The sequence below is a fragment of the Crassostrea angulata genome, chromosome 9, assembly GCF_025612915.1.
Source record: "Crassostrea angulata isolate pt1a10 chromosome 9, ASM2561291v2, whole genome shotgun sequence".
In the NCBI taxonomy this organism is placed as follows: Eukaryota; Metazoa; Mollusca; class Bivalvia; order Ostreida; family Ostreidae; genus Magallana; species Magallana angulata.
In genome coordinates this window covers 38436289-38724646 of record NC_069119.1, presented here as the reverse complement: position 1 = coordinate 38724646, position 288358 = coordinate 38436289, and the positions used below count along the sequence as shown (strand labels likewise).

General features: G+C 34.1%; 13 protein-coding genes, 2 long non-coding RNA genes and 3 pseudogenes across 17 annotated transcripts; 11 read left to right on the top strand and 7 right to left on the bottom strand.

The window, feature by feature from the left end:
• Nucleotides 1-6263: 6263 nt before the first annotated feature.
• Nucleotides 6264-8418, bottom strand: LOC128163712 (uncharacterized). The gene is made up of 2 exons (XR_008240851.1): nt 8311-8418; nt 6264-6560 (listed from the first exon to the last, which is right to left on the bottom strand). It is a non-coding gene; the product is annotated as an uncharacterized LOC128163712 (long non-coding RNA).
• Nucleotides 8419-24865: 16447 nt separating this feature from the next.
• On the top strand, nt 24866-27988 carry LOC128162333 (uncharacterized). Its single transcript, XM_052825477.1, has 6 exons — nt 24866-25250; nt 25410-25500; nt 25859-25946; nt 26466-26548; nt 26739-26904; nt 27935-27988. The coding sequence occupies exons 1-6, from the start codon at nt 25193-25195 to the stop codon at nt 27986-27988; spliced, it is 540 nt and encodes a 179-aa protein (XP_052681437.1). The 5' UTR covers nt 24866-25192.
• A 21-nt stretch (nt 27989-28009) lies between these two features.
• On the top strand, nt 28010-29782 carry LOC128163708 (uncharacterized). Its single transcript, XM_052827355.1, has 4 exons — nt 28010-28110; nt 28232-28344; nt 29098-29253; nt 29648-29782. Exons 1-4 carry the CDS (start codon nt 28063-28065, stop codon nt 29655-29657), a joined length of 327 nt encoding a protein of 108 aa, XP_052683315.1. The 5' UTR covers nt 28010-28062; the 3' UTR covers nt 29658-29782.
• A 1912-nt stretch (nt 29783-31694) lies between these two features.
• On the bottom strand, nt 31695-46826 carry LOC128163700 (G2/M phase-specific E3 ubiquitin-protein ligase-like). 3 transcript variants are annotated; one of them, XM_052827345.1, is made up of 13 exons: nt 46612-46826; nt 43902-44013; nt 43192-43646; nt 42850-42903; nt 41008-41100; nt 38919-38975; nt 36796-36861; nt 36609-36658; nt 35757-36046; nt 34924-35105; nt 34308-34477; nt 32979-33196; nt 31695-32513 (listed from the first exon to the last, which is right to left on the bottom strand). In XM_052827345.1, exons 1-13 carry the CDS (start codon nt 46687-46689, stop codon nt 32257-32259), a joined length of 2082 nt encoding a protein of 693 aa, XP_052683305.1. In that variant the 5' UTR covers nt 46690-46826; the 3' UTR covers nt 31695-32256. The 3 variants fall into 3 exon arrangements, with proteins under 3 accessions (XP_052683305.1, XP_052683306.1, XP_052683307.1); XM_052827346.1 differs by having other exon boundaries at nt 32979-33157; XM_052827347.1 differs by lacking the exons at nt 43192-43646; nt 43902-44013.
• Nucleotides 46827-51422: 4596 nt separating this feature from the next.
• Nucleotides 51423-52992, top strand: LOC128163704 (putative nuclease HARBI1). The gene is made up of 2 exons (XM_052827350.1): nt 51423-51589; nt 51939-52992. Exons 1-2 carry the CDS (start codon nt 51444-51446, stop codon nt 52951-52953), a joined length of 1161 nt encoding a protein of 386 aa, XP_052683310.1. The 5' UTR covers nt 51423-51443; the 3' UTR covers nt 52954-52992.
• A 1595-nt stretch (nt 52993-54587) lies between these two features.
• LOC128163705 (uncharacterized) lies at nt 54588-56794 on the bottom strand. The gene is made up of 3 exons (XM_052827352.1): nt 56713-56794; nt 55736-55924; nt 54588-55527 (listed from the first exon to the last, which is right to left on the bottom strand). Exons 1-3 carry the CDS (start codon nt 56792-56794, stop codon nt 54824-54826), a joined length of 975 nt encoding a protein of 324 aa, XP_052683312.1. The 3' UTR covers nt 54588-54823.
• Nucleotides 56795-73194: 16400 nt separating this feature from the next.
• Nucleotides 73195-76300, top strand: LOC128163706 (uncharacterized). Its single transcript, XM_052827353.1, has 3 exons — nt 73195-73673; nt 74090-74302; nt 74486-76300. The coding sequence occupies exons 1-3, from the start codon at nt 73236-73238 to the stop codon at nt 74741-74743; spliced, it is 909 nt and encodes a 302-aa protein (XP_052683313.1). The 5' UTR covers nt 73195-73235; the 3' UTR covers nt 74744-76300.
• A 2511-nt stretch (nt 76301-78811) lies between these two features.
• Nucleotides 78812-80280, bottom strand: LOC128163711 (uncharacterized). Its single transcript, XR_008240850.1, has 3 exons — nt 79895-80280; nt 79207-79262; nt 78812-79035 (listed from the first exon to the last, which is right to left on the bottom strand). It is a non-coding gene; the product is annotated as an uncharacterized LOC128163711 (long non-coding RNA).
• A 6909-nt stretch (nt 80281-87189) lies between these two features.
• Nucleotides 87190-96553, top strand: LOC128163699 (uncharacterized). Its single transcript, XM_052827344.1, has 4 exons — nt 87190-88368; nt 92498-94192; nt 94593-95519; nt 96046-96553. The coding sequence occupies exons 2-4, from the start codon at nt 92524-92526 to the stop codon at nt 96111-96113; spliced, it is 2664 nt and encodes an 887-aa protein (XP_052683304.1). The 5' UTR covers nt 87190-88368; nt 92498-92523; the 3' UTR covers nt 96114-96553.
• Nucleotides 96554-97026: 473 nt separating this feature from the next.
• On the top strand, nt 97027-112111 carry LOC128162332 (A-kinase anchor protein 9-like; annotated as a pseudogene).
• A 10771-nt stretch (nt 112112-122882) lies between these two features.
• LOC128163709 (uncharacterized) lies at nt 122883-171965 on the top strand (annotated as a pseudogene).
• A 195-nt stretch (nt 171966-172160) lies between these two features.
• Nucleotides 172161-176783, top strand: LOC128162331 (uncharacterized). The gene is made up of 6 exons (XM_052825476.1): nt 172161-172167; nt 173025-173134; nt 173257-173411; nt 173617-173765; nt 174492-174527; nt 176644-176783. Exons 1-5 carry the CDS (start codon nt 172161-172163, stop codon nt 174518-174520), a joined length of 450 nt encoding a protein of 149 aa, XP_052681436.1. The 3' UTR covers nt 174521-174527; nt 176644-176783.
• Nucleotides 176784-193846: 17063 nt separating this feature from the next.
• LOC128163710 (uncharacterized) lies at nt 193847-259892 on the top strand (annotated as a pseudogene).
• On the top strand, nt 248082-249600 carry LOC128163703 (uncharacterized). The gene is made up of 2 exons (XM_052827349.1): nt 248082-248587; nt 248690-249600. The coding sequence occupies exons 1-2, from the start codon at nt 248091-248093 to the stop codon at nt 249579-249581; spliced, it is 1389 nt and encodes a 462-aa protein (XP_052683309.1). The 5' UTR covers nt 248082-248090; the 3' UTR covers nt 249582-249600.
• On the bottom strand, nt 249837-250991 carry LOC128163707 (uncharacterized). Its single transcript, XM_052827354.1, has one exon. It carries the CDS (start codon nt 250747-250749, stop codon nt 250081-250083), a length of 669 nt encoding a protein of 222 aa, XP_052683314.1. The 5' UTR covers nt 250750-250991; the 3' UTR covers nt 249837-250080.
• LOC128163702 (uncharacterized) lies at nt 250998-255739 on the bottom strand. The gene is made up of 6 exons (XM_052827348.1): nt 255066-255739; nt 253769-254230; nt 252729-253533; nt 252294-252581; nt 251490-251611; nt 250998-251126 (listed from the first exon to the last, which is right to left on the bottom strand). The coding sequence occupies exons 1-4, from the start codon at nt 255543-255545 to the stop codon at nt 252358-252360; spliced, it is 1971 nt and encodes a 656-aa protein (XP_052683308.1). The 5' UTR covers nt 255546-255739; the 3' UTR covers nt 250998-251126; nt 251490-251611; nt 252294-252357.
• An 8553-nt stretch (nt 259893-268445) lies between the features above and the next one.
• On the top strand, nt 268446-278462 carry LOC128163965 (hypoxanthine-guanine phosphoribosyltransferase-like). Its single transcript, XM_052827665.1, has 8 exons — nt 268446-268581; nt 269695-269801; nt 270545-270728; nt 272913-272978; nt 275534-275634; nt 276390-276436; nt 277073-277149; nt 277329-278462. Exons 1-8 carry the CDS (start codon nt 268540-268542, stop codon nt 277377-277379), a joined length of 675 nt encoding a protein of 224 aa, XP_052683625.1. The 5' UTR covers nt 268446-268539; the 3' UTR covers nt 277380-278462.
• Nucleotides 278463-281430: 2968 nt separating this feature from the next.
• Nucleotides 281431-285965, bottom strand: LOC128163126 (secernin-1-like). Its single transcript, XM_052826636.1, has 6 exons — nt 285874-285965; nt 284027-284173; nt 283494-283675; nt 282865-283061; nt 282353-282580; nt 281431-282249 (listed from the first exon to the last, which is right to left on the bottom strand). The coding sequence occupies exons 2-6, from the start codon at nt 284165-284167 to the stop codon at nt 281801-281803; spliced, it is 1197 nt and encodes a 398-aa protein (XP_052682596.1). The 5' UTR covers nt 284168-284173; nt 285874-285965; the 3' UTR covers nt 281431-281800.
• Nucleotides 285966-288358: the final 2393 nt, after the last annotated feature.

The following is a 288358-nucleotide window of genomic DNA, read 5'->3' as shown; positions in this document are numbered from 1 at the left end:
GTGTGTCAGGATAGGCTAGATCAGTAATGCTGATATCCACAGGCTCTTTGAATCGTATTTGTTGTGGTGTATACTCTTTGATATTTTCTTTCTGTGCTATTGTTTCAAACATTAAGGTTATAAAAAATAATTCAAATTATATTATATTTAAGGAGTTTATTGTTTCAGAATTAGAATTTCCCAGCTTTTGATATGTATATCAAATTTTTAGGTGGTTTTTTTTTCAAATGTATGAAATGTGTTTTGCCAATTTATAAACGGTAAATTTTGTGTATTTTCCAGGTACTCCAAGGTCAAGGTTATTTCCACGGAGATAGGCGTGAGATCCAGAGAACCTTGTTATTATTTTGTCGTCATTGTGACCTTGTTCGACCTTGACCTTCATTGGCTTCATACTCTCTGATGTTGGACAATAACATTCTTTTTACCTGCAATAATCATAAGTCCTGCCATTTCAGGAACCAAAGAAAGGAATGTAAAGATTTGTTAAGTTGGGACCAGATGTTTTATATGTTACTGTTTTTATTATTGAATTCAATATCATGGTGTTTGATGATTTATTTGAGCTTAAGCAAATTCTGAACTCATCCAATGATTTTACTTGGCACAGAATGTGCTGTTTTGTACCTATTGTTAAAACAGTCCAGTTGCTGTTCATTATGCAAAGACTATAGCAATATTATATGATATTAATGTTAGAGTTTTATTTGGAGAAATGTAGACTTAGAATGTTTTTATGGTGTATGATATTTGTTTCATATTATATGGGATCATTGCTGTTTAAAACTAGTCCTTACTGTCTGTGATTAAACATAAATAGCTGCTTGTCTCTACCATGTAAATCTATCACCCCCCCCCCCCCCCCCCCCTCAGTATCGTCTGCCTACCTGCCATGCAGAGGAATTCGTTGTATATATCAATAGTCCAACAGTTCTGCCCTTTCATCAACAGTTTTCTAAGTTTAAGTGTATAACCTACTGTCTGAAACCTGTTATATCTTGTCATCCATATAACATTGACCCTACTGCCATTATTTGATTCTCACAATTTGGCCCAACACTCAAACTATTCAACTTAAGTGTTATTTAAAAAAAACTTGTAACATGAACGTATAAATTTCTTTTAAAAATATATACTGGTTTTTTTTTTAAGTTTGAGTGGTTCTGTAAAATAAAATCAACCCAATATCAAAGATCTTTTAAAATGTAATGGTAAAATCTGCATGTCCTCAAAGCCCTTGTCAGACGTTATATGTCATATGTTATAATCTTTGATGAAATCCCGTCACATAGTTTTATAATGTCAATACAACTGTGTTTATCCATGCCTGTCAAATATATCTGACTAGATATAATGGCATCATTAAAACCCCCTTTGGTTTATTTATTGTCAATCATATTACTTGTATCTAGGATCATTGTTTTATGATAAGTGGATTAATGTACAAGTTTTGTCATGTATTGGATTATATGTTTGGATGCTGAATTGAAAGTAAAATATTTAATATACAAAGTGTTTTGTCATTTGCAAAACGAGATACAATATTATTGTCTTGTGATATCGGATAGAAAAAATGCCTACGACCTTTTTATGGTGAAGGTAAATGATATCTACTAATAGTTGTGGTGTATGAAAAAGTGTCATCTAAGTCACGTGGTTTGTGGAAGAAAGTGACATCAAAGTCATGTCGAATGTGAAAAACTGACATCTAAGTCATGCGGTCTGGAAGAGAAATTGACATCTAGGTCACGTGGTCTGTGGGAGAAAGTGACATCTAATTCAAGTGGTCTGTGGGATAAACTAACATCTAAATCATGTGGTCTGTGGGAGAAAATGACTTCTAGGTCATGTGGTATGTGGGAGAAATTGTCATCTAGGTCACGTAGTCTGTGGGAGAATGCGACATCTATGTTACTTGGTCTATGGGAGAAAGTTTCATTTTAGTCACGTGGTCTCTGGGATAAAGTATAATATATAACATATGGTCTGTGGAAAAAGTGACATCTAAGTCATGTTGTCTGTGGGAAAATGTGGTATCTAAGTTCCGTGGTCTGTGGGAAAAGTGATGAAGAGAAAGTGACACCGAAGTCATGTGGTCTCTAGAATAAAATGAAATCTAATTGATGATGTTTGTTGGAAAAACTGACATCTCAGTCATGCGGTCTGTGGGGAATGTCATTAGGAAAAAGTGACATCTAGGTCATGTGATCTGTGGGAGAAAGTGACATCTAAGTCACGTTATATTTGGGAGAAAGTGATGTTCTAGTCACGTGGTCTGTGGAAGAAAGTGACATATAAGTCATGTGGTCTGAAGAAGAAAGTGGCTTGAAAGTCATGTGGTCTGTTTGAGAACTGCTGTAGAGAAAGTGACATCTTAGTCACGTGGTCTGTGCGAGAAAGTAACTTCCAAGTCATGTGGTCTTTGCGAGAAAGTGACTTCTAAGTCATGTGATTTGAAGAAGAAATGCTGAAGAGAAAGTGACATCAAAGTCATGTGGTCTGTAGAAGAAATTGACATCATAGTCACGTGGTCTGTTGGAGAAAGTGACATCTAAGTCATTTGGTCTGAGGGAAGCAGTGACATCAAAGTCCATGTTGTATGTGGGAGATTTTTGGGCAGAAATAATCTTTTAATCCAGATCAGAAATGTTTCCATTTTGATTCTCTAACGTACAAGATGCATGACCGCACGCTTAGCAAAACAATTGCATAAAGAATTATATCTCTAAACATATGTCACCGGTCCCTTTTAGTACCTTGAATAATAGAAAAATCTACCATGGTTTTCATATTTTTTTAAAAAGAGAGTGAAAATAGTGTGTATACACAATGTATACTGATCACTTGATTTATACTTTAAGAATTGACGCATTATCGATGGTAAACCCACTAACAGGGACGGAGCTAAAAGTTTACGGGGGTTGAATGAAAACGGTGTACCCCTTCCATTTATATCAATGTATATCTCCTATGGGATTGTTTTATCTCGGATAAAATGGGATTTTATAAGAAAACACAAACCAAAGATTACGACACTGAAACGAAACAAAATCTTCAAAATGTATTTATTTTTGTTAATTTACTGGTGCAATATTATTCTTTGTTTATTAACAAACCATGCATTTATAATGATATTCAATGTTATATTTTTTTCGACAATACATTTGTTGATCATATGCAAGCACATTTTTCATATATTTTCATTATGTCTATGGCTGCATTTTTGCGCATTTTAATTCAATTTTACTCACATTTATAATTGTTCTCAAGAGAATCGTGGTGTTTTGGATATGTACGTTGATAAAATACATCTATTTATCCTTAGCACTGTGTTTTCTTTAATAGTCATTAGTTTGAAAGAAAAAACAAGAGAATGAAAATAATTCAAAACTAGAGCAAAGCTCGTTGCAAAGCAACGAGTGGGTCTTCCGTTAATGTCGGAAGTAAAGCTGGAAGTTCATGTAAGAAGCAGAGCTCTTAAACCAATAACAAGAGTAACTAAAATTAAAAGATGAAAAAAATCGAATTATTCCTGGTACGACTTAACAACATCCGAATGATTTTAAGTACGACTTCACAAAAACCTTACTAATTTCAAGTACGACTTAACAAGTTTTTTTTGTACAAGTTAATTTTACTTTGAACATTACGCTATTTTTTAAATCAAGGACGCGGAATCAAAATTTCTGGAAATATCAATTTTTAAACCCCAATATCTCTAATGCATCGTCCGATTTTAAAACGGCTTTCAGTGTTAGATTAAGCTGAATAAGCTCTACAAAACAGATATTCATTTTTGACTTGATCAAAAAATTCAATTTTTCGAAAAATTTGATTCACTTCCGGTTTTGACCGGAAGTGACAGATTTTCATTTTGAGCCTTATTACAGAGGTAAAACGACAAAATCATAACCATTGAAAATTTTAAGCCTCTATCTTAAAGCGTTTTTAGAAACGCTGCGGACAAAATGACTTTCTAAAATTTTTTGTTTAAATGACGTAACGTAAAAACGGAAAGGTCGTTTTCAAAGAAACTTTAGGATCTTAGAGGCATAATAGTTGCACATAATCTCTCAAAGTTTCATCTCAATCGGTTATAAACTTTTTGAGTTATAAAGCCGAAAAGGAGTCAGATACAAAAGATGTCACCTTTGACCTTCCAAACTGTGCTTGTTGCACCATCAAATGTCAGAAACTTAGCAATGTAAAGTTTATTATATTTCTGTGAATATTTCCTATGTAAAATTACAATGAATAAACATGCTATTCCATCTAACTGTGAAATAGTTTCTATGCTATCTGTCCATAGTGAATAGTCAACGAAAGTATTCACCAGCAGCATACAATTTCCCTTTTTTAAACTCGGAACACCTCTGGTATAATCCGATCACAGCATTAAATTCAAAGTCCGATAATTCTAATTTGTTTATCATCAAGAAATTCTGCATCGCCAACAAATAAAGTTTTCTTCAGGATAATAATTAAGATATCTATAGCTATTTACTGACAGAAAGACAGACTAAGACTGTTGTGTTGTGTGAGGATGACAGACAGTTTATTGTCCCCCTCAACAGCAACTATTTCACTTGGCTTCGCCCCATGAAATAGTGGCTGTCTTGGAGGACAATAAACTTGCTATCATCCTCATACCCAGTGAATAGGTATATAATGTCCCATCCACATAAATTTCGAGTTATATAACCTCCCATTTGTAACCTGCAATTTCACAGTGTAAAGTCAACACAACAGTCTTAGCCGCAAGTTTCACCATTCAATTCGCATGTACGTATTAAACATTAGGGGTTTTCATATTGCATACCAATTCCAACAAGGGAGATCCCTCTAATGATGATCATTAAAATTCATTTTATGAATCTTAGCAACACTCATAAGCCTTCAATTGTGCAGCATCTCTTAAGGTGGCTCAAAACACCTTGAAATATTTTCTCAAATCAGCAGAAAATTACTTGATTATGATAGATATCATAATTGATAAGAAGTGTTTAAGTCAAATAGGCAAAAAATATGCAAATTTGGATGAACAATTACATTTTCAAAAATTTAATTCAATAAACAGTAACAAAAGCTCCAGGCGGACTAAAACTCAAACGCTTTAGAAACCCAATACTTTAACCATTAAGCTATGACGGTATACAACCCAATCAAACGATATTAAGAGTTCAACAAAACATTTAAATCGCCATCTTGTGAAGTAGTGTCTTAAAAAGTATAAGTCTAGGTGTAGTGATGTACCTTAATTTTACAAAAATATTAACGGGTACTTTATCCGAATGGTCCCTTGCTACCTTTAACTTAGTACATTTTATGAACAGATGTCTTTGTCTTAGAATAAGAAAGCTAATGCAATTCTGAGAAAAAAGTATACCACATATTGACAATTCCATTGAGGTTTAATAAACATATGGCCATTTAAGTGAACCCACCATTTCCAATTTCTTTTACTCAACACAGATTTACAGGGTTCTCCTTAGTAAAACATCTTTACCTGACCTTTTAGAGGTCAATTGTTGTTCAACCACCTTTAATAAGAAACCTTATTCAATACAACATACATCTACATGATATAATCTTGATAAAAGCATCACATAACTTAGAAATGCCCTTACATGTATACCCACCCCCTATCTTTTGATTTTCATAAAAAGTCATGGTTTGAAATCTTTTACCTAATTTTCTGAAACTTGTGGCAATTTCTATGAGTCATTTCTCACACATATTTGAAAACAATCATCAATGATACTAAAATTTGATCTTTTTATGTTTCTTGAATGATTTGTAGCATTTTAATAATTAAATAGACAAGTATTCCTGCATGTGATTTTTTTTTCCATGAAAAAAAGTAAGTTAACAATCATATTTATTAAATATCTAATCTATTCTGGTTTCTAGTCTCTTTTTAACCATGATAAAACAGTAAGATCAACAAGTTCAACATCTGCCTTATATAAAATTAAATTCAAACACACCCGGGTAGCTGGAGGCGGCGGAGAATTCCATTAAAAATGTTCAAATTTGACATGTTTTTTTCTACTTTTTTTATGCATATATACCTTAAAGGGATGAAAATAGATTGTTTCTTGCTCATTTCAAAAGTAATTATCATTGCTGGTGTTATTCAAAAGTCAAATGTACATTTACATATCCTACATGTAATCTTATGGAGAAAATTGGAAAGAGTTTGGGTGATTTTTCAACTATGTAAACACATCTAAATATCTTTATAAAATAAAAAATGAAGGAAACATAATTGCATACTTTTATTGAAAAACAAATTTTCACAACAATTATATTTCTTTAAACAGCCTTAATTTTGTTTTTCATAATTTCTTATCAAACATGAACAAACCACAATAGGACATGATGCTTTCTTAAAGTTCCATTATTGTTCATGCATTATCCGATTTAATTTGAATTACCGGTAGATAGTCTGTAGAACACAAGGAATATGCATGTGGGTAGAGGTGACAGGTTAACCTCAAGAGCTGAAACCACAAGAATCAACAGGTAAAAGCCATGTGGTAACAAGAGTCTGCTTTAAGCTGAAATAAAAAAAAAATAAATTAGCTGTGTTAACATACATGTACTTGTAATAGCTGTGTTTACATTAACATATACATAATATTTTTGGAAAAAATACACTGACCATGCAGTGTTATAAGTATGACATATCCAAATATATGACATTAACATTTAGCCAGTACAAAAACAAAAATGTGCATATCAAGTCATAATATCATAACATTAAAATAATTTCTTGGGTATAGACATATCAGATTGAGAGAGAGCGAGAGCAGGAGTGAGCGAGAGAGTTTGTTTTACTTGAAAAGCGACAGCAATATTTCAATTCATAAACTACAAAGGAATATTACCAATCCAAACAGTGTCAAAGTATAAGCTTCTGCTACGTGTATACCATGTTTTGTCAATTCTACTGGGGTTTATTGCGAATAAATTTAGTGAGGGTTTTTTTTTCTTACGAATTACATGTTTTAAAAACAATACTATGTATAATGCGCATAAAAATGAGGGATTAATAATACATGCTCATTTTAAAATTCAATGCACTTTGGATTTCTTTTACAAGATCGAGATATTTTTGTCATAAAATTAAGATGCCCTCTGACAGTTTCATGAGTCTTTGCCAAGATTAAAAGAGAGAGAGAGAGAGAGAGAGAGAGAGAGAGAGAGAGAGAGAGAGATCTGAGGCACATGCAGTAAAAATTATTTACATACTATGTAGATGTGATATGCATGTAAAGCTTACCTAAAATGAATCAATATGTATAAAAGATAATCTAATCTCTCAAATTACAATGATTCTGTGAAATACTTATATCTTGAGAAGACTGTTTAATAGATATCATGGAACATTGACCTAAATTCTGAGCTTGATATAATATGAAATTTGAGACTTTTCATCTCGCACTCTGTTTTACATGCCTGTTACACAAGCAATAACCATATAGAGAGCGAGACAAAAGGTCTAATTTTAATTAGATTGAATATTTACTTTGTCAAATATATTTATTTAATTAAACACAAGCCTGAGTTTTTTAATTTATAAATTCAGTGAAGGCGATATTGTAAAGATCTGCTATATTTAAATATTTGGGTAAAGTTATCATCATGCATACATGCACTCTAATTACAACATTCTATTCTTGTGTACCTTAGGACTCCCACCGCTTTTAATTTTAAATTCTTCATGCAATTTACTACTGATATCCTTTCTTCACTTGCCTCGGATAGTCTTTTAAACACCATCACCAGTCCCGTAAATTCATGTGGTCCACTTTGTTTACATGTAAAAATGGCGACTCTCGATCTCGATGTAAATTCAACATACTTGATTTCCCGAGGTCGGTAGCGTGTTTCGGAGAAAGTCTGAGGCAAATAAAGAGGCGATATCAGTAGTAAATTGCATGAAGAATTTAATGGTACTAATTGTTTTCACAGAATTTGCGTATAAATAAGGTAAATCAGTCCAAAACTAGCGCACGTTTTTCTGCGCAATAAATATACATGTACAATTTTTTCAATGGGTGGCCCTGTAGCTCTCCGGTCTGTCATTATTTTTTCCCGGAGAGCTACAGTTCTGCAGCTACCGTGAAAATACACTGGACAGATAATATTCCGAGATTCCGCTGACTCTAACGCCCGCTTTTATATTGTGACGTACTTCAAAAGCGGAGGTTAGAGTCAGAGGAATCTCGGATTAGATTGAAAAGACTAAGTGCAAATACTCTGAAAAGAAAAAGTAAATACGACATATCCTGTATTGAAACATACCTTTATAATCTGTCATACGTTAGTTGAGCTGAAATTTCCACTATCGACGTCTTGCAGGCCTTGCTTTTTTTTAAAATGTAGACACACCGCTATCAGCTGTTCGTTCGCAGTCAAAACATGGCGAGTTGAAATGGGGAATCGTACGATGATTATTTCGATTAAAACTAATAAGACTAATAAAAACTAACAACGTAATTATCGATCGAAATAACTAAATTGTATCGATAAACACTTTAATTAACTATTAAAAAACAGAGTCCGGTTTTATGACCTGCACGAATTGTTTTCAGCAGGAGTTACTTTCAGTGTGAATTTTACACTATTTTTTAAACCAAGAACACGGAATCAAAATTTCCGGAAAAATCAATATTTAAACCCCGATATCTCTGCAATGCATCATCCGATTTGAAAAAGAATTTCAGTTTTGTATTAAGCTTTGCAAACTCTACAATATGCATATAATTTTGTGTTTTATATATAGTTTAATTATCAGTACGAATTGTTTTCAGTAGAAATTACTTTCAGTGTGAAATATGCACTATTTTTAAAACCAAAAACACGGAATCAAAATTTCCGGAAAGATCAATTTTTAAACCCCGATATCTCTGAAATGCATCATCCGATTTGAAAACGAATTTTAGTTTTGCATTTAGCTTTGCAAACTCTACAACATGCATATAATTTTATTATTCGCTCAAAAAAATGAAAATTCCGAAAAATTAGAATCACTTCCGGTTTCGACCGGAAGTTACAAAATATTTTTTTTTGTAAATTTGCCATAAGTAAATCCGCAGATTTACAATCACAGAGAATTTCAAGTCTTTATAAACAACCGTTTACGAGAAAAGTCCTGGACAAAATCACTTTTTGAAATTTTTAAAAATGACATAACTAGAAAACGGAAGTGACTTAATGACTGAAAGTTAAAAATCTTCAAGGGACAACTATTTTACATAATCTCTGAAAATTTCTTGCAAATCGGTTGAATAGTTTTTGAGATATAAAGCAAAAAAGAAGTCAGAAGGAAAAACAAGAAGAATAATAATAATAAAACTAGAGCAAAGCTCGTTGCAAAGCAACGAGTGGGTCTTCCGTTAATGTCGGATGTAAAGCTGGAAGTTCCTGTAAGAAGCAGAGCTCCTAAACCAATAACAAAAGTAACTAAAATAAAAAGATGAAAACAATCGAATTATTCCTGGTACGACATAACAATATCCGAATCATTTTAAGTACGACTTAACAAAAACCTTTCTGATTTCAAGAACGACTTAACAAAAAAATCCGAATGTGTTTAAGTACGACTTAGCAATTATTTTTGGTACGAGTTAATTTCACTTTAAACAAAACGCTATTTTTTAAACCAAGGACGCAGAATCAAAATTTCCGGAAAAATCAATTTTTAAACCCGGATATCTCTGTAATGCATCGTCCGATTCAAAAACGGATTTCAGTTTTGAACTCAGCATAAAAATTACTGTAAGATACGTACGTAAAATTTTTAAAATTGAAAAACATGAAAATTAAAAAAAATTGGTTTTTTTCCGGTTTCGACCGGAAGTGTCCGAATTGAGTTTCCAGCCTTATGTCATAAGTAAAACGATTGTTCTACCTTCTCTGTAAATCTCATAGCTTTATCTTAAATCAAAAATGAGAAAAGCTCCGGACAAAATCACTTTTTAAAACGTGAAAAACGTCAATATCTGACGAAATTGATGACGTCATCAAATAATTTTTTCATATCATAGAGATCTTTTAGATACACATTACACCTGTAAATTTCAAAACAATCGATGCAAGCGTTTTTGAAATATTTGAGTTGGAAAAAAAATAAAAAGAACTAGATACGATCTCGTTACGAGTAACGAGTAGGTCTTCCGTTCAATCTTTAAACGATACAATTAAAATATCAATGGAATTTCAAAATCCCCCCTCCACTCCCTGATAGTGTATAGGATTGTCAATATCCTTTAAGTTATCTATAATAGAGTTTGCAAGTTTCTTGACCCCTAATTTAAGGGGCCAGCCCCTTTTTCTTGAATTCAGTCGAAAGGTCTCACAAATTCTAACATTTTTTGTTCTTACACCTATTTAAAATTGTTGATCATTTTTGAGATACAAATGATTTAATATTTTAGGGGCCAGCCCCCTAGATCCTTAATGGGGACAGACATTGGTGTTTTGATTGATGGAATCAATTAGAATCATCAATACAGATATTTTCTCTTCTACAATGCTTAACAAAATATGTCTCCTTCTCTAGATATATTGCGTCAAAATATTAGTACTTTGGCCCCTAAACCTCCTAATTACGACATAAATGGGCGTGGCATTGATTTTTTCTGATAGATATTGTAATGATCAACAACTTTGCTTCTATAATGCATAACAAAATCTTTTTCGTTTTTAAGTTATCTGTAATAGAGTTTACGACAGTCTTGGCCCCTAAATAAAGGGGCTAGCCCCTTTTTCTTGAGTTCAGTCGAAAGTTCTCATGAATAATAACATTTTTTGTTCTTACACCCATCTAAAATTGTTGATCATTTTTGAGATACAAATGATTGAATATTTTAGGGGCCAGCCCTCTAGATCCTTAATGGGGACAGACATTGGTGTTTTGATTAATGAAATCGATTAGAATCGTCAATACAGATATTTTCTCTTCTACAATGCTTAACAAAATATGTTTACTTCTTTGGCTATATTGCGTCAAAATTTAAGTACTTTGGCCCCTAAAAATCCCTAGTTACGTAATACATGGGCGTGGCAATAATTTTTTCTAATAGATATTGGTACGATCAACAACTTTGCTTCTATAATGCATTACAAAATCTTTATCGTTTTTAAGTTATTTGTAATAGAGTTTAAGAGTGCCTTGGCCCCTAAAAAAAGGGGCCAGCCCCTATTTCTTGGTTTTGTTTGAAAGAACTTTCAATTCTCTACCACTTTTATTATATATGTTTTAAGAAAATATGAACTGATAAAAAGATACAGATAAAAAAGTATGAAAATTTTGATTAAAATTTCGTATCCATTTTTCGAGCCCAGGCGAGCTCCTAAACTTTGCGCCTCTGGCGTAAAAAAACTGCATTGTGCACAACTTCAATCTATGGTCTACCTATCCTGAAAATTTCATATTCATATCTCTGATAGTCTCTGAGTTTATGTCTGCACAAAATGGGTCGTAAAAACTTACAAAATCGGCCGTAAATCGGAACCGGAAGTGACGATTTCAAAATTTAAAAAAACTTCTAGAATTATGACCACTGGCAATCATCTGTGAAAAAATGGTCGAAATCGGCCGAATAGTTTTTGAGATATCGCGTGCACAAAATTTGTGGAAAAAAATAATAATAATAACTAGATACGATCTCGTTACGAGTAACGAGTAGGTCTTCCTTGCGATTTTTGTTTTAAATCATACCATGAATAATCGATACAATTTCAGAATTACCCCCCCCCCCCCCCAACCCCACACACACACACTTTCAGATAATGTATACAAATCCCTAATTACGTAATAAATGGGTGTGGCAATGAGTTTTCCAGATAGATATTGCTACAATCAACAACTTTGCTTCTAAATTGCATTACGAAATCTTAATCGTTTTTATGTAATTTGTAATTGACTTTACAAGTCATTTGCCCCCCTCACCCCCCCAAAAAAGGGGCCAGCCCCTTTTTCTTGATTTCTTTGAAAAGGTCTTAAGAATACTAACATTTTTTGTTCTTACACCCATCTAAAATTGTTGATCATTTTTGAGATACAAATGATTGAATATTTTAGAAGCCAGCCCTTTAGATCCTTAATGGGGACAAAAATTCGTGTTTTGATAAGTGGAATCGGTTTCAATCATAAATTCAAACATTTTCTCCTCTTTGATGTCTAACAAAATATTTCTACTTCTCTAGATATATCGTGTCAAAGTTTAAGTACTTTGGCCCCTAAAAATCCCTAATTACGCAATAAATGGGCGTGGCAATGATTTTTTCTGATAGATATTGGTACGATTAACAACTTTGCTTCTATAATGCATTACAAAATCTTTATCGTATTTAAGTTATTTGTATTATAGTTTACAAGTGTCTTGGCCCCTAAAAAAAAGGGGCCAGCCCCTTTTTGTTGAATTTGTTGGAAAGCACTTTTTATTATCTACCACTTTTATTATATATATATGTTAACAAAATATTAACTGATAAAAAGATACAGATCAAAGCGTATGAAAATTTTGATTCAAAATTCGTATCCAATTTTCGAGCCCAGGCGAGCTCCTAAATTTTGCGCCTCTGGCATAAAAAAACTGCATTGTGCACAACTTCAATCTATGGTCTACTTATTCTGAAAATTTTATATTCATAGCTCTGATAGTCTCTGAGTTTATGTCTGCACAAAATTGGTCGTAAAAATTTACAAAATCGGCCGTAAATCGGAACCGGAAGTGACGATTTCAAAATTTCAAAAAACTTCTAGAATTATGACCTTTGGCAATCATCTGTGAAAAAATGATCGAAATCGGCCGAATAGTTTTCGAGATATCGCGTGCACAAAATTTGGGGAAAAAAATAATAATAACTAGATACGATCTCGTTACGAGTAACGAGTAGGTCTTCCGTTTAATTTTTTAAACGATTCGATAAAAATATCAATGAAATTTCAGAATTCTCCCTCAACCACCTCCTTTTAGATAATGTATACGATTGTCAATATCCTTTAAAATGCTTAACAAAGAGTTTTGCTTTTTAACATACAGCACATTAAAGATTTAAGATTTTAGTCCCCTAAAATCTCTAATTACGTCATCAATGGGTTTGGAAATGAGTTTTACAAACAGATATTGCTGCTATCAACAACTTTGCTTCTATAATGCATAACAAAATCTTGATCATTTTTAAGGTATGAGTAATAGAGTTTAGGAGTCTATTGGCCCCTAATTTAAGGGGCCAGCCCCTTTTTCCTGATTTTATACGAAAGGTCTCATGAATACTAACATTTTTTGTTCTTACATCCATCTAAAATTGTTGATCACTTTTGAGATACAAATGATTGAATATTTTAGGGGCCAGCCCTCTAGATCCTTAATGGGGACAGAAAATCGTGTTTTGATAAGTGGAATCAATTTAAATCATTTATTCAAACATTTTCTCTTCTATGATGTCTAACAAAATATGTATACTTCTCTAGTTATTTTTCGTCAAAGTTTAAGTACTTTGGCCCCTAAAAATCCCTAATTACGTAATAAAAGGGCGTGGCAATGATTTTTTCAAATAGATATTGGTACGATCAACAACTTTGCTTCTATAATGCATTACAAAATCTTAATCGTTTTTAAGTGACTTGTAATAGAGTTTACGAAGGCCTTGGCCCCTAAAAAAAGGGGCCAGCCCCTTTTTCTTGATTTGTGTGAAAAGGTCTTAAGAATACAAATATTTTTTGTTCTTACACCCATGTGAAATTGTTGATCATTTTTGAGATACAAATGATTGAATATTTTAGGGGCCAGCCCTCTAGATCCTTAATGGGGACAGAAAATCGTGTTTTGATAAGTGGAATCAATTTAAATCATTTATTCAAACATTTTCTCTTCTATGATGTCTAACAAAATATGTATACTTCTCTAGTTATTTTTCGTCAAAGTTTAAGTACTTTGGCCCCTAAAAATCCCTAATTATGTAATAAAAGGGCGTGGCAATAATTTTTTCTAATAGATATTGGTACGATCAACAACTTTGCTTCTATAATGCATTACAAAATCTTTATCGTTTTTAAGTTATTTGTAATAGAGTTTAAGAGTGCTTTGGCCCCTTAATAAAGGGGCCAGCCCCTTTTTATTGATTTTGTTGGAAAGAACTTTTAATTCTCTACCACTTTTGTTATATATGTCTAAACAAAATATCAACTGATAAAAAGATATAAATCAAAACGTGTGAAAATTTTGATTGAAAATTCGTGCCCAATTTTCGTGCCCAGGCTAGCTCCAAGAAATGGCGCAACAGGCATTAAACAACTACATGCTGCACAACTTCAAACTTTAGTCTACCTATCCTGAAAATTTCATATTCATATCTCTTATGGTTTCCGAGTTTATAGCTGCACAAAATGGGTCGTCAAAAATTACAAAATGGCCGACAATTCGGTACCGGAAGTGACTACGAAAAAATTAAGAAAAATGTATGAAGTTTTGATCACGTCCAACCATCTGTGAAAAAATGGTTGAGATCGGTCGAATAGATTTCGAGAAATCTCGTGCACAAAATTTGGAAAAAAAAAATAATAATAATAATAAGAAACAGTACGAAAACAATAAGGTCTTCCGCTGGAAACGGAAGACCTTAATAAGAAACAGTACGAAAACTATAAGGTCTTCCGTTGGAAACGGAAGACCTTAATAATAATAACTAGAGCAAAGCTCGTTGCAAAGCAACGAGTGGGTTTTCCGCTAATGTCGAAAGCAACGCTAGAAGTACGTCTAAGAAGCAGAGTTCTTAATCTAGTAACAAAGAAACCTAAGTACAAAAAGATAAAAAAAACGAATGATTCTTGGTACAACTTAACATAATCCGAATGTTTTTAAGTACGACTTAACCGAAAACCCTTATCCATTTCAAGAACGACTTAACAAAAAAAACAATGTGTTTAAGTACGACTTAACACATTTGACTTCATTTTAGGTACAAGTTTACTTTACCATGAACTAACATCTTTTTTCTTAACCCAGAATGCAAAATTAAAATTTACGTAAAAAATCAATTTTGTTTAAAACATAATTCTGAGCAAATTTTCCTCTTCACTGCTTTTCAAAGGGTTGACCTTTCGTACTGTGTGCTCGTTGCGTCATTAATTGTCGGAAACTTATCGATGTAAAGTTTACTTTACTGTACCTCTATGAATATTTTCTATGTAAAATTACTATGAACCAGACAACATTGAAATGGTGAACATTTCAAAGGGCCCCGCTTATGTTATTTCAGAGAATTCTGCTTTGACCTTGACCTATAACTTGAAATTTTTCCAGCTGGCATAGAACTTTTAATTCAATTTCATTCCCCTAAAATACATGCATTTTTGTTCAATCTGACCAAGATTAAGCTTAATTGGAAAATAATCTACTGTCTAAAACTAATTTTAAAAAGATCTGCTATGACATCACATTGACATACTTGGTTCAAGGTCACTGCACGCCATTAACCACTTAACTCTGTAAAGGTAAAATATTAGCCAAATAGGGGCTAAAAGGAGAGTATATCTATGCTCTTAAAATATGGATTTTTGTGTGATCTGATATGACCTTGACTCTTCATCTACAAATATCATTCGAGGTCATTGCATATATTTTGATCAAAGGCATCATGTGGGTGAAGTATGAGGCTAAATGGAGCAAAGGGAGAGAAGATATACTCCAGACAAGGATTTTTAAGAATATAATTCTGCTATGACCTTCACAGTTTCTTTTCACTGAAAATAGGTTCAAGGTCACTACACACCCTTTCACCCTTTACTCAAAAGCTCTGCTTATGTGAAGTGTGAGCCAAATAGGGGTTAGTAGAAATTATACATGCTCTCAAAAAAGGATTTTTGCATGATCTGATATGATCTTCACCAGTTACCTAGAAATTTCAAGCAAGGTCACTGCACATCGTTTAACCATAGAGACACCCTGTGAGTATAAGCCAGATTGGACCAAAGGGAAAAAAGATATGCCCCAGACAAGGATTTTATATATATAATTCTGCTATGACCTTAACCTTATACCTAAAAACATGGTTCAAGGTCACTGCACATCCTTCAACCAAAGGAACCCTGTGGATGAGGTATGAGCCATATTGGGCCAAGGGGAGAGAAGCTATGCTCCTGTCAAGCCATCTCGGATGGACAGATGGACAAATTGATCACTAGAAGGCGCCCGCATAAACATGCCTTTTTATCTAATTTAAAATAGTATCCATGCTATCTGCCCATGGTGAATAGTCATCAAAACTATTCATCAGCAGAATTTGATTTCCCTCCTTTTTAAGGTGGTATGGGACATCTGTCGATATTAATGTGGATTAAAGTACTGTATAATTGAAAAATTTTCACCGGTTTAGAATTTTCAAATTTTACAATATTTAACCAAAAAATAGCTTTTAGAAATATTTGAAAAGGTAAAAATTGTAAAAACCCCAGCGGGATTCGAACTCATGACTTACAGGTTCCTAGTAAACCCTCTAACCCACTGTGCTAAGGAGTTAGGTGACCATTTTTGAAAAGAAACTACATGTACTGATACAATTACACTTTATTTTATTGTTTATTTCGATAAACAATAAGTCACAACATGGAAGTGTCCCATATCACCTTAAACTCGGAACACCTCTGACCTAATAAGATCGCCGCATTAAATACAAAGTTTGATTTAACTCTAATTTGTTTATCATCAAGAAATTCTGCATTGCTGGCAAATAAAGTTTTCTTCTGTATAATGAAATACCAATTAACTGACTATTCGGACAATAGCAAGTTTATTGTCCCACTCCACAGCAACTATTTCCCTTGGCTTTGCCTCGTTAAATAGTTGCTGTCTTGGGGGACAATAAACTTGCTATTGTCCTCATACCCAGTAAATACTAAATAGGCATATCATATCCCATCCACCTACATTTCATGTTATATAACCTTCCATTTGTAACCTTCAATTGCACTGTAAAGTCAACATATCTGTCATAGCCGCAAGTTTCACAATTTATTTCTGCTTCTCATGTACTTAAAATTAGGGGCCTTAATATTGCTTACCAATTCCAATAAGAGACATCCCTCTAACTATTGATAATCATTAAAATTCATTTCATAAATCTACGCAACAATGATAAACCTTCAAGTACAGTCACTCTCAATTTTACAAAAATATTGACGGTACTTTATCCGAAACTGTTCCTTGTACCTTTAACTTAGTAAACTAACATTTTTATGAAAAGGCGGTTTGTCTTAGAATAAGAAAGCTAATGCAATTCTGAGAAAAAGAATACCACATATTGCCAATTCCATTGAGGTTTAATAAAAATATGGCCATTTAAGTGAACCCAACATTTCCAATTTCCTTAAGTAAACACAGATTAACAGGGTTCTCCATAGTAAAACATCTTTACCTGACCTTTTAGAGGTCAACTTTTGTTCAACCACCTTTAAAAAGAAACCTTATTCAATACAACATATGCCTACATGATATAATCATGATAAAAGCTTCACATCACATAGAAATACCCTTACATGTATACCCCCCCCCCCCCCCATCTTTTGATTTTCATAAAAAGTCATGGTTAAAAATGTTTTACCTAATTTTATGAAACGTGTGGCAATTTCCTTGAGTCATTTCTCACACATATTTGAAAACAATCATCAATGATTCTAAAATTTGATCTTTATTTGTTTATTGTATGATTTGTACCATTTTAATTAACAAATAGACAGCTGTCCTGCTTGTGATTTCTTGTTTTCATGAAAAAAGTAAGCTAACAATCATATTTAGTGAATATCTAATCTATTCTGATTTCTAGTCTCCTTCTAACCATGCTAAAACAGTAAGTTACAACCTACAAGTTAGACATCTGCCTTAAATTAGAATTAAATTCAAACACACCCAGGTAGCTGGAGACAGAGTTGATTTCAATGAAAAATGTTCAAATTTGACATGTTTTTCTCCTTTTTTTATGCATATATACCTTAGAAAGGTAGAAATAGGTTGTTTCTTGTTCATTTCAAAAGAAATTATCATAGCAGATGTTATTTCAAAGTCAAATGTACATTTACATATCCTACATGTAATCTTAATGCAGACAATTAAATAGAGGGGGGGGGGGGGGGTTTCAATTATGTAAACACATCTAAATATCTTTATGAAATAAAAAATAAAGGAAACATAATTGCATACTTTTATTGAAAAACAAATTTTCACAGCAATTATGAATTTCTTTAAACAGCCTTAATTTTGTTTTCATAATTTCTTATCAAACACAAACCACAACATGGCATGATGCTTTCTTCAAGTTCCATTATTGTTCATGAATTATCGGATTTGATTTGAATTACCGGTAAATAGTCTGTAGAACACAAGGAATATGCATGTGGATAGAGGTGACAGGTTAATCTCAGGAGCTGACCCACAAGAATCAACAGGTACCGGTAAAAGCCATGTGGTAACAAGAGTCTGTTTTGAGCTGAAATAAAAAAAAAAATAATTAGCTGTGTTTACATACATGTACTAGTAATAGCTGTGTTTACATTAACATATGCATAGTATTTCTGGAAAAAATACACTGACCATGCAGTGTAATAAGTATGACATATCCCAATACATGACATAACATTTAGGCAGTACAAGATCAAAAATTTGCATATCAAGTCATAATATAATATTAAAAAAATTTCATAGGTATAAACACTTATCAAATTGAGAGAGAGAGAGTTTGAGAGAGAGAGAGTTTATTACCGTACTTGTAGTGCAACAGTCAATATTTCAATTCGTAAATTACAAACGAATATTACCCACCGAACAGCGTCAAAGTACATGTACTGGTATTAGCTTCTGGTATACCATTTTTTATCAATTCTACTGTGTTGTTTTTTTTGCAAATAAATTTAGCGAGGGTTTTTGTTTATTTTCGTATAAATTACATGTTTTAAAAACAATACTATGTGTAATAAGCATAAAACATGTATGAGTAAACTTAATGAAGAATTTTTAATAGATAATTTTTCACAGAATGTGGTACATTACATGTATGTCAATCTTTATAAAACTAGCGTATATTTCATGCGCCATAAATTGCAAGTTTTTTGTAAATATCATTTACTTGCATGATAGGTATATATGGTCTAACCAAAATTTTCTTCATAAAGCTACAGCTGTATGTACCACATATATGTTTTGTAACAAGTATACATTTTTTAAAAAAATACCCAAATTCCAACAGTTGAAATAAACTCAACTCATTCTCTGATAAGTTCATTGTGTTTTGTGCGTGCATATCTTATTTGCCTGCTGCAACAGCAGCCAATCAGCGGTAAGCTGAATCCACAAAAAGAAAGTTTGTGTTTTAGGAGCGGGTAAATTGTTTATGCGACACTGTCAAGAAAACCACACCAAATAATAACAAGAAACATAAATATTCACTTAAATGTATTGTGTTGTATAGTAAAGGTTTTTAACACTTATTGTATCTTGCAAAACATGTGATGACCCTTAATCATCTGTCATATATTTGATATACATGTATATGTAAAAGATGGGAGAAATAACGACGGAACAAACTGGGATTTGAACCTGGCCCTCTGAATCTCTAGTCAAGTGCTCTACCAACTGAGCTACATGTATCTGGCACCGGTATTCAAACCAGTCTGACCGTCACATTCCTCCCCCCTTAAATGATCTTCACCCTTGAAGATCACCCCTGGCAGGAGTTAACCTGTTAGTTCCAGGGGTTGGTCACAACACCAATATTGTAACAGGATGGGAGAAATAATGAAGGACCAAACCGGGATTTGAACCTGGGCCCCCTGAATCTCTAGTCAGGTGCTCTACCAACTGAGCTATCTGGCACTGGTATTCAAACCGGTCTGATCGTCACATATATGAAGAATTATTTTAAACAATGTTGTTCAATAAAAATTAACACTCGCAACCTTCAGTTTTTGTCTGTAATTAATCAATATTGGCGTGCGATCAGTTCTCACTGAGTACCATTTCTCACCAGTGCATTGTTACGTCATTTTATCAGCACATAAAATTATATACGAAAATATGATGTAACAGTGCACCAGCTAGAAATGGTCCTCGGCGAGAACTGCTCGCACGCCAGTACTGCCAGTAGTCAGATTAAAAAAAGAATAAAAAATTACATTTAAAACATTAACAAGGACAATTTAAGTACACATCATAACTGCTAAACAAGAAAAATTATGTGAACTGGTAGAATGGTACGCATAGTTCTAACTTGTAAACTACATGTACAAGTACATGTACCGGGTACCCGTTGGTCTGCTAAACCTCTCTAATGATACAATGATCGGCATCTTAAAGATATTAAAGTCATGTTTTAACTCATAAGTCTGAAGTATACAATTTTATTTACTTGAAGTTATGTCTACAGGGTATTCATGACTACATTTGGAGTCTTCTGTACAAGAATATATGATATCAGGATATGTTTCTAATTAGACCCTGCTTTGAATTTTGAGTTGAAAATTCACAATCTGTTATTTTTTTAAATAGATAAATTCAGTTACCCTTTCCAGTCCCCCATAAACCTCGAGCGAGTCTAAACATCCATGAAACATGTAAAAATTACACGTAAGTAAACAAACACCCACACCATAACAAAAACATTTAACAGTGTGCACGTACTTACATGTACATCAATACTATATACTAAATTTTAACCAGTCAACAAGAACCTTTAAAAGGAGTAAAAGCCTCACCTTCTTCAGTAACATCCACATAAATCACACACTTTAATGTCCATCTTTTCTCCTTTATCACTCGTAGCTTATCAACGACTGATCGTCGACAGAAGTGTGGCTGTCTGAATTTCCTCGTAAACGATTCACACGAGAAAAATATCCTCCTTAAACAAATATGTAGTATTGTTCCCTGTGCATGTTCATATGTTTCACAGTAAATTGAAAATGCATGTGTACACCGAAAGAATACACAACTTCTCTTCTGCATTACGGCTCTCTCTTTTCTACAATGCCGTTCGTTACTGTTTACATTCGGCGCGCGCGCGGGGGTTACAAACAGGGGCGCCCCGACAGATAGTTGCACATAGAACGTTTAGATAATGTGTGTTCATTGAATTCATAAATGATATAGATGAAAAAAATGAAATTGAATCACAACAATTTATCTAAGACGCAACACAACGTAATGTAGTAAATGCCTGGGCCTTAAAGTGGCATTTGTTCGCTTGTGTGTCTATATAGACATATTAACTCGTTCATGTACGATTCTCACATATTTGTTTTATAAAATTTGAAAAAAAATATAGCACAGAACTTGTTTAATTTGATACCAAATGACATTATTTAATATATTAACAATAACTGAATTCTTTTTTTTTCATAAAATGATAACGATTTTTGCTATCAGAAAAATACGTGCATGAGCTACTGACCCCTAATTATAGGGGCCAGCCCTTTTTTCTTAATTTTAAATGAAAGCTCTCGTTATTCTATACAACTTTTGTTCTATATGTATTAACAAAATATTTTTAGTTTAAAGGTTATTACACAAAAAGCAACAAAATTTCAGCCCCAAAAAAATCTTAAACTTTGGCGACAAATAGCTCAAAAACTAACAAAGAAATTACCAAAATTTTCATGCCAGCAAAACTATAAAATGTTACCGACAATTTCGCCAAATTTCATGCATCTATCATCTGTAGTTCCCGAGATCAACTCTGGACAAAAGACCCCCCAATTTTCAATTAAAGGGCAATAACTCATAACCGGAAGTGAATTTTAAAATTTTGAAAAAAAACGTCTAGAGATATTAATATCATCTACGTACCCTGAAAGTTTCATAGCAATCAGACAACAAACTTTCGAGAAATCTCGTGCACAAAATTTGCGGGAAAAAAAAAAAAATAATAATAAGAAACAGTAGAATAACAGAAGGGTTTTCCGTTGAAAAACGGAAAACCCTAATAAGAAACAGTACGAAAACAATAAGGTCTTCCGTTGGAAACGGAAGACCTTAATAATAATAATAAGAATAAGAAACTAGAGCAAAGCTCGTTGCAAAGCAACGAGTGGGTCTTCCTTTAATGTCGGAAGTAAAGCTGGAGGTTCCTGTAAGAAGCAGAACTCTTAAACCAATGACAAGAGTAACTAAAATAAAAAGATGAAAAAAATCGAATATTCCTGGTACGACTTAACAAAATACGAATGAATATAAGTACGACTTAATAAAAAACTTTCCGATTTTAAGAACAACTGAACAAAAAAAAATCCGAATGTGTTCAGGTACGACTTAGCAATTATTTTTGGTACGAGTTAATTTTACTTTGAACATTACGCTATTTTTTAAACCAAGGACGCGGAATCAAAATTTCCGGAAAAATCAATTTTTAACCCCCGATATCTCTGTAATGCATCGTCCGATTTTCAAACGGATTTCAGATTCGTGTTCAGCATAACAAACTCTACAAACCTCGTAAACATTTTAAATTAAAACGAAAAATTCGAAAATTCGAAAATTTAAAACACTTCCGGTGTAGACCGGAAGTGACGGAAACTAATTTCCAGTCTTATGTCCAAATAAAAACGATCATTGCTTCAACACAGAAAATTCCAAGTCTTTATCTTGAACCGTTTTTGAAAAACGCCCTGGACAAAATTACTTTTTTAAAATTTAAAAATTGACGTAACGTAAAAACGGAAGTGACGTTGTAGTTGAAAATTTTAAAAACTTTGAGGCACAATAATGCTTCATAATCCCTGAAAGTTTCATGTAAATCTGTTGAAAACTTTTTGACATATTAAGCTTTGAAAAAGTCAGAAAAATAAAGAAAAAGAAAAATAATAATAATGAAAAAGAAACAATAGAATAACAAGAGGGTCTTCCGTTGAAAACGGAAGACCCTAAAAAAAGAAACCGTAGAAAAACAAAAGGGTCTTCCGTTGAAAACGGAAGACCCTAAAAAAACAATAGAATAACAAGAGGGTCTTCCGTTGAAAACGGAAGACCCTAATAATTACACGGGTAGGATTATTTTTTTAATGTTCTTATTCTAAGGGATGTGGGTCTATGTCAATCTTATGGGAGATTTCCACATTAAATGAGTATTTATAAATAAATATTTACATCTACCAAGTATTATTCCCTCTATTTCTTACGGAAACTTTAGTGAATTCATAGCTATATAGAAACAGCCAGAATGAAATCTACACGCCCGTTTATTGATTGGTCGAAATCTACAGCGGCTGAAACTGACAAGAAAGTGACAGGGCCAAACTTGACACGCCCAGTTTATCGATTGGTCGAGACCTACAACTACCTAGGAAAAATCACGCACTGCACGAAATAATCATGACGACGTCAGCCTCAAAGTCTCACAGGAGACGATTTGGCTGTTTCTTTTAGTTAACGTACTTACGTACATTAACAGTAATTTAGTGAATTTTACTTACTTTTCATAATCAATTTATCAATTGGCTAAAAGAAAGATGTTAATATAAACAATAAAATGCTTTCTTTGATGATTCATTCGGGTAATGAAGGTAGCGATCATTGCAGAAAAAATTTACATAACCCGCTAACGCGGGATATGTATTTTTTCTGCAATGTCGCTACCTTCATATCCCGAATGAATCACCAAAGAAAGCATTTTATTGTTTAAAAGATTATATGTAAGGAAAATTTAATGAGGGTTGGGATATCCTTAACCTCCCGGCTAAATCACCAACGGTTTCCTGCTCTCAGTTACTTATTGCTACAACCGACTGACAGTGTTGAATTAATTATAATTAAAGTATTGTTCAAAATATGTATGTAGATTGAATAATAATGTTATATTAAATATGGACACATATGCAAATATCAATCTCATTAAGGAACTTGTCAATCCTAAAAACATTACAACTGCTAGACCGATTATGTCGTTTTCTAAAACATGTTTCAACGCTAGAGAGGAGGGCCAACAATGAACACTTATACAATTTTATGAATACCAATCATTTTGCACTAGCTTTGATTTGTTCATCTAATGTTTTGTTCTCTGTAAATATATTAGTTAATGTTTAGCTTTTGCATGCTTATGTTTGATGTTTTGTTTTTATGTGACTCATATTCATGGTTATTCTGCCTGGTGCAGGCAGATAGCTAACCTTGCACAACGCACAACGCAAACAAAAGTCACACGGGTTTCATAGTTTATTTTGTGTGGAAAACGTTGCCGTCGTGAATAATATTGGTAAAAAACTACAACAGATAGAAATAACAAATTACTAAATAGGAAAATATAGAACCTTACTTCATACATAGAAAAAATATGTAAATTACTTTAAAGACCATAATGGCGTGCCATACTTTTGTGAATGTTTTATCTGCATAATAAAATTGTCATCTGTAACTAAACTTCAAAAATACAATTACAATCGATTTCAAACAGGTGGTAAAATTTCTCTTCTGGATGAAAAGTTTTACGCCTGTCATTGAACAATAGCATTGCAAAAGGTAACGCCCACCGATCCCGAAGAAAGCAAAAACGATTGACTGTGTTCACCCAATGGTGAAATAAGACGAACTTATTAAAAGAATTTCATGTTTTAACATAAACCGAAGTAGGATACGATATGAAAACCGACCAGTACTTACGTATTTTGATATGGTGTCCGGATAGGGCCATTTGCGTTAGCGCGACATCGCGTTCAGATAAACGAGACATCGCGCTAACACACAACACGCCGTCGCGCTAACGCAACTTTGCACAACACGCCGTCGCGCTAATGCAACTTTGCACAACACGCCGTCGCGCTAACACACAACACGCCGTCGCGCTAACGCAACTTTGCACAACACGCCGCCGCGCTAACACACAACACGCCGTCGCGCTAACGCAACTTTGCACAACACGCCGTCGCGCTAACACACAACACGCCGTCGCGCTAACACAACTTTGCATAACACGCCGTCGCGCTAACACACAACACGCCGTCGCGCTAACACACAACACGCCGTCGCGCTAACACAACTTTGCACAACACGCCGTCGCGCTAACACAACTTTGCACAACACGCCGTCGCGCTAACGCAACTTTGCAAGTTTCACAGTCTATTAGGAAGTCGTGTCCGGAAATATAAGACTGCGCATGCTGATTGCAATTAACGTGTTCATCACTTTTAGAATGCAGAATGAACCCAATGGGATATTCGTCTTTGACAGAAGGCAATCACAGGGAAGACGTTACTCGTTAATATAAACTTTTGATATTTATCTTTTTAAAAAGGTTTCATTAATCAAATGAAAAAATTTTAGAGACCGAATTTTCTCTCAATATGCCCTATATAATATATTTTCTTCTGTCATATTTGTAATTTTTACAAACTATTAATTTTTTTGTTGATAAAGGAGAAGACCTCATTCGAGACTATTTCTACGGTGGGTACACAAATCTAGAGATTTGTGGTATCCTGCTTTTACGACATGAAATAGTTATCAGGTAAATATATAGATTGATCAGTATAATTATGTTGAACATTGTTTCATGGCATTTCCCGTATTTACTATAAATTGATTATGAAAGTCCCAACCAAAATATCATTTTTAGAGCCAAGTAACAAATATTGCTGCAGGTGATATGCACATGTATTCTCTTTTAAAAAGTGCACAGGCATCAATAAGCCTACATCCACTGGATGTAAGATATAATTTATTGCTGCACAGCAAATAACAGCCATAGGTACTGATAGCTATAGTGTTTTCAATAGCTTGCTTAATGATTTTTATAATGTGTATAAGCACAATTAATTAATATCATAGTAGAAACAAAATATATACCAGATTTTTTTGGCACCCAGTATAAGACATCTGAAAAGAATATTGGCGATGATGGGACTAAGAAGACGAATGCTGCAAAACACTGTTGAGGCATCTTATGCTATCATGGTAAAACGTTATTTCAAATAATCCAAAATAAAATATATAAATCTTAAAGGTCCTTTTTATATATTTTCCTTTCTTTTATTACCATAATTTGAACTACTACATGGAGCTCATGTAAATTATATCTTTAATAACTGTTCTGTTATTAGTTATAATAACAAAAGTGCTAATTATTTTGTTGTGAATAAAATTAAAACAAGATCAAATTTAAGGTCAAATTATTCATTCACAAAAATATACACTACTTATTAAAACATGTTACAAATTCATGTCAGGTGCTTTGAATATTACCAAAACAAAGAAATTTTAAAATGTACAATTGCATTTAGTTAAATTACATGAATAAATAATTGTTGAATTTATGAATTATTTAAATATTTAAGGTAAAGTAATCAATTGGTAGATTTATTAATGTGTTACATGCATGTTAGCATATATCCTTATACAATGACATAACTATATTTTATTCATATGTATTGATAATAAAATATTTATTTCAAACTACATTTATTTTTAAATTAGGAGGAATTAAATGGAAGTGGTTCTTCTCTTGGATGTCGTGGACTACAGCGTCGTCTTTTGTCACATGGACTCGTGGTTTCAAGGTTGGGTATTTGTACATCATGCCAGAAAAGGGTAGTAGGCAATAAGGAACAAAATATACTGTATGAAAACAATAATACATATAACTGAGTAATGCAATTTATTGAAAAACTTTAATAGATATTAACATACTTGTGAATTGTGAAATACTAGTATGTTTTGATCAATGGCATTATATATTGAATCATTAAGAGAACAGGTTTTGGCCATTCAAAAGGAACTGGACCCTATTGGTGTTTTGGAAAGAAAACAGAGGCGTCTAAAGAGAAGAGTATATCATAACAAAGGCCCTAATTATCTATTGCATGTCGATGGATATGATAAGCTTAAAAGATTCGGTTTCGCAATTCATGGATGCGTTTGCGGGTATATACATGTATGTGTTGCTGTGTCAGTTATGTAATATATATACGTAGTCAAATGATAATTTAATATATGTAAATGAAACAGTTTTATGCCCAGAAATTATGTCTTTAAACTTCTTCACAACTGAAACATGTCTTGCAGTCTATGTATAATTTTTTTTAAAAGTTAGATTAGGGTCACATGTATTATGGGTTCATTGTCAAGGTCAAAGATCGCTTTTGCCCAAATATGATTTGGCTACATATTAAACCAGTTAATTGGAGAGTATTTCTCAAACACACATTGTTTATACTTTAAGGAAAAACCCTCTCTCTGACAAAATCTGATATATTCATAATGGTTTGATTATTTGAAATAATTCAGTTTCATAAAAAGATTAATTTAAACATGAACTAATTATAATGTCATATTTAATTTTAGTCTAAAATCTTTCCTGGCATGAATACATGATTGTGCTTTTTATTTTTTGAAAAGATTTTCTCGACGTGTGTTGTGGCTAAGAGTAGGCAGATCAAACAATGATCCCAAGGTGATCGCCTCATATTTTTTGGATTTCTTAAGAGAATTGAGAGGTAAAGTCTTCCATAATCTTAGAACTGATTTGATCAGTTCTTGAAACATTTTTAATTAAGTTTATATAAAATTAGAGCTCTACAACAAATCAAATTGTTGGTTATAAATTTTATTTATCATTTGAGTTAAAAAAAAACTGGATTAGCTTTTTAAATTGCTTTTGGATAACTAGTAACTGTAGCTGAACTTAAATTTGAATATGTGATCTCAGTTGAGAACTAAGGTTTAAGGGCAAAATAATCATGATGATGAATTCTTAATGAATTCTTCTTCTCAGTGAAGTTTTTCAAAGCTATACGAAATCCAATACATTATCATATGTGCATAGTATTAAATATTTCAAGTCTATTATTTTTAATGCCATGACTTCCTCCTAGTAGAAAGACATCTGTAAATGCAATGGTCCGGCTTCATCTGAATTAAATTGTAAAATTATATGTAACTTATAGGTGATTATTTTGTCTAATCCTTTGGATGAATTACAGGAGTTCCAAGGTGTATAAGATCAGATGAAAGAACAGAAAACTGCATCATCGCTGATATTCAAAGGGCTTTTCGGTGGTATCATGATGATGATATGGCTGGAGAGAAAAGTTTTCTTACAGGATCATCACCTTCAAATCAAGTATAACAAATAATGTCCAAATAAATTTTACATACATTACAATTGCAGTATTATGAATTAAAACTAGAAATAAAAAATAATGTTTTGCTACAGTTTATTATTCCTGACTGTTTCCCTTCAGAGAATCGAACGATGGTGGTTGTCCAACAAACAAGGTGGTGGACAATTCTGGATTGAATTTTTCAGCAATTTGGAGCACATGGGAAAGTTTTCTACCTCGGACCATGTTCAGCTGTAAGTTATTGCACAAAGTAATAGATGTAGATCTAGCTGATACACTGGTACATACATTTTTACACTAGGAGCTGTGTCATTTAATACTACCAACACATTTTGATGGATGAAATGTAGACTGCCTGTGGCAGTATCATTAAACATTTTGTGATAAAGAGAATGAGGCTACTAGCTCAAATTCAATGTCTCTGGATTAATTACTGAATTATTGTATTGTTTTTGTCCAATAAATGTAAATTGGTTAGGATCTACATACTTCTTTTAAGATTAGGTTAATGTCACATGCAGTTTTGCCCAATTTATACTACTTTTCATTCTTCTTTTAACAAGACATATTATGGTACATGTATAAGCTTTCCTGTCTCTTTTCTAGCTTTTATATGTCTCAGTCACACCATGAGCATTGCAAGGTTTAGAAACTCATCAGTTTAAGAATTAACTTTTTTTTTAAATGTAGCTTCAATAATGTAGCCTTTCCTCTCCCAATTATTCTTTTGGTGGAAAGAAATTTAAGATATAAAAAATTGGAGAGGGTTACATTATTGCAACTAATAAAATTGGGAATTAACTTTTAAACAAACATGAAATAATTCTTATTCATTTTGGGTGTGTTGCCTAAATGGCCCTATCCATAAATTGAAGGGATAGAAGGATGCCTCAAATCAATGTTGAGCATCTTCGGTAGGGAAACAATTTTTTAAAACTGCTGAATAAAAAAAACCCACTGCTTTTTCTCTTTCGCAACAAATACAGGGAATGTCTACGATTTTGCTTCACAAAACGTGTGCAGGATGATCTTAATAGGTGTGCTCAGGAGTGGAATCAACACAGAATTCGACACACAAAGTCTGCTGAATTGCCTGGTGGAAAACCAGACTTGATGTATTATCTTCCAGAGTTATACGGCAAGTAAAGAAACTATTATTATTAGTTATATTTTGGTTGGGGAGAAGTATCAATTTTGAACCAAGGATAAGTCTTTTAAAAACACTATTCTTGCCAGTTATAACACTGAATTCACTTTTTAAAAATTTGAACTAAAAAATCAAAGCAGGCATTTAAAAATGTTTTTGTAAGGTAGATTCTATATCTAAACATCATTATCAAGCATATAAAAGTGTTTATTTCCAAGCTTAATCCCCAGAGCTTTTTATATACAACTTATCCTAAGTTTAATTGCACATTAAATAAATGTGCCTCAGAGCTTTATAAGTACCAAAAACTGGCAAAATCTACAAACCAATGATAAAACTCATTTGGGAAGAGGGGATCTACAATCACAATGAAGTTTTTAATTTTTCAGGTACACATGATTTCAAAATGGAGATAGATATGGCTGATGTGGATGCAGCTGAAGAATTTTGCATTTATCAAAGTGCTTTTGGGTGTTTGCCAGAATTTGAAGAGGAATGTAAAAACATTATGTTTGAAAATTCGCTGTTGTTGCCAACAAATCATAGTGAAGCACTTGCATTGTATGAATGGCTCGTATCTTACTTTAATGCATGAACAAGATTGCTGATGAACACCATGTACAAATACATGTAATGATATGAAAAAAAGTTATACAATATCATTCTTTGTAAATTGAGCATACAAGTATGTTTTCAGAAAGTTGCATTCATTTAAATAAAATTATCAAAATAAACTTATTGGAATAAAGTTAACAAATTAAGGAAACTTATTTTTAATGTAGATGATGGAAGGTCAGTACAGGATGATTTAAATTTCCAAAATCAACTTAAAATTATTTACAATTGCTCTTGGCCTTTAAGTTTCCAGTTATGTACCAACTTATCTCCCCTGCATCTTTAGTCTAGTGTTCAACCACGTACATGTACTAATTAATTTGACAGCGAAGCCTACATGTACTTGACTGTCGTATCTTTCTCATTGCAAGTCTATATACAACCCCAAAGAAATCTTAACCCAGTCTGGGTCATGTACATATTAACCCTGAAGAGTATTAACTGTTTTATGTACATATCATGATCTAGTAAACAGTATAAATAAAGAAGAAGGTACAGTTTCCTTCAATATTTGCCCTAAAATTCAAAAGTTGTTTAAATCTTATAAAATTACACATATGCCATCTTGAACATGTGTGTATGTAAAATATCAAATTATACACTTTTATCTTGTTTCAAAAAATAATTATGACTTCAACACTTTGGCATATTTCTAAGATTTGGTCAAAAATGATAAAAAACTGCACATTTTCTCAGAGTTATTTGAAGACGAAAATGTGTCCGCAGCCATCGCTCACAGCGAAATTAGTATATATTATGATATCACATGATAAATTTATTATGCGAGTTTCATCGTGGGCAACAGCTGCGGACTTTTAAAAAACAGGGCCAAATACTGTGGTTTTATTAATATTCGTTGAATACCAATTTTCGTGGATTTCATTGTTAAATTGATCCACGAAATTAAATGTTCATTGAAGTGCAATTTCTATTAACATTTTGTATTGATAGGGTCATTGGCCATGAATATCTATAGGTATCCTTGAAACTGTGATTCTCGCTTTATCCACGAAAATTGATACCCTTGAATATCAATGAAACCACAGTATGACTGAAACTGTACCTAGTTCTTTGAAAGGAAGGGGAATATTGTGGAATTAAACCCTGGCATGAACCATGCATTTCAAGTCATTCTACAGGCCATCTTAGTTTAAGACCACACACACCGACTTTGTCAGATGACAATTTCCAATTAAGTTATTAAGATTTGAAAACAATTCAAAGACAGGTTGTCATAACAATGTCTCCTACTCTGAGATGTTCAGCAATTTATTTGGAATATTTGTTTACATTAGAAATAAGGCTTTCATCTTGGAAAACATGTTGTAATGTAAATAACTAAAGCCTAATTTTAAATTTCCTCTAAGTAGCCACTCACCTAGCCCCTAGGTAGTAGATATCTATGTCAATTGAACAATAAGCTAGCCTAGGTCCCTGCTTTGAAGTTGAAATATTTACATTTTACAGTGTCTTTGCCTGTGATAACACTACGTATCAGTTTTGTACCATACAGTCCAATAAAATCAAATGATCTAAACTTGTGGCGCAATGGGGTTTGCTTATTTATATTCAAATATTTAATCTACATTTGCTGAAAACTATTTAAGTATAAGTAATAAGGAATCATTCTTTCAATATTATGAGGTGATAATTTCGATCATGGCACGATCAAATCTATTGATTTGAGAACTGCAACTCATTCTTATGAAATGGTAAAGGTTGAAAATGGAATATTTCTAAAATTGCATTATATGTTCATCAATACAATTTTTTCAAAGAAGAAATATTTGGGCTTAAAAGTTTAAAAATTTTATTGTTCAATGCAATATTATTGGCACCCATTAATGTAAAAATGCTCCTGTTTCTCAGTACATATGAATCTTAAAAATTGTAACAAAATAAATCATATTGAAAATTATACATGCAATTTAAAATGTTTGCTACATCATTCAACTGAGTAAGAATTTTGCTCCCCTCTCTAAGTGCAAATTAACATTTGCAAAAATACAAACAAACAAAAAAAATGATCACAAACTAAAAATAAAATTAAGGCCCATTGACATTCCCTAGCTTTTATCTAAACAAATTAACTTTATCATTTTAGTGACTGTCAATTAAAGGCCCAGCAAATACCATAAAATCACAAGTACAAAGGTGCCATTAAAATTTCCATGTAACAATTCATGCAAATAGTAAGCTTCCTTATGTAAATAAGTAAATTTTTTTACTTATATTTATACACTGCTTTCTCTTTATAAATCTACCGGTAAATACAAATTCAATTATACTTGCATGCATGCATGCACTAGCGTGCTCTTATATTGTTAGTATCTTAACTCTAATCTGTGAATTATACATGGGAATATATATCACCCAACATCTCTTAATGATCTGTAAATAAACATCCCAAATCTAGTGCATTGTCCATGACTTCTTTGAATGCATTGTATGTTTCGGTGACAGGAATGCTCAAAGTGTTGAAGCATGTGTTTGCGTAAGGGGTAGCAAAAACACTGAAGTTTTCATCTGCTTCTGGATGACGAAACTTCAATTTCAGTGGTGGAGAAAACCCTATTAAAGGGGGGACCGAATCCAAACCAGTTACAAATACCAAGATGGATTTGAATTTGTCAGGTGTATCTACAAAATAAAAAAAATACATGCAGCTACAAAGACAGAAATCATAACTTTTTTTCTTCTTTTTTTAAATTTTCATACCTATAATGGTACATATAAGCAATGTGAGATTTATATTTACTGATATAATTTACGTCATGTCTAATTTCAAAGCTCTGTTGATTTGGCATTGAGACTACTGACTCACAGATTTAGAGTTTGTTTATACATGTATGAACTGATAAATGCTTTTGAAAGTCATGTTTGTAATTTAATACATGTTTATATGTTGCATTTTTTTCAGTAATTTTTCAATTTCATACATACATGTATATGCATATCTTAAAAGATTAAATAAGTTCATGACAATTTGAAAATATTTTCACAAAGGTGTTGATCGAGGACCCTTAATTATTAATTAATAATTCACATTTATGCATACAATCTCGCACAAAAAGTCTGAATTGTAAGATAATAGATACCAGATACCTTCTATTTCAAGTAAATAATCTCTCCAGTAAGTCTGTATTCTTAATTCATTAATATATTTGTTACTGCCTTCCTCAGAAAATTCAACAACAAACATGTTGTCCATTTCCACCGCATCAACAACAAGATCACTTTTATGGACAAAGAGCCCTCTCATGGCATCAGGATAATTTCTGATCCTGTCAAGTACACCAAGGCATTTTAGACCTTTAGTGAACCTGTAAAACAAGTTTTTGTGGACATTATAAGTTTATGTTTCATTTCTGATAAATTTTCTGTAATTGACGAAAGATACGATACAACTAATCCTTGGTTTATCTAGACCATTAATTTTACATTGATTATTGGTGAGAAAAAATTATGCAAAAACTACTAGTATACAGTCATATATTTTAAATATCTTTTTAATCTATAGTATGCAGTGGGACTTTTTTGGAGACCTACAATTACACTTTGCACACATAATAAAGTTAAATTTTTAATTGGTTAAAATAAGAATGGAGTGTAGTAGCACTAACATATGCTCTTAATTAAGAGTTGTCTACAAGTAATCATTTACTTGAGTTATCACATCGGCAGTACCAGAAAGGTAAATTGGTATGTTTTTTCCAATCTATTTAACACAATCTCATTATTTATCCTAATAATGTAAACAACTAAAACCTAATTTTCCTATATAAAATTTACTTCACAAATCTAATAAAATTCACATTCCCACTCCATTCAAAACTATTCAATTTGTCATTTACAACTACATGTATCAATGATTCTTGTTAAGGTCAGACACGTTCCTCGAGCATCTTTTTGTATATTCTCCTCTTAATAAAGAATTCCAACAAAATTATTATTATTATTTATAATCATTTTTATAATGATTAAAATTTTATTTTTTGATATGTACATGCCTAAGATGGCCGAGTGGTTAGAGCGGTGGCCACTCACTGCTAGGAGAGTAGATTCCATAGGTCTTTAGTTCAAGCCCCGGCCGAGGTGGAGCTCCAACATAGTGAATTTTCCCTATATGCCAAATATTTTTGTATCAGCAATTCAAGTGTATTTTCAAGAAGATTGTATAGGAAATTGCATACTCTAGCATCTTGCAGAAATGCCTTATTCAGGTAAGGTATACTTTTTGTAAGAAAAGTTGTCAAAGTAGTAGTAAATCAATTACATATTCCTGGAAAAAATATAAAATTGAGGAACGTGTCGTCTGACCTTAAAGCACTGCTTTTATGAGATTCAATAACTTGAGTATTCTATTTTTGATATTTCCTGATTTTCACCTTGCACAGGTGAGTTACAAAGCTATTCAACATTATGTCAACTCACTGTTTAAGTGACTTCTCAATCCTTGTGACAGCAATGTGTCTACATAAAGCATGCACAAGCTCATTTTTCTTTTTTGGTACTGCCAATGGAAGAGCACCAATATAATCCAAAAGGGGTCTCATTGGATCCACAGCATCAAAAAAAGACGAAATATCTGTAGATATTTCAATCTGAAACAAAGAAAAAATCTGTAAGAAACATATATACTCCCCCTACTCCTAATTAGTAATATTGAAGTTAAAAGGGTCAATATTTTCACAAGCTATTGAACAGACATGCTATAAGGGGTTTTTTTCTACAGAAAATTAGCAGACAATATCTTAAAATTCCTTATAATGTCCAGAATATAGTATGAACATTGACATTGTGACCTCAAATTAAGTAGGAATCTCCTACTCCTCTGGGGATACATGTACCTTAGTACCAAGATTGATGGCTGTCCAGCAAATGGTTTTTAAGACAGGATATTAATTGATAAATTAACCAATCAACCTGCATATATATACTGACCAAAAGACCAACAGGTGCAAAATATTATACACCTTTTTATCAAATGGGGCATAAAATATAATAATATTATACATGTAATCATTTGGCTTTCATCTATTAAAAATACCTTCTGAACTTGTTGTTTATATTCATCATCAACAATGTCATCAATGGTAGGGTCTGCTGAATCAGGACCATAGGCTAAAAGCCCAAACAAAAACTCTGACATAAAGGTGGGTGCTGGTCCACCATGAACCAAGCAATAGGCTATTATTTTCCCATATGTTTCATAATCACCATTCTCTTCAGCTTAAATAAGAAAAATGAAAGAAATAAGAAGTCCAGTGGCCGCATTGATCACCTGAGCAGCACAAGTAATATGGTTACAATTGAAACAAAACACTCAGTTGCCTCAGCAAGTCATTTTTAACAAGAGGCCAAGAGGCCATGCTCACCTGAGCAACAATTTCCAACTACCTGTACTCTTGAAATCTTTGGGAAAATCTTTAAAAATCTTCTAATTAAAAACCATACCTGCATGGTATTTGGCCAAGAAAGTTAGAACTTATGTGGAAGCATTCTTATGTAGTGTAGATTCTAAACTGTTGAAATCAAACTTGAATCTACACTCCCTGAAGATGATTACACATAAGTAATGATAAGTTTCAACATTCCTGGCCAAATGGTCTTCAGAAGATTTTATAAAATTTCAAAGAAAATATCATTTACTAATTATCTCCCCATATAAGAGGACATGGTCCTTATTTTAAAAAATTGAACCCCCTTCACAAGGATGCTTTGTGTTAGGTTTGGTTGAAATTGGTCATGGTTTTTGAAAGGAAGTAAAAAAATTTTAAAAATTTATACAGACAAACAACAGATAAAATATGACTATAATCAAAAGCTCACTTGAGCTTTCAGCGCAGGTGAGCTAAAAATGAAATATCAAAATTAAATTACCTAGCAGGTTTTGCAAAAGCATCTTTCTTCTGGACTCGCCTTCGAAAATAGAAGACTCTGACACTGCTTGTATTATAATTCTCATAAATTCCCTTGATGGACCCCCATCATCAATTCCCTTTTCCCCTGAGAATCGTACAAATAATGGATGTTCAGCCATGAATTTTTCTCTTTTAAATGATTCTTTTGTGCCCAATACATTGTTTCTATCTACGTTAATCACATTTTTTTTCCCATCAGTTTTTATATTCTCTCTGAGTTGTCTAAGAATTTCTTCAGCTGTTACATTCCTGAAATAGAATACAGAAAAATAGACCAGTTTTTCAATGTCACAAATACCTGTCATGTGTGAATATTAATTAACATGTATCCAAATAAAGTACATGTACCTCACCATCAATATTTTTGTAAAATTGAGAATTGCTGTATTTAAAGACTTGTGTGCACTGCTAAAGATCATAAAATAAATTTTTATGATATTTATTAGTTAAAGGGTTATCTCATGTTGAAATGGTATGGAATATGTTAAAGCCCCTAATGATAAACAAGTATTCTAAGAGTATTGCTACATGTACATAGGTAGAACCATTACTTAGGCAGCCAATTATTAATATTCAGTGGTGTTGGAAGCAAATTGAAAGTGGGGGGGGGGCGCTAAACTTATCAGCAATCTTGACAAGCAACAAAAAAAACCCCACAGGATTATGGTTATGTATATATAAAAAGAATTAAAAAAAAAAACCCTGATATTTTGAAAATGCTACATTTTTCAGGTCTATGCTGAGATGGAACCATGGAACCTGAAAATGACAATATTAAGTTAGTATTTACCGGTATGACAGGTCTACTTACGTATTACTCTGGGGTAAAACATTATCAGTGGCATCTCTTTTGAAAATGACCTAAAAAAAAACAAAAACCAATGTAATACTCATTATTAAAAACATTATTAATTAATGATTGGTTTAGTGCATATATATAAATGTAGCAATTCAGCTATAGTATCTTGAAATTATTATTTCATTTATAAATTAATTACTGTTGGGGTTCCTGAATCAGATGGTACATGTATTTCTGGTAAACTTTTGCAATCCAGTTCTTCTGTCTGTAAAAATTGAACACATATCAAATAATGTAATAAACTCATAATTTAATAATAATAATGAGCAAACGATGACATATCAAACTGGAAAGATCAATATATTAATATGGATATAGTAGATGCAAAATTAAAATCAACAATGAAAAATTAATAAGCTACAATATAATTTCTAAGAACTGGGTACGATAAACAGCAAAATCGGCCCTGTTTTCAAAGTTAATGAAATTTTAAGTGAAATATTTGGGGAATTAACCAGTTTCAAAACAGTTTGATTTTTGAAAATATCTTCTACGGTTTTCATATAAAAGTTATCTAAACATATCATTGTTTATAGCTATTCAGTTAACCAATAATGTCATGACATCATGAAATGTATTGAAAACGTTCTTCAAATAATAATTACTGAAAGGATGTGCTGGTATAATGTAAAAAAGACATATTTTATCCATTACTTCTTTGCCTTTTGCAGTAAGAAATTAATTTTGTTTCATGTTATATAATTTTATACATTATCATCATAATAGTTTGCATTCTCTCACCAGAGGTCGTGTTACGCAAGTTTCGGTTGCACCCCTGTCAACGCTCAATGTACAAGATTAACGTACAGAGACGATGGGCAAACTGTATTTAAAATCAATGTACCGGGTAGTTGATTTTTTTTTTTTTATCTAAAAGCATGATAATAAACAAATCAATTTAAATGTTTGATGCATATGAACATCTTGCTTTCAAAGTTACTGTAAGAGCTTTTTAGTTGAGGTAAAAATTAAAAACTGCACGATTACATTATCTATAGTTTGACGGATTTTTGAAAAATTGAAAGGGTATTTTTTCCCACTCCAGATTTATCGGTGATTATATAGAAATCAGCAACACTGTCAACTCCTATAATCTTATATAAACTTGCCCACAATGCACATAGCAATATGATCACTATTATTTTTTCTTGTGAAAATAGTTTTTTTAGTTGATTTAATTACTTCAACAGGATTGCAAACATTCAATGTCTGATTTACTAGTATAAATATCTGATAACGTTGTACCAAATATAAAGATGACTACACAAATATCGTGTCTTGAATCTGACTTCTGATTTGATAATAAAGCGGTTTTGAAATTTTAAATGTGTCTACAAACTCTCTCTCTCAGCTACTTTATGACGTCATTTGTTTACACTTGTTACGTCATTTATGTAGAGTACAAGGGCACACAGATAACTTCATGTTCATTAAATAGCAATTAAATTATAAGAAATGTTGAGGTTTTTTAAATAATATTTCTTCTTGTATCCATCATGACATCAATATAATTGTATATTTGTTTTTACTACAAAACAATGTTGACCATTTTATCTGCAATACACGGTATGTAATTGTGAGTAATTTAAATACATTGTTTCTAAGGACTAATAAACTAATAAAAATACTCCAATTTCTTCATGGAACAGTTTTATTTTTCTTAAATTTAAATCATTTGTCAACTTAAGTCGATTTTTACTTTTAAGTATTTATTTAGGCGTTGTCATATTAAAGAAACTCATCTTACGTTTTAGCTGATCAATGAAAACATCTATTTTTGTTCATCTTGAAAATAGAAAATAACAAAAAACGAAAGTGGCCACAATCTTGTACATAATTTTTTCCGTTTTTATGTTAATAAGCAGTCTAAAATTGTCCTATTCTGAAATTTTGGTACATGTACTCAGATGCAGCCTTATAGAAATATCAAATCAAACATTACAAAAACCCATATATGTTACAAAATCCGTAAACAAGGTCCGGTTTCGGATTTTACAATTACCAAACGCACGTGAATTTTAGCAAACAAAAGTTATTTTCATACATTAGATGTCCTAAATGAATTATTCCGGCGAACATATTAAAGATATCAATGGCATGTGTTTGATTTTTCACATTTCAACAGGGCCGATATGTTATACTTAGCGTACCCAGTTCTTTCAGAAAATGTTCTTTATCAACTTAAATGCCAGCTAGTAGCTGAAAATATTTACCGTATGTTAATTGTGTCTGTAAAATATTCTTTTAATAAATATTTCTTACCGTTGGGGTTCTTAAATCTGCCTCATGAGAACATTGGGGCTGATCCAATTCTTCAACCTGTAAGTTAATACACAAATTAAAATTTTAGTGACGACCTAATAAAATATAATACATGTGAGATGATTCAAATGTAAGAAATGCTCAGATATTAATTGTGGGAGGTGCATTCATGTATAAAAGCATGTAATTATATATGTGATGAGGAATGATTGACTAAATGACTCTGATTAGTGATGCTTCTTTTTAACACATTTATTTTGCATTATTTGCATGACATTTCAAAATATTTCTAATAAAATAACTAATTTTCACCACATACATACAAGTTGCATAGGTATATAAATCTTAAAGCTGCTTGCTCCGATTTATGTCAAATTTTGTGCACGCTTTTAAACGATGTTTATGCTAAGTATGTGTACAATAATAGGCATTACAGTAGTTTTCCTGGCCAAATTTCAATAAAAAAGAAAATATGTACAAAATTTGTTAACATAAAAGGGTATCACATTATTTCGCCTCATGTTTCAATTCGCCCCTGACGTCGAGACGTACGGGTATGGTTGTATTACGACTTTGACATCGCTATAAGTAAAGGTTGTAATGTTCCGGCAAATTAAAATTATTTTTAACCTGTTTATTTTGTTTGCTAATATTTCTGAAGTTTGCTTTGTTTACAAGTTTCTGAAGTTTGCTTTGTTTATAAGTTTGCATACCATGCGGGTTGAATAATTACCCAATCATTCGGATGACGTAACCAAACAGTTCCCTTTTCTAAACATTCCCATGATGCATTTTGGTTTGTTTATTCGTTTTCCCAAACAGAATTTATTTCATTTACACTGTACTTTGAATATTTTTAACTTTTAAAGGAGACCGATTCTGCTGGTTTAAATAGGAGAAAGTCTATAACTTTCTAAGATAATTGCTTTGTATGGAAAATTATTTGATACTGTGATAACCAAATAATCGGACCAATCAGCTTTAAGTGCTATGTAAGCATATGTTCAGGACATATCTTTATAAAATTTAAGTTTTACCCCAATAAGTGCTTTAGGTTTGCATATTGTACTCTAGCTTGCTCCATAAGTTTAATCTAATCCAAAATGGTTAACCTGGTTATTTATTAAGAAAATATTGGATAAAAATGGCTCATTATCTAAATCATGATTGACTTATTCTATGAAACTTAAGATGCATCAGCGTCTATAATCTAGCTCTGATCTATGTATGGCGTACTAAGGTATGGAAATAGTCTAGCTCCAAAAAATTAAACTGTGCTGATACCAAATGCCCAGTGTACTTCGCATCATCACGTTATCCGCCCCTAAGCTATGTTCGATAACTCTAAAATATCTGGAAATTGTTTGTTCATACAATAAATTTTGTTTTTATATGGAAAAACTTGCATGTTTTATATACCTACACAGTCAACAAAGCCATGGCTCAGTGGTATCGCAGAGGACATGACTCACTAAATATCCACAATATAAAGATTGTGCATGGGTAAATCAAGCCTTCTATGCATCATGTAAACTTTTAACCTTTATTCTCTGCCAATGAACCTTTTGTATTTTTAATGGTATATCCAACCTAGAAAATTTGTTATATTAAGTTTGTAAAATGTCTGGATACAACAAATACATTTCTTTCTATTTTATCATACATAACATATGAAGGATAAATAACAGTTTTATTAAAGATGATCAACATACTTTAATTAGGGCTGAGGAGCGGACAACCTTAAGCTCCCCAAAATTAATTAAGTTGAGCTACAAGAGTTATTTAAACAAAATTACCGGCATTTACATCTAAGGAGGTTGGATGGTCAAATAATTCAAACAATTTGATCAATTTAAACATTTTGATTGTGATTTTTCTATTAAATTAACTTGCTATTAAAATTTAGTAAAGAATTATTATAAGCTTTAAATTTGAATATTTTCCTGTATTTTTGTATTATACATAAAAAGTGTTTCTTTTCCTGGAGGTTAGAATTCTGAATATATGGTTTTAAAATGGTGATGTCCATCCAACTCTTTAGAAGTATATACCGGTTTTGTCAATGATAATGTTCTTCAGTAAAACACACCTTTTTGTCTCGAACGTCACCAGATGGTTTCCTTTTCTTGGACTTTTTCAGAACAAGTTTTGGCAGTGGTTCAAAGTCATCATCACTTGCATCCTATATTAATATTAGTTAATTTATAACTTTTCATTCCATATTTAAATTAAATAATTAAGATCAATTAAGTCTTGTGGTGAATTTTTGTTCAGACCTAGGAATTTATGCATATGCATAAAATTAAACACTTTTCTAGATGTTAAAGTACTTATATTTATAGGAGTGACTTTCAAATGACATTGGTAGAAAATCAAGGCTGATTACACCAAACTTTTTTATGCCAAAATATTATACATTGTCTTAAGGTTCCTCCACACCCTGTGACCAGTACTTTTTTGCAAGTACATCACAACATAGCAAATTCAAAGTATTGTTCTGGCTAAAATATTGATCAATTTGAGTGTCTTACTTTGTAGCTCAGTATGTAAGTCATCTGACTGCCAATCTGCAGGTACTGGGTTCAAGTCCAGCAGGAGCTTTTTAATAAATATTTTAGCTTTTTTTTAGTTGACTTGCACTAAGTTTTTCAATTTCACATTTTTCACAACAAAAAAAAAATAAATGATTTTTTTCTTTTATTTTCAAGTTGTATGCATAAAGGAATATTATATCTTTCCATTTTACAAACCGGTATATTTGTTTTGATAACATTTATCAAGTTGTGTGAAGGAACCTTAATTTATGACCTGCATTTAAAAAATCAAAAATCTGGCAACAAAAAATGGTGAACGCAAGAAATATATGACAAGAATCCATTCTTAAGGAATAAAGGTAAAAACAAGAGGCCCAGGGGCCACATCGCTCACCTGAGCAACAATATAGCCTTAACTCTGATCAAATTAGCATTACAGTATCAAAATCAAAATATCTTAACAACTAAGTAGAGTAGATCTTGCTCAATTTTTTTTTAAATCTGCCAATTTTTATCCACATATTTATGTGGTAAATACCAAGCCCCTTTTGTAGTTGTACATGTAAGAAGATTTTTCTCTATTCCTATATAATCCCCCCTCCACTTGTGGTCCAACTTTTCTCTAGGGAATCATGGTTTGGTCAAACTTTAATCTGCACAACCTGTGCTTACAAACAAGTTACTGCTTTTTGGACTGAAAACTTTCCCAGAATATTTTTTTTAAAGATTTTCTCCATAAATTCCTATGTAAAAATTTATCCCACCGTACCATTATGGCCTCGTCCTACCCCTGCGGACCATGATTTAAACAAACTTGAATCTACACTATTTGAGGATGCCTCCACACAAATTTGAGCTTTTCTGGCCTTATAGGTTTTTTCTTAATGAAGATTTTTAAAGATTTTCTCTATATATTCCTATTTAAAAATTAAGCCCTCCCCCCTTGTGACCCCACCCTACCTTTGGTGACCATGATTTGAACAAACTTGAATCTACACTACCTGAGGATGCTTCCATACAAGTTACAGCTTTTCTGGCCTAATAGTTTTTGAGAAGAAGATTTTTGAAAAATGCCAACAAATTTTCAATCATTTTAAATTATCTCCCCTTTAAAGAGGATGTGGCCCTTCATTTCAATGAATCCCCTTCACCCAGTGATGTTTTGTGCCTAGTTTGGTTGAAATTTGCCTGGTGGTTCTGGAGAAGAAGATGAAAATGTGAAAAGTTTACAACAACAATGCCAACACCAACGACAGACAATTGACAAATTTTGATCAGAAAAGCTCACTTGAGCTTTCAGCGCAGGTCAAACAAACTGCACAACACATTTGCATGGCTAGAGAGTCAATTTGCACATGTTGCATTAAAATTAAATAGCTGAACAAATTATATGCTACCTGAACTTTTTCATCATTTTCTTTACTGAATTTGATTTTCTTCTGAGGTTCTCCCTGAATAAGAAATAACTTAAATGGTAGAAAAAATTGAAAAACTTGTCATTGGGATTTGACCTTAGCTGCAGGTATGTAGCTCCTGGTCTAAAAAAGATTTGGATTGACGACCTAGGAGCTACGGTGCCTCCCATAGTAAAAAACTGCAATTTACGGCGCACGAAAAAACAGACCTGCAGCTAAATTTGACCTATCAAAAAGTTAATTTCATAAGGACATGTTCGCCCACTTTCATCATTTTATATTTAAAAATCATAAATAACTAAATGCGTCTCTAAATTCACTTACTGTTGATTTTTCACTGATGATAGGATCTTCATCCCCTATTGATTTACATGAAGTATATAGGTACAATCTTATTGGGTATGTTCGGATTTCACTGTAATAGCCTTCCAAGGTGAAGGGGTCTCCATTACTCAAAACGTCTTTTATCTTTGCACCAGCATAATTTCCAATGTAATACATGTAATCTGTTAAAGGCCCTTGATTCTTATTTTCCCCATCAGGAAAATACAGCTCCAAAATTTTTTCGAGCATTTCTGGTAACGTTGTGTTTTTCTCTATGTCAATTACTTCCTTTCCTCCAGTAACCCTTGAATATACTGAATTTTTTCGTTTTTTATTCATCCAGCCTACATGTACCCGTCTGCTGGTTGAAACCCTTGATCTTGCCGATTGTCTCTTTTGGAAAGTTCTACGAGAACTCAATTCTCGTAATTTAATTAGTGTAGGAGAGTCTGGCACTACAATAACAATTCAAAATAGTTACAATAACTTAATACAGCATTGATCTAAGCAAATAACAAGAATAAAGTACAAGGTTCATTTCTAATTATATTAATTCCCACACACTCACACGTAGTCACACATACACACACACATATATATTTATATATCACATCTTCTCATTATACAAGAGTGAGTTATAGTTCTGCAAAAATAAAGATTTAAGTTTTAAATGCTTGAGTATAATATCTAACATCTATATATATACGTACATTTCATAACTGTTCGGCAACGGTTTCTAAGGCGCGCCCTATCCCCAAAATTTACAACTCCCAGCTTTTCAAACTCGGCATCAGTCAGGTTTACTACTTCCTTAGGCCCAACCTGAAAATCCAAAACAATTTCATGAAATTTCCACATTAATTTTTGTCTGAACAGACACATAAAAATAAGAGCATCCTCCACGTTACTTTACTTCATCTTTGAAAAAAGAGTTATTTACACTGACATACATTAATTAATATCAAATTGTCTGCATTTTATAAAATTTGTCAAAAAGTTTAATAACATCCACAAGTATCCAGAATATTTAAATGTACAATATTTTATTCACTTTCTAGTCTTCTTGTGTCATTTACTTCAAAAAAGATATATTTATGTTAAATTATGACTTATCAACTCAATATAATACTAACAGTGTATGAACATTTACTTGCAATTGACAATTTCAAGAGAAATGTAAAATGTTTATCATTATTAATATAGGAACAGATCTGAATCACATGATCACCTTTTTAAATAATTACTTTTGATAACTGTGTCACCTTAAAATTTGATCACTTTGTTGTATATTACTGCAATTCCTATAAAAAGCATTCTGAGAGCATTACATTAATTAAAGCAAATGTCTCCTAGTGCACTCCGAACCCGAATCATAAAAAATTCTGTACACATGTTTTAAATTACCATAATTATTAATGATCAAATGAAACTAAAGCATAAACTTATATGCATTACAAAGATTTTTCTATAAATTCTTTTGATTATACCTTTTAACTTGAAGATCAATTACAAGGTCATGAATGATTGAAGAAGAAAGATTGGAAATATACAGCCTAGGTCATTTCTATATCTTTTACAGTAAAAACAGTTAATATGCCTTAAGGGACATTTAATTGGATTGAAATTACAGATAGGATTCTAAGGAAGTTAACTTTCAACCCACTTCGATCAGCTTTTTGAATTGATTATTATTTAGTAAAATTTTAATTAATGTGATTGAGAAATATATCAATGACATATATATCAGTTAAGTTAAATAGAATATATGCAAAAATTACAGTTATTGCAATATAGGCCTATAAAGTTCAAAATCATCCGATTTTAGGTTGCAATGTTGAGTTAAATCTTTTTCCTTGCCATGAAGGCACATAGGGCCATGCAGTGATTATCCCGTGGTGCTAAGCGGATGAGAGTAATTGACTCCCCCCTGCATGGGACACCAGTCCATCGCAGGTACATGTAAATTACCTCCAGAGTAATTCAATACCTAATTTCAGCTGGGTGGACGAGACAATGTAGATAAAGTGCCTTGTCTAAGTGCACAACATCAAGTGACCACAGTGGGGTTTGAACCAGCAACCTTTCGATTACTGGACTAATGCCCATGACCTGGTGACTGAGCCATATGCTCTTGAGATTGCCATACAATCTACCAATTTCAATAAATTTTATCAAAACTTTGGTCATTTATCTAATGATATCAAATTAATTTTCTTGTAAGTTGCTCTGTAAAGATTTGATTGTACATATTATCTATATACAGAACTATAATATTTATATTGATATGCTGTCGAAAAAAGCTATAAAGTTGAGTGAAATTAAATCCATAACTATATATAATTTCATTTACACAAATGGGTATATTTATTCTTATTTATTATATTACGTTGCAAAGTAAAGTATTAAATCTGAAATCTAATTATTTATCTTCCCGATAAAACAATTCTGTCTGCATTAGCTATACTGATTTGCAGCTATGTCTATGAGAATAACAATCAACTTATAACAACCGGAACCAAAATGAATTTCAATTAGTTAATCCAATATATGTAAAAAAAAAAATTCTCACACATCCGTTTCATATTGTACTGTTCAGCTGCCCATTTCATTGCCACGCAATCTCAATGTGTTTTGACTGTAACATATGGAAATGATGTGAGCTATATACCAATCTTGCCAGTTAATGTTTAACTAAAGTCTACCCTGTTTAATGATTGATGACATGTATTCGCATATGACAGGGGAAATTCGGATTGAAAGTTGGCTTATTTACTATTTACAGTTGTTTTTAGAGTGATTTTAAACAAATAAAGTATGGATAATATACTATTTCATATTTTTTTATTTTTCCAAGAAAATTATACCGTGAAATGGAGGGGGGGGATGCCTAACGTACGGTTAGGCCTAGTCATTATTGTTACTAAACTGAGGCTGTCTGAGCACTAAAGTCTGTCCAATGTTATTGCTTCCATCACTTTTTGATGATTTTTGATAAAAATACACACACCTGTTAAAGAAATACAGTTGAAATCGATAAAAGGGAAAATATCTAAGATATCTTCATTGACACATAATCATTTTTCACTCATAAAAGTTAACAGGAACTGTACTGTCAGTGAGGCTGTCTGAGCAGTATAATTTAAGCAAATGGGAATGGGGCAAACTTTTGGCCCCAGCGAAGGCTTATAAATTATGTTTCATTATGTTAGAGATTTGATCGGAAAGCGATATAAAATTTCAATTAACGTTAGGCCTATATAAAGTTTTAGCTTTCTTACACATGTAAGCATCCCCCTTATGAGCGGACCACGCTCCCTCATCAAATACAAATAGTTCAATGACTGGACAGACTTAAAAATTGTCAGTAAAATTTGCACACATTTTGCCTATAACAATTATACATTTAACCGGCTTTATTACCTTGTGGTCCTCGAATAGCCCTTTAAGATTCCCAAGACCAATCTCATCCAGAATTTCATCCATTATATGGTTAAGCATGCGCAGTCTTATATTTCCGGACACGACTTCCTACTAGACTGTGAAACTTGCAAAGTTGCGTTAGCGCGACGGCGTGTTGTGCAAAGTTGTGTTAGCGCGACGGCGTGTTGTGCAAAGTTGTGTTAGCGCGACGGCGTGTTGTGTGTTAGCGCGACGGCGTGTAATGCAAAGTTGTGTTAGCGCGACGGCGTGTTGTGTGTTAGCGCGACGGCGTGTTGTGCAAAGTTGCGTTAGCGCGACGGCGTGTTGTGTGTTAGCGCGACGGCGCGTTGTGCAAAGTTGCGTTAGCGCGACGGCGTGTTGTGTGTTAGCGCGACGGCGTGTTGTGCAAAGTTGCGTTAGCGCGACGGCGTGTTGTGTGTTAGCGCGATGTCTCGTTTATCTGAACGCGATGTCGCGCTAACGCAGATGGCCCTATCCGGACACCATATTTTGAGAATATAATCCGAACACTTATACTTCCGCTCGAAATTTCACAGGAACTGAACAAATCTCGGTGAAGTCTCGTGAACTTTCATTCGAGCACCTCTGGATTTATTACATGCTTAGCAACGATAAAAAAAACATTCCGAACACATTCGCAGGGGTGAACAAGGCTCGTGTCCTGTTTTTGTTTACATAGGTTCAAATTACCAGTAAAAAAACTTTTTCAAGCTGATTTGTTTATCTTTTTATTCATTTTTAGCATTTATAGACAGTTCTTTACGTTTAAATCATTCATTTTAGATCTATTACTGGAATTTTTTCAACATTTAAAATGTTAACAAACGCTTTGTTTTCAAAGCAAAGAATTTCAAGCTCTTTAGCTCGCTTATAACAAAATGAATGACACTCAAATTATGGTTGCCTATTAAAAATGCCTTATTGGAGCAGTGTTAATATGAAAATTGGAAAAATGATTTTTGACCTTTTTAAGAGGAATGGAACATATGTCTTTATTAATGTGGATTAAAGTACATTATAATTAAAATACTTTCACCGAATTAGAATTTCCAAATTTCACAATATTTTACCGTTTACGTTGTAAAATTTTTTGGAAAGGTAAACATTTTAAAATCCCAAGCGGGATTTGAACGCATGATCCATGAATTTTTAGAGAAACCTTTAACTAACTGCGCTACGCTAATAGGGTTAGACGACACGTTCCTTAAATTTATATAAAAACTTTTTCCGGGAATTTGTTATTGACTTACTACTACTTAAAAAAATTAGAGTACTTTACCAGGCATTTGTGTGAGGTACTAGAGTATGCGTTTTTTTATGTAATCTAATTGAAATGACAAATTTATTTCCAATCGTAGAAGGGTACAGAGAGGGCATAATTAGATATGATTTTTGGAACCAATTTCGATTAAAATTAGAATTTCTTTAATTGGAACTCTTTATCACTAGGAGATACAAAAAGGGTGCTCGATCAACGTGTCATCTGACCTTAAATGACAATTTTGGAAAAAAAAATATTTTTATAATAACGCTTGTTTGTATTGATAGTGCGTCAAAGCATGAAGGTTTCCCATACCATCTTAAACCACATTTCTCTGAATGGCAATTAAAAGTCGACTGTTGTGGACATAAGTCAATAGTTGGATGTGGTAGAATGTGAACAAATATAATTCTAGTATTGATGTATGTGTGCATGTTTTATAAAATATATTTGTAGATAAACTAACGCTCTCTTAATCGTTATGACATTTTCTTCCTAAGGAATTTTATTCATAGATATACGGTTTTATTGTATTAAAGACACAAACAAAAATATCATTGCACGGTTCATTTTGAACTGGTAAGCATTTCTTTTAAATTTGATAAGTGATCTATAACTCGACATGAGTTTTCATGTACACTATTGATGTTCAGTTCCATAGCAGAGGATCAGTGTATTTTTGTGTAAATATTGCTCCCCTTTATCTTTTAATGGTTTTGTCGATGGAGTCACCATAAGCGGAAATGACGTAAAGAGCAGAGCTACGGGCGTACCATTTCAATCATATTTTTTTTTAATATTCTCAATCTCGTTTCAAAATTGTAAAAATAATACTCTATATATAAAGTAATGTTACTGCAAAGAAAAAAAGTGGGGAGAAAATAACATTACAATCATCTTGAGTAGCTTTCACCAAACTTTCTAAACCAGATTTACAAAACAATATAAAAGTAAATATTGCATTAACGTTGTATATTGTGTTTTTAATATTGATTCCCTTAACAGAAAACGAACATAAAACACCTCAATGTTGTGTTTATTAACAAACAAGACGTTACCTAATATTTCTTGATTTTATTAAGCATTCTTCAATCGTTTTAGGAAACAGACATAAGACATATCCTGAGTTTCTACGATGTACATAAGAAGGACTGAATTCCTCTCCAATAAGTAGTGCTTCAGCAAATCAAAGATATGTGCCACCAACAGAGTAAGTCAAAATTGCATCTATAGCTGTATAGAATATACATGCTGGAAACTACTAGCCTTGCAAATTTGAAATAACATATCGTTGAATTTAATATAAATAATAATGGAGCCAATTTATTCCATTATTATTTATTGGCTCTTAAAAAAAATAATATTACTTTACCTAAGATTAAATCACCGATACAACAATGGAATAGACGAATACTCACGCCAATTGGCCGAGTGACAATTGTTAAAACTTTTATTTTGCCAAAACTTAACCATTTATTTATTTCTCTTCCCTCACCAAAATGTGAAAAAATAACTTTACTTTGTAAAGATTTATTTGAATTTATATGGAAATCAAAATGTGATAAAGTAAAAAGAGTTGTTGTATCTCAAGATTACTTATCTGGGGGCTTAAAAATGGTTAATGTAGACTTTTTCATCAAGTCATTAAAATGTTCTTGGATTAAGAAACCAAAACCAAAAACAACAAGCCATGGTTAGATATATTCTTAACAATTAATGGTAGAGACGTTGTAAATGAAATATTTGATTTTGGTGATGCATATATCTCAGATATTTTGATACCTAAAAATAATGATTTTTGGAATGATGTTTTTACCTCATGGCTATATGTCATGAAGAATACTGAAAATGAATTGTATGCAAAAAACAATTTCTCAAATGTTCCAGTATGGTTTAATTCCAATATAAGGATTAATAACAACAGTGTTTTCTACAAAAAATGGTATCAAAATGGTGTTAAAAATGTTGGTGATTTTTTATCAAACGAAGGTAATTTTTTAACGAAAAACATGTTTCAGCAAAAGTTCAATATCTCAAGAATATGTATAATGCAATACAATAGTATTACTACTGCTATTTCCAGTTTTTTGAAATGTATGTCATTGAACAAAAATGTTGTTGAAAGTAGATGTGGTCCATATCTATCTTTTTATTTTGAAAATATTTTACTAAATGAGAAATGTACAAAAGTGATTTATAATTGTATAAACAAGAACAATGCAATAACAAATGGAATGAAGAGTTGTCTCCACATGGACTTGATAATATATGTATACAAGATGTGTTTAGAATTTGTTTTAAAATTACTATGGATTCCTCATTACAATGGTTACAATACAGAACCCTTCACAGGATTCTTCCTGTATGTTACTACCTTATAAAATCAAAATTAAAACCGATGACTGTTGTAGATTTTGTGGCAATGAAATAGAAACTATACTGCATATGTTTGTTATGTGTGAAAAAATATTACCTCTGTGGAGAAATTTTAGCATGCATATATACACAACAACATCTAATAGAGTCGGTTTTAATGTTACTAATATTATTTTAGGCGAGACTCCATTAAATGTAAATAACAAGGTAATACATTTTATTATATTATGTTGCAAACAGTATATTTTTTCATGATTGTTGCAAAGTAGAATTCCAAATATGTGTGGCCTTCTTAGTCATTTAAGAATGAAATATTACATTTAAAGGTGTGTAGCAATACACAATTCAAAATTGTTAATTTTTGATAACCAGTGGTCGCTCTGGAAAAATATTTTTGAACAAAACTAGTTGAGTTATATTTCATCTTTCTATTTTTTTTAGTATTAAGAGCAGAAATTGAATTGATTAAGTTATTCCATTTACCTGTGTAAATTTTAAAGCATATTTATATTTATAGCACTTTACTAATGTGAATGTGTGTGCATGTATGAATGGGTGGTGAAAGGAAAATAAAATTCATTGTAAAACCTGTATATATCTTAAAAGTGTTTATGAAAATACAATGAATAAATGTTAATTAAAAAAATAATAATAATGGATAAAATCAACTTAAGTCAGTACTTCAGCATTAATCATTTTAAAAGAAAATATATAGATATGTATTCTATAAATAGGGCATATCCGAATTCTATTTCACTTCAGATATCTGAGTAAGTGCTTTAAAAAACCCCGAAGAAATCTCGATTTAAATATAATTCTTCTCGAATATTTTCAGATTAGTCGGTATATTTTTAACACTTTCTTTCAGGCTTAGCGCTTTTCAGTACTTTGATTTTTATATTAGAGAGGTAGTAAAAACATTTTCAAATCCAAGATTTGTGTCTGAGACTTTATTTTAATAAGCCAGATAGATTTTAAACACAAAATATTATTATAATAACTTTATAAATTGTACATAAATACACGAACAGTTTTTTTCGGGCTTCTAATGTTTCGCGTCATTAGTCATCATACCCGCATTTGTGGAGTCACGTGATGTAGATTGTCGTCGCAGATCGTGTATTTCTTTCGTCTGTCCGGAACGCATCCCGAACGTCCTATTCGCACTGTACCAATGAAATGCACGAGGATATTCCGGGTAAACATCATGGCGGACAATACATTGATTTTATTTTTCGTCGCTGAACTGGATGATGACGATGAGGATAATCAAAACACCTACGATGCTGAATCAATTACCGCAATAGTTGCTTCATCAACGTGAGTGCACGACTCTTTAATAAATGCGCGTTGCTTAACTATAAAGCGAGTTTTTGTTAGGTGATGTAATTTCGAGGGGGTGGGGGGTTACTGTCTCCTTTCGAAAAGGGGGGGGGGGGAGTTGGTTGAGCCCCCCCCCCCCCCCCTCCCATTTTTGCATTCTTCAAAAATGATAATAAATTAACCGAAACTGAAAATAAAAGATTATTTTTACACAACTAAAACATGTATGGTAGGTTAGAAAGTGAATGTACAAAACAACAACTATACTCAAATTTTATATTTTAGAACCTAGCAACTACTTGAAAAAATAATAACATTTTTACCTCTAGTTTACCTTTTCTTTCAGTGCCCGCCAGGAGAAAATTAAGATAAGTGGATACGTGGATGAAGTAGTACCTCAGTACCTTTTGGATGATTTTAAACGTTTCTTTAGAGTGACAAGAACAACCTTTGAAACTATTTGTGAAAATATTCAGATGTATCAAGTGCTTCTTCCAAGTTGGACAGGAGGCAGAGAGCATATACCTATTTTCAAGCAACTTCTAATCGTATTATGGTACGTTGCAAGCCAAGAAACACTAAACCGTATTGCCGACAGATTTGATATTGCTGAAGTGTTTGTGGTACGATGTAGAAATCGTGTTTTTCATGTTTTCTTGACTTACTTAAAAACAAAGTTCATTACGTGGCCCCAAGAAGGAGTTCACAGGCAAGAAGTTTTAGATGGTTTTGAAAGGAAAGCTAACTTCCCAGGTGTGTTAGGTGCTATCGACGGTACACATATAAAAATAAAAGCACCAAAGCAACACCCAGAGACATATGTCAATCGAAAAGGGTACCACTCTGTGATTTTGCAGGCAGTATGTAGGGAAGATATGCGGTTCACACATGTTGTTGCAGGTAGCGTTGGCAGTTGTCATGATGCAAGGGTGCTGAGAACATCTGATCTCTGGGAAAATGGACCCGCGAGGTGTGGTGATGCTCACATTATAGGGGATGCTGCATATCCTCTCAGGAATTGGCTATTGACCCCTTACAGAGATAATGGACATTTAACCCCAACTCAACGCCACTATAATACATGCCTGTCAACTACCCGAGTAACAGTTGAGCGTGCATTTGGTGTGTACAAAGGTAGATTTCGAAGATTACAATATGTAGACACTCACAAAGTTGAAACTGCTGTTGACTTAATTATTGTTTGCTGCATTCTACACAATATTTGTATTCTGAACGAAGATGAAATGATAGACTACTTCGAAGATGATAATGCGGTAAATCATAATCCTCTGCCGAGAAATCAGGCAGGTGGAAATGCTGAAGCAAATGCCAAACGCGATAATATTGCAAACAGTCTTTGAACTTAAGAAGTGTTTGAACCTTTTTAAAGATTTCTTTCTTGCCCGGGCGTGTCATGTAATTGCAAAATAATGTACTTTTAAATTACAAAGACATAATTTTGTAACATTTATGTGTTGTTTGGAAAAACTCATTAAAGCATCATTAATCCATGCCGATTTAAACTCTTAATATGATTACTGTATACAAGGAAATTTTTGCTCACAGTTGATGGGTGAATTTTAAAAGGGTCATATTAAAAAAGATTACAAACATTATATAGTGAAAATTGACTATAGGCATCATGCGCGGATCCAGAAATTTTTTCCAGGGGGGGTCCGAAGGATAATTGTGTTTGCCAGGGGGGGTCCGAGGCATATTTCCGCGATAATTTTACTATGTAAATTTAATAAATTTTCATTTTCCAGGGGGGGTCGGGACCCCCCCGACCCCCCCTCTAGATCCGCGCATGGGCATATTTGAAACTGATGAAACATGCTTTAGTAATATTGGGTGAAAAAAAGATGGGCAAAAATAACCCTGTATATAATAATGACATGTACGATCTAGTCTAAAGATTAGATTATTGATTTTCTTTAATAACACTTGAGCATGAAAACAAAGACTAAGTTAATTAACTTTTAATCAAAGTGAAAATTTTCAACAAAAAACAATGTATTGTATATGTACCATAGTTTTTATTAAACAAAAGTATCAGTAAGAAATTGAGTATTTTCTCTGATATAACAAAAAACAATATCTATCTAAAGAAGACATCGAGTATTTTCTCCAAGATATCACAAAAACAATATATATTTTTAACAATCCTAAAAATAAGGAATCGAGTATTTTCTCTCATATAACAAAAAACATTATGCATAAAGAATGTAAAAATGGCACTCAGATGCATCACAAAAATCATCAACAGAACAATCAAATCTGCCAGAAAAAGTACAAGGACAATTTTGACTAGTAAAAAATAGCATTTCAATGGAACAACTTGAACTACAAGTTAAGTACACAAGAATGTTTTCAAATTGGCCTTGTCACATTGTAAAAAACACAAACAATAATGCAATTACTGATTACACTCTAAATTCACATTTTAAAATTACAGTTCTGGAAAATCTTCCTTTTTTAAAATGTTTTACCTGATAGACACATACAAAAATAATGAACTGTGAATTTAAATAGAGAATTTCTTAATTTTAATAGTTATTTGTTTTAAATTTCAAAGTGAGAACATATTTTGTTTAAACTATTGTACATTTACACATATTAAATGTAACTCCAGTTAACATGTCCTTGTATTGTGCGTGTACTCTTAAAATTTCATGGCTTGTACAGTTTTAAAACCTGTTGTATTTCAGACCTGCATACTGGACAAGATTTTAGTTTACTGGCACAACTTCTACATGCCAACATGTGGCCACACTCAACAAATGCACATTCAATTTTATTTTCATCTTCCATGCATATCTTGCAAACATCAGTATCTGTAAAACATAAATTTGCAATAATACATGCGACATACAAAATTTGAAACCAAACCAAAATGCATTTGCTATTGATACAAACAAGAAAAATTTAATTATGGAAGTATTACAGAAAAGTATAGATTTTAATGCAAATAATCGTCAGTTGAAACAAAAAAAATTTCTATTTTTTTTTGGGGGGGGGGTGTTGTTTCAAGATTCTAATTATCACATTTGGCATCCCATTTTTACATACCACTATATACAGACTGAGAGTTTACTTGTAATCGTGTGTTCTGTTAAAAAAAATTAAGCAAATACCGGTATGAAGGGAAAAAAATCACAACTAACAAATCAGCATTGGATAGGTATACACCCTATAAGGCCAGTATTCTATGTTTTGAACAATTAAACCCTTCTACTTTTTTGCATCATTGGCTCCTTTTTTAAGCAACTCAAGGAAACCGCCAAAGATTTCCATGCGTTCATTGTGCATTTTCTCCTTTCTTTGACACTCGTCATCATACCTTTTCTGTTGGGTGTCCATGAAATTTTTAAGGACTTCAACAACTTCATTTGACCTTTTTCTCTTTGGTTTTGGCTCATATTCAGTAGATTCCTTTTTTACTTTCTTAGAAGCGCTACTACTTGAATTTTCTGATTCTGCATCAGACTCATTTTCAGTTAAATTTTGTTGGTTATCAGTTGCAGTTAAACTTGCAGCTATAGGTTTTGAAGCTTTTGAATTACCACTACCAGAGGACACAACATAGGACTCTGCAATGTTTGGCTTTTCAGCCATGAAAGCCAACTCTTTATCATATGGGTGATATTTGGGATTCCTTCCCGATTTCTTGTTATGGTCATGCACATTTTTTAATCCCCTCAAAAGGGTTTTCCATCTCCCCTCGCATTGCGCACCTGACATTTTATGTCCTTTACCACTTAAAACTTTACTTATTTGATCCCACATTGATTTCTTTCTTAGCTTTCCACTGTTTAGCAAATCCATTCTACTTTTGTATTCTTCAATCAAAAGGAGTGTAGCTGGCCTGGTCCAAAACATACCTTGACCTTGATCTTGACCTTCTGAAGTTGAAGCGCTGGATGCTGTTGATTCCTCTGCAGAGACAAAAGATCAAAATTGTGACAGTGTAACTTTTATATAAAAGTAAAATTCCCTTGTTTATGTAATTTTGCTATGCATATGAAACAATTACAAGTATTGTTTTGCTTATTAGTATGTTTGGGATGCATTATCCTGCTTGAGAATTCTTTACTCACATGGAGATGTCACTTTTTGTTAAATTTAAATTTAATATATTGATACCTTTAATGCTAGGTTGAGCCTGGACACAGACATGATTTGCAAAAATGTCCATACTGTAAAACACCTTTTTACAGTTTTGGCATTCAAACATAGTTCTTCTTCTTTCTTGTGGGGTTGTATTCATCTCTAATACAACGTCCTCTGCCTCTTCAACACTAGTTCCAATGCCAATAGGTTTTCTTTTATTGCCTAGATAAATTTAAAAATAAGATTAAGCTATACAAATAATATTGACCATCTTAAAAAAACTCAGTGTTTGCTCACTTTCAACCATGTGATGAAATTATGGGCTGGTAAGTAATGTGAATATGTTTTGACATTGATTAAATCCTCTCCCCCCCCCCCCCCCCAAAAAAAAAAAATAAATTCCTCAGTTGAGAATACGACGAAGGTTCAGGGACCTGTTTTACAAAAGAACTTACAATAAAGTCGTAAAAATTTAAAGTCTCACAAGTCATCAATGGTGCAAAATTGATATCAAATCATTCTTTTTGAAGTATCATAGGCCCTGCTACAGGTATATTTTACTGTTTAATTTATCAGTAACTAATGAATAATTAGTATTTTTAAATTAAGCCATATTCTTTTGTAAAACGCAACCCTGGGATTCTGTTTTATTAGTAAGTGAGGAATAACTCAAATTATTTCCTCCTCCAGAAACTCCAAAAGGCACCTGAGGTTTCGATAGCGTGTTAAAAAAATATCGAGACGATAATTTCTAAGAAATCAATCACATCCGTGTAATCAGTTTGTACTTTCATTAAGCCTTAAAATAAGCTGCTGCAGGAGATCCTCAATGGAATACACTTTATAAATAGGACGAAACTGCGATGTATAAACTACTATACAACAATGCTTGGGAGATAATACAAATAAAGCTTTTATTCACATTTTCTTACATCCAATCCAGAAATATGTCGCTTTATAAGATAATAACATTTTATGATTTTAAATAATTTGTTAAATAATTTGTTTACCTGTGCAATTATGAGCCGTGAATAAGCCCATTTTATCAAAACACATTCCACAAGATGAACACATAAACACAGTTGCCGCCATTTTTACGAGGTGACGTAGTCAACCTCGTTTAGTCAGCGTTCAATTCCAAATGTCTTTCCGCCAATTTACTGCTATATTCATTTTGGTTAAATATTTTTCATTTGACGAATTTTACATACATCTGTTGCTAGATAGTGAAAGAATATTTGATCCTTTTCAAAACTGATATGAAAACTTGTTATCGTTCTGATTCAGAAAAAGCAGTAAATGATTGAATTTTAATTTGTTTACTTTTATCCTTTCGTTATAAAAAAGAGTCCGCGAGGAAATGTAAAAATTGGCGTTGAAAAAGGGATTATTTGTTACTAAATGAACATGTTCTTAAATGTCATGATTTATAATAGTCAATCCATGTGCGCAATTATTATGACACCGCATATCCAATAAAAGTATTAATCGGACAGCATGATTGCACGATCCAGTATTTGTTTACAGTGTATCGTAGTGGATTCTGGGAAGAAACGTCGTTTCCCGCGCTTCTGTCTGGAAAATATGCTAATTAGCCGAATAACTTCCCCAAACAAATTAGTCCATTATTGTTGTGTACACAAAAGAGCGATATATACTTAAATTAATTAGTTTCGTAGGAAATTCAAAAGCAACAAATACAGATATAGAACTGCATTGCTGATATTCGCTCTACTTTTAAATAATCATGCGCGCCACGCCGAGTTGTTGACAAAACAGAACCATTTACGGGTGCGTCGATTTACCCAAATGGACCCAAATGGAACGTAAAATGACCCAAATGGACCCAAATGGACCCAAATGGAGCACAAATGGACCCAAATGGAAACCCAAATGGAAACAAATGGACCCAAATGGAATCACAAATGGAAATAGAATGGCATAATTGAAGATTTTATTTAATAATTTCAATCATTATTTTTAATAAATGAGTTTTTTTTTATTGAAATTTTAAAAAAAACAACAACATTGAACAACATTTTTCTTATAATTCTACATCAAATATTTACAGCACTTGGTACCACTTAACTATTAATAAAATCATATATTAACATTGTAACTACATCGTTTTAGAAACAGAAATAAGACTGTATTTAGAAACTGTTCCTATCGTGTTAAACACGACGCCCTACCAGGGCCCGGACTCAGTTACCTCAAACAATCTTATTCTAAAACAATTTCATTAATAAGTTTTTATAGGTACCACTTTACTATTAATAAATCATATATTAACATTGTAACTACATCGTTGTACAAACAGAAATATCAGACTGTATTTAGAAACTGTTCCTATCGTGTTAAACACGACGCTCTACCAAGGCCCGGACTCAGTTACCTCAAACAATCTTACTCAAGAACAATTCTATTATAGTATAATAAGTTCTTTTATGAAAAAAGTCATAAATTTTTATTATCATAATGATTTTTCACAAGTCACTATTTGGTTTGTCACACTCGGTGGTATTTGGTTTGTCATATTTGATGTCACATATGATGGTTGAATCAGATATTTCGATATGATTATATATCAACAGTTATATCAATAGTTATATATAAATTCATTTATCAATAAAAAATCATTAACAACACAAGAAAATGTCGTTTTAGAATTTATATTTATTGATTATTCATCATGTAATTGAAATTATTAAATAAAATCTACGATTATGCCATTCGATTTCCATTTGTTTCCATTTGTGATTCCATTTGGGTCCATTTGTTTCCATTTGGGTTTCCATTTGGGTCCATTTGGGTCCATTTGGGTCATTTTACGTTCCATTTGGGTCCATTTGGGTCCATTTGGGTAAATCGACGCACCGTAGATTTACAACCGAGGAATACAACCGAAGTTTTCAGCATTGTGCCCTTCCACATATCATCCAAGCCCATCCAAGGTATATTTAGCTTTAATTCCAATATCAAAAGATATATAAAGAACGATCTTATATGTATATTATTTATTTGAAGGCTGAATGGGGGGCTGAATGAAATTCGTGTTAACTTTCGCTGCCCTATTGACATGTTTTGGTTTGAGACGCGTTCGTTAAAGTCATAATTATTTGTTATGTAGGGTTTTGAATTATGGAATAATTATTATTCTAAATAAGAATAAGTATATTGTCTTGCACACGTTGTATGTAATACTTACTTCGATATTGGGAAATATACGATATTTTGTTGTTCAGAATTTTTTAAAGGAATTGATATATCGATATGCTGGGTTGAGTTTTTCCCCTTGATTATCAGATATAACGTTAAATTATTAAGAGCTTTTTAGGGTTTTCCGTTTTTCAACGGAAAACCCTTCTGTTATTCTACTGTTTCTTATTATTATTTTTTTTTTTTCCCGCAAATTTTGTGCACGAGATTTCTCGAACATTTTTTGTCTGATTGCTATGAAACTTTCAGGGTATGTAGATGATATTAATATCTCTAGACGTTTTTTTCAAATTTTTAAAATTCACTTCCGGTTATGAGTTATTGCCCTTTAATTGAAATTTGGGGGGTCTTTTGTCCAGAGTTGATCTCGGGAACTACAGACGATAGATGCATGAAATTTGGCGAAATTGTCGGTAACATTTTATAGTTTTGCTGGCATGAAAATTTTGGTAATTTCTTTGTTAGTTTTTGAACTATTTGTCGCCAAAGTTTAAGATTTTTTCGGGGCTGAAATTTTGTTGCTTTTTGTATTATAACCTTTAAACTAAAAATGTTTTGTTAATACATATAGAACAAAAGTTGTTTAGAATAACGAGAGCTTTCATTTAAAATTAAGAAAAAAGGGCTGGCCCCTATAATTAGGGGTCAGCAGCTCATACACGTATTTTTCTGATAGCAAAAATCGTTATCATTTTATGAAAAAAAATTAATTCAGTTATTGTTAATATATTAAATAATGTCATTTGGTATCAAATTAAACAAGTTCTGTGCTATATTTTTTTTCAAATTTCATAAAACAAATATGTGAGAATCGTACATGAACGAGTTAATATGTCTACACAGACACACAAGCGAACAAATGCCACATTAAGACCCAGGCATTTACTGCATTACGTTGTGTTGCGTCTTAGATAAATTGTTGTGATTCAATTTCATTTTTTTCATCTATATCATTTATGAATTCAATGAACACACATTATTTAAACGTTCTATGTGCAACTATTTGTCGGGGCGCCCCTGTTTGTAACCCCCGCGCGCGGCCGAATGTAAACAGTAACGAACGGCATTGTAGAAAAGAGAGAGCCGTAATGCAGAAGAGAAGTAGTGTATTCTTTCGGTGTACACATGCATTTTCAAGTTACTGTGAAACATATGAACATGCACAGGGAACAATACTACATATTTGTGTAAGGAGGGATATGTTCTCGTGTGAATCGTTTACGAGGAAATTCTGACAGCCACACTTCTGTCGACGATCAGCCGTTGATAAGCTACGAGTAATAAAGGAGAAAAGATGGACATTAAAGTGTGTGATTTATGTGGATGTTACTGAAGAAGGTGAGGCTTTTACTCCTTTTAAAGTTTCTTGTTAACTGGTTAAAATTTAGTATATAGTATAGATGTACATGTAAGTACGTGCACACTGTTAGATGTTTTTGTTATGGTGTGGGTGTTTGTTTACTAACGTGTAATTTTCCCATGTTTCATGGATGTTTAGACTCGCTCGAGGTTCATGGGGGACTGGAAAGGGTAACTGAATTTATCTATTTAAAAAAATAACAGATTGTGAATTTTCAACTCAAAATTCAAAGCAGGGTCTAATTAGAAACATATCATATATTCTTGTGCAGAAGACTCCAAATGTAGTCATGAATACCCTGTAGACATAACTTCAAGTAAATAAAATTGTATACTTCAGACTTCAGAGTTAAAACATGACTTTAATATCTTTATGATGCCGATCATTGTATCATTAAAGAGGTTTAGCAGACCAACGGGTACCCGGTACATGTACTTGTACATGTAGGTTACAAGTTAGAACTATGCCTACCATTCTACCAGTTCACATAATTTTTCTTGTTTAGCAGTTATGATGTGTACTTAAATTGTCCTTGTTAATGTTTTAAATGTAATTTTTTATTCTCTTTTTTTAATCTGACTACTGGCAGTACTGGCGTGCGAGCAGTTCTCGCCGAGGACCATTTCTCGCTGGTGCACTGTTACATCATATTTTCGTATATAATTTTATGTGTTGATAAAATGACGTAACAATGCACTGGTGAGAAATGGTACTCGGCGAGAACTGATCGCACGCCAATATTGATTAATTACAGACAAAATCTGAAGGTTGCGAGTGTTATTTTTTATTGAACAACATTGTTGAAAATAATTCTTTATATATGTGACGATCAGACCGGTTTGAATACCAGTGCCAGATAGCTCAGTTGGTAGAGCACCAGACTAGAGATTCAGGGGGCCCAGGTTCAAATCCCGGTTTGGTCCTTCATTATTTCTCCCATCCTGTTACAATATTGGTGTTGTGACCAACCCCTGGAACTAACAGGTTAACTTGATCCTGCCAGGGATGATCTTCGAGGGTGAAGATCATTTAAGGGGGAGGAATGTGACGGTCAGACTGGTTTGAATACCGGTGCCAGATACATGTAGCTCAGTTGGTAGAGCACTTGACTAGAGATTCAGAGGGCCAGGTTCGAATCCCACTTTGTTCCGTCGTTATTTCTCCCATCTTTTACATATACATGTATATCAGATATATGACAGATGATTAAGGTCATCACATGTTTTGCAAGGTGCAATAATTGTTAAAAACCTTTACTTTACAACAGAATACATTTAAGTGAATATTTATGTTTCTTGTTATTATTTGGTGTGGTTTTCTTGACAGTGTCGCATAAACAATTTACCCGCTCCTAAAACACAAACTTTCTTTTTGTGGATTCAGCTTACCGCTGATTGGCTGCTGTTGCAGCAGACAAATAAGATATGCACGCACAAAACACAATGAACTTATCAGAGAATGAGTTGAGTTGATTTAAACTGTTGGAATTTGGGTATTTTTTTTTAAAATGTATACTTGTGACAAAACATATATGTGGTACATACAGCTGTAGCTTTATGAAGAAAATTTTGGTTAGACCATATATACCTATCGTGCAAGTAAATGATATTTACAAAAAACTTGCAATTTATGGCGCACGAAATATATGCTAGTTTTATAAAGATTGACATACATGTAATGTACCACATTCTTTGAAAAATAATCTATTAAAAATTCTTCATTAAGTTTACTCTTACATGTTTTATGCTTATTACACGTAGTATTGTTTTTAAAACATGTAATTTATAAGAAAATAAACAAAAACCCTCGCTAAATTTATTTGCAAAAAAAAAAAACACAGTAGAATTGATAAAAAATTGGATACCAGAAGCTAATACCAGTACATGTACTTTGACGCTGTTCGGTGGGTAATATTCGTTTGTAATTTACGAATTGAAATATTGACTGTTGCACTACAAGTACGGTAATAAACTCTCTCTCTCTCAAACTCTCTCTCTTTCTCAATTTGATAAGTGTTTATACCTATGAAAATTTTTTAATATTATATTATGACTTGATATGCAAATTTTTGATCTTGTACTGCCTAAATGTTATGTCATGTATTGGGATATGTCATACTTATTACACTGCATGGTCAGTGTATTTTTTACAGAAATACTATGCATATGTTAATGTAAACACAGCTATTACTAGTACATGTATGTAAACACAGCTAATTATTTTTTTTATTTATTTCAGCTCAAAACAGACTCTTGTTACCACATGGCTTTTACCGGTACCTGTTGATTCTTGTGGGTCAGCTCCTGAGATTAACCTGTAACCTCTATCCACATGCATATTCCTTGTGTTCTACAGACTATTTACCGGTAATTCAAATTAAATCCGATAATGCATGAACAATAATGGAACTTGAAGAAAGCATCATGCCATGTTGTGGTTTGTGTTTGATAAGAAATTATGAAAACAAAATTAAGGCTGTTTAAAGAAATTCATAATTGCTGTGAAAATTTGTTTTTCAATAAAAGTATACAATTATGTTTCCTTTATTTTTTATTTCATAAAGATATTTAGATGTGTTTACATAATTGAAACCCCCCCCCCTATTTGATTGTCTGCATTAAGATTACATGTAGGATATGTAAATGTACATTTGACTTTGAAATAACATCTGCTATGATAATTACTTTTGAAATGAACAAGAAACAACCTATTTCTACCTCTAAGGTATATATGCATAAAAAAGTAGAAAAACATGTCAAATTTGAACATTTTTCATTGAAATCAACTCTGTCTCCAGCTACCTGGGTGTGTTTGAATTTAATTCTAATTTAAGGCAGATGTCTAACTTGTAGGTTGTAACTTACTGTTTTTAGCATGGTTAGAAGAAGACTAGAAATCAGAATAGATTAGATATTCACTAAATATGATTGGTAGCTTACTTTTTTCATGAAAACAAGAAATCACAAGCAGGACAGCTGTCTATTTGTTAATTAAAATGGTACAAATCATACAATAAACAAATAAAGATCAAATTTTAGAATCATTGATGATTGTTTTCAAATATGTGTGAGAAATGACTCAAGGAAATTGCCACACGTTTCATAAAATTAGGTAAAACATTTCAAACCATGACTTTTTATGAAAATCAAAAGATTGGGGGGTGGGGGGTATACATGTAAGGGTATTTCTAAGTGATGTGAAGCTTTTATCATGATTATATCATGTAGGCATATGTTGTATTGAATAAGGTTTCTTTTTAAAGGTGGTTGAACAAAAGTTGACCTCTATAAGGTCAGGTAAAGATGTTTTACTATGGAGAACCCTGTAAATCTGTGTTTATTAAAGGAAATTGGAAATGGTGGGTTCACTTAAATGGCCATATTTTTATTAAACCTCAATGGAATTGGCAATATGTGGTATTCTTTTTCTCAGAATTGCATTAGCTTTCTTATTCTAAGACAAACCGTCTTTTCATAAAAATGTTAGTGTACTAAGTTAAAGGTACAAGGAACAGTTTCGGATAAAGTACCGTCAATATTTTTGTAAAATTGAGAGTGACTGTACTTGAAGGTTTATTATTGTTGCGTAGATTCATGAAATGAATTTTAATGATTATCAATAGTTAGAGGGATGTCTCTTGTTGGAATTGGTAAGCAATATTAAGGCCCCTAATTTTAAGTACATGAGAAGCAGAAATAAATTGTGAAACTTGCGGCTATGACAGATATGTTGACTTTACAGTGAAATTGAAGGTTACAAACGGGAGGTTATATAACATGAAATGTAGGTGGATGGGATATTATATACCTATTTAGTATTTACTGGGTATGAGGACAATAGCAAGTTTATTGTCCCCCAAGACAGCAACTATTTAATGAGGCAAAGCCAAGGGAAATAGTTACTGTGGAATGGGACAATAAACTTGCTTTTGTCCGAATAGTCAGTTAATTGGTATTTCATTATACAGAAAACTTTATTTGTCAGGGATGCAAAATTTCTTGATGATAAACAAAGTAGAGTTAAATCAAACTTTGTATTTAATGCGGCGATCTTATTAAGTCAGAGGTGTTCCGAGTTTAAGGTGATATGGGACACTTCCATGTTGTGACGTATTGTTTATCGAAATAAACAATAAAATAAAGTGTAATTATATAAGTACATGTAGTTTCTTTTCAAAAATGGTCCCCTAACTCCTTAGCACAGTGGGTTAGAGGGTTTACTAGGAACCTGTAAGTCATGAGTTCGAATCCCGCTGGGGTTTTTACAATTTTTACCTTTTCAAATATTTTTAAAAGCTATTTTTTGGTTAAATATTGTAAAATTTGAAAATTGTAAACCGGTGAAAATTTTTCAATTATATAGTACTTTAATCCACATTAATATCGACAGATGTCCCATACCACCTTAAAAAGGAGGGAAATCAAATTCTGCTGATGAATGGTTTTGATGACTATTCACCATGGGCAGATAGCATGGATACTATTTTAAATTAGATAAAAAGGCATGTTTATGCGGGCGCCTTCTAGTGATCAATTTGTCCGTCTGTCCATCCGAGATGGCTTGACAGGAGCATAGCTTCTCTCCCCTTGGCCCAATCTGGCTCATACCTCATCCACAGGGTTCCTTTGGTTGAAGGATGTGCAGTGACCTTGAACCATGTTTTTAGGTATAAGGTTAAGGTCATAGCAGAATTATATATATAAAATCCTTGTCTGGGGCATATCTTTTTTCCCTTTGGTCCAATCTGGCTAATACTCACAGAGTGTCTCTATGGTTAAACGATGTGCAGTGAACTTGCATGAAATTTCTAGGTAACGGGTGAAGATCATATCGGATCATGCAAAAATCCTTTTTTGAGAGCATATATAATTTCTACTAACCCCTATTTGGCTCAGACTTCACATAAGCAGAGCTTTTGAGTAAAGGGTGAAAGGGTGTGTAGTGACCTTGAACCTATTTTCAGTGAAAAGAAACTGTGAAGGTCATACCAGAATTATATTTTTAAAAATCCTTGTCCGGAGTATATCTTCTCTCCCTTTGCTCCATTCAGCCTCATACTTCACCCTCATGATGCCTTTGTTCAAAATATATGCAATGACCTCGAATGATATTTGTAGATGAAGAGTCAAGGTCATATCAGATCACACAAAAATCCATATTTTAAGAGCATAGATATACTCTCCTTTTAGCCCCTATTTGGCTAATATTTTACCTTTACAGAGTTTATTGGTTAATGGCGTGCAGTGACCTTGAACCAAGTCTGTCAATGTGAAGGTCATAGCAGATCTTTTTAAAATTAGTTTTAAATAGTAGATTATTTTCCAAATATGCTTAATCTTGGTCAGATTGAACAAAAATGCATGTATGTTAGGGGGAATGAAATTGAATTAAAAGTTCTATGCCAGCTGGAAAAATTTCAAGTTATAGGTCAAGGTCAAAGCAGAATTCTCTGAAATAACATAAGCGGGGCCCTTTGAAATGTTCACCATTTCAATGTTGTCTGGTTCATAGTAATTTTACATAGAAAATATTCACAGAAGTACAGTAAAGTAAACTTTACATCGATAAGTTTCTGACAATTAATGACGCAACGAGCACACAGTACGAAAGGTCAACCTTTTGAAAAGCAGTGAAGAGGAAAAGTTGCTCAGAATTATGTTTTAAACAAAATTGATTTTTTACATAGATTTTAATTTTGCATTCTGGGTTAAGAAAAAAGATGTTAGTTCAAGGTAAAGTAAACTTGTACCTAAAATGAAGTCAAATTTGTTAAGTCGTACTTAAAAACACATTGTTTTTTTTTGTTAAGTCGTTCTTGAAATGGTTAAGGGTTTTTGGTTAAGTCGTACTTAAAAACATTCGGATCATGTTAAGTTGTACCAAGAATCATTCGATTTTTTTTTATCATTTTGTACTTAGGTTTCTTTGTTTCTAGATTAAGAACTCTGCTTCTTAGACGTACTTCTAGCGTTGCTTTCGACATAAGCGGAAAACCCACTCGTTGCTTTGCAACGAGCTTTGCTCTAGTTATTAGTAGAATTCAAAGGTTTTGGATAATACAAAATTTAAAAAAAAATCAAGAATATTGTGTCATTTATTTCAAGAGATGAACAAATTCAAGAGATGAATTAACAAGAGTTGAATAGAAAACATTGTTTACTGAATATCTTTGCAAGAGTTGAGCAATTCAGTGGAAGCAAGAGTTGACATATTGTATGAAAAAAAGATGGTGTCAAAAATATATTACAAGAGCTGAACAAAATCAGGAGATGAATTAACAAGAGTTGATCTTTGCAAGAGTTGAGCAATTCAGTGGAAGCAAGAGTTGACATATTGTATGAAAACAAGATTGTGTCAAAAGTATATTACAAGAGCTGAACAAAATCAGGAGATGAATTAACAAGAGTTGAATAGAAAACACATTGTACATACTGAACATCTATCATGCAAAAGTTGAAAAATTCAGTGGAAACAAGAGTTGACATATTGTATGATTTGCTAAGAAATCAACAATGATTATCATAGAAAATGTTGAGACAATCAATGATCTTTCAAGGAATCATTTTATTTTGAGAGTTATACATGTAGTAGTATATATTATGTTGTCTATTATTGCATTGTTTTACTCGGTTAATCAGTAGGGAATGTTATTTGCAAGTATGTTTAAATTTAATGGCAACCTGTTTTAAATTAGTACATGATGGGGGAAAAACTCAAAAGCTGGCAACAATATTGCAATTAATAACTTTTTAATGATATGATAAATAAGGTGTCGCAAGGTTTTTAAAGAAATTTCTCAGATCAAGATGGAAAATTTCAAGAGAAAAAACAATAAGGAACAACATAAATCAAGAAAAAGAATAAGGAAAAGTGAGATAATAATAGAAAAATGTGTTACGGCTAACTTTCATCAAGGATCAAATTGTTTTTCTGAGGAAAGCAGAGGTAGGCAATGTGTAGCAAATTCACTTCTTTGTATTGTTCATAAAGAAATAAATAACAAATCATTAGAAGTGTGGACTCCAGAGGATACTCATTTTGTGCTACAAAAGGGTGACTTGATGTACAGACATGTCAGAATTTCATGTAATCATTCATATCTCCATCCACAAGATTTGCCTAATATTTTTCTCCTCCAGGAAAAAATAACACATGTATCAATGACAAATGTTTATTCTGGAGATATGATTGATGGTTTTCAAGACAATGGTCCTTACCTTTCACTTGCTTCTGCCTTGAATCTCTGTTTTGCAAATCAACAGATGGGAGGTGGTGCAATTTTCACATGCAAAGGCAGTGCAGTTGCAATATTTACAATGAATTCAAAGTTTTATCTGTTTGATCCTCATGCACGTGATAGTGAAGGCAATGCTAATCCAGACTGTAGCGCTGTTTTATTGACAGTATGTGGATTTTCAAACTTTCAAAAGCTATTGAAAAAGGTATACCAGATTAATGGAAGCTCACCTTTTGAGCTGCACAGGGTTATAATAAAGCAAGGTAAAAAAAGCAAAAGAGAGAAATTGTTGAATTTGGATGCTGAAATGAGTGAAACATGTAACATCACAAGAGATGAACCCGAATGTAACAGTTCATTATGTGATAACAACCTCTCAAATATTTGTGGTTTACCAAAAAATTGCAATTACGACAAAATGATAAGCAAATTTCATGCCTCTGTGAATACTGGTCCAAGTTGTGTTTGTAAAACCTGTTGTCAAACTTGGTTCAAACATTCAGTTAGAAAAGCTACTGGAATACCCGAGCATGTTCTCTGTCAATATGACATTCAAAAGTGTGATATAATTTGCAACACTTGTCATAAATATTTGAAAGAAGGGAAAGTCCCACCATGTTCTTTAATGAATGGATTTAGTTTTCCTAAAAGACCACCTGAGTTGGACCTGACTCCATTAGAAGAACGACTTGTTGCTCCGAGAATACCCTTTATGCAGTTGAGAGAAAAACCCAGAGGAGGACAGTTAAGCATAACTGGCAATGTTGTAAATGTTCCTGCTGATGTTGCCACAACAATTCAGAAACTCCCAAGGCTTCAAAGTGAAGATGAAACAATACCTTTGAAGTTCAAGCGAAATTTGATGTTTAAGCATTCAATATCGTTTGAAAATGTACGTCCTAATAAAGTATTAAATGCAGCTAAGTGGTTATTACAAAATAGTAGTTTATTTCAAGCAGAGGGAATTGAACTGAATGAAGACTGGGAATTGCAGTGTTCTGATACAGAAGATGACAGTGAAGATATTTGTAGCACTGATGCAAGGGACAGTATTGAAGATGACTGGACCGAAGAAGTGAATGTAGATGACCGACCAACAGGCAATATGGATAGTGTTATGCAAAGTGTAGACTTCAGAGGATTTAATCAGATTTTAAGTGTTGCACCTGGTGAATGTAATAGCCCATTAAGTATATTTCAGGACAAAAATGCAGAATTTTTAGCATTTCCTGTCATATATTGTGGCGAAGCAAGAGCAGATAATAATACCAGAAGAGTTCCAGTGCATTACAGTAGTATTTGCAAATGGGAATTGAGAAATGTGGATAGACGGTGTGCAAAATGTATTCCTAATTTGTTTTTTAAGCTGAAAAAACTACAGCTTAAACAAATTCAGGACAAAGTGATGCTTGCAATGAGAAAATGTAAACTTCAAGGGAAGAAATATACAGCTGCTCAAATACTTGACTCCCAAACAGCAGATTCAATAGTTCGTGTGAATGAAGGATTTCATGTCCTTCGATCTTTGCGTGGCTCACCACCCTATTGGGAAAAAGCTAAAAAAGATATTTTTGCCATGATTCGCCAACTTGGAATACCCACATGGTTTTGTTCCTTTTCTGCAGCAGAAACTAAATGGATTCCCCTTTTGAAAACTTTAGGTCAGTTAGTTGAAAATATGTCTTACACAGATGAGGAAATAAGTAGCATGAGTTGGGAACAGAAAAGTAAATTAATTAAATCTGACCCAGTCACATGTGCAAGATACTTTGATTTTAGATTTCAAAAATTTTTTGCTGAGGTTTTATGTCACCAAACACATCCTATTGGTATTATTGAGGACTATTTCTATAGGATTGAGTTTCAGCAACGAGGATCACCTCATGTTCATATGTTGGTGTGGATAAAAGATGCCCCTACAGTTCAAGAGAACACATATGAAGAAGTTGCAGAATTTGTTGACAAGTATATAACTTGTGATGCACAAAGTGCAGATCCTCACCTGATAAATTATCAAACTCATCGCCATGCAAGAACTTGCATGAAGAAGAACAAACCAATTTGCAGATTCAATTTTCCAATACCACCAATGCCTTACACTGTTGTTTTATCACCTTTAGAGGAGGAGGATGAACATTACACTCAAGCAGCTACAGACTACCAGAAAGTTGTAGAATATCTCAATTCTTCTAGTTTCAAAGAATATCAGGCTGAACTATCATTTGAGAGTATTTTGTCACAGTTGCAAATAAATTTAGAAAGATACATCCATGCCTTGAGGTCTTCTCTTAATCAAGAGAAAATTTTTCTAAAAAGAAAACCAAATGAGGTAAGAATAAATGCGTTCAACAGTGAACTCTTAAAAAGCTGGCAAGCAAATTTAGATATTCAGTTTATTACAGATGGATATGCTTGTGGTACATACATAGTGTCATACGTTTCAAAGGGTCAAAGAGGAATGTCAAATCTGTTGCGTCAAGCTTGTGAAGAGGCTAGACAAAATGATTCAAATATTCGTCAACAAGTTAGACGTATCGGCAACAAATTCCTGTCACATGTTGAAATTGGAGCTCAAGAGGCAGCATACCTAGTCCTTCAAATACCATTACGTCATACATCAAGATCAGTCACTTTCATTAATACAACTCCTATTGAGGACCGTGTTGTGTTATTGAAATCAATGCATGCATTAGAAGAGCTAAAAAATGATAGTACTGATGTTGAATCTGGTAACATCGTAAAATTGTACCAACAAAGACCAAAGATATTAGAAGGAATTTGTCTTGCAGACTTTGTAGCATGGTTTCAAGTAAAGTATAAAAAAGAGAATGAAAGGAACACTGCAAGTACTTGTGATGAATTGCCTGAGGATGTAGCAGATGATATTTGTTCAGATGATTCAATCACTATTTCAACAGAGTCGTGTGAATTTGCTCAAAGTTATTTATTTAGAAATGGAACAGAAATTGTTAAAAGAAGCAAACCTCATGTATTAAGGTGGGTTAACTTTGATAGGGAGACAGACTCAGAAAAGCACTACCAAGAGTTATTGATGCTGTTCACACCTTGGCGAAATGAAGAAAAAGATTTGGTCAATGTAACGCGATCCTTTGAAGAAAGATACATAGAGTTTAAAGCAGACATAGATAAAAAACTTCAAAAATATCAGCATGGGGGACAAATTGTGGCTGATGTGGAAAGGGCTCTTCATGGTATTGATGCAGAAGATTTGTGTGTAGATTTTGTGGCACCAAATAATGAACATGAAGAAGAACTAGATAGGGAAAAGGAAACAACACTCTCAGAACAATGGGGCTGTTTTGACCCAGGAAAACAGGCACCGTTGTATGATATAGGACTAGAATTTGGAGTTCAGAGAAAACAAATTGATGAAGAGGATATCACACAATTCGGTGAAATGAATGATTTTTCATATAGAGAAATGATAAGGGACCTAAATGAACAACAGAAAGAGTTTTTTAACCACGTATTACACTGGCTGAAGACAAAAACAGAACCCTTATATGCTTTCTTATCTGGAGGGGCAGGTGTCGGGAAAAGTGTTCTCACAAGAGCTCTTTATCAGGCTTTGTTGAAATATTATTCTCATCGTATTCATGAAAATCCAGACAATATACATGTTATGCTTTGTGCACCAACAGGAAAAGCTGCCCATAACATCAATGGAACAACACTCCACTCTGCTTTCTGCATTCCAGTTGGTAGAGGATTTGCATACAAACCTTTAGACATGCAACAGTTAAATACTTTGCGTACAAAGTTCATATCTCTAAAGGTAATTTTCATTGATGAAATTTCAATGGTTGGACACAATATGTTCAATTTCATCAATCTCAGACTACAAGAAATAAAAGGTTGTACTTTACCATTTGGTGGAACAAGTATTGTTACTGTTGGTGATCTATTTCAGTTAAGACCTGTTATGGACAACTGGATATTTACTCAATCAATCAAAGGGTATGGACCACTGGCTGCAAATTTATGGAGAGACAACTTCAAGTTGTTTGAATTAACTGTAATCATGCGTCAAAGAGATGACAAAATTTTTGCAGAACTTCTCAATAGAATACGAGAGGGAAATCAAACTGAGGAAGATCTGAGTTTATTAAAAACTTGTGTTAAGGAAGAATGTCAAGAGATCTCAAATGTACCTCACTTGTTTACCACAAGAAATGAAGTCACACAGTACAACTATGACATTTACAAGAAAGCTGATAATTCTGAAAAAGTGTGCATCAAAGCTATTGATTGGGTCATTAGTTCATGTGATGAAAATGTGAAAGCAAAAGTCTTGTCTAGAATTCCAGATGATTATGCCAAGACTATGGGCTTGTCTGCAGAATTGTTCTTAGTCATAGGAATTGCTGCAGAAATAACGAGCAATGTAAATGTTCAAGATGGAATCACAAATGGAGCATCCTGTGTCATTAAACAATTTGACTACCGTGTTGAAGGATCAACTAGATGTAGCATAATTTGGGTTCAATTTGATGATGAAAAGATTGGTAGAGAGATCCGAACACAGTATAAAAGATTGTATAAAAGTGGCATAGAGAAAAATTGGACTCCAATTTTGGAAATTACAAGGTTATTCAAAATTCAATACTATGGCACTTATCAAATAAAAAGAAAACAATTTCCACTAAGATTAGGTGCAGCAAAAACAATTCACAAGGCTCAAGGATCAACTCTTAAAGCTGCTGTTGTGCATTTTGGTACCAGAAAAAATGATCACATGCATTATGTTGGATTAAGTAGGGTGACTCATATTGAAAACCTGCACATTATCCAACTTAATGAAAATAAAATAAAACTGTCATCTTGTGTTTTGGAAGAAATGACCAGGCTTCGAGAACAAGCTACAATAAAATGTTGTGTGCAAAACTTGGTAGAACGAAATGCAGAAACCACTGTGTTTTCCTTTTTCAATATAAGATCACTTCATAAACACATAGATGATTTGAAAAAAGATTTCAATCTCCTTACTTCGGATGTTTTAGCTTTATCAGAAACCCGTCTCAAAGAATCAGATAGAGATGAAAGTTTTTCACTACCAGGGTATACTTTGTACAGATTTGATCATCCATGCAACAGTGAACAAAGATCCTCATATGGCCTTGCTCTCTATATTAAGGACCAACTTGAAATTCTTGATTGCAGAAGAGAAATGTTTGATAACATCCAAGTCTTCTTGATTGATGTGATATTGTGCAATGGAAAATCAGTGAAGTTAATTTTCATGCACATTCCACCTAAAGAGAATTTTACGGTGTTAAAGAATGTCCTTTCAAGCGTATTCGAACAATATCTTAGAATGTACTTAAATCCTATCATAGTGACAGGAGATTTCAATATCGACAATCTTTCGACCAATTCAGAAACCCTTGTTCAGTTTATGTCAGATAATTTGAAACTTCAACACTTGCCTACTAATTCTACAACTGATTATGGTTCAGCTTTAGACCACTTTTACACCAGTTTTGCCCAGTCTGACATTGAAGGGTGGGGTACACTAGAATCTTATTATTCGGATCATAAACCTCTGTATATTACATTAAAATGATTTTACTCTTGTTAAATATAATCCATTGAGATTCAAAACCCAGTACAAAAAAGTATATATCAAAACATTTTATATGCATCAATATGTGGTTATTGTTTTTAATCAAAAATTGATATCCTTTATATATTTTTAGATGTTGACGGTAACAAAATTAAAGGGAAACAAAGGAGCAAAACCCTACTCACTTCCACTAAAACTTAAAGTGTGTGCCATTGGTATTACTCAAAAGTATGTAACAGATGGAGAGAAAAAGGAATACACAGTCGGCGGATTAGCTGACACAACTGATGCCATCAAGGGAATGGTGTATGACTCTTCGAAACTAAACAACATGCAAGCATCAGCCACCATCATTCTAATGAATTACATACTCAAGAATGAAAATGAAGGAACAGTTGTAATCACAAAGACCACAAAAGTCTTGAAAACGGCGCAGATGGATGTGCCAGAACATCTGATAGAGAAGGGGGCAGCCATCGCAAACCCACCCCCTGCAGCAACTCTTGCCCTCAGAGATGTTAAGAGATCCCCTGTCAAGACACTAGTCTCTGTGAAGGGGAGAATCATTTCGGTAAGCTTAATTATATTTAAATATACTAGTTATATATTTATGCTTAGTCTTTGCATGATTATGTATTATTCATCAATTAAAAAAAATATTGTTAATCATTATTAAGTTTATCTTGCATTCTGATACACTGTACATAATGCATATTGGTATAGTTCTAAGAAAATGAAGAAAAGGAGTTTCCGATTGATTTAATCTTTAGGGATATTAGTACATTTTAATTCAGAAAATAATTCGACTTTGTTATAAATAATTCTTAATATCAAAATTGCAGTTTCACTGAAAAACAATACATGCATTTGTGCAAGCATTTGCTTTTATTACTATTATTTGTGTTTGCAAAATGCTGACAAATTTGACAATGTTACCAATATTTAATGATTTAATGATTTTTATTTTTGACTTTTGAATGATTGTAGGAGGACATGGCAAAAACTGTGAAAGTACGTGGACAGGATGTCACTGTCAAGACTGTTAGCCTTAAAGATAATACAGACACCATTAAAGTCTCGCTCTGGAGGGATTTGGCAGAACCATCATTTGTTGGAAAGTTTCTCCAGATGACAAATGTGGTTGTGACTGCATTTAATGATGAAATCTCAATATCTTCAACCTCCAAGACTGATTTGAAGGTAAATTATTTGAAATAAACAAGTTTTCATCCTAAGACTGTTAAAAATCTTGATAATTCAATCTCTATTACTATTTTTTCAGATAGAAAATTGAATTTGCTGTTGTAAACTAAATTTTGTTTATGCTGTATTTTGATAATTTTTGAAAAATATATTTTCAATAACTCTGTTATCTAATTGCAGGAATGTGATGTCCCAATGACGGTAGTAAAGGGATCTGCCATTGGATTTGAAATGAAAGAACTAACTGTGTCGATTTTGTTGTGCAATGGAGATGAGTTTCAAGAACTCGAAGCACCAGTTCAGATGATAGCAGACACTCTGAGTTGCCAACTTGAGGATATTGAAGAAAATTTGCAGAACAGAATACCTATGAAATGTGTGTTTAAGATCAAAGACACCACCATTCATATTATTGATCAAATGGAGAAAGAGGACTGAACAAAGATATAAAGTTCATTCAACCAATGCAAAATTATGATGTTTTGAAATACACCAAATTATTTCTTGATGTGTAATTCAAACCACATTATGAAATTATGTTTGTTTTCTGACTTACCGGTATATTGGTGTTGTACTATTTACCATCTTTGATTTAAACTCATTTCATCAATTTAACTATTTGGTGTTGTAAATAGACCTATACATATTTTATAAAAAGTTAAGAAACACATGTTTATGAGATTTTTTAATTGTCAAGTCTTATGTATCAGTATTTTTCTTATTGCCATTTTTTTTTTTGGCTATAATTGTATTTTTTCTACAACTTTAGAAGAATTTTGTGTCATATTCTTCACTGCCATTCTTTATATGTTTATAAGCAACGTATAATCCTATCTTTGTGCCAAAATGTGTTCTAGTGAATATATACACAGTGCCAACATTTCAGGGATAACATGTCTGTGTTATGACATGCTTCTTTCCTTTCCTTTTGTAAAACGTAAATGTACATAGAACTATTTCTGCATTATATAAGCTACATGTATTCAACCCAAGACTTGGCAGAACTTGTCCGAATTTAAGATTCCTTTCCAAAATGCTGTATTTTTTTGCTTTTCTTAATCTTTACAAAACATTTATACCCTCATTATGTTTATTTTAGAGAATTTAAAATTCTCATTTTTACTGTCTATCATGAGCAATGCTGCTTTTAGCCTTATTGAAAAGGTTTGTACATAAACAGACATGTTGTCTGTCTCTTGTAATTTTAATGCAACAATCAAATTCACAAGCCTTTATACTACCCTTTTTTTTTATTGTCCCCCTTTGCCTTCTATTGACCTGAAATCCAATTTTGATGACAACCCCATAAAATGTGTCGTACTTTTTTTGCACTTTTAATGTTTTGGTATTTAACTCCAATGACCTCTTCATAACAAAACATTGTCTCTTATGTAAATAACTTTATAGCTTTTCCTTGTTTTTACATTTTTTTTATTTCCATTCTTGCTTATGTTTATATGTTTTGCTTTTATAATTACATACCAAATAGAAACTTTTGTAATTTGTGGTTGTGAACAATGTACTTCTGATTGTTACTTCTTTTCTTAGTATTGAAAGACTGTAATTTGTACATAAAATGATAGTTTCCACTTCTGGTATTGAAATGACTGTAGTTTGTAGATTTTCTTGTCGCATGTTTGGTCGTCTGCAATCATTTAGAACTATGGTAAATTAGATTTTTCGTTTATGCTCAAATACATAACAGTATACTCTTATTGTGTTATCCATCTGCAACATCACTTTGTCTAGTGTTGACAACCAAAATATTTGATAACTTAGTGTTTCAGAGCTAAAGATCAGACTTTCTAACAAAAAAATTGACTCATTTTGGATACCTGTTTCTTAAAAATTTAATTAAATCCATTAAGATTCTCTACATGTAAGACTGCTTTATTTTGATATAATATAAACAACCTGATGTCTAATGACCATTTTACCTCAGCTTGTACATTTTGCAATGCATAATTTGATCTTTAGCATTAAATACAGCATAAAAACCATATTATCATTGTTGTTCCTTTGTATCAGAGGGGAAAATTATCTTAAATGAATGTGCTTTTTGTTCCAAGCAATAAAAACTTAACTTTTCAATACAAAATGTATGGAACACCAGGCTGACTGTTAGAGTTAAGTAATAAGGCATTCAATTTTATCTGGTGAATTTTAGAGATGACAGAAATTGCATTTTATAGATATTTGAACATTATAATTGGTTCTCTTATTTGAATATCATTAGACTCAAAAGTTATTTATTTCATTAATTAAAGCATTTATAGGACCATGGCAAAATCAAATTATAGCGACTTTCAGCAATCTGTTATGTATTGCATTACTCAATGTCTTTAAGGGTCTTGGGTCCTCAGTCTAAGTGAATGTTCTCATTTTAAGATGTCTGTACTCCAAACATTAACTTTGACTTAAATTATTCAATGTGTACTATAGGCATTTTACAAAATTATGACAAATTTCATTGAATAAAAAAAATAAAATAAGATAAAAGTACTAATCAACACACATTATTCATTAATCTATCTCAGACATCTGGTCTGGACTTTATTGAATGAGTTGATGTATAATTGAATTGCATTTACAATCTCATTGCGTTAAACGTCACCTCGTTTCAGTACTTTCAGTACTTTGATTCTTCTTTCTGCACTACCTCAAAACGTGGTGCGCGCCGAACACGATTCCGGTTGTGCCCGCACACAGTTCTGGTACACTTCATTGGGTAGAACACGTCCGGAGCATTCCGAACTGACGAAAGAAATACACCCTGGGTATTTATTTTATTTACATATCTTCAAGTAATTGCTTTATTTTGGCCACGAAATTTGAGGAATTATCGATACCGGGCTACTTAACGCAGTTGACTAGTACATGTATAGGCCTACTGATGTATCACTTTATTCAGTTATTTACAGTGTGCAAACTTAACATATAGACTTATAAAATGATACCACTCTGTAATGAAACCACAAACTACGGGGACTCAGAAATTGAGAGGATGTAGATATTTCCTCTTTCCTGTAAAATCTACTTTCGTTTTGGGAGGGTCGAGACAAATCGCCAAATTGAAATTATTCTCTTTTGAGTTGTGGGAGGTATAACAAAAAATGAAAGCAAATAAGATATAGAATGATTTTATTATTCAGTTACAATTTTTTTTTAATGCATGACCGCTTATGTCATTAAAAATTATCTGAGTTCCATACAGAGTTTTGTCACTCAGTTGAGTTGAGTTACTTTGGTGTTCGTGGCACACTTTTTTGAGTCGAAACTCAGTAGAGTAAAATAAATATTACTCTACTCAGATTTGAGTTGAGTAAAATTCAACGTTCGTGGCCCCGGGGCAGGTCTAGGCAACCTCCGTTTTTGGAGGATAGATGTTTGCGCCCCCTGGTGGATCTTTTCAGATGAAGGCAATTAACTCTGTTTTTACAAAGGGAGTTAACTAAGAATAAAATATAATTATTGGACAATAAAAATATCACCTTATTTAGCTATTAATAATTATAGCGAGCACAGCTTGCCGGCGCAAAGCGAGCTCTACCGGCAAGGCGTGTGTGAATAGAAAATTCGGACTATTTGCACATCTCAGCTATGTTAAGGGCGTCCTTAAAAAAATAGCGATATTTATCACATGAAATGTAAGCCTTTGAACAATCTTGGTATTCTACTCCAAAAAATTGTTAAACAAAGTGATATTTTATCGATTATACAAATTAAATAATTTGTTATCGCATGAGCAATTTTTGAGTCTCTTGGGAATACCCTGTCACGTGATACTGCTAAAAATAGATGAACCAGGAATAATACGAAAAAATGCAAAGTGCAAGGGCATAACATAAACAAATTTAGTTATTTCTGTTTCTAACTTGTAAAATGAACCTTCAAAATTTCGAAAAGTGCTGGGAGCTTAAAATATTCAAGTAAGAACAATTATTAAATTCAATGTAAACAGTGTATGAACAGCAATTTACAGGGATTTCCCGCAATTAACGCTTATTTATATCAAATGCGTAGCGATTTCATACAGCTCCCAGCACTTTTTGATATAATGGGGATACAATGGTAAGACATGGAAATTTTCAATATATTTGATCAAGTGTATGCCCTTGCACTACTGCATTTTATCTGACCCATTTCACTTTCAGCGTCATTTGCGTGAAATTCAAACGCAATACTGACTAAGATCATGATTTTAATTTTCATTCTTAAAATAATTAAACGCTGTGAATTTCACTAAAATAATGTTAAAATGTTGTTTCTGTTCACACCAATCATCATTACAAAATTGTTGAAATTGGAAGAAAATAATTTCATCAGTTGCCTCTATTTGGGAGGGGGGGGGGGTGTAAGTGATGAGTTTGTAATTTACACATTTATGTTTCATAATGATTTATGTTACTATGCTGGTGAATAAATTCTTTTAATGTATAATCAGGTTTACTTGTATTATAATTGATATTTTAGTACTAATTAAAGAAAGCAAGAAGAAACAATATATCAATATAACCAAGAATTTATTTTAATAATCAACTTTACAAATACTATAGAGATTGATTTTCTGTGACAAACTGTTCAAGAAGACTAGTGTTTTCTGATTTTTAGTATTTTTCAGTCATAATGTGGAATTTATGGAAATTGACAATTCTTCTTGCACACTACATGTTCTTCTCTTCTGTCTTTTTGATATTAGGAGGTAGTCCAGTTGATCAGAAAACCAATACCTGAAATGATGAATATATATCAATTCCAAATTTCATTTCAATAGATTAGATATCAATGCAAATTATTATAATAGGTTACATTAGTATCATTATCAAAATGATATTTAAAAACAACAAACTACACATGAAGTTGAAGTTAGTGAGTAAAAGAAATATTTATATAGTACCTACTTTTTATCAACATCCCAACAAGTGTTTTCAGTGGACCATCTACTGCCTAAGTAACCCTGAAAATGAATAATGTGTCATAAATAGCTAGCTATTGTGTTAAAGATAACATGAAAATGAAACAATACTCTATTATAGGGCATATTAATGGCGGTTTCAATGTCAGTGATATTACAACAGGCATAATCAAATGTTTATTCTCTAAAATGTGTGGAAATTCAGTTTGAACACACTTTAATTTTGTCTTAAATAAAATTAATTAGATCTTCATAAAAGAAAACTGAATAAAATAACACATTTCGATTTACTTAAACAACATTACAATCTTGTCTATAATCATTCCAGATCCTCACAGTAATCTTTGTAGTGCTAGCACATACAGTGTTTGGCCATGGACTTTTTATTGTGTACTTTGAACATGGAGGAAATGCGATCTAATATTATCGCGATATGAGACCAGTAAAAAGCTACAATGAGCCTCAATGCTCTTTATGATCAAAACTAGCGAAATGCAGAACAATTACTTTGCCTGACTGAGTCACCAAACTGATGTTTGAACACAATATTACATGAAAAACAAATGTAAACAAGTAAACAAAATCGAAGCCGAGGAATTTCACTTCGTTTCCGTTCCATCCAACAATATTAGGTAAATAAAACAATATCTATGGGAAGTACAGATAAATCATACCTTGTTCAGTTGAATCCTATGCCGATTTTTGTCCACGCTGGTTGTAAACGAGTTAAATTCCGAGATATATCACTGAAGTCCACATGTTTATTCCGATCACAGCTGCAAGCGCCGATGTGACGTAGTCAACCTCGACACGTCATCAGACGACTTAGGAATTTCATGATTTCGCGAGATATAAAGAATAGTTTATGATTTTATTTCAGTACACCTTTCTTGAACCATTCAAACCCAATCATTAATCATATTCATTTTGGTAGATGTTTGTTAATTACCGAAATACCCATATCTCGTAAAATCTCATGAATAAGGGGCGGGGCTTATGCAAATTTTTCTAAATCACACGTGGTAGAATTCTTAGACCTTCCTTAACATAGCTGAGATTCATTCAACAGATTTTTTTGGCGTCAGTAAATCGGACCAGTAATGCCTTGTTTTAATCGTCCCAGTAGTTCCCTGTAATTATGGTTTCCCATTTCACACTCTCAAGAGAACAAGATATGAGACTATGTACATGCATTGTAAATATACTGCTGACACAACGCAAATTCCATTACATAAGAGTAATGGAGTTATCGTCCTTTCGAATGACGTCACAATGGATTTCTTACACATTGATCCGACATAATTTTTCGGCGTCAGTAAATTTCGACCCACAATGCAATTCCTCAATGTCGGTCGATCTCACTAGTCTGGATACCATCTCGCGAGAATTTGAGAAACAGATAAATTATGTAATTTCAAGAACATCATGCTTTTAAGTAAACAAAATAGTATATTTCACGTAGTTTTTTTTTTCCAGAGTGTTTTTAAAGAGACAGACGACACTTGACGACGTGAACTTTGATGTCAAAATAAGGGGAAATTACTCTAAGTTGTTATTGTAATTCTGCTGAAATATAAATACCAAAATCCTCTCAAAATCTTGCAGAGCTAACGAATGGGGATATTTCTTCAAAGATAGGAAACAGCTGTAACTTGCTCTCATTTGGATGAATGCTCACATTTATTTTATTCACTATATTTATGGTAATTTCCGAAATGTTGTTTTAAAAGGGGGCGTGGCAACATCATTCAAAAAATTTTCGCAAGCAAAAAGAAAAAGAAATTCTCAAAATCAGGAAAATTCTAATCCGGTTGAAGAATTGGGAGTGCGTAGTACATGTATGCCTTTAGCTCTTTAGCTGCTCAATAGTGTCTTTATTTTCACTTCCATTTATTACATGCTCCTGGGGGATCCATTTTCCTTAAATGATCAGCAAATTTTTTTTAATACGTAAATTTGATTTTTTTTAAACGGGGGAGGGGGGACTCTGTGATAAGTCAATTTTTTATATGTAAGTTTAAAATGTCTGCTGCAAGAAAAGAGGAAATAAATTGTAATGTACATTATGTTAAAATCTTTATTATTCAACAACATTTTATCTGAGATAAATTCTATATATAAATAGATAACAAAATCTTATGAATTATGAATGAAAATTTACTGGAAAAATAGGCATGTTTATTTTATTCTGCATTCAAATTCATTTTTTTACTTTACGTCGCTACTTTTATTTTTATTGTTTTATCATAATTCATAATATTTCATCACATGCTGCGCTCGCCCCAACGGTCGGACCGTAATACATATTATTTATTGATAATATTTAATAAATATCTAAGTTTAAATAATTGCAGAGCTGATTTTAAAGAAAATATTTTATGTGAAGACTCTCATATTTTTTTTCAATATTCAGGATAATTGATATAGATCTATAAATGGTATCATTTTGATTAATAAAATTTAACAATGTCTTTTTGTGTGAAGGGGATTAAATTTAAATGATACTTAATAACCTGTGAATTAATTAGAATAAGAGCTACAAAGTTCCTAAGGTATATGCAAACATTTACTTTGTATATGTACAATATAGCAGATCAAGATATCTATTATGTGTCTCTAAACATGAATGAAGTCATTAATGTTTTAATGGGGAATAAACATCACTATTTTGTGATTTTGATTAAATGAAACAGATGAATAGTCTATGTCATTTGTAAAACTGAACACAAGAAGTACACACTTTCAAAGCATATTGTGAAAATACTATACATAGGATTTCAAATCCCCGCATACAATCATTAGTTTATTTCCTTAACTTTATTTCCCATATGGTCTGGTGCTTGCTTTTTTTTTTTATTAAAGATATGCACGAAGCCTTTTAAATATACCCATGCTATCCTTCAAAAATGGAGGATAATTTCACCCACAATGCAAAGTGACTTTCCATATATGGTAAAAATCAGCAGCCATCTTGAAATTGAGCTATCTTCCAAAAACGGAGGTTGCCTAGACCTGATAATAGTAACGTATTATTGGATTTAAGAACCTTGATAAGAACCTCGATCTGATTGGTTGCCTACTACGCCTTAATAGTTAAGCGAGTCCTCATTGGCTAATGATTTTAGGTCGCCTTGCACGCTTGATAATCAAATTCCTACGTTATTAAATGATAAGAAAACAATTATTCCTTAATTTATTTTAAAAACACGGATTTTTTTAATACAGTTCAATATATATTATGTTGTCTCAATGTATCAGAATGTGCAACACTACATTTTGGCCATATTGATCTAAGAACCTTATATACTTTATATAAGCTATATCTAAGAACCTTGTCTTGTCTTTACTGGCCATGTCTAAGAACCTTGTCTTTTCAATACAGTAAAACACGCTTATAACGAAGTCCCAGGTACGGCCAATTTAACTTCGTTATAAGCGTAATTCATTTTATCCGACAAGCTTACAACATGAAATAGAGACTTGGGGAATGAAATTCACTTCGCTGTAAGCGTCAATTCATTATAAGCGTGTTCGCTATAACCATGTTTTACTGTACTAACAATATCTAAGAACGATAATTTTATACTGACCATATCTAAGAACCTAGCTTGCCTTCTCTATACTGGCAGTACCTAATAACCTTGTCTTCTCTATACTGACGATATCTAAGAACCTTGTTTACTTTATACTAGCCATATCTAAGAACCTTGTCTACTCAATATAAACCATATGTAACCAATTTTGGAAAAAAATCATAACTGTGGTATAGTATGAACATTAATTTTATTTAATTATGATACAGCAGTAATTTATTCAGCTAATCACTCATTATTCTATCAATGGTATAAGTTGGGTGAATTGATTGACATCTGTATACATTACATTCAAACTTTGATTTGATGTGTTTTCTAAAAACCCATGGATTGATTGTATACATTCTATTTTTAATAAGTGTGGTTTTTCAAACATTTGGAATGAACAATGTACTGTAAATGTTAATTGGATTACAAATGCTGTCAAGCAAAGGCTTAAAGACCAGTTTGTGCAGAAATGGTCGGCTGATATTGCAAATTCTTCAAAAGGTCATATATATAGAACTTTCAAATGTATTTTTGGATATGAAAAATATTTGAGTATTCTGCCATCAAAACTTCGAAAAATTCTTGTTAAATTCCGTACGTCGAATCACCGACTTCCTGTAGAAACTGGTAGATGGTTAGGCATTCCTCTTAATGAAAGATGTTGCACATTATGTAATAAAAATCAAATAGCCGATGAAATGCACTTTATATTAGAATGTAATGCTCTTTCATGTATTAGACAAAAATACTTGGAACCTAGATTTTGTGTAAGACCAAACACTTTTAAATTTTGTGAGTTATTGTCTACTTTAAAACTTAAAAAACTCAAAAAACTCTGTTTATTTATAAATGAAATTTTTGAATCAGTCTGTCCTCCTTGAACATTTGTACTTTTTTCTCATATTTTTTTTTTTTCTCTCTAATTTGTACTGTACATGTACCTCTGACTCTATACATACATTTGTAAATATTTATATATATATATGTGTATCTCATGTACCGTCATGTTGACGGTTTGAGTGAAAATAAATTGAATTGAATTGAATCTAACAAAAGTTTACATATAGTTAACACTAATTTGAACTTACTACATGTATAAAGCAAACAAAGCATTACTGTTTGTGACATATATATGATATTTTGTTTAATTTTTAGGTGTTTCATCCAGAGTTCTTGAAATCTTTTTTCTGCTGTCAGTCATTTGGACTGATTAACATCTGAAGTTTGTCAGTCCGGACAAATTTCTATCAGTCCAAAATATATTTTAATAGAAAGATGAAAAACTATATTTTGATTTTACTATCAATTAATTTTATTATTAACTAACAAGCCTCCCCATTTCTCTCATTTTTTTTCTGGTATGATTCCTCTTAACTTTCACATTCTGGCTTCTCACGTTCACATACTTATTTATTACTTCACCAATTTTAACTTCCTTCCCTCTCTCATCAACTTTCCTTTTTTATCTTTCTTTCTCTTTTTCTTTCTGCACACATCATGCCACAGGGACTGAGTTATCGAATAGTGGAGTTATTATTATTTGCTCCCAAAGGCAAATGATTAAAATAAGTATTTTTGTGTCTATTTCTGTGTATTACAATGAAAACATTCACTTAAAACCCTGTTTCAATGTGTAAAAAGTGTATTTATATACATCAAAAACGTAAAAAAGACGACACCTGCCATCTTGGATTTATAGGGGGCCATCGGTTTACACTATGTTTTAAACCAGTTCTCCAAATTCTCCAAGTGATTTCTGACGATATATATCTATGTTGGAAAATGATCGAAAACCTTATTCCTATCGCCTGACTATACATCTGTTAGTTGCATTATAAAACCACCGTGTCAATATGTACTAAACACTCGCCAAACTTATCGAAAGCGTCGGAAGTTTACATATAAGTGACGTAAGTTATATTCATTAGTACTGAGATGTTCCGAAAACGTATGATCAGTCTAGAGAGAGCCAAAAATCTGCGAAAAAATCCTCTTGATTTATCGTATGCATTCGGATCTCCTCAGTGATTACCCAGAATAGTTTGCATTAACTTCGTTGCTTTTGTACGAAATTTAGTCATGTTTTTGCAAGTTCCCGTCAACTTTTATCGGTCATTTGGACTGACAGGCAACCTCAAGTAATCGGTCCTTGGTTATTTTAACCGGTCTTGCCGACAGGACCGAAAGATTTCAAGATCTCTGTTTCATCTTAAGTTCAGGGTAGAACTAACTGATCAAGTTTTGGAAAAACATTAGTAACCATGGTATAGTACAGTCGCACCTGCTGTTACGGCCACCTTTAATTAGCGGCCACTCGCCATGAGCGGCCAGTTTCAATCCCGCCCGTTTAGTTTTTCACTATATTTTAACTGATTTAAGCGGCCACATGTCTAACGCGGACAGCGGCCACTGTTTTTAGGTCCCGTGGTTTCAACATGCCTGTTTTCAACGGCCATTTTGTCTGTTTTGTCACATGACTTTTAACTCTGACATGTGACCCCGTATCGAAAGTAGCCAAACTTCGAAAGCTGATAATGAGTTAATGACAAATAATTGAGTGGGTAATTTGAAGACTGCTGAGATTTAATGAGATAATTGATTATCATAACACCTGTTTAGTGTTGTTTATATATCTACACGTACTTATATACTTCATTACAAAGTTATTAAATGGCCAGTCTTGCGCTAAACAGCATGTACAGCCGGTAATACGCACCTTTTTTCTATAAAATTTCTTTGATAAAATAAAAGGGTGTTTATTATATATCCCAATGGAATTTTGATACTTTTTAAAGAGGTAAAACATTGGCTATCGTAGTTCAGCATATACCCTGTGTACGGAAACGCTACATCTTTGTTTACCGCATTTAATTACTTGAAAATTATTATTTGGGCGTATTTAGTAGAAAATGTTTTGCTCTTAATCCTTTGATAGATACATGGAATTAAAACGGTCATTTAAAATTAATTTAAACTTTTTATTCATCAATCCGAGCTGTGCATGCACCATCTCCGTGTACGCCGCCATTACATATGCTATTAATAAATCTGTGCAATAGAGCTAAAATGAAAATACTCGGTGTTTTTTTTTTTTATTAATTTGAAACCTGGAATAAGAGGCCACCTGTCTTTAGCGGCCAGTTTGTCATTGTCCCACAGGTGGCCGCTTAAAACAGGTGCGACTGTATGAACATTAATTTTATTTAATTATGATACAGCAGTAATTTATTCAGCTAATCACTCATTATCAACAATGGTATAAGGTTTGTGAATTGACTGACATCTGTATACATTACATTCAATGATTTAGATACGATGTAACCGTCTCTGACACTACTGAATTAGGTAAAGCGTGGTATGGGAGGCCATCAAAAATTAATTCCTTGGTTCTCAGGCCCGCGCCCATCTGATTTCACATTGTGCATTGCTCATTTTTATTATTTAAATAAATAAATAAAATAAAATTTTATCTGGTCATGACCAGATTTGGAAAGTAAAAAATCTGGTCATAGCGCGTAACGACATTCACGACATATTTACCATGCATTTCATAGGTATATACAATAGATATATGGGTTAAAACTTATGTGTAATACTTTATTGCAAAGAAGCATTTAAACTAACAGTTGCTGATTTTGAATTTTGTAAAGTGATCTGACACAGAAAATGATATGTTGTGTTCAGCTAAAAAAAATGCAAAAAGAGTTTCTGCTACATTAACCTTGCTTTTGAACTCTGTAAATGATGGCATGAAAGTTGTAAGTGACTTGGAAGACTTTTGTGTATTAAAAAGCATTTTACACATGACTTAGCGTTTTTGAATGTTTAGTCAGATCATTTAGGGCACAAAATCCAATATTCAAATGTGCGTTACATAGAACACAAAAGCCTCGTTTTGTACTCGATTATTTTGTTTTACCTATGGGAATTCATTTTCCCAGATATGTTGATAGGTACAAAAATATCGTTTTCTTTTTGTTGGTTTTGATTCCACTGGCCCCGATGAAGACCTTTCCTTATTGGAAGGTCTTAACACTTAATGATTTAAACCTTCGCTTAGTCAAAACAACTCACGATAATAATCACACTTAATGTGTCTGTTATAGCCACCGGCATTGTTTTAATGTTTACGCGTTACGTAAATCCAAGCTCAGCTTTGGTTCATAACTGGAAGTCAAACGCGCAACGTAACTTACGAACCAAATCCGGAAATCGGGAGATTTTCGGATTGTTCGACAAAAATCGGGTGAAAAGCATGACCCGCTGGGTGATAAAAAATAATCGGGTGAAGGGTTGAAAAATCGGGTGTGACCCGACGAAATCGGGTCAGTTGGCAAGTATGGCGCTTGCTTATTCCAGAAAAAAATCTGGATTTAGGACTGCATTTTAGATACTCAAAACAGTAAAATGCTTGACTAAATATAGAACATAATTCACGATGATTCAGATTTGATTATAGCAATTGCAAATTGGCCACCGAAACTAGTTACGAGATGCTGTTATGATCGCAACAGCAATGATTTTAGTTTTGGTATAAAGAAGAACGTCATTTAACCTGAAATGCATGTAGAAGGAGAGTTCCTGCAGCTTGCTCTATACTAAATATCCCATTATGCTTAAACACATGGCTTTGTCAAGTTTCGTAGTTGTGGTGTTTCTTGAAGAACATGGTGACTTATTTATTTCATTTAGTTTGAGCTAAAAAATCTGATACATTCATTGCAAGGTAACTTTTGATTTCATTTAAAACATTGCTTTTTCTGGATTTGGATAGGAGTTGCACATTGTTATAATAAAAAGAAAAATACCGCATCCTTTTTTTTATGAAATAAAAAGAAAAAATTGTCACCGCTAGACCGCTTTTGTTTTGGAAAATTTTCCTGAGAACCAAGATATTAATTTTTTATGGCCTAATGTTGATCTTTTTTAAATGCATTTTATTCAGCTGATCCCTCTCTATTCTCTCACCAATAGTATAAATTGATGATTTGATCATGAATTATCGGTTTACATACAAATCTGAAGGTTGATTGAGCAAAGTTTCTGGGACACTTCCGCTTTTAATTAAAAAGTCTCGCTGATCAACCAGAGTGAAAAGGGGAATAACTCAATTTTCCAGTTTTAACATAAAAGGAGTTGTTTCCCTTTTCACCTATACTTAAAACAATCCAAGTTTTTAATAAATGTATAATACATATTTCTATTCAATCATTTCATTAATGAATAATTAAGCTAGAAATGCACAGAGTAAATAATGAAGACGATTATTAAAAAATAGGTCAAAACACACATTGTCATGTTAGATAAAGATTAGTGTAATAGTTATTAACTCTCTCTCTCTCTCTCTCTCTCTCTCTCTCTCTTTTGGTGATGAAATTTAAATAAATATTAATTACCTTTGTTTTTTGATTGTAAAATCATTTACCATCCAAACTATTTGCTGTATAATATTACTTTGTGTTATACATGTACTGGTCTGTAGAATTGTGTGGTCTCTTTATAGGTTTCAAGTGTATGATACACAGAGATACAGTGGATGAAGTCAAGAAAAACAAAATACACATGTGGTATAGTATTCATGAATTTGTCATATATATAAATTTTTATTAGGCAGCTTTCTTTTTGTTTCTTGGTCACTCAGGAGACCTGTTGCAATCGCTCGTCTGTCGTCGTGTGTCATTCATAGACATCATAGCATACAGCTCTTTTAGGTGGCAGTACTCATTGTGTTAGCCCTGGGGTAGGAACTGTTGCACGAGAGCATATGCCAAGGTCAACATCAATTTCTTACCAAGGTATTGACAAAATAACTATTGCTCTCATCCTTATCTAAAGTATGTTTGGTTAAACAAAGGAAAAATATATTCTTGTGGTTATGTCAGGGCTGGGATATTTTCAAATTATCTTCCCAGGGGACAGTCAAATATTCAGCCAAGGTAAGGGGAGAGCCAGTCATAAACCACAGTCAAATACTCAACTAGGGTAAGGGGAGAAAGCTATTCATAGACAATAGTCAAATACTTAGCCAGGGAAAGAGGGAAAACAAGTCATAGGCCACAGTCAAATACTCAGCTAGGGTAAGGGGGAAAGCCAGTCATAGGCCACAGTCAAATACTCAGCTAGGGTAAGGGGGAAAGCCAGACATAGACCACAGTCAAATACTCAGCCAGGGTATGGGGGAAAGCCAGTTATAGACCACAGTCAAATACTCAGCCAGGGTAACAGGGAAAGCCAGTCATAGACCACAGTCAAATACTCAACTAGGGTATGGGGGAAAGGCAGTCATAGACCACAGTCAAATACTCAGCCAGGGTAACAGGGAAAGCCAGTCATAGACCACAGTCAAATACTCAGCCAGGGTGAGGGGGAAAGCCAGTCATGGGCCACAGTCAACTACTCAGCCAGGGTTAGGGAAAGCCAGTCATAGGCCACAGTCAAATACTCAGCCAGGGTAAGGGGGAAAGCCAGTCATAGGCCACAGTCAAATACTCAGCCAGGGTAAGGGGGAAAGGCTGTCAAAGACCACAGTCAAATACTCAGCCAGGGTTAGGGGAGAAAGCTATTCATAAGCCACAGTCAAATACTCAGCCAGGGTAAGGGGGAAAGCCAGTCATAGGCCACAGTCAAATACTCAGCCAGGGTAAGGGGGAAAGCCAGTTATAGACCACAGTCAACTACTCAGCCAGGGTAAGGGGGAAAGCCAGTCATAGGCCACAGTCAAATACCGGTACTCAGCCAGGGTAAGGGGGAAAGCCAGTCATAGGCCACAGTCAAATACTCGGCCAGGGTAAGGGGGAAAGCCAGTCATAGGCCACAGTCAAATACTCGGCCAGGGCAAGGGGGAAAGCCAGTCATAGGCCACAGTCAAATACTCGGCCAGGGCAAGGGGGAAAGCCAGTCATAGGCCACAGTCAAATACTCGGCCATGGCAAGGGGGGAAGCCAGTCATAGGCCACAGTCAAATACTCAGCCAGGGCAAGGGGGAAAGCCAGTCATAGGCCACAGTCAAATACTCAGCCAGGGTAAGGGGGGAAGCCAGTCATAGACCACAGTCAAATACTCAGCCAGGGTTAGGGGAGAAAGCTTTTCATAGACTATCAGCCAATTGTCAAATGACATCAAATATACTTGATGTGTTTTAATTTCAATTAATAGAGAGAAAAAGCAATAGAGAGCAAAAGAACCAGTACATGTTTATCAAATAAAGTTAAAAGACAAGATAGACAGAGAAACTAAGTGTCATAGAAAGAGAGTGGGTACATGTAGAGCAGAGAAAGTCTCTCAATCCCTTTTCCCATTTGTTCTCTGCTCTCTCTCTCTCTCTCTCTCTCTCTCTCTCTCTCTCTCTCTCTCTCTCTCTCTCAGAGAAAGCAAGCATACCTATGAAACCAGAGAGGTTTTGAGAAAGGGATATAGAATGATAGAAGGAATGAGAAAAAATCTAAGCAAGGAACATCTTAGAGATATACACAGAGAGAGAGAGAGAGAGAGAGAGAGAGAGAGAGAGAGAGAGAGAGAGAGAGAGAGAGAAAATGAAAGAAAAGAGAGACAATGGTACATGTATATGAAATTCAGGGAGAGAGAAGAGAGAATACTTGTCTGGAAATTGTTCCAGAGTGAGAAAATGATAGAGAGATAAAAAGAGAGAAAAAAGATTACATGTTAAAGAGAAAAAATTAGAGAGAGAGAGAGAAGGAGAGATTAAGTTTAGCAATGAAACTCTCTCTCTCTCTCTCTCTCTCAGAGGAAGCAAGCATGTAATATGAAAATAGAAAAAATTTTAGAAAGAGGGATAACAGGGTTGTCTCAAAAAATTGAAGTAAAAGTAAGTAATAAAAAAGTAAAAGGGGGTCTTCCCCAGCTCAACCCTGCTGGGATAGAGAATGAAAGAAGGAATGAGAAGCATGAGTTCAGGCTAAGCAGGAAAAGTCTGAGATATACACAGAGAGACAGATTTAAAGAAAAGAGATACAAGGGCAGATGTTAAGCAGAGAAAGAGAGAGAGAGAGGAGGAGGATGAATATTTGTCTGGGAAATGTTCTTGAGAATGAGAGAAGAATAGATAGAGAGAAAAAAGAGAATACAATATTACCCATACATGTAAACAGAGAATGCCAGGGATAATGAGAGAGAAAGAGAGTACACATGTTTAGTGGAGAAAGTTTGAAAGAGGATAGAGCAGAAATTTATTTTTGAGAGAGCAGCAGTATGTCTCTGTGTGTGTGTGTGTGAGAGAGAGAGAGAGAGAGAAAGAGAGAGAGAGAGAGAGAGAGAGAGAGAGTATGAGAGAGAGAGATGAAGTAAATGTTTAGTAGAAAAAGGTCACAAAGAGAAGGATAGAGTTATAGAATGAGCAGAAAAATATCTTAATGAGAGACAGACAGATAGCAGAGTACATGTTCATGGTTAACAGAAAGTATGTGAGAGAGAGAGAGAGAGAGAGAGAGAGAGAGAGAGAGAGAGAGAGAGAGAGAGAATACATGTTTAGCAGATAAAGTCTTGACCACTCCCTCTCCCATTATTTCTAGCGATGGGAAATCGGAAAATTTTCATAATCGATTATCGGAAATAATCGAAAGTGTATAATCGATTAAATAACCGAAAATTTTCAAAATATGTTTAATTGGATGAAACTCTGAACAAAAACTTGCGTCTTGCGTTGTATATACAGTAATATATACTTGTTTCAGTTGTTTGAAATTATTAAATATTTTTTCATATAAATCAAATATGTTACTAAAATTTATATATTATTACATGTATGCACATACAATCTAATTTACTGCACCTGGTTAGAATAAAAGAAAACTAGGAATTTTACCATTTATAGTGACTAGGAAGTTAGGAACAAGTTCAAAAACTTCAAACAATAAACATAAACAATTTAAGATATAACAGATTAATTTGAAATTCAGAGTTCAAATCCTATTTCAAAATCATTAAACCAAAACAATTTAACATTTAAACATCGTGACTAGAAAGTTTACTACTGGCCGAGTCACATGACATACCACTTCAATGTTTCAGCAGTACATTTCAAGGTTTTTATTCAAGAAAATGAGCAAGTCAACAATCCAAAATACTTCCACACCGTGGATTTAAAGTTTGTATTTGGATATGGAAATATTTCCTGAGTCATGTTATTGTTGGGATCTTGATTAGTGGCATTTGCCTCTGAGGCTTGCACATCGCGCCGCCATTTTTGTTTGAATAAACCTATTTTCGTTTTGATGTTTGGAAAAAGTCAAGTCGTACGAAGAATTTTCGTAACTTACGTTTTTATTAATTTTTTTTTAAATAATCGATTATGAAAATCTTAATCGATCATCGACATCGGGAGACATTTAGCGACCGACTTTCGATTGTCAGCGATAATCGGCCCATCACTTATTATTTCTCTGCTTAACATATATTCTCTCTCTCTCTCTCTCTCTCTCTCTCTCTCTCTCATGTCAATCTTATTTTGGGCCATTTCTTTTTTACAAGTTGAGTATTTCTGTAACAGAGCCAGAATGATGAATCATTATCTATATCAAGCATCATGTATCTCTGTAGGGAAATATATATTATATATATGATATTTGTATATCATTACTTTAAAGTTAGATCAATTTTAAATGAAAACATTCCTTATAAAATGTGATATGGAAAAAATAGTTGTCATCACTTAAAACACTTTATTCTATTATTGAACAGGTTTTGAGACCTAGTACCTCTACACAATGGAAACAGCAAGCACTCCATGTAAAGTACATCAGTGTTCTAAGTGTCAGGGGGACACAGCGTACTATTGTGTATCGTGTCCATGTGATCTGTGTCCCCAGTGTAAAGAGAACCATGTAAAAGATCTCCAAACAATAGACCATGATGTTGTGTCACACCGTGATAAAATCAACTACATCCCAACACAAGAGATATGTGTGAGACATCTTTACATGTTTCGTGAGATGTACTGTGAACATTGTGAACTCCCTGTCTGCTATCATTGTTCAGAACATAGAACACATCGGTGGATAAATCTTCAGAGAGTATATCAAACAAAGCGACAACAACACAGAGGAACCATTCACACCATCAGTGAAGCTCTCTTTTACAGACCTGTTCTCCTGCCACGAATCAAAACTGATTTCAAAACCTGTCACATAGAATTCTCCCTCTATCAATCAGAGATGTTAACAAAGGCCCAGACACTGAAGCATCTCATTAACAAAGTGAGAAAAGATTTCATTAAAAATGTGTTCTGTGACTTTGATTTCAAACACAGATGTTTAAAACAGAAGAAAGAAATGATCAGACATATTGTCAGCCTACAGGAATATGAACTCAGATATGTACAACCAGAATTCACATTCAGTGCACTACAATTCCTTTCCTCCATAAAGAAAGCCCTCCCCCAGATACATCCTACACACCACACCAGCCAGCTCTCCATGACTGAGTCACTCAACAAGGAGGATGTGATGGAGTCACTGAGTGCAATCCAAATCACAGAGAGAGGAAACCGACACGTAGGAAACCAGTGTCTGCTGAAACTGACGTCTGCTCCTGAGCTCCATCAATCTCTCACAGTGACAGGTGTTGATTGTTGTGATCACATTTCCTGTGTGACATCAGACCGGGTCTGGGTCAGTGATGACATAAACAATCTCATCTTGACAGGCACAACAGGTGTCCCTCTACATCGTGTGGAGGATTCATATCCTGGTTTATTTAGATATGGAGGATTACACACAGTGAACAGTGAGAGTGAACTGATTTATATAGATAGGAAAGGTAACATCAACAAACTGTCAAAGGATATGAAAACAGCCACCACATTTATAGAGACAACAGACTCTACATGGGACCCACTGTGTGTGTACTGGTCTCCGTCTACTGGGGATCTACTGGTCGCGATATATAATGATGATACAAAGACAGGCAAGGTAACCCGGTACAACCAGAGTGGACAACTCACAAAAACCATACAGCACGACAACACAGGACGGGCACTGTATAGTGGACCTCTCTATATAACAGAGAACAACAATGGGGATGTCGTGGTGTCTGACTCTATAGATATTGGGTCTGGTGCTGTAGTGGTGACAAAGCGTGGAGGAATACATCGTTTCTCCTACACAGGACCTCCATCAGGATCAGGACTAGAGCCACGTGGAATCTGTACTGACGCGCTGTCACACATCCTGGTGTGTGATGATAAAACCAAAACAGTACAGATGTTGGACAAGGACGGTCAGTTCCTGTCACATCTACTGACAAAATCACAAGAGATGGGTGAACCACGGAGCCTGAGTTATGATGTCAACACTCACCGTCTCTGGGTCGGATCAGGATCACGGTACAACAAGGTGTGTGTCTACAGGTATATCACCAGACAGGACGCTCTGACAGGTAAGTCTGAGTCATTATCATTGATGTAGTATATATGTGTTAGGTATCATACAGGTTTCAATGAAATCTAAGTATATCTTAGTTATTTTTGTTATATCACACAAGTCACATTAAATTGTTAATTCAGTTTATATCTATTTCATTGTGATTGTAATTCAAATATTAGGTATATATCTATGTAATTGCAAAATTGATTATTTACATGTTATCAATAACTTACCATATATATGTAGTTTATAGCTCAAATTTATTTCAATAAGAAGAGACAAACGTTATCATTGTAATAAAAAATAAGTTATAAAAAAGCAATTCATTTTAAGTTTTGGAATGAGTATTTAATTTGCTCAATTTACCTATTGCAACATGCCAATTCATTTCAATCTATGTTTGATGTTTGTAGATCAAAGTCAAGTGATGGAGTCACTGAGTGAAATCCCAACCCCAGGGACGGAAAAACCACAGCAAGGAAACCAGTGTCTGCTGAAACTGATGTCTCCCCCCGAGTTACTTCACTCTCTCACACTGACAGATGTTGATGGTTGTGATCACATTTCCCGTGTGACATCAGACCAAGTCCGGGTCAGTGATACATTCAATCTCATCTTGACAGACACAACAGGTGTCCCTCTACATCGTGTGAAGGATTCACATAGTTTTTTGAGTGGATTACACACAGTGAACAGTGAGAGTGAACTGATTTATATAGATAGTAAAGATAACATCAACAAACTGTCAAAGGATATGGAAACAACCACCACATTTATAGGGAAAACAGACCCTACGTGGAGACCACGGTGTGTGTACTGGTCCCCGTCCACTGGGGATCTACTGGTCGGGATGTGTTATATACGTACAGACACAGGCAAGGTAACCCGGTACAACCAGAGTGGACAACTGACACAAACCATACACCACGACAACACAGGACGGCGACTGTATAATCAACCTAACTATATAACAGATAACAACAATGGGGATGTCGTGGTGTCTGACTATAGCATTTTCTATCAGTCTGGTGCTGTAGTGGTGACAGAGCGTGGAGGAAGGCATCGTTTCTCCTACACAGGACATCCATCAGGATCAGGACTAGAGTCAAATGGAATCTGTACTGACGCGCTGTCACACATCCTGGTGTGTGATTATAAAACCAAAACAGTACAGATGTTGGACAAGGACGGTCAGTTCCTGTCACATCTACTGACAGAATCACAAGAGATGGGTGTACCACGGAGCCTGAGTTATGATGTCAACACTCACCGTCTCTGGGTCGGATCATACAACAAGGTGTGTGTCTACAGGTATATCACCAGACAGGACGCTCTGACAGGTAAGTCTGAGTCATTATCATTCACTTTAATTAGATATAGATAACTAAGACACACAGTCCGTGTTAATGATCAGTCAATAAGATACATGTAAGACATGTTTATCTGTGTGATTGTTTGTCAATATAAACAGCTCATTGTTACAGGGTTAGCTGTATCTACCAGTCATTGGGATTCAGTGTTTATCTAAAATAAAGAGAAATCAAATATATTTCATTATAAGATGTACAGTCACATGTCATTCTAAATAGTTAGATAATTTAACAGGTCATTGTAATTAATAAACCAGATTTTAATATAGTGACACATGTATTTGTAATTTGTTTTGTCACAAGTAGATGTCAATTGAATTGATTTAATTAATTACATAACTTTTAAAGTATGTGTCAGTGTAATTAATTTGAACTTCTTTGTAGATGTAGCTCTGTCTTTATTTTATTTAATTTTATTTATTTGTAGTTGTTTATGTATCATTACATAACCTGTATGATATAGATTAATTAACAGCTAATTAATGACTTGTTGTAGATGAACACAGACCCCGTCCTGATGGGGAGGCCATGTTTAGCTCAACATCAGCCGTAGAATGGAGATAGCTTGGATATTGACATTGTAAATGTTTCTGTACAAATCTAGTCTGCTCTCAAAACCACACGTGTTGTTTGTCACTTTGTTCAACATCTGCAGCTGAAATTGACCTGTGTATAATTCCCATGGACTGTAATATTGAGGCCTGTTTATTTCACACTTTGTGATCATCCAAACATGGCTGTCTATTGCTATATGTAAAGTTAATGTTATGGAAAATGGACTGCTGATATGAATTTAATAATGAATAATTACTATAAGTGTTTAGCTTTATACTATCTAAGACTTACTAGTGATCTGAACACTGAGTGAGATCATAGACTCCAAGCCGAGAATGCTTAGGAACTCGAGAAGGTGGCCCTGGGCAACCTACAACATGAACTCGACCTCGAGAGGAAGAATCTCAGATCCACAAAGATGAAAGTCTGGTTACAAGGCTCAACTCGAGCAGCTCAGCTCAGCAGTGAAACATGAGGAAGCCAAATGGAACGACCTTCAGGGGTGGGTTTTGAGCTACAGTGTGGTGTTCTGTCTCAGGGAGACAGAAGACTGAGATAGTGAGGGTCAACAAACAGTAAACTCAAGATGATCAATTTAATTATCATCATGATTTTACTCCTCATCTTTCCCTCGATAGACAGCAATAAGCACTAATATTGCTGGGTGCTGATAGGGTGTAAAGTTTAAGTCCCTCAATTTAACTGTATCACCTTTTTTCTTTAGGCTTATTTAGATTAATGTTTTTTTCTCTCTCTAGATAGGCTTATCTAAGTTAATTCCCTTGAAAGATTGCGCTGACCTTATTTAATTAAATGTTTATTTTCTCTAAAAAGATTGTTTATGCTAGTGTACTGAGATAGCAATAAGGTTGTGGACTTTATGTATAACATTAATATTGATACATTTTTATACATAGCTATAGAGAGGGTTAGAGCTGTCAATGACAAACTCGGAGTCTGGACAGTGAGCGTTACTCACTCCTTGAGAGTGCAAATCAGAAAACTCCAATTTTTGAGAACATGCAACTTGAGATAGAATCAGAAACAGAATCAGAACGTGCCAAAGTTAAAGATCTCAAAACTCAGTGGAGCGAGAAAAGCAAAAGCTTCAATATCAGGTGACAGCTTAAGAGTCAGATGAGTGCACTCAAAGACGAGCTCGAGCAGGAAAGGTTGGCTTGCCGCCAGATGAAGAATGAGATCTAAAGACCAGATACAGGTGAATGAGTGTGGAGTTATTGTGTCTCACAACGAGCAATGCTCATCTTCCCATCTTCCTTTCTACTTTCTAGCTTAGATTTCTAAAGATGTTGCACATCTTGTTCATTACACATAGTAAACTACAGTCTGTGAACTTAATAACAAGTTTGATATCATAGATTTTATAATTCATTAGGTCATTTTCATAATCTAAATCTTGTCGTAGCTCTGTTGAATTACATGATAATTTAACTTTTCAAGGCATGCTATTTGCTCGTCATGACCGGCTAAAAGCATGCAGGAAACAAATGAAGTCTGTGGTATATAAAAGAGAGTTGTTTTGAACATTTATTAACTAATTGTGTTTGTTCAGCTTCAGAAACTAGACGTTACTCGGCACTACGAACACGAACGTGACCAAGTCTCGCGGCTCAAGTCTGAACGTGAACTCCTGAGGTCAGAGGTCAAATCCCTGAAGGACGCCATAAATGAGAAGGAAGGAAGTAGTGACACGGAGGAAGTGACAGAGCGTCGGGCACAGAGACAGCTGGAGAGGGAGAGGGACGACCAGAAAATGAAGATGGTAATGATGTGTTTCAATGCTTGTATACAAACTATGTAGATTCCTTATTTTAAGCGAGTACTTAATTCTGCGATCACGCTGTTTTGTATCGAAATGTGAGAATATTGAATCCTGAATGCGGAACTTTTTTCCTAATCTCTTATAGTTCTCAACTCTCAGGAAATGTAAGCGAGATTTTAATATCTGTGAGGTGGATGCTTCTCTTGATTTTACATGGACATGAATTCCTCACGTTTAATTATCAATCTACAGTAATGTGTGTATAGGGGTATTGTTTAGAGATGATTTTACATGGATATTAATTTGTCGCGTATAATTAGCAATCAACAGTAGTGTGCGTATAAGGATATTGTTTAGAGTTGATTTTACATGGATATTAATTCCTCGGGTTTAATTATCAATCTACAGTAGTGTGCGTATAGGCATATTGTTTCGAGATGATTTTACATGGATATTTATTCCTCGCGTTTAATTAGCAATCTACAGTAATGTGTGTGTAGGGGTATTTGTTTAGAGGTGATTTTCTGTAAAATAAACTAGTTGACTTTAGTTGATAATTGCTTCAGCATCTGCTTTGATTTTATTCATGCATGAAAATGAAATTCAGCGACTTCAACTCAGCAAGTTCAAAACCTAGAGTGTTCAGAGACCCGAGAATGTGACATGGAAGCCACTCAGGAACTACAGCTAGAGAAACTACACTCAACTCACCAGCAAGTCGACTCAAAGAGCAGTGAGGAGGATCCAGTTCACTGGAACGTTTATAAGTCACAGCTCGAGAGTTTTAAGGTCTTACGCAAGGTAATAGCCAATCAAACTGAACTTGGTCAATTGTAGTTCCATATATATAGAGACAATTTCTTTGCTTTCTTCCTTTTCTGGCACCTTTTAGGCCTACATTATTGATTATGGACTCAGTGGCTAGGAGAATTATTACTTTAGGGGAATTGTCACACTAATTTCAATGGATTTTTTTTTAGATGTGCATGATGCAACTTCCTGGATGGTGCTGAGTCTGTTTGTCAACATGTGAAACCCACGTGTATCTGGGGGTAAGTATGTTTACTATCAATTATCTCTCTTAGAAGCCGCATAAGGCATTATTTTTCTGATCTAATATTTTTCTTGAAACATTTAACTAAAATTTCTCTTTCATGAATTATATGCTGAGAGTATAGTTTATCAATTAACTTAACTATAGCTAAATAGTAACATATAGTGAAATTAATTCCTTGTGTGAGACTTTGAGAGAAACATGTAACTTTTATTTAAGGTGTAATATCCCTCTGCTATTAATTTTGCCATATATTTTTTAAAAAAAAATCATATTGATTTTCATCAAAGTCAATATCAATCTATTCATATGAAACAAAACTGAAGTGATGAAGTGCTGCTAGATTTTTCAAAAATTGATAATGTGTCTAATCATGATATGAAGAAAACTAGACATAGTGATTAGAAAAAGCAAAATTTTACCATCGCAGGATAAAATTTAAAATCTAAAATGTATATGAAAATAATATATAGTTATATACATTTTCATTTCATATTACAAAACATATTGAAGCGCTGCATTTTAGTTCAGAATAGTACTTTGTTGTATAGGTTTGCAACAAAAATTGCTTCAATCAGCAAGAGTTATCTTTCTTTATAATAGACTTTTGAAGGTTTTACATACATGTTTTACATACACTGCATGATAAATTGCTACAGTTTCTAAATTTTCAGAAAAAAGTTTTCTCTTTTCAAATTTGAATAAGATAATAGTAAATGGATCCATATATTTAAGAAATCCTAAAAATGTAAACCAAAGCATAAATTTTGTTATAACACAACAAGGGGATGAAGCGAATAATCTTCCAGTAATTGGTATAATATCAATATAGGGATTTACATGTATTGTCTTAAATCAAATGAGATATTGGTTATTTTTTAAATTTTGTTTTCTCATATCTGCTCCCTCAGAATAGAAAAGTCTTATTAAATTTTAAACATTTGAAATGTTATAAGTTTTAAACGATTATAACTAAGTATAGAATTTGTAATTGTCTTAGTCACATTTTTCCCAATTATGATTCATTCAGCTCTGTTAACGAGCTATAAATAGGGAAATAAAAACATTCCATCCAAATATTCTCTGGCCTAAAACATCCAACATCAACTGTACAGAAACAAAGTGATATTATTTTCTACAGAAGTTATCTCTCTTATCAGAGGGACATTCCCCCTTAAACGCATTTTTTCTATTTTCAGGAGTTGCCTCCCTTGTTAAAGATCAACAATGGCGGATAAACAATGCGGGATGCTGTTTTGTCACCAACGGTGAAATTTGACACCTGTATACCCATATTTCTACCAATCGTCTCTGTCCTCTTTGTTGGGTACATTAGACAGGTAAGAAAATCAAGATAATTGTTTGCAATCATTTTGATAAGATAAACAATTATGTGCATTATTAAAAACATAGCAATCATTAAATGTAATACAAAATTCACATGATAGGTATAATATTACAAACATTTCATACATGGTAACTACATACACTTCCCTACCCCCCCCCCCCCCCCCCCATCCACACTTAGCTACTTCCTGTTTAATTTTGGATCTGTTAGTGACTTAATATAAGTGTCTTTAGACTTTTATCGTAAAGCCAATATCTTTGAGATCTGTAGAATTTTCTTTGGAATTTATATTTCAATACCGGTAGTTTTTGTTTCATTTTAAAGTAATTTTGCCTATTTTGCTGTTGTTTTAGATGATGGACCACTCTACTTCCTTTTACTACAGGTGCCCCTACAGATTCACAAATTTCCAATGTTGAATTTCCATGACCCCGATTGAGTGAGTGCACTACTTGATGTAACTATTCTACGTTCAAAATTTCTGCTACTAGTAATACATTTTGGATTTGATTTTAGGTATCCCCTATTCGCAGATTCAGGTTTTTGTGTACAAGTGTAATATTTAATTCTATCAAGATTATTAGGTCCCAAAGTCAAATTTATGCAGTCTTTTAACAAGCACGTCTTCTTCTGTCATGCTTAATTCAAAGTCATGAGGCAACACTGAAGAGTTCCACTTGTTGTTTTTTAGTCTGCGACAGGAGAAGGAATGAAGTTGGCAGGACTTTCCGCACTGTTCTTGGTAGCAGCTGATGATGGAACCGACAGCAGTTGACATGGCCTGTTTCATCAAAGGTAAGTCTTCAGAGTAGTGTTTGTAGCAGTTTAAGTACTTAGTCCTGCATCTAAGATTCGGGTCCAAGGCAAATCTTCTCTGCATGGATTCTCTCATAGCTTTTGTTCTTCCAGGAAACATGTCACTGCTGAATGGAGCCTTAGCAGTCTTGTTTCTTTGAGAGTCAAAGAAGTGGCGCAGGTCTTTGAAGTTTTCAATCATATGTCCTTGCTTTTAGATGCGCCTAAAGTAGCGGCACTCTCTCCATCACTGGTGAAATAACGAGTGGACGCGGTCATCACTTTGCAGCTCACCGATGCATTCTGTAGCCCATCTCTTTTCATCCCTAATGGTGGTCTCTGGAGGAATGATTGCAGTGCAGTCTTCATGTCCTGGACAGGTAACTAACTCTCCCTTGGTTCTAAGATGGGTGCCGTTGTTGCACAGTTTATTGCCACAAAACACTGCCACAACAACTTCTTGGTAACATTTACACTTAAAGTGTATGTCACTTGTGTGGCAGCTTAGAATGGTGTTTTCCCTATCGCACTGAAGGTGGAATTGTTATACCGGACATATCCATCCGTTCTTATAGTTGTATTGGCAAGTCCACACTTCTTTTTAAGCTCTTGAAAGTCCTGCCTTATTTTCTTCCTGTCTTTTTTGTTCACATCAGTGATGATTTTGCCTACTGTGTTGCAGGTCTGATGAATGTAAGTGGCTGATGCTGGTTCGGTGTTTGCGCCAAGAAGCATACCACGCATACCCTTTGTTGTAAGGCTGGTACCCAAGTGGCCGACAGCCATGGACAGATCAAGCTGTGGGGCTTTTCATCCCCTTTCTGATCGACTGACTTCCTCGTACAGCTTTTCACCGTGACTGGTGTAATGGCACTTTTTACATCGAATGAAAAGGATCCTTTCCAGGCCTCGCATTTCCTCCCCTTGCTGGTTCCAGTCCAGTGAACCGTCACAGTCCGGGAATTTCTGTGAGTGCTCTTTAAAAGTTCCAAAGTTTAGCAGTTTTTTCTTTATGGAGTACTTTGTAAAGTCTGGAATTAGGGTTCGGTGACTCTGCATCTGTTTAGGAGTCTACAAGCTGCACTTCACTCGGCCCGGGTCGCAAAATCTTAATTTGACTACCTCTACGCTCAGCATCGCTTATTGTGAATATTCCATCCTTCTGCTGCTGTACAATGTCCTGAAACTCTTCTTTACTCAGCCTTCTTATAGGACATAGACACTGTACTGGGCTGGTGGTCCCTGTACTCTTCTGGCCCTTGTTGTGAGGAATGCTTCCTTTTAAGCTCACCTGAGCTGAAAGCTCAAGTGAGTTATTCTGATCACATTTTGTCCATCGTCAGTCCGTCCGTCCGTCTGTCCGTCCGTCTGTAAACTTTTTACATTTTGCACTTCTTCTCTAAAACCGCTTATCTAATTTCAACCAAATTTGGCACAAAGCACCCTTATGGTAGGGCAAATTTAAATTGCAGAAATAAAAGTCTGATCTATATTCAAAGCGGAGAAAACCTTGAAACTGTAGAAAAAGGGGACTGCATTTTTAAAAAATCTTCTTTTCAAGAACTACTGAGTCCAATTCAACGTAGTTTAGCATAAATTATCCATATGGGAAGGAAAATATAAATTGCAGGCTAATTCTGTTTCAAATCTGAGTTATTACAAAAATAATAATAAAGGAAAGGCATGTTTCAATCAGTTTAATAGCTTCGGGTTCGGCATCCGGTAAAATGGGTAGGCAAGACTTGGCCTGGGCAAAACAAAAGATTGGCAGTTATCTGCCAATCTCATTAAAATTTCAGGACATTTGATGGACCAGTATATTATTATTTGCTGTAAATATTGCTGCAAAATAATGCGTATTTGGAATTGACGATTGCCGATCTGCCCCGGCTTTTATTTTGCCACGGCCTGGGTTTGCATACCCATTTTACCAAAACTCGTATTCCATAATTCTAAAACGAGGTTCTTTGTTTAAAGCAGCCATGACATTATACGAAAAAGGATCGATCTGACTATGATGAATTTGCTTGTTGTGCAACAGTTCATGTATGAAGGGAAATTTTTGAAACATGCAAATTATATTGGTGCCAATTTTGTGAAGTAAATTGAGGCTAAATATTTTAATGCGTTGACAGTTTTCACACATGACGTTGGTGTTAGCTTGTTCTGATTTTCGTTTTGTTTTCATTATTTATTCTTTGTAACCTGGGAACTATCGTCTGTATTTCGTGATTTTTACGTATCAAATCAAACAGAGACTTCGGTAAATCAAACAGTTAACTGTTTACCTGCGCAAATTAAGCAAAATCTGATGTATCAAAAATGTACTGAAATACAATTCATTCTATCGGTAATTCGGCATTATCTTTTGTGTAATGGTAGATTAATGCAATAGGTTTTGTTGAGATGCTCGGCATTTTTTCGAGTTTATTCACTTTAAATAGAGTTTGATATCGCTGACGGAAATATTTAGGTATATACATGTATATATATGATTCATTTCGAAAAAATAAATTGTGTGTTTTATTTGTTATAGTGCATGTTTCTTGTGTTTAATTGTTTACAATTTCTATTTACTAATCATATTTGAGTGTTAAGCTTCAATATAAGCAAGATACAGAGATTTGCTCACAATTCTATGTTTGTACACAGATCTTAAAAACTAAAGATTAAAAAAGTAAAAAATTTGTCAATATTTATTAAGAAAACTTTCAAAGTCTGTTCTTCCAGAAACCAACTTTAACAACTTATTTTATTGTAAACTTAACCTTTTTTCGTCATTATTACTCCTACTGTATATGTGATCCTTGACCGTATTATCTACATTTGTATAAACCGACTTTGAACCTCAAATACCAGTGAACTGGTCTTGAGTGAATAAAAGAATTGAAAATCTTAGGCCATTTTTTTTCCATTTTAAATGCTGAATAGGAAATACCAAGTAAAAAATCTTAAGCTGAATGTAATAAACTCATGTGAACAAAATATGACTCAAACCTAGGCGAACTATGAACTCTGTATCTTGCTTATAATTCTACGATTGACGCTGAAATTTTGGTTGAACATTTGAAATTCTGTATGAATTAGAGTATGTTAAATACTTGTACAAACAAAATAAAAGAATGATATTCTGTATATACCTACTCTCTGGGGCCCCTTCTTTATACAATAAATAATGTGAAATCTACATCAATTTTGATAGTTTTTCAGACACGAGTAAATAAAAATGACATCTTTAAAACAGTTTCCATAGTTCTGACACATTTCTGTTGCGGGGATAAAGTAATTATCGCTATTCCTAAGAAAATTTCACAGCGGAAAATTATCCTGGTTTGTACGCGAAGTAAATAACAGTCATTTAATTATAATGGAGAAGACAAATAAAATTTTTGAATGTTTTTAATTTGAGGAATTGAGCACATTGAGGTACAGTTTACTTCTTCACATTTATACATGTAGGATTTTTAAAATAAAAAACACTAACTATTATATTTTTTTATTGAATACAATAACTAGTAAGTAGTTGATAAAAAAAAAAATGTACCTATATGCTCTTATATATTTTGATCGCATTACAAAGTGGGGGGGGGGGGGGGGGGGGCAGAACAAAAATATAGGGAATTGGAAGTTAACAACTTAACAGTGTACCCCTACCAAATGTTTAATTTCATATCTTGCGTAGGATTTTTCTTATTCTGGTAAAAAATATTATTTCATGAAGGTACAATGTCAAAGATTACGTGTATGCAAAAATAAGTGTAAAAGTCAAATACTTTACAATATTTATTTTTTGTTATTCTACCAAGGGACCATATGGCACAATATTTTTTGAACGCCCATTGTTGCTCAGGTGAGCGATGTGGCCCCATGGTCCTCTTGTTTTGTTCTGATGACGATGCAGCCACTTTGGTCCTTTCTTTGGCATGATTTATATTGAACTGAACACTTGTAGACTTTTTCTGGGAATATAATGTTGTGTGTAGTGCTTTTTTTTAAGTATTGTAAACTTTCATACTTTTTATTTATTTTAGAGCTGCCATGTCCTCTAAGAGGAACCCCATCTTTGATGACTGATGGAAAAGCCTCATCACTCCCATTGCTTAAGAACCTCTTATCTTAATCACTAGGCATTATTCAGTGACCACCGTTATCAAAGCTCCAAGGTACATTATTAAAGACTCAATCTTCTGGCATCATTTTTTACAGTCGCTGTCTTTGTCTTAGAACTAAAATTAACAACTTTTTGCTAATTAATTCTAATATTTAAGTGAACTTGTTGTTTTTGGTTAATTATTTGTCTATTAATTAGAGTTAAATTTACACATTTCAGGTTTCATTTCATTCGAAGCTCTTTTCTCAACAAGTCACTAATTAAATATTATTGTGTGTTGAAATCATGTACTGTAGATGGATTTTAACAAGAATTTACTCCAGAATTCAACAATCTGTTAAGAAGAGTTATCTTCTACTTTTTAATCCCTTAGGGTCAAAAGTAGATTTTCATACACTAGCATATAGGAGAAAGATAACTACTAGACATTTTCTGCGAATTTCATTAAAATTCATGAACTTTTAATTGTTGTAAAGGTCTTACGCAAGGAAATATAAGCCAATCAAACTGAGCTTGGTCAATTGTAGTTCTATATATATAGAGACTAATTCTTTTCTTTCTTCCTTTTTTGGCACCTTATTTTAGGTCTACAGTATTGATTATGGACTCAGTGGCTAGGAGAATTATTACTTTGGTGGAATTGTCACACTAATTTCAATTTTGGGGTTGAGAAATGCATGATAATGCATATAGTTCTTTGAATATTTTCTTTTATCTTTATACAGAATTCTTCTTCCCAAGAAGATTGAAAACATATATAGAAGTTCAACTCTGGCAACAACCTCTTAGATGAAATTTTGTTGATCAAACTGAGATTTTGGTTTTATAGAGTTGAAGTTAGTGTCCAGAGTCTGGAGAAATCTCTCAAGGACCTACTGACAAACTCGGACACTACTCACCTTCAAATCGGACACTGTGGACAATCTGACGAGTCGACTCAGCGCTCAGGCCGTGAACCAGCGAGTGTTACGTCACAACTCTGAGCTGACTAACTTTGTGTCCAGACTGACGGAGGAGAAGATGGAGCTACACAACACACTGAGGAGTTTAGAGGGGGAGATCTGGAGATACAGTCAGAGAGGCGCCGAATAGCAGGTATGTTAGTCTCTAGATAAAGGCAGAGGGGTGCCTTACAGCAGGTATGTTAGTCTGTAGATACAGCCTAAGGGGTGCCGAACAGCAGGTATCGTAGTCTTTATATACAGGCAGAAAGGTGCTGAACAGCAGGTATGTTAGTCTGTGGAGTGGGTGTCTGTAGATAAAGGAAAATAGGTTCCTAACATCCGGTGTGTGAATCTAGAGATGAATAGAAGACTATAGGTAAAGAAAAAGGGGCTCTGAATGTCAGGCATGTAAATTTGGAGATAAATGTAAGACTATGGGTAAAGAAAGAGGGATACTGAATATCAAGTATAAATGTAAGACTGGATAGAGAAAGAGGGATTCTGAATGTCAAACATCAGGGAAGAGATTTAGTAGAAGTCAGTAGAAAAATGACGATTTACGAGTGATGTAACTATGTTAGCTGAGGCATCTTACAACCTCAAGATATGTGTACCCACATCTAGGGCATTAGGAGCCTCTCGGTTTAGAAGGTATTTGTTAAGTCATAATTGTTTTTCTTCACTGTAGAATGGTCATGATATATATGAGTGAAAACCACACTGATTAGGAGAACCGACATCTGGAAGCTCGGACCTCATAAGCCAAAGAGAGGCTGTCGCTACAGCTGGCCCTTAATCAAATGGAACAGGAGCTTGACCAATGTCGGGCCGACCTCAGAGGAGAACGAGACCGAAGGTCAGGCATCGCTGGAGTAGGGACGGAGGGGGACAGGGATAGGGTAAGGAATCAGAGAGAGAGAGAGAGAGAGAGAGAGAGAGAGAGAGAGAGAGAGAGAGAGAGAGAGAGAGAAGGGGAAGGGAGAGAGGAGAGAGAGATAGGGAAATGACAGAGAGAGAAGAGATAGGGGATTAAATACAAACACTGGTAGTATAAATGAAAAATGCATCCATATAACCATTATATTAATATTTGAAGTTTGAACAACATTTGATATATTGATATCGGTTTACTGTGATTAAATTCTGATGACGGTAGATCTGTACATATTGTATTTAGATCAAGTGTCTGTACGGGAAGTACCTGCGGGCGGACAGCTACAGGAAGGCCCTGGTCTACCAGAAGAAGTACCTGCTCTTGTTACTGGGGGGATTCCAAGACTGTGAGCAGACCACCTTGGCTCTGATTGCCAGGATGGGGGTCTACCCCTCCCCTGAGGACCTGCAGCGAGGGACCAGGCCCCGCCGACCGGTCACCGCATTTAGGAGTGCTGCCAGGGCTGTGGTGGCTGTAACTAGGTCAGTATGTCAGACTGGTCACCATGGTCAAGAGTGTCGCCTCGTTGGTAGTGTGGTAGTGGTTCAGATTTGATATTTATTTGTTTTTAATTTTTCCTGGAGAAATATACTGTTATGAATATTGTAGATGTAAGTTAGGTATATTATGAAAGGTAAGTGAAGCACATTGATGTATGTATCTTAACAGCTGCAGTAGATTTCTCTCCCTTTACTGTTCGTGCAGGATGCGGTACTTGGTCAGGAAGTGGAAGAGAGCCACCAGAGTGGGATCCCTAAGGTGACCTAATTCTTCAGTTTTTAGCTCACCTGAGCTGAAAGCTTATGTGAGCTCTGCCGTCTCTCTATCTGTCCATAAACGTTTTACATTTTCCACTTCTTCTCCAGAACCACTTGTCCAATTTCAACCAATCTAATTAAAATTAGACCAAACTTGTCACAAAGCATCCTTAGAATGCTAAGGGGATTGTTAATATGAAGGGTAACGCCCTCTTTCAAGAGGAGTTAATTAAAAATCATGAAAATTTGAAAATATTCTTAAAAAATCTTCTCATAAATCATTTTTCCAGAGAAGCTGTTATTTGAGTAGAAGCATCCTTAGGTATTGTAGATTCAAGGTTATTTAAATCATGATCAATGGGGGGAGGGTGGGGCCACAATGAGGGGTCAAATTTTACATAGGAATATATAGAGTAAAAATCTTCTCTGAAACCGATCAGCTGGAAAAGCTGTTTGTGTTTTGTGAGCTCGAGCATCCTCAATTAGTGTTAATTCAAGTTTGTTCAAATCTACCCCTAGGGTAGAATGGGGCCACAATGGGGTCAAACTTTTAATATGAATATATTGAGAAAAATCTTTAAAGATATTATTCTCAGGAACAGTTTGGCTAGAAAAGCTGAAACTTACCTGAAAGCATCCTCTGTTAGGTTAGATTAAAGTTTGATAAAAAAAAAATTTTATTCAGGACCTGTTATACAACATTGTTTGGATATAATGTATATGAAGCCATAAAGTTGATTTTAATATGTTTATTGTTGCTCAGGTGAGCGATGTGGCCCATGGACTTCTTGTTTTTATAGAAGTTTTAGTGACAGACTCATGCCATAGCTTGCCTAATTTTCAATTGATGGTCATTTTCAGTATGAGATAATTGATTTTCACTCCAGTGTAAAATTTATAGAATCATTTTGAGAAGAACATCTTAAAAAATTAGTGTTTTACTTAATTTTTACATAGGAAACAATTAACATGATAAATGTCTTTCTTTCATGACACAAATCCATTCCACAGAGTGATCAAGTTGACGGTAAAACCACGTCTGATTGTAATAAGACACGTCTCTTTATTTACAGGTTACGCACCCAACTCTAACAGTTTCTCTCCACCCCGCATCAACACTCAGTCACGCGTGAACAGCTCCGGACCCTTCAACAGTCACGTATCATCGCCCCTGCATTCAAGTGTTCATCAGTCTCCATACAGTCCGTCCTATTTGTCTTCCAGCTTTACTCAGAGAGACCTCCTTAATGGAGCTTCTCCATATCACTCACTAGGGGGAGCGTCTAGTGGTTACCATGTCAACAGCAATGGAGTAACCAATGGGATCTCTTCTTATCAGTCAGTGGGAGGGATTTCTGATAGTTACCATGTCAACAGAAATTTCTCTGTCCATACCACACCCCCACTCGGGATTATAGCAGCAAACCACACCCCACTTCTGAAAACTCATGTGCTAGAAGGTGAGCTATATAAACCAGAGAAGTAAGACAGAAAATATCAAACTACTTTCACTATTGTATAACTTTTAAATTTTACAATATTTGACCACAAAATGTGTTTAAAAATTTTTGGAAAGTTAAAACTTTTAAAACTTTCATAGATGTTTAAATGTAGAAAGTTCATATAAAGTCCTATCACAAAATATTTTTTTTTTATTTCTTGCAGAAAAATTCTCTCTTCTTCCTCTCCCAACCCCACAAAAGTTGGTCACTCATCTCCAGCACGTCGAGTCAGGATCAGCGAGCCCTCGTCCCATGATGACTACATCTCTCGACTTGAGAATCTGCAGCAGAGACTCAGCGGGATGGATTCGGGTGAGTGAGAATGAAGGTTCAAGTCTCAAAAGTGACACCATTGTATTGCAGTGGGTCAGGTTTAAATCCAAGAATGTTCTCTAAATTTCATAATTTATAAGCTTTTGATATTTTTGGCTGTGAAAAAGTAATCATAACAGTATGTGATGACATAATGAAATTGATTCCTATTATTGCACTGGTTATTTATTTTAAAAGCAATTAACAGTTTCAAACAAAACTAAAAAAATTCATTGTGTTCATCAAACACATTTTCCTTTTAATTTATAACCCAGTCAGTCAGAAAAAAGACATCATTTTGACACATTTTGTTTGAAGACATCCATTCATTTTCCACTGCTTAAAGTGTAACAGGATCACCAAACGGTGGTACATCTGTGTCTATTTTGAGTAAATGTTGTACCATATTCAGTACCTTTATGCTCATTTTGAGTACACATTGCACCATATTCAGTACCTTTACACTCATTTTGAGTACATGTTGCACCACATTCAGTACCTTTATGCTTATTTTCAGTACAGATGCACTATTATTATTATTTAAATACAATTCTTTAGGAATGTATTTCTTATGATCAAATGAAGTTTAAGAGTCAGTCATAAAGTTATGGGCAAGATACAAAACTCACAACTCTTCGTCTTGTAAACAAGGTTTGTCCTCAGTATTTCTGTAGACCCAAGTTTGTGCTCCTGGAACTACTAGAATGGTCCATTTAAAATTTTATTATTAATTAGAGTTCTAAAAAGATTCACCTAAAACTACTGTATAATGGCATTTTAAGAAAGAGATTAATACACTGTAATATTTATTCCATCTATTTTGACACTCATTGTTATTATGTAAATAGATTCTCTAGAGGATGACATATTTCAACCATCAACAAATTCGTAAGCCACAACTCCAGTAACACATTATATACTGTGTGTTTGTCAGAGGAGGCCAGGGTTTCTCTAGACATAGAGTGTGTCAGGAATAGCTAGCTCAGTAATGCTGATATCCACAGGCTCTTTGAATCGTATTTGTTGTGGTGTATACTCTTCGATATTTTCTTTCTGTGCTATTGTTTCAAACATTAAGATTATAAAAAATAATTCAAATTATATTATATTTAAGGAGTTTATTGTTTCAGAATTAGAATTTCCCAGCTTTTGATATGTATATCAAATTTTTAGGTGTTTTTTTTTAAATGTATGAAATGTGTTTTGCCAATTCATAAACCATAAATTTTGTGTATTTTCCAGGTACTCCAAGGTCAAGGTTATTTCCACGGAGATAGGCGTGAGATCCAGAGAACCTTGTTATTATTTTGCCGTCATTGTGACCTTGTTCGACCTTGACCTTCATTGGCTCCATACTCTCTGATGTTGGACAATAACATTCTTTTTATCTGCAATAATCATAAGTCCTGCCATTTCAGGAACCAAAGAAAGGAATGTAAAGATTTGTTAATTTGGGACCAGATGTTTTATATGTTATTGTTTTTATTATTGAATTCAATATCATGGTGTTTGATGATTTATTTGAGCTTAAGCAAATTCTGAACTCATCCAATGATTTTACATGGCACAGAATGTGCTGTTTTGTACCTATTGTTAAAACAGTCCAGTTGCTGTTCATTATGCAAAGACTATAGCACTATTATATGATATTAATGTTAGAGTTTTATTTGGAGAAATGTAGACTTAGAATGTTTTTATTGTGTATGATATTTGTTTCATATTCTATGGGATCATTGCTGTTTAAAACTAGTCCTTACTGTCTGTGATTAAACATAAATAGCTGCTTGTCTCAAACATGTAAATCTATCACCCCTCCACCCCCCCCCCCCTCCCCCCCAGTATCGTCTGCCTACCTGCCATGCAGAGGAATTCATTGTATATATCAATAGTACAACAGTTCTGCCGTTTTATCAATAGTTTTCTAAGTTAAACTGTATAACCTATTGTCTGGAACCTGTTATATTTTGTCATCCATATAACAGTGACCCTACTGCCATTATTTGATTCTCACAATTTGGCCCAACACTCAAACTATTCCACTTAAGTGTTATTTAAAAAAACTTGTAACATGAATGTATAAATTTCTTTTAAAAATATACTGGTTTTTTTAAAGTTTGAGTGGTTCTGTAAAGTAAAATTAACCCAAAATCAAAGATCTTAAATGCAATGGTAAAATCTGCATGTCCTCAAAGCCCTTGTCAGATGTTACATGTCATATGTTATAATCTTTGATGAAATCCCATCACACCTATTTATAATTTAAATACAAGGGAGTAAATCCATGCCTGTCAAATATATATGACTAGATATAATGGCATTATTAGAACCCCCTTTGGTTAATTTATTGTCAATCATATTACTTGTATTTAGGATCATTGTTTTATGATAAGTGGATAAATGTACAAGTTTTGTCATGTATTGGATTATATGTTTTGATGCTGAATTGAAAGTAAAATATTTAATTTATCAAGTGTTGTGTCATTTATAAAACGAGATAGAATATTATTGTCCTGTGATATCGGATAGAAATAAACGCCTACAACCTTTTTATGGTGTAGAGTAAATGATATCTACTAATAGTTGTGGTGTATGAAAAAGTGTCATCTAAGTCACGTGGTCTGTGGAAGAAAGTGACATCAAAACCATGTCGAATGTGAAAAACTGACATCTAATTCATGCGGTCTGGAAGGGAAATTGACATCTAGGTCACGTGGTCTGTGGGAGAAAGTGACATCTAATTCAAGCGGTATGTGGGAGAAACTAACATCTTAATCATGTGGTCTGTGGAAGAAAATGACTTCTAGGTCATGTGCTAGTGGGAGAAATTGTCATCTAGGTCTCGTAGTCTGTGCGAGAATGGTCTATGGGAGAAAGTGACATTTTAATCACGTGGTCTCTGGGATAAAGTATAATATATAACATGGTCTGTGGAAAAAGTGACATCTAAGTCATGTTGTCTGTGGGAGAATTTGATATCTAAGTTCAGTGGTCTGTGGGAGAAGTGATGAAGAGAAAGTGACACCAAAGTCATGCGGTCTCTAGAATAAAATGAAATCTAATTGATGCCGTTTGTTGGAAAAACTGACATCTCAGTCATTAGGTCTGTGGGAAATTACATGAGGAAAAAGTGGCATCTAAGTCATGTGATCTGTGGGAGAAAGTGACATCTTATTCACGTTGTATATGGAAGAAAGTGAGGTTTAAGTCACGTGGTCTGTGGAAGAAAGTGACATCTAAGTCATGTGGTCTGTAGAAGAAAGTGACTTCTAAGTCATGTGGTCTGTTGGAGAAATGCTGAAGAGAAAGTGACATCAGAGTCATGTGGTCTGTAGAAGAAAGTGACATCAAAGTCACGTGGTCTGTGGGAGAAAGTGAAATCTAATTCATTAGGTCTGTGGAAGAAAGTGACATCAAAGTCGTGTTGTATTTGAGAGATTTTGGGCAGAAATATTTTTTTAAGCCAGATCAGAAATGTTTCCATTTTAATCCTCTAACGTACAAGATGCATGGCCGCACGTTAAGCAAAACAATTGCATAAAGGTTTATATCTCTAAACATATGTCACGGTCCCTTTTAGTACCTTGAATTATAGAAAAAATTACCATGATTTTCTTTTTTTTTCAAACGAGAGTGAAAATAGTGAAACATCTTGATTAGTGTGTGTATACACAATGTATACTGATCACTTGATTTATACTTTAAGAATTGACGCATTATCGATGGTAAACCCACTAACAGGGACGGAGCTAAAAGTTTACGGGGGTTGAATGAAAACGGTGTACCCCTTCCATTTATATCAATGTATATCTCCGATGGGATTGTTTTATCTCGGATAAAATGGGATTTTATAAGAAAACACAAACCAAAGATTACGACACTGAAACGAAACAAAATCCTCAAAATGTATTTATTTTTGTTAATTTACTGGTGCAATATTATTCTTTGATTATTAACAAACCATGCATTTATAATGATATTCAATGTTATATTTTTTTCGACAATACATTTGTTGATCATATGCAAGCACATTTTTCATATATTTTCATTATGTCTATGACTGCATTTTGTTGCGCATTTTAATACAATTATACTCACATTTATAATTGTTCTCAAGAGAATCGTAGTGTTTTGGATATGTACGTTGATAAAATACATCTATTTATCTTTAGCACTGTGTTTTCTTTAATGGTCATTGGTTTGAAAGTAAAAACAAGAGAATGAAAATAATTCAAAATAATTACACGGGTAGGATTATGTTTTTAATGTTCTTATTCTAAGGGATGTGGGTCTATGTCAATATTACGGGAGATTTCCACATTAAATGTGAATTTATAAATAAAAGATTATATGTAAGGACAATTTAATGAGGGTTTGGGATATCCTTAACCTCCCGGCTAAATCACCAACGGTTTCCTGCTTTCAGTTACTTATTGCTGCAATCGACTGACAGTGTTGAATTAATTACAATTAAAGTAATGTTCAAAATATGTATGTAGATTGAATAATAATGTTATATTTTATATGGACACACATACAAATATCAATCCCATTAAGGAACTTGTCAATCCTAAAAACATTACAACTGCTAGACCGATTATGTTGTTTTCTAAAAAAATGTTTCAACGCTAGAAAGGAGGGCCAACACTGAACACCTAAACAGTTTTATGAATACCAATCATTTTGCACTAGCTTAGATTTGTTCATCTAATGTTTTGTTCTCTGTAGATATATTAGTTAATGTTTAGCTTTTGCATGCTTATGTTTGATGTTTTGTTTTTATGTGACTCATATTTATGACTGTAATGCATGGTAATTGTCAATAAAATGAATTAAATGAAGAGTTTTGAGGTTAATGCATGTCATGTCTGTTAAATGAGAGTTTCGTTATCAGTGACATAGGGTTATAACGATCAGTGATCAAAATCCAAAGGAAACATACAAAACAAGAGCAGAACAAACAACCTCTAAAAAGTTAGAGGTAGGATCAGGTGCCATGGAGGAGTGAGCATCCTCTGCTGACCGGTTACACCCGCCGTGTGCTCTTTGTCGTAATCGGAAATGTCCGTAAACTTACTTATTTAATTATCAATGTTTTCCTACCTAATTATTCCTTGTGCAGTGACAACATTTCAACGCTTAAAGGAGCATGCATGGTCACGATTTTGTTCAAATTTTACTTTTCTGTTTTTCATTATTTACAATGCTTTAGGAATGCATTTCTAATGATAAACTACATTTTGAGAGTCATTCGTAAAGTTTTAAGTAAGATACGGGGCTCACAATTATGTGTCATGTAAACAAGGCTCGTGTCCTGTTTTTTGTTTACATAGGTTCAAATTACCAGTAAAAAATCTTTTTCAAGCTGATTTGTTTATCTTTTTATTCATTTTAAGCATTTACAAACAGTTCCTTAAGTTTAAATCATTCATTTTAGGTCTATTACTGGAATTTTTTTCAACATTAAAAATGTTAACTAACGTTCTGTTTTCATTGCAAATAATTTCAAGCTCTGTAACTCAAATTGTGGTTGCCTAATAAAAATGCATTACTATAAAAGCAGTGTTAACATTAAAATTGGAAAATAATTTTTTACCAAAATCATGACCATGCCCTTTTAAGGTGGAATTGAAGTTATGTCTTTATTAATGGGGAATAAAGTACATTATAATTAAAATACTTTCACCGATTTAGAATATCCAAATTTCACAATATTTTACCGTTTACGTTGTAAAATGTTTTGGAAAGGTAAACATTTTAAAATCCCCAGTGGGATTTGAACGTATGATCCATGGATTCGTAGAATACATTTAACCTGCTGTGCTACGCTGTTAAGGTTAGACGACATGTACCTCAAACTATATAAAAACTTTTCCCGGGAATTTGTTATTGACTTACTATATACTACTTTGACAAGCTTTCTTAAAAAATTAGAGTACCTTACCATGCATTTGTGTGAGGTATTAGAGTATGCGATTTTCTATGTAATCTTATTGAAATGACAAATTTATCTTCAATCGTAGAAGGGTACAGAGAGGGCATAATTAAATATGATTTTTGAAACCAATTTCGATTAAAATCATAATTTCTTTAATTGGAACTCTTTATCACTAGGAGATACTAAAAGGATGCTCGATCAACGTGTCGTCTGACCTTAAATGACAATTTTGGAAAAAGAAACTATTTTTTATAATAACGCTTGTTTGTATTGATAGTGCGTCACAGCATGGAGGTGTCTCATACCACCTTAAACAGCATTTCTCTGAATGGCAATTAAAAGTTGACTGTTGTGGATATAAGTCAATAGTTGGATGTGGTAGAATGTGAACAGATATATAATTCTAGTATTGATGTATGTGTGCATGTTTTTATAAAATATATTTGTAGATAAACTAACGCTCTCTTAATCGTTATGACATTTTCTTCCTAAGGAATTTTATTCATAAATATACGGTTTTATTGTATTAAAGACACAAACAAAAATATTATTGCACTGTTTATTTTGAACTGGTAAGCATTTCTTTTAAATTTTATAAGTGATCTATAACTCGACATGAGTTTTCATGTACACTATTGATGTTCAGTTCCATACCAGAGGATCAGTGTATATTTGTGTAAATATTGCTCCCCTTTATCTTTTAATGGTTTTGTCGATGGAGTCACCATAGGCGGAAATGACGTTAAGAGCAGAGGTACGGGCGTACCATTTCAATCATATTTTTTTTTAATTAACAAGATGCACATTTCTCAATCTCGTTTCAAAATTGTAAAAAAAAAATACTCTATATATAAAGTAATGTTACTGCAAGGAAATAAAGTGGGGAGAAAATAACATTACAATCATCTTGAGTAGCTTTCACCAAACTTTCAAAACCAGATTTACAAAACAATAAAAAAGTAAATATTACATTAACGTTGTATATTGTGTTTTTAATATTGATTCCCTTAACAGAAAACGAACATAAAACACCTCTAGATTGTTTAAACAAATCTACTATTTTGCATACTAATGTAAATCGTCTCTAAAACTTCCAATGTTATTATTTACAAGTATTATTTTCCGTAAATGAATTATACTCCAACTTCATGTATGTGTTCATAAAAACTTCCGGCTAAAAGAACCGGGTATGCACTTACAAGCTAGACCTAACTGCGCAACAGAAACTTTAACATTTGACTTGCTTTATGCATATATACAAGAGTATGCCTTGACAAATATTAATCTGGTAAGTAAACTGTGTATTGTAGCGTATCGTTTATTGTTAAAATCCATACGATTCATAGGTGTACATGCATTTTTTTTTCGTTTGCGTAAGAAATAAGTTCAATGTTGTGTTTATTAACAAACAAGACGTTACCTAATATTTCTTGATTTTATTAAGCATTCTTCAATCGTTTTAGGAAACACACATAAGATATATCCTGAGTTTCTACAATGGACTGAATGCCTCTCCAATAAGTATTATTCAGTAAATCAAAGATATGTGCCACCAACAGGGTAAGTCAAAATTGCAGAGAGAGAGAGAGAGAGAGAGAGAGAGAGAGAGAGAGAGAGAGAGAGAGAGAGAGAGAGAGAGAGACAGAGAGAGAGAGACAGAGACAGACAGACAGACAGACAGACAAGACAGACAGACATACAAGAGATAGAGACAGAGAGGGACAGAGAGACAGACAAGAGAGACAGACAAGAGAGGGAGAGAAGGACAGAGACAGACACAGAGAGAAAGAGAGAGAGTTAAAAAATAGATATATAATAAACATGTCGTCATAGAGCAATGAATGACTTGAAGTAATAAAATTGATTCTAAATATATGATATAAATAGTTTTTCCCTGCTGTCAAATGCTGAAAAATTTGCAAATAAAGGAAGTTAGAATGAAGAAGAGTGAGTCAGATTTTGAAGTCAGTCTGCATCCTCTCTTTCTAACAGCGGTCACTAGAGCTTTAGTAAACGGGCAGGAAAGAGATCCTTCACACTGAATATCGACACACATTATCGTTGTTTTCTCGTCTGGAGCAGCCATATTTGCTGATCTAAATGCAATGAACATGTGCATCACGTACCAGTTGTTTACAAGTATTTGCTGAGTTATTGAAAAGACCATGTAAAGTGTTTAAAATAATATACAGATAGGAGAAAATTGAATGTTAAGATATGTCCCATTTTTCGAATGCGCAGCAATTTTAAGGTGTCCTAGAAGTACAATGCGGCTGAAAAATGGTAGCTGTTTGAATCAGAGATAAAAATACTTCGACCGGGAGTATTTTTAAAAAAAATCTTTACTGTATAAATTGACAACGATGTGGGGCGGGGGGGGGGGGGGGGGGGGGGGGAGGGGGGAGGACGTTGCAGTGTGTCTTGTTAAGGATTCTTTTTTTAAAGAACACATTAACATTAAGATGTACTCTACAACATATATTATTTTTCTGGCCACTTTCTTGCCTTGCAAGGGTAATATTTTGACAGGAATTACCCCTCTTTTCTGGCTATATGACAGTTTCAATTTTCTGAAATAAATAATTAATTTGATGAAATGCTCTAGAAAATTTAATTTAAGACTTTGAAAAATAGTAATGAATCAATAAATTATTTACAACATTAGCTTTTTTGTATGGCAAAACATATTTTTACGAACATGTTGATAAAATCAACACTTCAAATTTTTACGTATTTGTTTCTAAATTTGAAAAGGATTGGATGTGAAATAAAAATACTCAATAACATCTTCTTTAAAATATCATATGTCAATCTAAACATGTGCTTTTTAACATATAAAAAATTCATTACAACTATCTTGGATGTTAAACTCTATACAATATTGACGAATTTTTAAATGAATTTACTGCAGATATAAATGTAGTAAGTGTACTACATATTTCTTTTATTATATCCTCACTTTCTAAAGAAAGTACGGGTATATTGTTGTTACCCTGTTCTGTCCGTCCGTCCGTCCGTCCATCTGTCCGTCCGTCCGTCCGTCTGTCACGTTTTATTTTCTCACACTGCTCTTACATCTTTATAATCCAGCAAACTGAACTCTTTGAGTCTGATTTTGGGTATCATGTTGCTTTGTAATAGGGTTCAAAAATTCTCTGGTAGTCCTGGGTGTAAAATGATTGGTAACACATGACGTTTTTTCACAAAAAACCTTCTTTCTCAAACTCCTCCCACGTTTTCAATAATAGACATATCATCTTTTGGAATATGTTTTGGGGTATACTATAGATGCACAATAATGGTTAGGACATTTCAATTTTGCCCTGGGGTCATTTGGTGGCTGAAAAATAACGGTGTTTTTTTTTTTTTTACAAAAAAGCTGGTTTCAGAAACGTCAACTTATTTTGCAGCAGCCAAATGATCTTCAAAAATATGATAGGAGTGCCACTTTGACGTGTGATCAGGTTTCAGATTTTTTTAAACAGGGATCAGAGGGCAACAAAAAATGGAGTTTTTACAAATAAAGTATTGTTCCCGTAACTTCTCTTACAACTTTTGGAGTAACTATGTCATCTCTTTGGATATGATAAGGAGTGTCCAAGATGTGCAAGAAGATTTTGAAAAAATTAATTTAATCCTGGTAGACAAATAGTAGCATACAATTAACATTTATCGCATGTGCGGATCTAGAGGGGGTCAGTGATCCAGATCTCCCCTTCATATTCAAATTTCATTTAATTACATTAAATTTATAGAAATTGCCAAAAATATGCCCCAGGCAATCCACCCTGACTAACTCAAATAACTGTGCCCCCATTCCCCTAGAAAATATTTCTGGATCCACACTTTCAAACACCCTCCGTAGACTTTTAATCAAATGATGTTTCTTTTCTCTTAAAATATAAAATGACCTTGCATTTTTTTCCCTTAAAATAAAAAAAACCCTTACATTTACACTTTTCTTTATTGTCAAATGATCTATTAAAATTAAAATGTAATTGGGTCTAAACAGTTTTATAAACTGGTAAAAAATGTTTTCTTTAAAAAAAAATCACATTACACCTTGCATAATAGACAAATGATCTATCAAGATATGATCAAAGATCTTATTTTCTGCCTAATAATCAAGTTAAATTAATAACAATAAATGATTAAAATTAAATGTTTATCCTCCTCACCCCCTCCCCCCCCCCCCCTAGATTCAGAATATTCTTTAATTCATATTCTTACATGTATACAGTAGCAAATTTTAAATCATTTCTTGATTAATATTTTTGTCTTGATGCACATTAAAAGTTTGGTAAATGCTTTTTAATTTTTATCGATAAGATGAACAAAATGTCATATGTATTCGGGGCAATTGTAATCCTAAACAATGCAGGGTCATCATTAGGCTAGGAATTACCCATATGGATCAAACACTGCATATGAATAAGATGAAATACTTCATTATGTCCAGTTCTGGAAAGTCAAGGTGTCTCCAAGGAGGCATAACCAACATACAATTTGATACGCACAAAGAGCAAGAATAAATACGGTTTAGGGATTGGGGATCTCAAAAGTTAAATATTATCAAAGTACATGTATATCATTCTTTCCTATTTCAGAAGGGGGTTGGCGGGTGGTTTAGAATTTAAAGACAACTATTGGGGGTCATGTACTTACACCATTTGATGCATCATAATGATATTAGAAACAAGAATATATATGGTTCAGTGGTGGGAATTTCAACAGTTTTCAATATATTTGGTATATTTGATATTTTGGTATTTAATAGTGCAAGTCTGACAAATGAAAAAATAACTTTTGCAATTAAAATGACATAAACTGTGCAAATGCGATAGGACAGGTAACAATGATGAGCTAATTAAAATATTAAAAGATGATGATACAGTATGCTGTCAAAGGGAGATCACATATTAAGAAAGTGAAAGTAATTATTATGGATACCGATGTATCATAATATTGTGCGAGCACTACATTATGCTTACCTAAATTGGTCAACATCATAATGATAATCCAATTAAAGCACAATATGAATCCATTAATTAGCTGATTATCACAAAAAGAACGCTTATGCATGTTAATTAAACCTATTCTGCACATGGAAAACCTATACCGTTATGTACACCACGTGAAACCCATCTAACCGAAAATACGGGTAAAACTAGTACCCGCTAATGCGACCTGCAGACCTGTGTTGATTACGTAACTTCAGACAAAGATCAGTTATTTGTAAAATCATTTTCTTGTAACATGCATGTATTTTTCATGACTTTATTCTTTAAAACCCCTTGTACAATTGTTTTAGGTAAATAACTATGTAAAGCACACCTTTTAGATTTAAGGTGATACAGGACACTTGCATATTGCGATGAACTCCCTATTTAAATAAAAATAAAGTATAAATATAACATTTTCCCCCAAAATAATGTTACATAGAGTGAGGTGCAATGGGTTAGAGCGTTAACTACGTGTCTGTAGAGAGTTCAAATGTTTCTGGGACTTTTCTATTTTTTACTTAAGATTTCAAAATTTTAAATTTTTTTTTTTGCCAAGTATGATACTTGTATTGTAAAAATTTAAAATTATAAAACGTCACTGTGAAAGAATTTTGATTATTATGCACTGAACCACACGTAAAGGCTTTAGTTGTGATCAGAATATTCTGATGTTCATTTATTCATGAGGAGTGTGTTTGTAGGGGAGGGGGGGGGGGGGGGCAACGTAATACATGTAATGGTGTTTGCAGGGGTGGAGGGATTGGGGTCAGAGGTGAGAGAGAGAGAGAGAGCGAGAGAGAGAGAGAGAGAGAGAGAGAATGAGAGAGAGAGAGAGAGAGAGAGAGAGCTCAAAGAAAAATACACTCATGCAGGTAAAGAGCAATGTATGGCTTTAAGTAATAAACATGATGCTAAATATAGGGTATATTTTTCCCTGCTGTCAAATATCATCTTTCAAAAGTGAAGAGAATTTGCAAAACAAGGAAGTTAGAATGAAGAAGGGTGAGTCAGATTTTGAAGTCAGTCGGCATCCTCACTTTCTAACAGCGGCCATTAGAGCTTAAGTGAACGGGCAGGAAAGGAATCCTTCACGCTGGAGATCGACACACACTATCGTTGTTTTCTCGTCTGGTGCAGCCATATTTACTGATCTAAATGCAATAGACATTATAAATATTCATACTTTTAGAATGCATTATAATTCCACATTCTCTGATGATCACGCAGTCACTGTTTAACGTCATATTTAATTAGATAGTCCATTTACACAATGCCTTAAATAATTATCTATAGACGTACGTATATTTCCTTTTCATATGCCTGCCATTTTACCAGTACTGTCATCGATTATTGCTGTTAAAGACAACGCTTTATAAGCAACTATTACTGATCCATTCCCTGCTCTGTATAGTGTGACATTTTACTACCTCTTTCATCTGACACTATGTGATAGAGGTAGAATCCAACCAATGAATTCTAAACCATTCTCCTCACCTCGATAATCGTGTCTATGCTTGGAACTTCAATACATGTCACTATGAAACTTTAGTACCGGTACACGATAACATATAAAAGCAAGTCAACGATCTTTTAGAGGGTATTCATTGAATATAGAACATAAAGACAATACAATGTATGTGTCACAAGTTTCTGTATCTGACCATAGTGTAGATATTGTCCATTAATTAACCTACACCAAGTCACTTATCAGAGGCGTCTTCCAGTACCACTAGTACCTTGATTTTGTTTTAATAGTTTTCTTAAGCTCTGCTCTCCTGAGAAGGTGTTCTTCCTTTATCAACATATTCTGTATTTAACCCAACTTTTTACTGCAGCACTTTCACCGCCATTACTGGTTGCGTTCTGCAACAATTGGGATTGGATGCTGATGAATAAATGCACAATTCAATATCTGTGGCAGACGACTGATGAGTGATACAGGAATATACTTATGGCGTCCCAGTAGGGCCATACACAAAAGTGTAACAGTGCATGGTGAAAAAAACCCACCATATTTAAATAAAGTAATGTTACTGCAAGGAAATGAAGTGAGGAGAAAATAACATCACACTTTTTTTTTTAATGTAAATATGACATTAACATTGTATTTTGTAATTGTTATATTTGTATCCCCTAAGAAAGAAAACAAACATTAAACAGCTCTGAATTGTTTAAACTTATCTACAATTCTGCATACTGATGTATATCGTCTCTGAAACATCGAATGTATTTATTTACAAGTATTAATTTCCGTAAATAAATTATACTCCAGCTTTACGTATGTGTTCATATAAACTACAAACTTCCGACTAACGAAAACACTTACAAGCTAGACTTAAGTGCGCAACAGAAACGTTACCACTTTACTTGCTATGTGCATGTAAACAAGAGTGTGTCTTGAAAAATATTAATCTGGTAAGTTAAATGTGCATTGTAGTTTATTACTAAGAACCATACGATTCATAGGTGTAGATGTACATGTATTTTTTTTAGTTGGCGTGAAAAATAAGTTTAATATCATGTATATTAACAAACAAGACGTTACTTTATATTTCTTGATTCTCATAAACGTCCGTACAACAATTTCAGGAAACAGATATAAGACATATCCTGAGTTTCCACGATGTACATAAGAAGGACTGAAAGCCTCTCCAATACGTAGTGCTTCAGCACATCAAAGATATTTGCCAATGATAGAGTAAGTAAATGATACATCTGTGTGGTTTGCTAAACATGAGAGAGAAAGATGGACAGAGAGAGGCGGAGAGAGAGAGAGAGAGGCGAACAGAGAGAGAGAGAGAGAGAGAGAGAGAGAGGCGGACAGAGAAAGAGAAATAGAGAAGAAAGAGAGGCGGACGGACAGACAGAGAGAGAAAAAGAAAAAGAGAGACAGACGGACAGAGAGCAATAGATGGACACAGAGAGAGATGGACAGAGAGAGACAGAGAGAAAGAGGGAAGACAAAAGAGACGGAGGGACAGACAGAAAAAAGGAGAAGAAAGAGAGTTCAAATAAAATAGACAAAAATATATGCATGTGGTCATAGAGCAATGAATGGATAGAAGTAATACTCTTGATACTTAATGATATGATTTTTTTCCCGGCTGTCAAATATCAAGTTTTAAAAGTGAAGAAAAATGTTCAAAACAAGGAAGTTAGAATGAAGAAGAGTGAGTCAGGTTTTGAAGTCTGTCTGCATCCTCTCTTTCTAACAGCGGCCATTAGAGCTTTAGGTAATGGGCAGGAAAGGGATCCTTCACGCTGGAGATAAACACATATTATCGTTGTTTCCTCGTCTGGTGCAGCCATATTTGCTGATCTAAATAAAATGAACAAATGTATCTGCCTGTAGCTGCTGAGGTATTGAACATGGTCTATCATTATATGGGATAAGTTCGTACTCATAGATATCCAAAAAACGAAATGTGTCTTGGTGCAGTATTTTTTTCTACCAATGCTACCAATTCCTTAAATCGGATTGAAAACCTTTATCATAATTATAGCGTACAATTACTTCTACTAGGCGGGGCTTAGTTATACAATAACGTCCACAGTTCAATAGTAGGCATAGATCGACTAACACTTGGCGCCAGATCAGTCACTCTTACTAAGCCCCCCCCCCTCCCTATTAAAACCTACCACATCTCTAAAACCCAAGCCTAGTAGTACACCCAAATCGAGCAGCTCAGTTAATTTGATTATGCCTATCATGGGGAACACTGTTAGTGTCGATATGTTTCTTATGACTAGGTTAGGGAAAGACAAAAATTGATTTAATCAACTAACGCAATTAACTGATGTGGTTGCTGTTGGCGTGAAGTCCGCCGCAGTCTTGGTGTTTTATCATTGCCAGTTTCTTTTGATGGTTTAGTTTTTACACAAGATTGTCAGGTTGATGACAAATTCCATCAACCGTTTTAAATTGGGCTTAAACTGTTTATAGCAAGTGACGCTCTTCTTGGCATTGCACAGAACACTTTCTATCTTAAAGACCCTATCTCTAACTATAACCTTGCAATTGACATTAATTTCTGTCAGGCTAAGTTTATCAAACAGTTGCTGTCAATCCTGGGTGTGCCATGCCAATAAAAGGGTCGTGGTCACGATTTTGGTCAAATTCAATTTTTCTGTTTTTATTACTTACAATGCTTTAGAAATGCTTTTCTAATGATCAAAATTTGAGAGTCGGTAATAGAGTTATAAACAAGATACAGGTCTCACAATTGTTTTTCATGTTAACAAGGCTCATGCCTTGTTTTTGTTTACACAGGTTCAATATACAGGTAAAAATCTTTTTCAAGCTAGTATGTCTATGTTCTTATTCATTTAATGCATAAATTGGCAATTTCTTACGTTTAGCACATTCATTTTAGGTCTAAAATTGGAATTTTCAATTAAATATTCAAATTGTAAACAAAAACGTATTTGTAGCAAAAAAAAATGGTAGCTATGTAACTCGCTTATAACTCAACAAATGGCACTCAAATTTTTGGTTGCCTATTAAAAATGCCTTACTGAAGCATTGTAAAAGTTAAAATTGGATAAAAAAAATAGACAAAAAATCGAGACCATGTCCCTTTAAGATATTCATCTCAAGTTCATTATAAGGTGTTCATGTTCTGTTAGAACCTTCACAACCACTTCTCAATAGCGAAATGTTTGGTTGATAACAACGAGATACATTATATGCAAGTCTTCAATTCTACAACTGACCCAATTACTCTCTCAGCAAATACATGCAATGTATCTGCCACAGTTGTCAATCCTGGTACTGTACTATCTCTAGACAGCCCAACACCATGTACACTCTGACCACCAACCACCACAATGTTGCCCAATGGATTTTGTTTTCTCTGACTCCGATCTTAATCCCACATCCCTCTAGCTTTTCTAAACAAATATAGATCTGTTTTTGCATCGGAATTATCAGTATTAAGCAACAGTTACTGTGCCGTTTAATCCTATCGCATAAAATCTGGTGATGTATTTCCTGTCTGACAGCGCTTTTATCGACAGTCCTTAGAAGTAAATGCTGAGATGAATGGACATCTAGAAGAGATGTTACAAGCCAATATTATTGAAGAGTCAACATATATGTGGCTAAGTCCAGTTGTCATGGTTAAAAAGAATATTGCCAACTCCGTTTTGCGGTAGAATATAGAAGGCTTAACTCTGTCACAAACAATACACATTTCCTTTACCTCGTTTAGAAGATGTTTGTGACACACTTAGAATTTCTAAAGCACAAATATGTTTTACTCTGGACTAAGCTTCTGGTTTTTGGTAAACACCCATGGATCCTGGAATTGCCCACAAATCAGCATTCGTTTCTTCTACTGGTGTATATCCGTGAAAACGTTTGCCCTTTGGCCTTGTTAATGCCCAGGCTAGTTTTCAGACACATTTACTTAGGGGTCTTAACTGGAAAACCTGACTTGTCTTTGAAGATGATATTCTTGTCTTCTCTAGCTCCTTTGAACAACACACTTAGCATATGGATTAAATCTTTTTTAGCCTTAGTTCAGCAGGTCTTACATTGAAACCTACCAAATGGTCTTTTGCTCAACGTCATGTGCAGTATCTTGGCCATGCCATTACCAAAGATTTAGTCTAAGTGGGTGGTTCTAAGACAGATGCTGTTATTCCTAAAACCAAATTGTACTAAATATGTCAGATCTTTTCTTGGCCTATGTAACTACTGTCTAAAATGTATTCATGACTATAGTACCATCATAGGACCATAAACAGCATTACTAAAACAGACAATTAATGTTAGGAGACATCCGGGTACTTTGCTCACGCTGAGATGGGGGGCCTTCAAACAAATCCAATGGTGTGATGACAGTCAATCAGTCTTCGATCTGCTTAAAACAGCCCTCACATCGCCATCGGTTTTATCATATCCAGACAACTCCAACACATTTATCCTAACTACTGCATTAGGATTTATCCTCGGACAATTTAATGACAACGGAAAAGAGCGCAGAATTGTATTTGGTGGACGGTCGCTCAACAAACATGAAAGGAATTACACCATATCAGAACGCAAAATGTTTGGTTATTATAGAAGGTATAAAAATATGCCATGTCTATCTTACCAGAATACGTACCTGGAGGTATCTAGAAACTCCATGTGTTACGTCACACTGCACACAATCCTAAAACTAACTTATGGGGATCTATTTTGAAGCTTTTTGTTTAGATACATTTGTAATATTTAACTTTGGACCATTCCATTAATATGGTTTGTAGAAAATAAATGAATAAAATTCAAATGTAATGTAATAATAGGATATCAAAAAAAAAGTTTGATGTCTGGAGGAAAGTTAATTAAACAGAATTAACATTAAATGCTATGACCATTATAAACCATTAAACATAGTTATCCGTCGGACCCCCCTCCCCACTCCTCTTACGGAAAAAAATCTGAATCCGCGGATGTAACATTTGTCAAAATTATCTAATTTAACGAATTTAATGGTTTATAATGTTAATTCTGTTTAATTAAATTTCCTCCAGACATCAAACTTTTTTTTATTTCCGATGATTAGTCTAGCCTCCCACTTTTAATTTGCTTTCGACGCCACTGAAGAAAGGGGACGTTTGAAAACAGAAAATTAGGATTTGTTCACCCAAGTGGATGAAAGTAGTTTGGACACAAACAATATTTATCAAAATATTTGCAAGGAAATGCTGAAAGCATAAACTATGGATGTAGATGGAGTGAGGTACAGACCCCCTTCATGGAGATTGAATTCAATTTTTAAAATTACTAAAAACATGCCAGGGAACCGCGGCCCTGGCAACCATAGTTATCCGTCGGACCCCCCCCCCCCCTCCCCTCTCCTCTTACGGAAAAAAAATCTGAATCCGCGGATGTAACATTTGTCAAATCTTAATTCCCCACTGACTTAGATCCGCCAAAGCATGTCCACCCCGACATTGTTAATTATGTTTGACAAAACTAAGTGCTCGGGTAAAATTCCAATCTATTATGCGGACATCATCTCACACGTGTTGCAATATCAAACGTGTAAACAGTCTGGTGCAGGTATTGATTGTTGCCGGGGTTACCTCTCTTCGTTCGATGCGCGCATCACAACCAGGCGCATTATTAGTCCCTTACCGGTGGGTGGTGTGCTGATGTCTATTTGGCGGTTTGTCAGCCATTCTTAACCCATTCGTCACCATTTGGCGCATTATTAGTCCCCTACTGGTGAGATCGGGAGGAAGGTATGTGGTAGTCTTAATCGCGGTTTGTCAGTCATTCAGCCACTTCGTTTTAAAGACGTTTTTCCTATGGTTTGAAAAATTCATAGCAAATTTTTTCTGTAACTTTATAATGATGCCCTTAAAATAAATTATAAATATTTTAATTTTAATCATCGGGTATCTGCGTAATTGATTTTAAAACATTACTCTTGTGTATGATCAGGTTAGATGAAGGTTGTAAAAAATTCGCTTTGTTCCTGTTTTGCACACCTTTGAAAATAAGGTATCATAAAAAATATCACCAGGGAAAATATGGTTTATCTATATATCCGGTGACAATAAGATGAAAATGCACTAGATGGTTAAAAGCACTTTATTTGAACTTTACGTCGGTATGGGTGATTTCTGGAAATCCCATAACTACACTAGAACAATCCGAAACCTAATTCCTCTCTCCCGACATTGGTGTATAACACATTGTTATATTCAGTAGTATATCATTTAATATTTATTCGTTTGATGAGATATCGGCGCTTTTGATTGGTCGAAAAATTTCTTTGATACCTGCATCAATAAAATTTTGCCGGATCTACTTTTCTCAACTGTTCTGATCAAACACTATTTATAGATCGGGAATTTCCAAAATAAACACTGTCAACAAAGTGTAATGTTGTGTCTGTTTTATTGTCAGCAAACAAAATACAACTTTATAAACATAAAAACTTGAAAGTCTAACCTTCAAAAATAAACAAAACACAATATCTTATTTACGAAATAGAAAATTATGCGTCTTCTCACGATTTCGTCTGCTTGAGATCAATCAACATTACTGCGAGGCTGGCTGTTCCTTTTCCGGAATAATTGTAACGAACATATAGGCCCATACACTTTCACGGTAACACTGCTGTTCAAATTTGGTAACGATGATTTTTAAATTTACACAGTACCCTACATGATCGGTCATCAGAAATTCAAAATAAGCATCGTTATGAGTACAATGCATCAACTCCTTCGGCGCATTCCAAGCGGCAGATACTAGTATACCATTTAAGTACATCACTGGCTATCTAGTTACCACGACGTTTACAAAAGTCGCTTATACATACTATTCTTTGTCGACATAACAACTATTTTCGTCCACGATCGCCTCTCCTGGCCTTGGATGATTATGTCCAGTTGCATATTCCACCGATCTCACATGAAAACTAGTTTTATTACGAATTTTTCTGCACAGTGAATAATATCACAAGCTATCGCATGTATTTTCCTTTCGTTTTAAATTCAGTCGGTTCTGATTTTAACTCACTATTTGTGTTTAATCCATTAAATTCAGTACAATAGCTCTGCATAAGCTGAAGGCGCATCCATTTTGAATATTGTTGCTGTTGTTGCTTGTATTCATACGCGCCGCTTTATTTACATTATTTACATTTTTGATCAATGACACTACACATTTTTTTATTTGAAAATGTTATATTAAATGATAAGAAATGAAGATAATAATTTTTCTATTGATCGACGTATCAAAGAAAAAATTGATCGGAAAACTTTTTCATCAATGCGCTACGCGCATTGATGAAGTTTTCCGGTCAATTTTTTCTTTGATACGTCGATCAATAGAAAAATTATTATCTTCATTTCTTAAATTCTCACTATATAACTATATAGACGAATAGTCAATAATTGTAATATTAGCTCGTCCGAAAAATATTGACCGGTCAATATTTTTTTTATATTGACCGGCTAGGAATAATATCTAGAGAACATTCCCTCTATTTCAAATAATCGCCTCTGATTTGTTGATTCGTAAACGATGACGTAAATAACTCTTCGCGACTCCAAAACAAGGTGACGTCATAATAGACAGTCAGTCAAGGCAAGTAAACAACAGACGCGCAATGCGACGGTTTGCTATTATAATGGATAATAACTGTGAAGTAAAAACAGGTAGAACATGTTCATCGGTATGTTAATTCTTAGGGTCGGCGGAATATTACCAGTGACCGTTTGATGCTGAGGATATTTTGGAAATGAACTATGCACAAAATTGACTTCGTGAATTCTTTGTTGAGCTGAGAAAATTACGGCGATCTGTTTTCAATTACTTTCTTAAATTTTGGTTTGTTTCTTCATATAACAAAACAAATGTTGACTGTGTTTTCGGGCAACATTGATTATATTAGCCCCCTTGGGACAAAAATATTGCCCTCCGCTTCGCGTCGGGCAATATTTCGTCCCTCGGGGGCTAATATAATCAATGTTGCCCTCAACCCCAGTCAATATTTGTATAATATAAATAAGAATTGAAAACAATAGAAATTAGCACTTAACGAGGCCGGGTCTTATTTTTTCTGCCCTAGATTTTTGAATGAATTTTTTTACATGAATTTCTACTGATATAATTATTATTTTAAGATAAAAAATAAAACATTTACCACATCGTTTGTTTATGGGGTCATCTCAAAGTTTGTTAATTTTTAACATAGGACCCTATGGGATTTTGCTTGAAATGTATCAATTTTGCATATTTTTTACATTTTTTTTTTAACTTCTGCCCTAGGGATTTCTTTATCTGTTCTACAATTTAAAGTTATTGCTAAAAGGCATCAAATGGTGAAATAAAAAAACCTTTTGCCTCCTGGTTTGTTCCAGGGGTCTTATCAAAGTTGATTTTTGTATGCCCAATTTCCCAGATTTGTCAGATAATGGCTATTTTTTATTTGATAAAGGCGGAAATGGTGATCTTTAAAGTATTATTAGAACATTCAGATATATTTAAGTAATAAATAAATATATAACATCACATAATAAGGGTCATTAATATAAATACATGGTTACTGTTTTGAAATATATGAATTAAGCTATATTTAGGTGGGTTAAGAAAACGTGACAGAGGGCTAGGCTTGCAGAACCCTCTTTACGTTTTCGACCCAAGCCCAGATATAGCTTATACTTCGAGACATTTATGTTTATTCCACAATATAACATTAATTTTACGCATCAAACGAGCTATTTTCAACAAATTTCGCTGAATATCTGCAGTTGAAACTATCACGCCATGGCGTTAACCAAGCAAAAAGATGACGTCACAATACAAATGAAACGCTGCGCGAAAGCGTGCGTACTCGTTCTGTACTCGGCCTCGTTAATTAAGCACGAGTGTCATATGTCATAAGGTAAAACGTCAATATGAGTGAGTCAATTAGATCAAAGGGGAGGTGTAAGAGTTAATAACATAATTAAGCAATTATAACTGAAGTAAATTATTGTCTTGTCAGAAGGGAAAGGTACATTTATGAATAGATAACAGTTACTCAAATTTCACTCCATGATAAAAATGTGTGCGAAACAGGAATTTGACCAGGTGAAAAAATAATGCTTAATTTCTATAGTGTGTACAGTCTATACAGTTCCTCTGAAGGAATTGACAATTAAAAAAAAATAAAACATATCAACAAGAATTCAATATGTTCATTTGTGGTTGCATCAAAGCACGTGCACATTAACAAAATAATTGACATTCATGTTCTTGAATTTAATTTCAAACGTCAAATTGGTCCTGAAAATCTTCATCTTTTTAAACAATGAATATTATTGCGAACATTTTATACAGATAGTGTTTTTGTTGAACTCACTGCCTTCAGGAAGTATATGTTAATGTTTGTAAAAAAAATGATTAAAATGATGATAAAAATCATATACTGATAACCGTAGAAGTCAAATGTTAACCGCCGAACTTGATGGGCAAGAAACATGGTTTCCCGATAGGACCATTTGTAAAAGTGTTATAGCACGTTGGAAACAACGCGCAAGCAAAGTGACAATGCACTAGCGCATTTATAAAAAGGCGCAAGTGCAACCTTAGAAACAACGCGCTAACGCAGAGTGACAAGCGGTAATGCGTTTATAACAATGCAATAGCTTGACGTCTAGTAAAAACGCGCTAGCGCGAAGTGAAGATGCACTAGCGTTGATAACATTCTGGGAGTATTGCATAAGCAATACACGTCCCTTACCGGGTTGTGGAAATTGTGAAAACAATTATGCACTGTTATGCAGAATATCGAACCCGAACATTAAAAAATTGGAATATAAAAAATTAATTTTCTCGAAAATATGTCAACCAGACGCTACAAAAGTGTAAACTTGATCTGTAGTTTGATATTTTGAAGCTGTTCAGCAAATTTCATATTATTCCTCAAACGCATAAAGAAAAAAAGTGTGGAAAACTGAAGTGGGACAGACAGACGGACGGGCGGACAGACGGACAGACAGACGGACTGACGGACGCAGAGGAAAGCTATAGTCCCCTCCGGTGAAAACCGGTAGGGGACTAATAACAATATGCTTGCAAGCTGTTTACAACACGACTTTGCACTAAAGCAACTTTACACGACTTCCAGTTGACACATCTCGCCGTCGTGCATACACACAACACGCCGCTGCGCCAACACATCATAACGGCATGCCATACTCATAGTGACCAATGTTCATATTGCATACAATGATACATATTGATGTAATAAGTAGTAAGATGCAAAAAAAAATGCTGATAAGGGCTACTGTTGCCATGGTAACAGAGACCACCGATATAAAAATGACAAATCTTAGCAATTTCAAAACTATATAGAAAGTAATTGAAGCTTATCTTAGTTATGAAATATGAAATATTGAATTGATTTTATGGTCAATTTTCAAATTAAAGAAAAACTTTGGTAGGCAAATCAAAATCTTTAGAATAATATCATGAAAACCAAAAATAATTTTAAAAAGATAATTCTTTCATATTTTTTTTTTAAATATCATAGAAGTTATCATTGAACAAAACTCATTGTTTTACAGCTGTATATAAAAATATACATGTTATGTAGAGAAATTGACACTTTTTGCTATGATAACAAGGTAAAAATAAGAAAAAACTAAAAACAAAACAAAACAAAAAACCCACAGTGATTCTGTCAAGATGTTTTGTTGCACGCGACGGCGTGTTGTGCAAAGTTGTGTTAGCGCGTTGTGTATTAGCGCAACGGCGGGTTGTGCAAAGCTGCGTTAGCGCGATCGCATGTTGTGTGTTAGCGCGACGGCACGTTTATCTGAACGCGTTGTCGCGCAAACTAAAAAGACCCTATCCAGACACCATACACATGCAGCTCAATTGAGCCGGAATTTAAAGGAATATATTCAAGAAATGAGGAATCGTTATTTGAATATTATTTAACCATTTCTGTGCCACAGGGCCTATTTGGGCCTATTTGAATATCTACGTTAAGTGCCACAGGGCCTATTTGGGCCTATGGCAATTTGAAAAAGTATACATTAAAATAAAAAAAAAAATATTGAATATATTCTGGTTCTGTTTTTCATTATTGATTTTTTAAATTTGTATCAATATACATTGTATGATCTATGTGTTTGGTGAAATACTGCAAATAACGTCACAACGTAAAAAAATGACATCATAATAATAACGTCACTACGTCACACAGCGCCAACTCGTTGTCTGCGTTTTACCATGGCTGGCGTGTGGTTTTTGTTAATAGATCCCGATGATTTTTCAGTCAGAACCGGAAAATAATATATGTACTAATGCTCAACGTGGACCAAAGGAAATGCCCCCTCCCCCACAGGAGCAAGACCAATCTTACTTTTTCCTTCTCTGCCATATAAACCTGGGGCTCGTTTAACATAACTGACTTTTGACAAAAATCTATCTTAAGACCAAAATTTGTCATAAGATCTCACCATAGCTCACAAAATTGTTATATCTTTGGATAATCTTAAAAACTGTCAAAATACAGGTCTTTAAACAGGTCGGGTACACTACCTTATATAGATAGCAATATTTAACATGTGACAGTATTTACGTCAAGCAGATTCTCCAATCCATTGAATGAGTTGCAATGCATGACGGTCTACAACGTGTTTACGATTCAACAGACGCACGTGGTTTTTGTCTGTTTTATTCACAATATTTAATTGCTTGCCGGAATGTTTGTACATCTTGATTTTTACTTTAGAAGGTAAAAAAGGAAAGATTACGTACCTTTAACTTTGTTCCATGCTTACATTGAAAAATACCGTTGTTTTAGTTGATCAATTGTTGCTTTAAAAATGATCAGTATCAAACGACTGACAAACATACGCATACAAGTACAAACAGATCTTAATAAGAAAAAGCGCACAATTGTGTTTTGGTGACTTTATCATTGTGCACTAGAAATAAATACTAGTAACTGTACACTTTTAACGTGAATAGCCACGGTACTAGAAATGCACACATATACAAACGCAGAAGCGCAAGCTATGCAGCATATAGTATTTTGTCCGTTAAGCATTCTGATGCATGTCCCTGAAGAAAATATCAACGCGGATTCTAGTATTGTTGTCTTAAATATGGGATATCACGTGAAAAAACGGTACTCACTGCTTCTAATTCTATAGGACGTACCTCTCTTTTGAACATTGACAATGGGGTATTTAAATAGGTTGATATAAGTCCTCATATGCAATATTTTTTAAATGTGAGCATAGAAATTGAAGTTCAGACATAATTGTCCATATTAATTTCATAAATTCTGAAAAATCATTCAAAATGAGTTTCCAAAGGACAATTCCAAATGGTATATATTTTCAATACGCTTTGTATACACTGAAACTTGTAGTAGCCCACAATACCTTGCAACTCATTCACCTGATTGGTTTGTCGATAAAAGTAAACAGATGGCTAATTTAGTATGCAAATTTATGCCAACGTCACAAAATATAGTGGTCTCGACCTGTTAAAGTCCAAGGCGAGATCTAATATATGGTCCACCGCCGAAGGCCGAGTATAATTCGAGTGCGCGCGACTTTTTATTTTCATGCTGCCGTTAGTGCTGATTTAAAAAAAATCAAATAATATCCATGCGGTTTTTTTTAATTTAAAACATAAATCGGGTAAATAGCTACTACAGATATCATCGTTCTCTGGTATTGTATAATATGCAAGAAATCCAGAAAATATGAATCGCTTGAAGGAGACCGTGTGTCTTCTTCTATTTTTACTTAGAATTGAAATATTGACAGAGCACCAAAAGAGGCATGTACCTAATATATTTTTTTTTCATTCAGAGTTAATTAATGAACGATAATATAAACTGCGATATGCCAAATAAGGAGGAATGGGGGAATGGGGCACTGAAAAAATTACTTTGATATGATCACAAGTTTAGTCAGATGATCAACATTTAACAAAAATTCCAACTGGTGACATTTTACGGTAGTTTTCATGCATATAAAAAAAAAAACTTAATCTTTGGACAAAAAAACAAGACATGCATGTAATAACTTATTTGGAGATAATGGTGATGCTTCTTCGACCGTGTTCGAGATAAAGACTTCAGTGCACCCCCCCCCCCCCCCCGCGCGGTTCGAGTCCTATTGATACCTTTTTCGTATCTTCTGTCTCCTTCTTCAGAGCATTTCCAACAGAGACATTCTTTCTTGAAACTAAATTTCAACCGTGTCTCTAAAATTGGACACCTCAAATCGTAGACATTTTCACATGAATGGTTCTGTCCGCACGGACTTTCAAGTCATTACCTGTTTTATGGTCAGAAAGAGCATCTACTGTGTGTACAGGCGCAAATATAGCGGTAAACGAAGGAAAGATTTCTAGGAGTGTAATATACTTTAAGAAAATACTTTTTATTCTTTCAGTTTATGTATAATTTTAGTATATAAAATATATCAATGTTTTAATCACAACATTTTATCATTATTATATTTTAGACAACTCAGTTGGTCAAGCGGATTGAATCACTAAAAAAAACTGCAAGACCACAAGGTTGTAAAAAAAACTCCTTAGCTCGAATCGAGATATAGAATCGTAAATGTTTTGCATTTCATAACTTATATTTCATCGTATGATAATGAACTATGTATAATCGTTAATTTTCTTAGGTCTATGTTGTTTTTAATTCTTTGAATATTAGAACAATAATATAAATCATAATCGTAGTTGTATCGATAAATAAGATAAGATATTAGAGAACATTAAGAACAAAACTATACATCTTTTTCCGAGAGTTCAAACGTTTACAACTGACGATCGGGATTGTAAATATCACACCTATGATGTGGTAAAAGTTTTTACTTTGTATGGAATAAAATGTAAAAATTAAGATAGTGTTCACCTATCTGAGAAAAGGAAGATTTCAAAACATACAGATAATTTAAAGCTACATAGTCCGATTTTTTAGCTATGAGAGTATCAAATATTTTTCCATACAGACCAAATATATTAGAAACTTAAATTGCCTATTTACACAAGCAAAATCCATCTCCTTTCAAAGTTTGAAATATTCAAATACTTAAAATTGTCCGTATGGGAACACAAAAAACAAAACAAACAAACCACTCCATCTTGGGAATGTTTAGAAACGGGAACCGTTTGGTTTCGTTCCCGAATGATTGGGTTTATTTAACCCGCATGTGATGTATCGATTGTATACAAAACACTTTTCCATATATTAGTGAATAAAATGTACCGACGTTTATTTTTTATTTGATTCTTTTTTACAAAGTCGTAATACAATCATACCCGCCCTGACCTAAGCAGCGAATTTTTATATGAGACGAAAAAAATCAATACAATTTATGTCGTTTGTTTTGTGAATAAATTGTGTACATCACTTTCTCATTGGCTTAATTAACCTGGAAAACTACTGCAATATCTATTATAATACACATACTTAGCATAACCATCGTATAAAAGCGCACACAAAATTTTAAATGAAATCGGATATAGCAGCTTTAAAAATTTCACGATAGGCTTATATCTGATTCTATTTACGAAATCATTAATACAGTCATTTGTATGTGTAAAAACGCATGTTTAATACATTTCGTTGTTTTGGTCCAACAGAAAGATCATACTCGTTCATGTGCGGACCTAGAAGGGGGTGCCTTGACGCCTCCTTCCACCTCTTGGAAAATTCAAATTAATAAGATAACATAGCAAAATTCCCGAAATAGGCCTCAAACCCCCTCTCCAACCTTGGAAAACAAAATTATCCCTCGGACACCCCCTGGAAATGTTTTACGGATCCGCGCATGCGGTTACAAACATAAACGGTATCAATTTTCTCTCGCGTTTTTATCACACAAATTCCCTTTACTGAGATTTTAATCACAAAATAATTTATTAATGTATGCCATTTCTTCTTAAAACTCTCTATATAAATAACTTTGCAGGTGGTGACTGTTGGAGAGTTTCATTTGTTCATGTTTTGTACATTGCAGTGGATACATCAAACTTTCTAAAACAGGGAACGCGGGGTGATTCGAAATACCCTCAAATGACTGTACGAGCATAAACTTGGATGGGCATTTATGCTTGCGCGATTTCATAGAAATACCAATCTAGCACATTCATTCTTTGTCTGTCTGTCTGCCTATCTAACACACATTAAAAATCAATTCCTTTTTTGCGAATTTCTTAAATGCATCATGATAAACCCTTACAGCTGCAGCCAGCAATACCCACCTCTTGACCACTAACATATTTGCGTTTTACTAATTAATTAGTTTTTGAAAATTATCCGCTATTAATGACAATGATTCTTACAAAAATGTCGTATAACTGATGCATACAGACTCTTAAACAATGTAAGTTGGTTATATAAAATGGCTTTAAAACATTTGGTGTTGTGCCTAATTACACATATACTTTACTGTTGATCTAATATGGTCAGTAAATCCCATACGGTGCGAGAGCGAATGAAGATGTTTTTAAAAATAAATGTCCACATTATTTGGGGGGGGGGGGGGGGACTTAGTACTGCTATTTAGACAGTATTCTTTCGTGATAACTACATGTATTTGATAATCCCGCCCCATGTATCAACTGAAGATTTTTGGTTCCATTTTTCACAATTTGAGGGAAACTCTGGTGTGACAAACATGATTAAGTTTGCATTGCATGTCATTAGGTTAACCAAAAAAAAATAAAAATCGATGATTTATTAATTTTTTAAAGTCAACCTACTAAACTCTCTCTCTCTCTCTCTCTCTCTCTCTCTCTCTCTCCTAAGATATATTTTTTATTGTGAAATTTATATATGCAAACAAAGAAATAAGAGATATATGCGTTAGATTTTATAGACTAATTACAATTTCAATGATAAACAATCACATGTACGCGTGGATTATAATAAAGGATTGACAGGATAGGAAAGTGATTATTTTATTTTAAAAAATGCACGTATTTGTTAAAGCTTGGGAACATGCATCATGAATGAAGTAATTCATTTGTTTTGAAAGACGTGGTTTTTTTTACATTTCTTTTTCATTTGGCGACGCTTAAAAAAGGAAGAAAAAAAAGAATGGCGTAACGTCTTATTTGAAATGACAGAGAAAAGGATAAAAAGCCACTGTTTTCGATAATAACATTAGAAATTATCAATTAATCACAAAACTGCATCCCGCAACGCTAAAAAAATGGTACGGCGCGTTGTGTCAGATTGTTACGTCAAAACATGAATTTGATAACGTCATGCTTGGCACTGAAGCGTAATAACGTCTTTTTTGACGTGGCAGCGAAAGGGTTAAGGAATGAATTTAATTTTTATCTACTATAGATTGCTATACAATATAACACAACTTGGGGCAGTGCTTTATTTACAGCAAAGCTGTTAATAAAAAAATACCGTAAACTGTTCCAAGTTATTATTATAGCATTGAATCATGATTTTTCGAAGTATACACTCTCATAACTGCAGCGGTGTGTGCATACAAATTGAGTAACGCGCGTTAGCGCGTTATGAAAATTTGTATGCACACACCGCTGCAGGTATGAGAGTGTATACTTCAAAAAATCATGATTTAATGCTTATATTTACATTTTTTTTAACTTCTTGCCTTGTCTGCAAATGTGATACATACCTTAAAATTCATATCTTATCCTAAATGTAAGTTAATATTAATGGAAGAGCCACAGTAACAGCCACAAGCGTGAACTTTGATTTTCACTTGTGACGTTGCAGTTTACAGCGTTCAACGTTTGTGACGTCATAATAAAAACTCGTCAATTTGACCTTTGACTACTTGTTGCATTTAGAGGCATTTAAACATCACGGAATTTAATGGAAAAACACAGTAGAATGTAAATATACTAAATTGATTCCTTATAATATAATTTTCTACTACTAAAATCAGAAAATAAAGCCAATTTTTTAGTTAAAAGATGTTTAAGATTTGCACAAAATTTAAACGTAACGACAAGCGGATTAATACGTTTCGCACGTGCGTCGTATTGTGACGTAGGCAAGGTATTTTATACGATTTAGGTATATTATAGCATTGAATCATGATTTTTTGAAGTATACACTCTCATAACTGCAGCGGTGTGTGCATATAAATTGAGTAACGCGCGTTTTTAACTTCTTGCCTTGTCTGCAAATGTGATTCATATCTAAAAATTCCTATCTTATCCTAAGGGTAAGTTAATATTAATGGAAGAGCCACAGTAACAGCCACAAGCGTGAACTTTGATTTTCGCTAGTGACGTTGCAGTTTACAGCGTTCAACGTTTGTGACGTCATTATAAAACTCTTTAATTTGACCTTTGACTACTTGTTGCATTTAGAGGCATTTGAAGATCACAGAATTTAATGGAAAAACAAAGTAGAATGTAAATATTATTACTTATTAGGTTTGTTACTGACTGTTTACAGAAATTTGTGGGGTCGGTAAAGTCCATAGAAGGCGAGGCGGAGCCGAGCCTTCTATGGACTTTACCGACACCACAAATTTCTGTAAACAGTCAGTAACAAACCTAATAAGTGTTTTGTTTTGTCGAGGACCTAAAGTTTGATATGTAGGCCAAAACAACAAAAGATAATACATAACAATTAAATTCATAGGCTTATTTTCGAATTTAGTACCTTTCTCGTCAGTCGTCTGTGCAAACCGGGATGCCATTGTATAGAGGATCGTTTTATTACGTCACGGGCAAAGGGGGGTCACTCTAAATATTTTGGGGCTTAAAAATTAAAGGTATGGTTGAACGTTTGTGTTAAAAATCAGCTCAAATAACGTTACGTCCGCCATGTTGCCGTATAAATTTTGACGCCCGCCGTTTAAAGAAATTTATAAGGCAATCACGTGACGCGATTCATCCAATGACGTCGAGACATTCTAGTCCGAGGCAAAACAAATGAATTTGTTTAGCCAATCAAATGAGGCGCTGCAATCAGAATTAAATTATTTAAGGAATGAATGTCAACCCAAGTTATACGAGTATAACCTGGGTTGGGGCAATTTACGCTTTATAACCCGTTATACCTAACCATCAGGCACATAGCATCGGGAAGGGGACAGCCCTCCCCTCACTTTTTCTCGCAGCAAACATAATTGTTCCTAAACTTACCTTTAAAAAAAGAAAAATTAATAGTGCTAATAAAATTTTTGAGTCATATATATACTAACCCCCCCCCCCCCCCCCCCCCCCCCAAGGAATTTCATGGTTTGGGAATAAAACATTTTGGTTGGTAAGATTTTTTTAGTTAAATGTATACTAGACCCCCACCCCACACCACCTCCTCCCCCCACCCCTGTATTAGGATTTTAATGATTTTATGAATTAGCCTTTTTCTCTGCTTGTCAAGATTTCTGATGATCAGAACCCCCCCCCCCCCCCCACCACTTTCAATTTGCTTCCGATGCCACTGCTAAATGCATTGACTAGGAATGCTGGACTAGAAGTAGCCGCTGGAGAGTGCTTTCTAGATTAAGAATATTGAATTGTTATTCCACAAACACATAATGCATAGAGATGATTAAAACTAAATAAGTTATAAATATCTTGGGCCGAAATGACTCGGGGGCGAAATTGTAGGATGCCGAAACAACGAAACGTCATCTATTACGTGTGAACAGACGACGCGATAGAAAGATGTAGGGGATGTAGAAAGATCATAAAGATGAATTTAAGGGATATTCATTTGGATGGCTGACTGTTCATCGTGTAAGAAATGAAATGTTATACGATTGTTCAGGCTTACAGATTCCATTATATTGTACAATGTGGTGTGTTTTTCTTGTGAATTGTTCAGGCTTACAGATTCCATTATATTGTACAATGTGGTGTGTTTTTCTTGTGAATTGTTCAGGGTTACAGATTCCATTATATTGTACAATGTGGTGAATATTTCTTTTGTATGCCACTGCCGGAGTGTCCGAGGAACGGAATTTCTCGAATTTCCTCTGAACAAAGTTTACAAATATCAATGATTTTTTACTTAATATGTTTTACAGGCAGACTTTGCTGAGAAGGGAGAAAGATCTAGAGCAAATAATTAATGGAAGAAATTTCTGACCAATAATGAAGCCATGACCCACAAGTTTCTGTTGCGAAGCTTAAATTTAACCTGTCCCTTAATTAATAGAATACAGGTAAGAGAGAGAGAGAGAGAGAACGAGAGGGGAGAGAGAGAGAGAAGGGGAGGGGAGAGTGTTGTTAATATGGATAGGCAAACCCGGATTAAGATTATCAGCACTATCAAACTGTCGAATGACAGAGTAAATTCTAGAAATGAAAAAAAATAATACAAAATTCTACTTACATATGCACAAATAAACCGTTGTACTGGAAAAATGTTGTTTTTAATGCATTAATAGATCAATTCTCAAAATTGTAATCAACAACTATATAAGTATATACCATGTGGACCTAATTTATAATTATAAACAGTTGTAAACTGTAAAATTGGTTTAAGAACATAACCCAGTTATTCAGCCAATCAAATGTCCCAAGTTCTTGCTAAGAATTCAGTCTTCGTGATAAAGAAATGTTTTTTTCAAGTACTGAAGACTTTTTGATTGGTGGAAACTTTGAAAAAGGGGCGTTTCGGAATTTTTCTTTGCGTGACTTTACGTATTTATGTATACACAGGGCTCGACATTGACGCTTGTCCGCTTGTCCGGTGTAACGAAGAATTTTGACCCGGGTTGAAAATTGACCCGGGGGTCATTTTTCCACGTTGAATATTGAGACCAAGGGTGTTGAATAAAGACCCTAATCAGTTGAAAATTGACCCGCATCGTGGAATTTTGATCATGAAACCGGTTCAAAATTCAACAGCAAAGAAGCACAAATTAACGAATCAATATGATAAGTTGAGTTAATTTAATTAAAAATTATCAGATTTTATATATTTATTCTTTGGATTTACATGTTCACATGTTTCAACGGGGGGGTTGGGGGGGGGGGGTTAAATTGAGACTTAAAAATTTATTTGAATTTACATAGTATCCCTTTAAATATTTACATGTAAAAACTATTTTATTCATAATAAACTTTTCGCGTATAATTGCTGTCTGTGATATCTATATATTTTAAAAGAAATATATGTTTTTTAATAATATTAGTATACATGGTTACACGTTAAAATATTCAATTCAGTAAATCTCTTTTTTTTAATTTGCTGGAGAAGTGTACAAATATAAATAATTTTAAAAAAAAATACAATATGTCATATTATTTAATTTTGGTTTTACGTTCACCCAGTAAATTGAGACTTTGATATTGTTCATTGTAAATTTTCTGAGTGGGTGTAAATAAAAAAAAATTACAGTATGTCATATTGAGATTTTTGTGTTTGCACCCACTCAGTTTGTTAAAACTGTGACTATCTGAATTTTGTATTCACACCCATCCAGCCAATAACAGTTTACAAAATGATGATATGCTAACATGATTGTACTCTTTCATGAACAATGCTGTAGTAACTTATATATCTTGAAAGCCGATTTTTGGTGTTTTATTTGTTCCGTTAGAATAACTTTTGAAATAACTAAATATCATCAAATCGCAAATTTTTCTAGGCATTAACAATTCTGCTTCATGGAATCTGTAGCAAGTTAGCAACCTAAGTTTTGTTCAGGATGACAATAGAATTTTGCTTTAAAGTTTCTAAATTGCTTTGATCACAAAATGTTATCATAAATTTACTAACAGTAATTGTTTTCGTCAATAAATTGGTAAATTGCATTTTTTTGAATAGAAATAAGTAGTAGAAGACCATACAGCAGCGTTGGACTAGATAATTGACCTTCCTATCACAGCCACCTACATTATTAATTTAATTTAAACGTGTTAAATGTGTATATCACGTGTATATAAGACATGAGGTACTTGGATATTAAATAATTATCTGAATATTTATCATATATGATTGTATGTTCACTCACACCTATATTAACAAACATATCACCTTCATTTATACCTGCAGATCTAGAGATACAAACATAAGAATGAGATTTTCATGATCCAGCCCATTTGAAAAGAACAGTAAATAAAAGGGAGCTGTATATAAAGTAAATATACAGGTATAATACTTAAATAGGTTTAAACAGTGTACATTAAGAGAATCAAAAACGCTTTGGAGATCTAATATAAGTATAAACATAAGAAAAATTTTTACAATTTAATCTATATGAAAAATCAGAACTACCATAAAGTATATAGTTCATATAAAATGGTACACTAATGTCAATAAGTTGTTTAAAAAGTTCGTCTCTTTGTTGAGTGTATCTTGGATATCCAGGGGGAAAATCACAATTCCTTCAGATTCAGACCCACAGTATAAACATCGACTCACATCAGATAAAAGAAAATCATTAAATAAGTAAGCTTTACTAGCTTTATTCCGTAATTGACGTAAAATAATATTTCCTATTGTCTTAACTAAAAGGTTTGTAAGCTCTAGGTACATTTTGTTTTTTAAGTTTTGACTTAAAAGAAAGATAAAGTTGATGAAATTTTCTTTTCTGCATGAAGATTATTCCAAAATTTACATGTAGACGGAGAAAAGCTATTGTAATAAGTATATAGTGGTATATAGTAAAAAAGCTAATTCGATCTATGATTATATGCATGTTCAGTAAGAAAATATGATTGAATTCAATCTAACATATCTTGTGGTGCTAAACCATATATATTCTTGTAGAATATAATTAGCTTATGGTTATCCCTTCGAGATTGCAAGGTTTCCAAATTAAGCTCACTATATAAAATTATTTTAGAAGAATTAACTCTGATCCCTGTCACTGTCCTGGTTGCTTCAATGTGTACATGTTTAAGCAATTCGGATTTTTCCTTGATATAGCTGCTCCAAACAACATATCTATCAGTTGTATACTTTTCGCCTACCTTTTCATGTATATACCATTAATATAATTAGATCAACCATCCTCCGACTGTATATTTAGATGCAAACCTATTTTTTTTTAATTGATAACATTTTTGCTGTAGAGGGTATATTTTTTTTTATTTTGAGAAAATATATTACGTCAGTTGCCTGTGTTTCTTTTTTACAGGTAAATAATAGAATTGAAAACTCAAAATAATAGAAATAAATTGCATTTTAAGAAGAACCATGACTGTATATGCAGAAAATTGGATGGTGCTTCAATAAAGTTAATCAAACAAGTTTATAAAAAATTATTTTTAAGTCGTAAAAAATTAAAAACTTGTGTAAATATGTATATGCTGTATTTATACGTATAAGAAAACCCCAGTATATATGAAAAAGGATAAAAATATGACAACCAATCATTTATTATTTTGTCAGTGAAATATTCTGACTTCTTCAAATTAAGCATAGGTATCTGACATTATATCCTTTTGTCTTGATATCAGGGATGGGGTCGATTACTTTCAAAAGTAATCGATTAAATTACAATTACTTTGGGTTTTAAAAGTAATCGATTACAGGCTAATTACATGATCCATTTTTAAAAGTAATCGATTACATTAGATTACTTTTCCTCATTGTAATCATGATTACTTCTGATTACATTATTTGTTTTTCAGTTTTTTCATAGTTTGAATGTTTCATTTAAAAAAAAATGTTGACAGGACTCTTTATTCTGGTATCAATGTAATTTGTTGCATTATTTACTATTTGAAGTAGTTTTTGCATTCCCCGATATGTATGCAGAACAGTATCTACATTTGGATTTCACAATACCCGATGAAGGTTGATCATCAGAAAACTCAAAATGTTGTACAACAGACATCTTTCTCTAAACAAAGTCCGACTCTTTAAATAATTTTCCCAATTAAATAAGCACAGTATGTGAACTGTTTTCTAATGCACCTAAAAGCAAGAACTGTTGAATAGCAAACTCATTGTATCGTGACTGGACATGAATTTAAACATGCCCAAGGGCAATAAAGGAATACTGGCCAACTTTAAGACTGAACCTTATTCACTAAATATAAGATCCAATTAATAATGATTTCAACCTATTGAACTTTACCATTGTAATCATAAAAGTAATCAAAAACTAATCATGATTACAGGACTTTTTCACAGAGTAATCGATTAAATTGCGATTACTTGTAATAAGAAAAATGGATGATTACTGATTACTCATGATTACTCAGCAAACTGTAATCGATTACAGCTGATTACGATTACTGATAATGATTACCCCATCCCTACTTGATATAAATATATATACCCTTTACCCAATAAAGCAGTATAGAGGTTATATATATTTTCGATTACGAGTATTAGAAAAATATACAACGTCAGGTGCCTGTCGAATAGAGCTCTGTTGAATTGCCTTCAAAGTGACGATAACGGGCAATATGTTTGTTTGATATATTTATCAGAGATTGTGACAAGTTTAAACTTTAAATTCTGTCACATGAGGGAATGAAAACCATGTCATCTATATCAAAAAGTATTCTAGCCCTACTCGCCTGCTCAATTCCGAAGCAAACGGTCATCTTCTTAGCTTTTATACATAGTATTGTAATAATAAATGGATATCATATTTTCAATCTAAAAACTAAATGATTAATTGGACATATCAGCCTAAAATAAATTAGCCACGTCCGCATATGTATCGGACAGTATGTACATTTTAAAACTGAAACTTTCAAATATGTGCATGATTGTACATTTAAACCGTGTAGAGTAAGTTCCGGTTCAGATCAAAACTCTGAGGTTTGGGTCAATTCTCAACAGGATCAATTTTCAACTGGTCGAGGTCATCAGAGTTTAGAAAAATCTTTCTCATACCGTTGAAAAATGACCCTGGGTATAAATTTCACGACTTGGTCTCAATTTTTAACGTTGAAAAATGACCCCCCAGGTCAATATTCAACGTTGAAAAATGACCCCCGGGTCAATTTTCAACCCGGGTCAATATTCTTCGTTACACCGGTACCAGTTAAAAAAATATGCGGACAAGTGAATATTGCTGGCCACTTGTCCGACTGGACAAGTGCATTTTTTATGTAAAGAAGTTTCCAACATTTAAAAAAGAAAAGAAAGTTTTGTGATAAGTTTATCCGTAGTCTCGTTATAAGTTTATCGATTAGTTATTTTGAATTTCGATCCCGACATCAAATTGCAATGCAATTGAGTTACTCTTGATCGGGATTGAAGTTCACTAATTTCAAACAACTTTCAAGGTGTGGATCTTAGTTCTTACAAAGTACCAAACACATAATTATGTTAAGAAAAAGAAAGGAAGAAAAGGTAGCAAAGATAAAGGATTATGGAAAGAAATGTAAGCGGACAAGCGTTAATGTCGAGCCCTGTTAGGTTTCATTCATCATTGATAGACTCTGATGACTTTCCATGTTTAGTTTAAAAAACAGCTGAGAAATCAATATAACAGTTACATGTATTTTTAAACCTGATGCTAAATTTAAAATGTCTTGTAATTTGCCATGACAAAGCTACAGCTGACAAATCATGTTTAATGTTACAGTATATGGAACAAATACATGTACATATAGGAAAGACACTTTAAGTTTCCATTTAAAAAGTCAGGTTATTAATTATACTAGCTAGAGTAATCAATAAATGATTTTATTTTAGTAATAGAGTACTGTAGTTTTCAAGTTGACAATATTTGATCTTTAATATTGAAAATTTTTCGGACAAGTGAAGTTGAAGTTCGGACAAGTAAATGTTTTGGTCACTTGTCCCAATGGACAAGTAGGAAAAAAAGTTAATGTAGAGCCCTGATACACCCCCCAATAATACACCAGGCTTCTTACATGTCATTCAAGGCACGGCAATATTTGGACAAAATAGGGGCAGTGTATTTTCCTCATATCTTTAATTTCGTTGGCTTGGGTTCTGTTCTAAGACAGTAAGATCATATGATCTCCGTGACGAAGATTTCACTTCATATGATCTTACTATTACGTAAAATTCCATTTTTGAAGCATTTTAAGCATTTCCTTAATGAATACTATGTTGTGGCCTTATTTAAAATTCATGTTTCACACGTGTTTTGATCTGGTAATCTGGAATATCTGAAAACAAATCATTTGTAATTTTTTCCAACTTTGTCAACTTATTAGTCAAAGTTTTCAAATAATAAAAAAATGATAGGATTTCCATAGAAATGCTGATATGTTATTCAAAGTTTACATGTAGTTAACAGTCTGAATGAACTTATAAATCAAACGATGCATTAATGTTTATGACTGACATTGATATTTTGTTTAAATACTTTTTAGGTGTTTCATCCTCATTCAAGGTAGAAGTAACTGATCCAGTTTTGGAAAAAACATTAATAATGGTGGTATAGTATGAACATTAATTTTATTCAATTATGATACAGCAGTAATTTATTCAGCTAATATCTCATTATAAACAATGGTATAAGTTAGGTGAATTGACTGACATCCGTATACATACATGACATTCAAACTTTGATTTAGATAAGAGGTAGCTTTTTCTGACACTACTCAGAATCTGAGGTTTAGCGTGGTAATGTTGATCATTTTTAATCGCATTTTATTTAGCTGATCCCTCTCTATTCTTTCAATTCAGTAATAGTATAGATTGATGAATCGATCGTGGATTATCTGTTTAAATACAAATCTGAAGGTTGATTGAGCTGTTTGGGAGTTTCTGGGACATTATCGCTTTTTATTAAACACAGTCTCAATGAGTTGTTCCCCCTTTCACCAATACAAATGTACTTAAACCAAGCCAAGTTTTTAATAAACTAGACTTTGACCCGTGTGTGCATTGCATATCGAACATATACGAAATAGGTACATCGACACCTTATTATTGACATTTACATAACAAAGCTATAAGCTAATAATGCTATTAATTTTACTACACTTACCCTAGTTTGAATAATCTAACTGTGTCTTGGGAAAGGCCCTCGCTACTGTTAGAATGCCTTTCTTATACCCGTAATGTAGCAAAAAATTGCAGAATTGCTCCAGAACAATTTTGGAGAAAATAATGATGTTGTCTTGAAAATAACAGTCAAATTCACCCCTACAAACCTTTTTGAGACTGTAAATACCTTTCATCTAAAAATTTTAGTCCATACAATGGAAGAATTCAACACCTTATCACCAACGTACACGTTTTTTCTTTGCTACAGAGATAATACGCATTCTATCGTAAAACTGGGTCCGTAGAACATTATTCATTTTTACAATAAAACAGATTCTATCTTCAATCTCCTAGGAAATATAATGTTAATTTTTGCATGTAATCAAATATTTTTTGTCATCATGAAGACAAAAGCAGAGACATAAATAACAGAAATTGGCAGCTGATCGAAATCTCGCAAAATCCCAAGGTCCCTATTGTAAAGTGTTCCCAGTTTAAATCAGTATATCCTTCTGATAAACAATTATATCGAAATATAAAGAGCTAAAACCTATCACCAAAGCATTCAAAATATTATATTTTCATGAGTTTATGTCATATGAACAATATTAAAAGAGAAGTTTTAGGAGGCAGTTAGCTACCCGTCGTCCGTTATTTCGCCGATGTTTTATAGCTGGCCAATATATTTTCTATATATTAATCTTATTTTTCAATTTTTTGTTTCAAAAATGTCTAAAACCTATGCACAATTTTCATTAGATCATTATCTCTGTTCACTAAAATGTAGTTCTCAAGTAAAGTTGGTCCCGTACCATTTTTCAACAACAAAACACGGCAATGGCGGAGTTGCCGATCTCTGTTATTTATGTCTCTGACAAAAGTACAAAACAGTTCCAAACACACAAGTTAGATAACGATTAATGTGTTACTGTAGTAATTCTCTCTCTCTCTCTCTCTCTCTCTCTCTCTCTCTCTCTCTCTCTCTCTCTCTCAGTACTTTTGCTTTCCTATATGTTTTAATTGAAATTTGCTGTATAGTATTACTTTGTGTTATACATGTACTGGTGTGTAGAATTGTGTGGTCTCTTTATAGGTTTTAAGTGTATAATACACGGAGATACAGTGGATGAAGTCAAGAAAAACAAAATACATATGTGGTATAGTATTCATGAATTTTTCATTTATATGAATTTTTACTAGGCTGCTAATCTTTTTGTTTCTTGGTCACTCAGAAGACCTATTGCTATCACTCGTCTGTCGTTGTGTGTCATTCATAGACATCGTTGTGTGTCATTCATAGAAATCATATTATACAGCTCTTAAATAGGTATGAGGGCAGTAGTCATTGTGTTAGCCTTGGGGTAGGAACTGTTGTCTCGAGACCATAGGCCAAGGTCAACATCAAATTCTTACCAAGGTATTGACAAATTAACTATTGCCCTCATCCTTATTATTCATAAGCCACAGTCAAATACTACATAGGCCACAATCAAATACGCAGCCAGGGTAAGGGGGAAAGCCAGTCATAGACCACAGTCAAATACTCGGCCAGTAGAACCAGTACATGTTTATAAGAGCATGTCATAGAGAGTGAGAGAGTATAGAAAGAGAAGAGAGTGGTTACATGTTTATCAGAGAAAGTCTCTCAATCCCTTTTTTCCCATTTGTTCTCTCTCTCTTATTATCAGCAAACTCTCTCTCTCTCTTTCTCTCTCTCTCTCTTTCTCTCTCTCTCTTTCTCTCTCTCTCTCTCTCTCTCTCTCTCTCTCTCTCTCTCTGAGAAAGCAGAGAAATTTTGAGAAAGAGGGATAGAATGAAAGAAGAAATGAGAAACAAACTAAGCAAGGAAATTCTGAGAGATAGACAGAAAGAGAGAGATAGAAACAAAAGAGAGACAATGGTATCTGTTAAGAGAAAGAGAGAGAGAGAATACCTGTCTGAATGAAAAGTGTTCTAGAAAGTGAGAAAAAGATAGATAGAGAGCTAAAAAGAGAAAAAAACAATTACATGTTAAACGGAGAAAATCAGAGAGAGGGAGGGAGAGAAAGATAGAGATAATACCTGTCTGAAAAGTGTTCTAGAGAGTGAGAAAAAGATTGAGAGATAAAAAGAGAAGAAAAAAAGATTACGTGTTAAAGGGAGAAAATCAGAGAGAGAGAGAGAGAAGGATAGAAAGAGAGAGAGATATAGTTTATCAATGAAACTAAGAAAAAAAATTATAAAGCAAAAGTTTCAGTTAAGCAGGGGAAATGGGAGAGATAAATAGAGGAAGTGAAAGAATGAGAGAGCAAGGGTACATGTTTAACAGAGAAGGTCAAAGAGAGGGAGAAATTGACTAGAAGTACACTGTACTTATATAGCAGAAAAAAGTCTTATAAACTGAGAAAGAAATAGAGAGAGAGAGAGAGAGAGAGAGAGAGAGAGAGAGAGAGAGAGAGAGAGAGAGAGAGAGAGAGAGAGAGAGGCAAAAGTACTGAGAGAGAGAGAGAGAAAAACACCAAGCTTACATGTAAAACAGAAAAATTATGGAAGAGGGAATGAGATATACTGTATTCTCTGCTAAGCATGTAACAAGTGTCTTTTTCTCTCACAGACTTTCTCTATGAACATTTACTCTCTTTTTCTGATACGTACATTTGCTCTCTCTCTCTCTCTCTCTCTCTCTCTCTCTCTCTCTCTCTCAGAGAAAGAGAAATTTTAAGAAAGAGAGATAATAGGGTTGTCTCTAAAAATTAAAGAAGAAGTAAAAATTAAAAGGGGGTCTGGGAGTCTAGCTAATAGCTAAAATGCAATAATAGCCAGATAATTATTCTATGTGTGGGGAAGGGGGGTTCCCCTCCCCAAGGTCAGAGAGACAGAAAATAATTGTCTGGAAAATGTTTTAGAGAGTGAGAAAAGGACAGAGAGAAAGAAAACAGGATTACATGTTAAACAGAGAAAATTAGAGAGAATGAGAAAGAGGGAGGGAGAGAGAGCAATACAAACAGTACATGTTTATCAGAGAAAATCAGTGAGAGAGAGAGAAAAATTCAAGGTCATAGAAAGAGAATGGGTACATGTTTAGCAGAGAAAGTCTCTCAATGCCTTTTCCCATTTGTTCTCTGCTCTCTCTCTCTCTCTCTCTCGCTCTCGCTCTGAAAGAAAAGAACAAGGATGTATGTTAATTCAGAGAGAGAGAGAGAGAGAGAGAGAGAATAAGTTTAGCAATAAAACTCTTTCTCTCTCTCTCAGAAAGCAACCTTGTAAAAAGCAGATAAATAATGAGAAAGAGAGATAGAGAATGAAAGAAGGAATGTGAAACATGAGTTCAAGCTAAGCAAGAAAATTCTGAGGGATATACAGAGAGAGAGAGAGAGAGAGAGAGAGAGAGAGAGAGAGAGAATTATTGTCTGGAAAATGTTCTAGAGAGTGAGAAAAGGATAGATAGAGAGACAGAAAGAAAACAAGAGTACATGTTTAACAAAGAAGGTTAGAGAATAAGAGAGAGTGCTCTCTTATTCTCTCTCTTTCTCAATCTCTCTCTCTCTCTCTCTCTCTCTTTTTCTTGTGTCAATCATATTATTTTTGGGCCATTTCTTCAACAAGTTCAGTGTTTCTGTAACCAGAGCCATATTGATGAAACATTATTTATATGAATCATCATTATCTTTGTAGGAAAAATATATATTATTACATTAAAGAAACATACTTTGAATGAAAACATTTTATATAAAATTGATATAGATATGTGGAACAAATGTGGTTGGCTTTATTTTAAACACTTTATTTTTTTATTGAACAGGTTGTGATTTTGAGACCTATACCCTCCACACAATGGAAACAGCAAGCACTCCATGTAAAGTACATCTATGTTCTAAGTGTCCGGGGGACACCGAGTACTATTGTGTATCGTGTCCATGTGATCTGTGTCCCCTGTGTAAAGAGAACCATGTAAAAGATCTCCAAACAATAGACCATGATGTTGTGTCATACCGTGATAAACTCAACTACATCCCAACACAAGAGATCTGTGTGATACATCCTAGCCATGTTTATACAAAGTACTGTGAACCTTGTCAAGTTCCTGTGTGTGATTCTTGGTTTGGACATACATCCCACAAATTCCCAATTCCTTTCTTTAAAAAAAGAAGGCATAAGATTGAGAGTATACAAGCAGCATATCAAACAATGCGACAACAACACAGAGGAACCATTCACACCATCAGAAGTGAGGCTCTCTTTTACAGACCTGTTCTCCTGCCACGAATCAAAACTGATTTCAAAACCTGTCGCACAGAATTCTCCCTCTATCAATCAGAAATGTTAACAAAGGCCCAGACACTGAAGCATCTCATTGACTATATACAAAACGATTTCATGTGTAATGTGTTCTGTGACTTTGATTTCAAACACAGATGTTTAAAACAGAAGAAAGAAATGATCATACATATTGTCAGCCTACAGAGATATGTATACATATATGAACAAAGGAGAGTCATCAGACCACTACTATTCCTCTCCTCCATAAAGACAGCCCTCCCCCATATGCATCCTACACTCCACACAAGCCAGCTCTCCATGACTGAGTCACTCAACAAGGAGGATGTGATGGAGTCACTGAGTGCAATCCAAATCACAGAGAGAGGAAACCGACGCGTAGGAAACCAGTGTCTGCTGAAACTGACGTATGCTCCTGAGTTACATCAATCTCTCACAGTGACAGGTGTTGATCGTTGTTATCACATTTCCTGTGTGACATCAGACCGGGTCTGGGTCAGTGATAGAAACAATATCATGTTGACAGACACAACAGGTGTCCCTCTACATCGTGTGGAGGATTCATGTAGTGGTAATGGATTTCACACAGTGAACAGTGAGAGTGAACTAATTTATATAGATACGGATTATAACATCAACAAACTGTCAATGGATATGAAAACAACCACAACATTTATAGAGAGAACAGACTCTACATGGGACCCACGGTGTGTGTACTGGTCCCCGTCCACTGGGGATCTACTGGTTGGGATGTGTAACTATGATACAAAGACTTGCAAGGTAACCCGGTACAACCAGAGTGGGCAACTCACAAAAACCATACAGCACGACATCACAGGACGGGCACTGTATAGATTACCTACCTATATAACAGAGAACAACAATGGGGATGTCGTGGTGTCTGACTTTCTTGCTGTAGTGGTGACAGAGCGTGGAGGAAGACATCGTTTCTCCTACACAGGACCTCCATCAGGATCAGGACTAAAGTCAAATGGAATATGTACTGACGCGCTGTCACACATCCTGGTGTGTGATGTAGAAACCAAAACAGTACAGATGTTGGACAAGGACGGTCAGTTCCTGTCACATCTACTGACAGAATCACAAGAGATGGGTGAACCATGGAGCCTGAGTTATGATGTCAACACTCACCGTCTCTGGGTCGGATCATGGTTCAACAACAAGGTGTATGTCTACAGGTATATCACCAGACAGGACGCTCTGACAGGTAAGTCTGAGTCATTATCATTGATGTAGTATATATGTGTTAGGTATCATACAGGTTTCAATGAGATCTAAGTATACCTTAGTTATTTTTGTTATATCACACAAGTCACATTAAATTGTTAATTCAGTTTATATCTATTTCATTGTGATTGTAATTCAAATATTAGGTATATATCTATGTAATTGCAAAATTGATTTTTTACATGTTATCAATAACTTACCATATATATGTAGTTTATAGCTCAAATTTATTTCAATAAGAAGAGACAAACGTTATCATTGTAATAAAAAATAAGTTATAAAAAAGCAATTCATTTTAAGTTTTGGAATGAGTATTTAATTTGCTCAATTAACCTACTGCAACATGCCAATTCATTTCAATCTATGTTTGATGTTTGTAGATCAAAGTCGTGTGATGGAGTCACTGAGTGGAATCCCAACCCCAGGGACGGAAAAACCACAGCAAGGAAACCAGTGTCTGCTGAAACTGATGTCTCCCCCCGAGTTACTTCACTCTCTCACAGTGACAGGTGTTAATGGTTGTGATCACATTTCCTGTGTGACATCAGACCAAGTCCGGGTCAGTGATACATTCAATCTCATCTTGACAAACACAACAGGTGTCCCTCTACATCGTGTGGAGGATTCATGTCGTGGTTATGATACAGGATTACACACAGTGAACAGTGAGAGTGAACTGTTTTATATAAATAGGAATTATAACATCAACAAACTGTCAAAGGATATGAAAACAACCACCACATTTATAGGGAAAACAGACACTACGTGGATACCACGGTGTGTGTACTGGTCCCCGTCCACTGGGAATCTACTGGTCGGGATGTATTATATACATTCATGGACAGACACAGGCAAGGTAACCCGGTACAACCAGAGTGGACAACTGACACAAACCATACAGCACGACACAGGACAGGGACTGTATAGAGAACCTAACTATATAACAGAGAACAACAATGGGGATGTCGTGGTGTCTGACTATAGAGCTGTAGTGGTGACAGAGCGTGGAGGAAGACATCGTTTCTCCTACACAGGACATCCATCAGGATCAGGACTATGGCCACATGGAATCTGTACTGACGCGCTGTCACACATCCTGGTGTGTGATGATTGGACCAACACAGTACAGATGTTGGACAAGGACGGTCAGTTCCTGTCGCATCTATTGACAAAATCACAAGAGATGGGTGTACCACGGAGCCTGAGTTATGATGTCAACACTCATCATCTCTGGGTCGGATCAGGATCATGGTGTGACAACAACACGGTGGTTATATACAGGTATATCACCAGACAGGACGCTCTGACAGGTAAGTCTGAGTCATTATCATTCACATTAATTAGATATAGATAACTAAGACACACAGTCCGTGTTAATTATCAGTCAATAAGATACATGTAAGACATATTTATCTGTGTGATTGTTTGTCAATATAAACAGTTCATTGTCACAGGGTTAGCTGTGTCTACCAGTCATTGGGATTCATTGTTTATCGAAAATAAATAGAAATTAAATATATTTCATTATAAGATGTACAGTCACATGTCATTCTAATTAGTTAAATAATTTAACAGGTCATTGTAATTAATAAACCAGATATTAATATTTGTAATTTGTTTTGTCACAAGTACATGTCAATTGAGTTGATTTAATTAATTACATAACTTTTAAAGTATGTGTCAGTGTAATTAATTTGAACTTATTTGTAGATGTAGCTCTGTCTTTATTTTATTTAATTTTATTTATTTGTAGTTGTTTATGTATCATTACATAACCTGTATGATATAGATTAATTAACAGCTAATTAATGACTTGTTGTAGATGAACACACACCCCGTCCTGATGGGGACACCATGTCCAGCTCAACACCAGCCGTATAATGGAGATAGCTGGGATATTGACAGGTTGTAAATGTTTCTGTACAAATCTAGTCTGCTCTCCAAACCACACATGTTGTTTGTCACTTAATTTCTTCAACATCTGCAGCTGAAGTTGACCTGTGTATAATTCACATGGACTGTAATATTGACGCCTGTTTATTTCACACTTTGTGATCATCCAAACATGGCTGTCTATTGCTATATGTAAAGTTAATGTTATGGAAAATGGACTGCTGATATGAATTTAATAATGAATAATTACTATAAGTGTTTAGCTTTATACTATCCAAGACTTACTAGTGATCTGAACACTGAGTGAGATCGTAGACTCCAAGCCGAGAATGCTTAGGAACTCGAGAAGGTGGCCCTGGGCAACCTACAACATGAACTCGACCTCGAGAGGAAGAATCTCAGATCCACAAAGATGAAAGTCTGGTTACAAGGCTCAACTCGAGCAGCTCAGCTCAGCAGTGAAACATGAGGAAGCCAAATTGAACGACCTTCAGGGGTGGGTTTTGAGCTACAGTGTGGTGTTCTGTCTCAGGGAGACAGAAGACTGAGATAGTGAGGGTCAACAAACAGTAAACTCAAGATGATCAATTTAATTATCATCATGATTTTACTCCTCATCTTTCCCTCGATAGACAGCAATTAGCACTAATATTGCTGGGTGCTGATACGGTGTAAAGTTTAAGTCCCTCAATTTAACTGTATCACCTTTTTTCTTTAGGCTTATTTGAATTAATGTTTTTTTTCTCTCTAGAAAGTTCTCTTTAGGCTTATCTAAGTTAATTCCCTAGAAAGATTGCGGTGACCTTATTTAAATAAATGTTTATTTTTCTCTAAAAAGATAGTTTATACTTGTGAACTGAGCTAGTATTAAGGTTGTATAATTTATGTATAACATTAATATTGATACATTTTTATACATAGCTATAGAGAGGGTGAGAGCTGTCAATGACAAACTCGGAGTCTGGACAGTGAGCGTTACTCACTCCTTGAGAGTGCAGATCAGAAAACTCCAATTTTTGAGAACATGCAACTTGAGTTAGAATCAGAAACAGAATCAGAACGTGCCAAAGTTAAAGATCTCAAAACTCAGTGGAGCGAGAAAAGCAAAAGCTTCAATATCAGGTGACAGCTTAAGAGTCAGATGAGTGCACTCAAAGACGAGCTCGAGCAGGAAAGGTTGGCTTGCCGCCAGATGAAGAACGAGATAGACCAGATACAGGTGAATGAGTGTGGAGTTATTGTGTCTCACAACGAGCAATGCTCATCTTCCCATCTTCCTTTCTACTTTCTAGTTTAGATTTCTAAAGATGTTGCACATCTTGTTCATTGCACATAGTAAACTACAGTCTGTGAACTTAATAACATAAGTTTGATATCATAGATTTTATTATTCATTAGGTCATTTTCATAATCTAAATGTTGTCGTAGCTCTGTTGAATTACATGATTATAACTTTTCCCAGCATGCTATTGGCTCGTCATGACCGGCTAAAAGCGTGCAGGAAACCAAATGAAGTCTGTGGTATATAAAAGAGAGTTGCTTTGAACATTTATTAACTAATTGTGTTTGTTCAGCTTCATAAACTAGACATTACTCGGCACTACGAACACGAACATGACCAAGTCTCACGGCTCAAGTCTGAACGTGAACTCCTGAGGTCAGAGGTCAAATCCCTGAAGGACGCCATAAATGAGAAGGAAGGAAGTAGTGACACGGAGGAAGTGACAGAGCGTCGGTCACAGAGACAGCTGGAGAGGGAGAGGGACGACCAGAAAATGAAGATGGTAATGATGTGTTCTCAATGCTTGGATACAAACTTAGTATATTCCTTATTTTAAGCGAGTTCTTAATTCTGCAATCATGCTGTTATGTCAGTCACGACACAGAGAAAATGACGTAGTTTCAGCTTGCTGTTTTGTATCAAAATCTGAGAATATAGAATCGTGAATGCAGAACTTTTATCCTAATCTCTTATAGTTCCCAACTCTCAGGAAATGTAAGCGAAATTTCTATATCTGTGAGGTGGATGCTTCTCTCAATTTTACATGGATATTAATTCCTCGTGTTTAATTAGTAATCTACAGTAATGTGTGTACAGAGGAATTGTTTAGAGATGATTTTACATGGATATTAATTCCTCGTGTTTAATTAGTAATCTACAGTAATGTGTGTACAGGGGAATTGTTTAGAGATGATTTTACATTAATATTAATTCCTTACGTATAATAAGCAATCAACAGTAATGTGAGAATATTGAATCGTGAATGCAGAATTTTTATCCTAATCTCTTATAGTTCCCAACTCTCAGGAGTGAGAGGGACGACCAGAAAATGAAGATGGTAATGATGTGTTTCAATGCTTGTATACAAACTATGTAGATTCCTTATTTTAAGCGAGTACTTAATTCTGCGATCACGCTGTTTTGTATCGAAATGTGAGTATATTGAATCCTGAATGCGGAACTTTTTTTCCTAATCTCTTATAGTTCTCAACTCTCAGGAAATGTATGCGAGATTTTAATATCTGTGAGGTGGATGCTTCTCTTGATTTTACATGGACATGAATTCCTCACGTTTAATTATCAATCTACAGTAATGTGTGTATAGGGGTATTGTTTAGAGATGATTTTACATGGATATTGATTTGTCGCGTATAATTAGCAATCAACAGTAGTGTGCGTATAGGGATATTGTTTAGAGTTGATTTTACATGGATATTAATTCCTCGGGTTTAATTATCAATCTACAGTAGTGTGCGTATAGGCATATTGTTTCGAGATGATTTTACATGGATATTTATTCCTCGCGTTTAATTAGCAATCTACAGTAATGTGTGTGTAGGGGTATTTGTTTAGAGGTGATTTTCTGTAAAATAAACTGGTTGACTTTAGTTATATACAGAATTCTACATGTAGCGGCCATTTATATATACAGAATTCTACATGTAGCGGCCATTTATATATACAGAATTCTACATGTAGCGGCCATTTATATATACAGAATTCTACATGTAGCGGCCATTTTGCTGGGTTGCCGGACTTCTTTGCCCTTTTTTTAGCTCACCTGAACCGAAGGTTCAAGTGAGCTTTTCTGATCACCCGTTGTCCGTCCGTCCGTCCGTCCGTCTGTCCGTCCGTCTGTAAACTTTTCACATTTTCAACTTCTTCTCAAAAACCACTGGGCCAAATTTAACCAAATTTGGTACAAAGCATCCTTATGGAAAGGGGATTATAAATTGTTAAAATAAAGGGCACAGCCCTTTTCAAAAGGGAGATAATTGCGAAACAGTGAGTATAGGGTGCATGTCTTAAAAAATCTTCTTCTCAAGAACCACTGCACCAGAAATGCCAATATTTACACAAAAGCTTGTATATATAGTGAAGATTCTAAATTGTAAAAATCGTGACCCTCGGACCAAAACTGGGGCCCCAGGCGGGGTTCAAAGTTTAACATAGAAATACATAGGAAAATGTTTAAAAAATCTTCTTCTCAAGAACCACTGCACCATAAATGCCAATATTTACACAAAAGCTTGTATATATAGTGAAGATTCTAAATTGTAAAAATCGTGACCCTCGGACCAAAACTGGGGCCCCAGGCGGGGTTCAAAGTTTAACATATATAGAAATACATAGGAAAATGTTTAAAAAATCTTCTTCTCAAGAACCACTGCACCAGAAATGCCAATATTTACACAAAAGCTTGTATACATAGTGAAGATTCTAAATTGTAAAAATCGTGACCCTCGGACCAAAACTGGGGCCCCAGGCGGGGTTCAAAGTTTAACATAGAAATACATAGGAAAATGTTTAAAAAATCTTCTTCTCAAGAACCACTGCACCATAAATGCCAATATTTACACAAAAGCTTGTATACATAGTGAAGATTCTAAATTGTAAAAATCGTGACCCTCGGACCAAAACTGGGGCCCCAGGCGGGGTTCAAAGTTTAACATAGAAATACATAGGAAAATGTTTAAAAAATCTTCTTCTCAAGAACCACTGCACCAGGAATGCCAATATTTACACAAAAGCTTGTATACAAAGTGAAGATTCTAAATTGTAAAAATCGTGACCCTCGGACCAAAACTGGGGCCCCAGGCGGGGTTCAAAGTTTAATATAGAAATACATAGGAAAATGTTTAAAAAATCTTCTTCTCAAGAACCACTGCACCAGAAATGCCAATATTTACACAAAAGCTTGTATATATAGTGAAGATTCTAAATTGTAAAAATCGTGACCCTCGGACCAAAACTGGGGCCCCAGGCGGGGTTCAAAGTTTAACATAGAAATACATAGGAAAATGTTTAAAAAATCTTCTTCTCAAGAACCACTGCACCAGAAATGCCAATATTTACACAAAAGCTTGTATGTATAATGAAGATTCTAAATTGTAAAAATCGTGACCCTTGGACCAAAAACTGGGGCCCCAGGCGGGGATCAAAATTTAACATAGAACTACATATGAAAAATGTTTAAAAATCTTCTTCTCAAGAACCACTTCACCAAAAATGCCAATACATACACAAAAGGTTGTATATATAGTGAAGATTGTAAAAATCGTGACCCCCGAACAAAAGTGGGGCCCCAGGAGGGGTTTAGATTTTAACATATATAGGAAAATGTTTTAAAATCTTCTCAAGAACCATCGTGCAACTGTTTGGGATATTACTATGCATACATGTACATCCTTAAATAATGTAGATTCAAAAAATTGTAACTCCCGGACAATTGATGGGCACCAAGAGGGGTTCAAAATTTAAACATTTTAAAAAACAAAGGAAAAGTTTAAAAATTTTCTTCTCAAGAACTACAATGTTTTAGTTAGTGGAATATCTATGCATGCATCCTTCGCTTATGTAGATTCCTAATTCGTAAAATCGTGACCCCCGGACCAATAATGGGGCCCCAAGATGGGGTCAAAGTTTATTATAGAAATATAAAGGTAACAGGTTAAAAAATCTTCTTCTCGAGATCTACAATGCTTCAATTTGTGAGATTACTATCATGCATACAACCTTGGATAATGAAGGTTCGACAGTTTTAAAATAGTGACCCCTGGACTAATACTAGGGACCCAAGATGGGTTTAAAGTTAAATGTAGAAGTACCGGTATATATGGAAAATGTTTAAAAATCTTCTTTTCGAGAACTACAATGCATCAATTTGTCAGATAACTACGTAAGCACCCTCAAATAGTGTAGATTCGAAATTATAAAAGCCGTGACCTCAATCTAATACTGGGGCCCCAAGAGGTGTTCAAAGTTTAGCATAGAAATATAGAGGGAAAATGTTGAAAAATCTTTTTCTAGGGAACTATAATGCTTCAGCTTGTGAGATAACTAGGCAAGCATCCTTAAATAATGTAGATTCCAAATAATTAAAACTTTAGCACTGGACTAATACTGTGGCCCCAAAAGGGGTTCAAAGTTTAACATAGAAAGATATATTGAAAATGTTTTTAAAAAGTTCTTCTCGAGAACTATAATGCTACAGTTTGTGAGATTACTATGCACGGATCCTCAAATTGTGTAAACTCTAATGTAGTGGAACCAAGAGTTATCTTTCTTAATGTTCTGTACAGTCTGAGAGTTATTCTTCTTGAAGTGGAACTCTTCTACGTTCAGTTTTTCAGGTTGTGTACGTGCGGTCCCACCGCAGTGCTACACATTTTCATTCCTATGTTACTATTTATGTTGTTCAAGCCAACCATAAACCTCGGACCATTACTTGGTCCCCAGAAAGGGGTTCAATGTTTAAAATAGAAAAAGCATATGCTACGAAATGTAATGTTACAAGGAACTGCTGTTCAGGTGAGCGATGTGGCCCATGGGCCTCTTGTTTGGAGAATTGAGAATGTTTGATAATTGCTTCAGCATCTGCTTTGATTTTATTCATGCATGAAAATGAAACTTTTTTTGAACTCAGCAAGTTCAAAACCTAGAGAGTTCAGAGACTCGAGAATGTGACATGGAAGCCACTCAGGAACTACAGCTAGAGAAACTACACTCAACTCACCAGCGAGTCGACTCAAAGAGCAGTGAGGAGGATCCAGTTCACCGGAACGTTTATAAGTCACAGCTCGAGAGTTTAAAGGTCTTACGCAAGGTAATAGCCAATCAAACTGAACTTGGTCAATTGCTGTTCCATATATATAGAGACAATTTCTTCTCTTTCTTCCTTTTTTGGCACCTTTTAGGCCTATAGTATTGATTTAATATGGACTCAGTGGCTAGGAGAATTATTATACCCCCGCAAACGAAGTTTAGGGGGGTATATTGGTTTCACCCTGTCCGTCTGTCCGTCTGTCTGTCTGTCCGTCTGTCCGTCTGTCCGTCTGTCTGTAGACGCAACTTTGTCCCCCCTATAGAATTTTTTATTACTTCATGGAACAGTTTGAAAATTTGACATAAGTTGAACACCATCTGAAGATGTGCACCTGCAATTTTTTTTAAGATCAGACAAGATTTAATGATTTTATGACAGTTTTCATTTTCCTTATTCTATATATTGTACACTAATATTGAAAAGTAAGGGAGGTAATCCTTACAGATTTTATTAATTAATTAATAGAAAACACTCTAAAATATATTTATATAAATACATCCAGATGGAGTTTTTTGTCTTTATGTCTTAAGTAATAAAAAAAAAATTATTTTTTATAAGTATTCTATCAACTGACAATGCAAAGTTTTTGTTTGTCAATGATAAATTCTTAGGAGCTAATGAGAACATCAAAGACAAGTGTGGCTGAATTCATTTGTCCCAAGGGAGCCATTATCTGAGCCATGGTTCAGATGGAGCATGTGTTTAGGGGAAATTGATAATCTGTAAAATGGGTGATGGTTTTGGGGCTATTTTAAAACTGTTTCATGTAAACCAAAAGGTCTATCATTATAAGGAAATAAATAATATAATTATTAATAAAGAAGTTAAACTATTTTTAGAGGTTGTTTAAATTTATTTGTCAAGTAATTTGATGAAGTGACCCTATTGGGCATTAATTTAAATGAAATTCAAAATTACTGATATGATTGAAGTGTTTTGGCAATTTTAAAATTGTTTGTAATATTAAATTTTCTTTTTTACATATTTTTACATAGTATGGTAATTATGGTAATGTTTTGGGAGTTTATTAAATTTAACAAGCTCATCAAAGAAAATCATAGTCCTATGGGATCAATTTTCTGATTTGGAGTTCAATTGTGCCATAGGAGAAAGTGAGGAAAATTTGAAACAACTAATTGCATCTGTCAAGACTCTTATTAGAAAGATATTGAAAGTTTTATCAACAGAAGAGCATTGCTTGGCTACCGGTATTTCTATTCACTGCAAAGGGAGGGGTTATTGTCATTTTGTTGGTTTTTCTTTAAATCAATTAAATTAAAAAAATATATCATCAAATACATACATTTGTAAATGTATTACTGTTATAGATATGTATTTACAGTGAAATTCTGACAATGTTGATTTTAATTTTTCTTTGTTAACTATTTTTTTTTTTTTTTTACATTTCTAGAAATTTTTTTTTGTATGTTTCAAACCTTAATTATTATTCAATTCAATTATTTGTCCCATTTGAAATTAGCCTAGCGGGGGTATTAGTCCCATTAGGACAGTTCTAGTTACTTTAGGGGAATTGTCACACTAATTTCAATGGATTTTTTTTTAGATGTGCATGATGCAACTTCCTGGATGGTGCTGAGTCTGTTTGTCAACATGTGAAACCCACGTGTATCTGGGGGTAAGTATGTTTACTATCAATTATCTCTCTTAGAAGCCGCATAAGGCATTATTTTTCTGATCTAATATTTTTCTTGAAACATTTGACTAAAATTTCTCTTTCATGAATTATATGCTGAGAGTATAGTTTATCAATTAACTTAACTATAGCTAAATAGTAACATATAGTGAAATTAATTCCTTGTGTGAGACTTTGAGAGAAACATGTAACTTTTATTTAAGGTGTAATATCCCTCTGCTATTAATTTTGCCATATATTTTTTAAAAAAAAATCATAGTGATTTTCATCAAAGTCAATATCAATCTATTCATATGAAACAAAACTGAAGTGATGAAGTGCTGCTAGATTTTTTAAAAATTGATAATGTGTCTAATCATGATATGAAGAAAACTAAACATAGTGATTAGAAAAAGCAAAATTTTACCATCACAGGATAAAATTTAAAATCTAAAATGTATATGAAAATAATATATAGTTATATACATTTTCATTTCATATTACAAAACATATTGAAGCGCTGCATTTTAGTTCAGAATAGTACTTTGTTGTATAGGTTTGCAACAAAAATTGCTTCAATCAGCAAGAGTTATCTTTCTTTATAATAGACTATTGAATGTTTTACATGCATGTTTTACATACACTGCATGATAAATTGCTACAGTTTCTAAATTTTCAGAAAAAAGTTTTCTCTTTTCAAATTTGGATAAGATAATAGTAAATGGATCCATATATTTAAGAAATCCTAAAAATGTAAACCAGAGCATAAATTTTGTTATAACACAACAAGGGGATGAAGCGAATAATCTTCCAGTAATTGGTATAATATCAATATAGGGATTTACATGTATTGTCTTAAATCAAATGAGATATTGGTTATTTTTTAAATTTTGTTTTCCCATATCTGCTCCCTCAGAATAGAAAAGTCTTATTAAATTTTAAACATTTGAAATGTTATAAGTTTTAAACGATTATAACTAAGTATAGAATATGTAATTGTCTTAGTCACATTTTTCCCAATTATAATTCATTCAGCTCTGTGAACGAGCTATAAATAGGGAAATAAAAACATTCCATCCAAATATTCTCTGGCCTAAAACATCAAACATCAACTGTACAGAAACAAACATATTATTTTCTACAGAAGTTATCTCTCTTATCAGAGGGACATTCCACCTTAAACTGCATTTTTTCTATTTTCAGGAGTTGCCTCCCTTGTTAAAGATCAACAATGGCGGATAAACAATGCGGGATGCTGTTTTGTCACCAACGGTGACATTTGACACCTGTATACCCGTATTTCTACCAATCGTCTCTGTCCTCCTTGTTGGGTACATTAGACAGGTAAGAAAATCAAGATAATTGTTTGCAATCATTTTGATAAGATAAACAATTATGTGCATTATTAAAAACATAGCAATCATTAAATGTAATACAAAATTCACATGATAGGTATAATATTACAAACATTTCATACATGGTAACTACATACACTTCCCTACCCCCCCCCCCCCCCCAACCCACACACACTTAGCTACTTCCTGTTTAATTTTGGATCTGTTAGTGACTTAATATAAGTGTCTTTAGACTTTTATCGTAAAGCCAATATCTTTGAGATCTGTAGAATTTTCTTTGGAATTTATATTTCAATACCGGTAGTTTTTGTTTCATTTTAAAGTAATTTTGCCTATTTTGCTGTTGTTTTAGATGATGGACCACTCTACTTCCTTTTACTACAGGTGCCCCTACAGATTCACAAATTTCCAATGTTGAATTTCCATGACCCCGATTGAGTGAGTGCACTACTTGATGTAACTATTCTACGTTCAAAATTTCTGCTACTAGTAATACATTTTGGATTTGATTTTAGGTATCCCCTATTCGCAGATTCAGGTTTTTGTGTACAAGTGTAATATTTAATTCTATCAAGATTATTAGGTCCCAAAGTCAAATTTATGCAGTCTTTTAACAAGCACGTCTTCTTCTGTCATGCTTAATTCAAAGTCATGAGGCAACACTGAAGAGTTCCACTTGTTGTTTTTTAGTCTGCGACAGGAGAAGGAATGAAGTTGGCAGGACTTTCCGCACTGTTCTTGGTAGCAGCTGATGATGGAACCGACAGCAGTTGACATGGCCTGTTTCATCAAAGGTAAGTCTTCAGAGTAGTGTTTGTAGCAGTTTAAGTACTCAGTCCTGCATCTAAGATTCGGGTCCAAGGCAAATCTTCTCTGCATGGATTCTCTCATAGCTTTTGTTCTTCCAGGAAACATGTCACTGCTGAATGGAGCCTTAGCAGTCTTGTTTCTTTGAGAGTCAAAGAAGTGGCGCAGGTCTTTGAAGTTTTCAATCATATGTCCTTGCTTTTAGATGCACCTAAAGTAGCGGCACTCTCTCCATCACTGGTGAAATAACGAGTGGACGCGGTCATCACTTTGCAGCTCACCGATGCATTCTGTAGCCCATCTCTTTTCATCCCTAATGGTTGTCTCTGGAGGAATGATTGCAGTGCAGTCTTCATGTCCTGGACAGGTAACTAACTCTCCCTTGGTTCTAAGATGGGTGCCGTTGTTGCACAGTTTATTGCCACAAAACACTGCCACAACAACTTCTTGGTAACATTTACACTTAAAGTGTATGTCACTTGTGTAGCAGCTTAGAATGGTGTTTTCCCTATCGCACTGAAGGTGGAATTGTTATACCGGACATATCCATCCGTTCTTATAGTTGCATTGGCAAGTCCACACTTCTTTTTAAGCTCTTGAAAGTCCTGCCTTATTTTCTTCATGTCTTTTTTGTTCACATCAGTGATGATTTTGCCTACTGTGTTGCAGGTCTGATGAATGTAAGTGGCTGATGCTGGTTTGGTGTTTGCGCCAAGAAGCATACCACGCATACCCTCTGTTGTAAGGCTGGTACCCAAGTGGCCGACAGCCATGGACAGATCAAGCTGTGGGGCTTTTCATCCCCTTTCTGATCGACTGACTTCCTCGTACAGCTTTTCACCGTGACTGGTGTAATGGCACTTTTTACATCGAATGAAAAGGATCCTTTCCAGGCCTCGCATTTCCTCCCCTTGCTGGTTCCAGTCCAGTGAACCGTCACAGTCCGGGAATTTCTGTGAGTGCTCTTTAAAAGTTCCAAAGTTTAGCAGTTTTTTCTTTATGGAGTACTTTGTAAAGTCTGGAATTAGGGTTCGGTGACTCTGCATCTGTTTAGGAGTCTACCAGCTGCCATTCACTCGGCCCGGGTCGCAAAATCTTAATTTGACTACCTCTACGCTCAGCATCGCTTATTGTGAATATTCCATCCTTCTGCTGCTGTACAATGTCCTGAAACTCTTCTTTACTCAGCCTTCTTATAGGACATAGACACTGTACTGGGCTGGTGGTCCCTGTACTCTTCTGGCCCTTGTTGTGAGGAATGCTTCCTTTTAAGCTCACCTGAGCTGAAAGCTCAAGTGAGTTATTCTGATCACATTTTGTCCATCGTCAGTCCGTCCGTCCGTCTGTCCGTCCGTCTGTAAACTTTTTACATTTTGCACTTCTTCTCTAAAACCGCTTATCTAATTTCAACCAAATTTGGCACAAAGCACCCTTATGGTAGGGCAAATTTAAATTGCAGAAATAAAAGTCTGATCTATATTCAAAGCGGAGAAAACCTTGAAACTGTAGAAAAAGGGGACTGCATTTTAAAAAAATCTTCTTCTCAAGAACTACTGAGTCCAATTCAACGTAGTTTAGCATAAATTATCCTTATGGGAAGGAAAATATAAATTGCAGGCTAATTCTGTTTCAAATCTGAGTTATTACAAAAATAATAATAAAGGAAAGGCATGTTTCAATCAGTTTAATAGCTTCGGGTTCGGCATCCGGTAAAATGGGTAGGCAAGACTTGGCCTGGGCAAAACAAAAGATTGGCAGTTATCTGCCAATCTCATTAAAATTTCAGGACATTTGATGGACCAGTATATTATTATTTGCTGTAAATATTGCTGCAAAATAATGCGTATTTGGAATTGACGATTGCCGATCTGCCCCGGCTTTTATTTTGCCACGGCCTGGGTTTGCATACCCATTTTACCAAAACTCGTATTCCATAATTCTAAAACGAGGTTCTTTGTTTAAAGCAGCCATGACATTATACGAAAAAGGATCGATCAGACTATGATGAATTTGCTTGTTGTGCAACAGTTCATGTATGAAGGGAAATTTTTGAAACATGCAAATTATATTGGTGCCAATTTTGTGAAGTAAATTGAGGCTAAATATTTTAATGCGTTGACAGTTTTCACACATGACGTTGGTGTTAGCTTGTTCTGATTTTCGTTTTGTTTTCATTATTTATTCTTTGTAACCTGGGAACTATCGTCTGTATTTCGTGATTTTTACGTATCAAATCAAACAGAGATTTCGGTAAATCAAACAGTTAACTGTTTACCTGCGCAAATTAAGCAAAATCTGATGTATCAAAAATGTACTGAAATACAATTCATTCTATCGGTAATTCGGCATTATCTTTTGTGTAATGGTAGATTAATGCAATAGGTTTTGTTGAGATGCTCGGCATTTTTTCGAGTTTATTCACTTTAAATAGAGTTTGATATCGCTGACGGAAATATTTAGGTATATACATGTATATATATGATTCATTTCGAAAAAATAAATTGTGTGTTTTATTTGTTATAGTGCATGTTTCTTGTGTTTAATTGTTTACAATTTCTATTTACTAATCATATTTGAGTGTTAAGCTTCAATATAAGCAAGATACAGAGATTTGCTCACAATTCTATGTTTGTACACAGATCTTAAAAACTAAAGATTAAAAAAGTAAAAAATTTGTCAATATTTATTAAGAAAACTTTCAAAGTCTGTTCTTCCAGAAACCAACTTTAACAACTTTTTTTATTGTAAACCTAACCTTTTTTCGTCATTATTACTCCTACTGTATATGTGATCCTTGACCGTATTATCTACATTTGTATAAACCGACTTTGAACCTCAAATACCAGTGAACTGGTCTTGAGTGAATAAAAGAATTGAAAATCTTAGGCCATTTTTTTTCCATTTTAAATGCTGAATAGGAAATACCAAGTAAAAAATCTTAAGCTGAATGTAATAAACTCATGTGAACAAAATATGACTCAAACCTAGGCGAACTATGAACTCTGTATCTTGCTTATAATTCTACGATTGACGCTGAAATTTTGGTTGAACATTAGAAATTCTGTATGAATTAGAGTATGTTAAATACTTGTACAAACAAAATAAAAGAATGATATTCTGTATATACCTACTCTCTGGGGCCCCCTCTTTATACAATAAATAATGTGAAATCTACATCAATTTTGATAGTTTTTCAGACACGAGTAAATAAAAATGACATCTTTAAAACAGTTTCCATAGTTCTGACACATTTCTGTTGCGGGGATAAAGTAATTATCGCTATTCCTAAGAAAATTTCACAGCGGAAAATTATCCTGGTTTGTACGCGAAGTAAATAACAGTCATTTAATTATAATGGAGAAGACAAATAAAATTTTTGAATGTTTTTAATTTGAGGAATTGAGCACATTGAGGTACAGTTTACTTCTTCACATTTATACATGTAGGATTTTTAAAATAAAAAACACTAACTATTATATTTTTTTATTAAATACAATAACTAGTAAGTAGTTGATAAAAAAAAAATGTACCTATATGCTCTTATATATTTTGATCGCATTACAAAGTGGGGGGGGGGGGGGGCAGAACAAAAATATAGGGAATTGGAAGTTAACAACTTAACAGTGTACCCCTACCAAATGTTTAATTTCATATCTTGCGTAGGATTTTTCTTATTCTGGTAAAAAATATTATTTCATGAAGGTACAATGTCAAAGATTACGTGTATGCAAAAATAAGTGTAAAAGTCAAATACTTTACAATATTTATTTTTTGTTATTCTACCAAGGGACCATATGGCACAATATTTTTTGAACGCCCATTGTTGCTCAGGTGAGCGATGTGGCCCCATGGTCCTCTTGTTTTGTTCTGATGACGATGCAGCCACTTTGGTCCTTTCTTTGGCATGATTTATATTGAACTGAACACTTGTAGACTTTTTCTGGGAATATAATGTTGTGTGTAGTGCTTTTTTTTAAGTATTGTAAACTTTCATACTTTTTATTTATTTTAGAGCTGCCATGTCCTCTAAGAGGAACCCCATCTTTGATGACTGATGGAAAAGCCTCATCACTCCCATTGCTTAAGAACCTCTTATCTTAATCACTAGGCATTATTCAGTGACCACCGTTATCAAAGCTCCAAGGTACATTATTAAAGACTCAATCTTCTGGCATCATTTTTTACAGTCGCTGTCTTTGTCTTAGAACTAAAATTAACAACTTTTTGCTAATTAATTCTAATATTTAAGTGAACTTGTTGTTTTTGGTTAATTATTTGTCTATTAATTAGAGTTAAATTTACACATTTCAGGTTTCATTTCATTCGAAGCTCTTTTCTCAACAAGTCACTAATTAAATATTATTGTGTGTTGAAATCATGTACTGTAGATGGATTTTAACAAGAATTTACTCCAGAATTCAACAATCTGTTAAGAAGAGTTATCTTCTACTTTTTAATCCCTTAGGGTCAAAAGTAGATTTTCATACACTAGCATATAGGAGAAAGATAACTACTAGACATTTTCTGCGAATTTCATTAAAATTCATGAACTTTTAATTGTCGTAAAGGTCTTACGCAAGGAAATATAAGCCAATCAAACTGAGCTTGGTCAATTGTAGTTCTATATATATAGAGACTAATTCTTTTCTTTCTTCCTTTTTTGGCACCTTATTTTAGGTCTACAGTATTGATTATGGACTCAGTGGCTAGGAGAATTATTACTTTGGTGGAATTGTCACACTAATTTCAATTTTGGGGTTGAGAAATGCATGATAATGCATATAGTTCTTTGAATATTTTCTTTTATCTTTATACAGAATTCTTCTTCCCAAGAAGATTGAAAACATATATAGAAGTTCAACTCTGGCAACAACCTCTTAGATGAAATTTTGTTGATCAAACTGAGATTTTGGTTTTATAGAGTTGAAGTTAGTGTCCAGAGTCTGGAGAAATCTCTCAAGGACCTACTGACAAACTCGGACACTACTCACCTTCAAATCGGACACTGTGGACAATCTGACGAGTCGACTCAGCGCTCAGGCCGTGAACCAGCGAGTGTTACGTCACAACTCTGAGCTGACTAACTTTGTGTCCAGACTGACGGAGGAGAAGATGGAGCTACACAACACACTGAGGAGTTTAGAGGGGGAGATCTGGAGATACAGTCAGAGAGGCGCCGAATAGCAGGTATGTTAGTCTCTAGATAAAGGCAGAGGGGTGCCTTACAGCAGGTATGTTAGTCTGTAGATACAGCCTAAGGGGTGCCGAACAGCAGGTATCGTAGTCTTTATATACAGGCAGAAAGGTGCTGAACAGCAGGTATGTTAGTCTGTGGAGTGGGTGTCTGTAGATAACGGAAAATAGGTTCCTAACATCCGGTGTGTGAATCTAGAGATGAATAGAAGACTATAGGTAAAGAAAAAGGGGCTCTGAATGTCAGGCATGTAAATTTGGAGATAAATGTAAGACTATGGGTAAAGAAAGAGGGATACTGAATATCAAGTATAAATGTAAGACTGGATAGAGAAAGAGGGATTCTGAATGTCAAACATCAGGGAAGAGATTTAGTAGAAGTCAGTAGAAAAATGACGATTTACGAGTGATGTAACTATGTTAGCTGAGGCATCTTACAACCTCAAGATATGTGTACCCACATCTAGGGCATTAGGAGCCTCTCGGTTTAGAAGGTATTTGTTAAGTCATAATTGTTTTTCTTCACTGTAGAATGGTCATGATATATATGAGTGAAAACCACACTGATTAGGAGAACCGACATCTGGAAGCTCGGACCTCATAAGCCAAAGAGAGGCTGTCGCTACAGCTGGCCCTTAATCAAATGGAACAGGAGCTTGACCAATGTCGGGCCGACCTCAGAGGAGAACGAGACCGAAGGTCAGGCATCGCTGGAGTAGGGACGGAGGGGGACAGGGATAGGGTAAGGAATCAGAGAGAGAGAGAGAGAGAGAGAGAGAGAGAGAGAGAGAGAGAGAGAGAGAGAAGGGGAAGGGAGAGAGGAGAGAGAGATAGGGAAATGACAGAGAGAGAAGAGATAGGGGATTAAATACAAACACTAGTAGTATAAATGAAAAATGCATCCATATAACCATTATATTAATATTTGAAGTTTGAACAACATTTGATATATTGATATCGGTTTACTGTGATTAAATTCTGATGACGGTAGATCTGTACATATTGTATTTAGATCAAGTGACTGTACGGGAAGTACCTGCGGGCGGACAGCTACAGGAAGGCCCTGGTCTACCAGAAGAAGTACCTGCTCTTGTTACTGGGGGGATTCCAAGACTGTGAGCAGACCACCTTGGCTCTGATTGCCAGGATGGGGGTCTACCCCTCCCCTGAGGACCTGCAGCGAGGGACCAGGCCCCGCCGACAGGTCACCGCATTTAGGAGTGCTGCCAGGGCTGTGGTGGCTGTAACTAGGTCAGTATGTCAGACTGGTCACCATGGTCAAGAGTGTCGCCTCGTTGGTAGTGTGGTAGTGGTTCAGATTTGATATTTATTTGTTTTTAATTTTTCCTGGAGAAATATACTGTTATGAATATTGTTGATGTAAGTTAGGTATATTATGAAAGGTAAGTGAAGCACATTGATGTATGTATCTTAACAGCTGCAGTAGATTTCTCTCCCTTTACTGTTCGTGCAGGATGCGGTACTTGGTCAGGAAGTGGAAGAGAGCCACCAGAGTGGGATCCCTAAGGTGACCTAATTCTTCAGTTTTTAGCTCACCTGAGCTGAAAGCTTATGTGAGCTCTGCCGTCTGTCTATCTGTCCATAAACGTTTTACATTTTCCACTTCTTCTCCAGAACCACTTGTCCAATTTCAACCAATCTAATTAAAATTAGACCAAACTTGTCACAAAGCATCCTTAGAATGCTAAGGGGATTGTTAATATGAAGGGTAACGCCCTCTTTCAAGAGGAGTGAATTAAAAATCATGAAAATTTGAAAATATTCTTAAAAAATCTTCTCATAAATCATTTTTCCAGAGAAGCTGTTATTTGAGTAGAAGCATCCTTAGGTATTGTAGATTCAAGGTTATTTAAATCATGATCAATGGGGGGAGGGTGGGGCCACAATGAGGGGTCAAATTTTACGTAGGAATATATAGAGTAAAAATCTTCTCTGAAACCGATCAGCTGGAAAAGCTGTTTGTGTTTTGTGAGCTCGAGCATCCTCAATTAGTGTTAATTCAAGTTTGTTCAAACCTACCCCTAGGGTAGGATGGGGCCACAATGGGGTCAAACTTTTAATATGAATCTTTAAAGATATTATTCTCAGGAACAGTTTGGCTAGAAAAGCTGAAACTTACCTGAAAGCATCCTCTGTTAGGTTAGATTAAAGTTTGATAAAAAAAAAATTTTATTCAGGACCTGTTATACAACATTGTTTAGATATTATGTATATGAAGCCATAAAGTTGATTTTAATATGTTTATTGTTGCTCAGGTGAGCGATGTGGCCCATGGACTTCTTGTTTTTATAGAAGTTTTAGTGACAGACTCATGCCATAGCTTGCCTAATTTTCAATTGATGGTCATTTTCAGTACGAGATAATTGATTTTCACTCCAGTGTAAAATTTATAGAACCATTTTGAGAAGAACATCTTAAAAAATTAGTGTTTTACTTAATGTTTACATAAGAAACAAATTAAATAATAAACATTTTTATTTCATGGCACAAGTCCATTCCACAGAGTGATCAAGTTGACGGTAAAACCACGTCTGATTGTAATAAGACATGTCTCTTTATTTACAGGTTACGCACCCAACTCGAACAGTTTCTCACCACCCTGCATCAACACTCAGTCACGCGTGAACGGCTCCGAACCCTTCAACAGTCACGCATCATCGCCCCTCCATTCAAGTGTTCATCAGTCTCCATACAGTCCGTCCTATTTGTCTTCCAGCTTTACTCAGAGAGACCTCCTTAATGGAGCTTCTCCATATCACTCACTAGGGGGAGCCTCTAGTGGTTACCATGTCAACAGCAATGGAGTAACCAATGGGATCTCTCCTTATCAGTCAGTGGGAGAGATTCTGATAGTTACCATGTCAACAGCAATTTCTCTGTCCATACCACACCCCCCACGCGGGATTATAGCAGCAAACCACACCCCACTTCTGAAAACTCAGGTGCTAGAAGGTGAGTTATATAAACCAGAGAAGTAAGACAGAAAATATCAAACTACTTTCACTATTTTAGAACTTTTAAATTTTACAATATTTGACCACAAAATGTGTTTAAAAATTTTTGGAAAGTTAAAACTTTTAAAACTTTCATAGATGTTTAAATGTAGAAAGTTCATACAAAGTCCTATCACAAAATATTTTTTTTTTATTTCTTGCAGAAAAATACTCTCTTCTTCCTCTCCCAACCCCCCCAAAGTTGGTCACTCATCTCCAGCACGTCGAGTCAGGATCAGCGAGCCCTCGTCCCATGATGACTACATCTCTCGACTTGAGAATCTGCAGCAGAGACTCAGCGGGATGGATTCGGGTGAGTGAACATGAAGGTTCAAGTCTCAAAAGTGACACCATTGTATTGCAAGGGGTCAAGTTTAAATCCAAGAATGTTCTCTAAATTTCGTATCGGCCTTAAAATTTGTTGGCTGTGAAAAAGTAATCATAACAGTTTGTGATGACATAATGAAACTGATTTCTATTATTGCACTGCTTATTTTTTTTAAAAGCAACAAACAGTTTTAAACAAAACTGAAAAATTCATTGTTTTCATCAAACACATTTTCCTTTTAATTAATAACCAAGTCAGTCAGAAAAAAATATAGCTTTGACACATGTACATTTTGTCTAATGAAATCCATTCATTTTCCACTGCTTGAAATGTAACAGGATCACCAAACGGTGGTACATCGGTGTCCGTTTTGAGTAAATGTTGCACCATATTCAGTACTTTTACACACATTTTGAGTACATGTTTGCACCATATTCAGTACCTTTACACTCATGTTGAGTATATGCTGCACCATATTCAGTACCTTTACACTCATTTTGAGTACATGCTGCACCATATTCAGTACCTTTACACTCATTTTGAGTAAATGTTGCACCATATTCAGTACCTTTACACTCATTTTGAGTACATGTTGCACCATATTCAGTACCTTTACACTCATTTTGAGTAAATGTTGCACCACATTCAGTACCTTTATACTCATGTTGAGTACATATGCACTAATAAGCACTTTGTGTTCTTTCATCACAGATGAAGAAAGTGTAGCAGACATTATGTGATGTCGATGTAAGGTTTAAAAGACTGGGTCTGACAGGCGTTTGATTCCTCTTTTTATAAACTTTTGTCTGTGATGTCCTCAAATCTCTGTCCATTTGGTGCTTGTGATGGTTTTGTGTGTTTTAGATATAATGGTGATTGTGTTGTATTGCTACTAATGATGGGATTTGTGTAGGAATCATTCACATTATAGCCACATTATAAATTATAAAGGATGGGATTAGTGTGTAGGAGTCATTTATATTGTAGCCTCATTATAAATTATAAAGGATGGGATTTGTGTGTAGGAATCATTCACATTATAGCCACATTATAAATTATAAAGGATGGGATTTGTGTGTAGGAATCATTTATATTGTAGCCACATTATAAATTATAAAGGATGGGGCTTGTTTGTAGAAATCATTCATATTATAGCCACATTATAAATTATAAAGGATGGGATTTGTGTGTAGGAATCATTCATATTATAACCACATTATAAATTATAACGGATGGGGCTTGTTTGTAGAAATTATTCACATTATAGCCACATTATAAATTATAAAGGATGGGATTTGTGTGTAGGAATCATTCACATTATAGTCACATTATAAATTATAAAGGGTGGGGCTTGTTTGTAGAAATCATTCACATTATAGCCACATTATAAATTATAAAGGGTGGGGTTTGTGTGTAGGAATCATTCATATTGTAGCCACATTATAAATTATAAAGGATGAGGCTTGTTTGTAGAAATCATTCATATTATAGCCACATTATAAATTATAAAGGATGGGGCTTGTGTGTAGGAATCATTCATATAATAGCCACATTTTAAAGGATGGGATTTGTATAGAAATCATTCACATTATAGCCACATTATAAATTATAAAAAATGGGGCTTGTGTGAAGGAATTATTCATGTTATACAGTCTGTTTTAGCCCAAATAAGCCACATTTAAAATTATATAGGATGGGATTCGTTTGCAAGGTACAAGACCCACCCATATTATAGACCAATTGTAAATTACCAGGAATGTCATTTTGGTATAGAGTAAAATGATATCATCAAATATATCTTGAAAACCCATAATTATATACTTGTTTATACCATATTAAATACCTTATACGCTAAATTATTCACTACTTATAAATACTAACAGAATTATATTTTTCGTTTCATAAGTTTTGTCTTAAAATATCTTAAGATTTATGCCCCCCCCCCCCCCCATCCCCAGCATTAACAATAATGACTTGTATTGTCAAGTCTAGAAAGGAAAAAGATGGGATCAAACTATTATTGAGACAGATTTTTAATTTTTAAGGCATGTTTTTTATTAGTAGATCGCATTTTCAGTTTGAGATTAAAGTATGGTATATGACTTAAAGTGGCATGGTCACGATTTTGGTAAAATTAAATTTTACTATTATTATTATTTAAATACAATTCTTTAGGAATGTATTTCTTAATGATCAAATGAAGTTTGAGAGTCAGTCATAGAGTTATGGGCAAGATACAAAACTCACAACTCTTCGTCTTGTAAACAAGGCTTGTCCTCAGAATTTTCTGTAGACCCAAGTTTGTGCTCCTGGAACTACTAGAATGGTCCATTTAAAATTTTATTATTAATTAGAGATCCAAAAAGATTCACCTAAAACTACTGTATAATGGCATTTTAAGAAAGAGATGAATACACTGTAAAATTTATTCCATCTATTTTGACACTCATTGTTATTATGTAAATAAATTCTCTAGAGGATGACCTATTTCAACCATCAACACATTCTTCAGCCAGAACTCCAGTAACACAGTATATACTGTGTGTATGTAAGAGGAGGCCAGGGTTTCTCTAGACATAGAGTGTGTCAGGATGGGCTAGCTCAGTAATGCTGATATCAACAGGCTCTTTGAATCTTATTTGTTGTGGTGTATACTCTTTGATATTTTCTTTCTGTGCTATTTTTTCAAACATTAAGGTTATAAAAAATAATTCAAATTATATTATATTTAAGGAGTTTATTGTTTCAGAATTAGAATTTCCCAGCTTTTGATATGTATATCAAATTTTTAGGTGTTTTTTTTTTCAAATGTATGAAATGTGTTTTGCCAATTTATAAACGGTAAATTTTGTGTATTTTCCAGGTACTCCAAGGTCAAGGTTTTTTCCACGGAGATAGGCGTGAGATCCAGAGAACCTTGTTATTATTTTGCCGTCATTGTGACCTTGTTCGACCTTGTTCGACCTTGACCTTCATTGGCTCCATACTCTCTGATATTGGACAATAACATTCTTTTTATCTGCAATAAAGTCCTGCCATTTCAGGAACCAAAGAAAGGAATGTAAAGATTTGTTAATTTGGGACCAGATGTTTTATATGTTATTAAGGTCTTCCGTTTCCAACGGAAGACCTTATTGTTTTCGTTCGGTTTCTTTTTCCCTATTATTATTATTTTTTTTCTTTTTTTTTCCAACCAATTTTGTGTACGCGATTTCTCTGAATCTACCCGACCGATTTACATGAAACTTTTAGGTCTGATAGATAATGATCTGAACCTTATTGGAAATTTTTTTAATGATGACGTCACTTCCGGTTTTGAGTTATTTACAATTTAACGATTTTCAGAGGGTCGGCTTGTCCAGGGGTAAACTCCTAAACGATTTAAGATATTGAGTTCAAAATTTCAGGGATTGTAGACAAAAGGTTGTAGATCTGACATGTGGTATATATATTTTCCTGTGACCAAAAGCGCCGAAGCTCGCCCGAGCTCGAAAATTACTGTTAAAAAAGCGTCGTGATTTTTCGTGGTTTTCTTTCAATATCTCTTTCCTCGATAGTATTTTGTTATAACATGTAGAACAAAAAATCTTTATAAAGTCATGAGCTTTGATGTGACATCAAGAAAAAGGGGCTGACCCTTCAAATAAGGGGCTGAGGGGGCTCTAAAGTCTTTAAATGATAACTTGTTACCGTGAAATATTTTGTGATACGTTATAGAAGCAATTATGTTCATTCTAACGTTATCCACCTACACATGGCAATTATTTACTCCTATGTTACGTAATTAGGGATTTTAAGGGGCCAAAAGTCCAAAACTTTCATGCTAAATATCTCAAAATGGAGGAACATTTTGAAAAGCAATATTGAACAAAAGATGCTCAAAATATTAAGCTTAACAATAATTAACCATTATTTCTTTGTTATGCGGTCCCTAAAAGGAGTTACAGGGTCGGCCCCTAAAACGACCCTCTCAAAATATCTCGAGAACGGTACAAAATTTGTAAACACATGTTGAACAAAATGTGTTTGAATTGATTAGAGCTTTCATTTAAAATCATGAAAAAGGGGCTGGCCCTTCAAATAAGGGGCTGAGGGGGCTTTAAAGTCTTTTAATGATAACTTTTTACTGTGAAATATTTTGTGATACGTTATAGAAGCAATTATGTTCATTCTAACGTTATCCACATATACATGGTAATCATTCCCTCCTATGTTACGTAATTAGGGATTCTAAGGGGCCAGAAGTCCAAAACTTTGATGCTCAATATCTCAAAATGGAGGAAAATTTTGAAAAGCAATATTGAACAAAAGATGCTCAAAATACTGAGCTTAACAATAATCAACCATTATTTCTTTGTTATGTGGTCCTTTAAGGGAGTTAAGGATCGGCTTCTAAAACGACCCTCTCAAGATATCTCAAGAATGGTACAAAATTTGTAATAACTTATTGAACAAAAAATGTTTTAATTGATTAGAGTTTTTATTTGAAATCTTGAAACAGAGGCTGGCCCTTTAAATAAGGGGCTGAGGGGGCCTAAAGTCTTTTAATGATAACTTTTTACTGAGAGATATTTTGTGAAAGGTTATAGAAGCAAATATGTTTATCCCACAGTTATAATATATCCAGGCAATGTAATGATTTTTTCATGTGTTACGTAATTAAGGGTTTTTAGGGACCAAAATTCCAAAATTTTGGACACCCATATCTCAGAAAGGAAAAATATTTTGAAATGCAGTACAGAAGAATAGTTGTTCAGAATGATGTTCTTAACAATATGTAACCTTTAAAATTTCGTTAAAGGGCCCCTTTAAGGAGAAATGGGATCGGCCCCTAAAACCTCCTTTCTCATATATCTCCAAAACGGTAACGAATTTTTGAACATTTGTTGACAAAATGTGTTTAGATTTAAATGTCCTTTCATTTAATATCAAGAAAAAGGGGCTGGTCCCTTAAATTAGCGGATCAAAGGGCTCTAAAATCGTTTATCTGTAGCCCTTTCAAGAGAGCCATTTTGTGAAAGGTTATTAAAGATAGATTAGGTATAAAACGTTATTATATACGTTATAATATAACAATTTTCTCTTGTGTTACCCAATTAGGGTTTTTGAGGGACCAGAGGTAAAGAAGTTTAACCTTTTTTATCTTAATTGGAAGAAATGCTAGTATTTAATAAAGCAATGTAAGAGAACTTATAAAAAGCGGTACAAAAAAGCATTAGTACTTCACTCTTTTTTACCATATCATGTTTTGTTGTCGAAATTCAAAGTCGATTATGTCATATTTCCTTCTAAAAAATCGGACGGAAGACCTCCTCGTTGCTCGCAACTAGATCGTGTCTAGTTGTTTTTATTATTGAATTCAATATCATGGTGTTTGATGATTTATTTGAGCTTAAGCAAATTCTGAACTCATCCAATGATTTTACTTGGCACAGAATGTGCTGTTTTGTACCTATTGTTAAAACAGTCCAGTTGCTGTTCATTATGCAAAGACTATAGCAATATTAAATGATATTAATGTTAGAGTTTTATTTGGAGAAATGTAGACTTAGAATGTTTTTATGGTGTATGATATTTGTTTCATATTCTATGGGATCATTGCTGTTTAAAACTAGTCCTTACTGTCTGTGATTAAACATAAATAGCTGCTTGTCTCTACAATGTAAATCTACACCCCCCCCGTATCGTCTGCCTACCTGCCATGCAGAGGAATTCATTGTATATATCAATACTACAACAGTTCTGCCGTTTTATCAATAGTTTTCTAAGTTTTACTGTATAACCTACTGTCTGGAACCTGTTATATCTTGTCATCCATATAACATTGACCCTTTATTTGATTCTCACAATTTGGCCCAACACTCAAACTATTCCACTTAAGTGTTATTTAAAAAAACTTGTAACATGAACGCATAAATTTCTTTTAAAAATATATAAAGTTTTTTTTTTTAAAGTTTTAGTGGTTCTGTAAAAAAAAAATTAACCCAATATCAAAGATCTTAAATGCAATGGTAAAATCTGCATGTCCAGAAAGCCCTTGTCAGATGTTGCATGTCATATGTTATAATCTTTGATGAAATCCCGTCACATATTTTTATAATGTCAATACAACTGTGTTTATCCATGCCTGTCAAACATATATGACTAGATATAATGGCATCATTAAAACCCCCTTTGGTTAATTTATTGTCAATCATATTACTTGTATTTAGGATCATTGTTTTATGATAAGTGGATTAATGTACAAGTTTTGTCATGTATTGGATTATATGTTTTGATGCTGAATTGAAAGTAAAATATTTAATTTATCAAGTGTTGTGTCATTTATAAAACGAGATAGAATATTATTGTCCTGTGATATCGGATAGAAAAAACGCCTACAACCTTTTTATGGTGTAGAGTAAATGATATCTACTAATAGTTGTGGTGTATGAAAAAGTGTCATCTACGTCACGTGGTGTGTGGAAGAAAGTGACATCAAAGTCATATCGAATGTGAAAAACTGACATCTAAGTCATGCGGTCTGGAAGAGAAATTGACATCTAGGTCATGTGGTATGTGGAAGAAATTGTCATCTAGGTCACGTAGTCTGTGGGAGAATGCGACATCTATGTTACTTGGTCTATGGGAGAAAGTGACATTTTAGTCACGTGGTCTCTGGGATAAAGAATAATTATATATAACATATGGTCTGTGAAAAAAGTGACATTTAAGTCATGTTGTCTGTGGGAGAATGTGGTATCTAAGTTCCGTGGTCTGAGGGAGAAGTGATGAAGAGAAAGTGACACCAAAGTCAAGTGGTCTCTAGAATAAAATGAAATCTAATTGATTCCGTTTGTTGGAAAAACTGACATCTCAGTCATTAGGTCTGTGGGAAATTACATGAGGAAAAAGTGACATCTAAGTCACGTGATCTGTGGGAGAAAGTGACATCTAAGTCATGTGGTCTGTAGAAGAAAGTGACTTCTAAGTCATGTGGTCTGTTGGAGAAATTCTGAAGAGAAAGTGACATCAAAGTCATGTGGTCTGTAGAAGAAAGTGACATCAAAGTCACGTGGTCTGTGGGAGAAAGTGAAATCTAATTCATTAGGTCTGTGGAAGAAAGTGACATCAAAGTCGTGTTGTTTTTGAGAGATCTTGGGCAGAAATATTTTTTAAGCCAGATCAGAAATGTTTCCATTTTGATCCTCTAACGTACAAGATGCACGTTAAGCAAAACAATTGCATAAAGGTTTATATCTCTAAACATATGTCACCGGTCCCTTTTAGTACCTTGAATTATAGAAAAATCTGCCATGATTTTCGTTTTTTTCAAACAAGAGTGAAAATAGTGAAACATCTTGATTAATGTGTGTATATACAATGTATACTGATCACTTGATTTATACTTTAAAGCTGCTTGGTCCGATTTTTTTGTAATTACAGTATCAACATTTTTTCCATACAAATCATTAATCTTAGAAAGTTATGGACTTTCTCCTATTTACACCAGCAGAATCAGTCTCCTTTCAAAGTTAGAAATATTCAAAGTAAATAAAAATAATTTCTCTTTGGGCAAACGAAAAAACAAACCAAAATGCATCACGGGAATGTTTAGAAAAGGAAACCGCTTGGTTTCGTCCCCCGAACGATTGGGGTTATTCAACCCGCATGCTATGCATCGATTGTAAAGAAAGCAGACTTTGGAAATATTAGCGAACAAAACGTACACATGTTTATTTGTAATTGTCTGATCATTTCGACCTTTATTTAAAGCGATGTCAAAGTCGTAATACAACCATACCCGTCTCGTCGTCAGGGGTGAAATTCAACATGAGGCGAAATAACGCGGTACCTTTTAATGTCGTTTGTTTTGTTAGCAAATTTTGTACGTATTTTTCTTCATTGAAATTTGGCATAATTGACGGGTAAAACTACTGCAATGTCTATTATTATACATATACTAAGCATAGCCATCGTTTAAAAGCGTGCATAAAATTTGATATAAAATCGGACCAAGCAGCTTTAAGAATTGACGCATTATTGGTGGTAAACCCACTAACAGGGACGGAGCTAAAAGTTTACGGGGGTTGAATGAAAACGGTGTACCCCTTCCATTTATATCAATGTATATCTCCGATGGGATTGTTTTATCTCGGATAAAATGGGATTTTATAAGAAAACACAAACCAAAGATCACGACACTGAAACGAAACAAAATCTTCAAAATGTATTTATTTTTGTTAATTTACTGGTGCAATATTTAACATAATTCTTTGATTATTAACAAACCATGCATTTAGAATGATATTCAATGTTATATATATTTTTACAATACATTTGTTGATCATAATGCAAGCACATTTTTCATATATTTTCAGTATGTCTATGGCTGCATTTTTTAGGGGCATTTTAATACAATTTTACTCACATTTATAATTGTTCTCAAGAGAATCGTAGTGTTTTGGATATGTGCGTTGATAAAATACATCTATTTATCCTTAGCACTGTGTTTTCTTTAATAGTCATTAGTTTGAAAGAAAAAACAAGAGAATGAAAATAATTCAAAATAATTACACGGGTAGGATTCTCTTTTTAATGTTCTTATTCTAAGGGATGTGGGTCTGTGTCAATCTTACGGGAGATTTCCACATTAAATGAGTATTTATAAATAAATATTTACATCTACCAAGTATTATTCCCTCTATTTCTTACGGAAACTTTAGTGAATTCATAGCTATATAGAAACAGCCAGAATGAAATCTACACGCCCGTTTATTGATTGGTCGAAATCTACAGCGGCTGAAACTGACAAGAAAGTGACAGGGCCAAACTTGACACGCCCAGTTTATCGATTGGTCGAGACCTACAACTACCTAGGAAAAATCACGCACTGCACGAAATAATCATGACGACGTCAGACTCAAAGTCTCACAGGAGACGATTTGGCTGTTTCTTTTAGTTGACGACGTCAGACTCAAAGTCTCACAGGAGACGATTTGGCTGTTTCTTTTAGTTAACGTACTTACGTACATTAACAGTAATTTAGTGAATTTTACTTACTTTTCATTAACAATTTATCAATTGGCTAAAAGAAAGATGTTAATATAAACAATAAAATGCTTTCTGTGATGATTCATTCGGGTAATGAAGGTAGCGATCATTGCAAAAAAAATTTACACAACCCGCTAACGCGTATTTTGATTTGAAAATCTAATGTTTTGTTCTCTGTAGATATATTAGTTAATGTTTAGCTTTTGCATGCTTATGTTTGATGTTTTGTTTTTATGTGACTCATATTTATGACTGTAATGCATGGTAATTGTCAATAAAATGAATTAAATGAAGAGTTTTGAGGTTAATGCATGTCATGTCTGTTAAAGCAATATGAGCTGCAATTTTCATGATGAAATTTTCTTTAACGAAATAATTATTTTCTTCTTCAATGATAAAAATATCATGGTTTATACATTTCTTTACGCCAAATTTTTGTGAATAGGCGCCTTGATTGGAGCGAAATTGAATTATTGTCGTCCTGTACAAAAATTGATTTGCTATATGTTCCTTAGAAGAGGTATCTTTCCTCTGACAAAAATTAGTGATTTTTTCCAACCTTATTTATCATAAAAGTTTAAGTTACATCCAGACTTAGCATACTAGCAAGTTCTTAAAGCAAAATAAAATTCTAAAAAATACAGCTCATATTGCTTTAAATGAGAGTTTCGTTATCAGTGACATATGGTTATAACGATCAGTGATCAAAATCCAAAGGAAAAATACAAAACAAGAGCAGAACAAACAACCTCTAAAAAGTTAGAGGTAGGATCAGGTGCCATGGAGGAGTGAGCATCCTCTGCTGACCGGTTACACCCGCCGTGTGCTCTTTGTCGTAATCGGAAATGTCCGTAAACTTACTTATTTAATTATCAATGTTTTCCTACCTAATTATTCCTTGTGCAGTGACGACATTTCAACGCTTAAAGGAGCATGCATGGTCACGATTTTGTTCAAATTTTACTTTTCTGTTTTCATTATTTACAATGCTTTAGGAATGCATTTCTAATGATAAAATACATTTTGAGAGTCATTCGTAGAGTTTTAAGTAAGATACGGGGCTCACAATTATGTGTCATGTAAACAAGGCTCGTGTCCTGTTTTTTGTTTACATAGGTTCAAATTACCAGTAAAAAATCTTTTTCAAGCTGATTTGTTTATCTTTTTATTCATTTTAAGCATTTACACACAGTTCCTTAAGTTTAAATCATTCATTTTAGGTCTATTACTGGAATTTTTTTCAACATTAAAAATGTTAACTAACGTTCTGTTTTCATAGCAAATAATTTCAAGCTCTGTAACTCAAATTGTGGTTGCCTAATAAAAATGCATTACTATAAAAGCAGTGTTAACATTAAAATTGGAAAATAATTTTTTACCAAAATCATGACCATGCCCTTTTAAGGTGGAATTGAAGTTATGTCTTTATTAATGGGGAATAAAGTACATTATAATTAAAATACTTTCACCGATTTAGAATATCCAAATTTCACAATATTTTACCGTTTACGTTGTAAAATGTTTTAGAAAGGTAAACATTTTAAAATCCCCAGTGGGATTTGAACGTATGATCCATGGATTCGTAGAATACATTTAACCTGCTGTGCTACGCTGTTAAGGTTAGACGACATGTACCTCAAACTATATAAAAACTTTTCCCGGGAATTTGTTATTGACTTACTACTACTTTGACAAGCTTTCTTAAAAAATTAGAGTACCTTACCATGCATTTGTGTGAGGTATTAGAGTATGCGATTTTCTATGTAATCTTATTGAAATGACAAATTTATCTTCAATCGTAGAAGGGTACAGAGAGGGCATAATTAAATATGATTTTTGAAACCAATTTCGATTAAAATCATAATTTCTTTTATTGGAACTCTTTATCACTAGGAGATACTAAAAGGATGCTCGATCAACGTGTCGTCTGACCTTAAATGACAATTTTGGAAAAAGAAACTATTTTTTTATAATAACGCTTGTTTGTATTGATAGTGCGTCACAGCATGGAGGTGTCTCATACCACCTTAAACAGCATTTCTCTGAATGGCAATTAAAAGTTGACTGTTGTGGATATAAGTCAATAGTTGGATGTGGTAGAATGTGAACAGATATATAATTCTAGTATTGATGTATGTGTGCATGTTTTTATAAAATATATTTGTAGATAAACTAACGCTCTCTTAATCGTTATGACATTTTCTTCCTAAGGAATTTTATTCATAAATATACGGTTTTATTGTATTAAAGACACAAACAAAAATATTATTGCACTGTTTATTTTGAACTGGTAAGCATTTCTTTTAAATTTTATAAGTGATCTATAACTCGACATGAGTTTTCATGTACACTATTGATGTTCAGTTCCATACCAGAGGATCAGTGTATATTTGTGTAAATATTGCTCCCCTTTATCTTTTAATGGTTTTGTCGATGGAGTCACCATAGGCGGAAATGACGTTAATGCAGAGGTACGGGCGTACGATTTCAATCATATTTTTTTTTAATTAACAAGATGCACATTTCTCAATCTCGTTTCAAAATTGTAAAAAAAAAATACTCTATATATAAAGTAATGTTACTGCAAGGAAATAAAGTGGGGAGAAAATAACATTACAATCATCTTGAGTAGCTTTCACCAAACTTTCAAAACCAGATTTACAAAACAATAAAAAAGTAAATATTACATTAACGTTGTATATTGTGTTTTTAATATTGATTCCCTTAACAGAAAACGAACATAAAACACCTCTAGATTGTTTAAACAAATCTACTATTTTGCATACTAATGTAAATCGTCTCTAAAACTTCCAATGTTATTATTTACAAGTATTATTTTCCGTAAATGAATTATACTCCAACTTCATGTATGTGTTCATAAAAACTTCCGGCTAAAAGAACCGGGTATGCACTTACAAGCTAGACCTAACTGCGCAACAGAAACTTTAACATTTGACTTGCTTTATGCATATATACAAGAGTATGCCTTGACAAATATTAATCTGGTAAGTAAACTGTGTATTGTAGTGTATCGTTTATTGTTAAAATCCATACGATTCATAGGTGTACATGCATTTTTTTTTTCGTTTGCGTAAGAAATAAGTTCAATGTTGTGTTTATTAACAAACAAGACGTTACCTAATATTTCTTGATTTTATTAAGCATTCTTCAATCGTTTTAGGAAACACACATAAGATATATCCTGAGTTTCTACAATGGACTGAATGCCTCTCCAATAAGTAGTGCTTCAGGAAATCAAAGATATGTGCCACCAACAGGGTAAGTCAAAATTGCAGAGAGAGAGAGAGTGAGAGAGAGAGAGAGAGAGACAGACAGACAACACAGACAGACAGACAAGAGATAGAGACAGAGAGGGACAGAGAGACAGACAAGAGAGACAGACAAGAGAGAGAGAGAGAGAAGGACAGAGACAGACACAGAGAGAAAGAGAGAGAGTTAAAAAATAGATATATAATACACATGTCGTCATAGAGCAATGAATGACATGAAGTAATCAAATTGATGCTAAATATATGATATAATTAGTTTTTCCCTGCTGTCAAATGCTAAAAAATTTGCAAATCAAGGAAGTTAGAATGAAGAAGAGTGAGTCAGATTTTGAAGTCAGTCTGCATCCTCTCTTTCTAACAGCGGTCACTAGAGCTTTAGTAAACGGGCAGGAAAGAGATCCTTCACACTGAATATCGACACACATTATCGTTGTTTTCTCGTCTGGAGCAGCCATATTTGCTGATCTAAATGCAATGAACATGTGCATCACGTACTAGTTGTTTACAAGTATTTGCTGAGTTATTGAAAAGACCATGTAAAGTGTTTAAAATAATATACAGATAGGAGAAAATTGAATGTTAAGATATGTCCCATTTTTCGAATACGCAGCAATTTTAAGGTGTCCTAGAAGTACAATGCGGCTGAAAAATGGTAGCTGTTTGAATCAGAGATAAAAATACTTCGACCGGGAGTATTTTAAAAAAAATCTTTACTGTATAAATTGACAACGATGTGGGGCGGGGGGGGGGGGGAGGGCGTTGCAGTGTGTCTTGTTAAGGATTTTTTTTTTAAAGAACACATTAACATTAAGATGTACTCTACAACATATATTATTTTTCTGGCCACTTTCTTGCCTTGCAAGGGTAATATTTTGACAGGAATTACCCCTCTTTTCTGGCTATATGACAGTTTCAATTTTCTGAAATAAATAATTAATTTGATGAAATGTTCTAGAAAATTTAATTTAAGAATTTGAAAAATAGTAATGAATCAATAAATTATTTACAACATTAGCTTTTTTGTATGGCAAAACATATTTTTACGAACATGTTGATAAAATCAACACTTCAAATTTTTACGTATTTGTTTCTAAATTTGAAAAGGATTGGATGTGAAATAAAAATACTCAATAACATCTTCTTTAAAATATTATATGTCAATCTAAACATGTGCTTTTTGAACATATAAAAAATTCATTGCAACTATCTTGGATGTTAAACTCTATACAGTATTGACGAATTTTTAAATGAATATACTGCAGATATAAATGTAGTAAGTGTACTACATATTTCTTTTATTATATCCTCACTTTCTAAAGAAAGTACGGGTATATTGTTGTTACCCTGTTCTGTCCGTCCGTCCGTCCGTCCATCTGTCCGTCCGTCCGTCCGTCTGTTACGTTTTATTTTCTCACACTGCTCTTACATCTTTATAATCCAGCAAACTGAACTCTTGGAGTCTGATTTTGGGTATCATGTTGCTTTGTAATAGGGTTCAAAAATTCTCTGGTAGTCCTGGGGGTAAAATGATTGGTAACAAATGACGTTTTTTCACAAAAAAACCTTCTTTCTCAAACTCCTCCCACGTTTTCAACAATAGACATATCATCTTTTGGAATATGTTTTGGGGTATACTATAGATGCACAATAATGGTTAGGACATTTTAATTTTGCCCTGGGGTCATTTGGTGGCTGAAAAATAACGGATTTTTTTTTTACAAAAAAGTTGGTTTCAGAAACGTCAACTTATTTTGCAGCAGCCAAATGATCTTCTAAAATATGATAGGAGTGCCATTTTGACGTGTGATCAGGTTTCAGATTTTTTTAAACAGGGATCAGAGGGCAACAAAAAATGGAGTTTTTACAAATAAAGTATGGTTCCCGTAACTTCTCTTAAAACTTTTGGAGTAACTATGTCATCTCTTTGGATATGATAAGGAGTGTCCAAGATGTGCAAGAAGATTTTGAAAAAAGTAATTTAATCCTGGTAGACAAATAGTAGCATAGAATTAACATTTATCGCATGTGCGGATCTAGAGGGGGGTCAGTGGTCCAGATCTCCCCTTCATATTCAAATTTCATAAAATTACATTAAATTTATAAAAATTGCCAAAAATATGCCCCAGGCAATCCACCCTGACTAACTCAAATTACTGTGCCCCCCTTCCCCTGGAAAATATTTCTGGATCCACACTTTCAAACACCCTCCTTAGACTTTTATTCAAATGATGTTTCTTTTCTCTTAAAATATAAAATGACCTTGCATTTTTTTCCCTTAAAATAAAAAAACCCCTTACATTTACACTTTTCTTTATAGTCAAATGATCTATTAAAATTAAAATATAATTGGGTCTAAACAGTTTTATAAACGGGTAAAAAATGTTTTCTTTAAAAAAAATTCACATTACACCTTGCATAAAAGATAAATGATCTATCAAGATATGATCAAAGATCTTATTTTCTGCCTAATAATCAAGTTAAATTAATAACAATAAATGATTAAAATTAAATGTTTATCCTCCTCACCCCCTCCCCCCCCCCCCCTAGATTCAGAATCTTCTTTAATTCATATTCTTACATGTATACAGTAGCAAATTTTAAATCATTTCTTGATTGGTATTTTTGTCTTGATGCACATTAAAAGTTTGGTAAATGCTTTTTAATTTTTATCGATAAGATAAACAAAATGTCATATGTATTCGGGGCAGTTGTAATCCTAAACAATGCAGGGTCATCATTAGGCTAGGAATTACCCACATGGATCAAACACTGCATATGAATAAGATGAAATACTTCATTATGTCCAGTTCTGGAAAGTCAGGGTGTCTCCAAGGAGGCATAACCAACATACAATTTGATACGCACAAAGAGCAAGAATAAATACGGTTTAGGGATTGGGGATCTCAAAAGTTAAAAATTATCAAAGTACATGTATATCATTCTTTCCTATTTCAGAAGGGGGTTGGCGGGTGGTTTAGAATTTAAAGACAACTATTGGGGGTCATGTACTTACACCATTTGATGCATCATAATGATATTAGAAACAAGAATATATATGGTTCAGTGGTGGGAATTTCAACAGTTTTCAATATATTTGGTATATTTGGTATTTTGGTATTTAATAGTGCAAGTCTGACAAATGAAAAAATAACTTTTGCAATTAAAATGACATAAACTGTGCAAATGCGATAGGACAGGTAACAATGATGAGCTAATTAAAATATTAAAAGATGATGATACAGTATGCTGTCAAAGGGAGATCACATATTAAGAAAGTGAAAGTAATCATTATGGATACCGGTGTATCATAATATTGTGCGAGTACTACATTATGCTTACCTAAATTGATCAACATCATAATGATAATCCAATTAAAGCACAATATGAATCCATTAATTAGCTGATTATCACAAAAGAACGCTTATGCATGTTAATTAAACCTATTCTGCACATGGAAAACATATACCGTTATGTACACCACCTGAAACCCATCTAACCGAAAATACGGGTAAAACTAGTACCCGCTAATGCGACCTGTAGACCTGTGTTGATTACGTAACTTCAGACAAAGATCAGTTTTTTTGTAAAATCATTTTCTTGTAACATGCATGTATTTTTCATGACTTTATTCTTTAAAACCCCTTGTACAATTGTTTTAGGTAAATAACTATGTAAAGCACACCTTTTAGATTTAAGGTGATACAGGACACTTGCATATCGTGATGAACTCCCTATTTAAATAAAAAATAAAGTATAAATATAACATTTTCCCCCAAAATAATGTTACCTAACAGTGAGGTGCAATGGGTTAGAGCGTTAACTACAGTGGTAGCAACGTTATTGTTGACAAACGACACGCACGATTCTGACACACGAACGATCACGCACGATACACGAACGATCACGCACTATACACGGACGATCACTAACTTACTGAATCTTCACGATACACGAACAAAAACGATAAAACACGCAACCGAACGATACTACACCATTAAACACGCAAAATCTAAATTAATTTTTAAGATTTGAATTAAGGAAACGTATTACTTTATTTTGTATTGCTTTATGTTTGTGTGTTATTGAAAAGCGGCATGTACTTTAGTCATGCACTGTTTTGTAACACTTTTACACATCCATACACAAATATAAAGGATTCACACACAAATTAATATTTTTGTCTCCATAACGAATATTAACTTATATCATAAGTTAAAGATAATTAAGTGTAATAGAAATGAAGATAATCCATAAACTACAAGTAATTATTTACATACAAGTTGACTGTTTATGTAATTTAATTCTCTTACGTACGATTTAACTATGCGGGATACAGGTAAATTTGTTACCTTGTTCCATATTTTTCGATTTTTCACATCCAATATTTTCATTATTTACAGTACATAATTGATTTATTTCTATTTATTCTAAGTTTTAAAGCGTCTAAATAAATTTTATTTCAAACAAATGTGTATACAATCTAATAGATAATAATGCGTATCGTATTCTCTTTTGAAAGAAAAACGTTGGGGATAATCGTTTAGTTTAAAACGGAGAATGGGTAAGCATGGCCGCTTTCATTCAACGTGTCGCTTTTGCTAATATGATTGAAATTATTTGTCAAGACACAATTGATGCTTGATATAGGCTGAATATAAAATTAAGCAAAACTAACTCGACCGAACAAAGGATTAAATGAGCTATGGAAATAAAAAAAAAAATGTATTTAACGACAAAAAAGAGAATGAATGTTAACAACCGTCAATGTTCTTATTTAAAAAAGTTTTAAATTCACATTGTTCTACAAAAACTACTTGTCTTTGTTTTAAGAATAAATTCTGGCATTCCGTAAAAAAAAGTTACAAAACGAAAAAACCGCACGATCACGCACGAACACGCACGGTAAAAAACGCAAACCAATTTTCCTGATACACGCACGATCCCGCACGTTACACAAACGATCACCCACGTTACACGAACTATTTAACACGATTGGCTTGTCAACAATAACGTTGTTACCACTGTACGTGTCTGTAGAGAGTTCAAATGTTTCTGGGACTTTTCTATTTTTTACTTAAGATTTCAAAATTTTAAAAACTTATTTTTTTGCCAAGTATGATATTTGTATTGTAAAAATTAAAAATTATAAAACGTCACTGTGAAAGAATTTTGATTATTATGCACTGAACCACACGTAAAGGCTTTAGTTGTTATCAGACTATTCTGATGTTCATTTATTCATGAGGAGTGTGTTTGTAGGGGAGGGGGGGGGGGGGCAACGTAATACATGTAATTGTGTTTGCAGGGGTGGAGGGATTGGGGTCAGAGGTGAGAGAGAGAGAGAGAATGAGAGAGAGAGAGAGAGTTCAAAGAAAAATACACTCATGCAGGTAAAGAGCAATGTATGGCTTTAAAGGGAAAGGTCAGGTATAACACATCTCTAGTGAAATAGATAAACAAAAGTTTGTTTAAAACATCCACCATATACTTAATCTCATGATCTCATCTTAAGCCATCAAACTTGGTTTAATTATCTGGTCAGTGTTAAATCTCCTGCAAGCGCATGGAGGCTGCCATGATAGCATCTCTGTGACGTCAGCATACCACTTCGATAAAATGACCCACTTATTGTATAACATAACTCTGCAAGAATGGCGCAAGAAAATATATTTGGGATAGTACCTTATGCATTCAAACCTGAATATACTGAAGAAGTTGAAAATCTGCCTGCCAGTAATAAATCATTAAGTCCAATTATTCCAACATTAGAGGAATGGTGTTCCTGTAGACAGTTTGAGGTCATGCCCACTGCCGAGGAATGCATGTGTTGTAAACATTGCGATTATACAAAAGAAAATATGGGAGAGATAGATTGTATAACTGACCATGACCAATTTGATCTTCTAATTCGTAATCCATATGTTCTTTCCATTACTATTATTCAATTTATGATGTTTAAGAAACAACAAGGATGTGTAACTTCCCTAGACACTGACCACACATGTGAACTGATAAGAACTGTGAATGGGGTATGCTGACATCACAGAACATTTGGAAGTTATCGGGATGCTGGGATAAAACCCGATGATAAGCCACAACATATTTAACTCTAAACAGTGGAGAGCATCAAAATGGCAGCTCCCATGACTTTGTCAAACTTTGATATTCAATCAGTGATTGTTGCTGAATTATGATCATGTTAAGAAGAATTTAGTGGTTGACATTATTTTTATGGTAAATATAAATATTTCAACTCTTGTTTACTTTTGCCTGACCTTTCCCTTTAAGTAATAAACATGATACTAAATATAGGGTATATTTTTCCCTGCTGTCAAATATCATCTTTCAAAAGTGAAGAGAATTTGCAAAACAAGGAAGTTAGAATGAAGAAGGGTGAGTCAGATTTTGAAGTCAGTCGGCATCCTCACTTTCTAACAGCGGCCATTAGAGCTTTAGTTAATGGGCAGGAAAGGGATCCTTCACGCTGGAGATCGACACACATTATCGTTGTTTTCTCGTCTGGTGCAGCCATATTTACTGATCTAAATGCAATAGACATTATAAATATTCATACTTTTAGAATGCATTATAATTTCACATTCTCTGATGATCACGCAGTCACTGTTTAACGTCATATTTAATTAGATAGTCCATTTACACAATGCCTTAAATAATTATCTATAGACGTATATTTCCTTTTCATATGCCTGCCATTTTACCAGTACTGTCATCGATTATTGCTGTTATTGACAAAGCTTTATAAGCAACTATTACTGATCCATTCCCTGCTCTGTATAGTGTGACATTTTACTACCTCTTCCATCTGACACTATGTGATAGAGGTAGAATCCAACCAATGAATTCTAAACCATTCTCCTCACCTCGATAATCGTGTCTATGCTTGGAACTTCAATACATGTCACTATGAAACTTTAGTACCGGTACATGATAACATATAAAAGCAAGTCAACGATCTTTTAGAGGGTATTCATTGAATATAGAACATACAGACAATACAATGTATGTGTCACAAGTTTCTGTATCTGACCATAGTGTAGATATTGTCCATAAATTATCCTTTAACACATCACTAATCAGAGGCGTCTTCCAGTACCACCAGTACCTTGATTTTGTTTTAAGAGTTTGCTTAAGCTTCGCTCTCCTGGGAAGGTGTTCGTCCTGTATCAACATATTCTGTATTTAACCCTACTTCTTATTGCAGCACTTTCACCGCCATTACTGATTCATATTGCTTTCTGCAAAAATAGGGATTGGGTGCTGATGAATAAATGCACAGTTCTATATGTGTGGCAGACGACTGATGAGTGATACAGGGATATACTTATGGCGTCCCAGTAGGGCCATACACAAAAGTGTAACAGTGCATGGTGAAAAAAACCCACCATATTTAAATAAAGTAATGTTACTGCAAGGAAATGAAGTGAGGATAAAATAAGATCACAATTTTTTTTTTTTTTTTTTTTTTTTTTTTTTTTTTAAATGTAAATATTACATTAACATTGTATTTTGTAATTGTGATATTTGTATCCCCTAAGAAAGAAAATAAACATTAAACAGCTCTGAATTGTTTAAACTTATCTACAATTCTGCATACTGATGTATATCGTCTCTGAAACATCGAATGTATTTATTTACAAGTAGTAATTTCCGTAAATAAATTATACTCCAGCTTTACGTATGTGTTCATATAAACTACAAATTTCCGAATAACGAAAACACTTACAAGCTAGACTTAAGTGCGCAACAGAAACGTTACCACTTTACTTGCTATGTGCATGTAAACAAGAGTGTGTCTTGAAAAATATTAATCTGGTAAGTTAAATGTGCATTGTAGTTTATTACTAAGAACCATACGATTCATAGGTGTAGATGTACATGTACTTTTTTTAGTTGGCGTGAAAAATAAGTTTAATATCATGTATATTAACAAACAAGACGTTACTTTATATTTCTTGATTCTCATAAACGTCCGTACAACAATTTCAGGAAACATATATAAGACATATCCTGAATTTCCACGATGTACATAAGAAGGACTGAAAGCCTCTCCAATACGTAGTGCTTCAGCACATCAAAGATATTTGCCACTGATAGAGTAAGTAAATGATACATCTGTGTGGTTTGCTAGACATGAGAGAGAAAGATGGACAGAGAGAGGCGGAGAGAGAGAGAGGCGGAGAGAGAGAGAGAGAGAGAGAGAGAGAGAGAGAGAGAGAGGCGGACAGAGAGAGAGGGGCGGACAGAGAAAGAGAAATAGAGAAGAAAGAGAGGCGGACGGACAGACAGAGAGAGAGAGAGAGAGAAAGAGAGACAGACGGACAGAGAGCAATAGATGGACACAGAGAGAGATGGACAGAGAGAGACAGAGAAAAAGAGGGAAGAAAAAAGAGACGGAGGGACAGACAGAAAAAAAGAAGAAAGAGAGTTCAAATAAAATAGACAAAAATATATGCATGTGGTCATAGAGCAATGAATGGATAGAAGTAATAATCTTGATACTTAATGATATGATTTTTTTTCCCGGCTGTCAAATATTAAGTTTTAAAAGTGAAGAAAAATGTTCAAAACAAGGAAGTTAGAATGAAGAAAAGTGAGTCAGGTTTTGAAGTCTGTCTGCATCCTCTCTTTCTAACAGCGGCCATTAGAGCTTTAGTTAATGGGCAGGAAAGGGATCCTTCACGCTGGAGATAGACACATATTATCGTTGTTTCCTCGTCTGGTGCAGCCATATTTGCTGATCTAAATAAAATGAACAAATGTATCTGCCTGTAGCTGCTGAGGTATTGAACACAGTCTATCATTATATGGGATAAGTTCGTACTCATAGATATCCAAAAAACGAAATGTGTCTTGGTGCAGTATTTTTTTCTTTTATGCTACCAATTCCTTAAATCGGATTGAAAACCTTTATCATAATTATAGCGTACAATTACTTCTACTAGGCGGGGCTTAGTTATACAATAACGTCCACAGTTCAATAGTAGGCATAGATCGACTAACACTTGGCGCCAGATCAGTCACTCTTACTAAGCCCCCCCCCCCCCTCCCTATTAAAACCTACCACATCTCCAAAACCCAAGCCTAGTTGTACACCCAAATCGAGCAGCTCAGTTAATTTGATTATGCCTATCATGGAAAACACTGTTAGTGTTGATATGTTTCTTATGACTAGGTTAGGGAAAGACAAAAATTGATTTTAACGCAATTTTGGTCAAATTCAATTTTTTCTGTTTTTATTACCTACAATGCTTTAGAAATGCTTTTCTAATGATCAAAATTTGAGAGTGGGTCGTTCGTAGAGTTATAAGCAAGATACAGGTCTCACAATTGTTTGTCATGTAAACAAGCCTCATGCCTTGTTTTTGTTTACATAGGCTCAACATACTGGTAAAAATCCTTTTCAAGCTAGTATGTCTATGTTCTTATTCATTTAATGCATAAATTGGCAATTTCTTACGTTTAGCACATTCATTTTAGGTTTTATTTTCAATTCAATATTCAAATTGTAAACAAAAACTTTTTTGTAGCAAAAAAATAGTAGCTCTGTAATGGTAGCTCTGTAACTTGCTTATAGCTCAACAAATGACACTCAAATTGTTGGTTGCCTATTAAAAATGCCTTATTGAAGCATTGTAAAAGTTAAAATTGGAAAAATTATTTTTGACAAAAAACCGTGACCATGTCCCTTTAAGGTATTCTTCTCAAGTTCATTAAAAGGTGCTCATGTTCTGTTGGAACCTTCACAACCCCTTCCTAAGAGCCAAATGCTTGGTTGATAACAACTAGATTCATTATATGCAAGTCATCAATCCTACAACTGACCCAATTACTCTGTCAGCAAATACATGCAATGTATCTGCCACAGTTGTCAATCCTGATACTGTACTATCTCTAGACAGCCCAACACCATGTACACTCTGACCACCAACCACCACATGTTGCACATTACACAGTGTGACAATCGAGGGGTGAGGGGGCTCAATGTTGCCCAATGGATTTTGATTTCTCTGACTCCGATTTTAATCCCACATCCCTCTAGCATAGATCTGTTTTTGCATCGGAATTATCAGAATTAAGCAACAGTTATTGTGCTGTTAATTCCTATCGCATAGAATCTGGTGATGTATTTCCTGTCTGACAGCGCTTTTATCGACAGTCCTTAGAAGTAAATGCTGAGATGAATAGACATCTAGAAGAGATGTTACAAGCCAGTATTATTGAAGAGTCAACATATATGTGGCTAGGTCCAGTTGTCATGGTTAAAAAGAATAATGGCAACTCCGTTTTGCGGTGTAATATAGAAGGCTTAACTCTGTCACAAACAATACACATTTCCTTTACCTCGTTTAAAAGATGTTTGTGACACACTTAGAATTTCTAAAACACAAATATTTTTTACTCTGGACTAAGCTTCTGGTTTTTGGTAAACATCCATGGATCCTGAAACTGTCCACAAATCAGCATTAGTTACTTCTACTGGTGTATATCAGTGAAAACGTTTGCCCTTTGGTCTTATTAATGCCCCGGCTAGCTTTCAGACACATTTACTTAGGGGTCTTAACTGGAAAACCTGACTTGTCTTTGTAGATGATATTCTTCTCTTCTCTAGCTCCTTTGAACAACACACTTAGCATTTGGATTAAATCTTTTTTAGCCTTAGTTCAGCAGGTCTTACATTGAAACCTACCAAATGGTCTTTTGCTCAACGTCAAGAGCAGTATCTTGGCCATGCCATTACCAAGAATTGAGTCCAAGTGGATGGTTCTAAGACAAATGCTGTTATTCCCAAAACCAAAATGTACTAAATATGTCAGATCTTTTCTTGGCCTATGTAACTACTGTCTAAAATGTATTCATGACTATAGTACCATCATAGGACCATTAACAGCATTACTAAAAAAGACAATTAATGTTAGGAGACATTCGGATACTTTGCTCACGCTGAGATGAGGGACCTTCAAACAAATCCAATGGTGTGATGACAGTCAATCAGTCTTCGATCTGCTGAAAACAGCCCTCACATCGCCATCGGTTTTATCATATCCAGACAACTCCATCCCATTACCCTAACTACTGCATTAGGATTTATCCTCGGACAATTTAATGACAACGGAAAAGAGCGCGCAATTGTATTTCGTGGACGGTCGCTCAACAAACATGAGAGGAATTACACCGTATCAGAACGCAAAATGTTTGGTTATTATAGAAGGTATACAAATCTGCCAAGTCTATCTTACCAGAATACGTACCTGGAAGTATCAAGAAACTCCATGTGTTACGTCACACTGCACACAATCCTAAAACTAACTTATGGGGATCTATTTTGAAGCTTTTCGTTTAGATACATTTGAAATATTTAACTTTGGACCATTCCATTAATATGGTTTGTAGAAAATAAACGAATAAAATTAAGGGAATAAAATTCAAATGTAATGTAATAATAGGATATAAAAAAAAAGTTTGATGTCTGGAGGAACGTTAATTTAACAGAATTAACATTAAATGCTATGACCATTATAAACCATTAAACATAGTGATCCGTCGGACCCCCCTCCCCACTCCTCTTACGGAAAAAAAAATCTGAATCCGCGGATGTAACATTTGTCAAATCTTAATTCCCCACTGACTTAGATCCGCCAAAGGATATCCACCCCCACATTGGCCATTATAACTGAAGAAAATTATCGTCTTGTACCAAGGGAAAGGTGCATTTATGAATAGATAACAGTTACTAAAATTTCACTCCATGATAAAAATGTGTGCGAAACAGGAATTTGACCATGTGAAAAAATGATGCTTAATTTCTATAGTGTGTACAGTCTGTACAGTTCCTCTGGAGGAATTGACAATTAAAAAAAATTAAACATATCAACTACAATTTGATATGTACATTTTTGGTTTCATCAAAGCACGTGCACATTCACAAAATAATTGACATTCATGTTCTTGAATTTAATTTCAAACGTCAAATTGGTCCTGAGAAACTTCATCTTTTTTAACGATGAATTTTATTGAGAACATTTTATACAGTGTTTTTGTTGAACTTACTGCCTTCAGGAAGTATATGTTAATGTTTGTAAAAAATGATTTAAATGATGATAAAAATCATATACTGATAACCGTAGAAGTCAAATGTTAACCGCCGAACTTGATGGGCAAGAAACATGGTTTCCCGATAGGACCATTTGTAAAAGTGTTATAGCACGTTACAAACAACGAGCAAGCAAAGTGACAATGCACTAGCGCATTTATAACAACGCGCAAGTACAACTTTAGAAACAACGCGCTAACGCGGAGTGACAACGTGGTAGTGCGTTTATAACAATACAATACCTTGACGTTTAGTAAAAACGCGCTAGCGCGAAGTGAAGATGTACTAGCGCGTTAATAACATTCTGAGAGTATTGCATAAGCAATACAAGTCCCCTACCGGGTTGTTGAAATTGTGAAAACAATTACGCACTGTTATGCAGAATATCGAACCCGAACATTAAAAAATTGGAATATAAAAAATAAATTTTCTCGAAAATGTGTCAACCAGACGCTACAAAAGTGTAAACTTGATCTGTAGTTTGATATTTTGAAGCTGTTCGGGATATTTCATATTATTCCTCAAACGCATAAAGAAAACAGTGTGGAAAACTGAAGTGGGGCAGACAGACGGACGGTCGGAAAGGCGGACGGACAGACTGACGGACGCAGAGGAAAGCAATAGTCCCCTCTGGTGAAAACCGTTAGGGGACTAATAACAATGCGCTTGCACGCTGTTTACAACACGACTTCGCACTAAAGCAACCTTACACGACTTCAAGTTGACACATCTCGCCGTCGCGCCAACACACAACACGCCGCAGCGCCAACACATCATAACGGCATGCCATACTCATAGTGATCAATGTTCATATTGCATACAATGATACATATTGATGTAATAAGTAGCAAGATGCAAAAAAAATTGCTGATAAGGGCTACTGTTGCCATGGTAACAGAGACCAACGATATAGAAATGACAAATCTTAGCAATTTCAAAACTATATAGAAAGTAATTGAAGCTTATCTAAGTTATGAAATATGAATATTGAATTGATTTAAAATATAATAGAAGTTATTGTACATGTTATATAGAAAAATTGACACTTTTGGCTATGATAACAAGGTAAAAATAAGAAAAAAACTAAAAAAAAAAAAGAACAAAAAACAAAACAAACCCACAGTGATTCTGTCAAGATTGTTTGTTGCACGCGACGGCGTGTTGCGCAAAGTTGCGTTAGCGCGATATTGTGTTGTATGTTAGCGGGACGGCGTGTTGTGCAAAGTTGTGTTAGCGCGTTGGGTGTTAGCGCAACGGTGGGTTGTGCAAAGTTGCGTTAGTGCGATGGCGCTTTGTGTGTTAGCGGAACGACGTGTTGTGCAAAATTGTGTTAGTGCGATTGCCGGATGTGTGTTAGCGCGACGGCATGTTTATCTGAACACGTTGTTGCGCAAACTAAAAAGGCCCTAACCAGACACCATACACATGCAGCTCAATTAAGCCGGAATTTAAAGGAATATATTCAAGAAATGGGGAATCATTATTTGAATATTATTTAAGGAATGAATTTAGTTTCTATCTACTAGATTGCTATACAATATAACACAACATGGGGCAGTGCTTTATTAACAGCAAAGCGGTTTATAAAAAAAATACCGTAAACTGTTCCAAGTTATTATACTAAATGATTCCTTATAATATAATTTTCTACTACTAAAATCAGAAAATAAAGCCAATTTTTTAGTTAAAAGATGTTTAAGGTATATCACTCCTCATGTTTTGATTTCATTGCGCAGATGTTCATTATATTTTAAATGAATATGATTTTATTAATTTAAACCTCACAAAAAGATCATCATTTCATAATTTCACAACATTCGTAAAGAAAATCCATTTGAATTCAAGAAACGAACAAGTTTTGGGGGGAACTATTTTCTCGTGCGGAAGGTTTTTTAGTCGAAAATGACAGAAACAAGCAATTTTATGAATTTTCAATATACTTTTCTTTTTATTATACTTTATTCATTATTCTCATTTTTAACATTTGATAGGTTTGTGACATTTTCTATAGGTTCTCTATGACTTGTACTAAACTAAATTTTGAGAGAATGATCAACGTTTAGCATAAAATCATGCAAATATATAGAAAATGTCTGAATTTTTTAAAGCCAAATTTTGCAATAATTTTACCTTTGAAGCCATGTATCTAAATTTTGAAATCACTGACATCCATGTTTTTTTTATGTAAAGTTGATACTGAATACGTATGTAGGCAAACTGGATTAATCTTCTAAAATTCTTGATATTCAAAATGTTTTTATTTCAAATCAAATTGTATCTATTATAAAAATTTTCTATTTTAAGTGCAAAAAGGTCATACAAACATTTATGCAGCTTAATGCAATTTTTTTTTCGTAATCCCTCTATTCAGTGTGACCATTGTACATAATTAAAATCAACATTTTCAGAAAAGAGTTTGCTTAATCAAAAATTCTGACAACAAATCCTGATCAGGCTGAAATCGCATTTTAGGTGCAAAAAGGTCAAATTTAATTGACCATAACTCAGAGGGATGAACACTGACCTCCCATTATCTTTGTATTATTTAAGTGTGTTTTGTCTACAGATTTCAATAGAATACTTCTCAAGAAATTCTTGATACAAGAACATTGAGGAGTGGGATACCTTAAGATTTGTACAAAATTAAAACGTAACGACAAGCGGATTAATACGTTTCACACGCGCGTCGTATTGTGACGTAGGCAAGGTATTTTATACGATTTAGGTATATTATAGCATTGAATCGTGATTTTTTGAAGTATACACTCTCATAACTGCAGCGGTGTGTGCATATAAATTGAGTAACGCGCGTTTTTAACTTCTTGCCTTGTCTGCAAATGTGATTCATATTTAAAAATTCCTATCTTATCCTAAGGGTAAGTTAATGGAAGAGCCACAGTAACAGCCACAAGCGTGAACTTTGATTTTCGCTTGTGACGTTGCAGTTTACAGCGTTCAACGTTTGTGACGTCATTATAAAACTCTTCAATTTGACCTTTGACTACTTGTTGCATTTAGAGGCATTTGAAGATCACAGAAAAACAAAGTAGAATGTAAATATATGAATTTGTTTAGCCAATCAAATGAGGCGCTGCAATCAGAATTAAATTATTTAAGGAATGAATGTCAACCCAAGTTATACGAGTATAACCTGGGTTGGGGCAATTTACGCTTTATAACCCGTTATACTTAACCATCAGGCACATAGCATCGGGGAGGGGGTAGCCCTCCCCTCACTTTTTCTCGCAGCAAACATAATTGTTCCTAAACTTACCTTTAAAAAAAGAAAAATTAATAGTGCTAATGAAACAGTGCTGGTTCTATACTTAATATATAACACTGTATAAGGTTCTGGACATCCCTTTATTATAGCGATTACAGATTACAGATATAATAAATAGATAACAGATAAAAAAAATGAATGCCCTGAAATGAAATATAACAATAGTAAGTGATATGTATAAAATACATTATGGACACAGTTATGCTTTACTCTTATTAAAGGGCAATAACTCTTATATGTAATTATACATGTAATTACACATAATTATCCATACAGGTCATAAAAATGCTTTACAGCTATATATGAGATGTCTTTGAATTTGACATACGTTATAATACTAATGATAAAACATAATCCATACCATTCATATGGGAATGGGCAGTCCCACGCCCTATGAGTGCATGTGCACTTTGCTTTTAGCTTCAACAGCAGAGACAGACACTACAAATTACATATATATTTCCATAATTAATACTAAAATACAGATTACTTTAAAATAAGGTTTTCACTAGTATTACCTCTAGTTCTTGAAGCTCAATATACTTTAATGAATATTCTTTCACTAAAAAATCACTCTTACTAAGAAAGTGCAAAAGGATAATTAGATTTGCTAAATTACAGGATATATACCATTACTTAAATATTAGCACTTCTGTTATGGTTAGAAATAATTAATGTTAGCTTACCAATATGAGATGAAGTAAAGTCTATACGTATCAAGGTCTTTCTAAGTCGTAAACATCAAGTCTTGTCTCCTTAGCTTTAATATGAAGAATGTCTTAAAACACAAAGAACTTCTGGAGGGAAATCCACAGACCAATGAAACCAACTTATTTCAATTCTTTATTCGCTCAAGACCAGTTCACTGGTATTTGAGGTTCAAAATCAGTATATACAAATGTACACGAATACAGCCAAGGATCACATGTACAGTAGAAGTAATAATGACCAAAAAAAAGTTAAAATCACAATACAATAGGTTGTTAAAGTTGGTTTCTGGAAGAACAGACTTTGAAAATTTTCTTAATAAATATTGACAATGTTTTTAGTTTTTCTACATTAAAAGTATTCATGAGCTCGTTAAATTTTATAATATTTGGGTTTTCATAATATCTCTTGGGTAAAAACATTTTTCTGTCGTTTACAAAATATGTACATTCTAAAATATAATGAAATTCATCCCCAATACTATTAGAATCACACATTGTACATTTTCTTAAATGTTTTTCAATATTATGCCATCTACATGTTTCAATGGGGAATCGATGATTACATGTTCGTAATTTTGTAAACGTGATCCGTAGATCTGTAGGTAAAATCAACAAGTACTATAATACTATAATACTATAATAACCCAACTATACAAACTTAAAAACCAATAGATTATCTCTGTAAAAACACACCTTTTGATTGACCATATAAGTTCAAGTTCTTTATTAACTTTAAGCTATACAGCTCATCAGTACAATAAATATAAACAATATACACGTACAGGTAGGTTAACAGGAGAATGTGGCAGAAGTGTACATACTATGATATCAACATCTAATTTGCATTAAGTAAATCTTTTCTTAATTTCAAACCAAAGTGAATAAATTTACCCAGATTACATAGTTCCTTTACATTTTCAACATTAAAAAGTTGCAGAAGTTTACACATTGAAGGTTTTTTCCAGTAATAAGGCCATAAATATACCATTTTCGTTTTCTTTTACCCTTCCACCTTTTCTAAAAACAACAATCTTTGACTTATCAACATTAATGTGTAATTTCCATGTGCTACAATAATATGTTAATTCATCCAAAAGTGATTGAAGACCAGCAATTGTTTCTGAAAAAATCACCATGTCATCAGCATACCTAAGAAGGAAAAGATTCAGTGATGAAATTTCAAATGGTACACATTCAGAATTTAAAAAATTGATTTCAAAATCATTTACATACAGATTAAATAAAATGGGTGAAAGTACTTCACCTTGCATTAAACCAAGATTGCTGTTAAAGAAATCACTCAAGTGTCCATCAGAAGTCACACATGCTTTAACATTTTTATACAACCCTTTTATAACACGTAGAAGTTTTCCTTGGATACCAATTTTTGACAATTTCATCCAAAGTTTAGACCTATCAACAGAGTCAAATGCTTTTTTGAAATCAATAAAGGCATAGTAAAGTTTTTTATTATTACTAGCCAACGATGAAGTAATTAAAGTATGTAGAGCAAAGATTGCATCACTTGTACCACATTTAGATTTAAAACCAAATTGTGCATCAGTAATGACATCATTTTCATCTGACCATGTTATAAGTCTGTTGTTCAATACGGAAGTAAAAAGTTTACACATGTTGCTACCAAGGCTGATTCCTCTATAATTATTAGGATCAGATTTATCTCCCTTTTTAAAAATAGGCACAATAATAGAAGAAGACCATGATTCAGGAAAGAAACCTGTTTGTAGTATACAATTAAAAAGTCTATGTAGGATAGGCAACAAATATTCTTCAAATTCAATGAAATATTCATTAAGTAAACAGTCGTCACCATGTGATTTACCTTTTTTTAATTTCTTAATAACTACTTTAATTTCTTCAACATCAATATCCTTATCTAGTTCTTCAAAAATACAATATAAGGACCATATATCCTAAGGGCCTTAATTAACTTAAGCCAGGTAAACCTAGGTGTTCTACCTGGGTGATTTAATATAACTACATGTATTGCTAAAAATATATTATATCTTAACTAATTAATATCAAAACTGTAATTAGATTTATCAATATAATAGTTAATAAATTTCATACTATTACACTAATAAAAATTTGAGTCATATATATATATATATATATATATATATATATATATATATATATATATATATATATATATATCTGCTTTCAACCTTAGGGTGACTATATATTTTTTTGAACCTTAAGGGGACATTTCGTATAACTTGATATGTTACTCTCAACACTATATGAGTAACATGAAAATTAATAGTATGGTTACCAAAGGCCAATTTTCTATAGAAAATCATAAAACTCGTAAAGATAAAAAATATACAATTTTCGTGTCCCCTTAAAATTTAGAAACCATGTCGCACTGTTTACGGGGACATTTGTATATTTATTTACAATGGGCACTTTAAGTAGACCAGATGTAAATTGATATATTCCAACTTAAGGTGCCCAATATTTTAATGTTTCTCATTTAAAGTGTTACATTGTGTTCTTTTTGTATTTATAATGAGATAATTTTAAATAGCTTAGTGAAACATTCCTTACATGGCTGAAGGCCCGCCATTAGGTTAAATTTATAATATCATCAAGTTATTCTTACAATAAAAAAACTTCTTTTCTTATCAGTTCTTTAATTTCTAAATTTGCGATGATTCCTACTTTTTATTATATATTTTTTTAATCTCTAATATTACAGAGGTTAAACTTCAGTTAAAGGCATGTCAAAAGGTGAAAAGGTGTAGGTATTTTCTGACTTTGAGAAGCGAGTGACAAATAAAAAAAATAACTACACAAATGTATGAAATATTTCAGTGCCTACATAAGTGTCTCAAACAATACCAAAGTTCCAAATTAATGAATCAAAAACACTAGAAATAAAATGATGAAATAATCTTTCATTATCTGCATCTCAAAATACAACTATTGGGAACTTTAAAAAAATACCAGAAAAACAAAATTGGGCTTTCTAAAATTCTTTTATTACATATTCAAACAATTTTATAGGAAAAATTCAACTTGTTCCAACTTATTATTCATTTCTTTAAAAACAACATAAAAATTAAAACATCAATTGTACTGTTTTCAAAAATTCTTGAGCAAAAGTCAAAGAGAATTACAACAATGTGGAACATTTTAGTCAATGTCTTTCATTTCTCCCTTGAATGACCAGTCTACATTCAATCATAGCTCAAAGCTGAATTTTTAATTCAGCAAATATCATGCAGTCAGTTACAAAGTGATTCTTAACAAACTTTTTTTTCAACACTTTGCACTTTTAGTTGAGCAAGACTGTGTTAAAACTAAATAATATGATGTTCAGAAGACAATCAAGATTTAAATTAAACATCCATTTAAAGTTAAGAATCAAATGATCATAAAAGTAATTCATTATTGCATTATCTACTATATATAAATGTAATGCAAATATCATTACAATCTAAAATATTTACTCATTGAACAAATTAAGACTTAAATTCTTAAAAGCAAGTTCAGAACAAAAATGTAATTCATCTTCAGTGCATCATTAATGTTTAATACTTTAACTTTTTTCAATATTTCATAGGATCAAATTCAGAAAATTGATGAGTTGTTTCATCAAACTAGTAATCTAATACATAAGTTTACATCATTACTTAAATCAATGTCCTTTTAATCAGAGTTATTTCATTCAATTCTTCAGTAGACAATTTCACAATAATTCAATGTTTTTGTTTAAATTTATTCTACAGATGCACCTTTTCCAACACACGACAATATCATAACTTACTTTAAAAGAAAATTAAACAAAGCTTCTTTAAGATCAAGATCTTGTACATGCAAGGTGCCTACAGGATTATGAAATTCAAGATATAAATATTTTTATTGATGCTTCATAAAAACAGCTTTGTTTGATTCGGTGTGGTGGGGCTATGAACACTATGAAAACTCATGTTTCAAACTGTCATTTTCAATAAAATATAATGGAAATAAGGCTCGTGCCATGTTTTTGTTTACATAAGTTCAATATACCGGCAAAGGTTCTTTTTCTAGCTGAGTTTTCTAATTCGTTTTTAGCTTAAAGAAACAGTTCCTAGCGTTTGTAACATTCATTTTTGGTCTAAACCGGACATTTTTCCTCAACATTTAAAATGTACCGGTAATCAAAATCATGACCTCAGCTTTGGTTACATAATCAAAATTGTGAGCTCTATATCTCGCTTATAACTTCACGACTGACACTCAAATTTTTGGTTGATTATTAGAAATGCCTATTTAAGTCATTGTAAACATTAAAAAGAGAAAAATTAATTTTGAGCCAAATCGTGACCATGCCCCTTTAACATAAAAGGCATCAAGTTATTTGCAGTATGTAACATTTTGCAACACAGATCTTTTCTATAGGGATGTACAGGTTACATCTGCAATTATTCTTGGTAACAACAAATATCAATTTTTTTTTTAAAAGAAACAAAATTCTAAAGGTCAATTCATTACAAACAAACAAGATATCTGTGAGCCAATACTCAAAAGTGATACCCCTGCTCTGATCTGAATATACAAAATATGCAGTCGATATTTCACAGGGAGTTGACATCATTTTTTTTAAAAATGGATCCCATCATATGGCATGCCTACACAAAGAGGTTAAAATTTTAAGCCTCTGCTATTAATAGGTGCCGAGAAATTTTTGACAAAAATTTGTTTGAAAATTTAAGCTAAAAATAAACAGTCGTCATTTAACAAAAAGTTGACATTTGATTGGTACACAAGGGTAACATAAGTAATGTAAACAAGACTTGTGCCATGTGTTTGTTTACATTTTGAAATTCCAGGTTAAGACATGAAATGATTTTGACAAATACAAGGAGCTGTTTATTGATGTACAAAACAAATTAGCAGATAAAAAAAATCAGCTTGAAAAAGAACTTTTACCGGTGTATTGAACCAATGTAAGTCAAAAAAATAAGACACAAGCCTTCTTACAAAACAAAGAATTGAAGCTCTGCATCTGGCTAATAACACTACAACTAACACTCAAATTGTGGTTGGTCATTAGAAATGCATTATACTAATGCATTATAAACAATAAAAAATACAAAAATAAAAATCTGACCAAAATCGTGACCACTCCCCCTTGAGAATTACTAATTGCTAATATCTGACTAGAAAACTACATACTATTCATGTGCATATTCACAAGTCATGTTCATTTCTAAATTATTCATACAGCCACCAACTCCAACTCTGCGAGTTTTTTGGAAGTTCTTAGCCTCGCCGTTTTTCTCTCATTAAAAATCTTTGTTCTGGCTTTGGAAATTGTTGTCTTCATATGAAGACCATCTAATGATGATATATTATTTGTCTTCAGGAAGTCTTCAATTTCTTTCTTACCTGTAAAAAATAAAGAGGATTGAATGATTTGTCATTAATTATATATTTAAAAACATGTTCATGAACACCACGTAAATAGGCATAAAGTCATCATTTTAAACATTAATATTTTAATCAATCTCAATGAAATAATCCTAAATTAGGTAACAAACTCCCCAACCGACTTCACTGAAGGGAACTAGAGATTTTTTCTCCATCTGTCTATCCCAGTTCAGTTTTTCACAATTTTTTTCATTATGGGTTTGAAGAATAATATTAACTTGGTTCAAAATGTCAAACAACAGATCAAGTTTACATTTTAGTAGCCTCTGGTCGTCATATTTTTGAGAGAATTGATTTTGATTTTTACATTCCAATTTTTTTGATGACTGGATTCGGTGTATGTACTCAATAAATGAGGCCAGTATGTGGTCAGTAATAATATCATGTATTACTTGTATCATTACTTTTATCATTTCTTACAAACAAAAAAGTTTTGTAAAATATGTCAAGTATCGTGCTGTACATTTTATCGGCAGTTTTTTTTTGTATTATAACAATCCAGTGTTATCGTGTCTGGGCTGTTAAATATTAAAGTTTGGTTTGAGGTTCAGGGTACAGAAGACTGTAATGATATTGTGTATAAAACAGGGAATACTTCTAGCAGCGAACACTTAATTGACTTGGCAAAATTATACGAGATAAAATAAAGAGTATTAGTTTACCCACTTTGTATTTAATTTCAACATCGACTGTGTCTGCTTCGCTTCGAATATGTATTTTTAAAATGGATTTTCAAGGTTGTTAGCTGTTTGTTGTAATTATTTTTCATAATTTCATACTATACAAGAAGTCATTAATTTCTGAATATTTCAACATTTATGATGGGGGATATTTATTACAAAAGGTCTCAAAATGTTGCCATTCTTAATTACTTTATAATGTAAAATTCAAATTATAATATAAAATATTATATGATAAATATTTAACATCTAATGCAGGTTATGTATTTTTCGGCATGTCGCTACAGTCATATTCTGCAGGAATCACATTGAAATAAAAACTTTAACTTAAGTCTATTCTCATGCAGTTAGTGGTCTTGTGACAAAATAGTCAACAGACAGGAGGGCTAACAGCCAACTTCATGTCATTAGCCAGGCTCGCTTGAAGTAACAATTCAAATGATCACCTTTAATTTACAGTTCATGAGCTAAATAAATTGTTACTTACATGATAGATTCCCTGTTATTGTCTTTCTGAGTAAATATGTACTTTCTAAAATGAGATTTCAAATCTGCTGTATCTTCCTTTGACCACTTCACTGTTGAAATACAGAAAAAAACATTGATAATTCAAATTTGCATGGGTTAGGTGACATAAAATTATCATTATGTTTCTCAGGCCAAATTTCTCCTAAAGAGATGGAGGAGGGTGGCAATTTTTTTTAAATTAGTAAATAAGTAGGGCTTTTTTATATATTCATTAGCCATCTTGAGTTCCAAAAGCACATACCTAATGAAATTGTCATCAACACAACCCGCCCCCTCCTCCACCCAAAAAATTCAGGGCCATACTTAAACAAGAAAAAAGCTGTCAAAATGACAGAAAACCAGGTTTTCTTTTGTGTTAACAGTATCCATTATACATTTGTCAATCCTAAATTGATATCCAATCCAGAAAATTGAGGCACTTTATAATCTATAAAAACATAGGTAATCACAGATTACAAAGCTCACCGAGACGATACATCACCCTTATGAGACTTCACCTTTAAGAGACCACTTTTATCAGATTAAATGAAAATCATACTTTATGATCTTGGATATTCATGAATTCTGTTTTGACACAATATCGTATATCATCTGTTTAAAAATTGTATGATAATCATATGTTCATTTGTTAATCAATACAATAATATAACATTAAATATGGCATCCTATCATATTTACAACATATATCATATAATACAATAAAATACCATAATAAACAATAATGAGATATGATATTGTAACGTATGATATGACATTGTATTGTGTTATACGTTATTGTATTTGATCAAATTATGCAATATCATTATATAATATATATAACAATATAGTATTATATTACAATATCATATTACATAATATATCATAACATTGAAACATATGATATTATATTGTAAAATATAGTATGATATTGTATGATACTGTATCATTTTTAATACATAATATGATATTTTCTCGCATTATCACCGGTGTGAGATCGGTTTGTCCGGTGTGAGACAGCAGTGTGAGATTTTTCTGTCTTACACTGTGTATTACTACGCCGTTTTAAAACGTAAACAAACGTTGTCTGCTGTAGGGAAATGCAAAATAGTGCATTGATATTATCCATTAAGTAATTGTGTTGCATAATTAATTACAATTTTTCATATTTTAATTAAAAAAACTGTCGTATGCTTTCATTTAACTTGCACTATTTGAAGCACGCAGAGGGATAAACCGAAAGTAATCTTTTGAACGTCATAACAGAAAGTTGTCAAACATCATTTTTTAAGCTAATATAATGCAAGAAAAATAATCATTCATTATAAACTCGTGTGGGATAGTGAAATTCCACCTCGGGGCCAAGATTCACGGTCTAGGACTCGGCAAAGCCTCGTCCTAGACAGTGAATATTGTCCCCTCGGTGGAATTTCACTATCCCACACTCGTAATAATGAATGATTCTATTAGTATCACATGATACAATATAATTTGATACAACATTGTATCATATCAAATGATACAATATTATGTGATAAAGTAAAATATTATAAAATACAATATTATATTATACATATTGTATCATATGATACAATAATATGTTTTACAATATCATACAATACAATTTCATGTGATGTGATAATATATCATATTATAAACCAATATCATATTATACAATATCGTATGATACAATATTATATAATATTACAGTATCATATTATACAATTTTATGTGATATAATTCTATATTACAGAAACTAATATCATATACAATATCATATGATACAATATTATAGAATATACAATATTGTATCATAGGATACAATATTATATTTTGCAATATCTTATCTAATAGTATCATGTGATAAAATAATAAATTAATAATACAATATAATATTATACAATATTGTACCATGATATACAATACTATACATAACGATATCATGACACAATATCATAACATAAAATATAAAAAAAAAATTGATACAATATCATATCATATCATACAACTTTTTATAATATTACATATGATATTAATATATTGTGTCATATTAAATATTCATATTGTTTCATACCAAACAATACTATATCAAAGGAATAATGTTATATCATTAATCAACAAACACATCTACATGTATTTATCGAGCAGGTTTGAGTGAGGTAGGAGATTTCTTTAGCATCCTTGATAATGGAGATCAGGCTCTGCATCTGAAGCAACCTCTGCGTTTCATTTATAATATAGTTAAATCAACTACGCAAGCTATCATCTATAAAACATGCGACATGTTCGAAAAAAACTAAACCTCATCCAGCATCCGAAACCTATGGCTCAGATTCAGCATTCAAGCCTGTCAGGTGCATCAGTATACATAAGACGCATCTCCATGCAAGATTGGTGAAATTCAGACCAGTAATAACTAAGATATCATCATCAGAGGGCACTAACAATTAAAACCTTAACCTGCTCCAGCATCCACAACCTATGGCTCAGATTCAACATCCATGCCTGTCAGGTGCATCTGTATCATAAGACACACCATCCATTCAAGTTTGGTGAAGTTAGGACCTGTAATAACTAAGATATACCGTATATCAGGTTTTTTCCGCGTCATGTTTTTTCCGCGATTCAGAACCTAGAACGGTATATAAAATTTACGCGAATCGAATTTTCACTATTTCAATGTCATAGTGAAAATATAATTCAAGATTTTTTTAACCCTGTGAAGTAAGAGGGTAAAAGTATCTAAATTGCCGCTCATTAATATAAAAAAAATTCGGACAAACCATTTACACGATTTCCTTAATGTTAAATAATTACCGATAATTATTTTCAGAGACGCAAACAGTCATAGATAAATAGATCATGTACCGTTACATATACCAGTAGCTCAGGTATAATCAGACATCGGTTTACGCAAGAAAAGCGACCGTTTTAATTAGCTTGTCAATGGATTATTAAATAAACTATGAGGCTTACATACCTATTATCTTGCGCTTGCTTCCGATCCCGCAATTTCTACTCTAAACTTACTGAACACAGTTCATTGTACTTTTACATACCTGTTTACTTCATAATGAAAGAGGGAACTATATTATAAGAACAACACTTTGTATCAATTTCACCCCTAAACAGAAAACCATTCTATACTTTCAACAATATGTGTCACATACAGTACCCGCAACATTATTTTTTACAAGATAAACGATAGGATAGGATACATGCACGATAGGATAGGATTAACGCACAATAGAGCAGGATACACGATATGATAGGATTGATACACGATAGGAAAGGATAAATGATGTTCAGGATAAACTCATTATCCAGTGAGTATATACAATATTCACACTAAACCTGATGATTGCATACTTTGATAAACAAAAGGTACGAAGCAATTAAGTTATAAGCAGAATTTCTATTTTATTTTCAAACGAAATGTACTGCTAAATATAGATGCCTCATTTGAAATGAATACACTGAAAATATAATTGAGGTGGGCTAAAATTATCTGTATTGTACATATACACTAATGTTGTTTACGTTACCTATCAGCCAATCGCAGAACAGCTCAGCCTGATGAAAATTCACACGGAAAATAGTGGCTTAGAATAAAATTCAATCTTGTTCTGAATTATTATAAAATCTACTATTAATATAATTATTTTTTTAAAGATTATTGCATAAAATATGTACATCGTGTAATGTACAAGATGTGTGAAGCAGTAAGACACTCTCCGCGTACGATTTAATAAATTAAATGTACGGGTAAATAATATGTTACCCTGTTCCTTTAAATTTTGACTGCTCATATTACTCATTTATCTCCATTTTGTAGAGATGATTATATTTTGTTCATTTCTTTTTAAAATATCTTTGAAATAAAGTAATTGACTACATATAACTCAATATTGTTCATCTGATTGTGTGCTTTATCTAGTTGTGCATTATTATTCAATAAATTATCGTTTGCGGCTTACTGAACGACTTTTAACTTGAATATAAAATCACTTTCCCACGATAAGGCAGCATACGATTAACACGATAGGATAAACGAAAATACTGATAAATGATAATTCTGATAGGATTAACGCACGATAGGATAGGATTAACGCACGATAGAACAATATACACGCACGATACGATAGGATTAACGCACAATAGGATAGAATAGGATTGTAAAAAATAACGTTGCGGGTAGCTCACCTGAGCAACAGCGTCTCTAGATAGAAGTATATATTGGTAATTTGCTTATGAACCAATGAAATGCTTAAATACACAGCTTCATTCAGGTGAACTAAATAAGTATTGTATAACCTCAAATTTACCTTTGAAATCAGAAATGTATTTAACTTGAAATCCGTCTTTATCTAGACCAGACCGAATATAAAATTTTAGCATCCTCCTCTGGTGACAGTCGCCTTCTCTAGAAAAAAAATTATGTAGAAGAACATTATTAAGTAATTTTTGAACAAATATTGTGATGCTGGCTAAAAGAAGAATTGCTAATTTCAGACAAAATTGTGAATTTGCCATTTTGAATCAAGATTATGGTGTGGTTGTTTATAAACCCACACCACTGGGGATCTTCTGACTTTTCTGTATCTGTCTTAGTCAAAATATCTTAGCTATAGAAACACCTAATATGCCAGTCATGTTATGTTGAATGATGTTTCACTGAAATAATGCAATTTTACTTCTGCTGCAAACATTTTTTTCTTTTCATACTTTATTTAATATTGGCATTTTTGGTGATGCTACTTTTTAATTCAATTCAACAATGTGTCAATAATTTATTTGTAAAAAATTTCATCTGGCACGTTCTCCAGACAAAAAAATTAACCAATAAGCTTATATTGTGTCTAGTGATATTTACTCTATTGCAATATTATATTCATCTGTTATTTCATATCACTAATTAAGCTACAATATGCTTTTCCAATTTAATTACCATTTAACAGGAATTTATAGATATCGACAGGAAGACATATTTGTTTTCTTTTTACACAATTTAGTTTAATAAATAAAAAAATGTGTTATTATGCATATTGTGCAGTAAAGACCAACAAACCCTCCCTCTCTCTCTCTCTCTCTCTCTCTCTCTCTCTCTCTCTCTCATGCTTTAAATGTTGACAAAGCACCAGAAAGCGACTTAACATCAACATCATGCTTTTAAAGGAAATACAACAATATTCTTCTCGTAGGCAATTCTCAGGAGAGTTTTTAAAAAGCCAGAGGACACTAAACCAACATAAACTCTGACTACTCAATAACTTTTTATAAAAGGAAATAACTCTAACTGTAATGGACAGTAATTTGAATTTACACCGAAATCTCTCTCGACTGAATTATCGAATCTAAGAATCTCACAACAGCTATCAAATGAGGACATTTCTTCAGAGTTGGATAGGTGTTTGTAACCTGCCTTTATTTGAATGACTACATTTGGTGAAATAAGATTTTGAGGATTCCATTGATTTCCTTAAATTCCAGTTATTAGTGACTGTACATGATTCTCCTCAAACCGAAATGACCCGTTTAGCGAAATGCGAACTGTAAACAACATGTTGACAAACCAAGAGTACTGGCTACGTTTCATGTTCTACTTTAAGAAGTTTTAATTTATTTGACTCAATTAGGACAATTTGTTAAAATAAATTCTTGTTTGAATCACTCATTCACTATGCTGTCGTGGAAGTTACAATTTTCACAAGTTAATAAAGTAGTTGCAACATTCAATTTCAGTTTAATAAACTTAAGACGAGTTAAGTTATTAATTATCTTAATCCATATAAAAGTGTTTTTAATAACATTAACATGTTAATTTACACCATCTAATAGTTATACAGAGTTGGAGAAATGGCCTAGAAATCCACCAGACATTGTGTCCTATAAATTTTCAAAATTTGCCAGACATCTTGAAAATTATTCAGACAAGTAAATAAAATGACGAAAATACATGTTTAATATGTGAAAACATTTTCATTGTTTTTATTTAAAGTCACTCGGCTTGAATTCTGTTTACCGTACTTCAATATGAACAGTTCTAAAATGGTTCTGCAGTGTTTGTTTCGGCTTTATAATCATATATACTGCTGATGTTTAAAAATAAGTTAGAATACCCTTAAATACTGAGCCTAGAAAGGCTTATATAAAGGTAACACGTACCTATATGAGAAAATCATTTTCAAAAATAGAAGTTGAATTAGGGTTACAAGCATCTCATTGGCGCCGCCATATCGGACGCCATTTTTTTTAACAAAGTTAACTCGATCATTAAATGGTTGTTGGTCATTTATGTTTACTACTTTTAACTTCCTCTGAACTTGATACGAACGTCTTATTAAATTAATAAATGGAGGAAACCCCCAAATATCAAACAACCAATCTTTGAGTTACTCAATTGAATTTTGTTTTCTATACTGCATTTCAAAATTTACCAGACACAATGTCCAACAGACTTCTAACATTTACCGGACAAACATAAAAACAACCACAGATCACCTGCAATCCGGCACATTTCGCCAACTCTGGTAATAGTAATACTAAAAGATTGAAAACTGTTCACACTGCTCTTTCTCAACGGATATTCTGGACATTTAATTAACATTTGGTGAGTAGATTTAGTATTTTTTATTAGAAAAAAAGCCTAAGAATAGATAGTTGTAGAAATTTAAATAAAGCTAATATTTGTTCAGTTTTTATATTGGGACATCTTTATTTGATAAACGGGGAAAATGAACTTTTTGGCGACCTGGGGGTAACGGTTACCATAGAAAATTGTCAATATAACACCTATTTTTTGATGCACTGGTTTTCTTCCTTTAAGAAATTTATTTAATAATCTTTCTTTGGTTGACATATCAATGCAAAAATTGACCAGAAAACTTCACCACTGCGTGTATTACATTGATGAATGTTTTCCGGTGAATGAACATAGTTTAAATGTCGACAAAAATAATATGTATGTTTAATTTTTGCAAATGCCGTGGTAATTTGATAGCCAATGTGGTACTTAGGGATAACAGATCGTATTATCTTCGCACAAATTTATCTCGCATGTAAAATGAGCGATTGTTACGAACATCGAATTCACAATATTACGTCACAATAACTAAAACTCAATGAAAAATCGTTTATGACGCAATATATGGTTGTTTAACTTCATATATACACACTTTATAAGGCGCAAGTAGTGGCTGACCTTGCTATAATATCATATACCTAGTAGTGTATCAGCCCTGATACATGTGTTTTGGACTAGGTGATACAGCAACCGGAAGCTAGGGCTGTATCGCCCTCGGGGCTGATATTTCTCTGTCTCAGCCCGTCGTCAAGGGGGTGTATTGCCCTCAAATTTGAAATCGATATTTTCCATATATCTCTGCTACATATTAAGACTAGTTTGTGAAATAACGATAGAATAACGAATATATAATACAAATTCTCACCTTACACGTCTGAATATTTTTATTTATTACCGAAAACTGAAAAATAATAATTCAAAAATAGCGCCAAAGAGTGATGTGTATCTAAGTAAGGGGAGGTAACCTACACAACAGTTGGGTATTTAGAACAATAGCACGCTTTATTTAATATCAATCAACGTTTAAATTACGGAGGATATAGAGAAGGACGGAACGAGACTTAATCTAAGAAAACCTGAGATTAGACTGTAAAAATTATGTGGTGAAAGTAATGGACGCCGTTATGAACGTTCTCAAACAAATTTCTATTTGCTATAACAGTATGGATCTTTATAAATGGAATCTGACGGGAAACTTACGAAATCCCAGTGAAAGAATTTGACTCATTACGAAGCTGCGTAGGAGGGAAGTTTCTCTCTCGATAATTTTGAATTCTAGAAGATAGTGCTTTATTTCAGACCACAAACTCCCTTCTACTGTATTTCAAATGACGATGGTTTGTCAACAAAGTCAGACAACTCTTACAGTATTAACACATATATAAAAGGAAATAAAAACGAACAGGTTTTGTATATCCGAAAAAAATCTATAGCGTCTTCATGATAAATTATATTCCTTATTCGGAATTTAAATTTACATTTAAGTCTTTGATTTTAGACATATGATATAAACAACATCACACTTTTGTTTTGATCTCGTCCCTGGTATCAGCCCTCGGATGGTATCGGCCCACGCCCTTCGGGCTTGGGCCGATACCAACCGCTCGGGCTGATACCAGGGCCGAGATCAAAACAAAAGTGTGATATTCTATATATATAACATGCTAAAATACGCTTTTCAACATATTTTAATATGCATAAATTTCTTTAGAGGATGTCACAGTACTGTAGTGAGATTTTTATTTGCTCAAGTTATTTATTGCCATCTATATACTATGTAGCAGGTTTGAAACTAACGGTAGCCCGCTAGCCCGGGACAACTGAAACTTGTGGTCAGGCTACCAAACAAGTCATAAAGGTTGTACTGTGGGGCTACTGAAATTTTAAATACCATACTACCACTGAAAGCAATGTGTTAATATATTTTTTTACAAATTCCCAAATATTTGCTACCGAGATCTTTAAACATCGGTGTGAGATCTACTATGTTATTGTTCGACGTTGTTTTGGTCCCACTTAACAGAGAATGCAAGTGGTGCACCGATGTAGACATTTGATCTGGGAAAAATATGGCATTGCCTGGTGAATGGTTCTACCGCATCTATAGTAACCGGGTGTCAATTTTCTTTAAAGATTTGGCATTATTATGGGTTCTAACTCTTTAAAATCTCTTTATTTTGGAACAATATATGGATTCCCATGATAGAAATCTTGGTACCAGTACTTTTTTTTAAAGTAAAAAATTGACATATGACGTTATGATAAAGTCATTATTTATCAATAACCTGTGGGTGAATTTAATCATATATCAACTGTCGCAGCGTTAACATTTTATCTCTTTGTTATTGTTTGAAAGAGTATGAAATAAATTGAAATATCTTACCAGGATCCGTTGAAAGTTCCCAAAACTAAAAGGCTCATGGTGGTCTACCATTTCTTTAACGGTATTTCAATAACTCGTACATCAATGAATTCGAATTCTGTTTTAAAACCCAAACACAAGCAAGCAAGCAATATAAACTGTGCGAGTACGAGACCTTAATCGATCGACAATAATTATTTGAATCAGTAATTTGATTTAATTCATTAATATCAAATCTATCGACGACAAATTGAGCCCAGCAGCCCTTGGTAAACTTGTGAACTCCGGACACCCCCCCCCCCCCCCCACCCCAACACACACACACACACACCGCGAGTCATACAACGTTAGATATTCTATATTGCAAATTAAATTTTATAAAAAAAAACCCACCCATTGGAAAGTTGAAATAATTATTATACAGACAGAACATTGTATGAAATTTGTAAGAAGGTTGTGTGTATTGTACATGTGGCGGCGTTGGATGCGATGTGCATTGTACATTAAAATATCGTCGGCTATTAACTTTATTGTTGTTTGAGGTAGTTTTCCCTACGAATAAACAAATTTAAAGAATAAAGCAACATTTACTCACCTTGTGACCGGTGACATTGAAAATGCAAGATGCCATTTTTCTTTGGAAATCCCCGGATTATGTACGAAGTACCCGGATGATAATGTCCGTAGACAAAATTGAATTCTTCACGGTGAGGTAAAAATTCGATTTTTTATGTGTTTTCATATTACGAAATAAACCATCCAAAAACCTTCCAAAATGACCACTGTGACTTATGATTTAAAAATTTTAACTACATACATGGCAAAATTGGGAGAAATCGTCGAATTTCCGCGGTACCCTTGTTGCGTATTTTTATGTATTTTGACATATATGTGGTCAATCATTATGGCACCTTTTAAATCGTTAAGATGCAACAGAACAAAAATTTTTAACAGGCTACAGTAAGGATATGTCTTTAATTATTAGGTAATTAACAATTTACTATTAATCAAGGTTGATTTGGCATACAAATTAAGCATGAATATTAGGGAACCCGGTTTGGTGTCCCCTTATTCTACAGGTCCCCTTAACATGTATATAAATTTACAGCCGGTGTCCCTAATGTTGAAACTCTGTATATATATATATATATATATATATATATATATACTAACCCCCCCCCCCACCCCCCCCCCCCCCATAAGGAATTTCATGGTTTGGGAATAAAACATTGTGGTTGGTATGATTTTTTTAGTTATATGTATACTAGACCCCCACCCCACACCACCTCCTCCCCCCACCCTTGTATTAGGATTTTCATGATTTTGGGAATTAGCCTTTTTCTCTACTTGTCAAGATTTCTGATGATCAGACCTCCCCCCCCCCCCTTTCAACTTGCTTCCGACGCCACTGCTAAATGCATCGACTAGGAATGCTGGACTAGAAGTAGCCGCTGGAAAGTGCTGTCTAGATTAAGAATATTGAATTGTTATTCCACAAACACATAATGCATAAAGATTATAAAAACCAAATATCTTGGGCCGAAATGGCTCGGAGACGAAATTGTAGGATGCCGAAACAACGAAACGTCATCTATAACGTGTGATCAGACGATAAAAAGATGTAGGGGATGTAGAAAGAGGAATTTAAGGGATATTCATTTGGATGGCTGACTGTTCATCGTGTAAGAAATGAAATGTTATAGAATTGTTCAGGGTCACAGATTCTATTATATTGTACAATGTGGTGTTTTTTCTTGTGAATTGTTCAGGGTTACAGATTCCATTATATTTTTCTTTTTATGCCACTGCCGGAGTGTCCGAGGAACGGAATGTCTTGAATTTCCTCTGAACAAAGTTTACAAATATCAATGAACCTCTTCTTAATAAATGTTACAGGCAGACGTTGTTGAGAAGGGAGAAAGATCTAGAGCAAATAATTAATGGAAGAAATATCTAACCAGAAATGAAACCCGGGACCCACACGTTTCTATTGGTGAAGCTTAAATGTGGCCTGTCAGTAGAAGGGAATTCAGGTAAAGAGAGAGAGAGAGAGAGAGAGAGAGAGAGAGAGAGAGAGAGAGAGAATGATGTTGGTTATATGTGTAGGCAAACCTCAGTTAAGTACATCATGACTGTCTAACTGTCAAATGACAGAGTAAATTCTAGAAAGGAAAAAAATACAAAATTTTACTTACACATGTGTGTGTGGATATAAGGTGGCTAATTGTATAAGGCCACAACCTCCACCTCCTTTTTCAGCCAAAGTCTGTGCGCTGACGCGCTTGCACAACAGATTTTGTTTGTCAACTTAATTATAGATTATACAATTTTATTATCATTGGGCACAATGTTTCACTCTGCCAGAATGAGTGGAATTGCACATAGTATATAAGTTAAATTATCCTGATATCAATTATTTTGATTTTAATGAGGCACTTGATGTCTTTTTCAATAGAAAACTATTAGAAACATTGAGAGTATAAGAATGTAGAGATGATTTATGAACATGATGAATGAGAGAAATCTTTCCAGACCATAATATATATACTAAATTCATATTAGTAAATACAGACGGTATGTGTTTGTAAAACACTGATACTCTGTATGACATTTGTATGACATTTAACGGCAAAGAGTATTCTAAACTTCAGGATCAATATCATATTAAAGATTAAAAATATTGTAAGGTGGTGTCCAAAAAAAAATAAAAGCTCTAACAACCCAAAGTTATAGCAAAATAGACAAAATCCAAAGTCAAAACGTGTATTTAAAGTGAAATACAAAGAATGTTGGTTTGTGTCGCTACAGAATGAATCTGTGATATAAGAAAGCAATACTGCTTACTATTGAAGTAAATCGAACTTATTTGACAGGGTAATAATATCAGACTCAATATATCTTAGCATTAATGCAAGGGATAATGCTTTAAAATAAAGAAAAATCAACGTCATTTGAGTGGTTTAATACAGGAAGATTTAACTTGGATTAAAAGAGAGGAGAGGGGTGTGCGCCGACGCACTGAATATAATTAGCCTATAAGGTCGTACTGGAAAAACATTGTTTTTAATGCATTAAAAGATAAATTCTCCAAATCGTACATTTGATATTTTGCTTACTTTTTAGGTGTTTCATCCTCATTCAAGGTAGAAATAACAGATCCAGTTTTGGGAAAACATTAATAAATGTGGTATAGTATGAACATTAATCTTATATAATTATGATACAGCAGTAATTTATTCAGCTAATCTTTCATTATTCTATCAATGGTATAAGGTGGGTGAATTGATTGACATCTGTATACATTAGGTAAATTCGTTCTTTAATTTAGATTAGATGTAACCTTCTCTGACACTACTGAATCAGGTTAAGCACGGTGATGTTGATCATTTTTAATCACATTTTATTCAGCTGATCCCTCTCTATTCTATCAGTAATAGTATAAATTGATGAATTGATCGTAAATTATTTGTTTACATACAATCTGAAGGTTGATTGAGCCAAGTTTCTGGAACACTACCGCTTTTAATTAAACACAGTCTCACTGAGTTGTTCCCCTTTTCACCTATACTTAAAACAAGCCAAGTTTTTAATAAATGTACAATTTATATTTCTGTTCTTAAATCATTACATTCATGTTAAACATTTTTAATTAAGCTAGAAATGCACAGAGTAATTAAGTATCTCGATTATTACAAAACAGTTCCAAACACACAAGTTAGATTAAGATTAGTGTGTTAGTAATTCTCTCTCTTTCTCTCTCTCTCTTTCCTCTCTCTCTCTCTTTCCTTTCTCTCTCTCTCTGCTGTCTGTGTATACCAATGAAAATATATCTAATTTATCGTTAAATAAATTAAAGTTATTTCCTAATTTAATCTCTCTCTCTCTCTTTCTCTCTCTCTCTCTCTCTCTCTCTCTCTCTCTCTCTCTCTCTCTCTCTCTCTCAGTACTCATGCTTTCCTATATGCTGTAATTGTAAAATCATTTACTATCAAAACTTTTTTCTGTATAATATTACTTTGGTTTATACATGTACTGGTGTGTAGAATTGTGTGGTGTCTTTATAGGTTTTAAGTGTATGATACATGGAGATACAGTGGATGAAGTTAAGAAAAACAAAATGCATATGTGGTATAGTATTCGTGAATTTATCATATTAGTATATGAATTTTTATTACTCAGCTTATCTTTTTGTTTCTTGGTCACTCAGGAGACCTATTGCTATAACTCGTCCGTCGTTGTGTGTCATTCATGAACATCACAGTATACAGCTCTTAAATAGGTATGAGGGTAGTAGTCATTGTGTTAGCCCTGGGGTAGGAACTGTTGTCCCGAGACAATAGGCCAAGGTCAACATCAATTTTTTACCAAGGTATTGACAAAATAACTATTGCCCTTATCCATATTTAAAGTTTGTTTTCTCAAACAAAGGAAAAAATATATTCTTGTGGTTATGTCAGGGCTGGGATATTGTCGAATTATCTTCCCAGGGGACAGTCAAATACTCAGCAAGGGTAAGGGGGAGACCCGGTCATAGGCCACAGTCAAATACTCAGCAAGGGTAAGGGGTAAAACATGTTATAGACCATTAGCCAATAGTCGAATGACTTTATATATCATTTGATGTGTTCCTATTTCTGAACACATTTGATAATTAGGTGAAAACGAAATTGAGAGAGCAAGGAGAACAACAGTACATGTATGAGAGAGTAAATGTAGCGAGAGAGAGAGAGAAAGAGAGAGAGAGAAGGATGAGAGATTAAGAGTACATAAGAGAGAGAGAGTACATGTTTAGAGAGAAAGTTTTAGACACAGAGATATAGAAAAATTTGTCTGAGAGAGAAAAAGAGAAAGAGAGACAGCAGGAGTGCGTCTCAGAGAGAGAGAGAGAGAGAGAGAGAGAGTACATGTTTAGAGAGAACGTCTGAGAGAGATAAAGCACAAATTTGTCTGTGAGAGAGAGAGAGAGAGGGAGCAAGAGTACATGTTTAGAGAGAAAGTCTGAGAGAGAGAGAGAGAGAGAGAGAGAGAGAGAGAAAACAAAAAGAACAAGGGATGTTATTGGCCAAAACATGCTGTGTAATCAATGGTAACCGTATATGATTTATTCATGTAACTTTAGTCTATGATACATTTTGCTTTAACCACGGTGTCTTTTTAAAACAAAACGTTTACATTTTACGAAGCCTTTAACGTGATGTCATAAACATCTTCTATTATCTTCGGACTTGAAAAAGAAAGGAACGACACGTTTTTGTAATCGACTTGCGGAAGGAGCATGTGGTGCAGCTAACGGGCTTAGTATTTATATAGCACATGGCCTCTGAAACTGCTTGGTTGAATTTTATTATAATATGCTATAATATTTATGCATTATTTAATCGAATAAAGGATTTACTATATGACAACTAGGTTAAATAAATAGCTTTTATTAGTGATTTAAAATCAAATGTACGTAAAGTTTATACTCTGTCCCGAGTTTTTGCTTCCACCACTTTTTGCTTGATATTTCAATAATAGTAAATACCTTTGTGCTCCAACTACGTTCATCCACTAATATGAAAAATGTCCAGATTACTTGTTTTGAAACGCCCCCTCTACCGCTTCAGGTTTCAATACACATCCAAAAATTGAAAGTCTACGGAGATTTTGCATTGCATCAGCCATTAATAAGCCCGGATGATAATGTTCAAAAATTGCGCGATGTATTCCGAATGGAGAAAAGATGTAAACATTTCCCATTACAAATCTCCGTAAGAAAATTGTTTTCGTTCCTGTGAAATTTTATGAGTGAAAAGGGATAATTGTTCAATGAAGATATCTTGGATATATTCCCTTTCATTGATTTCAATTGTATTTCTTTCACAGGTATGTGTATTTTTATTAAAAATCATCAAAAAGTGATGGAAGCAATAACTTGGGACAGACTATAGTCTATCACACATTCTCATTCTCTCTCTCTCTCTCTCTCTCTCTCTCTCTCTCTCTCTCTCGTTTCTTGGAACAAGTAATGTATTGGCTACAAACAGTACGTTTCTAAGTGGTTTGATAAAGATGAATTCTAAAATTTTAAACAAGATCACGAAAAACACTTTATCAACTGATTCACTAATTCTGTGTGCTATAAAACTGAATACCGGTACTTACATTTTTCATTGTCTTTGCCTGTGATAACACTATGTATCGATTTTGTACTGTACAGTCCAAGTAAAGGACTATGTGCGGTTTTATGCATTTTTTGTCCCCAAAATCAAAGTTTTAGAAAGAGCTTTAAAAATAAGGTGAAAGATAGTTAAAATCATATTGAAAATAAATGTGTAAAAAGGTTATCACCACAGTGACGTCATAATGTAGAAATGACGTCATGAAGATTGCATTATTTTGATAAATTGATGTTTTGTGGCAAAATATTGGTGTTTTCCGACGGTTTTTCGACTGGGAAACATCGAGCGCAGGCTTGCTCAAGTACCATTTTTTAGTATAATGTGTATTACTATCTGAAGAAAAATATATGTTAAAATCCCACTTGAGCAGACCAGCGCTCTATACTTCCGAATGCAAAATATAGAGCAAAAAAGAGAATATTTTCATTTGTTTGCAGATTTGCGGGAATTTGGTAATTTAGGTGACGTCATAGATAAACAACGAATGACCAATGATGACTAAAATCAAGATTAAAGCTAAAGGCATCCTTTATACAATGATTTGTGAAAATTTCATTTTTATACGATACTATTTAAAAATCGGTTCAAATCGGGGGCAGATATTTGACCATACCGAACATAGTCCTTTTAATCAAATGATGTATAATTGGGGTGCAAGTGGGGTTTGATTATTTACATTCAAATATTCAATCGTACAGTTGCTGAAAATTATAGAAATATAAGTAATAAGAAAACATTCTTTGAATATTATGAGGTTTTAATTTCGGTCGGGGCGTGATCAAATCTATCATAAAGCCCTTTGGGCTTTATTGGATTTGATCATGCCCCGACCGAAATTATCACCTCATAATATTATCACCTCATAATACCCAGATAATGATTCCTTATTCCTTAAATATACCGGTGTATGAACATGTGCATGTTTTATACAAAAAATAGATTTAAAATATAATACTAGAAAATATAAAATGAAATTAACTGCATATATTGTTCTTATCAAAAAGGTATAATTGTTTTCATGAATAATAATATGTTTCTCGACTTGTTGCAATACTGCTGCTATCATAGGCAAAATCCCATCATGAGCCCTGGACCGGTAAATGTCCGAGCAAAAATAAACTGGCGACTTCGAGAGAATAATGACGTATATCTTCGCTATCTTAAGATCCATCAACTTTAAATTTAGCATGAGTGTATCTCAGACATTACTTTTCTGAAAAATACATGCATATTGCGATTGTTTTAAATATTAATTGATTTATTAGGCTTTTGAAGCGAGCTGAAAGTTTTTTATCTGGGTCAGAGTTCGATCCCTTTCTTTATTTATGGTTACATTGAAATTAATGTTAAAACGGGCTTGGCCCCTGTGCTCATGAATCACCCAAAAAAGCATTTTATTGTTTAAATATCTTACTTATATTTTGTTAGTTTCATGATTTTTTTATAACACACAAACAACTACATGTAATTTAAGGCAATCGGTGCTCTTGGATAGAACAATTCAGCAACTTTATAAATGCTGGAATTTTACAAAAAAAAAATTTACCAACGGGTACAATAATATACAAGAAAACAGATTAATTAAACAGATGAATAATATATTTTAACTTCTCGCAAGTATTAAAAACAGGCACAGGTACAATGCACTGTGTACCTGTAAGGTTACATTTCTTTTCTGCGTGGGTAGCCGATTTCTTCAGTTAAACCAGTCGTTCAATATTCATATTCCATCAAGCAATCTGCTATCATCTTCCGACCTTCGGAGGACAGTTTTTAGCTCACCTGAGCTGAAAGCTCAAGTGAGCTTTTCTGATCACATTTTGTATGTCTGTCCATCTGTCTGTAAACTTTTCACATTTTCAACATCTTCTCCAGAACCACTGGGCCAATTTCAACCAAACTTGGCACAAAGCACCTTTAGGCAAAGGGAGATAATTAGAAATTATTGAAAATATTCGTGAAATTTTCAGCTCAAGAATCACTAAGCCAGGAAAGCTGATACTTGTGTTGAAGCATCCATAGGTAATGTAGATTCAAAGTTGTGAAAATCATGACCCCCAGGGGTAGGGTGGGGCCACAATGGGGGGTCGAAGTTTTACATAGGAATATATAGAGTACATTTTCAAAAATCTTCTTCTCAAGGTCCATTAGGCCAGGAAAGTTGAAACTTATGTGGAAGCATCCTCAGGTAGAGTAAATTTAAAGTTGTGAAAATCATGACCCCTTGGGGTAGGGTGGGGCCGCAATTGGGAGGTCAAATTTTTACATAGGAATATATAGTGTAAATCTTTAAAAATCTTCTTCTCAGAAACTAATCAGCCAGAAAAGCTGATACTTGTGTGATATGGAGGGTAATTGTGTTAAAAAATCCAGACATGTAAACTTGTAAACCAATATGCAATCGTGTTGATGTGAGGGCCTGAGTTTGAATGTGTGTAATTTTGATCGTATAACCTAGAAAACTCGGGGATAAACATTTAGAGTTGACCCCAAAGACCTTCAATCTAATTTTCCCTACAAATGCTTAATTGCAGGTGTAAAATGCTGTTTGTTATTAACATGTAATCTGCTACTACAATACACACTTTTCATCCGTAATCTCTGCATTTGTATTTCCGTTTTCTGAAATATCACGGCTGACATGTTACAAATTGACAAATGTAAAGTCTACAACTTTGTCGAATTTTGACATGACCACATATAGAAACAGTGACGTCACTGATAAAAAAAACAAAGGCTAGCTGCAGGTAAATGCATGCTGTAATCGCCGGAATAGGTACAGAATAAATAACAAGAGGCCCAGGGGCCACATCGCTCACCTGAGCAACAATTGCCTTAATTCTGATCAAATTAGCATTACAGTTTCAAAATATCTTGACAACTAAGTACAGTAGATCTTGCTAAAAAAGTTAAAAATCTGCCAATTTTTATCCACCTCTTTCTTTTGGTAAATACCAATCCCCTTTTGTTGTTGTACCTGTAAGAAGATTTTTCTCTATTCCTATATACCCCCCCCCCCCCCATTTTGTGGCCCCACTTTTCTCTAGGGTATCATGGTTTCATCAAACTTATATCTGCATAACCTGTGCTTTCACACTAAGTACTGAGTTTTGGACCGAAAAACTTTCCCAGAATATTTTTAAAGATTTTCTCTATATATTCCTATGTAAAAATTCAAACTGCCATCACGGACCCGCCCTACCACTAGGGACTGTGATTTTAAATTTACAATACCCGAGGATGCCTCTACACAAGTTAAAGTTTTTCTGGCCAAATGGTCTTTAAAAAGAAGATTTTTAAAGATTTTCTCTATATATTCCTATGTAAAAATTGATCCCCCACTGTGGCCACACCATACCACTGGACTATTATTTTAAAAAACTTGAATCTATTCAATTTGGAAATGCTTCCACTCAGATTTGGGCTTTCCTGGCATAATACCGGTAGTTTTGAGAAGAAGATTTTTTAGAGATTTTCTCTATGTATAAAAATGTATCCCCCATTGTGGCCCTGCCCTACCCCCAGGGACCTTGATTTGAACAAACTTGAATCTACATTATCTGAGGATGGTTACCCGCCAATTTGAGCTTTCTTGGTCAAATAGTTTTTGAGAAGAAGATTTTTAAAGATTTTCTCTATATACTCCTATGTAAAATTTGATCCCCCAATTGTGGCCCCACCCTACCCCCTGGGACCATGATTTGAACAAACTTGAATCTACAATACCTGAGAATGCTTCCATTCAAATTTGAGCTTTCCTGGCCTAATAGTTTTTGAGAAGAAGATGTTCTCTATATATTTTATGTAAAACTTGATCCCCTTCTTGTGGCCCCTCCCTACCCCCGGGGACCATGATTTAAACGAGCTTGAATCTACACTACCTGAAGATGATTCCATTATAATTTTAGCTTTTCTGGCCCAATAGTTTTTTAGAAGAAGATTTTTAAAGATTTTGTCTATATATTCCTATGTAAATATTCATCCTCCTATTGTGGCACCACCCTACCCCCGGGGGATCATGATTTGAACAAACTTAAATCTATATTACCTGAGGATGCCTCAACACAAGTTTTAGCTTTTTAGGCCGAATAGTTTTTGAGAAGAAGATTTTTGAAAAATTCCAACAAATTTTCAACAATTCTCAATTATCTCCCCTTTAAAGAGGGCGTGGCCCTTCATTTGAACAAACTTGAATCCCCTTCACCTAGTGGTGCTTTGTGCTAAATTTGGTTGAAATCTGCCCAGTGGTTCTTGAGAAGAAGATGAAAATGTGAAAAGTTAACGACAACGAATACGACAACGACTACGACAACGACAGACAACGGACAAATTGTGATCAGAAAAGCTCACTTGAGCCTTTGGCTCAGGTGAGCTAAAAAAATATATTAGGTAGGCCTATAATCATATTATCTCTGGATAACAACATTTCATAGAAAGTATTATTTTTCGAAAAATTAAAGTATGAGATTGGTATACATTTTACCTAGAGAATGTATAAAAGATGCGATTGAAGAATTCGATCGGCTTCAGACATCCTCTTAGAACTGAAAAAAATTACATTTAATGACTTTTTTTGAATACACGTGTAGAAAGATATATCCACATTTTTATTCATAGGCGTCGGAACCGGGGGAGGGGGGGGGGGGGGCTTAGCCCTCCCACGGATTAGGAATTGCATGAATTCGGGGACAAAAATGGGCAGGTAAGATTGGAGTTAAAGGTATACCTCCCACCCCCACCCACACCCCCACGGATTAGGATTTTCATGATTTGGGGAATTCTTGTCAAGATTTCTGATGATTAATTTAGCATCCCCTTTCAATTTGCTTCCGACGCCACTGTAATTAGAGTACATGCAACAAATTGTTAAAGTATAGGCCTCGGCTGAATTAAGAAAGAATCTCCAAATGCATCCTTATCGCTACCACAAAGTTGTGACAAGACACCCCCCCCCCAACACCCACTGCGAAATATTTACACGGGGTCGGCCAGCTGAGTTGTAAAGTTATCGATAAGAAAAACAAACTATTTAAAGACATTGGTTTTGAGATTGTGATTAATATGAGACATAAGAAGCGACACCCTCTTAATGAATAAAAATTCCAACTGTTGTGAAATTAAAATGTGTATAAATTATTTAAAGAAATGTCTCTTTGCATTGTCGGCAATATATAGGGGAAAAGCCTATCATGCAGGTGAAAATTGGTATTTTTTTAGGGTTTTCCGTTTTTCAACGGAAAACCCTTCTGTTATTCTACTGTTTCTTATTATTATTTTTTTTTTTTTCCCGCAAATTTTGTGCACGAGATTTCTCGAACATTTTTTGTCTGATTGCTATGAAACTTTCAGGGTATGTAGATGATATTAATATCTCTAGACGTTTTTTTCAAATTTTTAAAATTCACTTCCGGTTATGAGTTATTGCCCTTTAATTGAAAATTGGGGGGTCTTTTGTCCAGAGTTGATCTCGGGAACTACAGATGATAGATGCATGAAATTTGGCAAAATTGTTGGTAACATTTTATAATTTTGCTGGCATGAAAATTTTGGTAATTTCTTCGTTAGTTTTTGAGCTATTTGTCGCCAAAGTTTAAGATTTTTTCGGAGCTGAAATTTTGTTGCTTTTTGTATTATAACCTTTAAACTAAAAATATTTTGTTAATACATATAGAACAAAAGTTGTTTAGAATAACGAGAGCTTTCATTTAAAATTAAGAAAAAAGGGCTGGCCCCTATAATTAGGGGTCAGCAGCTCATACACGTATTTTTCTGATAGCAAAAATCGTTATCATTTTATGAAAAAAAATTAATTTAGTTATTGTTAATATATTAAATAATGTCATTTGGTATCAAATTAAACAAGTTCTGTCCTATATTTTTTTTCAAATTTCATAAAACAAATATGTGAGAATCGTACATGAACGAGTTAATATGTCTACATAGACACACAAGCGAACAAATGCCACATTAAGGCCCAGGCATTTACTGCATTACGTTGTGTTGCGTCTTAGATAAATTGTTGTGATTCAATTTCATTTTTTTTCATCTATATCATTTATGAATTCAATGAACACACATTATTTAAACGTTCTATGTGCAACTATTTGTCGGGGCGCCCCTGTTTGTGACCCCCGCGCGCGCGCGCCGAATGTAAACAGTAACGAACGGCATTGTAGAAAAGAGAGAGCCGTAATGCAGAAGAGAAGTTGTGTATTCTTTCGGTGTACACATGCATTTTCAATTTGCTGTGAAACATATGAACATGCACAGGGAACAATACTACATATTTGTTTAAGGAGGATATTTTTCTCGTGTGAATCGTTTACGAGGAAATTCTGACAGCCACACTTCTGTCGACGATCAGCCGTTGATAAGCTACGAGTAATAAAGGAGAAAAGATGGACATTAAAGTGTGTGATTTATGTGGATGTTACTGAAGAAGGTGAGGCTTTTACTCGTTTTAAAGTTTCTTGTTAACTGGTTAAAATTTAGTATATAGTATAGATGTACATGTAAGTACGTGCACACTGTTAGATGTTTTTGTTATGGTGTGGGTGTTTGTTTACTAACGTGTAATTTTTACATGTTTCATGGGTGTTTAGACTCGCTCGAGGTTCATGGGGGACTGGAAAGGGTAACTGAATTTATCTATTTAAAAAAATAACAGATTGTGAATTTTCAACTCAAAATTCAAAGCAGGGTCTAATTAGAAACATACCATATATTCTTATGCAGAAGACTCCAAATGTAGTCATGAATACCCTGTAGACATAACTTCAAGTAAATAAAATTGTATACTTTTCACTTCAGAGTTAAAACATGACTTTAATATCTTTATGATGCCGATCATTGTATCATTAAAGAGGTATAGCAGACCAACGGGTACCCGGTACATGTACTTGTACATGTAGGTTACAAGTTAGAACTATGCCTACCATTCTACCAGTTCACATAATTTTTCTTGTTTAGCAGTTATGATGTGTACTTAAATTGTCCTTGTTAATGTTTTAAATGTAATTTTTTATTCTCTTTTTTTAATCTGACTACTGGCAGTACTGGCGTGCGAGCAGTTCTCGCCGAGGACCATTTCTCGCTGGTGCACTGTTACATCATATTTTCGTATATAATTTTATGTGTTGATAAAATGACGTAACAATGCACTGGTGAGAAATGGTACTCGGCGAGAACTGATCGCACGCCAATATTGATTAATTACAGACAAAAACTGAAGGTTGCGAGTGTTATTTTTAATTGAACAACATTGTTTAAAATAATTCTTTATATATGTGACGATCAGACCGGTTTGAATACCAGTGCCAGATAGCTCAGTTGGTAGAGCACCTGACTAGAGATTCAGGGGGCCCAGGTTCAAATCCCTTCATTATTTCTCCCATCCTGTTACAATATTGGTGTTGTGACCAACCCCTGGAACTAACAGGTTAACTCGATCCTGCCAGGGATGATCTTTGAGGGTGAAGATCATTTAAGGGGGAGGAATGTGACGGTCAGACTGGTTTGAATACCGGTGCCAGATACATGTAGCTCAGTTGGTAGAGTTCCGTTGTTCCGTCGTTATTTCTCCCATCTTTTACATATACATGTATATCAGATATATGACAGATGATTAAGGTCATCACATGTTTTGCAAGATGCAATAAGTGTTAAAAACCTTTACTTTACAACAGAATACATTTAAGTGAATATTTATGTTTCTTGTTATTACTTGGTGTGGTTTTCTTGACAGTGTCGCATAAACAATTTACCCGCTCCTAAAACACAAACTTTCTTTTTGTGGATTCAGCTTACCGCTGATTGGCTGCTGTTGCAGCAGACAAATAAGATATGCACGCACAAAACACAATGAACTTATCAGAGAATGAGTTGAGTTTATTTAAACTGTTGGAATTTGGGTATTTTTTTTTTAAATGTATACTTGTGACAAAACATATATGTGGTACATACAGCTGTAGCTTTATGAAGAAAATTTTGGTTAGACCATATATACCTATCATGCAAGTAAATGATATTTACAAAAAACTTGCAATTTATGGCGCACGAAATATACGCTAGTTTTATAAAGATTGACATACATGTAATGTACCACATTCTTTGAAAAATAATCTATTAAAAATTCTTCATTAAGTTTACTCATACATGTTTTATGCTTATTACACGTAGTATTGTTTTTAAAACATGTAATTTATAAGAAAATAAACAAAAACCCTCGCTAAATTTATTTGCAAACAAAAAATACACAGTAGAATTGATAAAAAATGGTATACCAGAAGCTAATACCAGTACATGTACTTTGACGCTGTTCGGTGGGTAATATTCGTTTGTAATTTACGAATTGAAATATTGACTGTTGCACTACAAGTATGGTAATAAACTCTCTCTCTCTCAAACTCTCTCTCTTTCTCAATTTGATAAGTGTTTATACCTATGAAAATTTTTTAATATTATATTATGACTTGATATGCAAATTTTTGATCTTGTACTGCCTAAATGTTATGTCATGTATTGGGATATGTCATACTTATTACACTGCATGGTCAGTGTATTTTTTACAGAAATACTATGCATATGTTAATGTAAACACAGCTATTACTAGTACATGTATGTAAACACAGCTAATTATTTTTTTTATTTATTTCAGCTCAAAACAGACTCTTGTTACCACATGGCTTTTACCGGTACCTGTTGATCTTGTGGGTCAGCTCCTGAGATTAACCTGTCACCTCTATCCACATGCATATTCCTTGTGTTCTACAGACTATTTACTGGTAATTCAAATTAAATCCGATAGTGCATGAACAATAATGGAACTTGAAGAAAGCATCATGCCATGTTGTGGTTTGTGTTTGATAAGAAATTATGAAAACAAAATTAAGGCTGTTTAAAGAAATTCATAATTGCTGTGAAAATTTGTTTTTCAATAAAAGTATACAATTATGTTTCCTTTATTTTTTATTTCATAAAGATATTTAGATGTGTTTACATAATTGAAACCCCCCCCCCCCTATTTAATTGTCTGCATTAAGATTACATGTAGGATATGTAAATGTACATTTGACTTTGAAATAACATTTGCTATGATAATTACTTTTGAAATGAACAAGAAACAACCTATTTCTACCTTTCTAAGGTATATATGCTTAAAAAAGTAGAAAAACATGTCAAATTTGAACATTTTTCATTGAAATCAACTCTGTCTCCAGCTACCTGGGTGTGTTTGAATTTAATTCTAATTTAAGGCAGATGTCTAACTTGTAGGTTGTAACTTACTGTTTTAGCATGGTTAGAAGAAGACTAGAAATCAGAATAGATTAGATATTCACTAAATATGATTGTTAGCTTACTTTTTTCATGAAAACAAGAAATCACAAGCAGGACAGCTGTCTATTTGTTAATTAAAATGGTACAAATCATACAATAAACAAATAAAGATCACATTTTAGAATCATTGATGATTGTTTTCAAATATGTGTGAGAAATGACTCAAGGAAATTGCCACATGTTTCATAAAATTAGGTAAAACATTTCAAACCATGACTTTTTATGAAAATCAAAAGATTGGGGGGGGGGGGGGGGTATACATGTAAGGGTATTTCTAAGTGATGTGAAGCTTTTATCATGATTATATCATGTAGGCATATGTTGTATTGAATAAGGTTTCTTTTTAAAGGTGGTTGAACAAAAGTTGACCTCTAAAAGGTCAGATAAAGATGTTTTACTATGGAGAGCCCTGTAAATCTGTGTTTACTAAAGGAAATTGGAAATGGTGGGTTCACTTAAATGGCCATATTTTTATTAAACCTCAATGGAATTGGCAATATGTGGTATTCTTTTTCTCAGAATTGCATTAGCTTTCTTATTCTAAGACAAACCGTCTTTTCATAAAAATGTTAGTGTACTAAGTTAAAGATACAAGGAACAGTTTCGGATAAAGTACCGTCAATATTTTTGTAAAATTGAGAGTGACTGTACTTGAAGGTTTATCATTGTTGCGTAGATTCATGAAATGAATTTTAATGATTACCAATAGTTAGAGGGATGTCTCTTGTTGGAATTGGTAAGCAATATTAAGGCCTCTAATTTTAAGTACATGAGAAGCAGAAATAAATTGCGAAACTTGCGGCTATGACAGATATGTTGACTTTACAGTGAAATTGAAGGTTACAAACGGGAGGTTATATAACATGAAATGTAGGTGGATGGGATATTATATGCCTATTTAGTATTTACTGGGTATGAGGACAATAGCAAGTTTATTGTCCCCCAAGACAGCAAATATTTAATGAGGCAAAGCCAAGGGAAATAGTAGCTGTTGAATGGGACAATAAACTTGCTATTGTCCGAATAGTCAGTTAATTGGTATTTCATTATACAGAAGAAAACTTTATTTGTCTGCGATGCAGAATTTCTGGATGATAAACAAATTAGAGTTAAATCAAACTTTGTATTTAATGCGGCGATCTTATTAGGTCAGAGGTGTTCCGAGTTTAAGGTGATATGGGACACTTCCATGTTGTGACGTATTGTTTTAATTATCGAAATAAACAATAAAATAAAGTGTAATTATATAAGTACATGTAGTTTCTTCTCAAAAATGGTCACCTAACTCCTTAGCACAGTGGGTTAGAGGGTTTACTAGGAACCTGTAAGTTCGAATCCCGCTGGGGTTTTTACAATTTTTACCTTTTCAAATATTTTTAAAGCTATTTTTTGGTTAAATATTGTAAAATTTGAAAATTCTAAACCGGTGAAAAGTTTTCAATTATATAGTACTTTAATCCACATTAATATCGACAGATGTCCTATACCACCTTAAAAAGGAGGGAAATCAAATTCTGCTAATGAATGGTTTTGATGACTATTCACCATGGGCAGATAGCATGGATACTATTTTAGATAAAAAGGCATGTTTATGCGGGCACCTTCTAGTGATCAATTTGTCGGTCTGTCCATCCGAGATGGCTTGACAGGAGCATAGCTTCTCTCCCCTTGGCCCAATCTGGCTCATACCTCATCCACAGGGTTCCTTTGGTTGAAGGATGTGCAGTGACCTTGAACCATGTTTTTAGGTATAAGGTTAAGGTCATAGCAGAATTATATATATAAAATCCTTGTCTGGGGCATATCTTTTTTTCCTTTGGTCCAATCTGGCTAATACTCACAGAGTGTCTCTATGGTTAAACGATGTGCAGTGACCTTGCATGAAATTTCTAGGTAACGGGTGAAGATCATATCGGATCATGCAAAAATCCTTTTTTGAGAGCATATATAATTCTACTAACCCCTATTTGGCTCAGACTTCACATAAGCAGAGCTTTTGAGTAAAGGGTGAAAGAACTGTGAAGGTCATATCAGAATTATATTTTTAAAAATCCTTGTCCGGAGTATATCTTCTCTCCCTTTGCTCCATTCAGCCTCATACTTTACCCACATGATGCCTTTGTTCAAAATATATGCAATGACCTCGAATGATATTTGGAGATGAAGAGTCAAGGTCATATCAGATCACACAAAAATCCATATTTTAAGAGCATAGATATACTCTCCTTTTAGCCCCTATTTGGCTAATATTTTACCTTTACAGAGTTTATTGGTTAATGGCGTGCAGTGACCTTGAACCAAGTCTGTCAATGTGAAGGTCATAGCAGATCTTTTTAAAATTAGTTTTAAATAGTAGATTATTTTCCAAATATGCTTAATCTTGGTCAGATTGAACAAAAATGCATGTATGTTAGGGGGAATGAAATTGAATTAAAAGTTCTATGCCAGCTGGAAAAATTTCAAGTTATAGGTCAAGGTCAAAGCAGAATTCTCTGAAATAACATAAGCGGGGCCCTTTGAAATGTTCACCATTTCAATGTTGTCTGGTTCATAGTAATTTTACATAGAAAATATTCACAGAAGTACAGTAAAGTAAACTTAACATCGATAAGTTTCTGACAATTTATGACGCAACGAGCACACAGTACGAAAGGTCAACCTTTTGAAAAGCAGTGAAGAGGAAAAGTTGCTCAGAATTATGTTTTAAACAAAATTGATTTTTTACATAAATTTTAATTTTGCATTCTGGGTTAAGAAAAAAGATGTTAGTTCAAGGTAAAGTAAACTTGTACCTAAAATGAAGTCAAATTTGTTAAGTCGTACTTAAACACATTGGTTTTTTTTGTTAAGTCGTTCTTGAAATGGTTAAGGGTTTTTGGTTAAGTCGTACTTAAAAACATTCGGATTATGTTAAGTTGTACCAAGAATCATTCGATTTTTTTTTATCTTTTTGTACATAGGTTTCTTTTTTACTAGATAAAGAACTCTGCTTCTTAGACGTACTTCTAGCGTTGCTTTCGACATTAGCGGAAAACCCACTCGTTGCTTTGCAACGAGCTTTGCTCTAGTTTTCTTTATTATTTCAAGCAATTTTTACGGGATATGAGTATGACGTCCTGAATGTATGTTCAATACAGACTCACTTTGTGAAGTTAGTTGATAAAATTTTTCTGGAGAGCTATTATAACACAGCTCTACAGCCACTTGTGAACGAGCTGCAGGTCTGTAGCTCCCGGTCTGAAAAAATTCGAATGGACGGCTTGGGAGGTACAGTGCCTCCCATAGTAAACACTTCAATTTACGGCGCACATAGAATATGCGGTTTTTTTATTATTATTAAAGATTGTGGTATTATTTATATTTCACTTACACAACAACAAAAAAGTATAAATACATGTAAAGTAACTTAAATTTTTCCGCGAAAAATTACCAAATCTTTGCAGGTTGTTATTTTTAACTAATTCAGAAAAATAGCAAGAGTCAAGCTGTCAATTGACAGCAAACCGGGTTTTGTTTTTCTATAATCCATTTCTCAGTCCTGAATTGATAAATACTACTTATCCAAATAAATGGGGTACTCTATATGCAATGTGTTTGTCCAACAATACATGTAACTAAGTTCAACAGCTGATATTTTTTTCATAAATTACCAGAAATCAAAATCCTAGCAATTCGCATACCTCTGATATATGTATAATAGATCTGCAAAAGAACATGTACAACTTCCTATCTTGAAAACTGTTCGAGGAGTTATCGGTACAATAAGGGTACCTTTTTGACAGCCACTCGCCCGCCCGCCATTTTTACTATTTCAATAATCGGAAACCCGGTTAAAAATTCTTTCTCAAAATTCTTAGAATTCAGAAGCAATGGAGTTACATGGGACCTCACGGTGGTCTTCGAACCTCATGCCGCTCAAAATATAGTTGGCCCCCTTAGAAAATTTCTTGATCCGTCTCATTTCTAGAAAAGAGTACGCATTAACTTATATTACAGTTTAAATTACATGTAAAATTTTTTTTTAGAGAAATATGATACTAGGCATTTGCTTTTATAATACCATGAGAATTATATTACGGAAATTAGCGCATTCGTCACATCGGCAACGATTTTTTTTCTACATGAACCTCTCTTGTTTGGTCCAGTTTCAATCATACCTCAAATTTTTTTCTAAAAATAATATCGGTGTTTTCGATAGAAAAGCTTATTGCAACAGATTAGCTGAATATTATGTTTATTTTTCATCCATTCCGGCAGTTACGGCATGCCTCTTCAATCAGCAAGGCAGTTGCCATATAAAGTCATGTCAAAATTTGACAAACTTGTAGACTTCACATTTGTCAATTTGTACCATGTCAGATATGCTATTGCCGAGCCTGAATTTACAAATGCAGAAACTACGGATTGAAAGTGTGCAAAGTTGAAGGTTGAATTCACTAATGTAAACAATAAAAATGCAAAATGAGCATCATGCAAAGGAACTGAGTCAAATCTTACACGTGTTTATGCTCGAGTTTTTTAAGTGACACGATCAGAATTACACACATTCAAACTCAGGCCCTCACATCAACACGATTGCATATTGGATTTACAAGTTTACATGTCTGGATTTTTTAACTTTAAGAGTGCTTTACAGCATTTTTAAGATTTGGTTTCATTAAAAGTCCATCCAAAAAGCAAAGCGTCGGGGTAAGTGGCATCCGGATTAACAAGATTTCGCTGTATGCAGGCTTTTCCCTCCATAGTGTGAAAGCATCCTCAGGTAGTGTAAATTCAAAGTTGTGAAAATCATGACCCCTGGGGGTAGGGTGATGCCACAATGAGGGTCGAATTTTTACATAGGAATATATAGAGTAAATCTTTAAAAATCTTCTTCTCAGAAACTAATCAGCCAGGAAAGTTGAAACTTATGTGGAAGCATCCTCAGGTAGAGTAAATTTAAAGTTGTTAAAATCATGACCCCTGGGTGTAGGGTGGGGCTACAATGGGGGGGGGGGGGTGTCGAATTTTTACATAGGAATATGTAAATAATATGTAAATAAAATAGATTAAATTTTTAAAAAATCTTCTTCCCAGACACCAATTGGCCAGAAAAGCTGAAACTTTTGTGGAAGCATATGGTTTTACTTATATGCAAGTATTTTGACATATTGCTGATTCTTTAAAATAGTAAAAACTCTGGCCCCTGGACAATTCTTGGACCTCACAAGGGGTTCAGAGTTTGATGTAGTTTTATATCCCATATATAAGCAATTGTTTAGGATATTTTTTAGAATTGATGTGATATGACTATAAAATCATCCTGTTAGAAAAAGGGACTTGATTATAAACATAAGTATATTCAGGGGGAAAATGAATTTTTATTTATACAGGATCTACATGTATTATACTACATTGTCCAGAAAATTTGTATTATGACTCCATTAAGCTGATTTTATCGTGCCTATTGTTACTCAGGTGAGCGATGTGGCCCATGAGCCTCTTGATTTTGTCTGTCGTCGATCAACATTTCGGCATTTGGATTTTTTTTAAATGTCGGCCGACTGACGATCGAGGGTCAACTGGTCTTTGGGGCGATTTTAACAAATCAGCTGATGCACTGAAGATCAACTTATACAGATTAGGTCTAACATTTACCCTCTATCGGTTAATAAATAAGTGATGGTCAGGCGCGGAACCCTTTTCATGGATAAATTGAATCAATGTCCACAAGGGCACAGGTGAATATATTTAAAAAATCCGTTTTCTGTTAGTTTCTATTATGAAATGAGCTATTTTAGCCCAAAATACAAAGTTATCTCTCTTTGTTTGACCAAATCATTTATATTTAATGAAAATATACATAAATATTTACATTTAAATATTATAAAACAATAAATTTAAATAGACAATTATTTAAAAAATGACTTTTTGTTAGGCGGCTTAACAATGCTATAGTTCGCAGTCCTTTGTTAGAAAGAGAGAGAGAGAGAGAGAGAGAGTTCATGTTTAGAGAGAAAGACAGAGAGAGAGAGATATATATAGAGGAAAACTTTGTCTGAGAAAGATTGACAGAGAAAGCGAGCAATAGTACATATCAGAAATGGAAGAGAAAGAGAATAAGAAAGGTTAAAAGCAATAGTACATATCAGAGAGAGAGAGAGAGAGAGAGAGAGAGAGAGAGGGGTAAAAAGCAATAGCACATATCAGAGAGGGGGTATAGAGAGTGTGAGTACTTTTGCTATCATTTTTTTCTCTCTCTAATTTATTTTCTGCTTACAATTTACTCTCTTTCTTGGACATTTACTCTCTGTTTTGCAAATGGAGTCTGTGAGAGAAGGGGAGAGAGTAAACAGTTATCATGTTAAGCAGAGAAATTCTAAAAGAGAGAGAGATGTTAAGCAGAAAAAGTCTGGAGAAATATGGACAAAAAGAGAAAGAAGAGTATATGTTTATCTCAGAGAGAGAGAGAGAGAGAGAGAGAGAGAGAGAGAGAGAGAGAATTAGAGTGAAAAAGAGGCATAGTGCATATTCAGGGGAAAAATAGAGAAGGAGCAAGGTGAGAAAGAGTACATGTCTCAAGAGAGAGACAAACAGACAGACGGACGGACAGACAGACAGACGGACAGACAGATAGAGAGGAGGGGGTAAATGTTTAGTAGAGTGATCAGAAAAGGTTTTAATGAGAGAGATAGATTAAAAAAAGAGATACTTGTAGAAAGAAAGCGAGAGTACATGTTTAACAGTAAGTCTGAGAAAGAGCAAGAGAGAGAGAGAGGGGGGGGGGGGGTAAATGTTTAGTAGAGTGATCAGAAAAGTTGAGTGTTTCTGTAACCAGAGCCAGAATGGTGAATCATTTTCAATATGAATCATCATGTATCTTTGTAGGGAAAATATATTTTTACTTTAAAGTAACATCAATCTTAAATGAAAATATTTCATATAAAATTTGAGTTAATATATGGAAAGAATGTGGTTGACTTCATTTAAAACATTTTTTTTAACAGGTTGTGGTTTTGAAACCTCCACAGAATGGAAACAGCAAGCATTCCATGCAAAGTACATCAGTGTTCTAAGTGTCCGGGGGACACAGAGTACCATTGTGTATCGTGTCCATGTGATCTGTGTCCCCAGTGTAAAGAGAACCATGTAAAAGATATCCAAACAATAGACCATGATGTTGTGTCACACCGTGATAAAATCAACTACATCCCAACACAAGAGATCTGTGTGAGACATCCAAGTCATGTTTATACAAAGTACTGTGAACATTGTCAAGTCCCTGTGTGTAATTCTTGGTTTGGACATAAATCCCACAGATTCCCAATTACTGTCTTTAAAAAAAGAAGACACAAGGTTGAGAGTATACAAGCAGCATATCAAACAAAGCGACAACAACACAGAGGAACCATTCACACCATCAGAAGTGAGGCTCTCTTTTACAGACCTGTTCTCCTGCCACGAATCAAAACTGATTTCAAAACCTGTCGCACAGAATTCTCCCTCTATCAATCAGAGATGTTTACAAAGGCCCAGACACTGAAGCATCTCATTGACATAATACAAAAAGATTTCATGTGTAATGTGTTCTGTGACTTTAATTTCAAACACAGATGTTTAAAACAGAAGAAAGAAATGATCATACATATTGTCAGCCTACAGAGATATGTATACATATATGAACAGAGGAGAGTCATCAGACCGCTACAATTCCTCTCCACCATAAAGACAGCCCTCCCCCAGATACATCCTACACTCCACACCAGCCAGCTCTCCATGACTGAGTCACTCAACAAGGAGGATGTGATGGAGTCACTGAGTGCAATCCAAATCACAGAGAGAGGAAACCGACGCGTAGGAAACCAGTGTCTGCTAAAACTGACGTCTGGTGCTGAGCTCCATCAATCTCTCACAGTGACAGGTGTTGATCGTTGTTTACACATTTCCTGTGTGACATCAGACCGGGTCTGGGTCAGTGATATAAACAATCTCATGTTGACAGACACAACAGGTGTCCCTCTACATCGTGTGAAGGATTCATGTAGTGGTTATAAAGGATTACACACAGTGAACAGTGAGAGTGAACTGATTTATATAGATTGGAAACATAACATCAACAAACTGTCAAAGGATATGAAAACAACCACCACATTTATCAAGAGAACAGACTCTACATGGAGACCACGGTGTGTGTACTGGTCCCCGTCCACTGGGGATCTACTGGTCGGGATGTATAACGATGATACATACACAAGCAAAGTAACCCGGTACAACCAGAGTGGGCAACTGATACAAACTATACACCATGACAACACAGGACGGGGACTGTATAGATTACCTAGCTATATAACAGAGAACAACAATGGGGATGTCGTGGTGTCTGACTCTATAGAATATAGGTCTGGTGCTGTAGTGGTGACAGAGCGTGGAGGAAGACATCATTTCTCCTACACAGGACCTCCATTAGGATCAGGACTACAGCCATGTGGAATCTGTACTGACGCGCTGTCACACATCCTGGTGTGTGATGATATAACCAAAACAGTACAGATGTTGGACAAGGACGGTCAGTTCCTGTCACATCTACTGACAACATCACAAGAGATGGGTGAACCATGGAGCCTGAGTTATGATGTCGACACTCACCGTCTCTGGGTCGGATCATACAACAACAAGGTGTGTGTCTACAGGTATATCACCAGACAGGACGCTCTGACAGGTAAGTCTGAGTCATTATCATTGATGTAGTATATATGTGTTAGGTATCATACAGGTTTCAATGAGATCTAAGTATACCTTAGTGTTTTTTGTTATATCACACAAGTCATATTAGATTGTTAATTCAGTTTATATCTATTTCATTGTGATTGTAATTCATATATTAGTTATATATCCATGTAATTGTTATTCATTATTACATGTATGTACATGTTACCATATGTAGTTTATTACTTTTTTTCTATTTATGCTCAAACTTATTTAAATAAGAAGATGCAAACATTATTATGGTTATTAAAATAAGTTATGTATACAAGAGAAATTCATTTTAAATTGTTAAAATAAGTTTGATACTTACTTTAATCAGAGTATTGAATTATTTAACTTAATCTACTCCTTGTAACAGGATTAGAACTCTATGTTTGATGTTTGTAGATCAAAGTCGTGTAATGGAGTCACTGAGTGGAATCCCCACCCCAGGGACAGAAAAATCACAGCAAGGAAACCAGTGTCTGCTGAAACTGATGTCTCCCCCCGAGTTACTTCACTCTCTCACAGTGACAGGTGTTAGTCGTTGTTATCACATTTCCTGTGTGACATCAGACCGGGTCTGGGTCAGTGATAATAGAAACAATCTCATGTTGACAGACACAACAGGTGTCCCTCTACATCGTGTGGAGGATTCATGTAGTAGTTCATTTAGAGGATTACACACAGTGAACAGTGAGAGTGAACTGATTTATATAGATAGGAATTATAAAATCAACAAACTGTCTAAGAATATGAAAACAACCACCACATTTATAAAGAGAACAGACTCTACATGGGAACCATGGTGTGTGTACTGGTCCCCGTCCACTGGGGATCTACTGGTCGGGATGCGTTTTACACATACATACACAGGCAAGGTAACCCGGTACAACCAGAGTGGACAACTCACACAAACCATACAACACGACAACACAGGTCGGGGACTGTATAGTGGACCTCGCTATATAACAGAGAACAATAATGGGGATGTCGTGGTGTCTGACTCTAGGTCTGGTGCTGTAGTGGTGATAGAGCGTGGAGGAAGACATCGTTTCTCCTACACAGGACATCCATCAGGATCAGGACTAGAGCCACGTGGCATCTGTACTGACGCGCTGTCACACATCCTGGTGTGTGATGGATGGACCAACACAGTACAGATGTTGGATAAGGACGGTCAGTTCCTGTCACATTTACTGACAGAATCACAAGAGATGCGTGTACCACGGAGCCTGAGTTATGATGTCAACACTCATCATCTCTGGGTCGGATCAGGATCATGGTGTGACAACAACACGGTGGTTATATACAGGTATATCACCAGACAGGACGCTCTGACAGGTAAGTCTGAGTCATTATCATTCACATTAATTAGATATAGATAACTAAGGCACACAGTCCGTGTTAATTATCAGTCAATAAGATACATGTAAGACATGTTTATCTGTGTGATTGTTTGTCAATATACCGGTAAACAACTCATTGTTACAGGGTTAGCTGTATCTACCAGTCATTGGGATTCATTGTTTATCTAAAATGAATAGAAATTAAATATATTTCATAATAAGATTTACAGTCACATATCATTCTAATTAGTTAATTTATAGAACAGTTCATTGTAATTTATAAACCAGATTTTAATATATTGACACATGTATTTGTAATTTGTTTTGTTAAAAGTACGTGTCAATTGAATTAATTTAATTAATTACATAACAATTAAAGCATGTGTCAACGTTATTAGTTTAAACTTATTTGTAGATGTAGTTCTATACTATCTTTATTAATTTAACTTTATTTATTTGTAGTTGTGTATGTATCACTACATAACCTGTATGATATAGATTAATTAACAACTAATTAATGACTTGTTGTAGATGAGCAAAGACCCCGTCCTGATGGGGAGACCATGTTCAGCTCCACACCAGCCGTAGAATGGAGATAGCTTGGATATTGACTGCTTGTAAATGTTTCTGTACAAATCTAGTCTGCTCTCAAAACCACACATGTTTTCATTTTGTTCAACATCTGCAGCTGAAATTGAGCTGTGTATAATTCCCATGGACTGTAATACTGACTCCTGTTTATTTCACACTTTGTGATCATCCAAACATGGCTGTATGTTGCCATGTGTAGAATTAAATGTAATAAAAAATGAACTGCAGATATAAATTGAATAATGATTAATTACTATTAGTGTTTAGATGTGTACTATCTAAGACTTACTAGTGATCCGAACACTGAGTGAGATCGTAGACTGCAAGCCGAGAATGCTCAGGAACTCAAGAAGGTGGCCCTTAAACTCTATTTCAAGAGGAAGAATCTCAGATCCACTAAGTCTCGTTACAAGGTTCGACTCGAGCAGCTCAGCACAGGAGTGGAGCATGAGGGGGCCAAATCAAACGACCTTCAGGGGTGAGTTGTGAGCTACGGAGTTCTGTCTCAGTGAGACAGTAGACTGAGATAATGAGGGTCAACAAACAGTAAACTCGAGAGAAAGCAACTATTTCAATGATAATTTTACTCTCATCTACACCTCAATAGACAGCAATTAGCACTAATATTTCTAGGTGCTTATATGGAGGATTAAAGTCCTTCATTTTAACTGTATCACTGATTTTTTTAGGCTTTATTTAAATCAATGTCTATTTTCTCTAGAGCGATTGTTTATACTAGTATAAAGGTTTAATGGTTCAGTTGTATATATATACATGTACTAGTGAACAGAGTTAGTATAAATGTTATAGAATATGGTTTAGTTGTACATAACATTAATATTAATACATTTTGTATACAGAGCTATAGAGATGGTGAGAGCTATCAATGACAAACTCGGAGAGAATCTGGACAATGAGCGTCGATCACTCCCCAAGAGTACAGATTGAGAAAACTCAATCTTTGAGAACATGCAGCTTGAGTTAGAATCAGAACGTGCCAAAGTTAAAGATCTCAAAAACTCAGTGGAGTGAGAAAAGCAAAGGCTTTAATCTCAGGTGACTGCTCTCGAGTCTCAGACGAGTGTACTCAAAGACGAGCTTGAGCAGGAAAGGTTGGCTTGCCGCCAGATGAAGAACGAGATAGACCAGATACAGGTGAATGAGTGTGGAGTTATTGTGTCTCACTCATTTAATTGTGTCTTGCTCATTACACATAGTGGAACAGTCTGTGATATGAATTTAAAAACATAAAGTTGATATAATAGATTTAATTATTCATTAGGTCATTTTCATAATCTACATGTTGTTATTGCTCTGTTGAATTACATGATTTCAACTTTTCCCAGCATGCTATTGGCTCGTCATGACCGGCTAAAAGCAAGCAGGAAGCAAATGAAGTCTGTGGTATATAAAAGAGAGTTGTTTTGAACATTTAACTAATTGTTTGTGTTTGCTCAGCTTCAGAAACTAGACATCACACGGCACTATGAACACGAACGTGACCAAGTCTCACGGCTCAAGTCTGAACGTGAACTCCTGAGGTCAGAGGTCAAATCCCTGAAGGATGTCATGAACGAGAAGGAGAGAATTTTTTTAAGCATGAAAATGAGTTAGAAATTCAGCGAATGACTCAGTGAGTTCTAGATCTAGAGGATCAAGTCTCAGAGACTCAAGAACGTGAGATGGAAGCCACTCGGGAACTACAGCAGGAGAAGCTATGCTCGACTCACCAGCAAGTAGACTCAGAAGGCAGTAAAGAGGATCCGATTCACTGGAACATTTACAAAAATCAGCTCAAGGGTATATGTCAGAGTCTGCAGTATCTAATACTACAGTATCAGGATCAGTTATCCTCATAGTAAGGTAACTGAAATGGGGGGGGGTAAATATGGGAAACCAACAGTATAAATGTAGGTCAGAAGGACGTTCAGCTACTCGTCAGATCTACATGTACTTTCAAATTTTATACACTGATAAAGGCCGTGCACATTCCTTTTTGGTTTTAAATCTACCTGTTTTTCACCACTGGAGGTAAACATTTATGATATACTGTATGTGATATTTTTGGCCATAAATTTTTATTCAGTAAAGAGAAGTCAAAATGTATCACCTTTAAAGTTGAAGTTTTTCCTTAATTTTTATACCAAACTCCTCTACCAAATGAGATTGTAACAGTTTATAGAAGTTTAAATATGGCAGCAACTTCTGAGATGAATTTTTGAATGTACTGAGAGTTTGGTTTTCTAGAGCAGAAGGTTCATGTCCAGAGTCTGGAGAAATCTCTCAAGGACCTACTGAGTGAACTCAAACAAACTCAGACGCCACTCGCCTTCGAGTCTGACACCATGGACAGTCTGGCGAGTCGACTCAGCGCTCAGGCCTTGAACCAGCGAGTGTTACATCACAACTCCGAGCTGTTTAACTTTGTGTCCAGACTGACGGAGGAGAAGATGGAGATACGCAACACACTGGGGCGTCTAGAGGAGAAGATCTGGAGATACAGGCAGAGAGGCGCTGAACAGCAGGTATGTTAGTCTGTAGATACAGGCAGAGAGGTGCCGAACAGCTGGTATGTTTGTCTGTGGAATGGGTGTCTGTAGATAAAGGGAAAATAGGTTCAAAACATCAGGTGTGTAAATCTAGAGATGAATAGAAGACTATGGATAAAGAAAGAGGAGCTCTGAATGTTGGGTATGTAAATCTGAAGATAAATAAATGCTATGGGTAAATTATGAGGGATTCTGAATGTCAGGTACAACTAAAACTTTGGATAGAGAAAGAGAGATTCTAAATGTCAGACATCAGAAAAAAAATTAAGGTGCTTTGAAATTAGTATGGTAAGTCCGCAGAACAATGACGATCTAGGAGTGATGTAACCATGTTAGCTGAGGCATCTTAGAGGGGGACAGGGAAAGGGAGAGAGAGAGAGATATAGGGTAAGGAATTAGAGAGAGAGAGAGAGGAAATGAGAGAGAGAGAGGGAAATGAGAGAGAGGGAAGAGACAGATTATAATACGAATGCTGGTAGTAAAAATTAAAAAAAAACATCCATATAACCATTATATTAATATTTGAAGTTTGAACAACATTTGCTAAATTGATACCTGAATACTCCAATTAAACTCTGATGACGGTAAATCTGTATTTAGATCCAGCGTCTGTACGGGAAATACCTGAGGGCAGACAGTTACAGGAAGGCCCTGGTCTACCAGAAAAAGTACCTGCTCTTGTTACTGGGGGGATTTCAAGACTGTGAGCAGACTACCTTGGCTTTGATTGCCAGGATGGGGGTCTACCCTCCCCTGAGGACCTGCAGCGAGGGACCAGGCCCCGCCGACCTGTCACCGCCTTTAGGAGTGCTGCCAGGGTGGTGGAGGCCATAACTAGGTCAGTAGGTCAGACTGGTCACCATGTTCAAGAGTGTCGCCTCATTGGTATTGTGGTAGTGGTTCAGCCTAGATATTTGTTTTTTTAATTTTCCTGGAGAAATGTACTGTTATGAATATTCTGGATGTAAGTTAGCTATATTATGAAAGGTAAGTGAAGCACATTAATGTATGTATCTTAACATCTGCAGTAGATTTCTCTCCCGTTACTGTTCTTGCAGGATGTGGTACTTGGTCAGGAAGGGAAAGAGAGCCAACAGAGTGGGATTCCCCATGATGGGGGGTACAGTCGACTTCCAACAAGGTGAAATAGTGACATAATTCTACATTTTTTAGCTTACCTGAGGTAAAGCGCAAGTGAAAATTTCTGATCAAGTTTTGTTCGGCAGTCTGTCTGTAAACTATTTACATTTTGTTTCCTTTACCAGAACCACTTGGCCGATTTTAACCAAAATTGGCACAAAGCATCCTTAAGTAAAGAAAATTTGAATTTGTTAAAATTTAGGGTCATGCCCGCTTTCAAGGGGAATAATTAAAGTTAAATGAAAATGTGTTGGTATTTTTTCAAAATATTCTAATCAAAAATCATTTGGCTAGAGAAGCTGTTATTTGTTTGGAAGTATCCTCAGGTACATCGTCGGATACCCACGGGTGATCGCGTCTTTTACTTATCACCCGTGGGCAAACCAGCCGAAATATCGTTGTAAGTTAATTGATATTCATGGATCATTTGATTGGTCACCATATGATTCCATCGCAAAACCTCGATGGCATTTCAACCAATCAGAATGCTTATAACGTATCTGTGTTCGGCTATCGTAAACATGGCGGGCAAGTTTCAAAATGTGTGTAAAAGGTTCAGTTTAGATGCGTTAAAACCTTTCCAGGAGGAAACAATTACACAGCTGTTGAAAGGCAGGGATTCATTTCTTTCCGTTAAAACAGGCGGTGGCAAAAGTATTTGCTATCAAGGTTTCCAGCTGATGTGGACGGAATTGAACGGATGCGAATGCAGTGTTTTGATAGTTTCTCCATTGCTTTCGATAATGAAAGAACAATGTGAATACTTGAAATCTTGTGATTTTACCTCAACGTATATTGGCAGAGATAGTAGCGAAGACATAGACATTATCAATGGTAATTTTCAATTCCTGTTTGCTTCACCGGAATCCATTTTGTCTGTAAATAAGTGGAGGGACATGCTCGTTGCTAGCAAACATTTCAAACTGTTCGTCGTCGATGAGGCCCATACTGTATTGCATTGGTAAGAAAATTTTATTCCAACGGTATATAACACACGTAATAAATATCCCTTACAAGATGTTTTACTATTTATTGCACAAGATTTCAATGTGTATATTTTTAGGGGTGAAAGTGAAATCGAGATGGAACCTTTCCGTATTTGGTACAGCAAGCTAGGCGAAATCAGATCCCTAATACAGTGTCCTGTCCTGTTGATAACTGCAACAGCTAACAGATCAGCTCGAATGGAAATGCAGAAGAAGTTTTGCATGATAGATTGTCATGAAATTATTCAAAATCCTGATAGAGAAAATATCAAGCTGTTTGTTCATAAATTTAAGAGCACAGTTTCACATGGAGACATTTTCTACTTTCTTATTCACTTGTTAAAAAAGGACAAAGAACTGTGTGAAAGATTTTTGATATTCTGTCCTTCAATTAAAACATGCAGTGAATTATTTTCTGCTTTTAGGATGAAACTTGGGCATATCATTAAGCATGTTGACATGTTTCATTCACAATCACCAGACACAGTTAAAGAAAAGATTAAAGAAGACATGAGTGTAGAGAGTGGTAACATCAGAGTTTTAGTTGCAACAAGTGCAGCAGGGATGGGAGTGAATTTCAGATCGGTTAAATATGTTATAAATTATGGACCTCCCAAAGATATGGATGGATTTGTCCAACAGTTCGGTAGAGCAGGTCGTGATGGAGGAGTGGCCATGGCCTTGTTACTTTTTAATGGTAAACAGTGTAGAAAATTGGATGAAGACATGAAAACCTATACTCAAAATAAAGAAACTTGTCGTAGGGACATCATACTTTCAGCATACAAATCAAAATCTGACCCCAAAAGATTAAGGCACATGTGCTGTGATATTTGTGATGTCCAATGTGATTGTAATAGTACTGACTGTTCAAATTTTAAACATCCATTTTATAAATACGAATTGCCTGTGTGTTCTTCAGATTCTGATAATAGTGCTGACGACATGTTTGACGACGATTCAGATTAAAACAAATCATTTCATTATATTCCTGGTTTTGTTTTCCATTTCATTTAAAGGTATGGTGACATAAAGTGAAGAATGCTTATTTTTCTACCGCAGCAAAATTGAAGAAAAATAAACATTATTCAAGTACATTGAAAATATTTAGAACAAAAATAAGTATCTTCACTTTGGAAAAATTTCAAATGTTGTTGCATTAAACAGCATTTCTTCACTATATGTCCTGTTATTGATATTGCAGTAAAATGAGAAAAAACATCCTTAGGTTGTACAAATTTTAATAATATAATATACATAATCTGAGGTAGATCCAAAGTATGCATGTCAAAACAAGGGTTAATTTAGGATATATAAGGAATCAGTCATACTATTTGGCTACCGACACTCTAAAATGCATATGATAAGTGTAAATACTTGGTCAATTCATAAAAAATGAGACCAAAAAGGCTATAATATGAGGTAAAGCATAATTCATTATGCTCATAGATGTATCTATATATTGTAATTACATAAGAAAACTTGCAACATTCTTTTGAGCTTTAATCCAGTTGTGCAAGTCTTCACTATTAATAGAATACAATGGCTCCTTAAAATTTGAAAAACTTTCCCATTTTAAATCTTTCACCTGTCCTTTTTGTCGCAATACTTTCACAATTCTAACAATATCACCTGTTTTGTCAACTGTTGGTCTCGTGCTCCTTGATTTTACAGTTTTAGTACTTTTCATTAACTGATCTTTTATTCCATCTACTACTTGTGTTGTCATACAAATTAGCCTTGCAGATTGAAAGGATTTGTTTGCACCTTGTGTGTTTAACTGAGATTTAATATTGTGTACCTGTATCTCTACACAATTATCATTTGGAATATTGTTTTTAATTCCACCTTTCAAGTTAACAGTCATGTTCCATTTATACTCAAAGCTTTCTTTGGTATCTAGTATGGCAATTATGTATGTAATCATTCGCCAAAGCCAAATTTTATATTTTGAGTGTTTTACTGCAGAAGCATACAGCCATTCCATATAAGCATTGACTGCAGAAGCATACAGCCATTCCATATAAGCATTGCGTACAATTCTTTCACCATCACCCATTTGATAAGCATTGCATGTATCTCTTAACAATAAAGACATTAAAAGAAAGCAATGAACAGGATTTGAATCTGCATCCATATTTTTAACACTACAAAACTTCCAGCAATGTTTTTTTCTAAATGTTTCTTGAACCAACCAGATTTGTAGTATGTTTTAGCACAAAGAGGACACTCGTACAAGTCTTCATTTTTCATAGCTTCCATCTGGGAATCATTCTGATCCAAAGCCTGTAAGTTTTCTCGCAAATGGTGTATTGTTCCAAAATCACAAAAACCTAAAGATTCGACCACTTTATTTGCGGCATGGAGAACCCAGTCAGCTTTTTCTTGATATTCATCATAGAAAACACAGGTGCATCTACAGGTGTTGAACTGATGTCATCCATGTCCATGGTATCCAGGAAAGCTCCTACAATGTACCCATCCGTGACGTCATCAATGAACTGGTGATGTGGCCTAAAAATTTAAGATTTTTGAAAACGTTAAAACTGATATGCATATAACATAATGTACATTTATACACAGGGTATAGAGCTTTGTCTTCATATATACACACAATAAAGAAACCAAAATGCACTGAACAATAGATTAAACAAACTACCGGGTAACAACAATTTCTATACCATTAATAATTTTCCGTACTGTTAACGTCGGACACCCACAGGTGATCACACCTTCCTCATCGACCATGGGTGATGAGTAAAAGATATGATCATCTGTGGATATCTGGCAATGTAAACAGTATTAATGCAAAAATGGGGTTGTTTTTTTTTTTTTTTTTACATATATTAATTGTTAATATTAATACAATTACAGTACCTGAATTTATTGATTACTTCATCAGGTCCTGAAACATCTCTTCTGTTTATGAGATTGCGAAGTTGGTATAATGTCCCAACATCTGATGAGCTTTTTTCTTTGTAGAAGAGTTGGTAAATGCTCTGTAGAAATAAAAGTTAATGGCAAATTATTGTAAAGTTTACCTTATTCCTCTTCATCTAGAATTACAAACATTTAAATTTATTGTAAACATAAAAAAAAACCAGCAAAAAAGTAACCCTCTCAATTTCATGGGCATCTGTTAAATACCTGTTAGGTTTAAAATCAACCCCTCCACCCAATAATAAATTCATTGAAGTCTGTGTACATATTATCAAAAAAGCAATACCACAAAATTGAGAGATGATGTTAAACCAAAATAAAATTATCATGCATTTGAAAAGTAAAGCAATATCTAATATGGCAATGTCTTTTAAACAAACTGCATTTTTTCAAAAATAACATTTTAAATCAATTTGAATTAATACATGTGTTATAAAGGCTTGGTTTATGTTATAACAATTTATCAATAAATTTTCTTATTTTTACACATAAAAACTGTCCTCAATGGACCAGTGATTTCTCTAGAAATAATTCCATTTTTCTGGGGAGGGGGGGGGGTGTTGTCTATAAGGATGGAGAAGCCATTAAAACCAATTTTTCATCAACATTACTATGTGAACTTAATTTGTAAGAATTTTCCTAGAGGGAGGTATAGACACGATTTCCAGTCTAGATCAACACACAACAATAATAGTCAGTTAGTAAAACACAAACACAAATGAAAACAAAAGAAAAACTTACATGTGAACAAGGTGAAAAATAAACTTCAAACTTTTTGAACTGTCAACTTTTGAAACATCCACTCTCAGTATACCAAAAGAAAGTTCATTTCCCTGTGCAATCCCTCTGGCCTGTGAATTAATCCACTAAGGCTCTCAAATTCAGATGGGACATTCTGCATGGCCTCCTGCGCAGAAAAAGCTCTCTCATTCGTCAGAACGTCTCCACCGAACACAATTCTTTCTGGCGTTTCATTGTCTACATGTGGAACTGCTAGGTGATGGATTCTTTGAAGTATAGTAATCATGCCTAAATAATAAAAGATAATGAAAAATATTTTCTTAGAGAGTGTGAAGATCTAATTTTAAGAAATGTTCTCTCACTGTCATATTAAACATGTATATGCACATAGAAAAAATTCCAGTACATTTAATTTTTTCTCATTTTTAATTATACCTTGAGAAGAATTCTCACTGGCTTCAATTAGGTCACAATTGAGAAAAATAGACTTCTCCTTTGTCTTCTCCATGTATGGATGTGAAATATAAGTTGGAAAGCTTGCACTTGCAGGTTTCAAAAACTCAATATACTTCAGCAGGATGTGAGATACATGGAAAACAATGTTTTTACAAAGGCTGTCAGTCTGTACCATCGATGGTATCCAACTATTTGTTGGTACACGTAAAACATCATTTCTTTCTCTCAACATATCGGACGGTAAATTCAAGTCCTCTGCTGTAATTCGTTTTTGCTTGGCCATGACTAGGAACCAGTGTAAGCTCTTGCGCTGTTTCTCCATGGTCATCTTTGCTGGACTGATCGTGACGTCCAAATTATCCCCAAGAATTTCTATTGGCTTTGGTTTTGAAATAATGTTCTGAACTAAATGATCTCCTGTATCAGATTTATCATCATTTTCACATGCAGCAGAAAAAAGCAAATTGTTTTCTGCACTACTTTCAGTTCTACCAGTATGGTACTGTGTTTTGTCTGCTTCACTTTCAACAACAGCAGCATGGCACGGTAAGCCTTGTGTCTCACTGTCTCCACAAGCAGCAAGCGAAGTTACTTCTGTATCACTTTCAAGCCCTGCAGTAGGAGACAGTCCTGAAGCATTCCTTGTGAACTCTTGTTTGTGATTTACATATGTTGAAACTGTTTCCATAATCTGTTTTTCTTGCTGTTTCACAAGTTGTTTTTTCTTTTTCATTATGCTTGTAGGCGACACAACTACACCAAGATCATGAAGTATTTTCAAACCCTGAAAAGATAAACAATTTAATCAATCCATGAGTGTTGAACTTGAAATTTTAACTTTTTAATTACAGTACTGTGCATGTACTATTTTGTTTTGTATCTGTTTCAGCAAAATAATGTATATTGTTTGGAAGTTTAACTCAATTTGTAATAATTCAAATGACTTGTATTTTAAGTATTGAGTTTCGGTCCCATTTTTACATTCATGAATATAATGTCAAACATTAAAAATCTATCACCTCTTTGGTCATTCCACATTTGTCTGCAATAAGTCCTAAGATATACTGCAGCTGATTAAGTCCTTGGGATCTTGTGTAAAGTAATATAGCTGCAGAGGTTATCACACCAGGCAACTTTTTCTTGGTTCTCAAATCCAGGTTAGCCGCACCACATAGAATATTATGCAAGTAAGGAGCTTTGGCTTGAAATTCATGAGAAACAGCTGTCCAATCAAATTTAAGAAGGTTTTCTGAACTTTGATTTTGGAAGACATTTCCATTTCTTCTAACAAGAACATTAATTTCTTTCTGAATCTCTTTTTTCACAACATTCACAATAGCATCCTTGTATTTATCATTTTTCCTGTAATGTTTCATAATTGCTTCAGGTTTCTTGCTGTTCATCATAGCTTTCAAGGCTGATTTTTCAGGTTCAGTGTTAACATACTTGGAGCGTTCACCATGTGGGTACTTGACTGTGATCTATCAAAAAATAAATAAATGAATTGTTGATCTTTACAAGACGTACTGTACATATGCCGGTATATGTTCATATCTAAGTGAACTTTGCCTAGGATCAAGAGGTCATAATATGATGCCACAATGATCATTGCACATTTTATAATTGCTTATTTTATTTTTGATATTCTATTATGTATGTACCAGGTATATAAAACATGATATTGAACATGTTGAATACAATAAATTTATTTGTCAATTTTAATAATCTGATTTCTCAAGATAACAATGATAAAAAGTTCACCAATTTGAATTTGTTTGATAGTCATAGATATCAAATCTCCTGCTTTTTATGCTATAATTTAAAGTCTATGAAATAAAACATTGAACATGTGTACTGGTGTGCAACCAGTTCTCACCAAGTACCGCTTCTGGCTAGTACATTTTTTAAAATCTAAAATCTAATCTTCTCGCCAGTACATATTTAAAATCTATGAAATAAAATGTATCTGTGTACTGGTGTGCGACCAGTTCTCACCAAGTACCATTTCTCGCCAGTACTTTGTGACGTCATTTTTTGTATATAATTTATGTGACAGTGTGTTGATTAAATGACATCACAATGTACTGGCAAGAAATGGTACATAGCGAGAACTGGTCGCACGTCAGTAGTTTTACGAAATGATTATGGTACAAAATGACTCCTAGTAAAATCATGGAGACGAAGAATAATTGTTTCATAGTTCCTACCATTGTTGTACCGGTACTCAATATTGTATAATATTTCAAATATTTGATTTTTGCAATAGCATTATAATATATATATATGCAAAATGTAAACCAAGTGCGCTATATTTACCTTAACATCAAAATCTTCTCGTGGTTGTTTTGTCTGCGTTGACCTTGTGACTTGAGTTACAACCCTTTTCTCTGGTGTGACTTTAGGTGCAGGACTACATTTACGGGTAGGTGTGGAAAATAAACTTTTCTTGAGCCTTGACCTTGGTGTCGGCGTTTGTTTAACTAACGGTCTTTTTTCCCCTCTTCTAGGCGTACTTACACACTGTTGAACAATGCCTGGCATTGTTTTGAGTGTCGCTAAAAGTTTGTCGCGTTCTTCTGTTAACGACACAACTTTCGTCTCAATGTCCCCATTTAATTTCCTTATTCTGTTCAGTTTATTCACACACTGATTGCAAAGAACGCCAGTCATAGCTATTCCCAGTATTTTGAAAATATTTCCATAGTGATCTTGGCTAATATTTGATGCTAAGGACCTGTAAGATTTATCCCGGATATTTTTCTTACAAAAACCACACGTCTTCATGGGCGCCGCCATTGTTGCATGTTTAGTTAACAACAAAACGTATTTTCAAAACTGAAGAGTTCCAAATTTACTATCAGAGTTTCTGATTGGTTGTTCAATATGAACGAATTTGCATATTTTACAGCGATATTTCGGCTGGTTTGCCCACGGGTGATAAGTAAAAGACGCGATCACCCGTGGGTATCCGACGATGCCTCAGGTAGTGTAGATTCAAGTTTGCACAAATCATGATCCCTGGGGGTAGGTAGGGTTAAGGCACAATGAGGGGTCAAATTTTTACATAGGAATATGTAGAATAAATTTTAAAATCTTCTTTGAAACTGATCAGCCAGAAAAGCTGTAACTTGTGTGGAAACATTTTCAGGTAGGGTAGATTGAAGTTTGTTCAAATCATGTTCCCCAGGGGGAGGGTGACGCCACAATTTTTTCATAAGAATATATAGAGGAAATCTTTAAAAATCATTTTCTCAAAAACCAATTGGCCAGAAAAGCTGCTACCAATGTGGAGCATCCTCAGGTAGGGCAAATTTAAGTTTGTTCAAACCATGATCCCTGGGTGTAGCATGGGGCTACAATGGGGTCAAATGTTTACATTGGAATATATAGAGAAAAACCTTTACAGATGTTCTTTTCAGGAACCGATCGAGCAGAAAAGCTAAACTTGTTTGAAAAGCATCCTCTGTTAGGTTAAATTAAAGTTTGATAAATGCATGATCCCCAGGGGTAGATTGGGGCCCGGGGGGATCAGATAGGAATATTCTTGGGCCTCATAGAACTGAAATGCTCAATTTGTGATATGACTTCAATAAAAAATTGATTGAAAAACATAAGAATATGCAGGAGATTTTTTTCTTTTATACAGGATGATTTCAATTTGTTTATTGTTGCTCAGGTGAGCGATGTGGCCAATAGGCCCCTTGTTTTTATTGAAGTTTTAGTAACATACTCATGCCATAGATTGCTTGATTATCAATTGATGGTCATTTTCAGTATGAAATAATTGATTTTTACTCCAGTGTAAAATTTATAGAACCATTTTGAGAAGCATATATTAAAAATTTATTGTTTTGCATAATTTTTACATAAGAAAACTAATTACATTTTAAATATCTTTCTTTCATGACACAAATCCATTCTACAGAGTGATCAAGTTGATGGTAAAATCACGTGATTGTAATAAGACACGTCTCTTTATATACAGGTTACGCACCCAACTCTTACAGTTTCTCACCACCCCGCATCAACACTCAGTCACGCCTGAACGGCTCCGGACCCTTCAACAGTCACGCATCATCGCTTTTCCATTCAAGTGTTCATCAGTCTCCATACAGTCCGTCCTATTTGTCTTCCAGCTTTACTGAGAGAGGCCTCCTTAATGGAGCTTCTCCATATCACTCACTAGGGGGAGCCTCTAGTGGTTACCATGTCAACCGCAATGGAGTAACCAATGGGAGCTCTCCTTATCAGTCAGTGGGAGGGGTTTCTGATAGTTACCATGTCAACAGCAATTTCTCTGTCCATACCACACACCCCACGCAGGATTACAGCAGCAAACCACACCCCACTTCTGAAAACTCAGGTGCTAGAAGGTGAGCTAATTAAACCAGAGATGTAAGACAGAAAAAATCAAACTACATTTACTGTTTTAGAATTTTTAAATTTTACAATATTTGACCAAAACATTTAAAAATGTGTTTTAAATATTTTTGGAAAGTAAGAATTTTCAAAACTTTCATAGATATTTAATTGAAGAACTTATTTCATATAAAGTCCTGGCACAAAATAAAGGGTTTTTTGTTTCGTTTCTAGCAGAAAAATTCTCTTCCTCTCCCACCCCCACAACAGTTGGTCACTCATCTCCAGCACGTCGAGTAAGGATCAGCGAGCCCTCACTGCATGATGACTACATCTCTCGACTCGAGAATCTGCAGCAGAGACTCAGCGGGATGGATTCAGGTGAGTGAAAATGAAGGTTTAAGTCTCAAAAGTGACACTATTGTATTGCAAGGGGTCAAGTTTAAAGCCAAGAATGTTCTCTTAAATTTCATATCGGCTTTAAAATTTGTTGGCTGTGAATAAGTAATCATAACAGTTTGTGATGACATATTGAAATTGATTTCTATTATTGCACTGCTTATTTTTTTAAAAAGTAATTAACAGTTTCAAACAAAACTAAAATATTCATTGTTTTCATAAGACACATTTTCCGTTTAATTTTTAACGAAGTCAGTCAACAAAAAAAAAAAAATATTTTGGCACATTTAATATAATGTATACAGGTTTATCATGATAATATCGAGGTCAAGTTTGATATTGGGTACGATTGAGCAATTTTCGACACAGTTATTGCCCTTGGACGTGGAAAAATTCAAGTTATTTCCAGTTTCAGCTCATTTTGTTCGCAGAGAATGAACATATTGAAATGAAATTTGGTATACAGGTTTATCATGATAATATCTAAATCAAGTTCGATATTGGGTATGATCAAGCAATTGTCGACAGAGTTATGGCTCTTGGACGTAGAAAAATTCTAGTTATTTGCAGTTTCCGCTCATTTCCTTTGCAGAGGTTGAGCATATTTAACATATTGTAAGGAAATTTTGTATACAGGTATATCATGATAACATCTAGGTCAAGTTCGATATTGGGTACGATCGAGCAATTTTCGACAGAGTTATGGCTCTTGCACATAGAAAAATTCCAGTTATTTGCAGTTGCTGCTCATTTATTTAGCAGAGGGTGCACAAATTGATATGAAATTGTGTATACAGGTTTATCTAAATAATATGTAGGTCAAGTTTGATTTTTGGTATTATAGAGCAATTGTTGACAGAGGTATATCCCTTGGACTTAGAAAAATTCCAGTTATTCGCAGTTTATGTTCTTTTTCTTTGTGGATGTTTCAGTAATGCTGATGTCAACAGGCTCTTTGAATCTTTTTTGCTGTGTCGAACTGTCGATTGTTTCAAACATTAAGGTTATAAAAAATAATGCAAATTCCATTACTTTGAAGGAGTCTATTAGATTACAAATTTCCAGCTTTTAGTATGTTTATCAACTTTTTAAATGATATTTAAAATGTATGAGATGTGTTTTGCCAATTTATAAACCATAAATTTTGTTATTTTCCAGGTACTCCAAGGTCAAGGTTATTTCCACGGAGATAGGCGTGAGATCCAGATACATTGTCAAGTCTTTGCTGTCCTCGTGACCTTGTTCGACTTTGACTTTCATTGGCTCCATACTCTCTGATGTTGGACAATAACATTCTTTTTACCTGCAATAATCATAAGTCCTGCCATTTCAGGAACCAAAGAAAGGAATGTAAAGATTTGTTAAGTTGGGACCAGATGTTTTATATGTTATTGTTTTTATTATTGAGTTCAATATCATGGTGTTTGATGATTTATTTGAGCTTAAGCAAATTCTGAACTCATCCAATGATTTTAGAGGCACATAATGTTCTGTTTTGTACCTATTGTTAAAACAGTCAAGTTACTATTCATTATGCCAAGACTTTATCAATATTTTATGATATTAATGTCAGAGTTTTATTTTGATAAAGGTAGTCATAGAATTATTATGTTTTTATGGTGTATGATATTTGTTTCATATTCTATGGGATCATTGCTGTTTAAAACTAGTCCTTACTGTCTGTGATTAAACATAAATAGCTGCTTGTCTCCACATGTAAATCCCCCCACCCCCCTCAGTATCGTCTGCCTACCTGCTGTGCAGAGGAATTCATTGTATATATCAATAGTACAACAATTCTGCCCTTTCATCAATATATTTCTAATTTTTCTGTATAAGCTATAGTCTGGAACCTGTTTTATCTTGTCATCAATGTAACATTGACCCTGCTGCCTTTACTTGATTCCACAATTAACATACTATCTGGAACCAGTTCCTACTGCCATTATTTGATTCTCACAATTTGGCCCCAACACTCAAACTATTCCCCTCAAGTATTATTAGAAACTTGCAACATGAATGCATAAATGTCTTTTTAAAATCTACTGTTTTTTTAGTTTAATTGGTTCTGTAAAATAAAATTAACCCAATATCAAAGATCTTAAATGCAATGGTAAAATCTGCATGTCCTAAAAGCCCTTGTCAGATGTTACATGTCATATGTTATAATCTTAAAATGTCAATACAAGGGAGTTTATCCATGCATGTCAAAATATATCTGTCTAGAAATAATGTATCATTAGAACCCCCTTTGGTTAATTTATTGTCAATCATATTACTTGTATCTAGGATCATTGTTTTATGAAAAGTGGATTAATGTACAAGTTTTGTCATGTATTGGATTATATGTTTGGATGCTGAATTGAAAGTAAAATATTTAATTTATCAAGTGTTGCGTCATTTACAAAATGAGATAGAATATTATAGTCTTGTGATATTTGATAGCAAAAAAGCCTACAAACTTTTTGTGGTGTAGAGTGAAAGACATCTACTAAGTTTTGACACCCCTGCAAATGTTATTGTTATTCAAATTTAGACCACGTGCTTTTATTTGACCCTTTTAGTTTCGCAGTAAAAATCGTACCTCGTGTTTATAGTCTATTTCACAGTATCTAGGTTCTTGTAGTCAAATATAAAATCTAGAGGTTTATTGATTTTAAACTTTATCTTCATTAATTAGTGAATAAAATGTGTTCTAGAAATAAATGTGACTATACAAAAATTAGTTTTTGTCTGCTGTTGCAACATCTTACATGCTTAAAGGAGATCTCTCCTGAGGAATAATTTTCGATCCGCGCCTGACCGAGTAATAACATCAATAGTGAAACAGACTATACCATTTTATGCAGAATGTTCCTAAAAAATGGCTCGGTATACTAAATGTTTTAATGAAAAACAGACACCCATTATTTTTTTGAAAAATATGGTATTGCACACCACAAGCATCAAACATGGCTATGATTTTATCAAGCAACCCCATGTTTATATTTTCAACTACTCTACACGTGGTTGAACACGAACGATAACTTTGTTCTGAATATTATCGTTTAATATAAATAACTGCTAGATGGTGAAATAAGACATACATCTTGAAAGCTTTTCCCGTTTAAACATAAATCAAAGTAGGATATGATATGAAAAACGACCAGTACTGACGTATTTTGAGAATGTTATCCGAACACTTAAATACTTCCGCTTGAAATTTCACAGGAACTTAACAAATCTCGGTAAAGTCTCGTGAACTTTCATTCGAGCACCTCTGGATTTATTATGTACTTAGCAACGATAAAGAAAACATTCCGAACACATTCGCAGGGGTGTTTGAGGTCTGTGGAAAATGACATCTAAGTCATGCGGTCTGTGGGAGAAGGTGTTATCTAAGTCATGCGGTCTGTGGGAGAAAGTGACATCTAAGTCACGTGGTCTGTGGGAGAAAGTGACAGTGTGTATCGCTTATGCTATACCCTTGGCGTTGGCGTACGGACCTTGGCAAGTTTTTGGAGCATGGTTTGTGTCTAACGTATTACTTGCCGTATTTTCACCAACCTTGCATGGATGGTGCATCTGGGCATACATGTGGACTTAACAGACTAGAATGCTGAGTCTAAGCCAAAAATTGCAGATGCTGGAGAAAGTTATGGTTTTGGGAGTAGGTAAAAGATTCTGGAGCAGGTGCCCTTTGATGACCATATCTTAGCTATTACTGGTCCCAACTTCACCAAACTTGCATGGATTGGGAGTCTTATGATACATATACAACTGGCAGGCTTGAATGCTGAATCTGATCATGAGCAATACTAGTAGGTAACGGATGATGAAGGATTTATAAGCAGGTTAAAGTTTTTGGAGCAGGTGCTCTTTAAATGACCTTATCTAAGTTATTATTGGTTATATCTTCACCATACTTAAATGGACGATGCATCATGTGATATTGATGCACTCAAAGTGGTTGGATGCTGAATTTGAGTCCTAGGATGCGGATGCTGGAGGAGATTAATGTATTGGAGCAGGTCACATGTTTAGATAAATAAAAATCCTTACTTATTCAACTTGCATGGTTGATTTAACTTTACGTGGGTTAATGAATCACATAGCTAGCTTTGATTACGGAAGTGATCTTACGTATCCCGATGACAGGGAAAGTTTAAGATTTTAGAACAACTCAAATTGCGTTAAGAACTTGAACCTTGTTACATAATGAGGTAAATTTCGTTCATACTCAATAAGTAAATATAACTCTTGATGTGTAGTATAAAGGTAGCTTCAAATAGAGAATTTGGTCTTGATTATCTTGATGCTAGAGCAGGTGTAAAAAAATTAAATAATTTAACTCTTGTTGTAATGCGGCATTTGATTGGATAGAAAAATATAATCAAATTTGTTTAACCTAGTGTGCACGTCACAAGACATGTCACGATGCACAAACGTCAAAAACGTACTAATCCGCCTGACGTTACGTTTGAATTTTGAACTGAGTAAGTAATATCATTTTAAAAGTAAAACGCACTCAATATGTACAGTAAATTAATACAGAAAATTAAATTACAAGAAATGAACTCAATATCTACCCAAGTTATACTCCTACAACCTGGGTTGGAGCAATTTGCGCTTTTTTATGATAAGGTAGACATTGTATTATAAATAACCCGCTTCTGCGATGTCGCTACCTTCATGTCCCCATGAATCACCAAAGAAAGCAGTTTATTGTTTAAATAAACGTATCCCGATGAAAGGTTAATCATTTATACAACCTGATTTACAGTTACGATTCCATCTCTGTCAATAACAAATTAAACTGATTCTTGTGATTTCTCGTGGATAACTGAACTTCAGATTGTTTGATATTTCTTACTGAGTCTCTACCTAATTAGAAATGTTTTATCCACCGGGGGTTCTACTAAACAGAGATCTCTAGAGAACTTTAGAGAACTCTAGCGATTTTTTATATTTATACGTATTTAGAATGTATGTTTGCACTTATATGATGAAAAATGTGGTATTTTAGTCAAAATATATATATAAAAAAATTTGGTTTTAAGTGTATTTCATGCACAAATTAGTTGGGGGGAGGGCTAAATTATTCTGATTTTCCACGTGCATTACTCTGTTTGGTGTTCTTTAAACAAAATCAACATTTGAAATACTAAGTAATTCTTTAAATTGGATTTTAATTGGCATTACACTGACCACAGGTCCCTAAAATAGTTCTTTTTTATGTATATTAAGATTATTTCCTGTACTATAATAGCAACGTTATATTTATGACTACAGAGAATGATCTTTATTATAAAACATTAACGTAAGGTGCGTGTGCACAGGCACTTAATTGCTTTTCATTGAAACATGTTATAAAAAAAAATATATGTTATGTTTTTACATGCATTATACCAATGACATATGAGGTAAAACAAGTGACTTTGCTTGATACGCAGGTGTAAATGACATCAGACTGGGATCGGATTTTGACGATCACGCACTCGGAACCACTCGGATGTCTTGCCCACTCGACAATTTGTATGGAGCGTAGCGGAATCAGCCGAGGATTGCCGATTGATGATCACGCCGACTGTATTTCGGGGATTTGTCTTCAATTAGTTTCTAGTATAACATGTAATTGAACATATACATACATAATAGCGAGCGCAGCGAGGCGGCGCGAATCGCCGCTCGCGTAGCGAGCTCCATAGACAACGTGTACGAACGGAGGAAATTCGAGTTGAAATCTGCACATTGTTCAAAGAAATTTTTATGAGGCCACGTGAAAACGTTCTACTTTCCCAGTGATCCTTTGCTCTGCATAGCAACATGGCGGAACAGGAAGCGTTTCTAAGAAAAATTCTTACCTGTAAATCGCATACATCATTTTCATTTAACAATAAAAAATCTAGCTGCAGATCTGTAGCTCTCTGGTTGAAAAAATTCGGATAGACAAACCAGAGAGCTACAGTTCCAAGCGTTGTAAAAACCTCCGATTTACGCCGCCGTTTTTGTGTCGCTCGCTTCGGGAATTATATCCGACTTTAAAAGCATTCAACCGCCTAAAAAATGGACCCAAATGAACCCAAATTCAAGCGGAAAACAATTATAATAAAATCCTCATAATTTAGGGAAATTTGGAAAAATAAAAGCCGAAGGTCCAAAACAATAATTAAAATTATTTCAGTATATCTTTAAAAATTGTTTTTGAAAAATAAAGATGAGCATTTTATCTCGATTTGTAAAAGTATATAATGTTTGTAATTATATTCAAATAATATAAATATATATATTATATAAAAATAAAACAACTTTTTAAAATAATTTTAATTATTGTTATGGACCTTCGGCTTTTATTTTTCCAAATTTCCCTAAATTATGAGGATTTTATTATAATTGTTTTCCGCTTGAATTTGGGTCCATTTGGGTAAATCGACGCACCCGAGATCTCGCTACTAGGTAAACATGGTTGTCATAAGGCGAGTTTTTTAAAACGATGACATTCCAAGGCGAAGGATGGCCGTTGTGAACCATTGAAAGGAAAACAAAGTTAGCAGAGTTAGGGTAAACTATATGTTTGATTAATAAATCCAATTTTTTAGGCGGTTGAATGCTTTTAAAGTCGGATATAATTCCCGAAGCGAGCGACACAAAAACGGCGGCGTAAATCGGAGGTTTTTACAACGCTTGGAACTGTAGCTCTCTGGTTTGTCTATCCGAATTTTTTCAACCAGAGAGCTACAGATCTGCAGCTATAAAAAATCCTTTTAAAATCATTAAAGTAAACAACACATATGCTTACGTAAAAAACTGTACATATGACGTCATTTCCTTCCCCGAATTTGTCCGACAATTTACGAAAACTGTCGAGGGCAAAACGTTAAGTATGAAGTCACAGTGATCTCGCGTTTTATATTCCCGCGATACATTTAGAGGTGGATCAAGCATCTGTAATGAATGTAACGTGTAGGAAGTACTCAGTAGGATACTGCGCTCGCTATTAACGGTGACTCTTTGGCTGATTAGTTTGTTTTGATGATTTTTTTTGCTCAGTAAATACACATGCAAGTTCATGCTAAATTTATTGCATATTGATCCAATCATTGCATACGTTAGGTAGGTGACAAAAAATTTTTAAAAAAGAAAAGTCTAATCGTTATTAGATCTACGTGTAGCCACGTCATTTTGTAATTAATAAATAAGTTTTCGAGACAAAGCCAAAGTTTTTTGGTTTGGTTAAGTCCACGGGTTTATTTAATGCTCAGTGGTGGTTTTTTGTTTAAGTGTATAATTAATCCTAGGAAGGGACCATTGGAATAAAAGTTTGATATGTTCCGGTTCCTTGCGGTGGTAAAAGTTTTCGAGACAAAGCCAAAGTTTTTTGGTTTGGTTAAACGGGTTGCATTTAACAATGATGACAGATGTGTGGCTCCTTCTGCGCTCGCCCCAACGGTCACACCGTAGAACATATTAGCGAGCGAAGCGAGCTCTAAGAACCAGTGTGCGCGGGAAAAAGAACGAGCAAAACCTACAGTTCATCAAACAAAATTTTATGTCTACGTCCCATAATGCTCTCTAATGTTTTCACCCGTGGTGCTATGCCAAAAAATGGCTGACTTTTAACTCGTAATTTACGGTGACTTAAAGTTTGAAGACACGTTTTGAGTACCGCATATGCTTTGGCGAGACTCAAAAGATTTGTTACATGCTTCCATACCTTCGTATTGAGTCGAGAAACGTAAACAAAGACGAACAAAGTCATGGATGACGTCACAATGCTCTCACGCTATATTTTCCGCGATAAATTTAGAGGTGGATCAAACATCTGTAATGAGAGTACTGGTTATTGCAGTATAGACTGCGATACCTGCCTCATTGACATATAATTTGTTTTTAATTTTTTTTAATATAGAGATTTTATATATATATTAACTAGCAAGAGCCATACTTTACTGTCATATCGATCCATTTTTAAGCTAATTGTGCATGCATGTACAGTAGGCAGGTAAGTATATGAGAAGGGGGGAAATAAACAATAGAACATTTTGAACTAAATAAAAAGGAATAAAATGAAAAAATAAACAGGTAAAAAAAATTATGTAGATATTGCATATAGTCAGACTATTGAATTTAAAGGTGGGAAATTACACACCTACAAACAGGTACCCCCCCCCCTCTCTCTCTCTCTCTCTCTCTCTCTCTCTCTCTCTCTCTCTCTCTCTCTCTCTCTCTCTCTCTCTCTCTCTCTCTCTCTCTCTCTCTCTCTCTCTCTCTCTGGGTAGGGGGTTGCGCTGTATGCATCATAACCATTAAAATTAGTACCTTTGGCATACTTATTGTAGAGCAATACTCTCTCAAAAATTCTTTGACGTTCGTTGATACCTAAATAAAACTATAAGTTGACAATGATGTGTAATTCTTGCTGCGCTCGCCAGAACGGTAGCACCGTAAAACATATTAAAGCATTAATTAGCCCCTTTAAACGAAAAAATCCCATCAGAGTTGTCCAGAGTTCTCTTTTTAGTAGGACCGTTCCTGTTATATATACATTAGATAACGATGTTAGTAGGACCGTTCCTGTTATATATACATTAGATAACGATGTTAATAGGACCGTTCCTGTTATATATACATTAGATAACGATGTTAGTTGGACCGTTCCTGTTATATATACATAAGATAACGATGTTAGTAGGGCCGTTCCTGTTATATATACATTAGATAACGATGTTAGTAGGGCCGTTCCTGTTATATATACATAAGATAACGATGTTAGTAGGACCGTTCCTGTTATATATACATTAGATAACGATGTTAGTAGGACCGTTCCTGTTATATATACATAAGATAACGATGTTAGTAGGGCCGTTCCTGTTATATATACATTAGATAACGATGTTAGTAGGACCGTTCCTGTTATATATACATAAGATAACGATGTTACATGTAGTAGGACCGTTCCTGTTATATATACATTAGATAACGATGTTTGTAGGGCCGTTCCTGTTATATACATTAGATAAGATGGTGTAAGACATCACGGTGTTCGAAATTTTCATCCGGGGCTTTCGTTCAGTACGTCTTCCAACTGTCGGTGTCCTAAGGGTGGGTCCGGAAAAGGTGGTTCCTTTGGATGTCGCTATGTTAATGTTTTGATATTTCGTTTATATTCAATAGTATGGATATCAATAAGATTTTGATAAATGATTATTTTAATCAGGCGTAAACTTTAAACGGGTTTCGTGAACTGTCACTATTTAATAAATAGCCCTCGTATTCACAAAGATATAAGATTTTTTAAAGGGATGGAGAGCTCACTACTACACAGTGTTTTGTCCATGTATTAATTTAATTATTCCATTCTTATTGCATGCAGAAAGCTCTTCAATTGCTGTTTTATTTTATCGATAAACAGCTTATCGGGAAAGCTAAGAATCTCATATGGGTACCTCTCTGTTCAATATCACATTGAGCTAAAGTATTTGTTATATATAAACTATTATGTTTGAGAATCTCGGGAATTTTGATCCATCCCTGTACATTTTCAACTTTTATATCGACCATATCAACGGACTGTGAAAAAAATATCATTAATCAAAGTGAATTAACTCGATCCCAAATGTAACGTATGCGCACTTTTGAAAAATATCAAAGTGCATTGTTACATGATGCACTTTACAACAAGCGTTTGCAGTCTATTCTGTGTCTGATATTTTCTGTTTTTCTGGGGAAAAACTCAACCCTTTTCAGTGTAACTACAATTAAGGGTATTTATTAAGATATTGAAAAGTTTTATATAAAGCACCAAATAAAATCAACAACGCTAAGCATCCTAATATAAATACTAAGCCGGTAAACTTAATATATTAATGTGAAATAACACACCTGGAAAAAGTCATTCAAATTAACCGTAAATTATTTGATTATGAAAGATATAATGAGCTTTACAAATGTCAAATAAGCGAAATTGCAAATTAGTGAATATCAAAAGCCCCTGCGGGATTCGAATTCAGATATACGGATCACAAGCCAGGCACTTTATCCACTCGGCGATGAAGTAAGTAACATGTTGCCGTCGATAAATTCCTTTTGATAAACAAAATGTCGTTTCCATCAGAAGACATACATTATGTAACGATGTGTTATTCCACCTTAAACCCTAGAGAAATGGCTTATGACAAAGATCATCTGGACACTAACGCGCGGTATTCAATTTGTCTGTCCCGCCTTTATGTGTTATAGTGCCAACGACATCCAAAAATAAGCATTTAATGCTTAAATAAATTCAAAGTTAAAAAAATATATTTTTTTCCAACATTAAAATCCCTCGTAATTGAACAAAATATTAATGATTATACATGTCAAAAATAAAACTTGAAACAAAAAACTTTCCAAAATCTAACACAGCAATCATCTTTGCTAGCCCAGGGTTTTCAGTCGACTCCGCTCCCCATTAATGAATTGGACCGAAAACCCTTCGCTAGCTAAGATGCACTGCAATAGAATCCGTTGGAAACTGAAGACTCCAATGATATAGACTGGAAACAAACCAAAACTAACATCACAACTAAATAAAACTTCCATAGCATGATAGCAATGAGATTGGTAATAAAAGAAACGGCTATAACGTGCATCATGTACAGATTTCATGCGCAGATCCAGGAAATTTCCCAAAGGGGGGTGGGGGGTGGGGGTGGTGGTTGAGTGATAAGTTTGTTTCCGGGAAGTTGAGTGGGTCCGAGGCCTAATTCGGTAAATTTAGTATGTAATTTAACAAGTCCCGAAAACCCCTCCCCCTAAATCCGCGCGATATTTGCGACGATGCTCTCTCTCTCTCTCTCTCTCTCTCTCTCTCTCTCTCTCTGGAGATTAATTTTTCCGGGAAAATTCATTCGGAACTCTTCTGCTCTTTTTATATCTATGGAGTTTACAGAGTAAACCGAGGGCTATCGAATGAGTAAAACTAGGTCATTATTCACGTGTGTACATAGTGATTGTGATAGTAAAAAGAGAGAAGGAGAGTGTATAAATTTAACGTGGAGAAAAATAAATAACCATGTCAGGAGACAACGCTCAAAGGAGGACAAATTTCATCACGGTAAACGCACAGATACTGTATTATAGCTGGCGCTTCGATCAGCCACATGGCACCACGGGCACATTAGGCGTACATGTAGTTCGAATTTGTTCAAAACTGTATTTACGTTTTTTTAACGTCATCTTCTCTTGTAATATGAATACTGTTTCGTTTTGAAGGTAATGAATTTACAAGAGGAAGGTTAAAGCCTTCGGTGGATTTGATATGCAATACGTTTTTATGACCTTTTTTTTTAACATCTTTCATTTGTATTTTTTAATACAAAAATACAAAAGTTGGAACACATGGGCTCGTTACGAAGTTTTTTCAACCTTTTAATATCTACCACCTATATACAATAAAATAGTATTTTATTGTATATTGGTGGTAGATATTAAAAGGTTGAAAAAACTGTGTGACGAGCCACTGTGGTTGTAATATAATGTACAAAATAATGTCGTTTTATTTAATACTTTTTAGTTTCATGTCACTTATGTAATTTTTTTACTTATAGTTTCTAAATGTATTTTATTTTGATTATATAAAAGTGGGGGTTTTTTTTCAAGATAATATATAAAATTTTTATCAGATTGAAATGCCCCACAAAATGTTGGCCTTTGACCTAGATTTGAAGGTGACTGACCGAGTAAAGAGTGTCAATGCTCTCACATAAGATTCACGTAGTTCAAGACAACCCAATTTAACAAACCATTGTCTGTTTAGAATTTTGATTATAGAGTCACACAATATATAATTTATAGTTTTGATAACCAAAATTCCTTATTTTTATTTTAACTACATTTTCCAGTGGAAGAAATCAAACTTGCATGTTTAATGATTCTGTAAGCATTTTCAACAACTCTATGTGATAAATTAATGTTATAATAAATTTAATCTGAATATTTGTACCATATTAATTGAAATTTAACATATATTAATATGTATTCAGGCATAATGATCAGACCATTTATCAGTACATTAATTAATTTTTAAATAATTTAATTTTGGTTTCAACATACAATTTCATTGGTTCAAATGTATATATTTCACAATTACAGTTTTATTGTTGTGTGTGTTCTATTAAAAATGATAAAAATGAAATTATTTTGAGAGCTTTTGTTTCTGAATTCTTAGATACAGGATGACACCCCTGGGTACAGACTGGATGAGTTCTGTATCCCCAAACACTACGAGGACGATTTATCGCGAGTTCTGATCCCAGCTGGTTTAATTAACGACAGGTCAGTAATGAGCTAAGAAGGAATTAAATCAACACGAAAAAAATCATATCTCATAATTTGTGTGTGATGAATGAAACTTAGTAAGTGTTTGTGATATTTCTGTTTGACAAACTTGAAAGAAAACCTATGTAGAAAACTGTTGTCATATTTGTGGGTAAATTACATGTAGTTGATGAGTTTAAAAAGTGTTTAAAGACATTGGGGGAAAACAGTCATAAGTTTGAATGATGAATGAAATCATTTTGGAAAATTATGAAACCTGTCATATTTGTGATAAAAGAAAGTTATAAACTTAAAGTTGTATTTGTAAGATTTAGTTGATTTGAATGGAAAGGTGCAGTCACCCGATGCTATTTTTTCATCTAATTTTCTTTTAACTAATTCTGTACCATGTGATTGACATGAAAAGTATACGCATGGTATATACCGGTATATACAAACGTTTTACCAATTTGTTGATCCATGTACAGTTTAAATGTAAATGTATTTTTTTCATTTTTTTTTAACTTCTATATATACATGTATTTAAAAAAAAAATTCATCTTTTTTTACTTATATATACAGATAACATGTATTTTAGCATCTTCTACCCAAGAATCCAATTTGTTTTTCTAATCTGATGAGAATAACAAATCAGAAACTTGGCTTGTGAGGATGGTATTTTGGTGATTTAAAAAAAACAAATTTCAATTTTAAGTCCATGAGACTTTGTTTTATCATTTTTATTATAAATTGACAAACAGAATCGAGCGTCTTGCCCGGGACATTGTGGAGGATTTCGATGAGGACGGATTGGTGGCGCTGTGTGTACTGAAGGGCGGCTACAAGTTCTTCACCGACCTCCTGGACAAAATCAAAGGACTGAACCGCAACCTGGGCAGGTCCGTGCCGCTCGCCGTCGATTTCATCCGCCTTAAGAGCTATGTGGTAAGTCAGTGTTAATAATTGTTATATGTCTAGCTGTCAATTTTATCAGTGTGAGTAGCTATGTGGTATGTCACTGTTTTAAAATACTTGTTTTAATTTAACTCTTTTCCCCCTGATGCCACCATATGACGCATTTGTCATTTCCCTATAAGGTTTTCTTAGCTTCCCCCTGAAACTTTTTTCACTGTTTGAGTGGTATTGTTTTACTATAGTTATTTACAAGAATTATTGTCTGACCATGCCATATGATATACCCCTGTGATCGGGAAAGATTGAACTTTAACATTATAACTTTAGAGTACACAAATAAATTAACAGAAATTAATTAGGTGAGTTTATTCAGGTAATTTTACCTGTACGTTAAAAGAAATTACTGTAAACATAAAAATTAATGAATGAAATTTTAACATATGATCAACTTTTGTTCAAAAATATTTTTTCATGTTTTGAATAATGTGTTTCTTGTTTTATCTTGCGAATTGAGACCAATACACAACAATCATGATTTAATCAAAAGTATAGAAATTCATCCCTAGAGTAATATTTTATCAAACTATCATGGTTCATGTATCACTGCAATCAGAATTTTTCTAAGTTTTGCATTTGTAATTATTTTTTATATAAATTATATCAGATACCTGTAGTAAAGGTACAGAAATTCAGGTAAAAATACCTGTACACTATTGTATCTATTGTCTGCACAGTTACATGTATAAAGCAATATTTATTTCAAAATAGTTATTGTAATTTAGTCAAAACATTAAACTATTCAAAGGGGGATTTCAAAACATTTAGTTCAGACCCAGGTATCAGCTAATAATTTACCGACTTCGACAAGTTTCGTTTTTTGGCACCCCCCCCCCCCCCTTCGCCAATGTATAGCATAAATTATACAGCATTGTATATTAGTTTCTATTGGGTTTTATTTCTTAAATACTTTTATGGAACAGTATAACTACAAAATACTGGGAAAGATCCACAGTTAATGTGTTGAATTTAAGTTAGATTATGCCCAGGCTGACGCAATGCACATGTGCCGATGTTTGGAGGCCGCCATTGTTGTTGTCATGCAGGTGTCGTGAATTAGCCCTAATTCACTGCTAATCAACCAAATTCCTGTCATAAACTTCAAAGGAAGTGGATTGGTCATGTTTATTTCCACTTGGGGGTAATTTTAAACACACAGAATCATCTAGAATATCTAAACCAATCTCTGTCATGATCGTCCGATGCCGCCATTTTTTTAAAACTTCACAGGTGTGTGTATCACGTGATATCTGTCAAACCATTGCATAACCTGACTGTGTATAATCGTCTGTGTAAGGTAGACACTATTAGGTGTTATTTGCCACTAAATTTTGCTTCAGACAAGTAAAATAAACAAAGAAAATTGGGGTTCTATACGGACGCGTCATAAGTCGTCATTAGGGAAATGACCAATGCGTCATATCGTGGCATTAGGGGGTAAAGGGTAAAATGCTTCAGGGGGAATAGAGTTAAGCTGTTGATGTCATCTGCCTGAAGAGCTATATATTTATATATATATGAATAAACTGAAACATACCCCACAATTTTGTGTGAATCATGCACAAAATTCTTACTAATGATACAATCAAATATGGAGTTGATTATCGTTGAAATATGTGATGTAGAACAAAGAGAAAGCTTGGAGTGATGTAAGTCTATCAATGTAATCCATGCACTAGTCTCATGCAAAATTAAAACCCCTGATGATAAATCTACCTTCTTAATAAAGGGTGGTTCTAAATGATTCTTGCTTTGTAAGTCTAAGTCAGGCCTGATATACCACATATCCAGGACAAAAATAAAACAGGGGCCAATATTTTCCTGTATACAGTATGGCCACTGTCAATAATTTGTCGCAGTTTGAAGTGCCTCATTTTGATTTCTACTTCTTATCACACCCCTCGCCCCCCCCCCCCCCTTCTACAAACACATCTAATTCTCCCTTTATACATAACTCCCCTCTATGCTTACTTGCCCACAGCAAGCTTTTTACTTTCTACTACACATAGTAACAAGTTAAGTATCGAATAGAGTGCATAATCACTGTGAGAATCTAACATGATTATTCTTGTAGTAAACTGATGCTTTAAATAAATCTGTCATTGCATAAGTAATATAAATGCTTGAATAAAAACAGTTTTTGGAATATATTTGTAGGATGACCAGTCCTCAGGAAATATTGAAGTTATTGGTGGAGACAATCTGAAGAACCTCCAGGGCAAGGTAAGTTGGGATATTGAGGTTCATATGAGGTGTAACATTGAGGTTAATATGAGGTTCATATGATGTGTAACAGTGAGGTTTATATGATGTGTAACAGTGAGGTTAATATGAGGTTTATAAGAGATGTAACATTGAGGTTTATATAAATTGTAACATTGAGGTCTATATAAAGTGTAACATTAAGGATTATATGAAGTGTTATATTAAGGTTCATATGAGGTGTAGCAGTGAGGTTTACATGATGTGTAACAGTGAGGTTTATATGAGGTGTAACATTGAGGTTTATAAGAGGTGTAACATTGAGGTGTACAAGAGGTGTTACATTGAGGTTTATAAGAGGATTAACATTGAGGTTTATAAGAGGATTAACATTGAGGTTTATAAGAGGATTAACATTGAGGTATAGAAGAGGTGTAACATTGAGGTTCATATGAGGTGTAGCAGTGAGGTTTACATGATGTGTAACAGTGAGGTTTATATGAGGTGTAACATTGAGGTTTATATGAGGTGTAACATTGAGGTGTATAAGAGGTGTAACATTGAGGTTTATAAGAGGATTAACATTGAGGTTTATAAGAGGTGTAACATTGAGGTTCATATGAGGTGTAACATTGGGATTCATTTAAGGTGTAACATTGAGGTTAATAAGAGGTGTAACAGTATATAAATAGTGCCTGTTTGGGAGGGTAACAGTTGAAATTGACACCCCGAGAAAACCATTGTCAATCGACGCGAAGCGGAGGTTGACAATGGTTTTCGAGGGGTGTCAATTTCAACTGTTATCCTCCCAAACAGGCACTATTTATTTTGTTATACTGAATGTCTTCAGTTTTAAGAAAATTTCACTTCTTTTATATAGGAATAACGTGAATTCTACAGCGAACCGTACGCGCATAATTTTCGCGCATGTAACAATTTTTAATGTTACCCGTTGCTAAGTGCGTTGCTAACGCTGAGGGTAATAGAAAGGATTATGAACTGCGTCTTAACCAATCAGATTTCAGTATTTAACATGAAAGTATAACAATAAGGTTTATATGAGATGTTAAACTGAGGCTCATATGAGGTGTTAAATTATTACTTATTAGGTTAGTTACTGATTCACTACGGAAATATATTGGGTTGATCAATCTTATAGATGGCGAGGCAAAGCCAATGTTTACATGATGTGTAACAGTGAGGTTTATATGAGGTGTTATATTAGGTTCATATGAGGTGTTACAGTAAGGTTTATATGATATGTAACTGTGAGGTTTATATGAGGTGTAACAGTGAGGTTTATATGATATGTAACAGTGAGGTTTTTATGATATGTAACAGTGAGGTTTATATGAGGAGTTACAGTGAGGTTTATATGATATGTAACAGTGAGGTTTTTATGATATGTAACAGTGAGGTTTATATGAGGAGTTACAGTGAGGTTTATATGATATGTAACAGTGAGGTTTTTATGATATGTAACAGTGAGGTTTATATGAGGTGTTACAGTAAGGTTTATATGAGATGTAACAGTGAGGTTTTTATGATATGTAACAGTGAGGTTTATATGATATGTAACAGTGAGGTTTATATGAGATGTAACAGTGAGGTTTTTATGATATGTAACAGTAAGGTTTATATGAGATGTAACAGTGAGGTTTTTATGATATGTAACAGTGAGGTTTATATGATATGTAACAGTGAGGTTTTTATGAGGTGTAACAGTGAGGTTTATATGATATGTAACAGTGAGGTTTTTATGATATGTAACAGTGAGGTTTATATGAGATGTAACAGTGAGGTTTATATGAGGTGTAACAGTGAGGTTTATATGATATGTAACAGTGAGGTTTTTATGATATGTGACAGTAAGGTTTATATGAGGAGTTACAGTGAGGTTTATATGAGATGTAACAGTGAGGTTTTTATGATATGTAACAGTGAGGTTTATATGATATGTAACAGTGAGGTTTATATGATATGTAACAGTGAGGTTTATATGAGATGTAACAGTGAGGTTTTTATGATATGTAACAGTGAGGTTTATCTATGAGGTGTAACATTTAGGTTTATAAGAGGTGTGACAGTAAGGTTTATATGAGGAGTAACAGTGAGGTTTATCTATGAGGTTTAAATAGGGTTGTATGTAGAAGGCAAGTTATTGCACAATGTGTAGAGAAACATGAGGTTTGATTAAGAGGATTATATAATGTGTTCTATGAAGGAAACGTATTTTGTAATATGTAGGAAGAGTGAGGTGTAACATTGAGGTTTTTATGACTGTAAAAGACATGATTGGTCTGGATTGTGGAATATTCCTGTTGAGGCAGTTCTCATGAACTTCAATTGATTTTCTCATACCTCAATAGCAGCTGGGTTTCAGTTTTGGTTAAACCATATTTCTCTCGGGCTTCATTCATGGATGTATGATTTTTCTTGGGAAATTATCTTCCTAATTACCTCACTAACATGAAATGAATCAAGAGTGTTCCCTGTTTAATGGTAAAAGAGGTATTCAACACTATTGATTTCAATGTAATACTTGTATATGACAATTGAAGATGAATCTTTTACAGAATGTGTTGGTGGTTGAGGATATTATTGATACAGGTAAAACCATGCAGAAACTCCTAGAAATCCTGCAGGGAGTGAAACCAAAATGTATCAAAGTGGCCAGGTACGTGTATCAATTCATTCTCGTCGGATTTCACAGTACAGTATTAAATCTTCCATTTTATTGTCTGATGATAATAGCTATTTCTGTAATGGATGTTAGGAATCTGATTGAAACAGAAAAATGCTTTCTTTAGAGTTCCATCTGGGTATGAAGGTAGCTTGCATTGCAGATAAAAAAAAAATAAAAAGCATCAGTGGGCTTTAATATTTTGTTCTGCAATATTTACATTCCTGTAAAGCACGTGGAAAGTTACTGCAGATATTTAAACAATAAAATGCTTTCTTTGGCGATTCATGCAGGATATGAAAGTGGCGACATTGCAGAAAAAATGCATAACATGTGTTAGCAGGTTTTGTAATTTTTTTCTGCAATATCGCTAAAGGTGTGTGCAAAAATTTTTTCATAACATGCTAACGTGAGTTACTCAATTTGTATCCACACACCATTTCAATTATAAGGCTATATCTTTTTTTAAAAAATAATGATTTAATGCTTAAATGGTAGCTACCCTCATAGCTCATTTAAAACACCAAAGATAGCATTTTACTGTTTGTGTAAGATTTAAACAGCATATTAAAAAAATTACCAGGATAATTATGAACTTTGTTGGTCAAGTGACCAAATCCTTTGAAGCCTGAAGGGCTTGTAACTTGTGGTTGGTTACATGTATTATGTACAAATCAGTTTTCCCAGCAGAAGCTTTTCATTGTTATTCTACTATAAGCTTTCACTGGTCTTGTCATTGTCTCTTTCAGTATGCTGGTAAAACGAACACCTAGAAGTTCTGGATACAAGCCTGATTGTAAGTCTGTTACGTATTGTTATTACATCTTGAGTGTAAGTCTGTTCCATCTTGTGATTACATCATGAATCTAAATTTGTTACATATTGTTATTACATAATGAGTGTAAGTCTGTTGCATCATGTGATTACATCATAGTATAAGTTTGTTACATACATTATGAATGTAAATCTGTTATATTTTGCGATTACATAATAAATATTAATCTGATACGTATTGCGAATACATCATGAGTGTAAATATGTTACATTTTATGATTACACCAAGAGTGTAAGTCTGTAGCATATTGTTAATACATCACAAGTTAAATGTAACCTCCTTTTATTAAATCATTACTGTTACTTGGTTACATCTTGTGATTACATCATGAATGTAAGTCTGTTAGATCTTACAATTACAATTTGCGTTAATGTATGTAACCTCCTGTGATGAAATGATGAATGTAAATCTATTACATCTTGTGATTACAAATTGTGTTAATTTGTGTAACCTCTTTTGATAACAACAAGAATCTGTAAGTCTAATATGCTTTGTAACCATTCTGATGATAAAGGATAAGAATACTGAAGTTTGAGTTTGTATTACGATGCCTTATTTTCTATTCTCTTTCAATGGTCTATTTCCTTATGATTACAGACACTGGGTTTGAAATTCCTGACATTTTCATCGTGGGATATGCCTTAGATTATAATGAATACTTTAGGGATTTAAATGTGAGTATTTACCTCAGCGTACCAGATTAAACACTTTTGGATTCAGTTTTCAAAGTGTAAACTTCTCTATATCAGGATAAGACATGTTGTCAATACAGGTTGGAAGTGGGTATTTGCTAGCATATGTTTAAATATAGTTAACACAAGTGTATTTAATTGAAACTAAATTGTTTTTGCAGCATGTTTGTGAAATAAATGAAGCAGGGAAACAAAAATATGCATCCAAGTGATAAAGAACCAGAAAAAAAAGGTGAAGAAGCAACAGTGATTAAATCAAAAGTCCGCAAAGTCAGAATGTGAAAACCAGGCCTTATATTGGGCTCGTACTCAACCATTTTATGGAGGGAAATATAAATGATACTTACAGATTTAGGAAACAATTTATCACAGAAATATTCCCAGCACTATACTGGGGAAATCGGTGTAGAACTATAAAAACTTTATAAATAACAGTGGACCCATACACACAAAAAGTCAGATTTTGTTCGTGTTCTGTAATTACAATTATTAATAGGAATAATGTCACAATTAGAAGCTTTGTAAGTGCTTATTGCTATTCCATGAAATATTGGCAGTGATTGGAAGAAATAATGCCCAATTGTTTATGATGATTCTCACTACATAGTTTTTTTATTATCATGATTTTCATTTGTTATATTATATTAGATAGGGGAGTCATATTTTGTATACTGGCTAATACTGCTATTAGATTTGTTCTGTATTCATAGGATGTTATGCCAACATAGTACGTCAATGTAGTAATCTTGGCGTAGTAACGTCAACATAGTGATGTCACTGTAGCATTATATGTCAATTTAGTTATGTCAACATAAAATATCAACATAATAATGTCGGCATAGTTATTCCAACATACATGGAAGATGACTGACATAAAAAATCTGAGGAGTTTATTTATAATTATTGTAAATCGAATATCATGTTTATAAGGAGGCAATGTATTGATATGTATCTTTGTTTTGCATTGAATACACCATTTTATATTTTTATACATGTTTTATGGCTGCCAAATTCCAATTCTTTTTTATAGTATATCTATTGTCTCTTCTTATAACAATACATTGTATGATTCTTCGAGTATTGACATCATTTCATAATTATCATAATAGGGACTCTGTTTTCTCCAGTGGGGGTTTTCAGTCGTGCATGAATTTAATCTATCATCATAGAGAATTAATTTACCACTTTGTGAATTTCAATGCATTTCATGATTTTATTTCTATTACAATGTAAACACGAAGTCAATCTGTCCATGTAAGCTGTGACTGAGAACTAAAGATGTCAATCAAAACCATCATAGTGTTGTGGTCTCTTTTGGAAGTCCAATTAAATTATATATTAGTACTGCAGTATTTATCTGATAAAACGTAAATATGTTTTAAAATGTTTTGGAAAGGTAAAATTATAAAATCCCAAGCAGGATTCGAACTCATGACTTAGAGATACGTAGGTAACGCTTTAACCCAGTGTGGGCTTCATTGGATTTGATCACACCCAAACCAGAGTTATCACCTCATAATACTCAAAGAGTTATTCCCTATTTCTTAAATTCATTTCATTTCAGCGTATTTATTCATTATTCATTACTAACAGTGAATTCAAAGTGAGTGTTACTGTACAGTGAAGTACTGAGTATTGAACAGTTGATAGGATGTGAACCATTTTGTGTGGAACCTTGACATCAAACATCCGGCTTTCTTTCAGTTGAAGTAGGAGAGATGGTGAAATATTTCAAGTGATTTACACTTCTTAACTTACAACGACATAAATCCATGGTAAAAATAAAAATGTCCGTCTTGATAACCATTGTTACGTCGGAATGATGGCCATGCGCGGATCCAGAAAATTTTTCCAGGGGGGGTCCGAAGGATAATTGTGTTTGCCAGGGGGGGTCCGAGGCATATTTTCGCGATAATTTTACTATGTAAATTTAATAAATTTTCATTTTCCAGGGGGGGTCGGGACCCCCTCGACCCCCCCCCACTAGATCCGCGCATGATGGCAGACTGTCTCAAGTTGGGAGAAAATGGGATGGGGGAGGGTGTGCAATATTTTGCAGATTTGTCGATCTTCCCCTCAGAGGTTTTGATGTGTTGCTTTTTGACTTTGTTGAATATACCCACCGACAGTCTTCCATCTGTTGACTGACTTTCTTGTTCTTGCGAATAATCCATTCTCAGTTTCGATTTTCTTGGAAGAAATTCCGCAAATCGCTTTAAGGTGGTATGGGACACTTCCATATTGTGACGTATTTCCGATCGAAATAAACAATAAAATCAAGCATAATTTGATGAACTTCCCCCTAAATTGTTACCTAACGGCGTAGCGCAAGGGGTTAGAGCGTTACCTACGAATCTGTAAGTCATGAGTTCGAATCCTGTTGGTGATTTTATAATTTTACCTTTCCAAAACATTTTAAAACATATTTTTTGGTCAAATATTGTAAAATTAGAAAATTTTAAAACGGTGAAAGTATTTTGATTACAGTGTACTTTTATCCACATTAATATCGACAGGTGTCCCATACAACATTAATTTCTTAGCATTAATTATCTAACCCTAACTATATTTTTGTAAGATGGTCTTTGTTTGTGTACTTTAGAGACTTAAGAGTCGGTGGACTAATTGAAAATGACTAATAGTTAGGTCCACGGTGGACTAATTGAAAATGACTTATAGTTAGGTCCACGGTGGACTAATTGAAAATGACTTATATTTAGGTCCACGGTGGACTAATTGAAAATGACTTATAGTTAGGTCCACGGTGGACTAATTGAAAATGACTTATAGTTAGGTCCACGGTGGACTAATTGAAAATGACTTATAGTTAGGTCCACGGTGGACTAATTGAAAATGACTTATAGTTAGGTCCACGGTGGACTAATTGAAAATGACTTATAGTTAGGTCCACGGTGGACTAATTGAAAATGACTTATAGTTAGGTCCACGGTGGACTAATTGAAAATGACTTATAGTTAGGTCCACGGTGGACTAATTGAAAATGACCTATAGTTAGGTCCACGGTGGACTAATTGAAAATGACCTAAAGTTAGGTCCACGGTGGACTAATTGAAAATGACTTATAGTTAGGTCCACGGTGGACTAATTGAAAATGACTTATAGTTAGGTCCACGGTGGACTAATTGAAAATGACTTATAGTTAGGTCCACGGTGGACTAATTGAAAATGACCTATAGTTAGGTCCACGGTGGACTAATTGAAAATGACCTATAGTTAGGTCCACGGTGGACTAATTGAAAATGACTTATAGTTAGGTCCACGGTGGACTAATTGAAAATGACTTATAGTTAGGTCCACGGTGGACTAATTGAAAATGACCTATAGTTAGGTCCACGGTGGACTAATTGAAAATGACCTATAGTTAGGTCCACGGTGGACTAATTGAAAATGACCTATAGTTAGGTCCACGGTGGACTAATTGAAAATGACTTATAGTTAGGTCCACGGTGGACTAATTGAAAATGACTTATAGTTAGGTCCACGGTGGACTAATTGAAAATGACCTATAGTTAGGTCCACGGTGGACTAATTGAAAATGACTTATAGTTAGGTCCACGGTGGACTAATTGAAAATGACTTATAGTTAGGTCCACGGTGGACTAATTGAAAATGACTTATAGTTAGGTCCACGGTGGACTAATTGAAAATGACTAATAGTTAGGTCCACGGTGGACTAATTGAAAATGACTTATAGTTAGGTCTACGGTGGACTTATTGAAAATGACTTATAGTTAGGTCCAAGGTGGACTAATTGAAAATGACTTATAGTTAGGTCCACGGTGGACTAATTGAAAATGACTTATAGTTAGGTCCACGGTCAATAGGCTTATGTGAGACCGACCAATGTATGATTTCTGGCGATGTGAGACCGACCAATGTATGATTTCTGGCGATAATGCTAATTATGAAGGACGTTGTGTTAGTACTTATTTTAAAAAAAACGGAATTCGCCGGGCCCTCTCCTTGTCAATATGAATCTAAAAGATCCTATCAGTGACCTTTAATTTTATTTTTAGATATGTTTGACTACATATGAACAACCGGTAGTTGATCTAAGTTTAAGGTGGTCAAGCGCCGTAACACCCCCCCCCCCCCCCCCCCGTTTTTCTTTCTTTCTTCGATCTATTTAACCAATACACTGACATTTTATATAATATACAAATATCTTTATCTTTTCATCTCTCTTTCCACAAATGTACGTTCTTCACTCCTTTTCTCCCTTTCAATTTTCAAAGAACATGCGACAGTTTTATCAATAGCTTTATTTTCTGTCATTCTGCTATAAACTTTGTCTTTTTTCTGAAATTATAAAGCAGAGAGCAAAATGCACATCCAGTTTCGCTACTTTGAATACACTAAGGCCAAACAAAAATACGTTTATAGGCACCCTATTATTCCTTTAGTTCGAAAATGTATGAAGGCCATTTTACAAAGCGTTTGTATAAGCAATGTTTGCTTTGTCCTGGATAAATTTACATGTAGCGTTTATAGCTTTACTTCTAAGCTGCGGGTCTTCAGTGAGTTTTTGGTAAAAGTGTGGTCTTTGTCAATTATTGTGTAAGCATGGTTTGTCACATCTTCGCCTATTATTATGTAAGCAACGTTCAAGAAATCAAAGATAAAACTTAATCTCGGATTCACAAATATCCTTGAAAAGTTCGTCCACATCTGAAATATTTTCCACAGAAAACTGCTGACAGAATTCATCCATTTCAACAACACATTTCCCTTCCAAACTCCTCATGAGTTGAGACAGAGCCTCGCCCTTGGGTGACCCACTAGCCATTAACTCTCGCGCTTTCTCGTGATACTTGTAGAGAACATGGCGTTTGTCGTCCTTGGAAAGAGAGCGGGTATAATCACCAATGTCTACATTGTCAGAAAACATGAAGGGTTTGAAGACGGATAAACTCGGACAGGGAGTACCCGTGAACCAATGGCTGTCGGGTAAACCAGCAGACGACAGAATAGTCACGTGACTTCCGGTTGTTTGTAGCAGACGGCTGTCCTCGATCGCCATTTTTCTTAAAATTTCAAACATATCTTTGGTGGAAAACGATCCTACAAAAACATTTGTATTTCTTAATATAAGGTACATTTTCAATAGGATGTCGGTAGCCATTTTAGAGTACTGAAATTATTTATTAAGGATTTTGATGTTTACCGTGGTTCGCGATATTCTTCAGCAGGTCACTTCCGGTACTGCGACGTTCTGTGGGGTTCGTACAACCGATCTCAGTTGGAGGGTCGTCTCCAAACGCGACAGCAAAATCTACTGGTCCCTTTTCTGAAGACCAGTGTCCCGACGTCACGCTTTGTTCTTGGAGGTTTGATGACGTCATGGTATAGTCCGTAGATATTGAGAGACAATTTGAAATAGCGCATGTGCCCTCTGGTAAAAAGATTAAAATTAATTAGCTCCCCTATAAGCTTACTGTTTGCAGCAACTACCCAAAGTCCAAGCTCTTGTTAAAATGGTTCTATTTGCACAACATGTCAACTAGTGAATAAATTTAAGTTCCAATAAGCAAAGGAATTCTGTAACAGCAATGGGGGGGGGGGGGTCAATGTTTGGTAAGTTAACTTTTTGAATTTTATAATTATACTTTTCCCGGGATGGGACCGGACCGCCCTAACGCCCCTCTCTAGATCCGCGCCTGTAACACCTGCATTCACCTGTGATTTGTTTAGCGACCCATGACTTCCCGGCACACTCCACCACCCACGCCTCGTCTCTGTCTGCGATCAGGAAAACGCCACAGTAAGGCCGGGGGTTGTCCACTCCAAACCTCCCTCCCTGCCCATGCTGATCTATCAATGACGTCACAGTCTGAACAGCAGACTTAGCGGAACCCGATCTTTCTAGAATCAGTCTGAGAAAAAAGTCTTCGTTTGAAACCATTGGTATTTTGAATGTAAATTTGAGTACAAAATTCACTGAAGTTAAATAAAAACTATAAAAATTAAGGAATTTTGACACTGTAATTGCTCAAATTCATAACTTGTCAAGACACGTCTCACGCGTCTAGTGATTGAGAAAATTAATGAAATAAATACATGTACTTATTTGGCATAACTGATGTACATATATAACATGTGTTTTTAAAACTTTATATTAAGAATAAGTACTTGAAGGATACATGTATTAATGAAGAATAATACTGACACTGTGCGTTTCTAAGAGGTTTCTACACAAACTTCTAAATGGATTATTTTTTATTTAAAACATAGAATTGGTGAAGTATTCCTATATTCCGTAAAGAAACACAAAAAATGACCAAGTTCACCGGAAGTAGACTGTTCACCTAGTAAGATCGGATGGAGTCAGCATGTTTCCTTCTAAGCTGGATAACTTAGTGAAAACGGAAGTATATCCAGCGCAGACTCCCTGGTCGTTGGCTCCCATTTCCGCTCCCCATGACCCCGCCGTCTGGCTGAGAACGCATGCGTGGGTTCTACTGACTTGGTCTATTTCTAACAGTGTCGTCTTAAAAAATGATTTGTTGGAAAATCATTTAATGTGATATCTCATGTTAATTATGTTTAATCATGTAGTAAAACATGTGTTATCATTATTGTAATTGTATACAGATAATATTACATATTCATAGCGTTATCATGTCAATTATTCTGTTAATTGTACCGAAATATATATTTATGATAAACTTATTGTTATGTATGTTTTCATTAAGAAGGACATATCTGACGAAAATTTCCTCTTTGTTTTATCCTTTTATCAACGAAAGAACAAAAAAAAATATTAAAAACATAGGAATAAATAAATATGGACTATGGTGATGATAAAAAATGCCTCTCAGTTTTGCTTGGAAATATAAACCTTGACTTTACTTCCGGTTGTATAATCTGCGCCTGCGCAGTAGATGACTTGTTGTACGTCCGTTGGTGGTTGATTGGCGTTTTTTCCAAATATGACGCAGTCTTTGGTGAATGGGGTGAGCGCCACAAATATGTCGGCCATCTTGATCTGCAAGGAACACAAGAAAATTAAATCGCATTCAATGACAACTTAATATAGAATCCCTTTTAAATTGGCGGTACAATGCTTTCTGTAAGACAACTGTATATATAATTTGACTGGGCAGAGATAGAAAAACGTATGTTATATATATACTCGCATGTCACCGGGTTCACAGGTGTGTGACTGTCTGTCAGTATATCGGGTCTCGTGCAATAGCTCAGTGGTTAGAGCGCTGGCACGGTACGCCAGAGACCCTGGGTTCGAGTCCCGATTGAGACTTGACTTTTCACCACCTGTGACATTTGGCGCCCAACGTACAAAATCCCACGGTCACTCCCTCGGAACATGTTTCACAACATTTCCTTAACTCGTAGATCGAGTTCTACTCGTAAATTCGAGGACGAATTTCTACCAAGAAGGGGAGTATGTCACCGGGTTCACAGTCAATATATCGGGTCTCAATAGCTCATTGGTTAGAGCGCTGGCACGGTACGCCAGAGACCCTGGGTTCGAGTCCCGGTTGAGACTTGACTTTTCACCACCTGTGATATATCTATACGGTGTAAGTCGAATGTGTACACTGTCAGCTTGTTACCTTTTCACTCAATTGTTAAATGTTTGGCAATCCGTACATAGATAAATACAACCCCTTCCCAAATAAAAAAATAACACAATTGTTTGAATATTCGACAGACGTATATATGTACAAGCTTGTACAACGACTTATTACACATCATGTACGTTAATTGTTTGTTTAACGGTGCTTAAGCTAGCTTTATATATATATATATATATATATATATATATATATATATATATATATATATATATATATATATATATATATATATATATATATATATAGCTTAAGAAATAATATCTTAAAATATTAGACAGATCTGATGATTTGTTTCTTGACCATCCGGACTCCTTTTATATCTCTGTTTGTCTGTCTCTCTGTCTGTCTGTCTCTCAATTCTCTCTCTCTCTCTCTCTCTCTCTCTCTCTCTCTCTCTCATTCTATGTAGTACTTAATTGTATACGTTTGAAGCAGCATGCCCGATTTCAGAAAAATCAATCCGTATAATTATATTAATCAGTGCGAGCCCAGACTGTAAAGATCGATATATTTATGCTGTGTCGGTCCTACACAATCTAGACACGCTGCATCTTCGCTAGCCAAGGGTTTACGATCCACTCTGCTCCTCTACAAGGGTTGTAGAGGAGCAGAGTGGATCGTAAACCCTTGGCTAGCGAAGATGGACACGCTGAAGTGAACGAAGAGTGCAGGTGCCCAAGCTGTCTGCCCTAAGCTTGTTCTGTTCAACATTTTACAACGAACGACCTTATGAAATATCGCGAATTCCTCTCAAATTGTTGGCACAGTGAGAGAAGGCGCGTGTTGGTGGTGGTGGTGGTGGGGGGGGGGGGGGGGGGCTTTCCGGGGCTATCGATGTCTATAGATACCCCCCCCCCCCCCTTAGTTATCTCATCATGTCGTATGCTAACAATATGATAATAAATGAATTGATATCAAATACATCCCATTTCTGCAACAACAAAAAACCCCAGTTGATTCAACAAAATATGTCTACCTGTTCACACACCTGAAATGTTCATTCACCAGGTGAAAATGAGTGGTTAATTCAATATCTAAATCTCTCCCGTGATGTTGAATATTAGCAGATATAAGTATATATACTTACGTTATGTAATCTTCACGACAGCTGTATGTTAATTCTTTCCCGACGAACTGCCGCAGTCAGAACAACGCATGCGCCAGTGTTGTGTATTGATTGTAATTTTACTAATGTTGATGAGAGAGAGAGAGAGAGAGAGAGAGAGAGAGAGAGAGACATAGTTAAAATTTATTGATTTACGACTAAATTGTTTTTTATTTTTTTTGTTTTGTGCTTCGTGCACTGCTTATATCATATTATGAGTATTTGGCTATTAAAGTTATAACGTGATTTTACATTAGGTTATTCTTTCGTAATTTAATAAGTTTTTTGGTTCGGCTTATAATAGGCAATCAAATATAGTAATATTATATAGGAGTATTCGTTGTTTACTACATTTCACTGACGTTAGTATTTTTACTATGGCAGCACCTCGCCTTTTTAATACGTACTATAATATAATGACAATAGAATTATATTACATTTTAATGTTATAGATAATATTTGTTTTTGATAATGAAAATATTTTTATTTTCCGAGTTTTTTCTTCGCCTCCGAGATTGTGTAAATTATTATGTCTAATCACCGCACAGTTTAGTAATATCATTAATTTTGATAAATTCATAGATCCCTTAAGTTTAATTTATTATTTAACTTGTGCGTATTATTAATCTTTTTGTCCTTTACCAATTTTTAATCTAAAGGTAAAAATTATTCCATGACAAACCAGACATGTAATAATTTTTAAATTTAGATTACAAAGTTACAAATTAGTAAACGACATTTTAGTAATTGATTACTAGAAGTTTCTGAACAAATAGATCCCCCATCTCCCTCTCCCTATCTCAATTGATGTAAATTCTGATTTAGAAGTGATGTAAATATGATATATATTGCATGGTTTGAATAGTATTATCACCTTTTCTTTGAATTATGTAAATGCAAGAAATAATGTATTTGAATTACTTTTTAATAGGCTTTAAGAAACAAATTTAATTAATTCACATTTGCTTCTTTTGAATAGTGGCAATTTGTCTTACAATATACAAACTGCTTTATTTTTTCAGCAGTCCAAATTTGGAAGATTTAATATTCAATTTTCTTTTTGGTATTGCTATTTTTATACTGTATTTCAACACTATTTACTAACGTCATCAATTCGCAAATACTTTGTAAATGCATATTTATGAATATTACTATTAATATATTACTTTTAATATATTGTTTATTTTATCATTTTAGGAGGGGAACATGTAAGTTGTAAGATTAACTTTGTTTCAATCCTCAATGAAATTTGTTCGAATCAGTAGGTTTCGTAACACACGAATGTGGCGTCTTGGGACAATCGGGTGTTTATAATTTTTTCTTAAACTTAAAATGCTTATTTAAAGCCATTTTTAATCTTAATAGTATAACTACCTGCTTAGAAATCGCTTATTTAACAGAATTCTGTGCGACGACCGTACTTTATTTCTTATAAACAACACCCTATCAATATTTTATTGAAGTAATCCTCTTCGGCATCGATCCGTTGTTTATTTTTTTGAGTAAGCATGTGGAAAATTAAAAATGTACATAAAGCAGTATCGCTAAATATACAGATTTTTAAGGTATTTTCTTCTTTATTTGTTAATATTTACATTTTCAAATTTCTTTGTCTATGATAGCATTATGAATCCATCAACCCCAACACCGCGCCAATAACTTCATAAAATTTGAGTGACACAAAATGGTTGTCTTATAGCATAACCGAAAAACGGTATTGTCTGTGCCGCGTAGTAATACATAACATGTGCCTCATAAAAAAAATAGTGGTTTTAAAATAATGTTGTTTTAAAGTGTACAAATTGGAAGTAATATAAATATAAGTAATGAGGAATCATTCTTTGAATATTATGAAGTGGTAATTTCGGTCGGAGCGTGCTCAAATCTATCATAAAGCCCCCCAGGCTTTATTGGATTTGACCACGCCCCTACCGAAATTATCACCTTATAATATTCAAAGAATCCTCATTCCTTAAAGAAAATCGGTTGTAGTTCATAACGTTTTGAACTGACAGGCCAAAACCTATGCGAATGCATTCGTTTTACTTTAAAAAACTTCTTTCAAATATATCTTGTTTAGCTGATTAAAAGTAATGTACTAGAGTACCCTTCACATACATGGAGAAATCAGCTGGTCCTTCTGTGTTCCTTTCTAGTCGACAATATTGGTAATTTACGTATTTTAAATAACTTTTTGTGGATGATTTATGAAATGATTCATTGTTTTAATTTTTTCAAGAATTGAAATTCTATCACAAAAAAAAACGTGAAAAAGATTCACATGAAAACCAAAATGAAAATGTACATTTGTTCAAAACTTTCCTAAATATGATCTTGTATAAGTTATTTCTGCACTAGTGCCGGGTGATTAGTGCCGGGTGATGTATGGCACCCATTAAGAGACCACATCAATTAACACGTCAATTTGAAAGATTAAAATAGTTTCAGAATTATTGAAACTTCAAAG

Bases quoted from the DNA above. Each gene is read 5' to 3' on its own strand.
- LOC128162333 (XM_052825477.1), top strand. From the start codon at position 25,193: ATGAACCCAATGGGATATTCGTCTTTGACAGAAGGCAATCACAGGGAA. The intron at 25,947-26,465 runs GTAAAACGTTAT...TTTTTAAATTAG, and splicing joins AGGCATCTTATGCTATCATG to GAGGAATTAAATGGAAGTGG. The intron at 26,905-27,934 runs GTTTGCGGGTAT...TGTAACTTATAG, and splicing joins GTTTCGCAATTCATGGATGC to GTGATTATTTTGTCTAATCC.
- LOC128163708 (XM_052827355.1), top strand. From the start codon at position 28,063: ATGGCTGGAGAGAAAAGTTTTCTTACAGGATCATCACCTTCAAATCAA. The intron at 28,111-28,231 runs GTATAACAAATA...GTTTCCCTTCAG, and splicing joins GATCATCACCTTCAAATCAA to AGAATCGAACGATGGTGGTT. The intron at 28,345-29,097 runs GTAAGTTATTGC...CAACAAATACAG, and splicing joins ACCTCGGACCATGTTCAGCT to GGAATGTCTACGATTTTGCT.
- LOC128163700 (XM_052827345.1), bottom strand. From the start codon at position 46,689: ATGCTTAACCATATAATGGATGAAATTCTGGATGAGATTGGTCTTGGG. The intron at 42,904-43,191 runs GTAAGTGAATTT...TTTCTTATTCAG, and splicing joins TCATCAGTGAAAAATCAACA to GGAGAACCTCAGAAGAAAAT. The intron at 34,478-34,923 runs GTATTTTTAATA...TCTTTGTTTCAG, and splicing joins ATAAACAACAAGTTCAGAAG to ATTGAAATATCTACAGATAT.
- LOC128163704 (XM_052827350.1), top strand. From the start codon at position 51,444: ATGAAATGCACGAGGATATTCCGGGTAAACATCATGGCGGACAATACA. The intron at 51,590-51,938 runs GTGAGTGCACGA...CTTTTCTTTCAG, and splicing joins GCAATAGTTGCTTCATCAAC to TGCCCGCCAGGAGAAAATTA.
- LOC128163705 (XM_052827352.1), bottom strand. From the start codon at position 56,794: ATGGCGGCAACTGTGTTTATGTGTTCATCTTGTGGAATGTGTTTTGAT. The intron at 55,925-56,712 runs GTAAACAAATTA...AAATTTATCTAG, and splicing joins CACGGCTCATAATTGCACAG to GCAATAAAAGAAAACCTATT. The intron at 55,528-55,735 runs GTATCAATATAT...TTGTCTCTGCAG, and splicing joins GGCTCAACCTAGCATTAAAG to AGGAATCAACAGCATCCAGC.
- LOC128163706 (XM_052827353.1), top strand. From the start codon at position 73,236: ATGTTGACGGTAACAAAATTAAAGGGAAACAAAGGAGCAAAACCCTAC. The intron at 73,674-74,089 runs GTAAGCTTAATT...GAATGATTGTAG, and splicing joins TGAAGGGGAGAATCATTTCG to GAGGACATGGCAAAAACTGT. The intron at 74,303-74,485 runs GTAAATTATTTG...ATCTAATTGCAG, and splicing joins CCTCCAAGACTGATTTGAAG to GAATGTGATGTCCCAATGAC.
- LOC128163699 (XM_052827344.1), top strand. From the start codon at position 92,524: ATGGAAACAGCAAGCACTCCATGTAAAGTACATCAGTGTTCTAAGTGT. The intron at 94,193-94,592 runs GTAAGTCTGAGT...TGATGTTTGTAG, and splicing joins CAGACAGGACGCTCTGACAG to ATCAAAGTCAAGTGATGGAG. The intron at 95,520-96,045 runs GTAAGTCTGAGT...GACTTGTTGTAG, and splicing joins CAGACAGGACGCTCTGACAG to ATGAACACAGACCCCGTCCT.
- LOC128162331 (XM_052825476.1), top strand. The intron at 173,412-173,616 runs GTGAGTTATATA...TATTTCTTGCAG, and splicing joins GAAAACTCAGGTGCTAGAAG to AAAAATACTCTCTTCTTCCT. The intron at 173,766-174,491 runs GTGAGTGAACAT...CTTTCATCACAG, and splicing joins ACTCAGCGGGATGGATTCGG to ATGAAGAAAGTGTAGCAGAC.
- LOC128163703 (XM_052827349.1), top strand. From the start codon at position 248,091: ATGGCATTTCAACCAATCAGAATGCTTATAACGTATCTGTGTTCGGCT. The intron at 248,588-248,689 runs GTAAGAAAATTT...GTATATTTTTAG, and splicing joins GCCCATACTGTATTGCATTG to GGGTGAAAGTGAAATCGAGA.
- LOC128163707 (XM_052827354.1), bottom strand. From the start codon at position 250,749: ATGGATGCAGATTCAAATCCTGTTCATTGCTTTCTTTTAATGTCTTTA.
- LOC128163702 (XM_052827348.1), bottom strand. From the start codon at position 255,545: ATGGCGGCGCCCATGAAGACGTGTGGTTTTTGTAAGAAAAATATCCGG. The intron at 253,534-253,768 runs GTGATAGATTTT...TTATCTTTTCAG, and splicing joins AATGTGGAATGACCAAAGAG to GGTTTGAAAATACTTCATGA. The intron at 252,582-252,728 runs GTATAATTAAAA...TTTATTATTTAG, and splicing joins CAGTGAGAATTCTTCTCAAG to GCATGATTACTATACTTCAA.
- LOC128163965 (XM_052827665.1), top strand. From the start codon at position 268,540: ATGTCAGGAGACAACGCTCAAAGGAGGACAAATTTCATCACG. The intron at 269,802-270,544 runs GTCAGTAATGAG...ATTGACAAACAG, and splicing joins GCTGGTTTAATTAACGACAG to AATCGAGCGTCTTGCCCGGG. The intron at 270,729-272,912 runs GTAAGTCAGTGT...ATATATTTGTAG, and splicing joins TCCGCCTTAAGAGCTATGTG to GATGACCAGTCCTCAGGAAA.
- LOC128163126 (XM_052826636.1), bottom strand. From the start codon at position 284,167: ATGGCCGACATATTTGTGGCGCTCACCCCATTCACCAAAGACTGCGTC. The intron at 283,062-283,493 runs GTGAACAGTCTA...CTTTTTTCTCAG, and splicing joins ACTCCATCCGATCTTACTAG to ACTGATTCTAGAAAGATCGG. The intron at 282,581-282,864 runs GTGAATGCAGGT...TCTTTTTACCAG, and splicing joins GGTCGCTAAACAAATCACAG to AGGGCACATGCGCTATTTCA.